Here is a 276,505-nt window from a genome sequence, read left to right as displayed (position 1 = left end):
TTTGCCAGCTGGGTGTTTTAGTGCACTCAGCAGCAATTCCTATTGGCTTTCAAAAGCCAATAGCAGGAGTAGCACAGCTCATGCAAAAGTTGAAAAAAAAACATCAAAAAAAGGTGCCAGAACACCGTTCTGAGCATTCTATGAGGGAAAAAAAGCCCTGCAGATTAGTCTTCAAATATCGAAAAGGAGGACATGTAGGAGGACACTTTTCGAGGGAGGACAGAACCTACAAAAGGAGAACTGTCCTCCCTAAAGGAGGACGGTTAGTCACCTTATATTTTAGGCTAAGTCTTCATTTTCCTCCTTTCCCTGGCCATTTTCCCAGCTAAACTTCTCCTTCTCTTCTTTCTATGCATGCAGGTTTGTGTGTGTGTGTGTGTGTGTGTGTGTGTTTGTGTGTGTGTTTGTGTGTGTGTGCACATATGTGTGTGTCTCAATGTGTGTATATAAAGCTCTGTTTTACACTTTTCCCTAACTTTTTGAAGATTTATTTCTTGATTCTCTATTCTTTGGAATGAATCTCTTTCTTTCTAGAACTAGAACTCTAGTTTTGATTTTCCTACTGCCACCAAATTGTCTAACAAGAAGGTTCTTTGTTGCTTCCCTTAATTTCTACAGCCATGGAGCTGAGCATATCTGAGGGCCTTATTTCTTCAGCTTCTGGTCTCTTACAGTTACATGGCCATGCAGTCATGATATTGGCACCCAATTTAATTTTCTTAATTCTTAACAAGAGTGGTTTACTTTTCTGAACTATTACTGAGCTCCATATCTCAAAATGTTAACAAGTGGAAGAATGGCTCCATACTATGATGTGAAATTACAATTTGAAAAGGAATCATTAAAGTATGGTCTGATCATAGTCAAATATAGCTCCCACCCCAAGGATGTTATGTTTTCACTATATATTTGAATTTTAAAGGGCAAAAAAATCATGATTATTAATAGTGGTAAAGGTATTTTTTTCATATTAAGATATTGTTCAGTAATGCACAGGAATGCTAAAGTGATGTGTTCACATATAAGCCTTTAATATAACTATTAATTAGGAATTCTGAATTAAAAAACAACAAATACCTGTATAATATTCAAATCTAAGATTTGTTCTTTGCAAATAAATTAGGCTTAAAACAATAAATCCTAGTTAAAATACACTTATGACTGTACGTTTGTTAGTGTAAATTAATCCTACTCCAAGTTTCAGATATATATTGTTATGTATTGAGGTTAATTATTTGGAAACTATTGGAAACGGTCAAACAGCTGCACCTGTTTAAGCTCCAGACTGTCTACATGTTATTTAGTTTGTCTTTAAGCGGGAAAAACTGCTTTAATTCTATTGGCTGCCGCCCAGTGGTGAGCAGTATAAATACTGGTTAAGCAGCAGTAGGGCTGCTTCTGTTGTTAACTGAATAAAGAGTTGTTGTTTGCACCATTCTCCTCGTCAATGCCTCACCAAACTAGAAACATAACATATATTAAACTATTTCTACATAGTTTCTCAAACACATGCTGTACATGCACTTGACTAGAGAGACATATTAGAGCAGGAAAATAATCTGCTATATTGTGAGTATTTATACTATAATTTAAGCTTTCTGTTGTGAATATGGAATGTAGATTATTTTGAGGATAATGGTAATAACATTAAAAAACTTTTTTAATTACCTTAAAGTTTACAACATCTAAAAGGTGACTCCACAGAGTTATTTTCACATATTGGTATAATTTGATGTGGTAAGCATATTGTTTTTTTCTTCCCTTTATGTGTTGTTGTTGCTCAACTCAACAAAACATTGGAAAGAAATTCTATAAATGATGAACTCAGGATTTGTCTGTCCATCAGCAGGAAAACTTTAATTGATAGAACAGGATGACATTTTGTCTGTGAGGAGAAGCTGGCAAATGTTAAAAATAGACAGAATCTGGCTGGGATTGAGTTGCACACACAAATACACACATCCTAGAAAAGGATCTCCTTTAATGTCCCTGTGAAAGAACAGCCAGGCAACAGTTTGAAATATTGCTGATTTCTCCACTTCTAAACCCTGCAATCTTCTTGGACAATTGACTTTTCTTGATAAGTAGTCCTTCTTGAAGAGCATTTGCTGTTATTCAGGAGTTAGAAAAAAACCTCTAGAAGCCATATTATCAGTGGTGGGATTCAGCCAGTTCACATCAGCAGAACCGGTAGCTAATGTTTTTGTTGCCCAGGCCCAGAATGGACGTCCGGCATTCACACAGAAAACTGGTTGTTCACATATTTGAATCCCATCACTGTGTGTTATGCATGCTTTCCCTATTTTATTCCCTCTAAACCAGTGATGGCGAACCTTTTAGAGACCGAGTGCCCAAAACTCACCCCACCCACCCACAAGGCCACCCACCACCTCCAGAGCCTGCCATAGATTGCCAGGTGGCCCTGCAGTACCACCATGGCAGCCATGCCCTCCACCCGCGCCCCATAGCATCACCTGCACACAACAGGGTGCAAGGGCGGAGTCTTGTCCCTGTTGCCCAGCTGCCATTGCTTGGCTGCGCTGCTTCATGCAGGCCACACCCAGGGATGACTCTCCTCTGGGGGAGCTGCTGATGAAGTGGGGACCGGGTGGGAAATGGGGGCTGGGGGAGAGGTGGGGCTGGGCGACAGTGCACGTATCCACAGAAAGGGTTCTGAGTGCCGCCTCTGGTACGCATGCCTTAGGTTCACCACCACTGCTCTAAGCATTAGCCTTCTTCTGTCTGAAACTAGATAAAATAGTGACTTGCCTAAAAAAGATGAACCTGGACCAGACTCTTTAAGCAAGACATGATAAAATAAAGTAAGCCACTGAACATCTGTTAAAATGGAAGGAGGGGACAGAGGGCAACTGCAGCTACTCAATTTGTCATCACTTTCCACTTCAAGTATGTTTCAAAGCAAGACATTTGAAAAATTTTGAGAGACAAAAAAGAGACTAGATAAAACTAGCAACACATCTCAAGTGTTTTCCCTGTATAATATTTGGAATTTTCAAGTAATTTTCAATTACTGTTGCATTCAGTATAATGCAATGCATTGTTGCTAGTTTTGGGTATCCTGACAGAACCTATCTACTGTATATGTTCATACTTTTAGATGATTTTGTTATTTTATTGGGTCCTTTTGCGATATTACAATATTTCTCTTGCATTTCCCTCTCTGTTTATAATGTAAAATGTCACTCAGTTGTAAGTATATGGACAGTCTGGGCAAGTTTTGAAGAAATGCCAGTGTTACTTCTATGCCTATTTGGGTTCTGATTTAGAATTCAGACCCATGCTATAGAAACAGTTTGTGAATCATGAAAGATTACATCAATACCATCAGCAGCTGTGGTGAAGAAACAGAACAGGAACACTGGAAATTGTGATGATGTATTGTAATGACATTACATTATTTCCTGCTGAACCCATTAACCCATGTCACTGCTCTAAGTCCTTTTAAATTAATGACAAACATTTCAAATTCCCTGGGACTTTTCAAGGAACTGAAAGCAGAAAGAACGAGAGCCAAATCCACTTTTGACATCCAGCAAAGTTCAGATTCCGTTTAAAAAGAAGAAAAGTATAACAACTTGCATTCACAGGCACTACATGGCTAGGAGGAAACCTCATCGCCCATGCCAGCTTTTGCTTCTATAGTTGCTATAGAACGGCACCATTAGTCTTTTGTATATAATACAACAAATCAGCTCAGTATAGCGAAGCCTATAGAATAAATACAAAGTATGTGGATGGCAAGATGGTAAGGTCATTGTTAGGATGTTTTTGCTGCATTTTAATAGGGTTTTTCTCACTGCAGGAAATGAAATTCACTTTCTTGCTCTTAATGATAACTCTGCAGAACTGGCAGATTGACAAAATGCATTGCTTTTGATAGTAATAGCTTTAAAAAGATGGGAGGAGAAGACACATCATGGAATTGAGAACTTCTTAGTGGTAAGGAGATGTTTCTCTGTCATGTCTGCACTTTCATCAGGGCTGACTCCAAGTTTGATTTCAGATTTAGGAAAAAATAACTCCCTTAGTAGCTAAGGAGTAGGGCAAAATAAACAGTGGGAAGTACTTAGAAGATACCGTACTGTTTATATATATTTCATATGTGGCAAGGTTCTGTATTAAACTTCCTCAAAATATTAAAATAAACTTCACTAGATATGCTGTCCAGTCTTTCTTTCCTACCAGATGAAATAATTTTTATAGGGTTTGACCCAAGGTACAAATTCTGTGACACAGTACAACATTGCATCTTTGTATGCTGTCCCCTTAAACCTCATAATTAGCTTACATTTGCTATCCACATTATGTTTTGGATAGTAGCCCTATTACCTTACTCTAATTACTTAATGGCTCTAGGCTAACTTCCTGTAGCTTTAAGTGAAATCCAACTGCTCAGGTGAAACCTGAATTTCCATAAGACCAAGAATGTTGTAGTAGAATGTCATACCTCTTCTGCAGTATATATTTATACTGCTGAATCTGGAGCAGAATGTAATTTTGCAATAGTGTTGAATATCTGTAGCTTAAGTGTAGGATGAGGGTGAAGGTTCATTCTCTGAGCTTGTGGGTTGGCTTCTAAACATTTCATTACCAAGCTAGGTAACATCTTCAGGAACATTTAGGAGATGTCTGTGTTAGTGTTCTTTTGTTTATAAGGGCTTCAGGTGTCAAGTGAGGATCTTGTGATGGGTCTTGTGATGGGTCAGGTATGAGTCATCAGTGAGAGGCTTGTGATGGGTCTTGTGATAGGGAGGTTACATCAGGTCAGGGTCAGGTCAGCTGGTGGGGGGAAGGGGCTTGCATGGGTTGGTTGAAGGTCAGTGCTGTCTCTGGTTGGCTGTGTGGTTGATTTGGATTCTGAGGGGTTTGTAGGCTGCTTGTAGGTCAATGTGTCTGTTGATGAAATTGCTTGTGGAGTGCCAGGCTTTGATGAACTTATGAGCATGGTGGATGGTAGAGTGGCTGATGATTTTAGTGTTGCTCCAATAGAACTGGTGTTGTTTGGTGTTGGTGTGGGTAGAGATTAAGGATTTAGGATCATGGTGTTTGACTGCCAACCAGTGTTCGTGGATCTTAGTTTTTAATTGATGTGATGTTTGTGCCACATAGAATTGGTTGCAATCATTACAGTTGATTTCATAGAGTACATTATTTCTTTCATCTTTCTGTATTTTGTTTTTAGTTCTGGATAATTCCTGGCTGTGAGTCACTCTGAGTGGCTGTGGGTTTGCGGGCTATTGCTATTCCTATGCAGAATGTAATTTCTAGATGTCTCTCTTATACATTTCTCTGTAGAGGAGTTCCAAGAGCTTCCAGAATTTTCATGTCAAGGAAGTTGATGTATTTTTTCTGTAGTCTGTGCAGTACCCTAATTTATTTGGCTGCTTTGTAGAAAGGTATTTAGAAGGATCCTACAGTTCCAAGATTTCAGGAACAGACTCCACTGCTGCAACAAAACTTGCACTACAACTACCAAGATGTAACATCAACTACAGTGACATATGATTCATAGGAACCCTGGGAGGAAGTGATCATGCAATATTAGAATTCAACATTATAGAAGCATAAGCAATAGAACACAGTCAAACTAGAGTCTTGGACTTCAAGAGAGCTAATTTCAATAAACTTACAGACGGCTTGGGAAGGATTCCATGGATGAGAATCCTCAAGGGGAAAACAACTCAAGAAGCTTGGGAAATTTTGAAAAATGAGATAATAAAAGCATAGTCTAGCACAATACCAACAAAGAGGAAAAACAACAGCTTTCAAAAGAAACCAGCATGGCTGCATAAAGAACTCTCTGACAAATTGAAAGATTAAAAAGGACAAGTATAGAAAGTGGAAAGAGGGGAACATAACTAAGTCAGAATATCAGCAAATAGCCCGAGCCTGCAAAGATGAAGTGAAGAAAGCCAAGGCTCAAAATGAACTAAGGCTTGCGACCAAAGTCAAAAATAACACAAAAAGCTTCTTTCAACATGTACAAAACAAGAAAAAAGTGAAGGAAATGATTGGTCCATTAGTGGGTGGAAGTGGCAAGAAGGTGACAAGCAACAGGGAGAAAGCAGAACTATTTAACTCGTTTTTTGCATCTGTCTTTACACAAAGGGAAAAAACAGACCAACCTATCAAAAATAGGGCCATAAAAAACAAAACAGAAACACAAATTAAGATAGGCAAGAAAATGGTTAGTGAGCACCTGTCCAGCCTAGATGAGTTCAAATCGCCAGGACCAGACGGATTACACCCCAGAGTTCTCAAGGAACTGGCAGATGTGATCTCGGAGCCACTGAACTATATTTTTCAAAGATCCTGGAACACAGGGGAACTACCAGAGGACTGGAAAAGAGCTGATGTAGTTCCCATCCTCAAAAAAGGAAAAAAAATGGATCCAGGAAATTACAGAGCTATCAGCCTGACCTCAATACCTGGGAAGATCCTGGAAAAGATAATCAAACAACGAATCAACGAACACCTAGAGGCAAACAAAATCATTACTAAAAGCCAACATGGGTTTTTAAAAAATAGATCATGCCAGACAAATCTTATTGCATTCTTTGACCAAGTGACAAAATTAGTGGATCAGAGGAAAGCTGTGGACATAATTTACTTGGACTTCAGTAAGGCATTTGATAAAGTAGATCACAACCTAATACTTGACAAGATAGAAAAATATGGGGTAGACAGAACCACCACCAGATGGATCCGTAGCTGGCTGACCGGCCGTACTCAGCGAGTGGTTCTCAATGGAACTGCATCTATACGGAGGGAAGTGTGTAGTGGGGTGCCCCAGGGCTCTGTTCTGGGCCCAGTACTCTTCAACATCTTCATCAACGATTTGGATGAAGGGATAGATGGGGAACTCATCAAATTTGCAGACGACACCAAGCTGGCAGGAATAGCCAACACTCCAGAAGACAGGCTTAAGATACAGAAGGATCTGGACAGACTTGAACACTGGGCACTAACTAACAAAATGAAATTCAATGGTGAAAAAAGCAAGGTTCTACATTTAGGCAAGAAAAACCAAATGCACAAGTACAGCATAGGTGGCACCATGCTCAATAGTAGTAACTGTGAGAGGGACCTCGGAATCCTAGTAGACAATCACCTAAATATGAGCCAGCAGTGTGCTGCAGCTGCCAAAAAGGCCAACACAGTGCTAGGCTGCATTAATAGAGGGATAGAATCAAGATCATGTGAAGTATTAATACTACTCTTCAATGCCTTGGTAAGGCCACACCTGGAATACTACATCCAGTTTTGGTCACCACGATGTAAAAAAGATGTTGTGACTCTAGAAAGAGTACAGAGAAGAGCAACAAAGATGATTAGGGAACTGGAGGCTAAAACATATAAGGAACGGTTGCTAGAATTGGGTATGTCTAGTTTAACGAAGAGAAGGACAAGGTTGGACATGATAGCAGTATTCCAATATCTCAGGGGTTGCCATAAAGAAGAAGGAATTAAGCTATTTTCCAAAGCACCTGAAGGCAGGACAAGAAGCAACGGGTGGAAACTAATCAAGGAGAGAAGCAACCTAGAACTAAGGAGAAACTTCCTGACAGTGAGAACAATTAATCAGTGGAACAGCTTGCCTCCAGAAGCAGTAAATGCTCCAACACTGGAAGTTTTTAAGAAGAGACTGGACAGCCATTTGTCCGAAATGGTGTAGGGTTTCCTGCCTGAGCAGGGGGTTGGACTAGATGACCTCCAAGGTCCCTTCCAACTTTACTACTATTACTAATATTACTTGTCTTTGTAGTACAAAACCTAATTTATGGTCTTAGTCATATAGGAACATTTCATGGGTTAATTATATTGTAGATCACATCTTTTGATATCTAGGATTGTCTTTATGCCTCTGGCTCCTAGAAATCATAGCAAAGATGTATTCCATTTATTTATTTATTACATGCCATCAAGTCATTGTTAACTCTTAGAGACCACATAGACCTTTGCAATTCATGGCTACTGTTACGGAAATTTTATTAGCACAAATAACATTTTTGGAAACTGGGGTCATAAGTCAGTACAATATGAGCATAAGTATAAGTGATTTAAAGAATCCATTCAAATGCCTCTGATTTAGCTAAGCCATTAGCTTAACTATTCACAGAATACTTAGGATTTTTTTTTAAATATACCATCAAACCTCTTTGAAGACATGTCTCTTTGAAATTTTAAATACCCAGTATTTATCTTTAAATCATTCTCTGATACTAGAAGAATATTTCTGGCTTTTTACTAAAATCAAAACCCATTAGATGACAAAACCAACGTTCATTACCAAGAGATTATGAAGTTAGTTTAGCTTGGCATAATATTCACATAACATGGCAGACATAGTTCTGTGTCAAAACCCAAGAAATATTTGAGTAACTGGTCTGTTTGGATCATACATCAGTAAAATCTGAATGGTCTGGTCTAGAAAGTTGAAGTGACTCCAGCATGAACTGATTTCCCCCTTTATATTCTTTTAACTTAATATTTGCTTAATCAGTCATATCTCAGGTTTGATAAATAACTTGAGATAATAACTTCTTCCCAAATAACTAAATATAGGAGGAGGAATCAAAACAGTAAAGATGGCATCACAGCCTGGCAATTGTTTTTTTTTTTTACATGTGTTGACATCATGCATCTATATAAATGGTGAACCCTGCCAAATTGATTTTTAAAATTATACACTTAAACCTAAGAAATGCCTTTACCATTAGTAGCAAAGAAAAAATATTGGAAAATCTCCCCTGATGAATGTAACTCATTGTAGAATGAAGGTGAATATATGTCCCAGGATAATGTTGCAGGCTGCAGTCTGGGTCAGTCACTGGGACCAGAGGGTTTTGCCTTCGAGCTTTTGGACTCATGCTGAAGCCCATCTTCAGAGAACTTCTCTTCTTCTCTCCTTCTAGAGAGAAGTTCCCTGAAGATGGGCTCCAGCACAAGTCTGACAGCTTGGAAGACAAAACCTCTGGTCCTGGTGACTGGCCCAAATTGCATCCTGTAACTCTTTGTATACAGAATCAGTGGACTACATGTAAGAACTGTGCAGAGATCCAGATTAGAAGGCAAAATGTTATTAAAAATGTATATAGACAGCTATTTTACTACCATGTTTCCTTGAAAGTAAGGCCTACACCAACAATAACCCCTACCTTGATTTTTGGGGTGGGCCTAATATAAGCCCTATCCCAACAATAAGTCCTAGTTTTGGGATGAGGCACACACCTAAAAATCAAGCTAAGGAGGGGGTGGGATGTGGAGCTGCCCCACCCACCACACACCCACTTACCTTGTAGCCAGGCTTCTCCTTGTCCGCTACTTCTTCTTCTGGGGTCTCTTCTACAGCTAGGTCTGCATTTCTCAGTCACAGGGCTTTCTGGAAGGAAGGTCTGTGCAGCCAAGAACCAAGCAAAGGATTCAGTTCATAGCTTCGTTCTGCAAGACCTCAGCAGCTGAGCACCAAGCTATGGATTGAATCCATAGCTCGGTACTCAGCTGCTTAGACCTTCTGGAAAGGCCTGATTGCAAAATGCAGACCAGAATTCAGCTGCAGAACTTCGGCCACAGAAGAAGGGGACCAGATGGATGGGGCTGTTGGTGCTGGAGGTGAGGTAAGGCCTACCCTGAAAATAAGATCTGGTGCATCTTTTGGAGGCAAAAAAAAAGACCCAGTCTTATTTTTGGGGAAACATGGTATCTGCTGAGGACATCTTAAAGCTGATACAGAAGTCCAGTAAAAGATGTAGCTGTTTCAACATTCCTGATGGTTGCTACATGCACGTTCATGTACATTGCATATCACACTTTGCCCATTGAACCCAGATATTTATACAACCCCACATATTATTGCCCTACCAGTTTTGTAAGCATTCCCTGCTCTATTTATAAAATATTCTTATTAGTACAGCTGTCAAGTAGGATTGAGGAAGCTTATGCTTTCTCCTATTGTCAGTCTGACAAGATATTATTTCTGGCTCTTTCCCTGGATTCTACACAATTGCCATATCAATTCATCAACTGTTATTCAGTGCATGGTAGCTGTATTTCTTTTACATCGGGTAAATCAAAATGGTTACATTTTCTTCTTTGAAGGTTATGCTGTGTTTATGCCATAAAATTTATTTTGCTTGGTCATGGGTCATACAACAATAAACTTTTTCTATGGCTTACACACTGCTTCCTGACAAAGAGACTTAATAGAAAAAATGTTACACGTATCTCGGTATGTAAGTAGAAAATTTCCTCCCAGTGACTTTTGAAAGAGGCACCCGAAATATATCAAGACAGACTTCCGTTTGGGCAACATGGCCATATATGAAGCAAATCAAAATGCAGAAACTCTTGGTAATCAGATGCAAAAGCAGTTTTTGTACTGTCTGTTTTTAGGACATAACATTTTCAAAGAAATGGAATCCTATAATGCTAACACCACATTTATCTACTGATTGAAGGAAATACATATAACAGTAGAATAAGGAATGATATGCCTCTAATGATCAATGCAATCATCATGGTGCCAAGGCAATGAATGTCCCTCAGTAGAATGAAAATAATATATACTGTGATCTCTACAAGACTAGATTAATAAAGTTTGGCGTCTATCTCCCTTCAGTTGAGCGAGATTCATATTGACTTTCTGGACACGTCCCTAAACTTTCCATGGCAATAGCACAGAAATGGTTTGCTATCACCTCTTTTGAAGTTTCTTTTCAATTACTAAATAGCTTGCCTAGCTTTTGAAGGATCAACCAAGATTAGTTTGGACTGCTAACTGCAGAGAATAACAAAATACCTATTACTATATAAAAAATGTCCCCCATAAGAAAAGAAAAAATGAAAACTTGAAATGTGGCATGAAAACTTTTCTAAGAAAAGTTTCCAAAACATTCTCCATGCATTAAATTCTTGATCTGCGGAAAGATAATATCAAAGAAACAGAGAACTGGAAATGATGATTAAATCCAACCTTTGCTCCCTACTGGAATCAAAACAAATGCAATTTATTTTGAACATATCCAAACAAGGAGAGCCTATCAGTTTCCTAATGCCTTTGGGGAACTGTTCTTTCAATTAAGAATGCTTTCCTAGCATTCAAACGGAATTTGCCTTCCTAGGGCTGAAATCTCATGTTCCATGTCCTGTCCTGTGGAAAAACACAGTAGAAAAATGCCCCATTTTTCCCCAATAAGATCTCTATGATGCAGGCAAAGTCTTCTCCTGAACCAAGAGGAGCAGTTTCGTTGCAATCTGTGAGTTATATTATTTCTTGGTGCAAGTTTAGTATGCTTCTAGAAGAGTGCAAGTCCTGTGTTTCAGCAAAAAGATCTAAATTGGCTGTTTGGTTTTCAGAAATGTTCTAGACTAGCGTTTCTCAAACTTGGCAACTTCAGCATAGCAGGCTGAGAATTCTGGCAATTGAAGTCCACACATTTTAAAGTTGTCAAGTTTGAGAAACATTGCTCTAGAGCAGGGGTATGCAACCTTGGCTTTTTTATGACTCGTGGACTTCAACTCCCAGAATTCCTGAGCCAGCAGGAATTCTGGGAGTTGAAGTACACGAGTCATAATAGAGCCAAGGTTGCCTACCCCTGCTCTAGACTATGCTCAGAAACACTCCATGCTAACAACCTGTAACCCCATTAACTTGAAAGATGGCTAAAGTTCCTTCTAGGCATCCAAATCACTCATTAACGACAATAGTTAGCGGTGCTTTTCCTACCAGCAGGTCATCCTTGGTGGGACGAGGGATAGAGCTAGAAGACCCCAGCAATAGGCGTGTTTGAATCATCCTGCATTATAATCATAAGAAAAGCACTAGGCATTGGCCTTGTCACTTAGATCTTGGTGTCAATGTATTGAGATTTATGTCACCATTCTATTCTGCTGGAGCAGGGCTTTTCAATCTTTTCACCCATTGTGCCACTTTTAGGATATGGCAATATCTGAGTACCACCAGTCGCCTAGCAAGGTGTCAAAAACCTGATGACCCCCAAAAAAAGGAAAAAAATGATAAAATACAGGTAGTCCTCGATTTACAACAGTTCGCTTAGTGATTGTTCAAAGTTACAATGGCACTGAAAAAAGTGCCCCCCAAGCCATAGTCGAGCAAAATACTTGCCTGCCCGCCCAGCCATGCTCTTCCTCCTGTCCGAGGTTTTCACTGTTGTGAGCATTTCTGTTGAGGATTGGCAGTGAGGGTGGGGTGGGGGGGTGTTTGGTTTTTATTCCCCCCGTCTGCTGGGTGGTTGCAGCAGGTTTTTGTCACTGCACATGACTCTGGGACACTGTGACCATCATAAATATGAATCAGTTGCCAAGCATCTGAATGTAAATCACAAGACCCTGGGGATGCTGCAACATTCCAGCTGATTGGTGCTTCTTCAGTGCTCAGCAGAAGCACCAGGATCAGCACTGAGCTCCAGCTGGATCCTGGTGCTGATCCTGGCGCTTCCACTGAGCCCTGACAGCCCCGAAGAAGTGCTGATCCTGGCACTTCCGCTGAGCCTGACAGCCCTGCAGCTCCAGCCATCTCTCCCTTAGGCTTGTGCACTGCTGCCACCGGTTCAGCTCATTCCCCTCCCCCACTACCACTTTTCTAGGATGGTCACGTACCACCTGCCAGGTGCTAATGTACCACAGGTGGTACCCGTACCACTGGTTGAAAAGCCCTGTGTTGGAGAATAGAAGAGAAAGAAATGAGGTACAGGGGAACATATACCCTTCCTCCATTCCTCCCTTCTTTCCTTCCTCAGTGAAGTAAAATCAAATATCTTTTATAAGTAACTATGTGATAATGAACAAAATTCACAAATATTTGTAGAAGCTGAGAAAAATTAGTTTGACCTATATTTCATTATTTACTTAAAATGCAATTTCTGATTTTATATAAAATAAGTGCAGTGATATCCTGTGGTTTACACTTTCCAAATGCTCTGTCTGTGACTCCAAATGAACTATCAGCGATAGCGGGATAGCAAAATATATGTATTAAGGAAATGTGCATACAAAAGTCTGTAAAAAAAGTGTACATTATATATATATATATATATATATATATATATATATATATATATATATATGTAGGTCTTTGGTTGTTCGGGTTTTCTCCCGCGTAAAATTGGAAGTGTCTTGGCGACGTTTCGACGAAGTCCCATTCGTCATCTTCAGGCTGGTGTTTTCAGCTTCGTGCTTCGAGCAGCAATGTGTGGTCTTAGCTGTTCCTTCCTTTTAACTGCCAGTGGGGGTATGAACTGATTGGGTGGGAGCTTGGCTGTGTTCTGATTGGGTGGAGGTGTGTTCTGATTGGTTAGGGGCGTGGCTGTGCTCTGATTGGCTGGGGGGTTGGCTGTGCTCTGATTGGCTGGGGGGTTGGTTGTGCTCTGATTGGCTGGGGGAGTGTTATGTTTGGTTGTGCTCAGGTTAGTCTGAGTTGCAGAGGGGTTTAAGATTTTGGGCTGCCTTGCTATTTTTTTGCTTCGCGTTTGTGGTCGTGCCTCATTTTCATGGAGGGTGTCAGTTTGCTTCGTGTATGGATTGGAGGGCTTTGAAGTGGCTAATGATGCAGCTCTGGTCTGGCTTCTGGTTTGTGGTCGTGCCTCATCATCGGTGTGGCTTTGGGTTTGCGTTTTGCGTGGATGTGTGGTGGTGACATCCTGTGTGGTTTTTGTGAGTGTGGGTCTGGTATCATTTTTTGTATTAGGGAGTTGTTTGTCAATAAGGGCGGGTTTCCAAATGGCTGGTAGGCGGGAGGTATCATCTCGCTTGTTCATGCTGTGTGGGCGTTTTTCTATCTCGATGGCTTCTCTGATTATTCTGTTATTAAAATGTTCACTTTTGGCAATGGTTCTGGTATTTTTAAAGTCAATTTCATGTCCTGTGGCTTTAAGGTGTTGGACCAGGGAAGATGTTGGTTCCTCTTTTTTGACTGAGTTCTTATGTTCTTCAATGCGTGCACTTATTCTTCTGTTGGTTTGTCCGATGTATGTGGTGGGACAAGTGGTGCATGGGATTTCGTATACTCCTTGATTTTCTAATTCAATTTTATCTTTGGGGTTTCTAAGGATGGTGGATATTTTTCTGTTTGTGCAGAATGCTGTTTTGATGTTGTGTTTATGGAGGATCTTACTGATTCTGTCTGTGGTGCCTTTTATGTATGGGAGGAGGGCTTTGCCGTTTTCTTGTTCTTTGTCTTGGATTTTAGTGGGGGTTTCTTTTTGGATTAGGTTTGTAATCTTATTTCTATGGAATCCATTGGATGTTAGTACATTGGTGAGAGTGTGTAGTTCAGTTTTTAGGTGTTGTTCGTCAGCTAAGCGTTTTGTTCTGGAGATGAGTGTCTTGGCTACAGAGTTGATCTGTGCTGGGTGGTGGTGTGAGAGAGCGTGCAGATAGCGGTTTGTGTGTGTTTTCTTCTGGTAGATGGTGTGTCCTAGGGATCCATTGGATTTCTTGTAGACTAAGACATCCAGGAAGGGAAGTTGGTTGTTAGCTTCTGTTTCCATGGTGAACTGTATTTTGGGGTGTAGGCTGTTGAGGTGTGTGAGGAAGTTGTCCAGTTTTTTTTTCCCATGTGGCCAGATTATGAAGGTGTCGTCTACGTATCTGAGCCAGAGTTTGGGTTTGTGATCCGATTTTTCTAGAGCTTGGGTTTCAAAGTGTTCCATGTAGAGGTTGGCAATGACAGGTGAGAGGGGTGATCCCATGGGTGCTCCTTCTGTTTGTTTGTTTTTTTGTCCATTATAGATGAAGTATGTGTTGGATAGGCAGTGGTTGGTCAGATCTAAGATGTGTTTGGGGGGGTTATATTTGTTTTGGATAGCTGTCAAGGCTTCTTTGATAGGCACTTGTGTGAAGAGGGATATGACATCAAAGCTCACAAGTAGGTCGCTGGGCTGTAAGTTTTGTTTCTTTATGATCTCTATAAAGTGGAATGAGTTTTTTACGTGTGAGGTGATGGATTCTGCATAGGGCTGTAGTTGTTTGGCGAGAAATTTGGCTAGGTTTGTAGAGGTGAGCCTATGGAGCTGACTATAGGTCTGAGTGGGGTTCCTTCCTTGTGTATCTTGGGGAGACCATAGAGTTTGGGGCATCTGGATGATTTCTCTCTGGGAATGATTCTTTGCTGGATCTCTTCGCTAATGGGAGAGGCTTTTATTTTGGATCTGGTGGTTTTTTCCAGGTAGGTGGTGGGATCTGTATTTAGGGGTTTGTCTGTGGAGTCTTGGAGGAGGTTGGTTAATTTGGTTTGGTAGTCAGATGTGTTCATAACCACCGTGGCGTTGCCCTTGTCTGCTGGTAGGATTATTATGCTGGTGTCTTCTTTCAGGTTACGTAGTGCTGTCTGTTCCTCTTTGGGTAAGTTGATTTTGGGTGGCTTGCTGGTACAGAGGATGTTGGTGATTTCGAGTCTGATTCTGTTAGCATCGTCGGGGTTGATTTTGGTCAGGCTGGTTTCAACTCCACATATAATGGTTTCAGTGGGGATGTGTTTGGGAGTGACTGCAAAGTTGAATCCTTTGGAAAGGACATTGGTTTCGGCTTTGGTGAGGATCCTATCTGAGATGTTATGCACTGTTTGTTGACCTACATACAAACACCCGCGAAAACCTCAGAAAACAAATATATATATATATATATATATATATATATATATATATATATATATATATATATTGCAGAATGATACAGCAAGAAGACAGAATTCATAATTCAGAAAGAAAGAAAAAAATCAAATGTGATAGGTTTGTCATTCCTTATCTATAAGCTATTGGGATAACTGCAGTTAATTACAAGGCAATGACAATTATCAGATTAAATTAGTGTGAATTTTGTAGGAAACATGCCTTTAGTATTCAAGCCTTGAATATTCTTGAAAACAAACTAAGAGGAAAGATGGATTTTTTTCAAAAATATCTTAACTTACATAAATTGAAAACTTACATACATTTCCTAAGCCCTTGAGTAGTGCTGATCTATTTCTAATGAGGCTTCTGACAGCTGGCGATGAGTCTGTGTGTCTCTGTGTGTGTGTGTGTGGAGGGGCTGTTGAGGAATCTTGCAGGGAAAAAAATAATATCACACCATGACTGAGGAAAATTATCAGTTCAGATGATTTCAAATGCATTTCAGCCAGGCTAAAGAAAGGATAAAGACTGGTTTCATATGAGCCAGTAAGAAGCATCTTCATAGTTTCAAAGTTTCTTTGAGGAACAGATTGATTAAGAATAATGTTGAAGTTAGAAAAATGTTTGGCTACATTTGTATGTATATTCAGGTGGCAATAAACAAGTGACAGCCAACCTTTAATCTTAAAAAAAGGTATAGTGGGACCTGGATGAGAGATCACAAGGAAACCTCAGAATTATAATTTAAAGGCAGAGACAGGGAAAAGAAGTCCAGAAGCAGGCAAAGATATATATGGTTGCCAAGAGAAATACATAGACATGGACCTGCAAGACTCAAAATCAGTTATGTTCACATTTATGTGGGAATACCCTCTTCTGCCCAGTACAAGTAGTACAAACGTGCCTGTGATTTTCCTTAATTTTATCTACACAACAGTCCTGTGAGATAAGATGGGCTGAGAATCAGTGACAGGTCCAAAGGGATCTAAAAATTTGTGCAAAGTCTGATACCTTAACTATTATCCTATGCTGACTCTGTTTTAAAGAAGGAACCAAATGAATGCCTCCAAAATTCCCACTTAACCTTATTATACAGTGGGCTTAGCTTTCCTCCTCATCACAGTAACACTGATGTTACCTGTCATGGTTCTGACAGACATGAGTTTGGCTCCTGGTAATAGTTCAACAGAGCAATCATTGGGTCAGTGGGGAGGCAGGGTGTCACATTCCTTCTCACTAAATGCCTCCGCTAGGTCCCAGTATTCACTGGGGATGAGTGGCTCACCTGGTTGAGACAGGGCAGCCATGTGCGCTAGCTTGTTGAGTGAGCTAAAGTCTCCTATAATGTCCATCAAGTTGGGGGGGGGGCTCGAGTCCTATAGGTAACCTTACAGTCATCATTCCCTTCTCCCACCAGATAAACAGCTTCCATTTGTCCAACCAGTCTAGCCTCAGTCATTTTTGGGGCCACCATGAAATGAATGAACTCCCAGTGCTCACCTATTTCTAAGCGTAGAGGTTCAGTCAATTGCGTGACTAAAGTTTCTCCCATTAGGGAGTCATTGGCTTGCTCAAACCTCATGGGTTTGGAAAGCAGCTTTGCTCGTATGCCCATTTTCAGGGCAAGTGACAAGCTAATAATGCACCAGGAGCATCCGGAGTCAACTAGTACTTTTAAATCTACCTGTGCCCCCATCTTAGGGATTATGTGTTTGGCAAGTAGTGAAAAAGGTGGGATGTATCGACTCACCATCGGGTTGTTCTCTCCTTTTCATTGCTGTCGTAGGAGGGTAGAATGGTGGTAGTCTGGCTTGGGTCTCGGCACTCTCCTGCATGGGAGACATGACTTGGGCAATGGGTTCCTGCACAATCCAGTTGGGTTTCTCTTTCATTGGCTGCTGGGCTGGTTTCTTTCTCACTGGTAGTCCCGCTCCAGGGACAGCATCAGGTGTAGGGGGGGGGGCATTTCTAAAGTTCCTCATACACGGCTCCGATGTTAGCAATGTTGACATTACTATTTAGGAATAGTTTGGTGCTGCCTACCTGTCAACACTTAGAAGAGGCCCATGGCAACTATTAAATGTGTAGGGCCAGTGAGATAGAAACATTAATGTACAAACATAGCTGGGTTGATTTACTTTTTCCTCCTGGGTTGCAGAGATAAGTAGACAGAGAAATTATATATAAGATGGCCACTTCTCTTCATTCATTACCTTGAGAATTCCAGACTCTTCTTAGCGTAACTGAGGAAAACAGTTTGCCCAATTGAACAGTTTCCTCACAGATCTGCTTTTGGGCATTATTGAAAGTTCTTATTCTTAACTTCTCCCAGAAGTTTTATTTGGTAGCTGCATTTATATACTGCCTAACAGTAGAAGCACTTGGATATAATTCATAATATAGGTTAAAACATTTTCATAAAAAAATAACATTATGATAGATTTAAACTGTCATCCAAATTAGATGTGACAGGAACTGGATCAAATTCAATGAGATTTATTTTCTAACGTGTGTGTTTGAGTGTAGTAGTATTATAAGACAATTTCAGAGGGCAAAGGAATAAAAGAAAATATATACTCTCTGTGTGTGTGTGTGTCTGTGTGTTTGTACTCCCAACTTATTTAAAAATAGAAGGCTACAATATATGGCATAATAAACACTTCTAATGGAACAGCCTAGAATAAGGCTTGGGTGTTTTGTAGTCACATCACATTGTTGACTGATTGTTAGTTTGTGCTTTATTATAGTTTCAAAATGTGACCAACTATCACTGCACTGAATCATAGATCAGCTAAGTCTGGTCTTTCCTAAATTGCTAAACTCCATCTTCTATCTGTCCTAGACTAAATGTGAAAGTAAAACATCTGGAAAATGGACAAGGATGAATTGATTGTTCAGTATATGTCTATCATTCTACTCAAGTTCATGGGAGTTAATATTTGGGTGGTTGGAGTAATTTGTAATAGTGATGGAAAAAAACTTTTTTTGAGTTGGATTCATTTTACAAGAATTTCATAGACACATTTTATTGGTTTGGGGGGGGTGGAGAATCCATGTGATACAAGCATCTCAAATTTTGGATTCTCATAGCCCTTTTATTCTGCAAAAAGATTAGTGATATAGTCTGCAGTGATATTACAGCAGGATCCTAGAAATGTTTTAAGGATTTTCATGCCATATTAGCTTATGAGGAACTGATAGACTCCCTAGAGCAGGGGTGTCAAACTCACAATGTCACATGACATGTCACGATATATCACAATTTTTTTTCCATTGCTGGCAATGGGATGGGCGCAGTTTTGGCATGATGCATCCGGCCCGCAGGCCAGCAGTTTGCTCTAAAATAAGTCTCATTCAGCTCAGTGGGAATTACTGCAGGGTAGATGTCCTGAATATTTCTGACTGCATCTCCTCTAGACAGCTGCTGTGAAATATGTCCACTCTTTCCTTTAAAACTTCCTTTTCTTTCCTTATGAACATTTGATTTTTGATATTGGTGCAACTGGCAGATGGACCAGGCAGTATTTCTTGGACCATTTTCCACAACACTTTTGTTGTCTGTCCAAAGATACATCAACATCTCTTTGAACGTAGTCTTTTGTCTTCTGGTGACATTGCTGTGAATTAGCAGGGAAAATGTGAATTTCACATTTTTTTTAAAAAAAAAGCAAAAAAAAAAATGAAAATCATGCAGAGCTTGACTTCTAGAACTTTTTCTAATTTCTTTACCGGCAGTGACCAAGAATGGCATTTATATTTTCTTTTCTGTGTTATATTGGTTTCTGCTGTCCTCTCATGCTCTGTCTGAGTGTGATATATATTCTGGGAAGCACAGGGCAGGTTACCTTTATTTTATTTTGTGTCACATGACCAGTAGTAAAATGGAGTAATGAGCAACAATCCAAGCCAGTGTCTCTACTTAATACCCAATCAGAATACATTAAAGGGATAAAAACAACAAAGAGGCAAGTATCATAAGACAAGAAGGGAGACATGATAAGACACAGAGGTAAATACTCAGCACAATAGTTGTAGTGCACATCCTTTCTTTAAAGAGAACCAGTCTTTGGCTCCCTTACATGTATGGCTCCCTTACATGCATCATACAGCATGGCAAAGTGACGTGGTGGCGCAGCAGCTTAATGATATTGGAACTATCAGACAAAAATGGTCTGCATTCCAGTGGTTCAAGCCCAGCTTCATGAGATGGGATGAGCTCCCGCTTGTTCCTGCCCACATAGCAGTTCCAAAGCATGCCTAATATTGCAAATAGATAAATGAGTACCGCTTTGGTGGGAAAAGCCTAGTTGCATTTATATGTGGAGAGTGGAAGCTGGCGTTACACCTGGCTGGACATGAGGCAATAGAACATGAGGTGAGGTGAGACCAGCAGAGGATCCCGGAAGATCAAGCAACCCTGCTAGTCAGCTGGTGTAAACTGGTTTGCCCCTCTATGGTGCACCAGGGATGGGGACGAAAGTGTTGAATAGAATGAACTAGCAATTTAGGCTGTCTGCACTGCATTGTATTTACCATTTGTAGATTTGCCTGACATTGTATGCCATACACTAAATAAATAAACAGCATGGCAAATATGCTCACACTCTGGCTTCTAAGAGGGTTTAAACGTTTTAAAACATTATAAATCAGCTAATATATAAAAAGTTAAATCCAATAGTTTTCTTTTTCCTTCTTTTCCCCTTTTCATACTTTAATTGTTGTTAATTTTGTTTTATCTACTTTCCCCCCTATATTAACATGCAAAACATATTAAGAAACAGTATTGTAGAGACCTTAACACTAAGTAATCAATGCAAAAACTTTATTGAGGTCAATAAAGCTCAAGACCCTTGCTGTACTTTATTGTACAATAAATATTTTGCTGCAATCTGCAGGGTTTTTGTTTTTCTACTGTTATATTCAATTCTGGATGAAAAAGTCAAATAATCTTTGCTTGTAATATTGATACTGTAAGTCCTAATTAATATAGATAGAATAAGTCTTCTTTCTTTACTTTCCAATAGTCTAAGCTATTTAAATATTAGTGTCAATAATCTTCAGTTAATATTGTATAAATGCTATATCAAACAGTCTAATATATTAAGATTTACAAAAAATATGCTAATAAAAAAGAAGGAAAAGGGGACTCATCATAAATTAATGGGAGTGGGGGAGAGAGAATCAGTTCTTTGTTTTAGGTAAGAAAACATTTGTCCCTTCATTCTAGTGACTGTAAACAGAATAATTACAATCTTCCTATAACAAAGTCAGGCTGACATTCTCTTGCAAGTATGATCCTAGCTAACACCCTTAAGAGTGCCAGTGACATTGTCTGTCTTTCATATGTTTGTTCCTGTTGAATGTTTCTAATTTGAATTGCTGTGTTGTTCTAGGACAGTACATGGAACAATCTTGAGTCTTGCGAACACAGTCCCAAAATAACTGGTCTAGGCAGTTGCCAGCATCCAATTTAATCTTGATAGTCAAATCTGTCAAATGATTGTTTATTTTTGAACTTCAGCTAAGATTTGTTTATGCTTTAAAAATCAACCCTTTCCCTTTATTTTATAGTGAAATGATAAGAAAGCTGAACATACTTCTGGGATTTAGAATTAATAAATTCACTCCATTTGTATTTTTTATATATACCCGAACCATTAAATTGCTGGACTATTTCTTTTTAATTAAAAATTGAAGCAGATATTTGCTAAATCCGACCCCAGAGCAAGGGGGATTTGACTTATATTAAGCAATTCATGTCATATGATGGTGGCGAGATATACAGAAGAAAGAAAAATATTGAAAACTCTTGCTGCTGCTATAAATACACCAGGGTTTTAATATTAAAAAAAAAATAAAGTTCTAATGTGGTTTATCTCCTACATGGATGATGAGAAGAGATGAGGTAGTAAGTGAATTTAATTCAGTAAGGCCCTTAGTGCTATCTGAGCTTGGTGGGGGGGGGATTTTTTTTAAGGGGGAGGGCATGGTACTGTCAACTTTAAAAATGAACATGGCTGTAGCCATTTTCCCTATTCATTTTTGGTTGACATATAGAAAGGTGGGGGGGGGATTGCCAGGTGCTTTGGCTAGTCAAAATATTCTTTTGTCCCGTGGGAACCACAGTCATTGGCTGCTCCCAAGACTGCAGGCTGGGCATTTCATGAAAAGCCTCCCAAGAAGATGTATTGGGGAATGTAGTTGCTTGCATAGCTTTAGAGGTGGGATTTCTTAACTTTGTATTGGGGAATTGTTACGTGTGTCTTCAAACTTGGTTTCACTTTTGATGTGCTGATACTTTGTAACTAATAGTAATAGTAATAGTAGTAAAGTTGGAAGGGACCTTGGAGGTCATCTAGTCCAACCCCCTGCTCGGGCAGGAAACCCTACACCATTTCGGACAAATGGCTGTCCAGTCTCTTCTTAAAAACTTCCAGTGTTGGAGCATTTACTGCTTATGGAGGCAAGCTGTTCCACTGATTAATTGTTCTCACTGTCAGGAAGTTTCTCCTTAGTTCTAGGTTGCTTCTCTCCTTGATTAGTTTCCACCCGTTGCTTCTTGTCCTGCCTTCAGGTGCTTTGGAAATAGCTTAATTCCCTCTTCTTTATGGCAGCCCCTGAGATATTGGAATACTGCTATCATGTCCCCCCTTGTCCTTCTCTTCGTTAAACTAGACATACCCAATTCTAGCAACCGTTCCTTATATGTTTTAGCCTCCAATCCCCTAATCATCTTTGTTGCTCTTCTTTGTACTCTTTCTAGAGTCTCAACATCTTTTTTACATCGTGGTGACCAAAACTGGATGCAGTATTCCAAGTGTGACCTTACCAAGGCATTGTAGAGTGGTATTAATACTTCACGTGATCTTGATTCTATCCCTCTGTTAATGCAGCCTAGCACTGTGTTGGCCTTTTTGGCAGCTGCAGCACACTGCTGGCTCATATTTCAGTGATTGTCTACTAGGACTCCGAGGTCCCTCTCACAGTTACTACTATTGAGCATGGTGCCACCTATGCTGTACTTGTGCATTTGGTTTTTCTTGCCTAAATGTAGAACCTTGCTTTTTTCACCATTGAATTTCATTTTGTTAGTTAGTGCCCAGTGTGCAAGTCTGTCCAGATCCTTCTGTATCTGAAGCCTGTCTTCTGGAGTGTTGGCTATTCCTGCCAGCTTGGTGTCGTCTGCAAATTTGATGAGTTCCCCATCTATCCCTTCATCCAAGTCATTGATGAAGATGTTGACGAGTACTGGGCCCAGAACAGAGCCCTGGGGCACCCCACTACACACTTCCCTCCATATAGATGCAGTTCCATTGAGGACCACTCGCTGAGTACGGCCGGTCAGCCAGCTACGGATCCATCTGGTGGTGGTTCTGTCTACCCCACATTTTTCTATCTTGTCAAGTAGTAGGTTGTGATCTACTTTATCAAATGCCTTACTGAAGTCAAGTAAATTATGTCCACAGCATTCCTCTGATCCACTAATTTTGTCACTTGGTCAAAGAATGCAATAAGATTTGTCTGGCATGATCTATTTTTGACAAACCCATGTTGGCTTTTAGTAATGACTTTGTTTGCCTCTAGGTGTTGGTTGATTCGTTGTTTGATTATCTTTTCCAGGATCTTCCCAGGTAAACATGTTCTTTGAGGAATTTCCAAGCCTTGGAGTTCTGCTTTATTTGGCTCTGTCTGTCAGAACCTTGACAGTTTCATTACCAAACTAAGTAAGTGCACTGATAATGTCACCTAGTTTGGTAATAAAATGTCTGCTAGAAAACTACCAAGCTCAGATAGCACCAAGGGCCTCACAGTTCAATCCTGAACTATGAATATTTTCTTCTATTGGTATTTGGAAATGAAATATCTCATTACTGCTCTTAAGTCCTATTGGCAACTCCATCACCCTAGCACAAAACAATTTTCTCATTTGTTATTTAATTCACATGTCTGTTGGGGTTAATAACGGATTAAACGTTTTCAGTCTTTTTTCAGTCTTTTTATACACACATCCCACACACTAAAGCTGCAGTTATTTCTCAAGAGGAACATTATGTCCACATTTTTCTTCCAACATTTATCAAGAACCTCAGAGTGATTTGGAATAGTAACCCAACCCCTTTTACTCTTTAGCTAGACTTCTAAAAAGCAAAAAGACAAAGAGGCTTCAGTCACAAAATTTAGCATCCTACTTAATCTAGATCTTAGTGTCATCCTCTACAATGAACTTTTGCTACAGGAGGACAGGTATGGAGGATTTCTACTAGTCTAAACATTTTATTGTCCTGTAGAAACCAAGATCATTTTTGTCAGTTAGATGGGGGCCATGAGCATTTGGTTAGAAAGCCCATCAAACTGTTCTATTGGGGAACATAGCTGATTGCATGGCATTGGGATGGAAAGTTCAATTTTGTAATATTGTCTGTCTTTGAAGGGGATTTAAGACTTGGTTTCACTTTTGACCATGCCAATACTATGTAACCAATAAACATGTTTTTTGAGAAAATTTCAAGCCTCAGAGTTCTGATATGTTTGGTCTTGTCTATCAGAACCTTGACACTTAGCTTCTATAAACACACAGTCCTTGATTTATGACTGTAAGTTGTGCCAGTCATTAAAAAGGGTATCACATGAGTGGAAATTACTAACATACCAAAACATACGCATAAATTGTGTTTATTGAAGTCAAGTCAAAAGTAGCTACCTAACCAGATTTGCATTTATTGTATGCATTAACTTCCCTGCTGTGCAGTCTCAGAATCCAGAAGAAACAAAAGCTATATCAATGCCTTGTTCACTTAGCATCAGCTAAGAAGATGCCAATTTTTGAAGGCCTGCTGTAGATAATTCCAAAGAGATCTTGATTGCTTGTTATTTTACAAGAAGGCATAGGGTTAAAGAAATCACTCACTACTGAAAGTGAACTGGGGGAAAAAGTACCTTGAGAGAAAAATCCACAATTAGATTTTTCTAATTTTATTTTATATTCAGTCTTTTCTTTCATCCCCTCTCAACACTTTAAGTTTCTTGACAAGACATGATATAAATATACTCGATCTGTCAAAATGATTATTGCTTGAAAATCAGTATGGATCAACCACCCGTTTTTCTTTTAAATAGTTATCTTAAAGCCAGTGTTTTTTTATACACACACAAAGTCACATCAGTGTTGGTCTCATTCCTTGCTTTGTGCAGTAGGATTTTCTACATGGTTGAAATGTAGTTTTGTATTGTATAGCTTTGGAAGTACTGAAACATATGAAGAACAGTTGCAGGAATTGGGTAGTCTGGTGAAAAGAAGGACTAGATGAAACATGTTAGCAATGTTTCAATATTTAAGGGGCTACCACAAAGAAGAAGGGGTCAGCCTATTTTTCAAAGCCCGAGAAGGCAAGACAAGAAACAATGGATATAAACTAAACAAGGAGAGAACCAGCCTAGAACTAAGGAGAAATGTCTTGACAGTGGGAACAATTAACCAGGGGAATAATTTACCTTCAGAAGTTGTGGGTGCTCCATCACTGGCTTAAGGATGCTTAAGAAGAGACTGGAAGCCATTTGTCTGAAATGGTATAGGGCACAGGTCGGCAACCTGCGGCTCCGGAGCCGCATGCGGCTCTTTGAGCCTTCCCCTGTGGCTCCCAGCCTCCTCTGCCTTTGCAGAGAGAGACAGAGACAGAGAGAGTCCATTGCGCTTCCCTGCTTCTCTCTCTCTCTGTGTGTGTGTGTGTGTTTTGTGTGTGTGTGTGTGTGTATGTGTAAAAGAGAGTGCACTCACATTGTTCTCCGAGGAGCTGAAAAGCTTTCTGGGCGGAGCTCCTCCCTTTGCTGCGTATCTGCAGGAAGCAGGAAGCAGGAAGGGCAGGAGAGAGCTAGCTAGCCCAGCTAGGCTGACTCAGGAATTCTGGGAGTTGAAGTCCATGAGTCATAAAAGAGACGAGGTTGCCTACCCCTGAGATTGTTGGAGAACAACTTGAAGCTTGCCAGGTGAGCAGCAGATGGGGGGGAGAAAGAGAGAGAGAGAAAGAGAGAGAGAGAGGGAGGGGGAGAGAGAGAGGAAAGAGAGAGAAAGAAAGAGAGTGGGGGAAGAGTGGCAGACCAAGAGTGGCAGACCAAGGGCAGAGAGGGAGGGAGGGAGAGAGACAGAGAGAGAGAGACCCTTTTGACATCTAAAATGAAGATAACACTGCATATACCCTTTTTTTACCTATGTGTGTTTGTAATTTTATTCTCTTAAAGCATTCTCTCGGTGATCATTGTTTTAATAGTATGGATATTCCCAAGAGTCATATTTTTACTTTTATTTTTAATGTGTGTGTGTGTGTGTGTGTATACACACACACACATACACAAACACTCTCTCTCTCTCTCTCTCTCTCACACACACACACACACACACACACACACACACACACACACCTATAATAAAGATAAAAAAGGATATATGCAGTGTTATCTTCATTTTAGATATCAAAAGGGTTTTGCGGCTCCCGGTGTTTTGTTTTTGGTGGGAAACGGGTTCAAGTGGCTCTTTGAGTGTTTTGGGTTGCCTACCCCTGGTATAGGGTCTCCTGCTCAAGCAGGGGGTTGGACTGGAAGGCCTCCAATGTCCCTCCCAAGTATTCTCTCTATATATATTCTATGTTATTCTGTGTTATGCATTCCCTGTAGTCCAGAATTCACCTTAACTTATGTGTAATGATATAGAGGACTTTGTAACTTCTGTGATAATTAACACTACATAAGGCTTTTGTATGCCATAAAGCAGGGATGTCAAACTGCCTGCCCATGGGCCGGATGTGTCATGTGGAAGCTGTGCCCTCCCCAGTTCCGGCAAGGGGAAAAAAGTCACAATACGTCACAACACGTCACATGACACAGTGAGTTTGACACCCCTGTCATAAAGCAAACACCCTTTATTTGAGGATTATATGCAGCATAACCTACATATATAAATCAGTCGGGATTTTTTCCCCCATGATTTCAACATATTCATTCTACTCATACCAGGCTTAGTCTAAGACACTTTTTTGGGGGGGGGGGCTCAAATGAAGGCAAAGTTGCCCTCTCCTCCCTTTATGTGGAAATGTCTCTCACACTGTTATTCTCTTTTTGAAGCTGACATTTCGGATAGCAACTATAGCCTAGTTTTGGAGTTAAAAGTCTGGTTCAAACATTTCCACTCTGCACTCTTCAGTATTTATTGCTTTAGTTGTTCAGCAAATCCTGTCATTTGGAAGACTATCTTAATGCTAATAACTGAGAACCTGAGTGCATGGCTGAAATGAGGAATGCCTGGTTGAGAATTGATAGAATAAGAAGTGGGGGCATTGGATAGGAATCTCTCTTACATGTACAATGAAAATTTCCACATTTATTCAGTTTTTAAATGTTTACCTTTTCATAAATGAGGATAAGTAGTTCATTCCCAAAAATATTGATATGCACAAACATTAGTGTTATCGATGCAGCTTAACCCATAATACAAACATTAGTATATAAACATTAATATGAACTAACATGGCAGCAGATTTTTGTTCAAATTACCGATTCTTAAAATTTAAATAGACTTTTAACTCAACAAAAATAAGTATGTGATGGCTTGCTATGATTCATTTTTTTTCTGTGCTAACAAACAGGTTGTGTGTGTGTGTTGATTGCAGCACTGAAACACAGGTGCCTTTCAATGTGTGTGTATTGACTATATAGCATAGAAATATAGATGCCTTTCACAAATTCAGCAGAAAGGAATGCTAGTCTTTAATTATTAATCTCTGTATAAAAGGCATTGATTTTAGCACTTTTAGAGGTTAAAAAAATAGATAACATTATGTGCTTCCCAACAAAAAGGTACTTCTGTTTCTGTAACTAATGACAGATATTATTTGTTTGCTTATCATAAAAGAACCCTCTTTAATAGAAGTTGCTTATTCACACAGGTTGGCTGTCAACATTGATGGCTCCTCTTTGTCTCTTCTATCATCTGAGGATTTTAATTAATGCTGAATTTTAGCATATAATATAAAAGGAGAATAAAAATGACTTGTCTCTCATGCCAACGAAGCAGCTAAACATTATGATAATGAGCAAAATGATTTTAGATTAATTATACTTTTAAAAACAAGGAAGAAAACTATATGTGACACCTGCAAGAGTTTTGTCATCACTGTTCCTAGTTACAAACTCAGCTTGTATGTGGATGGAAGTATTGGGGGATAATTTCCAGCTCAGTTTACAGCCAGGACACACTGAATCAATCCTTAAGAACAAAACACATGCTACTGACTTCAACTAGGAAAAAAAAAAATCTGCAACTAAGGAAACAGTTAACTGGCAAAATAGGAGAAAAACAGGGGAAAAGAGAAATGGATGAAAGGCAAACATTTTCTTTTTCTCTCACACACAAATAACTTTCCAGAGCTGTTGTAAGCAATAATATTGTAATTAGCATGAATCCCAAAGGGAGTGACATTGGTTGTTTTACCTTTAACCCTTTTATATATGAGAGGGGGGAGGAAAGGGAGAGGGAGAGGAAGAGAGAGAGTGAAAGATGCATAATTCAAAAAATTGCCTCAGTCCCTGACATCACTTGCCAAATCACTAGGAATGTTGAGATTTTCCTGGAAGTTTTCTTATGAACATCAAGGTTTCTCACCACAGTACTATAGAGACAGGCTCTTCAGTTATAGCAATAGCAAATCAGTTAGACTTATATACCACTCATAGTGCTTTACAGCTCTCTCTAAGCAGTTTACAGAGTCCTCATATTGCTCCCAACAATCTGGGTCTTCATTTTACCAACTTCAGAAGGATGGAAGGCTGAGTCAACCTTGAGCTGGAATCGAACTGCTGGCAGTTGGCAGAATTAGCCTGCAATACTGCATTCTAACCACTGGGTACCACAACTCTTATTTTTAGGGGAAGAGATGCTCACCACTCCTTAGGTATGGAAATTTACTAAAAAAAGTAGTGGCTGAGAGGAATTTCAATCCTGTGAAATCTGGCAATAAACCAATACACACAAGTTATAGCTATAGTTATAATTCTGATATTAGAACAAGCAACTAAACAACTATAGAAAATGGTCTCTATCCATAGAGAACCGGATGTATGAAGTTATACCCCAGATAGGAGAACAGTCTTTTTTTCTTTTGGCAGGCATAGCAACATATCACACTCACAATCTCTTGAGGCATATTAAGAAATGTATGTCTAAATAATTCCTGACTGAATGAGAATTTGTTGGCAATGTTTTGCAAAGAGGAACCCCCCATTTAATTCTCAGCTTTGGATTTGCCTCCTTTTAACATGGAACATTGCATTTTGTTTTCTTACATTCAGCTTATTATTTTCAGAAGAAGGGATAAGTATTTTTGAACTTCTCATAAACAAATACATCTTTTCTTTGAAGCAAAACTTGACAAGGTATTGTGTGCCCTAATGTAGATCATATAAAGAAGACTTTCCTACTATCAATCATTGTTTTGCAAATAATTATGCAAACTCCATCAGTTGTGTTCCATAGTGTCTTACGAAGTTTGTCTTCTTTTTTGATTCATTTTTTTTTTTATCAACATCCTTAGGGATTTAGATTTCAGCTTTTTTGGGGGCGGATTTGTAGTGTTTATGCACCATAACTGCTGTTATGGTGCATAAACAACACTCTGCTGTTGCCAGAGACTGACCACCATCATCTAATGTGAACTGCTGTTCCCAAAGATTAACTACTTTCTCACGCAAGCTGCTATTGCCAGAAACTGACCATTATCATCTTGTGCAAGCTGCTGCTGCCAGAGATAGACCACTGTTAAATCCGTGGGTTAAAAGCATTGCGAGGAAACGAATGGTGTAACAGAACTGTCGCTACATGTGTAATGGCCAACGTATCCCATATGTATCCCAATGTATCCTGGAGCTGGAAGACCAGCGGAAAGGAGAGCCCCGGAGACAGAGCCAGCCAGTCGCCATTGCCGCATCGGCACCGCCCAGCTTGAACCTTGCGGGAGGACTGCCGCCGCCAGAGGACGACTGTAGAGGGAGGAGGAGAAACACTAGGCCTTTCTCTCCTCGTGACCTCTGGCGGGCTACACCCTTTCATCGTGTGGCCGTGTTTGTCGGTTCGGCCTTGCGAGACCAGTGGGGCTGCCACGCACCACGGGGGGCCTGGCTGGCACCATCCCGTTGTCATTACTGCCGCTGCTGCCGGGGGGAGGGGGGCTGGCCCTTTGTGACTCTTGACCTTGATTCTCAGAATCTTTTAGCTAGTGTATGCTGATTGTATGATCGTTTTTTAACCTTTTTAGTTTATTGTATTAGGGTGTGTATGGGTGTGAGCGATGGAGCTGGGAACAAGAACTGGTGCCCCCTCTGCTGAGTGTGTAAACAGAAGTGGAGGGGGGGCGGATGTACTTCCCGGCTCGATTTGAATGTGAGATGTGGCCTGCCGGGAGGGGGGGATAATGGGAGGGAGACCTGCGGGGTGGGTGGGGAGTTTTCGGGGGTGGAGGTGGGCCGGAACATCCCGGTTATTGTAGGGAGAGGTAGATATGGTGGGAGCCAAGGGGTGGGCCATCTTCGGGGAACAAGGACTCGCTGCATTAGAGCGATTACCTGTTCCGACCCCTTGGACTCTTCTCCAATACCTGGAGAGGGGGGTGTTCAGGACCCTGCTTTTTAATGCCAGGTCGGTTATTAATAAAGCCCCCCTCATCCGGGATTTAATACTGGATGAGGAGGCCGACCTGGCATGTATTACTGAGACCTGGCTGGGCCAAGAGGGAGGTGTTCCTCTCTCAGAGATGTGCCCAGACGGGTTTCAGATAATGCACCAACCGCGACTCCAGGGAAGGGGTGAGGGAGTGGCGATTCTTGTCCGAGAATCCCTGAGACCTCGCAGGATCCCAGCCCCAGAGGTTGTTGGGTGTGAGTCCCTTCTCTTGAGGTTGGATTCAAGGATTCAGTCGGGTTTGTTGTTGACATACCTGCCTCCCAGCTGTGTGACAACAGCCCTGCCTGAGCTGCTGGAGGGGGTAGCCGGGTTGGCGGTGGAATTCCCCAGGCTTATGGTGCTGGGGGATTTCAATTTGCCGTCACTCGGCGAATCCTCTGGTGTGGCTCAGGAGTTCATGGCTTCCATGACAACCATGGACCTGACCCAGATAATTCAGGGTCTGACCCATAGGGGAGGACACATGCTCGACTTGGTATTCCTCTCGGGGCAGTGGAGACGTGATTTCGATTTAAGGGATATAGTCACTTCTCCCTTGTCATGGTCGGATCACTTCCTGTTGAGGTTAGATTTCTCGGTCCTACTCCCCCACCACAGGGAGGCAGAACCGATTAGGTGGTTCCGCCCCAGACGTTTAATGGACCCGGAGGAGTTCCAAATAGCGCTTGGGCGTTTTCCTGATTCCCTCCTCCACGAACCAGCTGAGTCCTTGGTCGCTGCTTGGAATAAGGCGGCATCAGGGGCGTTAGACCGGATCGTGCCTTTGTGACCTCTCCGTAATTGTGGATCCCGGAGGGCACCTTGGTTTACCGAGGAACTATGGGAGATGAAGCATCAGAAGAGACATCTAGAGCGACGCTGGAGGGCTAGTAACTCTGAATCCGACCGGACACTTCTAAGAGCCTATATTAGGACTTATTTAGTGGCGATACGAGCGGCAAAATGTTCGCATTTTTCCACACTTATTGCATCTGCAGAATCTCGCCCCGCCACCCTGTTTAGGGTGACCCATTCCCTACTTAATGTTCGGGAAGCTGGGGAGCCCTTACAGGGTAGAGCGGAGGAATTTGTGCAATTCTTATCAGACAAAATCGCTCGGATTCGGACAGACCTAGACTCCGATTGGGCAGGGCCTTTCGAGATGACTGGGGCAGGTATTAGCTCAGTTTTATGGGATGAATTTGAGTCTGTGACCACTGAGGATGTTGACAGAGCGGTGGGAGCAATGAGCGCCTCCACTTGTCTATTGGACCCGTGTCCTTCCTGGTTGGTCTCGGCTGCCAAGGAGGTGACACAAAGCTGGCTCCAGGTGTTGATCAATGCTTCGTTGAGGGAGGGGTCTTTTCCACAATCCCTGAAGGAGGCGGTTGTGAGGCCCCTGCTCAAGAAGCCTACCCTGGACCCGGCTGATTTAAATAACTTCCGTCCAGTCTCCAATCTCCCCTTTGTGGGGAAGGTTGTAGAGAGAGTGGTGGCGCTCCAGCTCCGACGGTCTCTGGATGAAGCGGATTATCTAGACCCTTTTCAATCTGGCTTCAGGCCCGGCTTCAGCACAGAAACCGCTTTGGTCGCGCTGATGGATGATCTCTGGCGGGCCCGAGACAGAGGTTATTCCTCTGTCTTGGTGCTACTTGACCTCTCAGCGGCCTTCGATACCATCGATCATGGTATCCTTTTGCGACGACTCGAAGGGGTGGGAGTGGGAGGCACCATTTTACGGTGGTTCTCCTCCTACCTCTCTGGCCGGTCGCAATCGGTATTGGTGGGAGGGCAGAGGTCAACCCCGAGGCCCCTTGAATGCAGCATGCCACAGGGGTCGGTCCTCTCTCCCCTCCTATTTAACATTTATATGAAGCCACTGGGTGAGATCATCAGACAGCACGGGGTGAGGTTTCATCAGTATGCTGATGATACCCAGTTATATATCTCCTCCCTGAGCTCTCTCAGTGAAGCGGCCGATGTGATGGGCTGTTGCCTCGAAGCTGTGAGAGTCTGGATGGGGGTTAACAGACTCAGGCTCAATCCTGACAAGACCGAGTGGCTTTGGATATTGCCTCCCAAGGATCATGTCGACTGTCCAGTGTTGACTCTTGCGGGGGAAAATATACCCCCTTCAGAGCGGGTTCGCAACTTGGGTGTCCTCCTTGATCCACAGCTGAATTTGGAACATCAATTGACGGCTGTGGCTGGGAGGACCTTTGCACAAGTTCGCCTGTTGCACCAGTTGTGATCCTACCTTGACCGGGAGGCTCTCCTTACAGTCACTCACGCCCTTGTCACCTCACGTTTGGACTACTGCAACGCGCTCTACATGGAGCTACTCTTGAAAAGTATTCGGAGACTACAGTTGGTCCAGAATGCATAACTTTATAATTCTAGCAAGACAAACTGTTACATATAAGAAATTGATGGTGATAAATCTCATCCCTTTTCCCCCATATTTTAGGGAGAAAAGAGTTGGAACCTGCCTCATTTTATAATAATTTTATTAAACATTACAATTAAAAATATAAAAACTAATAAATAAAAAATAAAAGAATAAAAATTTTAAAGTGCCAAAAATTAAAAATTAGAAAGAAAAATAGAAACAAAGAAAAATGAATATAGTAAAGAAAAGAAACTTCTCCCTCCACAAGTATAAACAATTTTAGTATCATATCACTTCTTAAAATACTGCAAATGTATCTTCTGACTGTATCTTATCTTATATATTCATCTTCAGGCTGTTTTTTTCGGCTTCGTGCTTCTAGCTGTTTCTTCCTTTTAACTGCCAGTGGGGGTATGAACTGATTGGATGAGAGCTTGGCTGTGTTCTGATTGGGTGGAGGTGTGTTCTGATTGGTTAGGAGCTTGGCTGTGCTCTGATTGGATGGGGGGTTGGCTGTGCTCTGATTGGGTGGGGGAGTGTTCTGTTTGGGTGGGGGCTTTGTTGTGCTCAGGTTAGTCTGAGTTGCAGGGGGAATTGAGATGGTGAGCTGCATTGCTATTGTATGGCTTCGCGTTCGTGGTCGTGTCTCATCTTCATGGTGGGTGTCAGTTTGCTTCATGTATGGATTGGAGGGGTTTAAAATGGCTAATGATGCAGCTGTGTTCTGGCTTCTGGTTTGTGGTTGTGCGTCATCATCGGTGTGGGTTTGGGTTTGCTTTTTGCGTGGATGTGTGGTGGTGACATCCTGTGTGGTTTTCGTGAGTGTAGGTCTGGTGTCATTCTTTGTGTTAGGGATTCGTTTGTCAATAAGGATGGGTTTCCAAATGGCTGGTAGGCGGGAGGTATCATCTTGTTTGTTCATGCTGTGTGGGCATTTTTCTATCTCTTCTATTTCTATATATATGCAGGTCTTGGCGTATTTAGGTCTTTTCCCGTATAAGATTGAGAGTATCTTGGCGATGTTTCAACGAGGTCCCACTCGTCATCTTCTGGCTGGGGTCTTCGGCTTCGTGCTTGTGCAAGCAAAGTGTGATTGGAGCTGCCGTCTCTCTATATATATTGGTGTGAGTGTGTGGAGTGCTGGCTTTGTTGCTGTAGGTGAATTGGTTGGCTGTGTAGGAGTTATTGTTTGTGTTTCATAACATCCTGAGTAGTTGAGGTGCTGGCAATGGGCTGGGAAGATTTTACATACATTGCATACATTGGACAAACTAATAGGAGAATAAATGCACGCATCGCAGAACATAAGAACGCAGTCAAAAAGAAGAAAAAAACTTTCTCCCTCTTCCAGCACCTTAAAGCTACAGGACATGAAATTGATTTTGAAGGAACCAAACTAATCTCCAAAACTGAACACCACAACAAGAGAATAATTATGGAAGCCATCGAAATAGAAAAACACCCCCACAACATGAATAAACGTGATGATACCTCCCGCCTACCAGACATCTGGAAACTAGCCCTAATCAACAAACAAGTCCTAGCTACGAAAACTGATACCAGACCCAGTACAACACAGTACGCCACCACCATTCACCCTCACCAGACCCAAACCCAAGTCCAAACCCATCCCTCAGATGAAATGCAACCATCATCCAGAAGCCAAACCACGACGACATCACCAGCTGCTGCACCTCCCTCCAACCCCCACACAAAGCAAATGGACACTCCATGAACACAGAGCTAGACCGCAAACTCGGAGCCAAATCAAAGCCTAGTGTGTTACTTCACAGCCTTCAGCCCTGGACATCACATCACAGAACTCAGGAGGCTACAACGCCAAAGCTCAGGATGTTACAACACAGCCAACCACCCAGGATGGTGCAACACAGAACTCAGGATATCACTACACTAGATCTCAGGATGTCATCACACAACCCATTACCCAGGTCATTACAACACAAAAGACTAATGGGCACACAGTCAGCACCTCAACTACTCAGGATGTTACAAAACAGCCAAACAATCCACAAACAATAACTCCTACACAGTCAACCAATCCACCTATAGCAACTAAGCCAGCATTCCACACACCCCCACCAATATATATAGAGAGATGGCAGTTCCGATCACACTTTGCTCACACAATCACGAAGCCGAAGACCCCAGCCTGAAGATGATGAGTGGGACCTTGTTGAAACATTGCGAAGATACTCTCAATCTTACACGGAAAAAGACCCTAATACACCAAGTCCTGCATATATATATATATATATATATATATATATATATATATATATATATATATATATATATTTTCTGAGGTTTTTGCAGGTGTTTGTATGTAGGTCTTTGGTTATTTGTGTTTTCTCCCACGTAAAATTGGAAGTGTTTTGGCGATGTTTTGACGAAGTCCCATTCGTCATCTTCAGGCTGGTGTTTTCGGCTTTGTGCTTCTAGGAGCAATGTGTGATTGTAGCTGTTTCTTCCTTTTAACTGCCAGAGGGGGTATGAACTGATTGAGTGGGAGCTTGGCTGTGTTCTGATTGAGTGGAGGTGTGTTCTGATTGGCCCCTAATATATATATCCAGATTTCTTTTTTCTTGACAAAGAGTTAAAGAATTCTTTAACTCTTTGTCAAGAAAAAAGAAATCTGGATTTGTAAATGTTTCGCAGTAGCAACCTGAGCCTGCTTAATGCCCCTAGTTTGGGGGCTGTAAGGCAAAAGAGATTGTAAAAAGTAAAACTGCAGTATAGCAGTTAAAATGCCAAGGTGTAATCAATCAGACCGGTCTGCCTGAAAAACTTTCTGTATATATATGTTTTCTGAGGTTTTCGCGGGTGTTTGTATGTAGGTCTTTGGTTATTCTCCGCGGGAGAATATATATATATATATATATATATATATATATATATATATATATATATATATGTAGGTTTCTCTTGTAAATCCAAAGATATCAAATTTATATATCAATATTAATCAATCAATAATATTTAATTGGTTAATGACCAACAAAATTTAAAACAACAAAACAAATATTCCTTTCATTTGCATATCCAGTTGTAGCATATTTTTCCATATCATTCTTATACCCTTAATTTTCAAACTGACTTTCAGATCAGTATCAGACTTAACCAGTAAAAGTTGTTCCTCTTCCATAGCATATTTTGAATACTGTCTATTTATCATGGCAGACACTCTTAAAGTTAGCTACAAGGTCCATTGTTCACAAATATCCTTTATTACATCCAATGTTAGAGTATTTTACTCCATTCTATATTAATAAGTCAAATTTAAATATTTTTTTCTTTAATTGTAATCTTCATTTCCTTTAATGTTTAAACTTTGAAGTCCCATCATATCATTATTTTTTTTAGAATTCAAAACAAAAGCACGTTCCCATGGGAAAGATTCTTATAATTAATTCCAAAATCTTACTTCAAATCCATCTGGGCCCTTAGTCTGTCTACAAATTTCCAAAATAAGCATTCTAATCATTTGTTGTTTATTGCCCCTCCCACTTTTTAAAAAAGTCCTTAAATCTCTATTTAAAACATGTTTCACTAAGGATCAAAGGAAATCAGTGCTCTAAAACTTGACATGCCAAATATTCCTAATAGCTGAAAAGCAATTAAGGACAAAATTTGTTAAAGTGATTAAAAATGAGGTTTTGTGAACATTATGCCCATATAGGCTTCATTGCGGCTGTGACTTTGGTTGAAATCCCTTGACTCAAGTCCAAGCCAAGTGCAAAAACCTCAGTTTCTCCAGTCTACTCATGAAGAGTACCTGTCCAGAATATAAGTGGGTTATCTCACAATGTCTCCTTTTCCTGGAGAGACATTCCTGAACAATATTCACACTTTCTGCTGCAAAGCCATCCCTGTGCCTTCTAGGATGCCCAGTTCACCATAAATCCTCACTGGAAGTCCAGATTTCAACAATTTTACTTTCTCCAGAATATCTCAGAACATTACAATGCAGATTTTCTGCGCTTAGGGAATGACCATCATAAACAGCAACTTTCCTGGGCTCTCATTTCAAAGATGCCCCATAAGACATTAGGATCGAACATTTGCTCTGGGGACACAGAGACAGCGAAGAAAGCTATCAAGTGAGAAAGAAACGCAGACCAGAAAATGTTGCCTTGCTACACTCAGATAAGTTCAAAGACACCCTGAATAAAATCCTAAATTACCCTACAGCTGTCTGTAAAATAACTACAGAGAAAATCAGAAATCATTTTACAGGGAAAGAAAATATTAAAGGAAAGTGGACATTTTGGCATACATAAATAGATTTGTTTCTGGCAACTGAGTAAAATGCAAATAATTTCGAGAAATGTAGAATGTCTTTTAAATGGTATTTAACTGTTTTGCAGAAAGATATCGATTGCATTTAAAAAAAAAATGTTTTCAATCTTGCTGTAAGACTGTTAGGAAGTACCATTAGCTAAAGGAAGTAGCTAACTGCTTTAAGAATTGGGAACAGCAGTAAAAGGGTCAGCCAATTTTTCTTAATAGTTCATGTCTGAAAATGCAGTTGCAAAGATTGGCACACTAAGTTTATAGTTTGTACATGGCTGTTTCAGTTACTGTGTGCTTTTATTAGAAAAATATTTCATTTTTAATGCCTCTTGAATAAAAGTAATGGCTTAAGGCAGAGCCCACCTACTATAAATATTTGGATACCACTGTAAATAATAGGTATAGAGCTATTGTCTATTATAATGACAGCAACCATTTTGTATTTCCTATTTTAAAAAACAAAAACAAATGAAGAACAAAATGGATTCCATTTTTTTTTCTTTTGACTGCCACATTATAAACAAAAGTATACACATTAGGAGGTGGGTAAAATATTCTTATTAATCTGATGCAACCTAACTAATTATGTCTTCTAGGGTTCATTCCATTTATATGGTATCATACATTATTTTCTTCAGGGAATATTTCTGGTCACTTCTGTCTGATTCTTCACTTGCTTTGCCAAGGTCATATTTCATATTACTTGATTTGTGTGGAGAATGCTATTTAAGTGTGCATGCCTTCAATTAAAATCTTTGGTTGAATGACAGGCAAAAATACAGCATGCAAAATTGTAACCTATGATTGATTGATTCAAGTGGAAATTAATGTAGCATTCCTTTTCTATATAAGAATATTTCGTGACCCATGACAATGGAGTTGAGATCTTTGCATTTTTTTCATCTTAGTATAGGAAAGGGCAATATTAATGAATAGTCAAAATCAAGTCAATTGGATAAATATTTATACAATGATATTTCTAAAATATCCATGCTTAGAAAGTAATATTGCTTGTATAACTATTCCATTAGTTCCTAGCAGATAATATAGAATTTTGTAAACCCCCTGAGCCCAAAATTGATTTGATTAGCAGGGGCCATGAACTAACAATATTAATCCTTTATTAGTAATATTTTAATTGTTAACAATAATAATACTATGAACTATAACAAAAGCTCCATTTGATTTCTGACTCAGGCAATAGTCAGAAGCCAGCCATTTGAGATTTATTTAATGTTCTGGACCTATGTAACCCTAACTATAGAACATGTATCAGTATGTTAGAATAGCTGGCATTTATTGAGTTAAGTGGTGTTTCCTTCAGAGATGGATTATGGGAATTGCAGTTTAGCTAGTCAGTCATCCCATGTTAATGGGTCAGTGGGAGGAGTCTCTAAAGGGCATTGGGAGACTTCCTAGGCACAAGCCAGATTGGAATGTCTTTGTTGAAAAAAGCATGGGCCATCAGATGTCACCTGATCAGCCTGCACCGTTATAAAGATGGTATGGAAGAGAGCATCATTCTTTTACCTATAGGAATGGACAAAGGATGTATTTTCAGAAGTAACAACCACAGCATGAATGCAAGTAATCTCTCTGATTAAAATATGTTTTTTGTTATGAAACCATTTCTATTGAGTTATCTATCTGATTTGATTTATAAGGCATTTTAACTCAAGATCAGAATAGTTAATATACAATAATTAAGCAAATGGGTAAACCAAGGGAGTCAGTAATAATCTCTTGGTGCGCAACTGGGAAATTTTGGAATGAATGGAATTTGGATTCAGATTTTTTAAAAAAACAATATTTGTGTTTTGCAGAGGATAGGGTACTATTCCATGTGAGAAACCAACATTGCTTCTTTTTTTCCAGATATTAATGAGATTACCTCTGAATCAGGATTTAACTAAAAATAATAAATTCAGTTGGAAAAAAATAGAATGGGACGACTTCCAAATAAATACATTTAAAAATGAGCCAATAGACTGTAATTATTTCTTTAAAATAAATTGTACCTAAATCATCGCAGATTGCAGTTCCAAATGCAAATTGCTATCTTAATGCATGCACTTAAAGATAAAATGTGCCATAATTTTCCAAGTTACAATATAGCAGCAGCAGCATTAAAGTTACCCACACCAAGAGTATTATTAATGATACATATCTAGAAATTCTATTTCCATTCTGTTTTTTTTAAAAAAATATCAAAATATTGTGAATGGTGGTCGAAGAATATATTTTTCTATCTTTTAACTAAAGTTATACTCTGTGGGAATGCTATTTTTCTCCATTTTCTGGTTAAACGATGGAGAATGCCAATAAATCTCTACATCTATGTTACCTATATTGTTCCCAAATTTACTGACTAATGAAAGGTTTTAAGATATATTTGTCTCCATTTAAAACACTTGTCTTAAAGAATAAACACACATTGTAAAAAGTTCAGAAAAGAAAATCTACTCCAAAAAGCTGAAATGGGAGGAAGATATGGGGAAGAGAGCAAATGGAAAGAAAGTAGTAAAATTGGGAAGAACTTGGTGGCACCACCTCCATATTTCTCTCTGTAGGCATCAGTGTCACATGGAAAAAGGTGACACATTTAAATCACCCATTATATTGTACACAAAAATAAGGTGTGAGTTCCACATTTAGATCCTTTAATGACTTATCATACTGTAAGTGGGATATTGTAGGTGGAAGTGTTGGACACTTAGCAAGAATATTGGAAATATGCAATCCCAATGTTTCAATAGGCACACACAACTCCTTGATAGGGTGTGATTGCAAAGTATTAACAGAATTTAGTAAATCCACATAAAGTTCAGAACATTATCATTTAAGGCATGCTGCCTCTATTCTTATCAGTTTGTAAACTCTTACCAATTTGTAGTAATAGAAAACATGATTTTTTCCACCTTAAAAGAATTTATTTTTCCATGATCCAAATGCCATCACACAGATTTTAAGAAATGATCATATGACAATGTTGGTTGTAGAAATGGAAATATTCAATTTCCCTGATGGGGATTGAATGAAGTTTTTTCTTCTTTTTATATAATGCAGTTTACACATTTTCTATCAAGCTACATGGAAGTGTTTGGTTGATTCTGAAAGGTCTGCAGGGTATTTGGTTATCTGGTATTTGGTTACCTAGTATTTGAATGCCATTATATTTTACTACCAAGGGTGTGGAGACTTCTAGGTAAAGCAATGGCAGATTAAGACATCTCTGAAGCAACAGAGAGAAAGCTGTGGTGAAGACTGATGGCTGGGCAATAAGCGTTTCCAGACCAGGGGAGGAAGAGAGGTCACCCACTTGTACTCTGGATGGCTGCTTCTCACAACAGACTGCAGAATTGAGGTTGACTAATGAGTCTGAGTACTAGGAGATATGGAACCAACAGCAAGTTCACATTCACAGCTGAATCTGTAAGGATACTGAGTTAATTGAGCCTCACTTTCTATAGCACATTGGATTTCAACCTTTCTAATACTAAAAGTGATTTTCTGAGTCGTAGTTCAGAATGCAACCCTCCCAATGACTGATCCTTCATTCCAGAATATGAAGAGTAAAATAACAATTTTAAGAATTTAAAGAACTTAAGATTAATGGCAAAAAAGCTTGATAAGAATTCAGTTTAGGAACATTTAAATGATGTAAGGAACCAGTCAAATTTGAAATCTCATAACTTTTTCTGAAGTGTTTTTGAAATTAAGTTAATATAACAATACCTTCATAGAAACACAAATTGTTTAGACTTTTAGTGAAGATACAATTAGCAAACTTTGCAAGATAAAGAGAGGGAATTTGAGACAGGTCACCTGATCATAGAGATAAAAAATGTTAGAGGGGACCAAATACTTAAGACTGGTGGGGGAGAGAAAAAGCCTTTATAATTTCATATTGTTGCCAAGAAAACTACATGGATATCTCCATGAAGTAATCAGGAACTAAGAAACTCAATTTGACATCCTTGATTTTTCTCTCTCCCATCCCCAATCTTTCTTTTCCAGATTTTCCCCTTCTTTTTATTTCTTTTCTTTTTTTCCAAAGTTTCTTTTCTGTTCTGTTCCTCCTTCAGTTTTCTTTCTGATTAGTAGGAATACTAAAGGATACTGCCATGTGGTCTGATATATCTGAGGGAAAAGAGGAGGTCTGACAGCTGCTAATGCTTAATTAATCCTTAATTTTGACATCAAAGTGTTTGACGTATGCCTGGTCTTCCATTGTGATCAAGATTATGTATTTGCAAGTGGGCAGTAGCTAGCATGCCTATTCAACATATTTTAAGTAGCTGGACCAGGGAAATGTCTGTACTATTTTATTATGAGGGAAATAGTTCATAATCCACCTATAGTAAGAATAGATTCACACATTATTTCTGAGAATATTCCAGAAAAAAAAAACAATACAGAATTACAAATAAAACTTTTTTTAATATTCTCATTTTCTTTACTTCTTAGGATAGTCCTTATATCACTTTTGAGTCATTCCTGTAGTTTTCCTGGTAAGATTTTCAGATGTGGTTTACCATTGCCTGTTTCCTAGAGTAGAGAAATAGAGTAACTGTCCCAAGTTTACTCAGCAAGATTTGTGTCTAAGGCAGGAGAAGAACTCAAGAGTCTCATGGTTTCTATCCTGAAGCCTTAATCTGGCTCTCTTGCAGCCCTTAGTAATTTCATTTTAAAGCATAAATAGCCAAATTCAGAGTTTTTAAAAAGCTTTTCTGAAATGTTACATTCTTTAGTTCTAATAGCTGATCAATTTAGGAATAAAATTATTTAAAGTGAGGGGGTCTGAGGCACACAAGAATTTGCACTTTTGATATACTTTTTGGAGCCATGATGAACCCAACTGTAAAATGAAGCACCAGTGTGATAAAACATAAACACTATTGTCAGAAATTATACTAAACTAAAAATGCAAGGAAAGATTTTATCATTTTATCATTTATTTTTCTGTAGACCTGATGATATTTTTGTTTTCTTTTCAAAGGCTTTGATGTCTTTTTAGCATGCATGTAGAAACACAGACTACAAATCAAACACATGCATGAAGAAACACAGACTACAAATCAAAGCATTTTTCTTCATTTTTCTTATTCATTTGCAATTCAATAAATATTTTAATACACACTTGAAGACTTCACTACAGGACAAGTTCTTAACACTGGAGTTCTCAAGCAGTTTTAAAATGACAAGAAATTTCATTATCATAAAATTGGTACAGTTGCTTGAGGCAAATTTCAATTACAGTACAAATGAATCTTTTTTTTTCTTTTTTAATGCTGTTCTCTGTTTTAGTGGCTGATAATCCAATATGCAAAATATTTCATTCTTCTTTTACATTGGCCAGTTTATTTCCTAAAGCACTTTGCAATATCGGCATGGAAAATCCCATTCAGATAAAAAATGGAATAGGTTTTTTTTTCTTTTATGTATATTTCATAGATGGACATTTGGAATTTTAAGATGTGGTGGATGTAGTCACAAAATGGCTGCCACAAAAATTGCTTCTTTACAAAATGGCTATTACCATAATGCAGGGGTGTCAAACTGGCGGCCTGCAGACCAGATGCATCATGTGTAGGCTACACCCACACTGGCTCCACAAAGGCAAAAATGTCATGATATATCAAGATATGTCATGTGACAGGATCGAGTTTGACACCTATGTCATAATGGTTTGGCCAGTCACAAAGCAGCCATGGATAATAAGACAAAATTAGACCTGAGGATTTGTTTTGCTTTTAGAAAGTTTTTAATTGATAAATTCCTATGCATTAATTAAAAACACATTTCTTTAAAAAAAAAGTCAGTGTGGGCAAGAAATGTTGGGAGCAGTAAGGATGTAATCATACCAATATCCTGGATCGCTTAAAGCATAATGACACTGGTGGCTTGATTTTTAGTCTTTTTCCTAAAAATACTGATTTCTCTTTTTCTCTTTGTTAATGAGTTGACATTTTCAATGTGTTTTCCACTTTGACCCCAAGATCTTTTCTGTAAGTAATCACAAGTCTTAGTTTGCTTTTTATATAAATAACATCAATATCAACCATTCTTTTGTCATCTAGGATAGTCTGGATCCTGATGACTTGTTCTTTCAATAGTACAATTACCCATGAGTGTTCAATTTCAGTGAGTTACTTATAATATTGTTAAATGTCAGCTTCTGATACTGAAAATTGTTGTTCTTTTATCACAGACAGAGATGGTACCTAGTTGTTTGTCCATTTATCTGTGTTGTTATAGCACCCTTGACCCATATTGGTTTGGACTGTGCTTCAGCTACCATGGTAACTATGGTGCCCTCTGTCATACTGGCTATGTTCTTTCTTTTAATGAAGACATGTTGACCTCACTCTAGAAATCACATTTTTCACTCACTTCTTCCAAATCACTTCTGTCCTTAACAATAACTTTCAGTCTTCAAATCTTGCAGCATTTCATTTTCTGTCACCAGTCTGACCTGAATCTCTTCTCTTCTCCTTTTCCAATCACTGTGAAGTTTATACTGCTAAACTGTGCGTAAATAAATGTTAATATTTATATTTATGATTTCATGTCCAAGGCTTTGTGTTCAACTATCAATGGTTCTGTTTTGTAATATTTATGCTTCCATTATGCAATGTTTGTTGTTGTTGTTATGAAATGGATTTTCTAGGATATTTGAAATAGGATACTTTTAAAATAGAGATCAATCAATGTATTTCAGTCTTTAGTGACCTGATAAATAAGGAGTTATGGGTTTTATTTCTTTATGAGGGTAATGTTTCATAAATTATTTGCACATATAATATATTCAAATATACAGAGTTGAATATATTTGAGACCATTGATTGCAACTAGTTCAAACGTATAATAGGTTCTGGATTTAATCCCAAAGTGAAAGAAATACAATATTCTTTATTGGAATCATTTGTCATGGCCCTTATAAATCATACTCAGATTTAGCATCCAATCCTCCTGTCTCAATAATAAAAAAATCATTTGGACTCCAAACATGTCCACATGCTATTCTACATAGATCTCATCATGCATTGTGAAAGGGCTGCAGTTCATAAAGTCAGATAACATAATAATCATATAACAGTAGTTAAAGAGAGGTAACTACATATGTCCTATGTTAGTAGGTTATTTGCTCCTGCTGCGTAATATAACTTTGTGGCATTTTTATCTAAAAATGTATGATCAGTATACATCATAAATGTTAGTATAATGTAATTTACATGAATGCTTCGTCAGACAGAAGAATGTAGCTGACTTTGTCTCAGTTTAGAAGCCAAGATACTTTTGGCCTGCATGATTGAGTCATCATTGACATATTGAAATACATTTTTGGGAGCAATCCCTGAAGTTGGTGTGGCAAGAGTTAGTATATTCCAATGACTCTCTGACTCTCTGCCAAACTAATTATTTATTTTGACTGATGAAGTTACTTGGATGAATAATAAAACATCTCAGTTTAGCAAACTTTTGTCCAGTTGCCATGATTTAATATTTTTAGATAAAGCTATGCAGCGTTATTCTAGAATAAGAGATTTCTATGTTCATAAAGTAGGCTGCAAAGTTGAAAACATCTGGGAAGAATGCAGTAGAAAACAATTTCTATATTAATGCCAAAAAAATATCCAATGATGTGTCCATGTAGTCTTCAGGAATTAGTTTCACTTTGAGGATATTTATTTATTTGTTTGTTTGTTTGTTTGCCTTTTTAAAATGTTTAGTTTGGTTACTGTTTTTTGTTTTATTTTTCACATTTGGTACCATTAGGAGATAAGGCAACACTCACAGGAAATTTGTGAAACAGCTCAGCAGAAAAGGAAGTATTTACCTTTATATGCGATCCCAAAATAAATCATACTTTTTCATGATTATTAGTTTTAGAAAAAAGGAAAAGAAACTCTAGTTATCTATCTTCATGCTTGTTAGTCATTATTAGCACTGCAAGAAAAAAAGAAGCAATTTTCTAAGTAATGCAGATCCCTGATGGATAGTCTAACCTGCTATATTTCTGCATTCCAGGTATTCCGGAAGCACAGATGTTGATCCACAACTGAAAGACTGCACTGAGATAACCAATCATAGTTACTAATCCAAAACACCATCAAATTAGCTATATTTTCCCCAACTTTCTAAATCTTTACAAACTCGCTCACTTTGTGAAGTCTTAGCTACTTATCCTTCCAAAACACTATGTCACCAATTCCCTCCTCTCCTCTTGTATATCTTCACCAGATCATCTAAAATTCCCAGAAACTGTATGAGAGGGAGCTTGTAGGATAATGAACCATAAGAACTGTGAAAGATTATTTGATACCCCAATTCATTAGCTTTCTAGTAATCTTGAAGTTATCTCTCTCATGGTCACACCAGATCCAGGGAAAATCTAAAGGATTGATTGTCTTAGCTGGGACATTTTTCTTCACAAACCGACCCAAACTTTAAGATCTCTGAAAAGAACTCTCCTCCAGTCCTTCTGTTAAATGAGATGATGCATTCTTCCTGTTCTCAAGATCAAAGCATCATTGTTTCTTTCATTTTGTTGCCAAATGGAGACCCAACTGTTAGTTTAACCTGTCAGATTACAGTCATTTTATTCTTCTTAGGGCTCATCAAAATATTCCCAAACCTGCCCTAGCCTAAGCATAGCCCTCTGCTTATGACTTAACGGTAGGAATACATAGCATTGTCCTCAAACTGTCCTCAACCTTTCCCCCCTTACTTCCTATTTATTTTTCAATAATCTCATAATGAAACAGTGACATACTGGATCTTTTCTGTCTTGGGCCCTGTACTCTTCAACATCTTCACAAACAATCTAGATAAGTGAAATGTTAGTACTGCTTCTCCTATGGAGGTAGTTAGCAACATCAATTTTTTGGGTGTGCAGCTAATGAATAGGCTAGCTTGGTTGCTCAACAATGAGACACTGGCGAAGTGGGCACCACAGCAGCTGCATTTTCTGGGTTGCATGAGAAAAGCACATCTTCCTTTTCCTGTCCTTAACACGTTCTACAGAGGGATGATCGAGAACATCCTGTCATACTGCATTACTGTCTGGTTTGGAAGCATTACTGCTTCAGACAGGAAGGCAGTGCAGAGAGTGGTGAGGATACTTGCCTCCAGAAGTTATGGGTGCTCCATCATTGGAGGTTTCAAGAAGAGATTGGACAGCCATTTGTCCAAAATGCTATTGGGTCTCCTGCTTGAGTATGGGGTTGGACTAGAAGACTTCCAGTTCTGTTTTTATGATGGTCAGAAAGGGTATCTTCTTGATCAGAGGAAAGTAAAGAATATGGTGGACTCTTTTTGGAGAAGTGATGGTATGATTTTTCTTGCTTTGCAAAAGAACTCGGACAGAATAAGACACTTGAACTTTTATTGAAGCAAAATATTTCTTTGAACATGTCTAGGGTCTTGTAAAATAACAACCAATGCTATTATCATTTTCAAAGGAAAGTTAGTATGAGTCCAGATAATGATTTTTTGTTGTTGTTGTTGCTTAAATTACCCAGTCCATGGAACCTAGGGACAAGCTGAAGGAAATAACAGAAAAATACAGGGCATAAGCATCTCTCTTAATAGAAAGAAATTTTATTACATTTTCCTTTGGTATTTATTTATTCTCTGAACTTCTTAGCACAATATTGTAATGCATTAAATATGTATGATGCACATTATATTAATATATTCCAACAGAACAAAAGAGAAAAATCCTGGTGGGAAAGTGCTAATATTTATATATGTGTGAGTCTATAAGTAATGCAGAATGTGTCTACACTACTGAGACTTTAACATTTCCATATCTGACAGAATTGATTTGTTTTACTTTGATTGTATCCTAAGAAATGAGAGATTAAATGTAAACTTCTAGGAGAAGTTTTATAAAATGCCATGTTTAATAATGTCCAGAGATAACCGAATTGTTTCTTTTTTTTCTTTTTTGTATCCCCTCCCCATGTAATACTGAAATTAAAGACTACAAAGTATTCTATGTTGATGTTTCTTGGAAATGCAGCAGTATAGATACTGCCACGTAATAAGTTGATTCAAGCATTTCCCTATATGAACATAAAGAGTTTCTTTAGAAAACAAATGCATAAAAAACATAGTGGAATTGTAAATTTGCCATTGCAATACCAAAGGGTAAAATACTCTTTTTCTGCAGCAATATATATTTACAAACTGAAATCACACTATTCCCAAGAATATTGAGTTAGAGCTACCCACCATATGGAAAACTCTATCAATATTAGTTCTATTTCCATATAATTACTTTTTTTAAAGAAATTCAGAAATTTATTATTTTGAGATCCCCAGAGACTTATATGAAGAGTTTCAAGTTGGTTTACTTAGATTGCTTTGTAAAGTTAATAAACATGTCTCTGGCTTTCTCAGATTTCCTGGTTTTCATGGCTCTCTTTTAATAGTGATATCCCTGTATGATTTGGACAGGATTCAGTTAGAAGCAGGCAACTGAGCCTCAAAGATCATGTTCAAAGATGCTGGATTCAGGAGATCATACATGGAATGTCTTAAGGGCAATGGCAAGGAATTCTAGGTATTATGTTCCCAACATTTAGTGAATGTCCATTTTCTACTCTGAACTATCTACCGGTACTCAACTCTCTCAGCTGAAACAAAGAATACAAAGAATCTCTTATTAGATCAAATAGACTTGGATTAGGAGAGTCATGATTTAGTCCCCACTGTGTGTTTGTCAGTCAGTTAGTCTTTGTCAGCCCAACCTATGTCCCAGAGTTGTTGCTATTGTTTGGATATATGTAGGGAGTTTCCATCCTAAGTACACAGAGCATAGTGGGACATAAACATAAATATAATTTATGGAGGGAAGCTTCAAATTTTGCCTTCTATAACTAATCACAATGGGCTGACAGTGATCAGAATATAGGGAATCTACGGAGAGAAATTATTGATTATTTCTCTGAATGTCATGCTCCTTTTTATGCTCCATATGCAAGCTATTTACAGCCATAATCATTAACATTACATGTTGTTTGGCTCTTGCACAACTTTCAAGTGTCCATCTCATGAGTCACAATTGTCAAAGTGGCATTAATGCATTACAAAATGAGGTCCTCAAAAATACAGACAGGTGACATAAAGAAGGATCCTTGTCTGTGGCACTTTTAAATCTAGAATTAGCCCACATGAGTTGTTTGTGAAACAGAAATAGAGTAGGGTAGGGTAGGGTAGGGTAGGGTAGAGTAGAATAGAGTAGAGTAGAGTAGAGTAGAGTAGAGTAGAGTAGAGTAGAGTAGAGCTGGAAGGGACCTTGGTGGTCTAGTCCAGCCCCCCACTTAAGCAGGAGAATCTATACCTTCTCAGACAAGTGACTGTCCAGTCTCTTCTTAAAAACTTCCAGTGATGGAGCACCCATGATTTCTGAAGGCAAGCTGTCCACTGGGTAATTGTCCTCACTGTTAGGAACTTTTTCCTTAATTCCAGGTTGCTTCTCTCTTTGATCAGTTTCCAACCATTGTTTCTTGTCCTGGCACCTGGTGCTTTGGAGAATAATTTGATCCCCTCTTCTTTGTGGCAGCCTCTCAAATACTGGAATAGTGCTATCATGCCACCCCTATATCTTCTTTTCTTTAGACTAGCCAAACTCAAGTCCTGCAGCCATTCTTCATATCTTTTAGTTTCCAGGCCTTTGATCATCTTAGTTGCTCTTCTTTGAACTTTTTCCAAATTCTCAACATCTTTTTTGTAGTATGGTGACCAAAATTGATTGCAGTTTTCCTGGTGTGGTCTCACTAGGGTTTTATAAAGTGGTACTAATACTTCACGTGATTTTGATTCTATCCCTCTGTTTATACAACCCAGGATTGTGTTAACTTTTGCTGCACATTGCTGGCTCATAGTCAAGCGAACCTCCACTAGATTACAAGGTCCCTCTCACAGTTACTGTTTTTGAGCCAGGTCTCATCTAATCTGTGCTTATATCTTTGATTGTTCCTGCCTAAATGTAAAACTTTGCTTTTCTCCACTTTAAAACTCATTTTGTTGCATAGGGCCCATTGTTCTTCTTTGTCAAGATCTTTTTGAATCCGCAAATTTGATGAGTAAATAGTTTGATCTTCTGGCTAATGGAAGACAAAGATAGGAGTGATAATATCTTGCCTTTTTAGAATTTTAAAGACTTACTTTGTTTGCACCAAAATAATTGAAGAGGCTTCAAATACCTATCTAGGTAATTACCCAAAATGGTTTCACCAACTGCTAGAGAAGATATGCTGCCTGAGGGATAAGGATGAGGGGGAAAAAAGGCTAGCATACCTTGGTTGGGGCAGTTCCCCCCCCCAAAAAAAAGAGTAGTTAATGGTTAATTGTACAATGATTCCCATGTGCAATTAAAAATAGTATTATGGAACTCCCACCTACCTGGGAACTCAAGTACCCAGGTAGGTGACTAAAAAAAGTTTTTTTTAAAAAAAATAGTTTGGAGATTTATTATACAGAAGAAGCAAGTGTTGCTATGGATTTGGAGGAATCCTAGCCACGATACCATTAAAATATTGTTACATTAGCTTGTTTGTGTAGTTGAAATGACAATACATATTTAAGGGACCTTAACTGCATTGCAGCATAATATATAATATGTAGAATTGAAACCAATAGTACAGATTTATTTTTAAATCATCCTCAGCCATCAGGATTTGCAGATGTATGCTTAAACAGGAGTATGTTTAGTAACTTCAAAAAATAATTGGCAAGGAAGCCCTGTGGAGGTGATTATCCTTGAAAAGTGTTTGTTGAGTAAGAGTGATATGACTATGTTTTAACAAAAAAAAAAAAACCCTACCTTTGCTGCTGGTTAATTATACTTTGGGTATCAAAGTTTTAGACTGCACAGTATTGCATCCAGTTTAATGCATTTTCAGTATGTAGTTTCGAATTCATATAACATTTTATGAATGTTATGAAACTATAATGTTATTCTTGACACACACACAAATCTAAATAAATATACATTGACATCAAATATAAATAAAGTGACAAACCAGTCTAAAATTTCTTGAAAAAGCTCTGTAGAACAATTGTAACAATTGTAACTTTATAAGCTTTTGGGAAAGCTGTTCTCAGAGTAGGTGCCCATCTGCCCTCATGAGACCAACCTAGTCTATAGGAGGGGTCATTACCGAAAAACATGTTCTACACACTTCATCCAACTACTTATCCCATGAGAAGTTTGATTATATGGATCAGTTCCACCCACATATAGTAAGTTACCATCAAGAGACAGTGATTTTGCAGGATGGTTAAGAGACATAAAATGTACTTGCCTCCTCATGTTAAATGTGGAAGAAATTTCAGCTTTAACAGGGCTTTCTTTCTGCTTATAATCACGCCAAGAGTAAGCCATTTGTAGGACTGCAAGAATCAAGCATTAGTATAATCAGTGAATAACAAAATGTTATGATATAGAATAAATGAAATCCAAGTAACTGAGAAAATCAAGCTTTTGCATTGAATGAATATACATTAATGAGGCCAGAATCCTCATTGGAGGACATTGTTTAAGATAGCAACAATGCAACAACAAATATAGGCTTTAATGCTACACTCAGGTTGGTTTCTTAGAGCCTAGATCAGTGATGGCAAACCTTTTAGAGACCGAGTGCCCAAAAACTGGCCCTGTCCCTGCTCCACCCCTCTGCCTCGCCCCACTCTGCCCCCCCAGCTTCCGCCCCGCCTGTCCACAGGACCACTCACTGTCTCCAGGGCCTGTCACAGATTGCCCAGGCAGCCCAGCAGCGCTATGGCGGCCACACCCTCTGACCGCGCCCTGCAGCATCACTGCATGATGGGGTGTGAGGGCAGAGTCTTGTCTATGCTGCCTGGCTGTCATGTCTTTGGCTGTGCTGCTCCATGTGGGCCGCGCTCCTTCAGGGGGGCTGTTGAAAAGAAGGGGGTCACAGGGGGAGGCAAGGCTGGGGCAATGGCACATGTGCCCACAGAGAGGGCTCTGACTGCCACCTCTGGCACGCGTGCCATAGGTTCGCCACCACTGGCCTAGATGTCGGTAATTACATGAATTCCTTATTTTGCAAGATTTCTGTCTCAGATGTTATGCATCTTGTAATTTAATTTCCTTTAGGACTTTAGGGAGAGTAGCAGGAAAGCTCCAGCCTTTCTTAAATGGTTCACCTCCACTTGCTAGCTATGAGCACAGTCTAAGCTCTAACCTTGCATCTCTTCCTCCTAGAGGCTTTTTCTGAGATATGCCTGACTGACGATTCCTAATCATTTCTCTTTTATTTTGTCTTAGCATCTCAGTAAACATGAATATGATCTCCCTAAACAGGACTTCCTGCTCAATATATAAAAGTTGAGAAGACAGGTTGAAATCAGCATAATATGCTTTGTGAAGGGAGGAGCCAGCATATACAGCTCTATAGTTCTTATTTATATTGTATTATTCTTGTGCAGGTAAAATAGCCTAATATAGTATAAGTCTAGCTAAAGAATTCTAAATCAAGATATCTTTACAGGACATTTTAGAAGGAAATTGAAACAGAACAAGATTTCCTTTTCCCAATATAAAACTGTGATTAATATGCTGCTTTGTGGAGGCACTTTAACCCACGGGTGTCAGACTCACTATGTCACATGAAGTGTCATGACACATCATGACTTTTTTGCATTGCCAGAGCTGGGGTGGCCACGGCCTCTGAATGATGCAATCAGCCCATGAGTTGGCAATTTGACACCCCTGCTTTAACCTAAAATCTCTTGGGAGAGATAAACTATCAAAGGAACTTATACTCTTAGCTAAGAAAATGTTCAGATAGACTTTGGCTCTTTGCTTCAAGAAGTATGTTGATGGAAGGTTCATAGCTGTTGAAATCTGGGCAGCACCCTTTGGGCAAAGAGAAATAAAATACGGGGGGGGGGGAATCAAGTATTATTTTTGCTAATACAAAGATAATTGTATTAGTTATAATACAATTATTACTGTATTATAATTTATTAGTTATTATTATTATAATTATAATAATTACTGTAAAGAACATTCTGTATGACAGGATCAATCATATAACCTTGTAAAAACCACACCCTATCCAGAGTTACAAATCGGTAATGAGATGAAATATAGATGGTTCTTCAGTGTGGCTTAGATTATTATATTTTCCTCATATTTAAATCCACCTGTATATTTAGTAAAAGTGGCACAGTGGCTCAGTGGTTAAAATGCTGGGCTTGTCAGCTGGAATGCCAGCAGCCCATGTTTGAGCCCCGAATGCCACACAAATGGGTGAGCTCCCATTCTTACCCCAGCTCCTGACAACCTAGCAATTCGAATGCATGCAAATGCAGTAGATAAATAGGTACTACTTCGGTGGGAAGGTAACAATCCTCCATGATGTCATGCTAGCCACATGACCATGGAAATGTTTTTGGACTGCCCAGACTCAATGGCCTTGAAATGGAGATTAACACTGCCCCCTATAGTTGGCAATGACTAGTGGAATAAAATCTGCAGACTCCTTTACCTTTACATAGATACATATACATATACATATACATATATAGATATAGATATAGATATAGATATAGATATAGATATAGATACATATACGTCCTTAATAGCTGCAAAAATGTGAATCCCGGGCATATTTGTTCAATAACACAGCCTTTGATCTCCGAGAGAGATATAAACCAGTTGTTTATTGCTAAAAAGTTATTTAAAAACAATAAAAACAACTATTTACAATGTTAAAAGAAACAACTTAGCTTTCGCTGGTCCCCTGCCAGCGTCCTCAGAGTAAAGCTTAGGGGGTGGGGAGATTCTTTTTATACACCTTGCTGGCCTAAGTAAGCATCATTGCCCATGTGATAGGGCCATCCTTCCTAGCTATCCATAATTGCCTTGGTTGTCCCGCCTTCTCTTTTTTGCACTCCAATTCCACACCTTTCCCCTCTCTCATCCTTGTCAATCTCCTCCCTCCCAGCACCATTGCTGCCAGTGTGCTCTCCAACTGCTCCCTCCTGCTCATTCCAGGCTGTGCACTCAGATCCAGTGTTCCAAAAGGCTTGCCATCAGTGCTCCCTTCCTTTCTAGCCCATTGATCTACACGCTGTTCCTGCCTTCTGTCATCCATTCCTGTCAGTCTTTTTTTCTCCGATTTCCCTCCACCCCTGGTGTGCGCACGCTCCATCATGCCTCATCCTTCTGCTCTGTCTGCCCACGACCGGTGGGAATGCCTATCGGCTTGCTCTTAGGCTCAGACCCTCTCGTCCTTGTTAGCCTTATCTCCCCTAATTTCCTTTCACACCTGGCTGTGCGTGCGGACAATCGTGTCCCGTCTCTCTCTGCCCCATTGCCTATGATCAGTTGGACTATCCGCCGGCTCCTCTTTGAGTCCAACCTCCCCCCTTTTTCACCCCTTTCCCCTCCTTCCCCCTCTTGGCTAATCCTATCTTTTTTTGGTATCCCTGTCCTATGTATTTTGAGTCGTACGGCCAGGTCTGGCATTCCTAATTCCCCTCATTGTCACCTCCCCCCTGCTGACAGTGATCCGAATGCACCTCCAGATTTCCACACTCCGTCCTTGCCAACCCTGTTGCTTCCAATTCCCCTTGATGCATCCTACCACCCCACCCTGTCTGTCTGTGGTCAGCTGGTCTGCTCGCTAATCCACCTCCAGATTCATCCCTTCTCCTCCTTGTTGCCCCTATCCTTCCTGACGTCACCATCAGAGGTGTGCCCCTCACTCGCCCTCCCTCTCTCTCAGTTGTCACCCTAGACCACGCGCCCAGATCCAACAACATCGACCATTCCCCATGCTCATTTCCTCCCTCCTTTTCACCCCATCCATCCATCCATCCATCCATCCATCCATCCGTGGTTCCAATATTTCACCATCCATCCCTATCGTCCCTATTCCCTCCAAATCCTTTCTTTGCCTAGTCATGCAATGATTGCCTTCCCCGGTTCTGGTTCTGGTTCTGCCTCTGGCAGAATATATATAAATATATATATTTAGTAACCTCACAGAAGTAATCTCTTGCAAAACTATGAACTGTGTTTCATTAAAATAATACATTCCTATCAATTTAGTGGATGCAAATTATTTTTAGAAATCTTTAAGGCTTTAAAACATAAAAGCACTATGAGGATTCAACACCAGAAATATATTTGTGACTTACAGGTAACAATGCTGCTCAGTATGATTTTTTTCTATGCTGAGTGTGAGGAGAAGTTGACTAGACGGTGGGTTTCAAGAACAGTTAGTTGAGCAAAGAAGTCTTATCTTGATTACTATATAAATCTCTCTGATAGCTATAATGCTTCAAGTATCAGTTTTTAAAATTTGTATTAGCTCCACGATATATTTGCTCAGTGTAGTGATACAAATAATTTGGATCTTTGGAACTAAAATTCTGCATCTCATAGAGTTCCCTCATTATCATTTCATAATCAACATAGAATGGATGCACCAACAAATGCTTCCTACTTTTATTTATTTACTTATTTATTAAATTTATATGGCACCCATTTTGCAGTTTGAGGCAAGTTTGAGCAGCTTTTATTTTATTGCTTGGAGAGACGTTGTCCAAGGAAATATTGATATTCACAACCTGTTTTCCTTGTTACCTTCTGGGAGGAGATTTCATGGTATCCGAAGCAGAACATCTATATTCAGTCATGGTTTTGTTCCATATAGCATCAGTCTTGTGAATGTTCAGTTTTCCTCTTTCTGCTATGTATTCAAAATGGGCAGTGATTATTTTTATATGTATGGGCGTATATATATATATATATATATATATATATATATATATATATATATATATATATTAAGAAGGTTAAAAATGTGAACCCTGGGGGTATTCATGGTAAAAAGATAAAATGAACACCAGGGTAATAAAAACTGTAAAAGTTTTTAATTAATTAAAACTATAAAAGTTCAATTAAAAAGTGCCAAGCTTTCGCCGTCACCTGCCGGCATCCTCAGGGCTAGCGCACCAGAGAATGAGAGAGTCCTTTATAGGCGTGTCAAGGTTTGCGCCCGGCTCCTTGATCTCGTTATCGGGCCTGATTGATTCAATTGCGTACAGTTAACCTGTTCTTCCTTGTTCTTTTTGGTTACGTGTCTATCCTCATCCATCCTTATTTCTCTTAACCTTGGGGTGGATGGATGACAACTCCAGTTGTTTCGGTTGTCTTTATATTCTAACTTCCCCCCAGGTTCAGGTGGTAATACACATTCCACATTCCTTTCACAGCCATATCCTGTCAAGTTGTTCTTTTTAAAGTAACTCCCCCTTTTGATTCCAATACTTTCATTTTTAGTGCACTTGTCATCCGGGTGGTCCTGCGAGCTGTTACGAATCAAATACGACGTGCGGGTGGCAGTCTGGGGTGCGGATTGTTCAGCCGGGTGAAGGGGCTGTTTCCTAGTCATCGCTATACCCAGCTGTCTTGCGCGCATCCTACTTCGGGTACTCGGTCCGGGGGGGGGCGGTGGCCAGATCACACTCCTTCTGGTTGTCATAATGCTCCTCTTCAGCTCTCCCTTTTTCTGCGTTGTTAATGTCCATGTGTATTCCATGGGAGTCTTCGGGATCGTCGTCTACTCGGATAGTAGATCTATTAATAGACATGTTGACCTATGCCCGGCATACGTGGCTTTAAGATCATGGAGTGCCAATAATCAGTTGCAACACCCCCAACGACTTAATAGTAATCCCAGTGATATTAAGGGAGAAGGGCAAACTTTCCAACAGATTTGGTGCAATCCGGAAGAGGAAGGGCAATTGCGGAACACCCCTACTACCCCAGCGATGCTGCCGCAATTCCAGAGGACAAGGGGGAGGGTGGAAACTGGGACCTGGAGTCCTGACAGTATGAACGAGACGAAGGAGGATACAGCAGGTGGAGGCACGGGGGAATCGCCAAATGTAACAGCTCGCCTACGCACTAAAAGAAACGTCGTGACCGATCCGGAAAGGAGGAGAGGACCCTTTCGCGCAGCCAGAACGACCGGATCCAGGGGGTGTAGATTACAAGACGCAACCAATGACGAACTCCCGAGCACCGCCGAAGAGGAGGAGAGAGGATCGGAGAGCGGCGAAGTACGAGAGATCGAATCATCGTGCCCCCCGCCCGACGATCCCGAAGACTCCCATGGAACACACATGGACATTAACAACGCAGAAAAAGGGAGAGCTGAAGAGGAGCATTATGACAACCAGAAGGAGTGTGATCCGGCCACCGCCCCCCCCCTCGGACCGAGTACCCGAAGTAGGACGCGCGCAAGACAGCTGGGTATAGCGATGACTAGGAAACAGCCCCTTCACCCGGCTGAACAATCCGCACCCCAGACTGCCACCCGCACGTCGTATTTGATTCGTAACAGCTCGCAGGACCACCCGGATGACAAGTGCACTAAAAATGAAAGTATTGGAATCAAAAGGGGGAGTTACTTTAAAAAGAACAACTTGACAGGATATGGCTGTGAAAGGAATGTGGAATGTGTATTACCACCTGAACCTGGGGGGAAGTTAGAATATAAAGACAACCGAAACAACTGGAGTTGTCATCCATCCACCCCAAGGTTAAGAGAAATAAGGATGGATGAGGATAGACACGTAACCAAAAAGAACAAGGAAGAACAGGTTAACTGTACGCAATTGAATCAATCAGGCCCGATAACGAGATCAAGGAGCCGGGCGCAAACCTTGACACGCCTATAAAGGACTCTCTCATTCTCTGGTGCGCTAGCCCTGAGGATGCCGGCAGGTGACGGCGAAAGCTTGGCGCTTTTTAATTGAACTTTTATAGTTTTAATTAATTAAAAACTTTTACAGTTTTTATTACCCTGGTGTTCATTTTATCTTTTTACCATATATATATATATGTAGGTCTTTGGTTGTTCGGGTTTTCTCCCGCGTAAAATTGGAAGTGTCTTGGCGACGTTTCGACGAAGTCCCATTCGTCATCTTCAGGCTGGTGTTTTCAGCTTCGTGCTTCGAGCAGCAATGTGTGGTCTTAGCTGTTTCTTCCTTTTAACTGCCAGTGGGGGTATGAACTGATTGGGTGGGAGCTTGGCTGTGTTCTGATTGGGTGGAGGTGTGTTCTGATTGGTTAGGGGCTTGGCTGTGCTCTGATTGGCTGGGGGGTTGGCTGTGCTCTGATTGGCTGGGGGGTTGGCTGTGCTCTGATTGGCTGGGGGAGTGTTCTGTTTGGTTGTGCTCAGGTTAGTCTGAGTTGCAGAGGGATTTAAGATTTTGGGCTGCCTTGCTATTTTTTGGCTTCGCATTCGTGGTCGTGCCTCCTCTCCATGGAGGGTGTCAGTTTGCTTCATGTATGGATTGGAGGGGTTTAAAGTGGCTAATGATGCAGCTGTGGTCTGGCTTCTGGTTTATGGTCGTGCCTCATAATCGGTGTGGCTTTGGGTTTGTTTTTTGCATGGATGTTTGGTGGTGACATCCTGTGTGGTTTTTGTGAGTGTGGGTCTGGTATCATTTTTTGTGTTAGGGAGTTGTTTGTCAATAAGGGCGGGTTTCCAAATGACTGGTAGGCGGGAGGTATCATCTCGCTTGTTCATGCTGTGTGGGCATTTTTCTATCTCGATGGCTTCTTTCTTTTTGGATTAGGTTTGTGAACAGAAGGAGCACTCATGAGATCACCCCTCTCACCTGTCATTGCCAACCTCTACATGGAACACTTTGAAACCCAAGCTCTAGAAAAATCGAATCACAAACCCAAACTCTGGCTCAGATATGTAGACGATACCTTCATAATCTGGCCACATGGGAAAGAAAAACTGGACAACTTCCTCACACACCTCAGCAGCCTACACCCCAAAATACAGTTCACCATGGAAACAGAAGCTAACAACCAACTTCCCTTCCTGGATGTCTTAGTCTACAAGAAATCCAATGGCTCCCTAGGACACACCATCTACCAGAAGAAAACACACACAAACCGCTATCTGCACGCTCTCTCACACCACCACCCAGCACAGATCAACTCTGTAGCCAAGACACTCATCTCCAGAACAAAATGCTTAGCTGACGAACAACACCTAAAAACCGAACTACACACTCTCACCAATGTACTAACATCCAATGGATTCCAAGAAATAAGATTACAAACCTAATCCAAAAAGAAACCCCCACTAAAATCCAAGACAAAGAACAAGAAAACGGCAAAGCCCTCCTCCCATACATAAAAGGCACCACAGACAGAATCAGTAAGATCCTCCATAAACACAACATCAAAACAGCATTCTGCACAAACAGAAAAATATCCACCATCCTTAGAAACCCCAAAGATAAAATTGAATTAGAAAATCAAGGAGTATACGAAATCCCATGCACCACTTGTCCCACCACATACATCGGACAAACCAACAGAAGAATAAGTGCACGCATTGAAGAACATAAGAACTCAGTCAAAAAAGAGGAACCAACATCTTCCCTGGTCCAACACCTTAAAGCCACAGGACATGAAATTGACTTTAAAAATACCAGAACCATTGCCAAAAGTGAACATTTTAATAACAGAATAATCAGAGAAGCCATCGAGATAGAAAAACGCCCACACAGCATGAACAAGCGAGATGATACCTCCCGCCTACCAGCCATTTGGAAACCCGCCCTTATTGACAAACGACTCCCTAACACAAAAAATGATACCAGACTCACACTCACAAAAACCACACAGGATGTCACCACCACACATCCACGCAAAAAACAAACCCAAAGCCACACCGATGATGAGGCACGACCACAAACCAGAAGCCAGACCACAGCTGCATCATTAGCCACTTTAAACCCCTCCAATCCATACATGAAGCAAACTGACACCCTCCATGAAGAGGAGGCACGACCACGAACGCGAAGCCAAAAAATAGCAAGGCAGCCCAAAATCTTAAATCCCTCTGCAACTCAGACTAACCTGAGCAAACCAAACAGAACACTCCCCCAGCCATTCAGAGCACAGCCAACCCCCCAGCCAATCAGAGCACAGCCAATCCCCCAGCCAATCAGAGCACAGCCAAGCCCCTAACCAATCAGAACACACCTCCACCCAATCAGAACACAGCCAAGCTCCCACCCAATCAGTTCATACCTCCACTGGCAGTTAAAAGGAAGAAACAGCTAAGACCACACATTGCTGCTCGAAGCACGAAGCTGAAAACACCAGCCTGAAGATGACGAATGGGACTTCGTCGAAACGTCGCCAAGACACTTCCTATTTTATGCGGGAGAAAACCCGAACAACCAAAGACCTACATACAAACACCCGCGAAAACCTCAGAAAACAAATATAGGCAACAGAATTTTATTTTTAATGTGGGCCAGTGTTCTCACAGTAAAAAAAAATGACAATAAAGGTTATCTCATCTCACCTCATCTAATCTCAGCTCAGCTTAATCTTACCTTAGCCTGTCTTGTCTGGTCTTGTCTGGTCTGGTCTTGCCTTGCCTTGCCCCTTCTCATTTTATCTCATCTCATCCTATCTATCTTATCTTATGCTATCATCTTAATGCTATTTGCTACAAAATCTATTTTTTCCTAAACTAATATTCCAAAGCCAATTATGAAAATGACCAGAGAGCATGAATATGAAAATGTTATTTAATTTTAAAAATATCTTTCATAACAAGAATATGAAAGGAATTTTAAATCTTGGACTAAAGAGCCATGGTTGAAAGAAATACCAGTTTTATGCTTTATACATGCCTAGAAAGATCAGTGCAAGCCATATTCCTTTTGATATTGGAAGCATATGGAAGTGTAAGTAAAACACTGAAGGAGGAGGATAGGAACATTGGTGTTGGAGATGACTCCTGATAATAACTTGTGGACCTAAGAAAACAGACTGATGACTCATCAAACAAATGGTTCATGATAGTATCAATAACCAAAGTTAAATGATCCTAATTTGGACACATTTCATGAAGATACACTCTCTACAAAAGGCTCTATTGCTGGGGCATGGGGAAGGAAAGAGAAGAAGAGGACAACCAACAGTAAGATGGGTTGACTTAGTTACAATGCCAATGTTTACACTGTTGGGAGACTTGAAAGAGCATGTTAGTGACTAATCATGAATGAGAAAATCTATCCATATTGTTGCTAGAAGTTGAAAATTAATTGATGGCACATAATCAATGTGTAAGAAATGAACAGGCTGAGCTGAGGGACAGGTCAAATGTATCATAAGTCACGAGTCCCTGCACACCTGCAAGAGATCTAAGTCCAGCCCACCTTGAAAGCTTTTCTTATCTCCTGCTCATTTCCTTTGACTGCTAGTTGATCAGATTCTAGTAGAAAGCTTCAGCTTGCAATAAATCTTTATACTCATTTGAATTGCCTGATTCTCCTGACTTTTATGGCATTTGACACAATGCTTCATCTAACTGAAGGAACTTCATCTAACTGAATAAAGAGTTGGATCTTTATTCATATTTGATGTCCCCCCCCATTTGTAATGCAAAACAGTGTTATTTGGAAAACCTGTAAATAAAAACCCAATCTATTTCAGATCTGGATCACTTTTTGATAGGTTAATAAGTTTTTTCCAGCAACTTTTTCTGCTTCTTTTCTCTACTATTCTGCATCGGCATGTTTTATTTCAACATTCTTTTTAAATGTATTTTTGTAAATTTTTGAAATCAAAATCTGTTTCAGAGCAACTGGAAAGGGCAAGAGCCATGGCAAAAAAATAATTTAGTATGCAAAGTCAAAGAATTGATGTAAAAAGAAAATTCTGCATGAGAACACAAATAGAAAAAATCTACTTATGTCACCTTGAACTGTCAAAAAAATGTATCTTTTCTAACTGCCATTGAACAGAAAGTGCAATGTTAATATCTCTATTATGTTTAGAGCTTTATATACTACTCTGTTCTTAGCAGCAATATATTCTAACACTACAGATTTTATAATATAATTGATTTAAGGGGAAGTTGTAGACAGTTTTTATGGGTGTTTATGCTCATTTCCCTCCCAAGAAAATTAGATGTTCTAAAGGTTTGATTGCTCTCAAAATATATACATTTTCTGACAAAACAGGAAAAGCAATTCTGCCAGTTGTTATCCTCCCATTTTAGTACATATTTATTTGCTTCCTATCTATATGTTTGCCATCATATCTTAAATGATATTAAAAATCATTTGGGTTGTATGAATGCATTCCTTTATCCAAGATTTCACTCCTGAAAACACCATTATGCTTTATATCCAAAGATTAAATTATATTGAATTCCATTCTTTAAAAGGGGGAAAGCACATAGTTTTGGATGTGTAAAGTCAATTCTGAAGAAGTCTGGCATCTAACTCCTTACTGATTGATTGATCAAACTACGGCTGGCTTTTACCCACTGCTCTCCAACCTGCAGATTTTAGGGAATGGTTTACCAAAATTTTAGAAATATAATGGGTCTTCAGCCTATTAATATAAAAAAAGGCATGACATGGAAGGAGGAGATGAGTAAAACAAAGCAACTAATGTAGAAGAGGCAACAATTTGTAGTTTTATTATTCCTGAAAGGCCAGCTTTAATAGCAATAGCAATTAGACTTATATATGCTTTACAGCCCCCTTTAAGCAGTTTACAGAGTCAGCATATTAACCCTAACAATCTGGCTCCTCATTTTACTGACTTTGGAAGGATGGAAGGCTGAGTCAACCTTGAGCCGGAAAGAATCGAACTGCAGGCTGTCAGCAGAATTAGCTTGCAATACTGCATTCTAACCACTGTACCAACCACAACTCCTATATTGGAAAGGAAATTGTGTGTTCAGAGTGTCCCATGTAATGATGATCATCAGCAGATGATTCAGCTGCTGTTTTGCAAGGCAGTTGATTCTGAGAATTGCAGCAGCAGTGAATGAAGATAATTCTCAGTAGCTCTTCTGTGCTCACAGAAACCTTGTGCTCAGGTCCAATTGGTTATAGTGGTTATAGTGATATGACTTTCCAATCTTATTTCAAATGTTGGGTCAGCAAAATAATTTTCAGTCTCCATATGCTGATCATCAAGAATGACCAACTCTCTGCCTTTCTGAAAAGATTTCACAAGACAAATCTTAAACCAGAACCTTGAAAATCTGAATCAATATCATTCAAATATGCAAGAAACCTGACATCAGGATGATTAGTCAAATTTTGATGCAAAGACTAACTGTGGCTGATGCAATTTTCCACCTAATAGTTTCTTTTTTTTTTAATTGAAAATTTTTAAAATTTTACAAAAAAGTTCCCTTCCCCGAACCCTCCCAACCCACCCCAACCCTCCCCCAACCTTCCCAGAGCTGAATACAGGCTTAATTAAAATTTAAAAGAAAATTTTTTAAACACAAATAAACCATATATAAATTTGGTTACAATAATTAAACAAATCATAAAATACTTTAACACCAATATTTAAAAAACAGAAAGAGAAAAAGAAAAGAAACAAGAAAAAGAAGGAGAAAGAGAAAAAAAAATTAGAAAAAGAAAAAAAATATATCTAAAAAATATCTTAAACATTAAATATAAATTATTCAAAAGCTAAATAATATTTTTTTATATCATACTTGTATTGTATAAAATTTATCCATCTTTTCCATACCAAAAGGTACTTCTCTTGCGATTGATCTTTCAAGAAAGCCGAAATCTTTGCCATTTCCGCTAAGTAAGAAACTTTAAGAAACCATTCTTTCAAAGTAGGCAAAGATTCCTTCTTCCAACATTGCCCTACTAACAACCTAGCCGCTGTAATTAGATTTAACATTAATATAGTTTCTTTACTGTCACAATCAGAAACAATACCCAACAAAAACAATTGTGGAGTAAATGTTATCCTTCTTTTAAAAATTCTTTGAATATTCCACCATATCTTAATCCAAAAAGCTTTTATGTTTTTGCATAACCACCAAATATGATAATATGTGGCGTCCAAGCAACCACATCTCCAACATTTAGGCTGCAAGTTTGAATACATACGAGACATTTTTTGTGGATCAAGGTGCCATCTATAAAACATTTTATAAAAGTTTTCCCGTAAATTTTGGGCTTGTGTAAATTTGACATTTCTCACCCAAATAATCTCCCAAGTATCTAATGGAACCAGTTCATCAAAATTTTGTGCCCATTTAACCATACAATCTTTAACTAGTTCTGCTTCTGAATCACTTAATAGTTTCTTGAAATTCACTTTTTCCACTTCAAGTATTACCAGAGTCCTAAAACATGCCATGATTCTCTGAAACCATGTCATCCAAATAACTTGTGGAAAAGGCAGCTTAAAGTCAAGCTTTGGGATTTTTGTAACTCTTTTCTTTTCTTGCTCTCCTGTACAGTAGAAGAGAGCAGCCTCCTAAATTACAGATTGTCCAATTATAATGTAGGTTGTAACTGCCAGATATAGAATAACTACCGCTGCACTTCATGAAAGTTGCCAGTGCAGAATTTCTAAAGGACAAATGACTGATACAATCTCACTAAGAAATATTAAGGAAGGTGGTATAGTCCTAAGTTACAGTGTTCATCTGTTAAAAAACAACAACAAAAACTCTGGAACATGACCTCTGTTGAAAAAAAAATCTTCATCAGGATCCAATCCAAGCCAGGAATAAACAAAATGGAGACTGCTTTAGAAAGAAGGTTGCAGTTTTATTGAAGGGCAGATCCAGACAGAAGCATAGCTCTGGGAAAACTGACCATATGTAGCTGGGAGTGATGGGTTTTTATACCTTCTTGGGCTTTTGAGGTTGTTTCCTGTTCCTGTTTGAGGCTTTGTATTTCCTGTGCCATGTACATTGACCTGAATCTGAATGTACCCTTTTGGTATTGGTGGGTTAATCCTATTATGTCCTTAAAGGTCATGTCTTTTAGGGTGGGGTATGTAGATTTTAGGGGTCTTTGTCTTTCTATCTTCCTAGTTCCAACCTTTCTGAAAGGATTATCACATCTGCATTTCTAAAAGCTGGCCTCTGCCTAGTTTCTGCTGGGAGCTGTTAAGAAAAACTGGGCTTGCTTTTCTGCCTTTAAGATCCTTTGGAGAAATATATTCTGTCTTTTTAATATCCCCCAAAATATTTCTTTCTCTGGGGGGGGTGACTTCCCACACCTCAGAAATTAAGTGCAACACTTTTCCTCTTCTATCTTTGCTGATGTTTGTTCTAAGGAGGACCATAGAAAGACAAAGGGGCTTAACCTTTGAGTGGGTCATAGGACCCTCCAAAAGCAGATATACCTAGGACAAAGAAGTGGGTAGACCTTGCCCAAAGGAAACTTTAATTTAATAATTTAATTTAAACCAATCCATATGCTTAATAGCTTCTCCTGGTTTCAATTTGTCAGCAATATTGGAGGAACTCTGAAAAGTTTCATCCAAGATTTCAGGAGGACATATGAGACATTCAGTTCTCAGATTACGTATTTCTATTCTATGGAGGTCAGCACCCAATGACACTAGAAAGAGGGCTAACACAAAGTTCTTGCCTCACTGACTTTATTGGAGATGTCTGCATTAACATGAAGTATTAATGATAATGTTTCATTTGCTTCATCGTTTTTGCTAGGGTTTCTTTAATGGCTGTTAATGATCAGGCTCAAATTACCTTACTTTGATACATATTATGATGACCTAGCTCTCTGGGGTGGTCTACAATGCTGGGAAAGGTGAAAGGAAAAAGAGGAAGCCAACTAGCAGCAAGATGGATGAATTCAATTACATAGGTGAGTTCAACAACTGATGGTGTTGTGAATTTCTGAACTAAAAGGGAAGCCAGACAGGGGAAACCCTGTCCAAACCCCAACTTAAACATAGTGTTCATAAACTTTGAGCTATTAACAGACTCTAAGCTAAGTACTGCTCACTGGGTTGTTTTGGAGGGATAAAAAAGAGAAGAGAGCACCTTGATCCACAGAAGATGTCTCGTATGTATCCAAATCTGCAGCCTAAATGTTGGAGATGTGGTTGTTTGGATGCAACGTATTATCATATTTGGTAGTCATGGATTTTGGATTAAGATTTGGTGGAATATTCAAAAAAAATTTAATAGAAGGATAAAATTTATACCACAATTGTTTTTGTTAGGCATTATTGTTGATTGTGATGATAAAGAAATTATTTTAATGTTGAATTTAATTACAGCGGCAAGGCTGTTGATAGGGCAATACTGGAAGAAGGAATCTTTGCCTACTTTAGAGGAATGGTTTCTTAAAGTTTCTTATTTATCTGAAATGGCAAAAATTTCGGCTTATTTGAAAGATCAACCACAAGAGAAATATTTTTTGGTGTGGAAAAGATGGGTGAATTTTATACAGCATAAATATGAGATTAAAAAGTATTGTCTAGCTTGTGAATAATTTATGTTTAAGGTAATGATTAGAACTATTGTTTTGTTTTGTTTTTATATATTGGAGTTAAAGTATTTAAAATTTTGTTTTTTTTATGTATTTATAATTGTTTGATGTTTATTTAAGTTGTAAGGTTTTTTTTTAGTTTTTATTAACCCTGTATTCAGTTCTGGGAAGAAGGGGGGAGGATGATGGGTGGGAGGGGGTGGTGGGAGAGGGGGATTATTTTATTGCAAAACTGTAAAAAGTTTCAATAAAAAAAAAGAGAAGAGAAGAGAGGAGAAAGAAGAGGCAGTGGCACCGCCAACACCACCAGAGACAACAGGGCATTTTCAACTTTTTTTAAAAAATGTATTTACCATTTTGCATGCTGACAAATCTAATGTTTCTATTAATCATTTCAGTTGATAAAAGAAGTAGCACTCTATAAAATCAGTATTTCTATGAATTGTAAGGAAGAACATTTTATCTATAGGACGCAAAAGAGAATATTTTTATATACTTGGATCTGTACGTTCTCAGACTTGATATGTATGTAATTAACACAACAACTCTCTCCAAAGCAGATCTCTTCTCTTTTTTTCTTGCCTTGCAGAACTGGACATGCATAATGTCAGACGAATATATTGACAAGACAGGGCAAGGAACAATAAGACAGCAGGTGGCTAAACTGTACTGTGAAAAATACATTAATTGTTCTTTTGGATGGGTCTGCAGCTCTTGCTTGGAAAAAAACAGCATAGGGGGAAGGGGAAAGCATATTTAGGCTTTGATCAGGTTTCAGGATCAGTCAAGATCAACTAAGTGCTATCATCTAGTTGGACAAATGAGGAATATAGAATTTCATGTTTCCTATTAGCCATGAATCTTGTAAAAACAGGCATCTTGTGCTGAACCAGCTTTTGTGAAACTGCTTTGCTTTTCAGCGCTGAACTCATTTTATCACATACTGATTATTATTTTTTTCAGAGTGAAATGGGATTAAATTATTGTAACAAAAGGTTACATAATAAAATAAAAGGTTGTGCATTAACAATTTACATTTCCACCCATTCACTCCAAATAGTTCTTCAATTTGATGTATGTTCAAGCTATCAGTTTCTTGAGAGATTGAGCAGATATAGACACCTGAGATCTTAGACTATATAATCTTATTTATTTAACACATCTTTATTGGGAATCAACATTATTTTGTAATAACATTACAATCAATAACTATGCATATTTGTACTGCATCATCTTCCAGGTTCTGAAATGCTTTCTCCTGCTTAGTTGTTAAGTTCCTTGTCTTGTACTGCAGTTCAAAATTATCTTCCCTATTGAAATAACAATCTGGATCTAGCATATATACTTGTTCCTGAATTAGTCCTGAGTAACAGGCATTTAAAAAAAAGGCTCAATTTTTAAATTGGTGAATACTCATGCTTCAGTCACTTGCCTAACTTTATCTGGGCTAAGCAGGTTCAAATATGTTGAGTGCTTAGATGGAAGGTTACTCAGAAATTCTGTACTGAAGTTGAAAAATAAGCCAGAAAAAGTAATGCAAAATGCTTCCACATTGTGTTGTTAAGAATGTTTCCATGAATTAACCAGGAGCAGTCACACTAAGCTCAAAGAAGACTCTATTCCAGGGGTCTTCAAACCTGGCCCTTTTATGACTTGTGGACTTCAACTCCTAGAATTCCTTAGCCAGCATGCCTGTCTGAGGAATTCTGGGAGTTGAAGTCCACAAGTCATGAAACGGCCAAGTTTGAAGACCCCTGCTCTACTTATTCAGTTGAAATTTGTGCACGGAAGCTTTTTTTATTTTATTTTATTTTTTAAAAAAATTGGTTTTCCTTTTTCACTTTACAAAAAAAATACAAAATACATTTTTTCCTTAACAGTACTGTGTCCTATATCTCTTACATTATATTTAAGATTGTTTACATTACTTCTCGTACTTTTTTATTCCTCACTTCTAACCAATTGTCCCATAGCTCATAAAATTCTGTTGCTTCCTTGTCTTTTATTTCTAGAGTAAATTTGTACATCTCAGCGCATTCTAATACACAGTCTTCTGCTCCAGGAGCGAAGAAAAAACACGTCTTAGAGCAAAGAGACTAAGTCTAAAACTGGAGTGCAGTTGGCACAGAGGGGGCGGTACTAAATTTCAGACTTAGTCTAATTGGAGCAGATAGATTAAGACAACCCATCCGTGGGTTCTCCATCCAATCATGCTGGAGAATTTGTACATCTCAGCGCATTCTAATATCTTGTGAATAATCATGTCATTTGTTGGTATATTTTCACATTTCCAACATTGTGCATATGCAATGTGTGCCGCTGTTATTATGTGTACAACGATGTATTGAAGTTGTTTTTTCATCTTTGGGTTAATTATACCTAATAAGAATAATTTGGGTTTGAGTTCAATTCATTCTTTTATTATTTCCTGTATCCATCTCCTTATCTGCTCCCAATAAATCTTTGCTTTGGGGCATTGCCACTACATGTGATAAAATGTTGGAAGCTTTTAGTGTAGTTAGCAGGCTCTGTTCATTTTGTTCAGGATTTGTTGTAAGCCTGCATGTCTACAAAGTTAGCCCAAGATTCGTTTGTGGCTTAAATAAAACAGAGAATGGCCTACTTGTAATTGTTGTCAAGATTACACTCAGAATCGCAATAGCATAACATGTTTTCCTCCTCCTGCTTCTCATAATAAGTGGTTTAAAGCTGCTGCTTCTGTCAATTATAAGACAAACTTATAACATAAAATAACCTTCTGTGATGACCCAGGGCCCCGAACTGGAGGCAAAGCAGTCGGCTGGAAGAGCAACAGTCCTTTAATCACTACCAAGATTCCCCAAAAGCTCCCACATATGCTGGCAAGAGTTCAACCAATACAGCCAGAGAATTTTACAATATTCTCAAGACAAGAGAGATAACAAGAAAACGTAAAGAGTCCTTTTAACTCTCAGCTTGCCTACAAACTGCAAGGAGAGACTCAGGAGTCTGTGGTCGTGAAGCAGGAAACAAACTGGTCCGGAATTCAAAGTGTCCAGGTTAAACAAAGACAAGAGCACAATTCACGACTATCTCAAGATACCATGTTTGTTCCTGGCAAATGCTCCACCCCACAGCATCTTCTTAAATCCTAATCCCCAGGTGTGCCTTGTGGAGTGGGGCGGGATGCTCTCCTCTCGAACAATTGAGCCTGCCTCTGTTGTTCTCTCCTCCTCTCTGCTCGCCTTGCTCTAAGATGGGGGGGAGGCTTGCTCCTCACCTGAACTCTGCCTTCCCTGTTCCAAACTTGAAAGGCCCTGGCCTGCCACAGCCTGCTCCTCCCTACAGTCCTCCGAAGCCACAGATACCCCCTCCTGGGCCTCAACAGAGAACTCCATGTCTTCCTCAGAGTCAGGCTTGGAGGGAGGCATGACACCTTCCTTATGAGTTGTTCAATTTACTGTTGGGGCCTCAATAAAATGGCATTCCTCATGTGCATTCAATGTGCCATTGGAAGCCTTCCTTCCTTCCTTCCTTCCTTCCTTCCTTCCTTCCTTCCTTCCTTCCTTCCTTCCTTCCTTCCTTTCTCACTCAACTGAAACCCTAATGCAGAATTATGAATGAAAGTTTAGATTTCTAAGTATATAGTAGTAACAGGTTAGGATGTTTCAAACATGTGCTTTTGTATCAGACACTGGAGCCTTCTGTCTTGTCTCAGAGGCAACCTAATTCACTGTCAGCCACTATGGATAGAATTTCCTTATTTTCTTCCATATTCAAAAATATGAGTGAAAAGGAGACTTTTTCAGTTATTTCTTAGTTTCAGGTTTACCAGAGTACCCCATCTCCCTTTCCTTGAGGTTATTACCTTTGACAACCTGAACCTACAGTATAATTATCCATATGGTCTACAACCTTTCTTGGGATATTTGACTCTCTCCAGCTCTTATAATCTAAGCATCTGACTTTTTTGCTTTCAGGTATCTAAGTTTGGGGACCAAATAACTGAGACAAGCATTAACATTAGTAATGACTTTCTCTAAAGGCATTGGTACTGCTTCATGAATTTCAGTTAAGGCTATGCATTATGGTACAATGCTTACTAATGTCCAAACTGAAGAAAAGACTCTTGAATGTTTATTGCTATATAAGATGTTCTATTAAGTATTTTTATCTGCATTTCAAAGCTGCCCTATCTTTTTCAGCAAATAGCAATAATTTATGCACAGGCCATTATTGACCCTAAGTTCTTGCCATCTTGATGTTTATTCTTAAAATAAGAAATCTCCTTCTTCTTTATTTCTCCATCTCAATGCAATATTCCTGCTGAACTATAATATTCTCCAGCAGTTATATCCTCTGAACTGTCTTCAAAAGCAGAACCACTCAAAGTGAATTATATGAACCTGACCTTGATACTAGAAGGCAGAATTCATGATTTTGCTGGTCTAACTCAAAGGGGAGGGGGGGTAAGATATATTCTGACAGATTGTATGAAGTATGTGATAGATCCTGTGGCAATCTGGTGTTCCACGTAATCTTTTTAAATGTTCTTTAAAAATAGCTGTTGCAAGGAAGGGGTGGGCTTGTGTATTGACAAAATAGGCAAGCCCATCCCTCCAAAGATGGTGTCTGTGAACATATTGAGGATGATTTTGTCAGGATCAGCTGAGAGTTGTGTTACTGTGCTAGCTTCCCTGCTATGTTACAGTTTCCCTGCATGTATGGCTGTCTCAGGTTGGGCAATATTCTTACTCAGGCATACGGTTCTAGGGGACTTGAAACTACCATCCCTGTAAGTAGATTTGAAAGCAGCACAAGATTTCATGGCTACTATGAAAATTATATTATTACTGTCTAGATTCACAGTGGGCTCACATGATAAATCTATTTATTATTTTGGTGTGGTGGTAATGTGATTTGCAGTTAGGGGACATTGACATCCACCTTTATCATAGACAGTTATTGTCTGTTGAGCCTGGAAGTACTGTACATGCTACTGTAGCATGTTTGTGCACACACACACACACACACACACACACATATAGATGGGGAACATATTTGGCTGGCCCACTTCGAGCACTTAACGAACCTATTGGATTTCAAAGGGAACGTGTGTGGTTTTGCCTGAACTTTTCATATATGGTCTGCATGAGTCTTTGGTTACTACCTGAAATGAAGTGGTGGGCATTAGACCAGATCATGACCATGCTAATTCTCTGTTCTCAGTCCATGGTGTGCTCCCTGGTTTTCAAAAGGTATATGGTTATAAAGCAACAGAAGGGATGCTTAGAGTGTTGCTGGAGGAAAACTAACAGTGAATCTGACCTGACCTAGTTAAGACCCTTTGTGAGAGCCTATCCAGTGACATAATGAACAGCAAACAGTGTTTACTTCTTGACTTTTATTATGTCTTCCAAGTGTTGATCAACAGTTTTGTTCAGGATGAACCAATCTTTTAGATAAGGAAGGGCTGGTGCAGCATCTTCAGGATGACTGTGAAGTTGTTCTCAACATATGGTAGATAAAATTGCTCTGAGGTAGACCCACTGAGCAGGTCTTATGGAGGTGACTGAAGCATGGTGCTGTGATGTTATCTCAGAAAACTTTCACCTGATAGTCCTTAGGAACTGAACAGAGCTGTAGGAGTGGCCACCTATATATATATTAGATCCATGTCCCTCCTGGTTGGTCAAAATCTTCATTGAATGAACATGTGGGTTGATCTATTTGGTAGTAAATGTTTTTCTGAGATTGAAGAGGAGTTGATTCTAACGGCCTGTAAGATGCAGAGGTCTGTCCCTTTCTTGAGAGATCCAGTTTATCTGGACAATTTTTATCCAGTCTCCAGCCTATTTGTCAAATTTGTATGGCTGTCTATTTCACCCCCCCAAAAAGGTGAATTTGAGCAGCATATAACACTGTTCTATTTTATTGCTATTTCTATCTCTATACTATTACTATGACAATTACAACAATTATTGTCATATTATTAAGACCATTACTATATTTTATACTACTATTCAGTATATTATATTGTTACTATTACCTATATATTATACTGTGTACTATTATTAGTATATATCAGCCTTTCTTTCTTAAGCTTGTTCTGTCTTAGGTCCCTCTTTTAGAATCCTTTTTTCTGTTGTTTGTTTTTTTGTAAAATTTATTGGCCATCTTACCACAGGTAACTCTGGGCCACTTATAATCACAAAAGATAAAAACTGTACAAAACTAAAAGACATAAAATACTGTGAAAAGCCACATTAACAGCACTACAAGGAGTTAATGGCCACTATGTAGAGATCTTGTACCTTTTTTCATTGTGCTTTGTTTTGTTGAGCCTCTATCCTTCTTTTCCTCTCTTTTAGACGATTGTCTCTTTTCTTAGAAGGAAAACTCCTTCTTTCAATGGCCGCTTTACTTTATCTGCAGAGTGGCAACAGAAGCCCAGAACATACACTACCTCCACCCATACCTGTGTCAATGTTGCAGCTTTATTCTGCTCTCCTGATACTGAGGTAAAGGCTGAAATGAGAGGGACAGAAAGCCGTACAGATGCCTCAGTTTTCAAGTAACCTGCTCTTTTACATTGTCATCATGAGGCCTAAGAGGAGTGCATTCTCATGGGTTGCCCCTCCCCTTTGGAACAATCTTCTCCCAACATACAGCAGGCCTGATCTTGCTGGTCTTTAGAAAGACCATTAAGATCAGTGTCTTTCCTTAAACACCTGGGTTTTGTTGAGTAGAGTTCTCTATTGGTTGTTGTAATTTTGTCATTTCACCATCTTGCACACTTTAATTATTTCAGGGATGCATGATTTTGTTTTCGCTTGTTCTTTGCTGGATGTTTACTTTGGTACATGCCATTCAGAGACACTTCATTTGAGTTGGGCAGCTGTATAAATGCTTGAAATAATCAAATAAATAATCCCTCTAATCACATTAGAATTAGTTTTTCCTTCCATGGCCAGAATGCTGGTAAGTTAATAAATATACAGGTATAAACAGGCAGCCAGGTTTGCATAAGTATGAAACATTTGCAAAGAAGTCAATATTCTTGGTTACTGCCATTGCAAGATCTGGATAACTATGTTTTATTTTTGGACCTAGTATTGATAATACTGACACTTGTGTGCAGAAAAACATGGTAATTACAGGGATAACTCCCAAACCTGCAGGAGGTAGTCAATGATATCCATCCATGACTAGCTGCTGCAGAATTGCCACTTAATTAGGACACAATCTCACAACACCAGTACCTTCACAATAACATAGAGCAGGCTACCATAAGGGTGAGTCATTCTTAGTCTGTATCGGAGACAGGCAATCAAATGTCTTCTGGATTTTGCAGATAGCAGAACAATTTGTGTCTCTACTTTTAATTTAGAAATGTATTCAGAACTCTTACCAGAAATCTGGTGTTCCCAAATGTCAGTATCTTCCAAGTGTAAAGGTTGCATGTACAAGATATTTTTATCGGTCTGAAGAAGGAAGGGATTTGGGAGCTGTAGTTCAACCAATCTGGAAAATGCTATATTGTACATTATAAAGACACAACTTATGGCCTATAGCTTTTTTTTCTTTGTCCCACAAAAGTCTCCAGTAGTTGATGTTAATTGGTAAGTGTTTTTAAATTTATTAGAGAAGATTTTAAGGAGATTTGAAAGAAATGAATTGAGTATTTTAAACATTGCAGAGGCTTAATGCTTCCGACTTCTTCCTGTTATCTGAAAGATTAAAAATACTGGCTCTGGTAATTCCATATTATTACTGGCCAAAATCAAGAAAGAAGCAGAAATGGTAGGGGCAGGCACGTAGGCAGTTAGGCAACAAGGAAGGAAGGAAGGAAGGAAGGAAGGAAGGAAGGAAGGAAGGAAGGAAGGAAGGAAGGAAGGAAGGAAGGAAGGGAGTCTCTTCCTCTAAAATTGGAAGAGAAATTACCTTTAGTACAGAGGTCCCCAATCTTTTTGGGACCAGGCACCGATTTCACGGAAGACAAATTTTCCATGGACCGGGGGGGGGGAGGTTTCAAGAGGATTCAAGTGCATTACATTTATTGTAAAGTTTCTAAATAAACAAACAAATAAAGAAAGAATGCACTTTATTTCTATTACTGTATTAGATTAGACCAGCGACTTTCTGCTTCTAAGAAAGTGGGAAAGAAAAGAGACAATCCTAAACTCAGCCTTCTAACAAACCAAACCAAAGACCTAGCATATTGAGGAAGTGCTGAGAAAACCAAGAGAGAGCGAGAGAGAACTGGAGAGCTTAGAGAGTTGCATGAAGAAAGGAGGAACACACACACACACACACACACACACACACACACACAAATACACCAAATTAAATCTTGAAAAGTAGGCAGGATGTTGCCAAAAATGGGGCACCTAGAGCATCAAAATAAAAGCAAAAAACTAAAGTTGAAGTGCAACAGATCCCAGAGGTCTTAAAAAGGGTACAGACGAGAGAGAATCCTTTGGAGATGCAGTGCTTAAGGTGAAAGGTAGCTTCTCCCTGCCCCGATTTGCACTCTGAGAAAGACATCCTCACAGATACACACACCTTGGGGGGGTCCCCCCTCCAACAAGGCTTTGGGGGAGCCCTTGGTTGCAAAGTGGGCAGGCGCACATTTGTCTTGCAAACTTGGAGAGTTGCATGAAGGGAGCACGACCCCAGCTGGGGTGCCGTAAGGGGGAGAGGAGGAAAGTGAGGAAGAAGAGAAGGAGGAAGAGGGAGCAGGACCAGGAAGGGGAGGAGGAGGCAGAATGAGAGATAGCAGAAGAAGGAGGAGGAGGGAGAGGAGGAAGGATGGGAAGCTCAGATGTTGCAAGGGCAGCTGTCAGATGACCTTGCACTGAGCAAGACAGCTTCTGCCATGCCACTCTCCCACTCCTGCCCAGACCCTGCAGACTGGCCACATTCCTGAAGGTGGAAGACGTGCTTTCAGCGTACCTCCAGCTGCATGGCTCAGTTCCTAAGTGCCCGTGGACCGGGGATTGTGGACCCCTACTTTAATATATAGATATGTCAAAATAACTATAACTAATAGAGTTAAGTCAGAAGGAAGAACAGAGTTATATGGCATCCACAAAAGCTATACTGAGGTCTGATTTTATATTAACCCACATTATTCTGGGAAGTTTCTGTGTCTTTGAGTTATTTTTTTTGCACACACAAACACAAAAACATGGATATATACATATTCTGAAATTCTTTCTGTGTTCATTAGTATAGGTTAATGTTTTAGAGATTTATTGTTGCTTTAAAATTTTGAAACAATTTTGCAATCTAACCCCCACATTCTGGTTGTTGGGGGGTTAAATGATAAACAGAATAAATGCAGTCTTCAGAGGCCCTCCGAATTTTAGGTTCTACTGGTGGGATAATTATGGGATGGGGAGCAGATGGAGAACCATCGATGCTGTTTTAAACTTTGTATCAGAAATGTCAATCAAAATGTAATAAATGTGCTGGAACTGATTTGAATGTTCATCATCACACATCTATAAAAAGAGTCTTTGTTTTTAGCCTAGTAACGATTATAATTAAATTGATTCATGGAAGGGGGGAGGTTGTTTCACTCTGTCCCTTACTAATTAGATTTGAATAATTTGAATCTTAGTATTTGTCAGGAATGTTCTCTAAGCATAGCTAAGGCCTTTCCATTTACAGAAACATTGCCACTCCAGCACTGTTTCTGAGGTCATGTGATCACATCCTCCATCTCTACTTGCAGCAAAGTTAATTTCTCTATTGAATTGCTGCCAAAATACTTTCTCTCCTCTCTGTCTCAAGAGCAGGGCCAATGCTACCATTTCACGTAGGTAGTCTTTGTTTAGTGACTGTCTGACTTGGTGACTATTCACAGTTGCAGTGGTGATGAGAAAGTAAACTTGCAACCAGTTCTCACATTTACGATCTTTACAGGTCTGGAAAGCAAATGAAAGCTAAAGTAGGATCATAAGCATAGTTGTGGTTCATTTAGGAACCCCTTTGCTTGGACACCAAGTTGCCGGTCCCAATTATAACCATTAAACAAGGATTATCTGTATTGTCTCTAAAATGAGTGACGGGGGGGGGGGTTGGAGGCTTTGAAAACATCTTCATAATAAACTGCTGCATCACAGAAGGTAACATGAAAAGTAATCAAGTCCAGTGATGGAGACAAGATAGAGTGGTGTTGGATGTCAAATCCTACTTCCCTCATGAAGTGTTTTGAGGAAGACCATTGTGAGGAGAATCACCACTCTCTTTTGAAAATGGTTTTCAGGGCAAAACCAGAGTCTGCATGGAAACACCCTTTTATTCCATATTGAAACATACTACACAGTTTTGACTAAAGGTCACACAAAGTCAGAGTAAATGAAAACATAATTTATTTATAAATTCTAATTTATTTAATAAAAATACAAAAATATAAATATACATATTTATATTTGTATATATATATATATTTAGATAGATAGAAAAATATGAATCAACACCAGACATTTTTAACTCAATAGATATGGCAGTAATATTCTTTTTTTTTTTTTTAAGGAGTAATCAGTTTATGTTATAGGATAGGGGACAGTATAGGGTATAGTAGCAAGGAAAGTGAAGCAAAGTGTTATTTTTTGAAGAAGAAAAAACTTGTGTTCCCAAAGTCCTTCTGAAAGGCACAAAAAAGCCTTTTAAAGATATTTTACCTCTTCCCCAATAATATTGAATATCCTCTTTCTAACTTCTTAGACAAAAAGGATGAGATATTACTTCTCTCTCAAAAAACAGTCATTTTCATTCACACTGACTTATTAAGCAAACTTTTACTAAAACATACACCTATGTTTTCTTTTGTTTTGTTTTTCCAAGTAGGAGAATATAGGCCACTTTAATCTAATTACAGAGGCATCAATCTCATCAGCAAGGACCCAGTCACAAAATACTATTTTCAGGCCATGATCCAAGAGTCTCCAACATCAATGAGGTGCTCCTTCCATGTAGGACGTCTCTCCCTACCCGGTCTTTATAGATACAAGGAATATTCCATATGTGTATCCTGGTGTTGTTTGCACAAGGCCACTGCCCGACCTTTCCACTAAAAAAAGAAGAAGAAGAAGAAGAGAGGGGAGAGGGGAAGGGAGAGAAGAGGGGAAGGGGAGAGGGGAGAGGGGAGGGGAGAGAAGAGGGGAAGGGGAGAGGGAAGGGGGAAGAGAGAGGAGATCCCTGCTCATGCACAGGAATGCTGGAGCTGCATCAGAAATCTTGAAGGAGACAGTTAGTCTTGGTCACTCTCATCTCCACCATACATATCTGCTAATTTTTTAAATCGTGGCCCCCAGTCACTCAGATAGTCATAGTCTTGATTCCCACCATCTGCAGTAAGTGATTCCAAAGAACTAAGTGAATTTGCTATAGAATCATTCCCTTCATAGGCGTACGTTGCTAAAGAGTCATAAGGGGGTGCAGTTGGATCCAAGTCATTTTCCTTTAGTCTTCGATGGATAAAATCTTGAATATCAATGTTTTCCCACAAAGATGCTGTCCTCCTTATCTGGAAAATAGTTTCTGGCATCACATCTCTTCTCATTTTGCTTTCCTCTCTGGCTTCAGGGTTCCTTAGCGTGCCAATATCAAAGGCTTGAGTATCTTCCTCCCCACCTCCTTCATCGTTATAGGTGACAATATTGTCTCGGACGTCATCTTTTGAAATGATCAAGGGCTCTTTTTTCCTCTGGCGCTTCATTGCAGCAAACAGCACAACCAATACTGGAAGGCAATAGTAACAATACAGATGGGTGAGGAGCACTGAATAGGAAACGCCTGGATTAGGAACAATGTTGGCAAAGCTAAGAACCTTTAAGACTCATTAATCACAACAGGTAAGATTAAGATAAATATTAGACTCTTAATTAAAAGAAAGGAGTTAAGGACAAAAACTCCTTGAAAAGAGCTTCTTTATCACTACAGAATGAACTATAGGAATTATTCTTTATATCTTGCTTGGGTATATAATGACCAACATATCAATGGGCATGTTAAAATGATTAATCTAGCCAGGATGTATTTACTGTATATTTGATGCAAGTGCAGAGGAGGTTCTCATGATTTATCCATGGGAGCAAGAACTTTAATCTTTAAGCCAGATTCCCACTTATATGAAGGAATTATACATCTGTTGAGCTCTGCAGCCATATTTGAAATTCTGGGGAAAAGTCAGAAGTACCATCATAAAATGCCTGCCATGGGATGAGTAGGGCAATTCAGAAAATGGGATAAGATTAAGCCAGGAAGTTAAATTAATTAAAAGAAATGCAATATAAGCATTTTAAGGTGGGAGTCCCCAACCTTTGAGCTGCAGCCCACTATCAGTCCATGGCTTATTCACAACTGGGCTGCATGAGTGGCTGGCTGTTGTGCACGCACAGCCCCACTCGTGCAAATGTTGTGGGCTCTTGGGACCCCAGTCCCGTGAGCATCACAGCCACTTACAGTCCCACTTCCACGAGCATCATGGGCCTCACTCATGCAAGCGCATGGGGCCTCACTCATGCAAGCATCATGGATACTCTTGGCCTCACTTATGCAAGCAATGGTGTGCATGCTTGTTCCTTTTTATATATTATATAAAAGTGCAAAATGGTGGAAAGGAATTCTTTTTCAAGGTCTCATTATTTGTTATCTGGATAATAAGGGCCATGTCTATTGAAATCTCAGCTTTAAAATAAAATTATGAGAACAATCCATATTAAAATTGACTCAGTATATACTTTTTTCCATTCAACATGTTGTCAAATGTTATATACTGTCTATACTTTTCCTTCTATAAAAATAGGTTTTGTCTGCTCTCTGTGTATTAAAATATTTGTTTTATTTGGGTTTAAGCTCTCTTGCAACTTGTTCTCAATTTCCCCCCAATATCAACATATCAACTTTGGCCTAGGTATGCTTTTTATCAATTCTGTTGTGAATAAAAATTCCTAAAGTAGTTTTCTCCCTTTTTCCATTCATTCCAGTCATTCACATTCCTTGTCTCGGTCTTCTTAATTTCCTTCTTTTCCCCAGTCTTCCCAGCAATTCCCCTTTTCCATTAGGGCAAAAGGAGCATCCTAGAGACACTAGTGGTCATCCATGAGTATGGTCAAACATTTGTGAATTTAGACTACAGCACTAGGTCCCACATTCTTGAAAACCTTTTTGTATATTTCATAGCCATGGATACCAAATGCCCAAGGAAAGCTTTCATTGTAATGAGAATCATTTAAAATGTTGCAGAAATAAGTTGACTAATAAATGCAGGTGGCTTATCTAGTTTGGTTTATTCTGTTCAGAAGGTTTGAATACAGCACTGGTTTCAGAGGGTGGGGGGGGAGAGCCTCACAATGCTTGTTGGCATAATAGCAAGCTTCTTTTTTTTTCTTTCGCCTTATCTACAGTCAGCTTCCTCTAGTATTCTTCATCATTGTTATAAGGAGAAATAACATCAAGTGTCATACTTAAAAACTGGCACTTTATCTAAAGAACAGGTTTTAACATCTTGAATTAAAAAAAAAAAACACATGCTATCTCATTACTATTTGGATGCTTTACGAACTTTTGCATGATCTCCATAAATGTAATCTGACAGTATATTTTGGAATCCTTCAACAGTTACCTAAAATATATATTTTAAGTGACTGGTTGTTGCTATGTCTTTCTATCATCATCATTATTAGTGCATGGCATTGTTACAGTAGCCAGGATACCACAGTGCTATTGCAGAATAGTAATCTGGCTCACCAAGGGAGCAGCCCTGTTACAGGACACACTTGCACATTTTCCAAGGTGCATCACGGGAGGGTAAGTTGGCTTTGCACCAGAGAGAAAGATGAGTGGCTCTTCCTGCAGCATCACCCAAGGCCCACTCCCTTTCCAGAGCTGCCTCGCAAGAAGGCACTGCAACCAGGAAAATTCAGAACCATCAGGAATCTGACTGCCTGCACAGAGCACCAGGTCAACTCCACAATGAAGTAGTACCTATCTATCTACTTGCACAGAACATACTTTCAAACTGTTAGGTGGACTGAAGCTGATGTGAATGACAGGAGCCACCCTGCCAGGCAATGCCTGGGTTCGAACCACTGAAGCTGAAACCATCTCCAGCATCATTAAGCCACTGAGCCACTATGTGCCTAATGTCTTTCCATCCAACACAGAACACTATCAACATTATCACAACACAATTCAAACTGTTTTGATTCTATTCTCCCTCTGGTAATTTATTTCTTTTTGAGCACACCTTTTAACTTTTCCCATTAAATTTTTATTTTTACAGAAAATGAACTTTAAATTTCAATAAACCAGAAGAATCAAAGACATGGAAAATTATATTTAAAACTTCTGAGCGTGAGAATCACTTTTGGTGTTATCTGGGATTTTAATAAACCAAATTCTCAGATTCCATAGTGAATTGTGTTGGTTGAATTCATGGAGATCAAGGTGATTAGAGAGTAAAACTCAGGTGTATTCCATTCTCTGCCCACAATCCTCAAAGGTGGAACTTTGAAGTCAAAGTTTGTCAATGTGACAAATATACTGAATTCTGATACCAGCTGACCAGATGGGAATTTGGACTTTAAGAATTGTAAGTATATGATATATGATTATTTTAAGGACTAAATGGATGTCTGTTTTGCAATAAGAATAATGGTGAGGTTATGATTTTAGTAATAAGAAATATTCACCATTGTCCCAGATAAACAGCTGATTTTGGTACATTTACCACTAAATAAAACTATCCTTAAAAGATGAATGGAGTTCTTAACATAAGTCGCCTTAAACCCCTGAGAAATGGTAGGTGATAAATCTAAATATATAAATTTTTAAAAATACCAACTTTAAAAATTACCAGCTTTAATCTCTAGCGATTACCAATTTATTGCTATCAACAGCAGTTCCCATCTACCGGAGACCATAGAACATGCAGTACTAAATAGGCAAAGTTTATGCATTAAGTATCTGGTAGAACCTCTAATATATTTTTTTTGAAACTATAGATTTGAAATGAGATATGAGATATCAATCAAAAATAAGATGTACTACATATTGTTGAATATAAACATCATGTCATCATCAGTATCAGAACTCTTTAGAAATATTCCATTTTAAGACCAACCTTTAAGTAAGACCAACCTGCTTGCAATAACTAAACCAATAAGCTAAATCCATCCCATTGGTGATGTTTGGTAGTCCACCAGCATCTCAGTCAATCTTGAGATTGTGGCTGCATCCTTGGCTTTATAAGACTAAGAGTTCTGCAGCACCTAAATGCTGGAGAACTTACCATTTGCAAAAGCCTGGATTAAGGAGATAACAAGTTCTTCTGAAAATGTGGTCTCCTTTAACAATTTCCAGGTACAAATAAGGAAAGAGGAAATGGTTCACTTACTCAGCAGAATAATAATGCAGAGCAGAATAGCAATGAGTGCTCCTGTGCTAAGGCCTGCTGGTAGGAGCAAAGCTTCAGCATTACAAGACTGCATGTTTCCCCTGCTGTCACAGGCACACACTCGGATGCTCAGTGTGCCCGTACTACTCTGGATGGGATAGTCATTGTCAAATATTATTACAGGCAGGAGATAGGTGCTCATTTTACTGCGGCTATATCCATTCCGTCTGGTTATAACGCCTGCCGTATTATCTGCACCAGAAGAACCAAAGACAAGGAAAATTATATTTATATTACATTTTCAGCAAAGGAATCAAAATGTAACATAGAGAACCAATAATTAAAGCCTACCTTTGTTGTCCAAAATTGAAAAGTTTGGATGAACTGTGTATTCTGGCACCAGTTCAAAAAAAAATTTGTGTCCACGTGGTGGTTCATCTTTATCCACAGCACTAACAGTTTGTATCAGCTGCAAGGAAATAATTATATGTTGTCAGGAATATAAATGTTACATCTTTTACTTTGTAGCATAATCTGTTCAGATAAATGCCTGAAGGGGTTTTAAAACTACATGAATGAACTTTTATACTATGGTTTTACTGAGTTTAACAGATCTACGTACAAAGGAGTTCTAGCACAATTTCCCATCACAGTGAGGGACTGTTCCTTGTGGTTATCCATCTGTTGCTCAAACATAACAGCTTTCAAGCAAAGTGCCCAATAACTTCTGTGGATTGCTGAAAACTAGTAAGATTTTTTTTAAAATAATAATAATAATAATAACAACAACAACAAATGCCCAATTTTACCATTACCAAAGTTCCAAAATGTGTAATCACAGGGAAGCTTTAGTATATCATAAGCCATATTCACAGTTCAAGTAGGGCAACAAGGAAACCTAACATTAAGCTAGCATCCTATATGTGAACTATAGCATAGTGCTCAGAATATTTTGAAGCGTCCAGGAAGTGTATGATAGATAAGTTTCTTTCTTCTTTTTAAAAGCCATTTTTTTTTACCTTTTCTTAATTATTGTACTTTTCATACATAATAATCAAGCTTATCTGAGTGGGCGGTATGCAGTTGACTCAAACATCTATAATGCAAAATCATAAAACAACAAAGCCAAACTCTAGGAAAAAAATATTAATAATAGGAGATGTAAACCATAGACAACACATAAACCAAATTTAAAACTAGCAGCAATCACGGGGGGGGGGGGGAGTACAAGACCTAAGAATATCCAACCAAGATTATTAAAGGATTGGGAGAAAAAAAAAAGAATAATTAGTACTGGGAAGACTCAAATATTACACAGTCAACTCAGCTAGTTCTAGTTAACAGTTTAGTTTTTCCTACTTAAAACAAACAAACAAACATCAACCCCCTCCCCAACACCCCCAACCTGAAATTGTCAGACTTTTTTTTTCCAAAGGCAGTCCCATGTTTAAACACATTAAAATAAATCACATGGGCTGTGTGCTGAACTATGGAAAAGATTCTTTCTGGAACATAGCTACATAGTTCATATAGAATACTAAATTAATCAGAGGTCCATCCAAACTAAAATGCTACTGGTGATAATGATGGATTGAAGAAACACTTGCAAGTAATATAACTTGTCTGTACTGGATCTTAGATTAATGGCTCTAAGTCAGCCCATTGCTTTGTCCAAGTACTCAATGAGAGCATCAGCTGTCTCACTTATTCTAGAAGAAAAGGGCTCTTGAGCCTCCTTTTCCACACCACCCCTACTGGCAGAATGGGAAGGCAACTATTTCTGGGGACAGAATCAGATGACGTTACCCTCTATTAATCCCCTACTCCCTGTTAAAATGATACCAGGACTTGATTTTTTGTTGTTGTTCTAAAGTACACTTTTCCATTTTATGTTGCCTCAAGTGCATTTCAGAACACATGTCAGCAGTTCATTGACTACTCTGTAGAGAAAATAATATAGCTTCAACTGACTCAGTGGTTACCATGTTTCTCTTTCCTTGTAAATCTGCCTTTACCAATCCTGTAATAACACAATGCTTGCAACACTTGCCTTGTAAATAGAATGTTTCTTATTATAAATCTGGCAGAATCTTTTTAATTACTAATTTTACTCTTTCCTTTACTCTTCCCCCCTCTCTCCCCCAGCTCCTTGGTGGCTGGTATGCCAACTATGCAGGTACTTAAAGACAGAAAGTTCGAAGAAAGAAAATTAATATTAAAAATAAATTATATCAGGTTTTGAACTGGCAGCCTACTATTTAGAAGGTGAGGACTTTAGCCACTGTGAAAGTATAGAAGTCATTATAATAGTAATTCTAAACAGCATGAGAAAAATATAATGGAATAAAAAGTATTTTTTACATGCACAGGCATTTTGATGCTTTATGTTTGTGTTTGTGTACACAAACATATATACATATAATATTAAAGTTAACGGTGCATGTGTATTTGATATGTGTGTGTGTGTGTGTGTGTACATGAGTACAAGCACAACAACATACACATATATAAGCTCAGGAATACACCCAGAGGAAGGAAAGTTGTTGGGAATTACTTTCCTGGAAGGAAAATATGTAAGGGGCTCAGCAACAAGGAATTGTCCAATGTAAGGACAATTGCCAGCTGTTGCCAAAATATTTCTCTACAGGATTTCTTAGGTTGTCTTAGAGTCAGTTTAAATGATCAAATGTGGATATAGTGTTCTTTGGTTTTAAAACATCACTTTTGATTTTTTTTACATATTTTTTTTTACAAAATAGTGCTTTCAAGGAAAGAGCACAGGCAGTATAAAGCATGAGTGATAAAAAGGAAGAGCCTCTTAAGTCCAGCATACCTAAATATTATTTCTGGTCCTTAAGCTTAGAAACTGGTCTTTGTGATATTTATTTTTCTTTTTTTGCCTTGCAAGTCCTTACCTTCTTACCTTAGCCTCCTACTGCAATAATATATATAGCTCAGGTATACTGTCTGCACAATCTGCACATCACTTTGTGTTTTATAGTAGGCATTCTCCTAGAAATACACAGAAAATGGCTGACTCCCAGATGCAGCTAGTAAGTTACAGTGTGCTGAAGAATTCTCATTGTTCTGTTTGGCATGCTCAGGGGTGACCTTCTGAAGTCTCTAGTCACTTTGAGTGTCTTATGTGACAATTATAGCCACTCCACGTGTGCTGCCTCACCATCAAACACACTTCAAGTCTCAAGTCCTTAAGATGAAACAAAATGCTTAGCTGGAGTTGGAGATGGCACTGTGAAAATGATACACGGTTGAATCAAGTCCATTTTGCCTTTCACTGAAAAGGCACCAACACTGAACCACAAAGAATAAGCATGGAAAAGTGGCAAGGAATGCTCTACAAGTGAAATGAACAATGGAATTTGTAGGTTGACTAGGTTTCTCTCCACTTCAGCACATGATCATCCAAATGATCCTCTTCAGAATTACTAAAAATTCAGGATGGGAACAACGTTGGTTCTAAAAATCTAAGTCACTAGAAGCAGGGAATAACCCTAAACCTTACCCCACCTCAGATTGTGATAATCAATAATCTGCACATTAATAAGGTTGAATTCTGACACAATGGTTTTGAATATTTTTTTTAAAAAAAATATCTGTAAGAACATCTGCATCTAGTTTTGCCTGTAGCTTCCCTAAAATACTTAGGCCATAAACTTCACAATGTACTCTCATCCATTTTCAATAACCTCCACTGGACCTTTTGTGCAACTTCTTGCATACACTCACTGACCTGCACTGTGTCTCTTGTGTAGGTTCTTTGAATTTCTCCTCTCATTTACTCCTTGCACCTCCCCAACCCAGGCTGCACATCTCATATACCTATTGCACTCCTCTCACATACTTTTCATTTTAAAGCATGAAGAGCTTTAGTTCTAGTTTGCAACAAGATTGGTTCTTCTAGTTTACTCTCAGCTACACAAGAAATATCCCAAGATCTAATAAATTGTCATGGAAACCTCTTTTCTAAGACATTATAGCTGATCTAAATCATAAAGACTAGACTAGACTAGACTAGACTAGACTAGACTAGACTAGTTTATTGGCCAAGTGTGATTGGACACCTAAGGAATTTGTCTCCAGTGCATAAGCTCACAGTGTATATATAAACAGCAAGTAATAGGTCATGAGTCATATATGATGATAGATGGGCAACTATGGAGGGAGGGTGGGGAGTCAAAGTGGGTAAAAAAACAATATGAATATCCTGGCAGCAATACATAATAGTGGTAATATGTCACTACATGCATGTTGTTCTTTTAGTACCATTGCTGTTTGTTGTAGAAGCCACTGTGAGGTAGTATACCTCCTTATTCAGACTTTTCCCACTTGCTTGGAAAATTTCATTGCTAGCTTTTTGTAACCACAAGGACTAGAAAAAATGATATATCATCAGTCAAAATTATTGGTTTCTGAATAACAGTCATTATTATGTATTAACAATATTTTACCTTTTCAATCTTTATATAATTTACCATATAAATGCACTGTCCCTTTCTGCTTATAGGAACACTATTTTTATGTGTAGGTCTTCTGATGGAGGAAAATTCCCATTCATCCTCCCACTTAATAGAGTTATGGAAGGACTATGAATAAAGATTGTGGCAGTAAGCACTCCAAATGTTGAATATACTATAAAGTACTTTCATTGTTCACAAAAGAATCATATTGTGAAAGATTATTTTTGCTTTAAATTGGTGGTTTTGCTTTTCAGAATTGCTGTTACTGCTTTAATTCTACCTATGTTGACATCTTGCAGGGACAATAAGCCAGATAGGAGTCTAAAAACTGTCAACAGTTTTAATTCCTCTGTCAAGATAAAGCTTTACAACCTTTCCTGTAGCACTGTATAAAAAAAGTTCTCCCCTACATATATTAAATCAACTATTTACCAATTTGTAGATGCTCACAAAAGCAAGATAAGCAAGTGAATTAGGGAGACTAGTAATAAGAACACTTACAGTTCCAGAGAATGTAAGAAGTAATTGTCCTAGAAGATGAATTTTATCTATTTTTCTTAGGGAAATTAGGTCCATGTTATCCTATGCCAATTCTTTCAGGTCTTGTTAAAATGACCTTGAATTTTTTTTATTGATAGCTTTTTAAAGATGTTTTATTCCTGCCTTTATAATTTTTAGAAATAATTCAAAATGGTGAACATATCCATCATGCCTCCTATTTTCTTCACAACAAACCTGTGTGGTGAGCTGGATTGAGAAAGAGTGACTGGCTCAAGGTCACCAAGCAAGCTTTCATGCCTAAAGCAAGGTTAGCACTCACAGTCTCCTGGGGTTTTTTAATGGATGCCTTAACAATTGGATCAAACTGGCTGTTCTATTAAACATGACAACATATAAAATTTACATCAAAAGAAACTGATTCTATAAATATCATGCTTTCATACCATTCCCTAGTAAATATTTTTTTTTATGGAGTATCTTCACAGAAGAACATTCCTCACTTGAGTCACTTTGGTATTTTTTTTTTAACAAAATGAAATAAAAAAGTAAAAATAATAGAAAGTGCATAGCAAGTTATAAGCCCATAGGCTTTACTAATATTTAAACACGAGACCGTTACTACAAATCAAAGGATATAAATAACACACATGCGAATGGAATCTGGATATTTTATAATAAAAATTCTTCCAAATAATGGGATTTTTTTTTATTGAAAATGTTTAAAAACTTTTACAAAAACAGAAAAAAAAACAATAACAACAACAACACACAAAAAAAACAAACCAATACAACCCTCCCCCAACCCCTCTCACCTCACCCCCTCCCTCACCCCCCCCCGAGCTTCCCAGAGCAGAATATAGGCTTAATTAAAAGAAATTAACAAAATTATAAGATAATTAAGAAAAAAATATATATGAATACAGAATTATAAACCTTAAAAAGAAGAAGTATTTAAAAAAGAAAAACAAAGAAAAGAAAAAGAAAAAGTAGAATTTTTATAGAAGTTATAAAAAAGCTAAATGATATTTTTTCATATCCAATTTAAATTGTATAAAATTTATTCATTTTTCCCATACAACAAAAAATTTCTCTTGCGTTTGCTCTTTTAAGAAAGCCGAAATCTTTGCCATTTCCGCCAAGTAAGATACTTTAAAAAACCACTCTTGCAAAGTAGGCAAACATTCCTTCTTCCAATATTGACCTACTAACAGCCTTGCGGCTGTAATCAAATTCAACATCAATATAACCTCCTTAGCATCACAATCAGTAACAATACCAAGCAAAAACAGTTGTGGAGTAAATTTTACCCTCTTTCTAAAAATTCTCTGAATGTTCCACCATATCTTAATCCAAAAAGCTTTTATATTTTTACACGACCACCAAATATGATAATAAGTGGCATCCAAACAGCCACATCTCCAACATTTAGGCTGTAAGTCAGGATACATGAGAGACATCTTTTGTGAATCAAGGTGCCATCTGTAAAACATTTTATAAAAATTCTCCCTTAAATTCTGGGCTTGTGTAAATTTAACATTTCTCACCCAGATAGTTTCCCAGGTATCCAGTAGAACTGGTTCACCAAAATTCTGCGCCCATTTGATCATACAATCTTTAATTAATTCTGATTCTGAATCCAGTTCCACTAGCACCCCATAAATTCTTTTAATGTGAGTTTGTCTTTGATCCTTTACTTGCTTAAAAAGGTTTTGATCTTCTCTAAGCAGACCTAGATTACGATCCGTCTTCCATCTATCTACTAATTGTCTATATTGAAACCAAGAATAGGTAATATTTTCATGTACCAAATCTTCCAAAGATTTTAACTGCCAATTTTGACCATCCCATCTAAGTAGTTGTGTATAAGACACCGTATCCATTTTAACACCTCTCTTTATCCCCTCTATCGCATGCCAAGGTATAGCCCATAATGGTATTTTAAAATCACTTTTATAATATTTCCTCCAAACTCTAAGTAGAGAAATCCTTATAATATGAGATTTAAAAGCCCGATCCACTTTTTTATTAAATATTAAATAGGCATGCCAGCCAAAAAGTAAATCCCATCCCTCCAAATGGAGTAGGGAAAAAAAATTTTGAAAGAAAGGAAGCAATGCATTTAATTGAAAAGACCTAAAAGTTTAGATTTCAGATGGAGTGAAAGTTTCTGAACTCTTTTGCATGAGAGGATGCATTGGAAGAGGGGACATTGTACTCCCAAATATGCTGCTTCTATTGTGTCATTGTTCTCAATAAAAGTAATATCAGCAGGGCAGTGTGATACAAAATGACAAAATGTAATAGGAATACTATATTATAAAATGTGTTTCTACATTAAGTTAGAAAAGGACTTGTGTAATTGTCTTTACATGAGGCAGTTACATCATCCATACACTTCAGTTTGTGGTAAATGTTGTCTTTATCTTAAATAAGAACAAGGAAAGCTTTACATTCCAGTGTTTTGAATACTGGTAGAAAATGAAAGATTTCTTTCATAGATGTCTGTTATAAGCCACAATAACATTAAAATGCTGATTTGTACCTCATGACATCACAGCACAAAAGATGTGATTGTGTGTTCTGCACAGTTGCATTATATTGTCTGACAGAAATAAATAAATCACACCCTTTTTGTTGGTGTTTTTTTTTTTTACTAAAAATGCATAGGGCTCACCATTCTCCTTTTTTCTTCAGTAATGATTGCTGTATTTTTCTAAAAATAATAGTAAACTTTGAGTAACATCAGAAAAGATAAAATTTGTTAGTCCTCAGTGCTCACATTCTATTCTCTTTAAGTTGAGTTACGTTGTGCTGGCTGTAAATGGAGCCAAGCTCTAAATAGTATCTGAACTTTGACTAAGGGGAAGCTTTAAAGTCACTTCAGTCAGCCTGATCTCAAGTGAGCTAAGAACCTGGAGAGTTAAATCAAGTCACAGCATATGGAGAAAGACATTGAAAATACAGTTGAGGAATGCAAAGGCCTGTTTATCTCCCCAGAATTCTTAGTGGGGCAACTTCATTCAGATTGCCTGAACATAAATTGTACCTGTACAAAATCAATTAATTAATCAGAGGAAAGCTAAATAACTAAACAATCCTTTAGCCCAATTGACAGCCCTACTCTAAAAAGGACATTTATTTGTACGTATGTGTGCATTAGTAATCAGCCAAGCATATAATTCTTCCTATCTACCCTGAACTAGCTATTGATTTTCTGCTCCATATGTAATGCCCTTAAAAAAAGGAGACTTTTTCCTGTTGTAAAGCATTCTAAGTTGACCTGGTGCAAGTACTTCTATACAGAGAGCCCAAACTGTGCCCCAAAAAACATTGCTAACCCTCATCTAGTCAGTTGAAACATGACAGCTAAATGTCAATGCTTAATATGATAGAAGGAGAAGATCATTAATTACATAAGTGGTAATGATATCATTGATTTGTTTTACAACATCTTTAAATGAAATTGTGTTCATTTCCTGGGGCTTGTATCTCATAAACACAGGTAGGAAAAGGCGAGGCTGTGATCCCTGATTGATTCCTTACTGTCAATTTGCATGAAAAGTGGTAATAAAAGTGTGATTTAAAAAGCAATTGGGGTTTTATTTTATTTTTTAAAAAAGAACTTTTTTGGGCAGGCCAATTGAACTTTGGAATACATGTGTACAGAAATGTATAATTAAAGGAAGCTTTAACCATATCTTTCTCTTTTCCCTAGTAATGTAATTTTTAAGGCTATGCATGCTTTGAAAATGATTTAGAAACCTTTTGGAAGCTCAAGAACACACTGTGCCAGTCAGCACACATGTCTTTTTTTAGGCACCTGTGTGAGCCTCATAAGATTTCAAATGACCAAACAGAGAAAAACAAAAGAAGGAAAGATAAAACAGACTGGAGAAAGATGAATAAAACACACACATAGGCCAACAGATTGTCTGACTTCAACAAACACAAATAATGTATGTATATATGTATGTGTGTGTGTATATGTATGTATGTATGTATACACGCACACACACATACACACACTGGAATGTTATTTGCACTTGAGAAGTGTAGCCAGATGTTAATCAAGAGAAAAAAGAATAGTTAAGGCTGATGGGGTGGAAGTACCAGCAGGCCACATAGCAGATATACAAACCATCTTCAAATACCTTGGAATCCCAAAATATGTTGGTATCCTTCAAATACCAAAGAATGCCAAATACTTTGATATCTCACAGGGGAACCACAATGAGAAGGGCAATGGAGTTAGCAACATTCAGCTATCAACAAAGGATAAGCAGGTCTTGAAGTGTCAGCTCAATGGGAACAACAACTTCCGTGCCATAGACATGTATGCCCTGCCAGTCATCAGATTCCCTGTCAGTATAGTGAACTGGCCAAAGGAGGACATGGAGGCTGCTGGTGTGAAAACCTAGAGGTTCCTCACAAGGTACAGAATATCCATCCCTGGTCCAATACCCAGAAAGTGTATATCAGTCAGAAAGAAAGTGGATAGGATCTTGTGAAATCCAGAGCATCTGGAAGATGGCACCAAAAGATGAGCTGTTAAAAAAAATGCCGGAAGCAGCAGCAGCCATGGGTTAAAGATCAAACAGAGGAAGTACCATGAAAATGCATGAGATGTAGAGACACTGGCTGACATGGAAATCTTATCAGTGGCTGGAAAGGGCTGGACTGAACACTGATTATAGCAGCACAAGAACTAGCACCAGATCCATAGAAGCAGGGGTTATTAGAATAGACACTGTATTTCACTGTAATTAGTTAGCATTATCTTGCTATGTAAAATAGGATTCAATTTTTATTTATTTACTGCAATGAAATAATTTCACAGTTTAGATTAAATTATCTAGTACATTAAAATATCTATGGTATAATATTAATAACATACAATAAATCTGGAAAAATGTGTGTGAATTATCTAGGAGAAGCTACTAGTTGTATAACTGAGGGGCCAAAAGCAGGACATCTATGTCAGGCAGTCTGAGATGGGTTGAAGGTCATCCTCATTTGGGTCTAGGACTTCAAAGGTCAAAACTGTCATTTGAATTGCACTTGGAAGCTAACAGAAAGCTAATGCAAGGACCAAAACACCGTTGTAATGTATTTAGGCCAGCAAGTATTTTCCAGACTATTGCATTTTAGATTAGCTCAAACTTTTAGAAGGTAATCCCAGGTAGAAATCAACTTCTCCACTCCACTGATGATTTATCACTGAAGTATGGGAGTCTGAGGCCCAAACACACTGTGTTTGTAAAGTAATTAGAATAGTAACCCTGTTTTGGGGGGATTACATCCTTCTAGTTTCTTCAATTATAGATTTCCAAAAATTCTCTAAAGCAGAACTTTTGTGTAGCATGTTTGAAAATTATGATCATGGTGTTTAGTTTATGGTTCTATTTTGAGCTTTAAATTATTAGTTTCATTTTTCATTTTTATATGAATAATTTTATATGTGTGATTATATTACTGATAACTTCTGAAAGCTGTTGTATATTGCCATGAAACCAAATGAACTACATATATTTTCCTTTAATCAGAACACTGGTGAAGCAAAATAATTGTTACAATTGAGATTACTGAAACATAACTTAATTTTTAAAAATAATAAATTCATTTTTATAATTGAGATGGAGCATGCTGTCACAGTTAATCAGACATGATAATATTGCTGTATTACCTGTCCTGCTTTTGCATTCTCGCAAACAAAAGTTTCATAGAACTTGGCAAACTCTGGGGCATGATCATTTATATCTAAAATCCGAATGAAGATGGGAGTCTGAGTACTTTGCTTTGGATTGCCTGTAACAAAACGGACAAAATGGAATTTGATCATAATATCGTATCACTTCTTTTTCTAAGATTCAACGATAACTGTCAGTGCCTATGTTGTAAGCATGGCACAACTCAAAATATGCTTTAGAAATGTCATTCTGAAATTATTTATATAATACCAATTTTTTTTAAAAAAAAAATGTATTCCAAGAATTAGGAGCACTTTCATGGCCATCTACAGAAGAATACAGAGGAGCAAATAATGAAAAAAATCATGGCATTTTGACACAAACTCCATTTTTCTTGAATCATGAGTTTTATGCAGGTAGGTAGGGGGCAGAGCTTGCATTGTGATACCATAATGTTGCTCTGTCATTTTGTCAAAAGCTCCATTTGCTACAGTTGCCTGTGGGGACTTCAAAATATTTATTTGGCAGAAGGAAAAAGTATATAGATTCAGTGCAATCCTATATATCTCAATTTCTGCTTTCAACTGAATGCCTTGCCAACTACATTTCTTTTTAGTGTACATAGGACTAAAGATAATAAAACCTTTGCTTTGGCCTTGGCTGTCAAGGGCTCTGTGCAGTTAAGACACTCCTAAAGTTATCCCACCAAAACTGTTTTGACTGTGGTATTATAGAAATTTAATTCATTAATAAATGCCCATATTAAAGCTGAAATCCAACACACTTTCCCATTGAATATATAGGATTTTCCCCCCAATAATTTTGTATAGGGACTAGGCTTTGTCATTGCTTTTTAGAAATTCTCTCTAAGTACAAGCTTTCACTCTCATACACTAGAGAGAGCCTATTAATTTTCATGCAGACATGCAAGAAAAGGTTTAATGCTCAGCACAGCAGATGTACTTTGAAAGTAAATGATCACTTTGTTCAGTCTTCAGTATTTTCAGTTTATACGAGTAAAGGTCCGACTTGAAACTGTGGGCAACTGCTTACAATAAGTCAGAGAAACTGTCTGTTCAATTTAAAACTGATGGGTGGGACATTCTGGCAAGATGTTGAGAAACCAGGCAAAATTGCTCACCATCTTTGCCACAATAATTTGGTCAAGCAAAATAGTTATGTGTTTTCTATTTAGCATTGACCAGTAAAAGATAGGTTAAAGCAATTTCAAGCTAGTTTAAACCTATTACTTATTTTCTCACTAGATCTTGTGGGTGTATCATGTATTCTTATTTTTTTTAATCATTTTCAGGATTATTAGGAAATGCCAGAAATATTACACTATAAACTAACAAAACAAACAAATCTGGTATATCTTGAAGAAGAAAAAAAACTATGCAAAATATAAAGGATTTGTTTTCCGTAGGTCTGGGCTGCCATCTAGTTGTAGCTTGGATTTTTGAAAGTCATATTCGGCAGCCTTAAAAATGTTTATTTTCTATCTTCATTTGCATTTAAAATGCACTGATATCTTATTTCATACAAATTGTATTATAAAGGAATTTATAAAAACATGTAAGTAAACTACATTGGGGGTCATGTGCAAGCAAAAATAATGAAACACACATTTGGTTGTTGGGTATAAAGTCATGTGTCGTAAATAAAAATGCATGCATAAAATTTCAGCTTTCAATATATGATTTCCTCCTCTTCCTTCAAACTGACTTTATAGTATACATACAACCTACTAATCTCAGTTGCAACCACGGTGAGATTATGCCACGGGGCCGCTTCTCGATCGAGGGTCTTAGAAACAAATATGGAACCATTTCCTGAGTAGATGTTGAATATTCGGTCCAAATCAGTGTGGCGATCCAAAGAATATCTACCAAATGATAAAACAAATCTTACTATCTTCTATTACAACACTCTTTTGATTTTTGTTATTTTAAGAAAGGCTTAAGATGCTGTACAGCTACAAAGGTTCATGCATTTAACACTAGAGTGTTAGGGATTGTTCCCTTTTTATTTCAAGAAATATAATGTATTTATTGACTGATTTGCAGAAAATTATTTACTACTCAAATGACTCTTGGCATTTTTTCCTGGAACAAACAAAATAGAAGAAAATGCAAGGAGACAGAAGAAAAGTCAACGTAAATACATCTGATTCTTTTTTTTTTCATGCATTAGTTAAATTGACACTTCCACAGAATAATACAAAAGAAAGAACTCAAGCATTTCAAAAACCTAAGTCATTCTGTTGTATCTGAACTCTTACATAGCCATGTCAGAATACCACGTGTATATGCAACATTGTTATGGATACTAGTTTTCATACTGCCATTAGATGTCAGAAGTGTGCCAGTGTCTAGATTAGGATGCTTATATTTTTCATAAATCTTTTTTATTATTCTGATTTACTTCCCAAATAGCTATAAGGGCAACATACAAAAACAGTAAAAAGATGTATTCAAAGAAGCAATTCTGGTGACCTGAATTTCTACTATAATTGCTTCTAAATCTGAAGAACCAAACTATAATTCATTTGCATGGGGAGGAGCTCAGTTTTAATGGGGAATTTCCTGAGGTTTTGAGAACCCAGACAGGAAAATTGTGCACTTTTTTTTAATGCATTTGCCTAAGTTGTTTTTATTTGCAATGTTTATTTTCCATCTTTCAATAAGCGAACTATGAATTAATGGATCATATTTGGGGTAGATTAAAACAATGCACATTATCCTACAAAATAAAGTAGTTCTTGTCTAAGATGTGATTGATAAGAAATTATGTATGTATGTATGTATGTATGTATGTATGTAGGTAGGTAGGTAGGTAGGTAGGTCTTTGGTTATTCAGGTTTTCTCCCGCATCAAATTGGAAGTGTCTTGGCGACGATTCGATGAAGTCTCATTCGTCATCTTCAGGCTGGTGTTTTTGGCTTCATGCTTCTAGGAGCAATGTGTGATCGTAGCTATTCTTCCATTTAACTGCCAGTGGGGGTATGAACTGATTGGATGGGAGCTTGGCTGTGTTCTGATTGGGTGGAGGTGTGTTCTGATTGGTTAGGGGCTTGGCTGTGCTTTGATTGGATGGGGGGGTTGGCTATGTTCTGATTGGATGGGGGAGTGTTCTGTTTGGGTGGGGGCTTTATTGTGCTCAGGTTAGTCTGAGTTGCAGAGGAATTTGAGATGGTGATGATAAAAAACAAATAGGTTCGAACACCAGGATAACATTAAACCACAACTGTTTAATACAAGTGCTGAGCTTTAATATAATTAGGCACCAGAGTCATGCACCCCAAAGACCCGCTCCTCAACAAAGAAAGATCTTCAATATTGTATAAGATCAAATGCAAGGATTGCCCCTGCAACTATTTTGAGGAGACTTCCAAGAGGTTAAAAACCAGGGTGCATGAGCATGCACTGGCTGTCAAAATACATGAACAACATTCGCAGGTGTGGACCCACATCGCCAATTTTGGCCACAGGTTCGATCTTGCTAATGCACAAACTATATCTAGAGATACCATCAAGGGAGGCCGCCTACTCAAGAAGGCCTGGCTCTCCGACGGGAACTTCATAAACCACCACATAGAACTCTGCCCAGCATACCAAACACTGAAAACATGGGAAAGACAACATCACAATTCCCAATGAAGGCAACTTATCCACCTGTTCCAAGGTCAGAGAGATGCAACGATGGAGAGAACAACTTGCCGACGAAACAACGGATTGATAACACACCTCACAGGTGGAAGAAGGGGGATGAGAAATGCACCCCACAGTCGCCCCAAGTACATGCACCCCAATCCATCTCACAATGTTAGGAGAAAGCAAGATAGACGCGATGCCACATTCTATTGGCAACCTTTCAACAGGTGCCCATGAGTGATTGGCAGTAGATCACCCCTTGGGAGCTTGCACGTGAGCAAGAAAGGCAAGAGAGTTGTCAAATGGTGGAACAGAATTCAATGCGCATCTTGCAGACAACCTGGTGATGGAGGCACAAGAATCGCGAGTGGAGCGTGACTCGTGCAGCCTATAAGCGTAAAGAGAAGGAGCAACGTAAAAAAGAGCCCAAAGAGAGTTCTCCTGGAAGTGCTTCACCGCCGGTGGGAGGAGCAAGACCCAAGAGTTATGCAACACACGCAGCTCTGTCAGATTTTGATGGTGTCTTCTCCAGGCTGCGTGCCAAGGGAGATGGCAAAGTTTTTGACCTGGAATGTTAATGGATTGAATTCTCCTCAGAAACGGAAAAAAATCTTTTATTATTTGAAGCAACATACCAATGATGTTATTTGTCTACAGGAAACTCATATTTTACTTAAAGACCAGAAATATTTAGTTAATGCTCGTTTGGGATCTCATTTTATATCTCCTGCTCCTGGGAAGAAAGGGGGAGTTGTTATATATGTTAAACAAAACCTACCAGCTTGTCTGGTAGAATCAGATCCCCAGGGGAGATATGTGATGATTGAACTTGGTATATATGGTAAGAAAGTACTTATAGTTGGACTTTACGCTCCAAATCAACAACAGGAACAATTTTATAAACAGTTACATCAAAAAATAACTTTGCTTGATTATAGATCAGTGGTATTAATGGGTGATTGGAATGGTGTCTTAGATACACTAAGGGATAAGAAAGGTTCCTCTCCTTTTCTTAAACAAGCAAGGCTACCTAAAGCCTTTTTTGACATGAAAGAAGACTGGGAATTAAGGGATTATTGGCGGGAACGTAATCAAGAGGAGAGAGACTTTACTTTTTTTTCTGATAGACACCAATCTTTTTCAAGAATTGACTTTTTCTTGATTACCACGGACTTGTATAATAAAGTAAAGAATGTAAAGATTTTTCCTAGATCACTGACGGATCATAGTCCAGTTTGGATGGAGCTGATTCAAGAGAAAGAGGAAAGAAGATCTTGGAGAGTTAATGAAAATTTGTTTAGACAAGAAAAGAATGTTCAAAAACTAAAGGAGTGTTTAAAGGACTATTTTGCTTTGAATATGTATAAGGGGACTTCAATGTCAATGGTATGGGATGCAGGTAAAGCATTTATGCGCGGTGTTTTGATAAAAATGAATAATTTTTATAAGCGAAATCAGATTCAGAAACGTAGAGAACTTGAAGATGAAATTAAATTAAAAGAAAGGGCTTTGATTTTAAATCCTTCTGATGAGAGTATTAAAGAATCTGTAAAGTTATTAAGGTCACAATTTAATATGTTGATAGCAGATCAAGCTGCAACCAACTTATTATTTATGAAACAAAATACATTTTGTAATGCCAATAAGCCTGGGAGATGGTTGGCTTATCAATTAAGAAAGAAACAGAGACAAAGAATAATAGAGAAAATAAACTATAAGGGTAAATTAGTTTCTCAGAAGGAATTGATTAAAAAATCTTTTTTGGATTATTATCAAAACCTATATAAATCTACTAATATACAAATGCTAGATATAAATAAATATTTAGCTGAGGCAAGTTTTCCTAAACTGACTGAGGATCAGAAATATGAAATTAATGGTTTAATTACTAAGGAGGAAATTACCTCAGCAATTCAACAATTGAAATTAGGGAAAGCACCGGGTACGGATGGGTTAACAGCTGTTTATTACAAAGTTCTAATAGAGGAGATGATCCAACCATTACATGATCTTTTTAATGGTATTTTACAGGGTTTAGAGATTCCTCCTTCATGGCGTAGTGCTTTTATATCATTGATTCCAAAGGAGGATCAAGATCTTACCCTACCAAAAAATTACAGGCCTATATCTCTTTTAAATGTGGATTATAAGATATTTGTAAAAATTTTGGTAAATAGGCTTATGAGGGTGGTGCATCATCTTGTGCATAAAGATCAATCAGGATTTATAACAGGAAGGTATATGAAAAATAATGTCAGACAAATTATTAATTTACTAGAATATTTAGACAAGAACAACCAAGTTCCTGCAGGGCTCATATTTTTAGATGCTGAAAAAGCATTTGATCAATTGAATTGGCATTTTATGTTAAGAGTAATGGAAGAAATGAATTTTGGTGAAAAGATATTACAAGCCCTTACGGTAATATATCAAAAACAAACGGCACAACTTATTGTTAATGGAGGTTTGTCGGAGGTTTTTACAATAGAGAAAGGTACTAGACAGGGGTGTCCTTTATCGCCATTGTTGTTTGTTTTAACATTGGAAATATTATTGATCAAAATTCGAGAGTCTCAGGAAATTAAAGGAATATATGTTAATAAAAAAGAATATAAGTTGAGAGCTTTTGCGGATGACTTGGTTGTTACTTTGTCGCAACCTGATTATTCTGTAGTAAACTTATTACAGTTGATTCATCATTATGGTTTGGTTTCGGGTTTTAAGATTAACGTAAATAAGACTAAAATTTTACCTAAAAATATGTCGAGTCAGGAGAAGCAGATTTTGGTCAACTTGACGGGTTTTGAGATTGTTAATAAGGTAAAATATTTGGGGGTGATGCTGTCTGTTTCTAATGCAAAATTATTTAAAAATAATTATGAAAGGTTGTGGGTCAGGGTACAGAAGGACTTGAAGAATTGGGAAAAGTTGCAATTATCCCTCATGGGAAGAATTGCAGTGATAAAAATGAATATTCTACCCAAGTTTCTTTTTTTGTTTCAAATGTTACCAATTTTGAAAAATGAGATTAATTTAAATGAGTGGCAGAAGGGTCTCAACAAATTTATTTGGGCAGGGAAAAAACCAAGGGTTAAGTTTAAAATTATGCAAGACTTCCGTGAGAGGGGTGGACTTAAGGTACCAAATTTGAAATTATATTATGATGCGGTGGTTTTAACATTAATTAGTGATTGGGTAAATTTGACAAATTCTGAGATACTTTACTTAGAGGGATGGGATTTACTTTATGGGTGGCATGCCTATTTAATATTTAATAAAAAAATAGATTGGGCTTTTAAATCTCATATTTTAAGAATTTCTTTACTTAGGATTTGGAGAAAATATTATAAAAGTGATTTTAAAGTACCATTATGGGCTATACCTTGGCATGCGATAGAAGGAATAAAAAGAGGGGTTAAAATGGATATGGTGTCTTATAGACAGTTACTTAAATGGGATGGACAAAACTGGCAATTAAAATCACGGGAAGAGTTAGCACAAGAAAATTTTACTTATTCTTGGTTCCAATATAGGCAATTATTAGATAGATGGAAGATGGATTGTAAGGTGGGTTTTCTTAGAGAAGATGAAAACCTTATTAAGCAACTGAAGGATCAAAGACAAACCCACATTAAGAGAATTTATGGGGTTTTAGTTGAATTGGACTCAGAAACGGAACTAATTAAAGATTGTATGATTAGATGGGCGCAGAATTTTGGTGAGCCAGTTTCATTGGACACCTGGGAAACTATTTGGGTGAGAAATGTCAAATTTACTCAAGCACAGAACTTAAGGGAGAATTTTTATAAAATGTTTTATAGATGGCACCTTGATCCACAAAAAATGTCTTATATGTATCCTGACGTGCAACCCAAATGTTGGAGATGTGGTTATAAGGAGGCTTCTTATTATCATATTTGGTGGTCATGCAGAGAGATAAAAGCATTTTGGATTAAAATATGGTGGAATATCCAGAGAATTTTTAGAAGGAGGGTAAAATTTACTCCGCAATTATTTTTGTTAGGTATTGTTACAGATTGTGATACAAAGGAGGTTGTATTGATGTTAAACTTGATCACAGCCGCTAGGCTGTTAGTAGGACAATACTGGAAGAAGGAATCTTTGCCTACATTGCAGGAATGGTTTCTTAAAGTAGCTTATCTGGCAGAAATGGCAAAGATTTCGGCTTTCTTAAAGCAACAAATGCAAGAGAAGTTTTTTGCTGTTTGGGATAAATGGATAAAATTTATACAATTTAGATTGGGTATACAAAAATATTATATAGTTTTTTCATAAGTTTTATTTTCATATATATTATAGATAATTTTTTTATATATATAAATATAAAGTTTTTAATTTAATTTTTATTTTTATTTTTTAAGCCTATATTCTGCTCTGGGAAGCTCAGGGGGGGGGGAAGGGAGGGTTTTTTTTTTTTTTTTTTTTTGGGAGGGCTGGGGGATGGGTTTTTTTTTTTTTATTTAATATATGTATTGTTTAGTTTTATTTTTCTGTATATGTTGCCTCTTGTTTTGTATTATTTTTCCTTTTTTGTAAAATTTATAAAACTTTCAATTAAAAAAAAAAAAAAAAAAAAAGAATCGCGAGTGGTGGGGAAGAGAAAGGAAGACGAGAGTGAGCAGCTGGAAGAAGATTTCCAATACAGCCGGGTGCACCCCCAAATAGGGACAGTGCTCCCAAACAGAAGAGCAAATGCACAGCCTGACAGCCCCATAGGGAAAGAACAGACATGCCCCGAGATAGAAGCGAGGGGGCAGAACGAGCAAAAGTGCTTGGCACAATGTGACGGCTGGATGCATACGAGGAAAGTAATTAGGGGGAGGAAGGGGGAAGAGAGAAACTTCAGAAACCAATGGTGTAGCAGCAGGTAACTGTATGCATACGAGGAAAGCGATCGGGGAGAGAAAGGGGGAAGTGAGAGCAGCAACTCCGGAAACCAACGGGGTGGCAACAGACAGCTGGATGCATATGAGGAAAACAATTGGGGGAAGAAAGGGGAAAGGGGGAAAAGCAACTTCGGAAACCAACGGTGTGACAGCGAACAGCTGGGTGCCTATAAGGAAAGGGATTGGAGGAAAGAAAGGGGAAAAGGGAACAGCAGTTTTGGAAACTACCAAGAGAGCAGCAAACGTGTGCCCTTTAAAAATAAAACAATTAGAGACATCGAGTGGACCAATGACCAGGTCGAAAAGCCGAGCACAAAGCCGGCTAGTAACATAAAGAGAACTCCCATTAATGATGATGTTAGCAGTGCTGGCCGATGAACGCTCAGCATTTGTATTTAACAGCTTTTAGTTTGATATTATCCTGGTGTTCAAATTATTTATTTTATCGCATACATACATACATGCATACATTTATTTTCTGAGGTTTTCGCGGGTGTTTGTAGGTCTTTGGTTATTCGGGTTTTGTCTGCGTGAAATTAGAAGTGTCTTGGCGACGTTTTGATGAAGTCCCATTCATCATCTTCAGTCTGGTGTTTTCGGCTTCATGCTTCTAGGAACAATGAAGAAGCACAAAGCCAAAAACACCAGCCTGAAGATGACAAATGGGACTTCGTTGAAACGTCGGCAAGACACTTCCAATTTTACGCGGGAGAAAACCTGAATAACCAAAGACCTACATACACACACACACAAACACACACACACACCATTTATGGTTGTCATTTTTAAAGTACATTCCCAAGCCTTATGCACTTTGAAGACTAATTTTAAAAGATGAAACTTTTAAAAATATTACAGTTAATATTTCTTGAAAATAATTGGATAGTAGTTTGCAGCATTATAAGAAATTACATATTTATATAGCAATTGTATACAACACAACATATTTTAAAGAAAAAATCTAACCCTACATACTCACACAGCAACATAACTATGTATCATATATAAGAAAAAAAATAAAACAAAACAAAACTCATACTCAAATATCTAGACAGCAGAAAAGATTTTAAAAAGATGACTGATAACAACTTAAAAATTAAACAAAACTAAAATTTGTTTATATACACACAAAACCCCACACTAATCATACCCAATGTTAAGAAAAGAAAGAACAAAAAAATGATGTAGGTTTTCTCCATTTCATCAATATGATTCGTCTTTGGACATATAGACCCCATATAGACCATATAGACTCATTACATGCATTCCCATACATATATGGTACACTGCCATTTTACAAATACATAACATTCAGGTAGTTCTCAATTTATAACCATTGGTTTAGCAACCATTTCAAAGTTACAACAGCATTGAAAAAGAGACTTCTGGCTTGTCCTTGCACTTATAACCATTGCAATAATCAAAATTTGGGCAGTTGGCAACTGGCATGTATTTATGATGTATGCCATTTCCCAGGAACATAAGATCACCATTTGCAACCTTCCAATTGGCTTCCAACAAGCCAGATTTGCTTAATGATGCACATTTAACTTAGCAACCACAGTGATTTGCCTAACAACCATGGGGGAAACACCCCATAATATCGGGGGCAACTTATTTAAGAATTGCTTTGCAGAGCAATGAAAATTCTGGTCCAAATAGTGGTGATGTCATATTATGTTTAATCAGTTTTAGGAATATCTAGTAGACCTAAAGGATATTGAGATCCAAAGTATTACCCTTCATATTACTGTTCACATTACTGGTCTATGATGTGTACTTCCATTAAATATAATTATGATTCATTATGAAATATTGCAGGATATTCATTTTCAGTCCAAGAGCTCTTATACTCTACCCCAAATTAAACAGAGATAGATAGATCACCCACTGCTGGCATCAGGTTGGCTCATAAACAAAATGAGACATCATTTTTAAACAGGCTAGAGCATTGATGGTGATGAGATTCCTAATTTCCAGAGGGGCATTGGGAAAAAGAGTCCACTTTTCATGAATGAAAGTATTTCACCTTATTCAGCCTAAAGAGTCTTATATGGGTATGTGTATTTTTACCACCAATCATCCTCACAGATTATAGCTGACAGTCGGGACTATGAAGCATCTTAAAAGCCTTGGGCTCTCTGAAGAAAACTGGTTGAATGTCACAATTAGAAACTGTCATGAGAGCAGTTTGGAAATCACTGAGTCACAGCTATAAATATTGCTCCTGCAAGACTTTTTAGGCCTGATGGGCTTGTGGTGGTAGCAAGATGAAAATTCTTCTTTGCTTTGTATTTAACCTAGGCAGAGCTAAATGCAGTTAAATACTAGCCGTATTTTGGTGGCAATTAACCTTGTCTTGGAACCTGGATTCAGACTGAGCCTTGTCATATCTGAAATCAGCACTTAGACCAGGCATGTCAAACTGCCGGCCCGTGGGCCGGATGCATCATACTGAAACCACGTCCACACCATTGCTGGCAATGGGGAAAAAGTCGTGATACGGCGTGCGACATCACGTGACGTTGCAAGTTTAACATGCCTGACTTAGACAAACCACAACCCATGCTATCAAAAGCAAAATCTGGGAGATTGTTCTTTTTTTCTGGTCAGAATCCTAATATTGATAAAAAAATCCAGAACTATGGGCTCTAGGACAACTCAGCATGGCCAACTAACCATGGCCAACTCGCCACCACCAACTGGCCACAGTCAAATCACTGCAGCCAACTCACTGCAGGACAACTTGCTGTGGCCAACTTACCACAGGACAACTCATTGCAGGACGAGAGTTATATTAATGTCAAAGAAATGTAGAATAGAATCATTAAAGAAAGGATGCAAAAGGAGGGACAAAATGAAATGTGAATAACAAAAATAAAAATATTATTTTAATTATTTAAATACTTAAATTGAATTGTTGAATTGTCCCCCCAGTGAGTTGTCCCGCAGTGAGTTGGTCATGATAAGTTGTCCTGCATCAAGTTGGCTGTGGCAAGTTGGCAGTGTTTAGTTGGCTAAGTTGTCCCATTCTGAGTCTCTTGTGATTTTTTTTTTTTTTGCACATCAGAAATTTCACAGAGTTAAGATATCATTCGCAAACTCATCGCAAGGAGCCTTGACATATCAGTGCAAAGAAATAGAAGCACGTGTAGCAGGAAAAAAAAAAATGAAAACCTCTGCACCCTCTGCCACCTTGAGAGAATAAATTAAGTACAAAAATACATTTTTAAACATGCTGTGAATGAGGAAAATAAACCAAAGCCTCTTTTGCAGCGAAACTATAAAAATAATTGACAGAACTTTCATGTGTTCCATCCTACCAGTGTTTTCACCACCAAACCCTGGGCAGGAGGGGATGGATTCAAATTTGATACACAATTGTCTATTTTCAAAATTGACATTTTTTGCTTTACCTATAGCTAACCAGTAGGGGAATGGGGAAAACAACAACAGCATCAACTTTTTTTATTATTATTATTATACCATGTCTTTTTCTCTTTTAATTTTTGTTTTTAACTACACAGGCTATCCAGAGTCATTTCAGAGTTGAACAGTCCTTAAATCTAAGAAACAGATAAATAATAATAAATTATCCAATCAGCGTTATGCTTCACAAAGTGGAATTTTAAAAAAATCATTTCAATTCCTCCATCCCAAACCTGAAACAAAATAAATTGCTAATGCGTTCCTTCATACTTTTCAGTGCGTGTGCATGTGTGCATTTATTCTGATAGATGGAATAAAATCTGAGTGTATACTGTGAAGTGAAGCTATATTATTATAAAAATGCAGAAAAAAGTGATAAAAATCTGGTTGTCTTGCCACCATTTCTTTGATGCATTTAAAGGACCCTGAGAAGCCTTATTGCCAATATTAAACACAAAGTTGCTAAACTCTGAAGCACATTATAGGCAAGATCGCATACTTTCAATGTAGCCTTTTTTTATATTCATGGAAGATAACTTACTTGATTAGGTTCCTTGTTGCATCTGGATCCTGGGCTATCACTTGCCCAATGATACTGCCTTCCCTGACATCTTCATCTACTTCTATTAAATTAGATGGCAAATTAAAAACAGGTGGCTCATCTACATCTTCCACATAAACTTTAACCAAAGCTGAGTCTCTAAATGGTCCTAAGTAGAAAAATCGTGGGTCAGGATGAGTGTTAGTGGCTTCCACTTTTAGGTTATATTGATTCTTCTTTTCAAAATCCAATTGCTTGTATCCAAATATGGAAGGTAAAGAAGAGAGAAAAGGAGAAAAAAAAACATAAGCACTTTTTGTTTAAAAAAAAAAAAAAGGATTAAGCATTTTTGGAAAACCTGTCTTCTGGGTTCTGATGCAGTTCTATGGTTAGCATTGCAATGCTCCAAACTAAAGTCAATTTAAATTATCCCAAATCTCACAGCATCAATAATTTCACCATTTCTAGCAATCTGACAGTAACTGTCATGAATGTCAGATTAAATAAATCATCTTAAGAGATTTCAAGCAGTGATTGTTGCAACTCATTGTTGGAATGTATTCTATGCAACAACTGTAGTAGTATTCAGCCAGTAGATGGCAGTATTTACAAGTTTGGATCTATGGTATATACTCTATACCAGTGGTGGTGAACCTATTGCATGGGTGCCAGAGGCACTACTCAGAGCCTTCTCTATGGGCATACGCGCCATTGTCCCAGTCCTAGGCCTTCAGCTGGGTTTTATAAAACCTTTTCGCTTTAGGCCTCCACCGCCATGTGCAAAAAAAAAAAAAAAAGGTTCAATCAGTCAATTTCAACTTCTCGTGGGGAAAAAAAAGATCTTGCAAAGTTGTAATTGATTGATTGAACATTTTAGTCCCACCCAGTCTGCCATTACCACCGCAGCCATGCCCACTCAATTGGCCATGCCCACCCAATTGGCAACACTCAGCCAAGGGCCACACCCACCTGGCACTCGACGATGCATAAGTGGGTTTTGGGTTGCAGTTTGGGCACTCAGTCTCGAAAAGGTTCACCATCACTGCTCTATACTCTTTTGTTCTAGGTAAAGTTTCCTGTTTCCTGTTACAATTATATAATTGAGCAGTAAAGCACATGGTGACTGTACTCTTTGCTCTGAATGGTGCTTTATATAAACAGAATTTCTAACAGTGACATATGAGATCTTGAGAAAAGGAAGATTGTGGTAATCTTGTAAGGTTTAATGAACCATGAAAAAACATTTGTTTAAACACAAAAACTTAGGAAGTGTAAATTAATACTTGAAAATGACCTCTGTTATATATATTTGTCTGTTCCACTGAACTCAATGAGTTTTACTTAGGATTACATTTTTAATACCTTTTTGAAATACTTATGGTTATATTTTTTGTATTCAATAATTTACCTTCCATCACTTTAATGATTTTTTAAAATGATTTTAATGGTATCCTTTTAGCATTCTGCAAATGCTTTTCCAGATTTTTTTAAACAACTTGATAAATACTTGGTATAATTTAAGCATCCAGTATTTTAGTACTCTTTTATTTTTAGTGCATGTCAATATGGTTAGAAAAATAATTTGAAAAATTCATTTGAAAAATTGCTCCTTTGAATAAGGAAATACTTAAAGAGTTTTAGTAAAAAAAAAACATGGAAAATGAAACTCTTATAAATTAATATTCCATTTCATCCCAGTTTGGAGTTTTTCTATTATTGGCAGCTAATACTATTTTAAAAAGATGTCATGCCTGAAATTTCTAAGCAGAGAAGTGAATCATATTCTATTTTCAGACAAGAAGTGTTGGCTCATGTACAGATCAAATTTCAATGGTCTTGTTTTTCAAGAGTCAGTATGAATCAGTGAAATAACACACCATAGAAAGTTTTTACATATACATGAGCATCCTAAGCTCATATCCAATTTGTACAGTTATTTCAACAATCAGTTTCACTGAAAGCAACAAAAGAGAGTTTGTGATAGATGGCCCTTGCATTTACAACTTTGAACAATGAAGTTTCTTTAACTATTGAACTTTGTTGCAGTGCTATATCATTCTGGGTTTGCTCTATCAATCAATACAAATCAGTGTTTCATTTCAAAAATGCTGTAACATGCTACATTTGGCATGAAACATTAGGTTCAATTTGCATCTCACTGAGATCAATGGTTAAATTGCTGTTGGTTTGGGTGAATCAGAATTACACTTTTTTTCCAAATAGAGGACCCCGTCAAAAATGAGTGCTAAATATAGGTCAGCCAGAAATTGTTCTTCTTTGGTATAAATCTTTCAAAACTCATTTCAAATTAATCTCAACTCAGCAGTTTCTCTAAGGATATACTGCAATATAAATAACAGACTTTTTTTAACAAGCTTAAATTTAAAAATCAAATCACTAGATGCTGAAGAGTATGTGTTAGTAGATAGGTGAAATATGGGCAACAGTATATTGGTCTTCATGGTTAACTATCATAGCTCATGTTGAATAAGACAAACTTCTTGTAGCTGATTGTGGGATATATAAATTGCAGTCATGCTTGGTGTAAACCTGGACTTTGTTCAATAAATCATACTGACTACAATGGACTGAGATTTGAAAGTATTACCCTTCTGTTAGCAGGAAATGTGGCATATAATACAGGTACGACTAAGGACAATACTTCTAAAAAGTTTTATGTGAAAGCCTTGATTGATCAAAGTCATGATGGGCAATAGAAGTCAATATCCAGAGACCATTTAGTTAGTGGCGCTATATCATAAGGAAGACTATGACTTGGAATATAAAGGAAATAAATGGTAAACTGATGGATGCACTAAAAAAATATAATGGAAAAGTTTTATGATACTGAACCCAAGAAAATGGAAACATAAAACAGACTGGAATTGAACTGGTTGAATCTTCTGGAATGAAATGATAAATCATAGCATGGAAATGAAGATGTAGGTTAAATTTGGAAGAAACAATTCAGAAAGTAGGAACTGTTGCCAAATAGATTGTTGTGTGTGTATGTAAAAAATAGGAAACCTTAGGTTAGTGATACTTGTATATTACATTACAAATAATGGTAATAATATAAAAAGCAGGGACAATTTGGAGAAGGGGAACTGAGCAACATTCTAAATTAATGCAGTACAGGAAAAAAATATTCTGTTTGGTGGCAATAAAGGCTGGCTGGGATAAGGCAAGACAATGTAGAAAAAATGAATGGGTCATTTGAAGAACCAAGAATGTATCAGGATACTGACTTCTTGCCAGTTAACTGCTTCAAAAATGTTCATTTGTTTTGAATGCATGGTTTAAGTACAAGTCTTTTCATATGCAGACATGGTAAAGGAATGGTTGCAAATTAAAAGCTGATTGGTTGGTTTGTAAGAAAGACAGAGAGAATTATTGAAGGTTACAAGAACGGTGAGAAATGCTGACTATAAGACAGATCACTGTTCAGTAGGGCCAAAAATGAATCCTGAGGAGAAGAAGTGGAAATGGAAACAAGTGAAGTAAACTGGAGTGATAATAGGACTTGGGTGCCTAAGAAATATGTGTAAGGGAACAAGAAGACTAATCAAGAATGACTGGGCACTGAATGAATGTGGTGCTGCATAGAAAAGGAAATAATCCATTGGGATTATTTGGTTATGTCAAGAAAAGGAATGAGGATGGAAATTCAAAACAAATTTATGAAGAAAGAGTCAATGGGTTAAAAGAACTAGTGGTTGAATTGCAGATACCTGAAAAAAGAAAGAAATGTGAAGTTTAAAGAAAAATAAATCAGGGAGCTCCAATGGCTAAACCTTGAACCCAGCTCTCCTTGGGCCTAGCCCAGTTGGCTCAGGAATTCTGGGAGTTGAAGTCCACGAGTCATAAAAGAGCCAAGGTTGCCTACCCCTGGCCTAGCCTAATACATTAACAGTGTCTTTGCACATAGCTACAAAATATTTTACTAACCACAACAGTTGGATTTCCTCTGCCTTTTATCTCACTGTGAATAAACAAAATAGGCTACACATGCCAAGGGTGCTAGTCAAAGTTTTACTGAAGCATATTCCTGCAAGAGCTACTGTCAGGGCAATCACTGGTTGTGCAGAAATGCCTGAAGTTTTTGCATGCAAATGTTATCTGTGTTGCTTCTTTGAGATGAGATAATGAATCGAGATAAATTTTGAATTCTGATGAAAATAAAAATGATTTCTTTCAGCTGACTTATGGACTGAATTAGTGTCCCAGGATCATTTTTAGCTAATGAAAATTAAGTTCAGTGTAAACCATGATTTCTGTTGCCGGCTTCTTTGAATTAACCACACTTTAATAAAAAATAGTCAGTCTAATTCCTTGCAGATATTTTGGACATTAACTTACATCAGTCTGTTGATTATTACTAATAGCAAGGAACTGAGAGAGACCAAAATATCAGGAAGACAGATTGCCTACCTCTGCTTTAAATTATCTTGAAGCCTACCTTAGTTAAAATGACAAATTATAGGAAATTAAAAATGGAAAAGGCTCCACCAATATAAATCTGCCCCTCCACAAAAGATCTGATGAAGATAAAAAGGATAATTTTCTCTACTAAAATTATCTATTCAGGCTTTTTGTTGAGGGACCTAAATCATATGAAAGACATGACTGAAACTAAAATTATATGAGGAGAGAAAGCTCTCATACCGTTCTCATGCTGTTATAATGCTATCATGGTTTGTTATACTGTAGTACTCTCCTGATTAATAAGATGAGAAAGATGGGCAAAGAAAATATGTCAACAACAACACAATATTCTGTTAATAAACTCTTTCATAGTTCTTATTTCTCTCAATCTATCCTAGGAGTAATATCAATTTTGGACTACTACTGAAGCTGTTCCTGAACTGTACTAACTTCACAGAAGAAAATGTCCAGAGTTTATAGTATTTATATAATTTTATTCACAAACACACATATATACACCACCCCAGGTGCATATTGTGTCCCTTCACTACCCTTTGACACTATAACTACAGCATGTATTTGCAGATCAGCATGCAGACTGATTTTCTCTCTTTTTAAAGATGATTTCTGGGCAGAGACCATCTGCTACTGGTGGATGGGCCATCAAGAGATGTGTGAAGCAGATGCCTAGAGCCAGCAATTCCTTATTGGAATTCTAATTTATCCAATAAATTTCTTGGCCTGCAGCTGATTTCCCCATTTACTTTAATAGAGCTGACATAATGTATGGAGGACACTATAAAAAGATATCTCAAAAAGTCGTGACTTTTCAGATTCTATCATAATAATACATCGAGTGGAAGCTTCAGAACCCAAGTACTCTTGATAAGAATTTCTGTTTTTGTTTACATAAAACTAAGTGAAATAAGTACTATAAACTCTGGTATAAAGGAGGGGGGGAGAGATACCCATAGGGCTCTCTGGATAAAGACCTCACTAGAAACCAAGAATTCTTTTGCCTCCTATTTTCAGGATACCACATAGACATTTGGCTATTTCCAGCCTCTGGGGGGGAAATGTAGACTTCAGCTAGTCAGTCAGCTTTCAAAGCAAAATGGGACAACTCACTACAGTCAACTCACTATGGCCAACTCGTCACAGCCAACTTGCCATGGCCAACTCACTGCAGCGAACTCACTACAATCAAGTCACTGCAGGACAACTGACTGCAGGATAATTTAACAATTCAATTATTTAAAATAAATAAATAAAATATTTCAAAATATTTCATTATTTGCATCTTTTCTTTAATGATTCTATTCCACCATTTCGTTGATATTAGTATAACTCTTGTCCTGAGACGAGTTGTCCTGCCACGAGTTGGCCATGGAGAATTGTGTCTTGGCGAGTTGGCCGTGACAAGTTGACCATGTCGAGTTGTCCCACAGCGACTTGGCTGTGGCGAGTTGGCCATGGCGAATTGTCATAGACTCCTTGCCAAGTACTTTAACCTCTCTTACATGTTCAATAGAACTTTCACATTTATACTTCTAAAGTTACATGCCAACAAATTTCAATGCATCTGACAAGTGAAAACAGTTAAAAATATGGAAGGAAGGAAGGAAGGAAGGAAGGAAGGAAGGAAGGAAGGAAGGAAGGAAGGAAGGAAGGAAGGAAGGAAGGTAGGTTTGAAGCTTAACACCTGCTAGTTTCTCTGCAGTTGACCTTTCATGAAATCTGATCCATCCTCCAGCTTCAAAGGGAAATCTAAAACCTGAAGTGTCAAGTCCAATAAAAGACAGAGAGGAAAATAAACCTTTTTGATTGTTAAAATCCCTTCTTGTGTGTCCTTGTCAGTGATGATATCAAACATGTCAGATCCATCGCCAGCAGCAATGCTGTACTCAATCGCAGCATTTTCACCCACATCGGGGTCATTGGCTTTTATTCTGCCAAGCGAAGTCCCAAGTGGTGCAGACTCTAGAGAGCTGAACTGATATGTGCCTGGAAAAAAAAATTAAAAGCGTAAGTGTGTATATATATATACCTGTACACCTAGGTATTCAACTACATAAATAATTTTAAAAATTCAACAGAAACAAGTTCCCCAGCTGCTTGGTGAATATAAGAAAACAACCAGCAAATTTGAGCATAGAGCTAATACTGGTGAAACAAAAGTTATAAAAGAAAATAGAATGCTGACAGAGTGCAATCTTCTTTGATTTGTTACCTGTAAATTTCAGATTATAGGTATAAGGAGTAGATACTTGGTAGCACTAATAGTCCAATCCAGTGTCAGAATTCTTACCCTGGAAAGTATACAGGTGTATCTATTGAAATATAATTTCTAAAATCAATGTGTATTATTTTTTTTAGTTTATAACAGATTGTAAAGTAGTCAGTCTTGGGATAAAAATGTCACCGAAAAATTTGCCTGGAGCTAAAATTGAAATGACTCTAGAGGGTTGTTGAAGCACGACATCTGCTATAATTTTCAGAGCAAGTTTCAAAGAATTTTAATAAGACTGGCACATTTGGAGGGAGGACAATTTGAGGGTAAAAGTAATATTCAACTCAATTGTATGCTGGCACCCAATCACTTCCTATAGCAATTAAATAATAAACAAATAATTGTATTGTAGATATTGTAATATTTAATGAGCAAGCTGTCATGTTGAATACCTTAAAGAAAGGTTGGTAGCATCTAGATGAAGTTGGAGGTTCTTGAAAAACCAAGTAGGATAAAATCTAGCTATTGCTTAGATGAAATACTGTCAAGATATACTAGGGGTGTAAGCAAGGCAAGGCAAGGGGTTAAAAAATATGGAAGAAATTATCAATGGTAAACCACTTCCATACTACCATGAGCTAGTATGGATTAAAGTGAAAAGAGTTAAAGTCCAAGTCATCCCAAATTCTCTGTCTGTGAAACTCTAAAGTAGAGGAACTCTTTCCTCTTGTTTTAGGATGCTTCTTTTTTTGGAAAACAATAATTATATTTCTTAATGAAGTTAAAAGATTGGCTTGCTTGCTGATATTGGCTAATGGGAACTCTTGCTTATTACCAATAGCTAATATTAATTACATGCAAGAATAGAATAAATTTAACTGCACATTTTAACTGGATGGTTAATTACTGTATAGCATAATAGTATCATAAGGAAAGTATCTTGAGGATACTTCTGGGCTGAAAGATAATATTGAAAAAATAAGTGACTAACTAAAGCTATTTATAAATAAAGTTATTTATTTTAGTTTATTACACAGATTTATAGAGATGCTTTGTCAAATGTGACTGGTAAATAGATACAGTAAAGTTACTTCTTAAATTAATAGGTTCATTTGAAGGAAGATTTTCAAGATCCCGACATAGAAGCTGGACCCTTTTAGAAAGTGATTACTTCCTTGTGATGTTGGGATAAAGGACTAGTCCTTGTGTGGAAATTCATTACAGGCAGTCCTTAATTTATGACTGTTCACTTAATAAACATTTTTTAAATCACAACAGAGTTAAAAACAAGTTACTTACAACCCATCCTCAAATTATGACTGCTGTACATCCTCAAGCTTACATGATCACATTTTGGGTGCTTGGCAACCAGCTCATATTTACAACTGGTTGCAGCCTCCCATGGTCATGTGATTGTGTTCTCCACCCAAAAAAAAAAAAAAAAATCCCCAAAACAATTTAAATTTATGACCACATGATTCATTTTACATCCATATGATTTGCTCAACAACTGCAGTGACTTACTTAATGACCATTGAATCTGATCACACAGTGATTCAACCTTCAATCACAACCACTTACCACCAAAATTTCAGGCTAAATTGTGGTTGTAAGTCAAGAGCTATCTGTATCTGTGTCTCTCCTTAGTCTCTTTTATGAGCAACTGGAGATTTTGATCCACAATACAGACAGTAAACTCTGCATTTGTTGTCATAGAAGAAAAATAATTCTCAATGATAAAGGATGTTTCTTGTATCCAACATGACTCATATTGAACCTTTTGGCATTTCTAAGCAGGATTTGGGAAGATTCTCTCTAAACCCTTGAGAATTAGTTCTATCAGTGTAAACCATTCCCAGGTAGATGGATCAAAGGTCTGACTTTCTATATCTTGATTATTTTATCCTTTTCATTTAAAAAATTCTGTTAGAGATACACTGAGGCTCCTTCTAAAGCTGCAGCAAAAAAAAAAGTATATACTGCTTGGAAGTAAGACTACAGGAGGCAATAAAGCTTGTTCTATACCATAAGTCTTATATAATTGACTATAGTGGCAAGAGCTGACGGAAGTTTAAATTCTTGGATGGTACCAGCTTGCCTATCTCTGTTTTTGACAATTTCAGGTATTGTGCTCAAAGTCAACAGAAGAAGTAAATTGCTGTGTCTTTTTCCAATTATTAAGAAGCTGTTGAACTGTCATAAAGGGGAGATCCATGAGTAATTTATTGCTCAAGTACTTGAGACCTAAAGTTGTCTCTGGGGTTTGTCTTTAAAACATAGGAAAGACATTTAAAAGTTACCAAAGACTATCTGTTCTCTTGTGGAACAATTTACATTGATGTAATCAGACAGAGACTCATTCTACACATTAGGTGGAGGAGAACAAAAGTCTGAAAAATTAAAGACTTTGCAGGCTTTAATTATACTACATATTTTTATTATTTTATTGGTCATCCATTATTTTTAAATGTTTCCTCCCACACAATCCACAGAAATACTCACACAATTTTTCTTCTATATCCTAAAGTCTAACAGATGGCTACAGGCTTGACTAATTATTTCTGTAGTGACATTCCAGTTTGTAAATGAATGTTCATTTGTACACTGAAATTGTTTTCTTGAAATAAGATTCCCATCACCCACATGCAGCCAAAACTACTATAAGTTTGAATTCTATCACTTTATTCTGTCACCACATTTTGTCTAACGTACAAGTCTTGCACCAACTTTATGAAAAAAGCTTACTCAGAAATAAGTCACCGAGTGTAAGCTCAGTGTAATTACACACTGAAATTCTGCCAGTTATTTTATCTTATCAAGTACACCAGAATAATTTAATGAATGCTACAAAAAATAAATAGGAATCCTCAATCTGTATTTTGTTACATATAATTGCCCCACAAATATAACTGAATTCATACTCGCATAGGCAATAAATGACAGATACAATATTGTAATCACCATTCAGGTTTTTGAGTTTGAATTTCAATGGACAAGAGATAAAACTAAACGAGCCTTAAATCAATGTTGGCAAATATACGTTGGCTTAAAGAAAATCTGATGAAATGTTTATATGCAAAAGTACAGATTTTTGTCTTTAAGAAAAGTGATTCGTTACTTTCCCTCTCCCCAAAATAAAATGAACAATTTATTCGAAATATCATGCATATTTTATAACAGCATTGAACAAGATAGTATGTATTTATTTAATAAATAAATTTATATACCACCCATTTTGTTGTTTTAGGTGACTCTAGGTGGACTATCTATATAAATAAAAATGTAAATGTTCGTTTGTTGAAAATCTTAAATCTCCGAAAGTTCTTCTCCAATTGCTTTGAAATTTTGACACAACGTTGCATTCGAATACACGCATGTTTTTATATACCTATATTATATAGATGTCACACCTGTGACAGGTAAAACATGTTTTTTTCAAAAACAGCATCTATTGGACGTAAAAGCAACACACGCTACATGCACTTTCTCTTTTCTTTCTTTTCCATTTAACCAGACTGAGCCACAGCAACGAGTGGCCAGGTACAGCTAGTAATATAATAAAAATAGAGACATAAAAACCATTATAAATATGTATGGGAAAAAAAACTCTTTAGGGGAGGGGTGTGAAACTGTTGGCCCGCATCATGCGGAGGCCGCGCTCACCCCAGCTGCAGCAATGTGAAAAAAGTTGCAATCAGTAGTGGGATTCAAATATATGAACAACCGGTTCTCTGTGTGGATGCTGCTTCCAGAAGTCCATTCTGGACCTGGGCAACAAAAAATTAGCTACCGGTTCTGCCAAAGTGGTACAAACTGGCTGAATCTCATCACTGGTCGCGATACATCACAACATGTCATGTGACACAGCAAGTTTGATACCTGTGCTTTAGGGCATTATTTTTCAACTTTGGCAACTTTAAGATGTGTAGACTACAATTCCCAGAATTCCCAGCCAGCATGCTGGCTGGGGAATTCTGGGAACTGAAGTCCAGACATCTTAAAGTTGCCATGGTTGAGAAATGCTGCTTTTGGAAAAGATTAAGTTAGCATAAAAGATACCATTTACCTGTCTTAATATATCAGAAATGCACTAGGAAACAAAGTCTGTTGTCAGCATTTTGCTATTACAGAAGCAAATGGCCATTTTCCAGATAACCACATATATACATTGCCTCTGTTGCTCACTACAATATTCCCAATTTCTGGTCACTTATACTTTTTGTTGTATCATGGCATCACGTCAGAAAATCAAAATGAAAGTTCATTTTTTCCCCACGGTGATCAAGGTCACATCAACAATAAGGTAATTTGTTTGGTGTAGGCTTAGTATTTTGGATTGAGCCAGACATTGTGGTTTCTATATTGTGCTTTATAGTTTAGCATGTGGTGCAAATCCATCCAACTGACCTTATTCAATAAATCATCATTAAGTATACTGTGACTCAGTATACTTAAATCCCAGCCATTTGTTTGCTATATACATATCCATATGAGCTATATACACATCAGTATAAGCTATCATAATATAATAAAAAAGAAATCATGGTTATTAGGCTCTGGTGTGGTATATTGTAATATAGTATGTTTGTTCTCTTTGGTACTTATTCCCTTGGACAGACTGAACAAAAATGTTTTAAGAGAAAAGAGCAAGCAGATATTCATATTGTTTAACTGAAGGTTTTGCTGATTCTCTTCTATATCTCTTTGTATTTTAAGTTAAACTTGTTCTAATGCTCTTAAAAATAGGGCATTAGATAAAATAGATTATTTTTTTATCATTTCCCCTCCATACATACAAAATATTTTAACTGATGAGCAAAAATTCTTTCAGCATTTAAAATATTGGATATAAATGGAGAGAAAAAACCATGATGAAAATGAACTGCAAACACAAAATGTGCTGGCATATTTTCCAAGTTAACTTTGCAGGTAGAGTGGTCAAAAATCATAGGAAGGTTAACTATAGCCCACCAAAAAGGTTCTTGAAGTTCTTAGTGCAATATCTGAAGTAGTTTATATGTGAGTAAGGGGTGAGGAGCTCCCATATTTCATCTGCTTCCAGATGGGAATGAATATGGGGGGGGGGAGAGACTTGGTGGCACTGATTGACTCATTTTAGGTATCTTGTATTGCTGAAATAAGAAGATTTTGAGACTAATACTGTAGACACATAAAAATCTGACTTATGGAATCAGACTATTTAGCTTCATAACACTGAAACTCATTGGCAAAAGATTATATGGCAGAAGTCTGGATATACTGTATATATCAGGAACTGCATGATAATCCTCTCAGATAACATATTTTCCCATTGTATGGAAAATAAATTCTGTAATTCCTGACAGTCTGTTATCTGTCATTAACATTCTGACTGGTATTTCAAGGTCAGCAACGTCCAGAATCTAAAATAATCACTGGCCAGGTCTCTGTTGGTGGACAATTTAATTTTGGGAGTAGTATGTGTGGGTATCCAATTCTGAAATGTCATACCTGTACAAATAGGATGATTAGGGAATAGAAATATTTTCAAAATGGCTCCAATCCAAACTGAGGCAGGGAGCCCAGAAAATCCAGGATCATAACTAGCCAATAGGCAGGCAAGACTTGAAGAAAGAGAGAAAAGGACTTGCCAAATCATGATGCATTTATTAATTGTGCTCCCACATTGCTTAGTCAGTCACAGGTATATTGATACAGTAATCAGTCAATAAGCAAGGGTTAAGTGGCAAGGACAACGCTTTAATTGTCAGATCAATATGCCACATTACAGTATGTTGTTTTTGCATAAACTGAAAAGCCTGGAATATAACTTACTTCGGCAACCTGAGAGTCACTGTTAATGTAAAATGACATAATATGCTTTCAAGGGAAAAAAAATTGACTCCCACCTAGCTGAAATATTCAGGAAGAATGATACCAAACATTTTTTTCTGCTCTATTTTTTTCCCTATAGCATTTTATTGGTTAAGAGATGAACAGAATATTATGCACTGCAGCATAGGCTTCTTTAATTGAGCAATCAGTCTTTTGGGGAAAGCTAAAATAAAACAAGAAGTAGCAGAAGGAAGCTATGTTTAATAAAGCCATACAAATAATGGATTCAAAGGTTCAATTTGGAAATGATTTGATTGAACTGCCTGCAAAATATACAGTATATTTAAATCCAATCATGGATAGGTATTCTTGGATTGAATTGCCACATCAGCTTCATGTATTGAATCAAATATCAAATGTCTTTTAACTGAACCAAATGTGCTTTTTTTCCCCCAAAATCTTTTAATTCGTTTAGCAAATTGGTATATTTTTGACCATATACACATACACATGAGAAAGAGGGGGGGGGAGAGAGAGAGAATTATTAAATCAAGATTAAAATAAAAATTGATTTTACTAATTGAATGAATCTGCTTTATTGATTCAAATACAGTTTTAGATGTTTTGTACATGTTATTATTTAATAATAGCATTAAATAATGCCATCACTCTTTTTATCCTCAATTTGTGTACATAGAAATGCACACAAATATATATAGGCAGTGCAATAATATAAACTGACAGTGGTCATGAATTTTGTATCTCAAAACAGCTAAAAACTGAAATCTGGCATGCTGTTCAACTACATTATAGTTATCTGACCCTTGATGTAGCGGTTCTGATTCACGGCAGTGTGGAATCTTAAGAATTATTGGCCTTAGTTGACTGCAGAAATAATACCTCATGCCATTTAATACATAAAAAATTAGTTAAGGCAAGTTTATCTGGGCTGCAAAAGTCCAGATAGCCATAAGAAGGCAGTAATCATTTTCTGTTTCTCTTTCATCCCATTTAGTAGTCCTCTTGACTTTTTGCAGCCCATATATGGTAGCCCTAAGTCAGTGATGGCGAACCTATCGCACAGGTGCCAGAGGCGGCACTGAGAGTCCTCTCTGTGGGCACGCGCACCGTCACCCCAGTGCTAGGCCTTCAGCTGGGTTTTATAAAACCTTTTCACTTTAGGCCTCCGCCACCATGCCCCCCCCCCAAAAAAGGTTCAATCAATCAGTCAATTTCAACTTCTTGTGGGGGAAAAAAGAAGATCTTGCAAAGTTGGAATTGATTGATTGAACTTTTTAGTCCCATTGATTGATTGAACTTTTTAGTCCCACCCAGTCTGCCGTTACCACTGCAGCCACGCCCACCCAATGGGCCACGCCTACCCAATGGGCCACATCTGGCACCTGACAATGCATAAGTGGGTTTTGGGTTGCAGTTTGGGCACTCGGTCTCTAAAAGGTTCACCATCACTGCCCTAATTGATGTGATTCAATTTTTCTTAATATTGTGTTAATATTACAGTACACTTCCTTTATTTATTTTTGAATGAATTGCAAATACATTACAGCAAATGGTAATTAAAATAACTCATTTTGAAGAAGGTTTACTCTATGCCCTTATGTATTTTTTTGTCCACATAAGTTTTACAGGAAATAATAAGAGCTGAAAAATCATTACCAAATATTCTTCTTCCATTATGATGCTTTCATTCTCATTATGAAATTGCCACCAAGGAGCATACATTTTATAGCATATCACCTTACTCTGAATTCAGCAGCTTGTTTGATTGGTTACCTATCACATCCCTACATCTTAAGTAGACCTCTTACCCAAGTGATGAATGAAAATCAATACACATTACACAAGTGTTATAAAAAATGAACTCAGACTAGAATTAATGGACAGAATGTTCTGCTGTAGGTGGCATTTCACAATCTCATTGCTATGCAGCCTGTCTTATAGATCAACTACAGTAATTTTGACCTTGTTTCTAGGTCCAGGAACTTATACATGAAGCAATATAACCTCTTATTATGCTTCGCAAGGCTATGGTATCTTGGAACTGAGAAAGATGCATATTATTATGAAAACCATTATTTTAAAAGTAACTACAAAAAATGTTGGCTTTCCCAACAATGTTTTCTATGGAAAACCCTCTGTTCTGTAAACATATAGGGAACCAACATTCTTGATTTTTTTTTTTAAAAAAAGAAGAAAATTAGATGGAAAACAATAATGAATCAATGCAGGAATTCATATCACTTGCTCAGTTGTCCAGAAAATAGATTACACTGAAGTACTACCCTTCCAATTGTAACAATTCACAAGGAACTGTTGAGGCCAAATGTGTTTAACTTCGGCATTACAACAATAAAAATCAAGAAATAAAAACATTTCCCAGTGCCCTTATATTAGTAATAGAAGGTGTCCAAATTTTGAACCACTGTCTCTTTCAGGGATTGAGTGTGACTGTTCCTCCTCCTTCTTCAAGCTTCCAGGTACTGGGAAAGAAGCTCAAAGTGATCATAACAGTCTGTGCTGTCAGTGGATCTCTCACAGTAGTTTCACACAGATGTTAAATATGAATGATGAGAGTATAAAGTTCCATGGCAACAGACGCCTGATTTCTTGACCTTCCTCATCAACTAGGAGAAGGTCTTTAAAGGAAAAATAGTGAAATATAGTACCCCAAATTCCATATACCATGACTGACTGTATCTAAGGGAAGTTGAAAAGAGGAGTGGGAAGGTCATGGCTCAAGTTACTGAGAAGATTGATCCATGGAACCTTGGTATTATACCCAAGCTTGAATTCTGACTGAAAAGGTTCAAGATAATCCATTTCATTTGGGGCTGCCTTAAGAAGCTATTATCTTCTTAACAACATCCCCAAAAAGATAAGGTGGAGACTGGCTATTTCTCTAAGTTGAATTGAGTGGTAGCTTCTTGAGGAGAGGGCACACTACTGCCTCTGATATGCTCTTTCTGGTAGGTCTCTATCTTCATCAAAGATGTATTTTTGCAAACCTCCTGCCAGTTCTATGGAAGTTTTCCTGCACCAGGAATGAGAGGGCACTAACCTACCTGATTCATGGAGGACCCTATCCACTTTCTCAAACTCATCCTAGATAATCTTGCAAGTTATACAAGTAGCTTCGGATGGGTCTAGGACAGTGATGGCCAGAGGCAGCACTCAGAGTCCTCTCTGTGGCCACACCTGCCACCGCCGCCAACTTGCACAGGTCCATTAGGTCACCACTGTGCCTGGAGCAGCAGCCCCACCCAGCACAAAAGAGGTGAAGCAGCTGGCTAGCAAGCTTGAGTAGAGGTAGTAGACCATGCCCCCATATGCTCACTGGCTCTGTGTGCGGGGGCTGATGGTGTCAGGCAGCAGCCGCCCCTGCCTCGACTTGCCCTGCAGCAATGGCACCCCCGCCCTACTCCCCTGCCTCACCCCGCAGGACGAGCCTCCTCCCCACTGTCCCACCCACCAGAGACCCCCTGGATCTCCCCCAATCTTGCCCAGCCCCCACAAGCATCCCCCTCACAAGCAATATCAAGGTGGCCACATCCACCCCGGCCACGCCCACTCAGTCTGCCATCACCACTGCAGCCACTCCCACCCAGTGGACCACACTCCCTGCTCCCCCTGAGGGCACCACAATGCTGATGCAGCTCTGGAACTTTGCAATAAATAATTGGGTTTAGGGTTGTGGTTTGGGCACTCGGTCTCTAAAAGGTTCGCCATCACTGGTCTAGGACAACTCTCTGCAAGACAATTCAACACTTTATTAATTGTTTCATTTAGGTACTTTTAGTATTGGTGACCATGTTTTTGTCAAAATTATTGTAACTCTTATATTTCTGGATTGACTTTATTTTATTAGTATTGGACATGGTTCCATCAAAATTAATTTAATTTTGTATCTGTTGAATTGTTCCAAAGCTAGTTGTCCTGTGGTGAGTTGTCTTGTGGTGAGTTGGCCATGGTGAGTTGCCTCATCCCAGCCTCAATCACCCCCCTGGATCTAATTCCAAATTATTGATTTTATTTTCCAGAAGCATTGCAAATAAATGTTCTTCTAGCCCATCCTTCCTCAACTGATTATGAGAGACCTTATAAAGGACTACTGGTTGACACTCAAAGGATGTGATAAGGTTGAAAAAGTATTGCCTTTTTGCCTCTCTTACTGCCACATTGTGACAGGCTTGAACCTAAGCAGTTACCCATATTCAATCACATATGCTTTAGTTATACATTGAAAGTGCTCTAAGCATTTCCTTTCTTGTGATCTGAGAATTATGGCCACTCCCCAAATGGTGACTGCTTCTGAGATGGCACCACCACAGTTTCTCTATGGGAAGCCTATCTACCACTTTGGCTGCTTCTTTTTCAGAAAGACAATCAGCCAATCTGCTGTGTGGCCCTTTTACACAAGTGTTTTATGCCATCCTGGAATAGGCACCATTTGGGAAGTGACCACAATTCTCAGATCATGAGAATTATGCCTGCTTCCAAAATCGTGCCATGCTACGACATGGTAAGAAGGCTGAGCAGTGCATTGGATGCTTCCCCTTGAGAAAGGTGATATTCAGTAAAGATCAGTGAAGTGAGACATGATGGGGGGGGGGGAGAAGCCCGAGTGTGTGAGACCAATGGAATAGGAAACTAGGTGAGGGGTGTTTTAGGGAGTGGGGAAGGTCCTGTTAGCCAGGTATGAGCTGGGGAGGTGCTGCAGAGTGGGCCTGTGCCAGGCCTCCTGGGGCTTCCCTATCCTGACACATACTGATCTCAATGAGGAAAGCTAGATATAGGCATCTGACTTAACAATTATTATGACTTACAACCATAATTCTGGGTTCAGTTTTGGTCATAAATCAAGGATTACCTATAGTCTATTGTTATTGAAACCTGTGGAATATGAGTGATAGATTCCATCATTCATAATGATTCCTACTAGTTTATTTGATGCAGCAAAGAGCAAAGGGCAGCACATTCATGACCCTACTGTTTTCTGGCAGAGTATATGATAATATGATTAGTTGATTGTCTGTGTTTAATTTTGATTGTTTAGCACATGAATTTATTTACACTGAATTTGTGATAAGAGTGGATGATGGACTAGAAAAAAATGATAATTCTTGGAAAGGTTAGTTGTGTTGGTTGACCACACTGGGTAGATTTTCTAGCTTTTATGAGTGGTAGTTTCAGATACACTGTTATCCCTGATTTTATTTTTTTTGAAAGTGGAGAAGATTTTCTCACATCATCACTTCTAACAGCCATTCTGCCTGATTAATTCATGAAACTGCCTAATTAATTGGGGCCCTTGAGGTATAAAATAGGTTGGAAGATATTTAAAACATCAATCAAAGTTATATAAAGACTTTTTGGTACCTAAGAAAATAAGAACGATCCCTTTCCATTTCAATATAGGTTTGCCACAAATAGAGGAAATTTCAAACCAGACATAACCAAGTGATGTTTAGAACCCATCTCTATTTCATAGCACTCTCTACACTACCAAGTAGAAAAGATTAGTGTATTTTTAACACTTCAAGGTGTTCAGTCTCATATGACTAAAATACCACAATCTGAAAATTTTAGTTTAAGGCAAGAATTATTTTTTTTTTTAGAAATATACTGATATCAATTCTGATATGACTTTAAATAGTTGCAATATCAGTTCACTTGCATTACTGTCACAGATGGTGAATGAATATAATGACTTTTTTGAAGATAACAGAATTATTAAATATGTCATACTCTGAGGGAATCGAGGTGGATTGTCATTGACATCAGTGAGGGTGATGTTCAGCATGGTGGTTCCTGATAATCCGCCCATCTGGCCTCCCATATCTTTTGCCTGGATGACCACTTGGTACTGTTCTCGATTTTCTCTGCTCATATCTGGCAAAGCAGTCTTGATTATACCTTGTGGGAAGAAATAGAAAATAGAGGCAAAAGAAAATATAAAAAACAATATTCAAGTGGGTTTGTCCAGTTTAATGTTATAGTGAGGAAAAAAAACAGGGGAGTCCTATTTCACAGTATTTTTTAGCCTGGCATTAAAATCAATGTAATTATCTTTCTAACAAAACAGAAAACAGGCTAAAATGGCTACATACGTTAGAATAAAATGTGTGCTTGTGTGTGACAGAGAGAGAGGGGGGGAAGGGAGGGAGAGATTTTAAAGCAAATCTTTGAGGACATAATACGGTAGGTAGTCATTTACAATCCTCTCCAAGATCCCAGAGGGGCTAGACCTATATATGAAGCAGTTGTATCATTTCAATATATAAAAGCACTTTCTAAATCAATACTGCATGTAAACATGAAGCTACCACATGAGAAAAAAGACTTATTTTGATGTATCATATATTACATAGAGGAGAGGAAATGTGGCAATAACCATTTGCAAACTGTAATGGCACAATCCAACTTATCAACTCTCAACTTATTGTACTACTGTCCTTATTGCATGTGCACAAGTCCTTCCTAAATCATTGTTAATACACAGGATGAAAATAAAACATGGGACTTAAGACAATAAGGAAAGAAACATATTTATCCACCTACCGGTAGTTCTACATTTCTCTCTGTTATCTTTTTCATTCTTTTTATGCTGACTGACCATTGCACAAATTCGCTATCACCTTTGCTATTACTGAAACTTCTCTTACCCCCCCCCCAAAAAAAACACCATATCATTATATATAAAGCAGTTTTACAATTTTAAATGAATTGACTCAGAACTGAGTTATGGGGGGTGGACGTGAAGATCTGTGGCATATTAGCTATTCCAAAATATCCTGCAACTCCTGCAACTTAATATATCCAGCAGCTGTGGCTTTGTATTCACCATGCTTATGTAAACAATTTGCAAATTATGCCAGAGGACCAGGTTGATGAATCAACTCCTCCTGTAGATCATGGAAGGTTTTCAGTTTGGCTTATCTAAAAGATGATTTCCACAGCCAATTTAACAGGCTGATAAGGCTGGCATCTGCTGAAGTATCAAAGTTGACAAACTATTGTTCCAGAAAAAAACACGAGATAATTTTCAGTTTGCTTACCTCCATCCCCAAGCTAAGAAGAGACATTAACCATTTTTCCCTAACAATATTCCACTCCATATCTTGAAATTAACAGTGAACATTCCAGCTGAAGAAGCATGTATAAGTCATTCAAAACAAAAGGTGAAAAAGTTTGAAAAACTCATTAAAGCTGTCAGTTCCTATACATCATTGAAACAATGCAAAGCTCACATAACAGAGGAAGTCAATGGATATTCTAACCTGTTTCTGGATCCACTGAGAAATATGGCTGACCCTGGAGGATGCTATATACAATTTTGGCACTGTTACCATAATTAGAATCATCAGCATCAGTCGCTGTTACTTGAATGACAGAAGTGCCTAAATAACGAGGAAAAAAATGAAATTAAAGGAAAAAAAAATGTACTGATAGAAAGTCATTGTAGGAATGACATTATTTATACATTAACATAAATAAGTAAATGGGTCCCATCACTCACTCTCACTCACTCCCTCTCTCTCTCCCCCCCCCTCTCTCTTTCACTCACTCTCTCCCTCTTTGCCAGATAGATGGTTTTGATTCAGAGTGTGTTCTAGATCCATCTGAGAACCCAATAGCAATTATAGTATGTTGTAACACAAAAAAAATATTTTGGAAAGAATTGATACAGTTGATACTCTGTCTGACTTAAGACCAAGTTCTGGACTGAAGACTAAGTTCTAATTGCAGCTGTTTTCCTTCAATATTAAGTGGCTGCTTTAAGAATCTGTTTTTTAAGAAGTGTGGCTAATTAAAGACATATGCTGCAATATGTTTGCAACAATCTCTTTAAAACCACTTGGGTACATAACACTTAATCATTTATGGAAATCAGGACAACAAAACTGGCCGTGGGCATTAGCTATGACATTGTTTGTTTTTAAAAAGTGAGTTTATTTACACATGTGTTTGGAAAGACATTTCCAAACCACTACATGCCCTTAAGAAAGTTCTGTACTCAACTTGTTTATAGCCTAAGAAACCTTGCTATGTAAGGTAATAAGTATAAGCTAGAATAATTCTCCCAATTTCACATGAAGCAAATTGGCAGATCTTTATTTCAACAATGGAGAACATTTCCTCATAGCTGAAAAGAGCAAGATAGTTTAAAGGTTGTAGATAGCAATAGCACTTAGACTTATATACAGTGGTTTCACAGTGGTTTACAGCCCTCTCTAAGCAGTTTACAGAGTCAGCATATTACCCCTGACAATCTGGGGCCTCATTTTACTGATCTCGGAAGGATGGAAGCCTGAGTTAACTTTGAGCTGGTGAGAATTGAACTGATGGCAGTCGGCAGAATTAGTCTGCATTACTGCATTCGAACCACTGTACTACCATGGCTTATTATAGATAAGTAGTGTGATATCCAGGGCTTTTTTTGTCATAGAACACCCAGAACGGAGTTCTGGCACCTTTTTTGATGGAACCTTGTAGGGTAGGCAAGGTGGGTTATATGACATGTGTGAATTCCAGTACCTTTTTTTTTTTTTTTTTTTTTACAAAAAAAGCACTGGTGATATCTATAACTACCCAGAAGAGATTGCAGGAGAAGTGGCAGGTACATAGCAAATGTTTTCAGGCAGTAAACTTAAAGGCAATTCACTTTTAAAGATGCTGATAATTATACACTCCTATTTATTGGACACATAGAAGAAATTCATGGGCCATCACTCCTAAGATGAAATATGTGCTAAGTCATGACTATCTGCACTTTCAGGAAAGTAGTGAATATTGTCTTTTCAATTATTTGAACAATAGTTTAATTGTTATGTATAAATATTTAGTAACGTTTTCACCATTTATATTATTTCTTTTCTTTTTTGTATATCAGGCACCATTAGCACCTAGAGATGGAATGAAAAGGTACAAGTGGAAGTTATTTTGTATTCCACAAGAACAATGTAAAAGCCAATTAAACATTAATAGAAGCAACTAATAAAAACAACAAGACTTAAACCAATCTTATATTAAAAGTCATTCAAAGCCAAGTGAAGCAAAGAAATGCTTTTTGCTGCTTGCCTAAATATCATTATGGATGAAGCTACTTTAAACTCCCTTGAGAGAGAATGGCATAATTGAGTTTTAGCTTCAGAAAAAAAAAGAAAAAAAAAACCAACACTGACCTAAAGTGGAGGATCCAAATGAGTTGAGATATGCAATTAAACTTGTCTGAAATACCCTGGGGAAGTCTCCCCCCCCATGTCAACAAAATGGATCCCTGAATGTATTTAATGTGAACTATTGTCATTTTCTTATGAGAACATTAGTAATATTTTAGTGTAGGAAAAAATGAACAAATTGATGTTCAGACAAATCCCAATATCATACAGTATTTAGCAAACACCTGAATTTATTTAAAGTGTGATTCTTACTGATGGTTCTATGGCTTGAGTAATTAGAGTATGAAATGATGATTCTGAAATTGATAGTACACATTACGGGGTTACTCATTCTTTTAAGCCAAAGGGTACCACTTCAGATTTTTGTAAGAATATTCTTATTGCATCTTGCATCTGAATATGGATGTTTATGATTGAACAAAGAAGCATATATTAGGGATGTTTAAGGTACCATATATGCCAGTGTATAAGGTGACCCAGTGTATAAGACGACCCCCATCTTTGGCGCTGAGTCGCATGCCTAGAACGTCGTCTTATACGCCGGAAACTACCAGTATTTCCAGCATATAAGATGACTCGGCGTATAAGACGACCCCCGACTTCAGCGCCGATTTTAACGCTTGCGGAAGTCGCCTCTGGGACATTAAAACTGAAACCATCAGAGGCAATTATACAAAACAACAAGGATCTGGAGAAAACTATTATAAATTGGACCAATTTACTTGAAAAACATAGATGGTACATTAGGCGATTACTACTGTACATGCAAAAATATATATGCTAGGGATAGTTGTAAATAAATAAAGGTTGTGAAGTATAAAGAAATATACAAGTATTTTTCAAGGGTTTGTCAAAACCTGGAGTAAAACATAATGATTAATTAATTACTCACTAATCCTCTTAATTTTTCTACCTACATTTATTACATACTTAATGACTGACACTTTTAAGTGTGGATAGGCTGCACTGAAAAACAATTTATTTGAAGTGATATGGAAGTCTCAGTAATACTAGATTTTTAATAGCCCAACCACACATGCAAGCTATCCCATAACACAATACCTATTAAATAGCAATCATGTGCATGTAAATTTTCTGGCATATAAGACAACTTTCTAAAGCCTGGAAATCGGCGCCAAAGTCGGGGGTCGTCTAATATGCTGAGTTATCTTATATGCCAGAAATTACGGTAGTTTCTAGGCATGGAAATCAGCGCCGAAGTCGGGGGTCGTCTTATATGCCAGAAAATACAGTAACATTATTTAGCAGTGCATGATGGTATCTATCCACAAATAATGACAACTCACTCAATCAAAAACCAATCAGACAAGTCCACATAGACATTTCTTTTAGTTTCTTTCTTTTTTTGTAATATTTTATTAATTTTCTAATTTTACATTTAAGTATTTAAAAAGCAATGTGGTGGCTGGGTTAATCGATAATTCAATAACATACAAAAATCTTTAGTACAAATCTCAAGCTACCACATCAAATATTTCCCCTCTTTTTCTCTTAATATTACTGTCTCATATTTGAACTAATACAGTTTTTATTATATCAATTAAGTAAAAATAGCATTGTTACATTTATCAATAAATTTTTAGCTTATACATATCCTAGTTGCATTCAATCTTTATAGACAATCAATGTCGTGTTGTTAGTTTTTTCCAATTTTTAGTTTCCCATCAATATTTAAATTTAACAGTTGATATTTATAATTTCCAAGTTTTAGGTAACCAAAGTTTCCTTTATCACAATTCATAATAAAGACTAATATTCAAGATACACATCTTATCTATTTGAGTATATTCTATTTCCCACCATCTTACATCATCTAGTTAATAATACAGTATAACATCCTTATTTTCAACTAATTTCTAAATGTCTTAAATTTAATGACCAAAATTTCCCCTATTTCAACATCAAATATTTCTTCTCTTTTTCCCTTAATATCTACTGTCTTATATTTAAGCTAATACAGTTTTTATATCAACTAAGTAATATTATGTTTATTACATTTATCAGTAATTTTTAGCTTATCCATATCTTACTTTTACATTCAATCTTTATAGACAATCAATATCCTATTTATTTGTTTTCCCCAATTTTTAATTTCCCATCAATATTCAAATTTAACTTTTAATATTTATACTTTAAGTGACCAAAGTTTTCTTTATCTCATTTCATAACAAAATCTAGTATTCAAAATACACATCTTGTCTATTTGAGTATATTCTATTTTAATTAGTAATATAAAATCCTCTCTAATAAATCAAAACCCCAATTTTCTTCAGCCTTATTCTGGCTTTCTTCCTTTGCTAGCTCACCTTCCATGTCAGTGCTTTTAAGTTCATCAAATAGATCTCCCTCTGTTGTTATATATATTATTTGACATAAAAGAGACCATTCAGTCGCCATTTTTTTGGAAGGGCTAGTGAATCGTCTCTCAATTATTCCAGATCCCCATAGTTTTGCTGATATCTTTGTCTTCCCTTTGGTCTGTTCTTCTTCTTGCTCCTCAAGTTTCTTCTGGTTTATATAGAACAGCGGTTCTCAACCTGTGGGTCGCGACCCCATTTGGGGTTGAACAACCATTTCACGGGAGTTGGCAAACAACGCAGTCTGCCATTTTTCCCCCTTTTCCTTAGCTGTGCTACTCCCTCTTATTCTATTGGCTTCTGAAAGCCAATAGAATAGACTCTATTCAAGAGACTCTATTCTATTGGCATTCGAAAGTCAATAGAATCTATTGGCTTTCGAAAACCAATAGAATAGACTCTCTTGAATAGAGTCTAATTCTATTGGCTTTCAAAAGCCAATAGGAATTGTCCACGGTATCTCTGCCCTGCTGAGCCCGCCAAAAGCCCCAGTCTGCAAACGGTGCTGCAAGTTGTCTGCAGCGAAGGTGAGCTGTCTGGAAGTTTCCACCCCTCCCTGCTGAGCAACTACTACATGTAAGTAAAAGAGGGCCAGGGGTGGGAGGTGGGAGGCCGGCAGGCACAGGGAGGGTTGCTGGCGCACATGGGGCCCGGCGGGTGGCTTACCTCCCTTGGGCTGGGCCAGCTGGTGGCCCAGCCAGTGGTTGGCCTGCACCATCGCTGCCGCTTGCCAGCTACGCCTCGGCTGGTGCAGGGGGCGGCACCATGCATACGTGGCGCTCCCGGGCCAAGGCGGTTGCTGGGCAACAGCCCACGTGCAGCCGGGGAGGAGGTGGAGCATGCGTGCCTCCTCTTGCCCCGCCTGCAGGGAAATACAGGTAGTCCTCAACTTACAACCACATGGTTGGGGTCGCAGAATTAGGAAGGTTGAGAGCCACTGATATAGAAAGTCTTTTCCATTTTCAGTGCTGTCAGTCCCTTTTCTGGATTTTCCATTGACTGTATTTGTTGGTCAGTTGAATCCTCTATCATTGTATTTAATTGTTCCACTTCTTCTGTTATCTTTTGCATAGTTGATTCTTTAACTGTAGTTAAAATTTGGGTTCGTATATCTAGGCTCACATCTTGTTATTTTCTGTAGCACCTTATTTCATCAGAAACTGAAAGAATGGTTTCATGTATTGCTTTCAACATAAAAAGAATCTGTTCCTGGTCTTCATCCATATTCTCTTAATGGTGTGTTAAATTGAGGGCTTTAAAGTCAGAGAATGAAAATAATTTTATAACTGAGTATAGCTGATATTTGTCAAGGTTGAAAAAGTGTTATCTGTAGTCTGGGCTTCAAACCAAGTCTCCTTTAGACAATAACAAGTTGTAATATCAAACCTGGCCACAAGATATCACCAATGCCATTTAAGGTTTTAAGTCCAAAGTTTTAATAATCCTTTTTGCAATTTTATTTCTTTTTTGTAAATAAAAACAAAAGTCTTCAGTAAAGATAAGAAATCTTTTGGTCCCCAAATTTTAGAAGGATATAAATCCAGTTAGATTAAGCTTATTCTTTCAGTGTTTTAATTCCCCTGGATAGTCAGTTGCCGCTGTTCTCAGAGGATGGGATGGAAGTTCCTTTCCCTCTCTCCTCACGGGGGGGGGGGAGATACTTTGGGCAGCTTTTACAGGAAAAGGAAATACTTAGGATTAAAGAGAGGTTCAGATCTCACCCAGTCTCATCCGCACTCTTTAGAAATGCTTGGTGGTAAGTTTGACTTTGGCTGTCTGCAGCCTAGTTACAGGGCATATTTCTATGGCCGGTCTTTTGTCTGCCAGTTTGGAGGGCTGCCCTGGATCGAGCAGGAGGGCTACTGCCCTTCCGTGATCAAGGGGGTCCTCTCCTTGCTTGTCGCCCCTACAGAGCAACTCTTGACCCTTTCCAGGGTCCCCCAGCGGAGCGAAACCGAATGTGGAAGACGGAGCTTGCCTTCCAGCGGCCACAGTGGCCACGATGGCAAACCGGAAGTCCGACATTTCTTTTAGTTTCAAGCACTGGTAATTTTATATACAAGTTGGTGTAGGAAGCCCTAGGAAGGAGACATTAACAAACTATTTTGAAATCTTCCCAAGAAAACTGCAGTTCCAGGTGTCAACAATCACTATACCACAATCTCTATATTTTTTTTAAAAAAAAATCTCTCTCTGACTATCACTCTTTGAACACGCAAGTTACAATAATTGTTCCTGTTTTAATTCCAATGCTAGTTGTTTTAAAGCTATATTTTCATTCCAGTCACTTTTATAGTTGGATTGTGATTTAATGTAATGTCAACAAACTTCAAGCACAAATTTCATATCACATGGTCCTTTTCTATTATTGGTTTATGATGATGGTAATGATAAAGTCAAATGATAAGGTTATTATTAATACCATTTCTCTTTTACTTAAAATAATAAGCTCAAATGTATATGACCTGTGATGATAGCTGCTCAAGATTCAGGCGGTGGTGGAGATCAATTTAACATGCTTTCCAAAAGAATAAAATATAACAGTAGAGATTTTCTATGCTCCTTAGACATTAGATTTTATTTTGAATTTGTTTTCTTATATTTTTTTAAATGTTAAAATCAGCATAACATAATTTTGCACTTGAGTTGGATTTAGAGTGGACACAAAGACACTATTTAAGTAGACTGGCCTTTACCATGGTTTGAATTTCATGACTGAGTTTGGGCCCAAAAAAATCCTCAAGCCCCACTGTGGCCTTGTATTAACAGTGAAAATTACAATAGTATTGTTATTTATTTATGCCAGTGCCACTTTTCCTTTCAGTATGAACATAGTCATGAAAATTTGTCTATAATACAATTGTTACAAAACAGAGTTAGCAGGATTTTTTTCCATTTTGGGTTGTGGAGATATACATTCCTGCCCCCCTTACAACTATGCTGTAAATTTCTTCTTAGTTTTCTGTGAGCAGATTTCCTCTCTCCCTGAGGAGATTAAAGATAATTCCTTTGGATGAAAATCTCCCTAGGCAGACTATGAGGTGCACTACTCTAATTTTCTCATCTTGGAGAGGTTATTTCAAGATGGAGTGCAAGGTCTTTTCTACATGTTGTCAATGAAAAATTACTGCAACTTCCAGAGGATATTATAAGAGAAAGAAACATTTCTTTCCCTCAGCAAACTTCATAATGCTGTTAACCTCCATCATATCCTTCCAGACTTATATTCCCCAAACAGAATGGTATAGGAATGGTGTTCCAATTAATTTACACTAGCAATTTCACTTATTTAAAAATTTATTTTAGTACAAATAGGATAGTAAGGCCAAAACATATTGAGTGACTGTGACACAAATGATAGCATATTTAATTTAAGCTTTAATGTAGCCATATTCCTTTTACCTTTCCAGGATGTACTGTTGATTTTAGAGAAGTAACTGCAGTTCTGAATTTTTCTCTCTTTTGACAATTTTACCTATGAAGAATCCATAATGATCATTACTTATTCTGAGCTTGTAACAAAGAACAAAGTCAAACTAGAGTCTTGGACTTCAAGAGAGCTGATTGAAAAGGATTCCATGGATGAGAATCCTCAGGGAGAAAACAACCTAAGAAGCTTGGGAAACTTTGAAAAGTAAGATTATAAAACCCATTCTAGCATAAGTCCAATAAAGAAGACAAATAAGAGATCTTAAAAGAAACCAGCACGGCTACACAAAGAACTCTCTGATAACATGAAAGACAAAAAGGACAAGTATAAAAAGTGGAAAGAGGGGTACATAACTAATGCAAATATCCTGAACCTGCAAAGATGAAGTCAGGAAAGCTAAGGCCCAAAATGAACTAAGGCTTGCCACAAAAGTTAAATATAACAAAGGGAAAAAAAGCTTCTTTCAACATGTAAAAAAACAAGAAAAAAAAGAAATGATCAGTCCATTAATGGAAGAAAATGGCAAGAAGGTGACAAGCAGCAGAGAGAAAGCAGAACTGCTTAACACATTTTTTGCATGTCTTTACACAAAAAGAAAAAACAGTCCAACCTATAAAAAATACTGTAAAATATATATTATGAATGCAAGTCAAAATAAGAGAACACCTATCTACTCTAGACAAGTTCAAATCACTAGGACCAGATAGATTACACCTCATGTTTCTGAAGGAATTGGCAGACGTGCTCTCAGAAACAGTAACCACATCTTTCAAAGATCCTGGAGCACCAGATGCCTAGAAAATGGCTGCATCTACATGGAGGGAAGAATGCCGTGGGCTACCCCAAGGCTCTGTCATAGGCCCAGTAGTCTTCAATATCTTTATCAATTATTTAGACTAAGGGATAGAAAGGGAACTCATCAAATGTGTAGATAACACCATGCTGGCTGGAAGAGCCAATACTCCAGAAGGCTCAAAATACAGAAGGATCTTGACAGACTTGAACCCTGGACTTTATCTAACAAAAGTTCAATGTAGAGAAAATAAGATTTTACATTTAGGCAAGAAAAAAAAATGGACTAGAGGTGATATGATAGCAGTGTTCCAATATGTAAGGGGCTGCCACAAAAAAGAAGGCAATGTCAGTGCCAAAGAGGCCTGGGGGAGAGTCAGCTGGAGCTGTGGTGTTTCTGGGGCTCTGCTAACAGTGCACGGCTACAGCTGATTGGTGCTTCTGGTGGCCTGGGGGGTGGCTGGCAGCTGCACACAGTCTTTGGGCAGAGATTCAGCTGGAGCAGAGGTGTTTCTGGGGCTCTGCTGAGAGCCCAGGATCAGCACGCATGGCTACCACTGACTGGCGCTTCCAGCGCACCCAGAAGAGAAAAGGAAGAGGACGTGGGAGAGAAGAGAGGATATAAAAGAAGGAGGTGGGAAGGGAGAAGATATAAAAGAAGGAAGAGGAGGCGAGAGAAGAGAGGATATAAAAGGAGGAGTAAAACTGGAACTTTTTCCCATTTTTTTTTACTGTTTGTAACATTTTATTAGATTATAGAATAAAATACAAAAATACAAAAACAAATAGTAGGACACAGTGGGGAGGAAAAAAGGAAAGAAAAGTGAGGGGAAGAAGAGAAAAGAAAAGAAAAGGCACTGACTTACTACTTCCCCTGTTACTATAGAATGAAACATTAACATCGAACCTTATCTTTTTACTTTTCCATAATAGTATAAACTAGCCATTTCTATAACAACAAATCAATCTAACCAGTAAAACCCAAAATCCCCCTCCATTTTTTTTTAGTCATCAAGTTTTTGACACCTTGATAAGCACTGGTGATACTCGAATATTGTCATGTCCCAAAAAGTGGTACAGTCTGTGAAAAGGTTGAAAAGCTCTGGATTAGAAAACCTGCAAGGTCCCTTCCAATTCTGTTATTCTGAGTTACCCTCAGACATATACAGCCACAAATAGGCAGAAATGTTTGCAATCTAATGTTTTGTCTTTTCTATGTACTAGAGCCTAATTTTTAAAATTGGAACTGACATGGTGGCATGACTAAAACAAGCTGCTATTATTACTCCACAATGCACTTATTGTGAAGTGAATTTGATTTAGTCAGCACAGGAGACTCCTGCCCTTCTGTTGATAAAGCATTTCTATGGTGGTGGCAAATAGTCATGACAACAGTCAAATTGAGGTATTATTTCCAAATGGAAAGAAAATATTTATTAATTTAACATGCCAGTCATTGAGGAAGCATCTGTTTGCTGCTATAGTTTGATATTTTATGGCTCTAGTAGGTGAAAGTTAAAAAGAATTGTCAGTTCAAAGAAAAATCCCGAAGTCTGATGCCCAGAATATACCAAGCTTATCCTTATTATATATTTTGTGATAGTATATCTTGTACTTAAGATGTCTCTATTGCTAACCAAACCCTAAAGTTAACTTTCACAAAATGAGATTTGTCTTAATATTTAGTAGAGACTTATGACTGCAAGAGGTGTTAAAGACTGTTGATGTTGCTGTTATTATGTTTATTGGAAGACACAAAATTCATCCTATTGTTTTCTGTTTGGCATGTACTATAGATCTGTTATTGAATCATCTTTTCTATTTACAGTTTAATGGCCAGTTCTAGTTATATGTGTTTCTCAGAAAGACTATTACATAGAACTGGATGAGAAATTTAGCCTATACATACATATATTGTGTATCAATTTTGTATCTGCTGTATTTAGAGGAGGGACTCTGAAGTGTAGTGTCTACTAAAATCTGTTTAATTTCTCATACTTTTCAATAATGCTAGTGATTAATATACTGTAACAAGTTACATCTTGACCTGCATATTAGATTAGTAATGTAAAGCTGATTTTGGGCAGAAACCAACAGGATGTACAAAGTCCAATATTTGGGTAGAAAAAAATCAAAGGTATTGACTATAGCAGCGGTTCTCAACCTCTGGGTCGGGACCCCATTTGGGGTCGAACGACCATTTCAAGGGGGTCGCCAAACAACGCAGTCTATTTTTTTCCCCCTTTCCTTAGCTGTGCTATTCCCTTTTATTCTATTGGCTTTTGAAAGCCAATAGAATAGACTCTCTTGAATAGAGTCTAATTCTATTGGCTTTCAAAAGCCAATAGTAATTGTCCAGGCTGTCTCTGCCCTGCTGAGCCCGCCAAAAGTCCCATTCTGCAAATGGTGCTGCAAGTTGTCTGCAGCAAAGGCGAGCTATCTGGAAGTTTCCATCCCTCCCTGCTGAGCAACTACTAAAAATGTACATAAAAGAGGGCCAGGAGTGGGAGGTGGGAGGCCGGCGGGTGCAGGGAGGGTTGCTGGTGCGCGTGGGGCCCGGCGGGTGCCTTACCTCCCTTGGGCTGGGCCAGCTGGTGGCCCAGCTGGTGGTTGGCCTGCGCCGTCTCTGCCGCTTGCCAGCTACGCCTCGGCCAGCGCAGGGGGTGGCATCACGCATGCATGGCACTTCCAGGCAGGGAAAGTCCTCGACTTACAACTGGTTGGGTAGTCCTCGACTTATGACCAGTTGGGGGTCACAGCATTAAAAAGGTTGAGAACCACTGGACTATAGCATAGGAGAGACCATTTTGGGTAACAGCATATGTAAAAAGTATTTTGGTACCTTAGTGCCTAAATATGAGCTTGCAGTACCATACAACTGCAAAACAAGCAAAAACAGTTCTAAGATGTATCAGTAGAGTATCAAGGTCAGGAGAAGTCATTATTCATCTCTCTTCTGCATTGGCTAAAATATCAAGTCCTATTCTAAGCATGCTTTTTTGGAAAACTGTTGACAAAACGGATCACGTCAAAAAGAGCTAATTAAGGGTCCTAGAACAATAAAATCTATGTGAAATAGTTGGAAGCAACTTATTCAATGTTTTCCCTGACCGTATATTCTTGTTTATGTTTTATGTGGTGAGCTGTCCAGATTTGATTGGAGTCAAGTTGTTTCCTAGTCAAATGAAATAACTATGCAATAAATAAGTAGGTTATTCAAAATGGAGAAGGAACATGAAGACAGATCTTGTGGAGGACAGTGCAGAATTATTCAGAATTGCTCCAGAAGACAAGATAAGAAATAATAGGTTAAACTGACAAAGGATAGATTTTGGCTGGATATTTGAAAGAAATACCCAATGACAGAACTGCTCAACAATGGGACAGATTGCTATGGGAAATAGTAGGGCTCTCATTTGCTGGATATGCCCATCTTTGGTAATGCTGTAATAATGGATTCCTGTATTGGGCAAATGGTCCATAATACATCAGTGGTGGGATTCAAATACATGAACAACCAGTTCTCTGCGTAGATGCAGCCTGGATCTCCAAGGTTTAGAATGGACTTCCGGAAGTGGCATCCCTGTACTTCTGGTGGGCTGTTCTAGGCCTGGTCTCCAGGTCTCTGAGGCCTAAAATGGACTTCTAGAAGCAGTGTGCATTCAGCCAGTTCTCCGAATTCAATAAAATTTACCTACCAGTTCTACTGAACCGATGTGAACTGGCTGAATCCCATCATTGTACTACATGTATATTCTATGATTCTATGCTTAAGATAGGTAAATTCACTTTTCAGCAAATTACTGCAAAGTCATTTAGCTGCTCTTATTTTGCCTGCCCCAATGTCTAGCTAATACTTTAGGTAAAGTATTCTGTTCTTTATTTGATTAAGTCCCATAAAGTCAAATATTTACTCCCAATGATCACAACCGCTTGCTGGCAGAGGGAGAGAGAGATTGCATAATACTCCCACTACAATATGTTAGGTTGGAGCTCAGTGGAAGTAAAATACTGTATACTCTCTATACACAAAGACACAGATTCAAGCTCAAGCATCTCCAGTTAGGATCAAGAAAAATTCTGAAGAGTGCTAAGCTATTTAAGGTGATTATTAACTTGCTATCACTTTGATCTGAAAGTAATAATCATGAATACTTTTTTCTGACTGTATAACATTTCAGAATATAAAAATGGCTCTAGTGAGAAAGTGTCTATCTAACTGACATGTTTGACTGCAGGATTAGACCTTTTACCATTCGAACTTGGGATCAATTTGGGTTGCTGGGGGCAGGGTTTTTTTTGTTGTTTAAATATAGTCTTCGCAAGCTGTCTCTCTTACACAGTTAATGTTATATGTGTTTGTATTTCTGTCTTGGCTTATTGAATCTGATGTTTTAATGGAAACAATCTTCAACCAAATATTGCTGAATATGAACAAAAGTGTTTTTTGTGACACAAGCAATATTCCTCTATAATTCTTCAATAAAATAGATTAAAGTATGCTTTTCTGACAAAAACACTGACCTGATATGTATGTATGGTCTCAAGTGTCTTGAAATAAAATTAAATATATCCAAAAATACATAAAAGGAATAAAATTGCTCTGACAGGATATTGACAGGAATGGGCATCTGGATGTCATTTTGAAATTTTAGCATGGTCAGAAATAGTACTGCAGTTGGCCATTGCTATAAAATGATAACTTTTCTCTGAGCACAAATCTCATCTGTCCTGATTATCCCTGTTTATCAAGGAGTGATCGACAGCCCAGATTTTTTAGGCTAAGAAAGTTAAATTATCACTCTAGGTTCCCTTTGGGACGAAGACACCAGAGATGACATTTCAAAATACTATACAAATTCCAGTTCTTTGGCCTCCAATGAATAAGATGTTATTTAAGGGAAAGAACTATATATATAAATTTCTGAATTGTTAAAAAATGTCAGTGATCACTATTAAATATTCAGCAAAAAAGCCTCCCAGTTCTGTCCTCCTTATAGCAGAGAGAGGCTAGAATGAGGCACAAATGAATTCTGATAGCTGAAATGGGCTTCTGCTGACAAACACCAACATCTGCAGCACCAGAGGAGAGAACAGAGCTTTCCTCTAATCAATCTTCAGAGGTGTCCATCGTTTCTCAATAGTGATGCCTGCAGACAATTCTGCAATGACAAAATCCCCCCTTCCTGCTGTTCATAAGGGATGTGGTGGGAACTTGATATAGGAGATGACCAAACTGAGCCGAAGGAAGGGGTCAAATGCATCATCAGTCTTCACGTCCACAAGAGATCTAAGTCCAGTCCACTTGAATTCCATTAACTCTAATCCCTATTTGCTTTGACCATTAGCAATTCAGATCCTTGTAGAGAGTATAAGCTTGCAATAAATACTTTATATTCATTTGAATTGCAGGGACTTCTGATTTCCTGTGCTTGACACTTGTCACCCTACCTTAAATATAATAACTTTCTTCATGGATTTGTTGGCCAAAATTAAACAATCACTCAAAAAACAGTTGCCAAAAGGCTTTGCTTCAGGATTTATATGAGAAATGTTTCAATAAACCAATATATACTGTCATATTCTTCAACACTTTTAAAGTGAGACTATATATTATTTGCAATATTTTCCTTTATATAACTGCTTCTTTTTTATGGTGATGTATTATAGGTGTATTAAGGTGCTAGAGTGGCACTTAGACAGATTTTGGCCCCTCTCAACCACAGAAGTTCAGAGGAAAACCTTAAGACAGCCCCCATCCCCACAAAATACAATATACTAAGTGAAGAGATACCCCCACTTTATTGGGAAAGGAGTCTGGCAAGGCTGTATTCTGTCGCCCTGCCTATTTAACTTATATGTAGAGCACATCATGAGAAAGGCAGGGTTAGATGAATCAAAAGTTGGAATTAAGATTGCCGGGAGAAGTATCAACAACCTAAGATATGCAGATGATACCACTCTAATGGCACAAAAGTGAAGAGGAACTAAAGAGCCTCTTGATGCGGGTGAAGAAGGAGAGTGCAAAAGTTGGCTTGAAACTCAACATTAAGAAAACCAAGATCATGACATCTGGCCCTCTCAATTCCTGGGGAAGAAATGGAGCTAGTGACAGATTTATATTCCTAGGCTCCAAGATCACTGCAGACGGGGACTGCAGCCAAGAAATTAAAAGACGCTTGCTCCTGGGGAGGAAAGCTATGGCAAATCTAGACAGCATACTAAAAAGCAGAGACATCACCCTGCCAACAAAAGTGTGTATAGTCAAGGCCATGGTTTTCCCAGTTGCAATGTATGGATGTGAAAGTTGGACCATAAGAAAGGCTGAGCGACAAAAAATCGAGGCCTTTGAACTATGGTACTGGAGAAGACTCCTGCGAGTCCCTTGGACTGCAAGGCATTCAAACCGGTCAGTCCTAGAAGAGATCAACCCCAACTGCTCTTTAGAAGGCCAGATCCTGAAGTTGAAACCCAAATACTTTGGCCACCTAATGAGAAGGAAGGACTCACTGCAGAAGTGCCTAATGCTGGGAAAGATTGAGGGCAATAGAAGAATGGGACGACAGAGAATGAGGTGGCTGGATGGAATCACTGAAGCAGTAGGTGTGAGCTTAAATGGACTCCAGAAGATGGTAGAGGATAGGAAAGCCTGGAGGAATGTTGTCCGTGGGGTCACGATGGGTTGGACACGACTTCGCAACTAACAACAACAAGCCTACGAAATAAGCTAAGCTGAGAGAATGACCTGTTAATTGAATGGGAATTTTAAATGTAAAACACCTCCCCTCTAATTTCAGCACTTTGATCATAATAAACATGCTCTGTTGTATTGTGCTGTTCCACATATATGTGCTGTTCCACGTGTGTGTGTGTGTGTGTGTGTGTGTGTTAGTATAGTTGTTGAAAAAAGTGTTGTGCAGAGGAGAGATCACTGCCTTTAATTACATTTCAATTATTAAACATAAGTAAAATAGATCTCTTTATGCCTGCATGACTTATTGGCCTTAATACATACTGTGTTAATTTAAGACTTGTTCTTTATTTTATGTTGCTTTAGAAACTGAATTTATAAACAGAAATTCTAAGAACAGAATTTAGAGAGATTTTGCTTCGTCTAAAACAAATTTGCATTATTTCAGAATATTTTGTGATTCTCAGAAGAAATATATTATCTATGTGTTCTAATTTCAAAGAATTTTCATTTTAATACCCTTGCATTTTTTTTACATTGGTGACCATAAGTGATGTCTTATGTATACAATAACATTTTATTGTATGCTAAGTGAAACTTGATATAAAAATATATGTATGGAATATTGAGGACTTCTTGCTTCCACTCCCACATCCCTCTACCAAATTTAGACAAATATAGTTTCAATTCATCATAGCCTGCTATTACTAAACAAAATATAATGTTAATTGGAGCAGGGACAGTTCTTTCTCCTATCTTCTAGCCCTACTACCAAGATACACATAAGGAACAATTCTGTCATTTATACAAAATGATCTGGAATTCACCAACAACATTTAAAATATTTAAGTGCATATCACTGCAAAAAGATAGATTTTTCTGCAATAAAACCAATATCAGACCATCTGATATCTCTGTTAGTATTTTTGTTTTCAAAACTGACACAAATATTTAAAAGTAAGTTCATTTGATTCTAGATGTGAATATTTCTCTGCAAATCACAGAATGGCAAAATGTTTGCACTTCTTGTGGAAATTTAATGTAAAAAAAATAATTTTGCTCTTAATTTTTTAACTTAAGCTAAAGGAAATCATTTTAAGGTTTTTTGTAAATTTGTTTTCTTCTTTCCCTGTATAATTAAAAGACAGTAAACTATTTCCAACATTACTTTAAATTGATGAGGTTAATTCATGGTAATGATGGAATTAATATGGTGCCAAAATCTGCCCTATAATTTTTAAATTTTACACCCTAAAAGCACATTTTTTTCTTCCATCTTATTTTCAGTATTTTTTTTTTTTAAAAATATCTCTTGACAATGTGTTGCAACAATCCTGTTGAAATTGCTACGTAGGTTTCTCTTACTCTGAACCTCCATTGTTGCCCACCTTCCAATATGAAAGAGTTCCACAAGAGATTTACTCCATAAAGTCTTCTGTTGATCTCTTATGGAAGGGACACCTGGGAAAATATGGAGTGCTGGAGAGATTATTGCAAATATAAGACAGGACTTTCACACAAAACTGTAGTTTCATCAGATGCTGAATAAGAAGTAATGGGGGGGGGAGAAATCAGACACAGACAAAATCAGACGCAAAGCACTAGATGAAAGATATGAAGTGTAGTTTTGCACACTATCCTGTGCAAGCATACATGAAATAACTTAATTTGCACCTATTCCCCCATTCATATTTTTTCCTCTTAATATGAGTCTGATTTTTCCATGCTGAAATCACTAAATTTTGAGCTTGTATGAGACACTGTTTCACCAAGACTATAAGATTCATTGAGCAGTGACACTTTAAAAAAAAAGGAAAGAAAAGAAAGTGTGCAGGCATATGCATTAAGTCAAAGTGAGGGAAGCATATTTCTTCTCAGGGATCTTGTAAAGAGGAATTTGCATCAATCTGATATTGCTGTCACAGCACTAAATACTTCCACGAGTATTGAAGTCACTTATCTTCTGACCTGGCTGCCCACAATTTAAATTGCAAAATTTTTACTTTATGATTTGTGATCCTGGACACTATGCAAAGCTTGAATTGAGTGATTCTCCCAGTTGCTTTATTTGCTCTTAACTAACATCTATTAATAGATTTTGGCTTACTTAGTCTTAATCAATTCACAATCCCAGCTTGACTTCATCTGTTTATATAAGCCACATATATTGAATTCAAGCAAACTGTTATGTTTCCCTTATAGTCATATACAAAGCTTCTATAATAAAATCCACAAACACAGTCACAGGTTCTAAGAAAAGTGACTAGGTCAGTAATTCTGAACCTTTTAATGCCACGACCCCCAACCGGTCGTAAGTCGAGGACTACTCAACCGGTCGTAAGTCGAGGACTACTCAACTGGTGCAGCACCGTTTGCAGAATGGGACTTTGGGCAGGCTCAGCAGGGCAGAGACAGCCTGGACAATTCCTATTGGCTTATGAAAGCCAGTAGAATTAGACTCTCTTGAATAGAGTCTATTCTATTGGCTTTCAAAAGCCAGTAGAATAAAAGGGAGTAGCACAGCTAAGGAAAAGGGGAAAAAATGGCGGATTGCGTTGTTTGGCGACCCCGTGAAATGGTCATTCAACCCCAAATGGGGTCCCGACCCACAGGTTGAGAACCACTGGACTAGGTGCAACACTTTTTAATGGGAAACCTATTATTATTTATTTACCCATTCTTTTAATGAGACCTCACCTTTGTTATTTTTTTTATAACTCAAGGCAGAAACACAGTGTCCTTCCCCCTCCTCCTTTACTCACAACAACTCTGTAAGTTGAGTTGGGTTGAGAGAGAGAGTCACTGTCTGAAAATCACCCAGCTAACTTTCATGCCTAAGGTAGGACCAGAACTCATGGTTTCCTGGCATCTAGCCTGATGCCTGAACCACTACAGTATACGTCTAAGATTTAATGGCATAGCTGCTTTCTCCTCAAATTAATTGTTTGCTTGTTTGTGGTACAACCAAACACAAAATATACTACAAATCCAGAGGATGTGGAAATAATTTATCTTTCTTCCTTCCTCCCTCTCTTCCTAATCCCTCTTTCCCTTTCTTCTCCTTATTCATTTGTGGAATAGAGTAAGGAAAGGAAAGGAAAGTATTATACATTAGGCAATGTCATAGCTCAATGGACAGGAAGATTTCTTCATGTTCTTTTTTAAACTCTTTTCAGTATTCCAAAGTCAGCAGAAGTGATGATGATTGCATGGCTGACTTTAAAGTGGTAATGGAAAAAGAAACTATAACTTTTCATAAAATCTCCAGAATAAGTACATCAGTGCTGAGCAATAATTTCATGAGAAATACTAGTAAAGCAGTATGACAATGGGATTGCAAAGGTCCTCTGTCTCCCCACACCTTTCTTGTGCTAGATCGCCATATAAAGTTCATCCCATGCTTTTCTTCTTTTTTGCAGTTCCCAAGTATTCAGTGCTATATACTATTCCTGGGTCCCAATACTTAAGTAACTTAAAACACAATTGCTCTAGTTGCTTGTAATCTCTGTTTAATTGATTACTGAGTTCTTGTGTTCATAGTGAACAGCATATACAATATGTTCCCCAACAGGAATAGATAAGCATGCATATCAACATTGCTCAGGCTAAGATAAATTGTGTACTTGATTCATCTGAGCTAAGGATGAATGCCAATTATACACACAGTATTGGTAAAAAAAAAAAGAATAGGTTGTAAAAAATGACAATTAATGCTAGGCTCACCCCTGAATTGAGGACAAAATATTCTCCGTCAGGTATGACCTTTTCAGAAGAAACCAGATGAATGCTGAATTATTCAAAAGTCAAGTTTAACGACTGCAAATTTAGTCATTTGACTGACAGTAAACAGAAATTGATTATGTATGCCGAATTTCACTTTTCATGATACATTGGATGAAATAAAGTCAGTTCTAATATTTTCTCTCCTCCAGCATTTGCTTTATTTGGGGGCAAAAGTAAAAGAGTGAGTTTGAGAATGGCTTGAAAGAAATATATTTTCCATTTATACCATATTATATTTTCAATATTATATGCTAAATATAATAGGATGGCAAGTGAGCTATGACAATGATTATGAAATTATGTTCTGGAGAACTCTTAGCTTTCCTTAAATCCAGCCATGAATATAGAAGATTCAAATCTCTCAATCTTGCATTTTATAGTGTTTCAATTGTTTATGCATCAGTTTTTCTTCAATACCAATTTCTTTAAGATCTATATGAAATAGGAAATGCGTTTTCTTAAAACTGTCCTACACAGAGATATTCCTTTTCATATCACTTGATCTTCCCTTACACTCTAGACTGTATGAGTGAAAGAGGACATTTAGGTCATCTGATCAACCTCTTAATCAGTGGAAGTATCTAAATTAAAGTAATGCTGATAAATAGCTGCCAAGGAAGGATGTTTGCTTCCTCTCTTGGAAATTGATTTCAATGTTGAAGTAGACTTATTCTTTGGAATTATCCAATTAGATCTTGTCGTTTGTAACTAAAACTATTAAACCATGGCCTGCACTATGGTTTGTCAGAGAATAGGGCTTGACCTACTTCTGTGAAATATCCTTCAGATATGGAAATGTGTTCAATAGTATTCACTCAGTTTTCTCTTTTCAATATTAAACATTCTTAATTTATTCAAATTCTTAGAAAATTTACTTTCTGGACTATATTTTAGTTTCTATTCTATGTTGCCCTTCTATAAACGTCTTCCAGTTTTGGAGATATTTAAAAAAAAAAGTTGCCCAGAACTGGACACATAAAGTGGAACTCTTCCTTCCTATGATCTGAATTATTCTCCCGAGTCTCCCTAAAAATGAAAGGGTCATATCACCTAGAAACTTCCATTCAGTTTCTAATCAATTACTATTTCAAAATATTTTTTTTCCATAAAGAAAATAGTGTTAAACTAGGTGTCCCTATTCTACCATTGTATTTTATTTCTGCTTCCTTAAGTGAAGATATTTGTATTTGTGTCTTTTAAATTGTATTCACATATTTTAATTTAATTTGTCAATTTATTTTAACTGTTTAAATGTTATCCCAATGTTTTAGGATATTAGTTGTACCATCTAATTTTATTTTATAAATTTGGACTTTTGGGGAAGGAATAACAGACTAAAGATGGCTCTGAAAAAGAATGCTAACAATCTCAACAGAATAAAGAGCCGATGAGTAGACTGGCTCTTTCTGCACAAGGAGAGGTCTTGAGATCACCTACAAGTGTTCCAGACAGCTTTTCCTAATGAGGAGATCACAAGAAAGTGGTCTCTAGATGATTTAGAACTCTGGGACATGAGGGAATAACCATCTTGCTCAAAAAGGGGTTGGACACTAAGTTTGCATAATACCCTTTTCAATCACTGCTGGAAATTGCTTGTTTTTATATTCTCTCTCTCTCTCTCTCTCTCTGTGTGTGTATGTGTGTGTGTGTGTTTGTGTGAATAAATTAGTACTTTGGATGACAAGTCTGACAGCATTGGTTGAATTTCTTTCAATTTTTAGAGAGGGAAGAACTACAAATTTAAGAACTTAAAAAGTATTTTAACTATAAAATAATCATTCCTGAAGGGAAATGCTTTTGTTTTGAATGTTTTTTTTTAAATTAAATCCCATAAGATTTAATAAATTGGACACTAGAGGGAACTAAGGATCATAATAAAGGAGAAAATTAGATTCAACTTACAATTAAAGAATGAAGCAAAATATTTTAATATTGAGCTTCTTGAAAGATACTTTTGGACAATGGGCCCAGATGTTAATTACAAGTGTCTGCCTCTATAGATAGTGCCTAAAAGTGACTGTAGGTTCTATTTAGAAGATGCTATGAAAGAGGAACAAGTTCTGTCTGGCAAGAATGAGACTGACATGAAGGTTCAGTTATGCTTCTTCATTCTTTGTTCATAATTGCTTGTTCTCAACTGCCTTGTTGAGAAAACAGAACCAAAGCAGGAGTTGATATTATCAATGCAGCTGATAATATTAATGCAGCTCTTTTCTTTCTTTCTTTCTTTCTTTCTTTCTTTCTTTCTTTCTTTCTTTTTCTTTTCTTTCTTTCTTTCTTTCTTTCTTTCTTTCTTTCTATTTCCTTCCTTCCTTCCATCCTTCCCTCCCTGCTGCTCCTCCTGCTCCTGCTCCTCCCTCTCCTGTTTTGAATTCATAATTTTTGAATACCTGATTTTCATTTATATTGAGCTTTTTCTTCTATTAGTTTATTACGATGGTATTAGAAACACTCCCTGTTTACTAATCTATAGTCTCCTGTGATACAACTAGTCTATCATTTCCATATTGAAGAATTATAACCAACAGATCAAATGACCTAAAAAAAAAATCCCACAAAGAGGAAAGTATGAGAGTTACTGTAGTATTTTTATTAAAATGCTTTTATTAAATATGGCTCATTAAAATGATTTTCCATTAACTAGTTGGGGAACTGAACTATTCTTTTTCATTCCTGGCAAAAAAAGCTTCCATACAAGATGCTTCTACATTGAAAAAGAGAATCATTCTCATGCCATGCCATCCAATACATTTATGTTTCTTTCTACAATATCACTGAGTTTCTTAATTTATTCCATGCATCCATGTCTGAACTGAATGGAAGAGACCTTGACTTTAATCACTTATCTGAAGGAGGACAACTCTAATTAAGCAAAACACTGCAGTGTCAGCATTAGGTATGAGTGAAATGTGCTGAGGTGTGGACTTTCAATATTTATTCTAGGAAAAGTGAATAGGAAAATGAATCTGTCAAATAATTTCAAAGTATGATTTTAAAAGATACAATTTTTGGTGTTAATTTAAAGGTCATTTCTAGTATAAATGAGTCAGCTGTGGTAATACTTGTTCTTTTGATGCTGTACATCAAAGATAAGAAACAAAAAAAATCAGTAGAAGGGGAAAGATTTTGAAAAATAACTTCACTTGGGCTTAAGAATTATCTGGGGATTAAGAAATATCTGTCTCTGAAAAGAATTACATTTCTTCAATAACTTAGAAAATATAATACCATACTATACTATGCTACACTATCAATAAAAATTGTCCAAGCATTTAAGGACCAGTTTAAGGACTGTGCAAAAGGTTTAATCCAATCACTCTGAATCAAAGAGTGTGAAAGAATACCCATCACTCCCTCCCTCCCTACCTCCCACCATCCATCCATCCATCCATCCATCCATCCATCCATCCATCCATCTACAGTTTAGTATTTAATTTTATGCCACAGTATTAGACTCTTGCCATCAAGGCATTGAACACTTGGACAATTCTAGTCATTAAGATAGTTATTGTATGCACAGGGGGAATAGTGGACTGGACTCAAGAAGAATTAAAACCCTGGATAGGAAGACCAAAAAGTAACGACAATGAATTATTCATTTTCACAATAATCTTGACAGATTTCTTAACAAGGAAAATATGTGGGCATTGAATGTTGAAAGTACACCAGATAATTAAAGAAGAAAAAAGGGCAATGGAAGAATTTCTGAAGAAGAAGCACTAAAACTAGTATATCATCAAGGCTTACGGAGTATTGGAATGACCATTTTTCACACTTAGGATTGTTGTAGCAACTCTGTGGTCAGGTGATCAAAATTGCTTGGCAGTTATGACAATTGTAGTGTCCCAGGGGCATGTGATCCTCTTTTGTGACCTTTTGACAAGCAAAATCAATGGGAAGCCAGATCCACTTAACAACCATGTTACTAACTTAACTGCAGTGATTCTTTTTACTACTGTGGCGAGAAAGGTCATAAAATGGGGCAAAACTCACTTAACAAATGTCTCACCAACAAAAATTTTGGGCTCAATTGTGGTTGTAAGTCAAGGAATATATAAACCTCCAGATTTCTTCTGTTAAAAGAAATAGCCAGACCGATAGAGTTTTTGTGCAAAAGGACAAAATCAATATGCTCATTGCCTATAGCTGAAGGAAAGGAGTAGTTTAAGAGTTTAAAAGTAGTTTAAAAGGTTCAGACACTGTTCTTTGCCATAAAAGTAAATTATCCTGTCAACTAGCCAAGGCAGCTCACAAGCCATCATCATATAAATGTTAAAGTTAAGCAGCAAGTAAACACTGAGATGGGCTGAACAATAAAACTAAGACTTTCTCTCACAAGATTCTGTAGGAGCATTGGGCAACCAATGATTAATTGATTTAAGAACAAGCTTATCAATCATTGAATTATATCCAATATTCCCAAACCTTCCCTCCATAGTATTTTACACTTTCTTTTTTTGGAGCACTGTGCACCACTACTGTTTTCTGCATTCCAGAATTCCAGACAAGACTTTGGACTGGAATTTTGAATTTTTGAAAAGATACAGACCATTTTGAACTAAATTCAGGCTTTGTCAGGATCAAGAATATAACCCTACGATTACATTAGGTTAGTGTGCCTTAAGGTGGCCACAGTAGTAAAAATGTTTAACTACTTGTTTCTTGTTAAGCGGTTGGAGGAATTTACACTGGAATATAAATTAGGAGTTTGTAGTTCTGGAAAAAAGTCTATGTATATATAAATGGATGGATGGATAGATAGATGATAATGATAGATAGATAGATAGATAGATAGATAGATAGATAGATAGATAGATAGATAGATAGATAGATAGATAGATAGATAGATAGGAGTGCAATTCAGAAATAAGCCTCCATTTGGTTATCAATGACAGACACTCACAGATATAAAACTTTTATTATACACATTAGAAAACTACAACATTACATTACTTTTTGACATAATTGCCATTCAAATTGAGGCACTTGTCATAACGTTGTACAAGGTTTGAAATTCCTTAGTAGTAATCGCACAGCATCAAATCTGGGCTATAGGGCGGATGATCAAAACATCCCAATGGAACTGCTTCAAAAGTTTTTGGGTGCTTCTAGCAGTGTGCAGGCAAGCATTATTGTGAACCAACACCACACAGGAAGTGGTGCCATAGAAAATCCTGCCAAATGTGAAGATGCTGCTAGTAAAATTCATGGAGGGTGATTCGACTATCAATTCAGAAGTCTACTGTAAAACATTACGAAAACTCAGATGAGTCATCAATAACAAGCATTGGGGCATGCTGACTTCCAGTGTGGTGTTGGTTCATGATAATGCTCACCCGTACACTGCTAGATGCACCCAAGAACTTTTGAAGCAATTCCATTGGGATGTTTATGATTCCATTCCCTCCCATAGCCTAGATTTGGCACCGAGTGACTACTACTAAGGAATTTCAAACCTTGTAAGACGTTATGACAAGTGCCTCAATTTGAATGGCGACTGTTGATAAGTAATGTAATAGTAGTTTTCTAATGTGTATAATAAAATTATGTATCTGTGTCTGTCATTGATTATTAAAAGGAGGTTTATTTCCAAATTGCCCTCGTAGATGGATAGAAATATCTCTCTTTTTTTAAACCCAAGAGATATGCAAAAGGAAATCAATATAGAATAAAAGAGTTTAAAAAGGTCAACTAGAATGATCCAGAGTTCTTCATACAGGGAAAACATCAAACAACTGCAATATATTAGATGAATGTAATGTAATCATTTTTATGAAATAATGAACAAAACAATACAGAGGTATTTTTTTTCAGTCTGGTACTATTAGAAGTTGAGGCTATGCCATTAAAATATTGTCTGTGGATTCAGAATTAACAGAATATATTTCATACTGCCACATATACTTTACTTATTTTTAAATTTATGGTACCAAAATAGTTGATAGACAGTGATACAGTTTGGATACTTTTAAAGAAAATTAAGAAATAAAAATAAGTAAATAACCATCTGTAGAGGTGATAGACCTGTATTTTCCTGCTTAATAACTTTATCAACTAATAATACTGGCCTGACATATATTTAATAAAATTATGTTAGATTTTAAAAAGTGCATCACTTCTCTGGTTCACCAGCAGTTCTTCTGTTGACTTATATTGGTTAAGAAACAAATATTTTGCTAGACTTGGTAGATATTGAATCTGATCCATAAAATATGTATACTATCAGTGTTTCAATGCTGATATAGATATACTAAGAACTACCTGAAATTATGATGTTACATCCATCCACACTACCAATAATACTAATTTCATATTCTGAAACATTAAAAACTGTAGGTATAGTTGGGGTATATCAACCAAAATAAAGATTGGTCATAATTTCCTGGTGGGTATGCATTTGCTTTCTTTTAATATATAAAATGATTATTCAGTTCAAAAGCATTCATGGTGAATGAACAAATTTGAATAATACATTTTCCCCTGATTGATTTCTGGACATTATATTTTAATGTGCTTTTAATTAATGAGATGAAGTTTATGAGAAACTGTGATAAACTTCTTTATTATGTTATTTATGTAATGAAGGATAAGCAAATGCTCGCTAAGAACATTTGAAGCCCCTGAAACTTATTACTTCAAGTCTGGGTGGTATTTCAACATTTCTGCTTTTTTTTTTAAACAATGCCTAGAAAATCTGTTAGCTTGTGGTTTGTCCTTGAGAAAACAGATTTATCATGTGGTTCAGTATTGGTTGCCTAAACTACCGTACTTCCTTTCATGGCTGAATTGCTGAAACTGTATTTTGTGTAACATGAACACAGGCATTTCAATAAACAGTAATTTAGAATGTCAAACTACTGTGTGCCTGCCTATCTGATTTCATGCTGTTGCTGTTAGAATGATTTAGCTATATAATAGGTATAGCTGCCACATTACATCCAGTGTGCTTATATGGAAAAAGGGATTCAATATCAGAAACTGGTCATCTCCATTACTGATATCACTGACATGTAAATGCTATGTACTCTGATCTATCGAATTTTCCAGTTATTGCCAGGGGCTTCTCTTATATCTATAAATTGGAAGATGAGAGGGCTAGTTAGAGCCTATATTGCATCTCTTCTCCAGTTAACTCTCATCCCAAAAAAGTAAATCTGTCCCTCTCTTGATGTTTGCCTACCAATGCAATACAATAATTTCAGATGTTCCTAGAAGTTTACAACACAAGGGAACATAGAGAGCTCACAAACATCAAAAGCAAATTCTAGTTCCATGGTGGCGAACCTATGGTATATGTGCCACAGGTGGCACGCAGAGCCCTCTCTGTGGGCACGTGCACCGTTGCCCCAGTCCTAGGCCTTCAGCTGGGTTTTATAAAACCTTTTCGCTTTAGGCCTCCGCCGCCGTGTGCAAAAAAAAAAAAAAAAGGTTCAATCAATCAATCAATTTCAACTTCTCGTGGGGAAAAAAAAAGATCTTGCAAAGTTGGAATTGATTGATTGAACTTTTTAGTCCCATTGATTAATTGAACTTTTTAGTCTTACCCAGTCTGCCGTTACCACTGCAGCCACGCCCACCCAATGGGCCATGCCCACCCAATTGGCCACACCCGCCCAATGGGCCATGCACGACACCCGATGATATATAAGTGGGTTTCAGGTTGTAGTTTGGGCACTCGGTCTCTAAAAGGTTCACCATCACTGTTCTAGTTCATCTAGCCTAGCATTAACAGCAATTGTCAAGAATAGGTTTTTCCAGCTACACTTGGACTAGCCAAGGACTGAACCTGGGACCTTCTGCATGAATATCACATGTTCTACTGTGCTATAGTCTCTTGTCAAGATACCCAGAAATGTCAAAACTTCTTAATGGCAATGCTACTTCTTTATGAACATGAAAAACAAGACAACTGATACCCTCTGCCTATCAAAAATACCAACTGTGAAAATTAGCTGTGCAAATAATCTTTCCTTTGTTTCCACCTGCTTGTATTGGTAGAACCTTTAATAACAGTCCATTTCAGACCTAAACTAGAGCTTGGGTCTGTCAAATCAACAATTATCTTTGGTTGTTAAAATATATAAAGTTGTTCATCCTTAAGGAACCCCCTTCCTGGCAAGCAGAGAACCCCAAGCCACTTTTCATAGATTCTGGCAGTGCATATTTGCACAATTTCTTGTGTTTCAAATGCAAACAGAATGTCATTCCCTTTTTTCAGATACAGATACCCTATGGCTTTATGTCGTTATGGCAATTATACCTCTAAGCATCCAAGAATATCCAAGGACTGTAATTAGCTTTGACAGTACAGGGCTTCAGAGATTCTGTCCTGAAAACAGTATTTATTATTTTAAGTTACTATGAAGATATATAATATCAGGATTATTAAAACTGTTAACAGTTCATTTTTATTGCCTGGATTCATACAACATACTGTAGCTAGATTATGCTGACCTGTGGTTGGAGAGTTTGTGGTTCAATGAATTGTGAGAATCCTGCTATTCTTGTGTGTATCAGGTCATCACATCAATGCATAACACAGGGGTCTTCAAACTTGGCCCTTTTATGACTTGTGGACTTCAACTCCCAGAATTCCTCAGCCAGGCATGCTGGCTGAGGAATTCTGTGAGTTGAAGTCCACAAGTCATAAAAGGACCAAGTTTGAAGACCCCTGGCATAACATGATTCATTTTGATATAGAACAGTGATTCTATAACTGTAATTTGAACATATACTGGGGGTAATAGAGCAATTTGTAATTGCTTGTTTCTGAGGTAAGGGTGCAATTTGGGGCTGTGGAGGCAATTGTATAAGAAGGTTTTCTTGGGGGGGGGGTTAATTACATTATTTAAGACCAGGCAAAGGGGTAATGGGGTCAAACAATTTAGATTTAGATTGTTACAATAACTGTCCTTCATTAACTTGGGTTTGAGACTTAGTGTATTATGTGCATTTGGATGATACATTCCTACAGGTTTTCCTTAAATTTACTTTTTTGGGTTCTATAACTTACCATTTCGTTTCATTTACCCATATAGATTGTGAGGCAGATTTGTTTTAATATCAAAGACAATGACAGATTGCTATGTGAGATTGCATTTTACAATTTAGCTAAGAATCATTTAACGATGGAAATTCTAGCACCATTATTATCATTAAGAGAACAATTTTCCAGCTGCTCTTTTTTTACTTGTCCAAATTCTTTATTTTTCCTTTTATGATTTTTTTTAATTCATAAACTGTTGCATTTGCTTGGAATTAACCATCATTAACTATAATCCAGTTTTCCTGTTTAAATTTAATTTTCAAAGTCTTGTAAATAAAAAACAGTGGCTAATTATTAGCAATATGGATAAAACAGTAAGCTACGGTGGTTAAAGCAAACACTAGAAATAGAAGGGAATTTCTGTAAATTATGCACATGCATAATTCTCAGCATGTGCCACAACTCATGGATTTACATAGTGTGTTTACTATCACAGATGAATGTACTGATTTACGACACATGCTTTTTCAAAAGGATGAACCTGTATCTCCTTAGATTCAGATGTTTGAAAGCTTTAAGAGAAAATAAAATGCTGCTGTTAGACCACTCTGGCTTCCAAAATCTGAATGTGAAACATATATACCTAATTGTTACTGACTATGAATAAACATGGTTCTATTAAACAGTGATTTCAATGGCTTACTGCTAAATGACAATAATTCCTAAGACCATACAATTTCTGATACATTTCCTTTTGACTATTAATGATGAACGAAAGCAATATGGTAATCAATAGGGTGGAAAAAAGTAGATACTGCTGATAACCTGGAGCAGTTCAAGTAATAAATTTGAAAGGATTTATTAATGTTTTAAATTCTCCAAACAGCCTGGAGAGCACAACTGATTACTGAAAAGTGAGTTAGTTCTCAGTCGCCTTTTAACATTCTTCTACATTTACACGATGATAAATTATGCTTACCAACTGCAGACTTTTCAGGAACATTGGCTGTATAAATATCCTTGGTAAATTTGGGCTCATTGTCATTGATATCATGGATTTTAATGATAAATTCCGATTCTGGTTCCACCTGTCTTCCAGTATTTCGATCTATAGCCTTGGCACGTAACACATACAGAGACCTTTCTTCTCTGTCCAGCCGTTTTGCTGCATGAATATCTCCTGTGTTTTCATCTATAACGAATACATTGCCAGCTCCATCTCCTGTTAATATGTATTTTAAATTTCCATCTCCTTTATCTTGGTCAGTGTGTAGCTTTTAAGAAAATAAAAAAGTAAGAGACAGACAGAGAGAATTTTATAAATAGATGTATTGTTATTAAAGACAATTTATTTCAGCAGATATGAGTAGGACTTCATAAATCTTTTCTGTAATTGAGGTCAAAGCTGTGGTTATCATCCATTTCATTGATGGAGAAATAAAATGACAAAACTTAAGATTTTGGTCACATAGACAAAATACTTTAGCAAATGGATAAAGGACAAAGAAAGGATAGAGGGTAAGATTATTGCAGTAAAACTAAAGAGTGATGGCAAATGTAAAATAGTTTCTTTCTCAGGGTAACTTGTACTGAGTTTTTAAACAGAAAACCATACTACTGATAGCAATTAGTAACCTTTCTACTCTTTAAGTATATTGTCAATAGCTATATTGTTTTTTCCAGAATCATTATGTGTGTGAAGGTATTTCTTTTTAAATGAGGTGAAGTGTTTCTTTTTAAATAAGTAATAAATAAAACAAAACCTAACAATAAAAAAACTAAATATATAAAATCTAGGCCAGAAGCCTGCTAAAAATTTTGAAATGTATCTCTCATAATATACTGCAAGCTGCCTTTTGAAGCCCTCAAATGTATAGATCCCTTGGATATGGAGAATTAAGCAATAATAGTAATAAGGAGATGAGATTTATAACAAGATTTAGTGTGTGTTTATTCTTTTATGTACACATGCATAAATGGCCTCATCTAATATTATTTATCAATGATGAAAGAAACAATTATTAGTGAAATCTATATACAAGTAGCCCTTGACTTACAACATTTGTTTAACAATCTTTTGAAGTTACAACAGTGCTGAAAACAACAATTTATAACCAGGCCTTCTATCTAAACCACTGCAGCTTTTTAAGGTCAAATGATCAGAATTTGGGTACTTGGGACTGGCATGTATTTAAAACAGTTTCAGCATTCTGGGGTCATGGGATTGCCACTGCAATCTTCGTAGGGTAGCGGTTCTCAACCTGTGGGTTGTGACCCCTTTGGGAGTCGAATGGTCATTTCACAAGGGTCACCTAAGACCATCGGAAAACACATATTTCCGATGGTCTTAGGAACCAAGACACCACTCCTCTATCCATCTCCAGGCGGATAAAAACAACACAGAGAATTGTAAGACTTAAAGCATCAAAGGAGCAATTCCCCGCCTCTCAGGTAAAGCTAGCAAAAGCCAACAACTCAGCGGCTTTCTCCCAGCCTTTTCACCAATCAGAGGCCGCAGCGTCCGTGACGTATCTTCCTGGGGAATCTGTGAAGCCGGCGGAGCTGCTCCAGATTGCGCTTGCGTGCAGTCGCTCACACCTCTGTGGAAGAGGGGAGATGGGCTGGCGGAGAGTTGAGGGGAAGTGAGGCAGGAGGAGAAGGAGAAGGAGGGAAGGAGGGAAGAGTTGTTAGCTGTGGAATCAGAGTGTCGGAGGGCTTTGCCATGGGGTGGGTTCCTTTTGTATTTTGATTCCTTCCCTTTTGGAGGGAGGAATGACATTTTATGATCTGGGGAAAAAAATCTGGTGTCTGTGAAAAAAAGCGCCGGTGATAATCTTTTCTTTCCGACAGCTTGCCTTGATGCATTCAGTGCAATTGCTTTTTTAAATAGCGCTTTTGGGTTGTATTTTTTTTTAATCCTAGCTTTTCTTAAAAAAAACTGGGGTTGGTCTCTGCCCTTGCATGGGGGAGTTGCAAGCATCTTAATTGAGTCTCCCCACCCCCATCCATGGGATTTTCCTTGGGGTTGCTAGGAACTGCGCTTAAACTCGGAATCACCCGGCTGCAAGCGAAGAGAAGGGAGTTAGCATGGGCAAGAAAGCCAGCAAGCCAGCCTGCCTGCCTGCCAGCCCAAATTGCAAGGTTCCCTTCGCCTCCCTGAATTGGGAGCAAGCCAACCTCGGGATTTTCCCTCCTCCCGCCTTTAAACGGCTTCCTTTTATTCTGCCTCCCATCTGGTTGGGATCGAAAGGCAAGGCTCCTATTGGGAAAGTGTATACTCCACTGCCAGAAATTGTTAGGAAAAAGGAAATGCCTTGAGAGAGGGACTTGTCAGAAAACATTTAGATGAGAATCAAGTACGCTCAGTGGAAGGTGAAAATGTTGGAAGGAGGGAATGAAATAGCTGGAATCTGGGACAGCTGTAAAGTCGTATCCTTCTGTTTTGGGAAACTTCCATGAAAAAGTAGTCACGTAACCCCTCGCTTCATCCACAAAATGTTACAGGGGTTCTGATTTTTTATTTATAACCCTTTTCCTTTCCTCCATTCTCTTGCTGCTTTTCCTTCAATTGGCCATGTGATCAAAATGTGGATGCTTGGCAACTGGCCTGTATTTATGACGGTTGAAGTGTCCCAGGGTCATGGGATTATTTTTAGAAATCTTTTGACAAGCGAAGTCAATGGGGAAGCCAGATTCATTTAACAATTGTGTTCCTAACTTAATAACTGCAGTGATTCACTTAACAACTGCAGCAAGAAAGGTCGTAAAATGGGTGCAACTCACTTAACAACTGCCTTGCTTAGAAAACAGAAATGTTGGGCTCAGTCGTGGTCGTAAGTTGAGGACTACCTGTAGTTGTGGAATTTCTTTTGTTGTATGGTTCTATCTTCTGGAGGCTAGAGTCTGATCCTGCACATCAGATATTTACATTACAATTCATAACACTAGCAAAATTACAGTTATGAAGTAGCAACGAAAATACTTTTATGGTTGGGGGTCACCATAACATGAGGAACTGTATTAAAGGGTCGCGGCATTAGGAAGGTTGAGAACCACTGTCCTAGGGGATTTCCAACAAGCAAAGTCAAAAGAAAAAGCTGTATTCACTTAACAACTGCATGATTTGGTTAATCACTGCAGCAAAACAGGTAGTAAAATCAGGTGTGACTCACTTTCAGAACTGCATCACTTAATGATGGAGGTTTCAGTCCCAATTCTGGTCATAAGTCAAGGTCTATCTGTAATAGATTTTATTTAGTTTTGAATTCTTTTCAACATGGCTTGCAACAATCAAAGTCCACAGGAACGGTCAAAACCGCCAAGGTTTCGGGGACAATCTCACAATCCAAACTCCACCCCTTTTGTATGCAATAATGTGTGCACAAAAAGGTGATGGTTTGAACATTGAGATCATTTTTCTATCTTGCCTCTTTTGATCTTCTCACCTCTCTCCTTCTCCCCATTCATCACTTATAGGGACCTTTCAACCTCTTAGGCAGGTGAGCACCTTTAGAAAAGTGAGAACTTACTGTGAATACTTTTTACAAAATGGCAGCTAGAAGAGCCTTGCTACTAATGAATTTTATAAAGCACTACCTCCAGGCCACAAAAGATAACAGATAAAATAAGATAACTTTTTATTGACACTTTTTTCTGTGAAAACACTGGCACACATTAAAAGATGAAATTCTGATGCCTGGTCTCAAAAGAAAATAAATATATAACCATAGACATACATGCACACATATATACACATGCTATATAAATATATACATACACACACACACACACACACACACACACACGTTTATTAATCACAGCCCATTTTGAATACATAGTAGGGGAAAAAAGAGTAAAAAAACAGTTAATACAAGTATTTGTCCATTTGGAAAGGAAAGAGCAAAAACTAAAGTTTAGCCTAAATCAAAATGCAAAGTTGGTACAAATAACATTTTACAGCTTCATACTGGGGATATGTGTATGATTTAATTCTTGTCTTCAGTAAAGATTCTAATCTTGTTGAGCTAACTCAATGAATCTTTTGCTGCATCAAGAATTGATGCTAAGCTGGGAAGGATCAAAATTTGATCATGAATCTTGATACTACCTAACACCCATCCTCTCTCTTCAATTATCCCAACTCCATGTGATGCTCTGTTCCACTTCAGCCAGTTTTATGGTGAAGTGTGAATTATCTCTGAAAAAGCATGGAACTAAAGAGGTGGGAGTCCCATGCAAGGAGCATGGGGTTGTCATGGGAGGATAAGGGATGCCACAGGTAGGAACTATGGAACACAATGGAGGCTGTGGGCAGGTCGGAGAGAGTCTAGGGCAGGGGTAGGCAACCTTGGCTCTTTTATGACTCATGGACTTCAATTCCCATTGGAAACCTTTCCCTTTCCCCTCAGCATGGCTGGCTCAGGAATTCTGGGAGTTGAAGTCCATGAGTCATAAAAGAGCCGAGGTTGCCTACCCCTGGTCTAGGGGAAGGTAGCAGTAGTTGAAGTCAGCTTGGCTTGGGCCTGGGAGGGGCAACAGAAACTGCACGTTGGCAAGGGTGGTGCTTCAGTTGTGCACTATGGATAATGGGAGGGTATAAAGGGGATGATACACAGCATGAAATCCTTGGGATCTCAGACTCCATAGTGGGTTTCTTGGGGGAAAAAAAGAAGCAAGATCAAGTTACTGGAGTGACTTATGACCTTCACTGCCAGCTTTCTAATTGATTTTGCTTGTGGGAAGCCAGTAGAGAGTATTGCAAATGGTGATCACATAACTGGGGTTTGGTGCAATATCATAGTTATGATCTAGATACCTAAGAAGCCAGATTGTGAGCATGTGACTGCAGGGATACTCTGATGGCTGAAACTTCAAGGAATGGTCATAAAATATTTATTTTCAGTACCACTGTAACTTTGCACAATCTCTCTTAGCAAATGGACATAAGCTGACACCTACCTGTACAGGTAGTCCTCAACTTACAATGGCAATTGACCCCAAAATGTATGTTGCTAAGTGAGACATTTGTTAAATGACTTTTGCCCCATTTTACAACCTTTTTTACAATAGTTGCTAAGTGAATCAGTGGAGTTGTTAACTTAGTAACACGGTTGTTAAGTGAACTGACTTGCCCATTGATTTTGCCTGTCAGAAGGTCACAAAAAGTGATCACACAATCCCAGGAAAGTGCAACCATCATGAATACAAACCAATTGCCAAGCATTAGAATTTTTTTTTTATATAACTTCTACAATAGTTTTATTGGATTATCAAAATATAAAATACAAAGAGAAATTCAAAAAAGTAATAGAAAATTAGGAGGACGGGGAGGAAAGAGAAAAAAAATGGTGTAAAGAAAGAAAAGAAAAGAAAAATGCACCAACTTCCAACTCTCTTTAGCACAGTAGAAGATAACAACATTACAACCACAACTTTTTATTTTTACACAACAGTATATACAAGCCATTTCTATATCAATAAATCTATCTAATTAGCAAAAACAAAAACAAAATTTCATTTTTTTTATTGCAAGCACACAATCCGGAAGCAATTTCAAAATAGAAACAAGGTTAGATATATTCTCTTATTTGGATAAAAGAATCAATTTGACCATCTCTGCTTCTCTTGCTGTGGGGAATAATGTATACTTCTGTTGACTCATTAATCTTTATCATAATTCATATTGAGGAAATCCCCTATATTATTTCAATTTTTTTAATCCTAAAGGGAGAAAACACTTTTTCTAATTTAGATATTTTACTAACTTTAAACTATGCTCAAGTATTATATATAAAGGGGGGGGGCTCTTCATTTTAACCCCAGGACCTAAAACACAAAACTACATTAGCGCTTTCTCAGCATTACATAAAAAGACAGAAGTCATGCATTTACAAATTCATTTTATATATACGAAGCTACCTTAAAGCTTTCTTTCAATGCATATATCAAACTTATAAAAATCCATCCTAACTAATGAGATCATTAATTTTAAGTCACCCTCTCTAGCTTGTCTTCATAGAATGACATCTTTTTCTTCTCAAGCCCCCCTCCATCTATCAAGTCTCTTTTTTTCAAGAAGTTCTCAGCCTTATTTATATCCATGAAAAAAATGTCCCAAGATTGTCCTGTTGGAAATTGTAGATTAACCTGGAGCAAATCTTCGTAGAATGAAGTTTCCTTCTCTAAGATGTCTATCATATCTTTTTTTTATCAAAGAGGCCTTGACCTTGTTGGTATCCATGAAGAAAAAATCCCAAACTTGACCGCTTAAGTGTTGTGAGTTTGCTTGACACTCTTGTTTCAGTTGCACTGGGAATTTTGATTACGTGACCATGGGGATGCTGCAATGTTCGAAAGTATGAAAACTGGTCATAAGTCACTTTTTTCAGTGTATCTTTGAACAGTCACTAAATGACTGTTGTATATTTATTGTCAGAGTTAGAGTATTCTGGGTTTATAGTTTAATATATTTCATTATGTTCCCTCACATAAAGGGATTGTTTTCTTAAAAGAGCATATGAAGAAACAGGCATATGAAAGAAATTTTTATTTCCTCTGAAACTTTGAGATTCTCTATTCCCTTGCAAATTTCTGTCACAGCTGCTATCTAAGAGCTATGAAAGAAAAAGTCATCTGCAATATTTGATTTTTCAGCTAAAACTATTCTGAAATTTGCCCTCAGTTGGTTTCTCAGTTGGTTTTCTTCCCTCAGAAAGAAGACTTTGTTTTTCTACCATATTATCAGAGTCCCAAGAGTTAATTTTTAATTCCTCTTAATGCTGTTCTGAAGCTTATTTTATTGTTGAATGCAGTAGAGGGAGCTAATGCAGATACTGTTGCTCTCTGTTGTACAATTTTTCATTATTCTGAAGTCTGTGCAGCTGCTCACAATTCCTAATTGTAAAAAAAAAAAAACCCTTATGATGTCTTCTTCTAATGCTTAAGTAAATTGTGGGACACAAGGAAGGCAGCAGGCCATTGGTGAGATGATTGCATACTGTAAATAAGGACACTCATGTCAGTCAAACTCTCTCCTTCTTATCAGAAGCAATTTTGATGAAATCTAACTGAATAAGACAGTCTGAGAATAAGACAGTCTAAGAATTCCTGCTCTGGGCAGCAGGTTGGATTAGACCACCAAGGTCCACCTCCCTAAGATTTCACTTTCTATTAATTCCTATTTAACATCTAGATGATTGGGATCATCTGTCAACATAGGGTTTATTGTAGTCAATATACTGATGATACACATCTTTACATCTCTACCTCAGGCTAAGTAGATTGCAAGATATACTGTGTTGGATTCATCCAAGTGAGGGGACATTATTGCTTCTTTCTGGTAATTTACTCAAAATGTGGGGGTCAAACTGGACAGCAATGCTTGAGCTAACACAAAGTTTAAAAAATACTACTTTCAATGTGAAGCAGGGAAATATGGGAAGAGGAGCCACTAATGTCCTTCAAAAATGGCTAGCAGCCAATACTCACAACTGGGTACCCTGACAGAGTAAATATGTCCAAAATCAAAAAGAAGGCTACACAAGAAAATGTAACAGAAAATGTTAGAACTTATACTGTGACAATCTGCAATTTTTCACAATTTTCTCTTCTGTGCTCTCTCCCCCCCCCCTCTTTCTCTCTCTGAAGAGAGAGAACGAGTGGGTAAATGGGTGCCAAACAAATTGTTCTTAGTTGATAGCAACTCAGGAATAGAAGGCATAGTATAGTTCCCCATAAGAAAAGGGGGACTCTGTTATGCTGACAAGAAGAAAGGGAAAACTATAAACAAAAAAGAAAGGCTTCTGAAAGAAGAGGAGAAGCACAATCTGCTAGGTTTGTCAGGAATCTGTTTGATCTTCCACTTGGTGCAGAGTTTGTCTCCCAGTTGATGTCAGGGTAATTAAAGTCCCCCATTACTATTGTGATGTGCTTCCTACGTACCTTAATTAGCTGATTAGCAAAAAGTTCATCTATTTCCTCTGTTTGGCTGGGCAGCCTATAGTATACACCTATGGCAATGTCATTTTTCCCCCTTTGCATTCAAGACAGTTTTCCTTCCCAAAAAGATGGGTGAATATTATTTTAACATCCAAAAGGAAAACCTTGAAGCAATACTTCACTATGATGAAACAGATATTCATGCCTGTGGAAGGTTAAGCACCTTGTCAAAATGGATTTCAGCAGAACTGCAAACCTAGTTCTGCATCCAAACTCTCCCTTTGCTAACAGGAAGAGTAGGGATTGTTCTACTTATACAGTGATTAAGCACAACTGCTTTTGATCTACATCCCTTTCTAATTCCCTTTTGGTTATCCTCCTTCAATAATCTATCAGTTAATTTTTAAAGGTCTTTGTACAAGTAGAACTGATTTGAGTTTAGCACTCTCTGTCTATCAAAGAGAATACAAGTTGTTTCTTTACAAGCTTTCCTGTCTCTCTTCCTTTACTTGAAACAAAATTCCTTGTTTTTCTCCCTCCCTCCTATAAATTTGTTAAGACCAACATCACAAAGACTATGGATAGCTTACAAAATATCAAATGCATAATTAAAATACTATTAAAAAAACATGCCATAACAAAACATGACTGCTCAGATTAAATAACAACATTCAAAAAACATAGCAGAGATTTACAATTAGGTATCAATTTATTTCCAGAGTCTTGGGAGGGTGAAAGACATACCTATCTTAGAGGAGATGCTAATTCAGAACATAGAGTGGCAACAAAGGGTAGGTAATTTAAATATAAAATAGGCTGCACTGTTTTTGATTCCAGAGGTTCTCCACAGTTCTGACTTCATTCTAGCTTCAAATTGTGGCATCTCCTTCTCAAATTATATTTTCCCAATTACTATATCATTTTCTCCCACTGCTGCAGTGGTCACTTGCAAACATTACAGGTAATCCTCAACTTACAACCATAATTGAGCCCCAAAATTATGGCTATAAATCAGTGAAAGTCAGTAACTTCATTATCTACCACCTGTCTTATCAGAAAGTCACCAGACTGCTTCCCTTGCCTTGGGAAAGTACAGCTGTGCAAGAACTCCAAGCTAGGGCCTCACTTGAGCCCTCCTTCCAGACAGTTTAGCAGTTTCCCAGAATGATGCTCATATGACTGTGGGATATTTCAAACAACTATAAAGGTGAGCTGGTTACCAAGTGCCCAAAATGTGATCACAGGACTGCAGGGCTATGTGGGTCACCACTGTCAAAATTTCCCCACTTCAAAATCATATTGTAAGGTGGTTTTTTTGGGGGGGGGAGGGTTCTGTTGTAACTTCAAACAGTTGCTAAGCAGTCAGTTTTAAGCTAAGGACTACCTGCATTGCATTTCTTCTCCAGTTATTTCCAGCTGATCAAAGACACTTAATTGTATATTATATCACCACTGCTATTTGATCAGCAGAGCTTAGTTACTGTATATTTATCCACAGACATGCTTGACATAAGGAAACTGCTTCCTATGCATTAAAAGAAAGATTGAACTTATCCGGATCTATCTAACATGAAAGAACAGTGTCATAGTTAACATGCAGATAATGTCAAAGGAGCTTATAAAGTCTCCCCCTCCCTATGATCTCTTTGTACTTTCTTTTGTATAAATGTAAACCTTGGGAATCACTTCAGCTCCAATTTGCTTAAAAAACCGACAGAAAACATAATTTATTTGTTATTACTACCGTCTACATTAGTATTATCTACTGTTATTAGTACCATCTACTCAGTACCATCTGTTACCATCTACTATACACCAAAACGAAGGAACAGAATTGCTTCCCTGAGTCATGAAGCACAGTACTTTGGTACAATGGAAATTAGTCAGCGAATAATATCAATCAGCCTTTGTGGACAATATTTAATATCATGGTTATCTAATGTTCCAACTTATCATGTAGAAAAAGAGAAGGCTGGTGTTCAATGTGAAAGCAACTAGACATAGAAACAAGACATGCTGCTTCTGATTGAAGAATGGAATGTCAATATTTGTAAATATCAAGAAGGAAAATGTAATTTAAACTATGGCCTAGGGCCCAATAATGAAAGAAGAGAATTACTTATTCATTTCTGCCAGTTCAATGACTTTCTCATTGCTAACACAGTCTTCAAACAACTATGTTACTTATATTTCCCCAAAACATTATTTGTAAGCATGCATTTTGCCCCCAAAATGGGATTCAATGTGCCTGGTAATAGTAAAAAAAACAATGGTTTGAAGCAATTCAGTATGGTGAAATTTCAATTAAGCAAAAACAGGACCCCAACAAGTAGTTCACAAAGGAAATTCTGCTTGACTAATACTGTATACAGTAAGTCATCATTGGATCATATTTTTCACACAAGTATTGTACTTCACAAAATATTTTTGTTTTTAAGAAAATATCATTTTTGAACCACAATTTTTCATTTTTGTATGGACATGATAGGGAAAAGGCAAAGCAAGATCATATTTAACAGAGCTAAATGAGGAAATACAGGCAGTACTCAACTTATAACACTGGCTTAGTACTGTTTGAAGTTATGATGGATCTCCCTGGTGGTACGTGTGACATTCCAAATGGCTCCCACTCCCATATCAGGCACTTGGCAACTGGCCGCCATTTACAGCCTTTTGCAGTATCTCATAGTCACATGATTGTGTTTATGATGATGATTTTTTCGAAAACGAGCATTTACTTCCAGTTTTCAGCAAAACCTGCCCTAGCGAACCATTGGATCACTTAATGACTGCCACAAAAAATGTCATAAAATTGGATCCATTATGTGAGTGACCTGCTTCATGTCCATCACGACAGTCCGATATATTATGATCATAAGTCAAGGATTACATATATCCAAATATTATGAAAAAACTGTGAAGTATTTTCCCCGTAATATTTTTATTAATATTAGTATTGTCTGTTAGATATTTATATGGTATTTTGAGAGAAAATCAATATATATTAAATATGTGTCTATTTCTTATAATAATAATAATGGGCTCTTGACTGTTTTTCCCCATGGAAGACTGGAATACCATGAATGAGTGAAAAACCAAATGCACTGGTACTTTAAATGTATTAACTTTATTATTTTAAAAATACATACAATACTATGTCAGTACAAGAAAGGTCTTTTAATAAATTTGCAATATAAAAATATTTAAACAGTAATAAGCCACACTTCAGGCTGAGATATTAAATCAGCTTTTGAACTAGCCTAATGTGACACAATCCAAAATATGAGGATTAATCAAATTGTGTACTGGTCTCTCCAGTGCTGTTGTTAACAAAAGACCTAAATAACAGTCCCCTGAATTTTTTGTTCTCTTATTTTAAAAAGGTGTTGCAGTTTATGCTGAACATTTAGCTTCGATTTCTCCAAGTTAAAATACTGTCTGTGGAAAATGAAAACCATGTTTAAAAAACAAGGAATATAAACAGAGAGCAACTACTTAATTTTCTGTGTTGACCTTTCTGCTACATTTTGCCCACATAGATAGCTTTCAAATTGGATGAACCCACAGATATATTTAAAAAAATGATTCAGATGAATACTTTGGATTTTAGGTGATGGATAGAATAGTAATGTAACTTCTACATGGCAAATTAGAGTTAGTGATTGTTTCACAAAACTGCAATTGTCAGGGTGTGTTTAAGCCTATCTGGCTGGAATGTTGAAATATTAAAATCCCAGTCAAAATATTTTAATATTCTACTACTACTTTTTCTTCATTGGCTGCAAAGAAGCTATGTTTTGATACACTAACAATTTAAATCTTGGCAAACAACCCATTAACATATAGTGCTGAATAACAGAAAATCTTTTTCTCTTTCAGTACTTCTGGGCTTGAGGGTAGAGGAAAGATGTTCTTTATATGTTCCGTAATTTTGACAAGTTTTACAAATTATGCATTATTCCTAAATAGCCAAAATATATTATATATTATATTAATATGATTTTTAAAAATATTGTGATGTTACTGTATACTGATTAACCTGTGTGCATATATTAAATACGTTGCTGATGACATTTGTGAATGATTGTCAATGTTCTTTCCTGAAAGAAAAGTTCATTGGAATTAATTATCATTCTGGAATAATAAGTTGTTTACCTGGATTTATAATGGATGCTGCTCTTGTGCGAGCATATTGGTTTGACACTTGTTTATATTTTCCCTGCTTCTGGATTTTTTTCAGAGGCATGTCCTTGAGATCAACAAGATGTACAACAATGAGAAGATAAAAAGCACATCTTTTCAAATCACTGAAAAACCTTGTTCACATATACTAGGTTTCCGGGGACAACTTCATACAGAAGATTCTTAATATGCATATTTGAGAAAGCAAATGATCAATTAAGCAAAACAAGGGTCTTCTCTAAAAGTCCACAGTCTATAGGAAGGCTATCAACAATCATATAATTGGGCAAATTAACACCTTCAGTTATCCTGGATGTGTTATCAGTGCAAGAAAGCTGTTCAATGTTGTGCAAACAATACCTCAGCTATTTTTCTAGTGTACCATATACCATTCCAGCAAAAATAATAATTTTTTGCCTGCTGACATCAAACTCGTTCCTGAAAATACTCTGGCATATCTTCTATTTGAAGTTGCACTTGGTTCAGGCCACTTGAGTGTGTATAATCCAATCTTCGCAGAACTATGTTTGGCATCCACATATATATTAGTCATGCTGTCCTTAGTCAGGCCTTGCCAGAATAAAATGTAAAACTTGGATAGCAGAAATTAACTGGTAGGATAAGCTTAACTGGACTCCATCTGGGTTGTCTGATTTCACTTTCAGTAATAATTTCTAGCCCATCTGGAAGAAATCCCTTATCTGGATTTTATTAGAAAAGTCATATTGAGAATATGGAATAGAAAACACGCTTGTTGTTCTCAGGTCAAGAAGCATATCATAGAAGAGAAAGAGAAGACAAGGACACATGATTGATTTAATGGAAATTATTGGAAAACCATCAAGAAGAATGTAAAATTAAATCAAGAAAACAGCTAATAGCAGAAGGACCACACCAGTTCGTGGTTTTCCCATTTATAGTTATCAAAAAGTTTCAAAAAGGATAAAAAAACATGGTATGAAGTTACATCGGTTAGAATTTGAAATACAATTGTGCACTGATGATAAACGTGTACATGATAACATGTACAGTATAAACTTTTGCTGAAATTTGAAACAGAGGAACAACTGGTTAAAGAATTTCTGAAAAATGGGCTAAGAATTTTGATTATAACAAACAAGTGGACCAATAAAACATGTTAAAAGGGCTGAAGTTTACATTGCCTTATGACGTTAAAGAATTTTTTATTATTATTACATTAGGGTATCATTGGTACATAACACCATAGAAATGATCAAGAATATATAAAAGCACTTCAAATGTTTCTTGGTAATTGAACAACATGAAAGGATATTTTATCATACTTGGTGGAGAAATTAAAAAGCTAAAAAGATGGATTTAAATATGTATTTTGAATGAAAGAATTTTAAAGATTAATATTCAATTGAAGCCAGAACATTTCCTTTTAGAACTAACAGATAAACAGAAAAAAAGACATAGATGATTATTTCAATATATGATAGTGAGATAATATTATACACAGAGATGGAAAGATTTGACACTACCCACTATGAAGGAATGGATGGTGAAATTGACAGATCATGCTGAGATGGATAAATTAACTTCTTTGATTTGATAAAAGACACTATCTACATTTATTGGTGACTGGAAACCTCTTACAAATTTTTGTATAGAAATGAAACAAATGAAGTTTTGATTTATGGCTTTGATGATTAGGCAACAGAGATTATGGAAGAGAATTTGATGTAATTTTAGAAAACTTAAAATATAATTGTATAATTGCTGTGAAGAATATCAGAAATACACTGCTTTTTATCTATCTTTTCCATTTTCCTTCAACTTTCTTTTCTTGGACTTTTTGTTCTCCCTTTTTCTTTTTTCTTCCTTAGTTTCTATTAGATATTAGATCTTATTTTAAAATGTCAATAAAAATCATGTATTAAAAATAAGGAAGATAGACATTTAGAAAATCACATCTTATGACCTACAGTACTTTCAACTAATTTATTTAGATTAAATAGTAATCAGTCCAATTTATTATATAACGCTATCTGAATTTGCAGCTGCATTTCAATCTAGGTTGGCTATTCAATTTTTATGGGAGCCAAACCATATTTGATGAGTGAGTCATGGCAACATAACTTTATACACTGGTCTATTCTATACACCAATGGTGGCAAGCTTATGGCACGCATGCCAGAGGTGGCACTCAGAGCCCTCTCTGTGGGCACGTGCACTGTCGCCCCAGCCCTGCCTCCCCCTGCAGCCTTCTCCTCCTCACCAGCAGCCCCCTCCAGAGGAGAGTTGCCCCCAAGCGCAGTCCGCACAGAGCAGCACAGCCAAGGGCATGGCAGCCAGGCAGTGGGAACAAGACTCTGCCCTTGCACTGTCACACTCAGATGATACTGCAGGGCATGGGCAGAGGGCGTGGCTGCCATGGCGCTGCTGGGCTGCCTTGGCAATCTGTGGTGGGCCATGGAGGCGGTGGGTGGCTATGTGGGTGGGCGGGGCACAGAGCGGGGGTGGGCGGGGAGGTGGGGGCAGTTTTGGGACACTCGGTCTCTAAAAGATTTGCCATCACTGCTATGCACCGATGAGACTTTTGAAGGGAAAATTGCAGTGCCTTTCCCACTGTCCCGCTGCAGGGCGATATCATAAAATTTCTACCACCCACTGCTTAAAGCTTTGCGGTACAGAAGAAATCAAAACTATTGCACATATACTTTTGCATTTAAGATTTTATTTGGACTCATGCTAAAATTTAATTTCTCCCTTTTGAGTAATAATACTACAGTAGTTAGACAATTTTCATGAAGCCTTCTTATTAGTTAAGAAAAACTTTCAGGCCACTTATAAACATTTCCATGTTTTGAGAATCTGGCAGATAATGATCCTGAAAACCAAGTTCCACCTACTGTACATTAATTAAAAGCTTAAGTTTCTGTATTTGTCTGTTTGCTATTGTTTTTCTTTGTGACTAGCCCTTGGTCATAATAAAGTTTGATTTGACTACTGAGGCAAATCAGAAATCTCTATTTGTGCTTCGTGCTATTTGAGAATTCCAATGATTTGAAACATCTTTGATTTAGGTTTCTGTATTTTGTATCTGGTGGCCATGTTTGCACTATAAAATTGAACCCAGATAAGTAGTTGTGTTGAAACCACTTATTGCTGAGAATGGATATGAGAACTAGGATGAAAGATTCAGTTTTCCAACAGACATAAAAGGCCAAGGTGTTCAATGTGCCTCTAAAAAGACTTGTTTGGATATTTCAAAATTAACTTTCTGAACAGAGGCAAAATCTGTTAGCATTAAATCAATGTCTTATAACATGATAGAAACTGACAAAGTAACAAATCTACTAAGCTTTCTGATCACACACTCCAAATCTACCCCCAGAAGCTATAATTTTACAAGCTGGACCGAGAACAAAAAATACCCAGCTTTCAAATCCGGTGTGAAACATTTATTAAATTAATAAATGAGCCAGGTAACTTCTAGGCTCCTTATCAATGCTTAACACTTGTGCCCTTTTTCTCAGTTTTGTGAAACTGTCAAAAAAGTACAAAAAGTACAGTACTCAGTCTATCTTACCTCCACAATGACAATAGCAACAATTTGGATTGGTACAAACAGTACTGATTAATTTACAGAAAAATATTACTGTGTTAAAATATGCACCCCACTCAACAGAAAGCACAACAACAAAACATTTAGTTTCCATTCTCTCTCACTCCACTGCACTCCATTTCATCCCATCCCATCACATACCATTTGTATTTAGGGAATGATTTCCATACTTTTACTTTTGTGTTTTCACTCATAAATCCTAATCTTTGCCAGTAAGTTCCACTGATGACATGGATAGTAATTTACATTTTTTGTTTTTCTCTTCAGCCTGTAAGCCAGTTGAAACTGAATTACATTTCTGCACCACATTATTTTTGAAAAGAGGTAGGAAATCCCTGTTTTCCTTTTTGACTGGATCACCATTTTCTGGCCACAGAAAGCTGTTGCAGAAATATGAGAAACTACCAGAAACAAAGAAAAAAATTACACTGACAGGTAATGAGCAGCAAGCAATTTAAACACAAGCAAATTAAAAGACAATTAAATAAATTGATAGAGGAAAAGATTATCTGTGGCTGATAACTATGATACCCAAATGCCATTTCTAGGATGAAAATAAACATGTTGCTGAATATTACTTACTAATAATCAAAGATTGCTCAAAGACCAATGTAGGCACTGAATAGTGGTTCTAGACAGATCTTCTGTATAATCTATCTGAACAGTTTTTAAGTATCACACTGCTGGTAGTATATATGTGTGCGTACGTGTGTGTGTTCAGGTGCATGTGTGTGTCCTACTTATGCTCAGTAGGATAGATTAGATTTAGATACATCAACATGGTCCTAAAGACAAAGCCTAACCCTAATCCTAACCCTAATCCTCAGCAAAATATACATTTTACCCTCTATCTGACTTTTAATATTCTTTTAAAAATGGAGTCATCATCATGGAATATGTGATTATTTAAATATTTATGATTCTAGTACTTAAAAAAAGAAATATATGAATAAATAAAACAATATTTTTAGGTAGACCACTGAAAGATATTTTAGCCATTGCCTTTTATAATTTCACTTCCTCACAGCTTTACTGCAATCCCTTTGAACCAGTGATTTTCAAAGCATACTCCAGACTATCAATGGAAGGCACCTTCACATGCCATAGTCCAAAAACAAGACTTACTGCTACAGCTCCACTGGATCCTAAATCATCATCCAAAGTGCTTTGTGACAGCAGCAGAAATGCTAGCATGCACAAACTTTTTGTGATAGTTTGTTAATAAGGATAACTCTGACAATATCTTCTCTTTGTATAGCCATAGAATCCTTTTCTTAAGACTCTTGGATCCTTCTGAGCATAGCCCCAGATTTTGATGACATATTTACTAAAAACTGGTGGTATGGCTTCCTAACTTTGGTGTGGAAAACAAGTTGAAGTGTATGCAGTCCAAGCTGGAAAAAAATGTTTGGTCTTGAATATGAAATGAAACTTGCATTCCAGGACTTCTGTCAAATTGTTCTCAATGCTTTAGAAATAAAGCCTAAATATCTTGTACCAAGGTTGAGCTGAGGCAGAATCTTCAGGGATCTAAAAATTATTTTGTTGGGAGAGGGCAAGTTTGTACATGCCACCTTCTCTTTTCAGTAAGTCCAACTGTGGCTTCTCTTCCCCAAGCCACTGAAGGTCCAGCTTCCCATGAACTATCTCCCCTCCATCCTACCAATCTCCTTGGCTTTTCCCTCCTCCCCTGACTCCTAAAATACTTATTTTCAGAACAAATCAAGCAAATCAAATCAAAATCAATTTGCATTTGGACCATATGCATATTGTGGTTTGGGTGCACCCAAAAGCAGCTTTGGAATAGTTTTGCAAACTGTTTTGCAGACCCTTGTTCTCAAGCATTTTGTTGTTGCCAATGTTTAACCCACCCAAAACTTTGTGTCATTGACCATCTACTGAATATGTCTTCAAAAGGTTAGGTGCAACTTGCCCTGAAAGATGGGACACTTCTGTTTTCAATGCCCACCTCAATGCAACAAAAAGAACCACAAATGGGTTCTCTATACAAGAAGAATGCATAAAAGGGGCGTTGTCTTACCTGAACACCTTTTCTCAGCATGGAGATGGATAATCCACTAATGGGTTAACTTATTCCTCCTGCCCAATCAGATCAAGTCAGCCACGCCTGTCCTGGGCCTGTTTTCCCAGTCTTGATGTGGGTGCAGCTAATGACTGATAGCAGGACGTGTTGGCTCACAGAAACTGACCCTAGGCCTAAGGACCCGAACGGGTGGGTGTGGATTATCCATCTTCATGCTGAGAAAAGGCGTTCCGGTAAGACAACGCCCCTTCTCCAGCACTGGAGATGGATAATCCACTAATGGGACATACCAAAGCCCACTTGTCCTATGGGAGAAAAGCGGGCAAGTTTGGAACCATGTCGCGAGGCATCACCTGCTGGAGAACCCTCCTGCCAAAGTATGCCTCGGCGGATGCATACCTGTCCAGTTTATAATGCCGTATAAACGGCGAAGGGGAAAACCACGTGGCCGCCTTACATGCTTCCTCAATGGAAGCCTGCATGACCTAGGCCACAGAAGTGGCCACACTACATGTAGAGTGGGCCGTGACATAACGTGGAACATGCAAGGAATCTGCCTGGTAAGCTCCCGCAATACAAGCTCTTATCTATCGGCCGACTGTGGAGGCCGAGTCCTTCTGACCCTTGGAGGAAGGGTGGAAGGAAACAAAAAGTGCCTCAGAGCTGCGGAAGGCAGCCATCCATTTGATATAATGGCAGAGAGCCAGACGGACATCCAGAGAATGCCACTGACGTTCCAGATCATGGGAAGGATTAGGGCAGAAATCAGGAAGGACAACATCCTGGGCCCTATGAAAAAGAGAATTAACTTTGGGGACAAAGGTGGGATCTAAACGAAGAGTGACCCGGTCCCAGTGAAAGACACTCAGATCCTCCCTGAGAGAGCTGCCATCTCAGAGATATGCCGGGCCGAAGTAATAGACACCAAGAAGGCGACCTTAAGTGATAAAGACCTCATGTCGCATGAACTAAGAGGCTCAAAAACAGCCTTGGTAAGAACCTGAAGGACCCAAGGTAAGTCCCATGAGGGATACCTGTGGACCAGAGGTGCCTGGTATTAGTATCTCCCTTGAGGAAAGAACGGATCAAGGGATGCTGACCCAGAGAGTTAACAGCTTCGCAGGAAAGCAAGGTAGAAAGTGCTGCCACCTGCTGCGCAAAGTGTTAGGCACCAATCCTTTATTCAGCCCTCCAGTAAATAGTCTAGAATATATGTGATAGCCAACCCTGATAAGGGTAGTTGATGAGTGGAGCACCACCGACAAGAGAATCTCTACCTCTCCTGCAGAGTGAGGATGACCACTGGGAGAAAAGGCAGAGGGGGAAAGGTATATAGCAGGCCTCTTCCCATTGGGGACAAGAAATGAACCGTCTTGATGGATTGGAAATGAATTCCAAAGACAGTCCGTGACGAATGGTTTCCAGAACCCAGGCATCTGGCCTCTTCCTCTGACCATGAAGCGTCAAGCGCCTGATCCTGCTCTGGAGTCAATGAGACCCCGCTAAAGGAAGAATGAGAAGGGGAAGGAGAGTCACGAGAACTGTGATGCACTGGACGCAAGATAGGAAGGGAAATAACGGATTCTGCTCTTGGCACCGATGGAATCCTGACCACAAGGGCCCGCTCCACTGCCTGAGCCACCAGGACCTGGATCCTATCATCCAAAGGTGGAAGGGGAGACTCCTCTCCTCTAAGCCCCATGGCCGTGGGTGTAAATGTGGCCTCCGGGGCCTGCTGGGCCCGAGGAGTAGTGGGAGACCTGAATGTATGAGCCTCAGGTACCACATCGGCTTGGCCATAGGAGGTGGAAGGTTCTGCCAGTGCCCAGATTTCCTGAGGAGAAGAAGGAAGACCTGGAGCAGATCAAAAAAGATGGACTCAGTCTGAGCAGTCTCAGCCCTGGCCTGTTTTTGAGCCTTTGAAAACTCTTTTTCCAATGCCTGGTGTCTCCTGCTGGCCTGTTTTTCAGCCAATTTGTAGGTTTTTTCCTAGAGGCAGCCTTGGGTTTGACCTTGGCTGCGATCCTACCAGTGGCCTCTTGGGAAGGAGATCTGTGCCTTTTCCGGTCTGAGGAGGAAGGATAGACAGCCCTGGATTGAGAAGCTGTGTTATCCTCCATGGTGAAATCTGAGGGTGAATGAGAATTCAGGGGCTGAGAGAAAAATGGTGAAAGGTGAAAAAGGTATTTTTCACCACCCCCTCCCCATCTTCCCTTGCAATCAGCAAGGCTTGGACCACGCAGTCGCAAAATGGCAGCCACGACTCACTGCGATCACCCCCTCCAGTTCCGAACCGATTGGAAGTCACCCAGCCTGTTGCGTGCTTCTCGGGGGGAAATGGGGCCAAAAACGCCTTCCCCAGCTGATCATTGGCGTTTTAAACGAATCCGGCAGCCTCCAGAACGATCAGAAACGCTTCAGGACAATTTGAGGTCCCTGCGGCTTCCACAAGTCAAACCGGGCACTTTAAGGCCGTCAGAGGAGAGTTGGTGGGAATGGGGGGGGGAGTTAATAGCTTTGCAAGAAAGTTGGAAGGGGGCTGGGAAGAAGAGGAGATGGAAAAGACCCCCCTTTTTATGACGAAGAATGAATGGGGGGAGAGGTAAATTGAAAAGAAAATGGAGTCCTCCATTTGAAACTGAAACCCAATGGGGATCAGTAAGGAATAGTCCTCTAGAGGAGCGCTGGTCCCAGCGCTACTCAGGGGACTAAAAGACAAAGAGATTTTTGCAATTTAAAAATAGTAAAGTTTAATGGATAATCCACTAATAGGTAACTACCTGCCTATGAACCAAACCTGCACTCTGTCCATGGGCAAGATTAAGTCGAGACTGGGAAAACAGGCCCAGGACAGTGTGGCAAGTTTGGCTGACTTGATCTGATTGGGCAGGAAGATTAAGTTAACCCATTAGTGGATTATCCATCTCCAATGCTGGAGAAGATGCCATGATTACCTGTTTGGTTTCCCTTGAGACTTGCTAGTATTTTAATTTTCCGAAAGATACAATAAACATTTTTAAATGAGCTCATTTAAATTCCACTTCTCTCTCACTTGCTAACACAATCATATGATCATAGGCACCTTTCCCAGGAAAACTGGGACTTTTAAAGACTCTTTGCTGCTTGGTGCTCTACAATATTTATCTATATACATTCTAATTTGTAAAGAGCAAAAGCCGTCCTAACTTCATAAGGTATAAAAGGAGGGTAGAATAAATGCACTCAAGATTCAATTACTATCACTTATATCAATAAATATAGTTCCATTGAAACATATAGAGTCATTTTCTGGCCTACTTAAAAAGACTGCCCAGCCCTAATTCTGCTAGCATCCAAAAATATGGATGTTTTCCCAGGTATAGGAGTGGGGAGGCTGAAGATGTTATTGTAGTGACTTATTTTCCTCAAGTGCCGCTATTTATATTATGATTGGTTCCATAGTCATCCAGATGTTTAGACTGGTTTTGGTATTTTTATCCACTTATCCAGTCCCTCCCAAGTACCTAAGACAGGCAGATGTTGTTGTTTGATGATATTAAAGGTATCATCACAGGATCCAAGTAAACCTGCCCTCTGCAATTGACTGATGACAATTTGTCAGTGCCAATGCCAATGATGTTCAAGTGATTATGATGATGATTATTAATTGTGATGATGTTTTTTTTTCATTTTATGTAGTCTCTTTGAGTTGCTGTTGCAAGGCAAGCAGCCAGATAAATTGACTAATAAACAAACATGTGAAAGTACATGACTAAAGCATAACAAGTGGTATTTGTGCACAAGAGTCATTTTTAGCAGGAGAAGAGAATATTTTATTTCAGAGGAAGAGCTGTACTTGTCTTTCAGTTTTGCTTTACTTTCAGTTTTATTCTAAAGCTGAAGCTGTAAATTATTTGTGGGAAAAGAGTAAGAATAGAGGTACCAGAATGAGAGGAGGCTTGTTGTTAGTGATACTGCTTGTTGACACTGTTTCATTTCCTCTTCAAGGCCACTCGGTATAAAGCCTAGGCAAGCCCTCAAACCATCATGTTTTGTAACCACAAGTCAGACTGATCTGCCATGTACTGATTTGCTGTTATGTCTCACTGTCTATGAGGGATGACTGAGAATCCTGTCTGTTACTTTATTCAAGAAGGATTTGGCAGAACAGGCAAACTATTTCAAAAGAGGATGAAAGTCAAAACAAGATATAACAATATGCGGGGGATGGGAGACCTTCTGTACACAGCTAGTGAGAACTAGTTTTGTTCTTCATTCTTAAAAGTTGGTTAAATTGACGGCCTTCAAAGTTGTAAAAAAGGTCAAATATTTGGGGGTTTATATAACTGCTTCTAATGTAAAATTGTATAAAAATAATTATGAAATGTTATGGTCTGAAATACAGAAGGATTTGAATGATTGGAAAAAATTGCAATTATCTTTGTTAGGGAGAATTGCTACAGTCAAAATGGATATTTTGCCAAAGTTTCTTTTTTTGTTTCAAATGATACCTATTTTAAAGAAAGAGGCAAATTTAGAAGAATGGCAGAAGGGTATCAATAAATTCATTTGGGTGGGGAAAAAAACCAAGAGTAAAGCTTAAAATTATACAAGATGTTCGAGAGAGAGGTGGACTCAAGGTGCCGAATTTGAAATTGTATTATGATGCGATGGTTTTAACATTGATTAGTGATTGGATTAATTTAACAAACTTAAATATACTTTTTTTGGAGGGATGGGATTTATTATATGGATGGCATGCCTATTTAATTTATAATAAAAAGGTGGATAGAGTCTTTAAGTCCCATATTTTGAGAATTTCTTTATTGCGAGTTTGGAAGAAATATTATAGATTAGATTTTAGAATACCGTTGTGGGGAATTCCAGGGCATGCAATAGAAGGGATAAGGAAAGGAATGAAAATGGAGAGCATTTCTTATAAACAATTGCTTAATTGGGATGGGAATAATTGGCAATTAAAATCTATGGATGAATTAACGCAAGAAAATATTAATTATTCTTGGTTTCAGTACAGGCAATTATTAGAAAGGTGGAGAATAGATCAAAAAGTGGGTTTTATTAGGGAGGATGTGAATTTGATGAAACAAATTAAAGATCAAAGTTGATTTCATATAAAAAGAGTTTATAGTGTATTAGTGGAATTGGATTCAGAAACAGAATTAGTTAAAGATTGTATGGTTAAATGGGCTCAAAATTTTGATGAGCCGATTTTATTAGACACATGGGAGATGATTTGGGTGAGGAATGTTAAATTTACTCAAGCTCAAAATTTACGAGAAAATTTTTATAAAATGTTTTATAGATGGCACCTTGATCCACAAAAGATGTCTCGTATGTATCCAAATGTGCAGCCCAAATGTTGGAGATGTGGTTGTTTGGATGCAACGTATTATCATATTTGGTGGTCATGTAGAAATATAAAGGCTTTTTGGATCAAGATTTGGTGGAATATTCAGAAGATTTTTAATAGAAGGATAAAATTTACACCACAATTGTTTCTGTTAGGTATTATTTACGATTGTGATGGTAAAGATTATTTTAATGTTGAATTTAATTACAGCAGCAAGGTTGCTGATTGGGCAATACTGGAGGAAGGATTTTTTGCCTACTTTAGAAGAATGGTTTCTTAAAGTTTCTTATTTATCTGAAATGGCAAAAATTTATCTGAAAGACCAGTCGCAAGAGAGATATATTTTGGTGTGGAAAAGATGGGTGAATTTTATACAAAATAAATATGATATTAGAAAGTATTATTTAGCTTTTGAATAATGTATATTTAAGGGTAAGCTTTTGAATAACTTATATTTAAGGATGGTAATTTTTGTTTTTATGTACTGGAGTTAAAGTGTTTAAAATTTTGTTTTTTGGATGTATGTATAATTGTTTGATGTTCATTTAAGTTCTATGTTTTTTGTTGTTTTTAACCCTGTATTCAGCTCTGGAAAGTAGGGGGTTGGGAGGGGGGGAGTATTTTATTGTAAAATTTTATAAACTTTCAATAATAAAAAAAAGTTCAATCTTTGCATGTTAAGTGATAAAGCTGAATTTAAATTGTACACTTTTTACTTAGCACCTGTTTCGCATTTATGTGGCATATTAGAAATGGGGGCACCTACACATTTGGCAACCTGGTACATATGGCTGCCTTAGTAACCATGTACCTTCAGGAGATGCCCTCAGAATCCCAAAGCATTACATTGCATAATTTAGTAAACCATGTAGCTTATCCCATGATGAAAATATGGTTATACACTGAAAAATTCTTCTATTGTCAGGGAGAAGCTTAGAAAGAATGTTTAGGTTATTTTCCACTTCTATTTCGATAAGAAAGCAATGTAGTTATATAGTATCATTGCAAGGTTATTTATAGAAAGGCAAACTGAACACATTGGAATTAAATGTTTCTTCACAAATCTCAACAGAGTCTTTCAGCTTTTCTAATCTATTGATAGCCCTCATTTCAGCTTATTTCAGCTACAAAATTTATCTTGTCTCTGCGAGAACTCTCTTTTCCAACTGCACTATCCCCCCCCCCCCCTCTCTCTCTCTCTCTCGTGGCAATCAGGAGCCACCCTGATGATAAATTACCTATCTAGAAGTCAGGAAAATCAGCTTTCTTCCTAATGCCCACTGAAAAAATAAAAAAATATTACATAATTTGAAAAGTGATAAAAAACAATATACCTAGATGAGTAGCAGTTCTTTGGTATCAAGGAACCTATGAAAATGCATTCTTCTCCCAGAAAGCTAAAAATAATAATCATAGTAACAATAATAGCATCTAGCACAGTGAAGTCAAGAAGATTACATCAGGAAAGGGTGGGTTTGAATACGTCATGAAAGGGTGGGTTTGAAATGCTATAAGTAGATCAGACAGTTAAAAACAAAAAGGGCATTGGAAGAATATTTGAAGAATAATGAAGAATATGCACTGAAGCTAGTATACTAAGAAAGCCTACTGAGTAATGGAAAGGCCATACTGATCTATGAGAAAGACTAAATGAAGAGCAGAAAAGAGGCAGGGAAAGACAAAGCATTACATGGCCAGTGAATTAAAAAAAATAGCAGGGAAAACATATAACAACAAGACCTGGCAATGGCTAAGAGCAGTAAAATTGAAGAAAGAGATAGAAGGGCTAATTGTAGCTGCACAAGGCTAAGCCTTGGGAATAAATAAATACAAAGCCAGAATTGAGAAGACAACAACAGATAGCAAAGAAACTGAAGAAACAATGGATCACTAGTTAGCTGTTGCAACAAGTTCACACAGATTGATAACAAACAACGGCATGACAAAGTAGCAAAAATGGTACATTGGAAGAACTACAAAAAATATAGTTTGCCTGCAAGCAAGAACTGTGGCACCATAAAACAGAGAAAGCCATAGAAAATGAAGAAGCTAAAGTGCTCTGGGACTTTAGGATCCAAACAGACAGGAAGCTGTCACCCAGACTTACAACCGTCGATAAGAAAGACAAAACAAGTTTGGATGTGGCAGTATCTAGAGACAGCAGAAGAGAAGAGAAGGAACTGGAAAAGATAACAAAATGCAACAACCTGCAAATAGAAATAGAACAACTTTGGAAAAAGAAAGTAAAATTAGTACCAAATAGTAAATGGGCACTTTGGATGCAATCCCAAAACAACTGAAGCATGCCTTGAACACCATTGGCATTAACAAATTCATCATCGGTCAATTGCAAAAGGCAGCTTTACCTGGAACAACTTACATCCTGCAACAATATCTGTAACACCATCAAATATCCTCATTTGCCTATTCTAGGTCCTTGGGAAGGATTTGATAGTCAGACAAAAATGTCAATTCAGACTGAATATCTGGCTGACTGTGATGAACCAGAACAGCATCAAGTACAGTGATGTCAAAAAGATTAGAAGTGAGTAACATCATGAGAGTGATAAAAGATTTTAAAATCCAAACTCAGTGGGCAAAATGCCATCAAACAATTTCATGGGCACAATTTCAGTCAACACATATATAGCTGGACTCAAGGAGAAATAAAAGCCCTGAATAGGAAGACCAGAAAAATAATGACAATAAATCATGACCTTCATTCATTCAGCAATGTTGACAGACTCTACTTAACAAGAACAAAGGTGGACATGGAATATTGCAAGTATACCAGACAGTTGAAAAGAAAAAAAAGGGAATTGGAAGAATATACCAAAGACAGTGAAGAAGATGCACTGAAGTAAACCAGGAAGGTTTAGTGAGTGTTGGAAAGACCAAATGAAGAATAGAAAAGAGACATGGCAAGCCAAAGCATTACATAGCCAGTACATTTTTAAAAAATCACAGCCAAAGCAAACAAAGAAGAGACAAACACTTGCCACATAACATCCCAGATTTAACAGCTGTTGATAAAAGTATGGATAGTGGGCCTGGCAGTACCTGGGAACAGCAGAATAGAAAAGAAAAAAAAATAGAGAAAATCACAAAATACGAAGACCTGCAAAATAAAAATAGAACAACTACAGCAAAAGAGAGCAAAGACAGTACCAATAATAAAAGGTGTTTTGGGTGCAATCCCAAAACATCTGATGCACCACTTGAGCACCTTCAGTATTGGCAAATCACTATCTGTTAATTGCAAAGGACAGCTTTAGTTTGAACAGCTCATATTCTGTGATGATATCTTTAATATTGTTAAATAACAGCATCTGTGTGTCCCAAGTTCTTGGAAAAGATGCATTAGGTAGATAAAAATGCTAAATCTAGTCTAAATATCTGGCTGACTGTGCAATGAACTATAATAACCACATTAAAATAAGAATGGTTCTCATGATACAGTTAATACAACAGCCTGAGAATCTTTGCTGCTCATTGAGATGCATCTAATAAATTGCCCTTGGTTCTTTCTGTTTTATGTAAGCAAAAACATTTCCAATATTAAAAAGAATATATCCTGCTTGGAAAAATATAGAGTAAGACAATTGTTTCTTGTCTACATATACATATAGAATAGAGCTGGAAGGGACCTTGGGGGTCTACTAGTCCAACCCCTCTCTTAAGCAGGAGACCTATACCATTCCAGGCAAGTGACTGTCCAGTCTCTTCTTAATACCCCACAATTTCTGAAGGCAAAAGCTGTTCCATTGGTTAATTGTTCTCACTGTTAGGAAGTTTCTCCTTAATTTTAGGTTGCTTAGTTCTAAGGTCAGGCATAGTTTGTTGCTACTCAGAGATTAGCCCAGATGTGGTAGATATCTCTTTTCTGTGACTTCATTTGGGCTTTTATAGTTTGGAATTTAGAAGTACTAGTAAAATTTCTAAAATTACATTCAGGAATGGTAATACGTAATTTCATACCAATTGCACTTTCTCAATTGACCCACAATTTTCTTCTGTTCCTCATAGACACTAACTAGCATAGTGCATAGAATTCTATAGCAAGTTTCATTGATGTAAACATTTACTGTTAGCTATTATTACTAAACCAAGCACTTGCCTCTTTACTCTTCTATAATTGATTGTATATTAATATCAGGATTTTTTGAGAGTTCTTATTGTAGTTTGTACACTTCCAGTCTCAATACTATCTCTTCTTGATGAAAGTTCAGTCTTGTTATGGCCCTATTCTTATTTCTTTAAATATTTAAAGGATTCATTTATCCTAGCATAAAATTTGTGAGCATTTCAACTTTCAGATGATATACTGTATTTTTCAACAGTGTTTTCTCTATTTGTGCTGTTTGAAAGAACTCTTCATATTTTTATAGCTATATAAAGAAGGAATGCAATGGTTAGCTGACAACTTTGTCATTCAAAAGGGAGATGAGGGTACTAAAGGAAAACTTATACTGGACCTAATTCTTATTAATAGAGAAGAAGTGATGGAGAGAGTTAAAGTTGCTGGAACCTTGGGCAGGAGTGAACACATCATATTGGAATTCAACATAATGCAAACACAAGCAATAGAATATAATCCAAACAGTGTCTTAAACTTTAAAAGAGCTGATTTTAACAAACTCAGAGAGAGCCTAAAAAATACATAGGAAACACTGAAAAATATGATCATAAAAGTCCAGTCCAACACAATACCATTAAAAAAATGCAAGAAATCCAAGAAGAAACCAGCATGGTTGCACAAAGATCTCTCTGATAAACTGAAAGATAAAAGGATAAGTACAAGAAATGGAAAGAGGGATATATAACTAAGGCAGAATATCAGTAGATAGCCTGAATCTGCAAAGATGAAGTCAGGAAAGCTCAGAATGAACTGCTTCCAAACCAGATTGTAATGCTGCATGACAGAATGGTCTCGATTGTCCCTCTGTAGAAAGTGGTAAGGACAGGGCAAGGAAGATATACTTTTATCTTGCCAGAAAATCTAGATGCTGCTGAGTTCACTTTACCAGTGCCTTGCTGTTGAGCGACCAAGAAAGCCTACTTGTTATCTTGCACACACAGAAATTTGATGCTACATCCAATATTCAATATCACATTAGAAAAAAGATGTTGAGACTTTGAGAAAAAGTGCAAAGAAGAACAACTAAGATTATTAAGGGCATGGATAGAAAAACATATGAAGAACGGTTCCAGGAATTGGCTATAGCCAGTTTAGAGAAAAGAAAGACTAAAGGTGACATTATATCAGTATTCCGGTGTTTGAGGGGCTGCCACAAGAAAAGGGGGACAACTTATTTTCCAAAGCACCAGAAGACAAGCCAATAAACAATGGATGGAACCTGGAATTAAGGAGAAACTTCCCAACAGTGAGGACAATTAACTGGTGGAACAACTTGCCTTCAGAAGTTGGGGGTGCTTCATCACTGGAGTCTTTCAAGAAAAGACTGGACAGCCACCTATCTGAAATGGTATATAATCACCTGCTTGAGCAGAAGTTTGGACTAGAAGACCTTCAAGGTCCCTTCCAGCTCTATTCTGATTGATTTTTTTTTATTACATTCAACTCATCATGGGGACCATCAGATAATTGTACTTACACTTTTATACAGTTGCTTCCTAAATCTTAAATTAAATATTATAAACTGGAATTCCATGTACTGATATCCATGCACTCAAATGCTTTAATAAACACCACAGTCACATTACACTATTTTTGTCTATCTTGTCATGATGCTATCGTATATAATAAAATTAATTCTTGTTCAATGTTTTTACAACCTCTCTTTGAACAAAACAACATCTGAGTCAGCTCCTGGTAAGAAAGAAATTATGTCTAATTTTAGATGATGGCATATTATTTATTATTATGACAGTGATTATGTGCCGTTTCTACCATGGATTATTGTTAGTATTTATTTATAATAGTACCTCACCAATACTTTATTCGATTCAACTATAATTAAATGTATTCTCTTAATTTCAGTTTCTTTTTAATGTCACCATTTCTTTTTCTTTCATTTTACAAAAATACAATCAAGCATTTTATGTTGTTTCATTTTACATTAATATTAGCAGTTGCAGTAACTACGGTAAAGCAACAAAGTTATTATATACTGTGCTTCATATAATTGCATGTACTATAGGGTGTGTAGAGAAACTATACAAACATCATGATAGCTATATAGCAAGGAGGAATGGGACAAGAGTGATGTCTTTTAAGGACAAGTGAATCAAGAATGATAATGATTATAGCTTGAGGCTCCCTTTTGAAGAAAGTAAATGAAGTCAATGCTCAGATATAACAGAAGCATTCAGGCTTAAAATTTCTCAATGCAATAGTTTAAGATGATGAATAAGAAATTAAGATTCATGATTATGGTGATGACGGAGAGTGCACTTGTACAAAAAAAAAAAGTAGGGGATGAAAAAGACCCATTCTTTTTTCTTCTTTTTTTTTGAGTGAAGAGCTAGATGTTCTGTCTCTCAATCTTTCTAATTTCTTTAAAATGACCCAAATATGATGCAAGATATTTACACTGGGCAGATCTATTTGGATATTAGAACATTACATGCCTAGCCACATTTATGTATCTTGAAGATACAAAGGATGAATAACTACTCACTTGCCATAATTTAGTCAACAGTTGAGCATGGGGAAAAATGTCAGCCAATCCTTGCTCACTTGCCAGAGAGTAACTCAGTGTACCATCCCACTGTATCAGTTCCATTGATAGATATGTATGTGTGTGTATGTATGTATGTATGTATGTATTTATGTATTTATGGATGTATAGGTAGGTAGGTAGGTAGGTAGGTAGGTAGGTAGGTAGGTAGGTAGATAGATAGATAGATAGATAGATAGATAGATAGATAGATAGATAGAGCTTGATGTTTATCCAATCTATGAGGCAGGGGACAAAAATATGAAGCCTCAAGGTATAGAAGAGTTTTGAAGACTGGACAGACAACCTATGGTGAGCTGAGACAGAGGCAACACGGTAAGACAGACATCCAGAAGAAGCTGATAAGCAAATACCCAAAACCTCAATTCATAACTTGTTATATAACTTACATAACTTGAATGTGTAATCTGCCTGCATCAGTTAGAGATGAGCGAATTGGCTGGTTGTGGACACAAAGCAATTGGTAGACGTTAACCTGAGGGCATGGACCTGAAGCCTATACTTCCAAAAGAAGTATAGAAGTATTTAGCTTGGGGACAACAGCTAGAGGACTTACTTTCACCATATGTTGTTTGCTGAAACACGTTTGATACCCCAAAAGTGCTTTTTCATGAGGCAACTGAACTTTCTTGTTTTTCTTTGAAGACGTTTCACTTCTCATCCAAGAAATTTCTTCAGCTATTTGGATGAGAAACAAAACATCTTTAAAGAAAAACAAGAAAATCTAGTTGCCTCATGAAAAAGCACCTTTGAGATAACTATGATCAGGATGACTGAGAATTTCCATAGACATCCAGACATGTTTGATTTTCTCCAGTTTCCTGCCTCCCTGCCTCATCCTCTAATTGCTACCTTTCATTGAGTGCTTAGTAGAACTGGCCACAGTATTGAGATACTTGCTTATATGATCTTGCCTGGCTTTTTTTAATGCAATTGAAAAAGAAAAAGTTGACTAAGAATTAAAGTCAGATAATGTATTTTTTGTTGTGTTAAGCTTCCCAGTGTTTCTTGGTAATATTTTAAACCCAAGAATGAAGACAAGCAATTTAGAAACATAAAAACTGAGGTTGATTGAATGAATGATCAACAAAGCATAAAGGTATAATCCTACAATTTAATACAATACCTACACTAATATCCCTTCCTCTTCACCCCAATAAAAGAGAATAAGCTGATATATTGCCTATGTCAGGACCCAAGAACCAAGAAAGACACATGGAATTAGTTAAGTTAGTTTCTTTTCTTTCTTTTAGTGTTCTTCACTCATAGACAGAATCTTGCCACATTAAAGCAACTATTAGCATAACTACAGATATAGTCTGGAAATATCTAGGAAAAAGCCATTTTAATCCTCTTCCTACCAATCAAACTTTCTAAGTTCCACTGCTTCTTTGCGCTCTAGAAAACAGCCCCTCCCTCCTGAGAATCCAGACTACATTCCACCACAGTCCATGGTTTTGTACTTTCCATAATGGCAAGCCTCTACTATTTTCAAAACTCTTAATACTGACAAGCCAGCTTTCATGAATTTGAACTCTGTCACCTACTCATGACAACATGCTACTTCCAATTTAGCCAGGAATTCCCTCCAATAAGAGTATGTACTGCCCTCTCTCAGAAGTGAAATATTGTCATTTCTGAAGTGGCATTGTCCACCCATAGATATAACACCATTTGCAAGGAGGTAATAGAAACTGCACCTGATTTCAAACTTAAGTCAAGTTAATGTGCTATTTAGGCAAGGTTAGGTTCATTAGCTTCAGATCCATGTCATTCTTACTTGTGTTCCTTCTGTACTATTTCTTTATCAATTACATTAAAAAAAGGCTTTTAAACTCTGAAAGTCTTTCCCCCAGGATTACAGCTCTTTCAAGTGACTGAAGAGCCTACCTATCCTAGAATGTGAATGAATTCACAAATATCTCTTACAGTGACAGAAGATAATTAAGTGCTGTTTGTTCCAGGTCTATGGTACACTGGATAAAGGTAACTATGATTTTTATATTTAAGATACCCATTGAAATATGTCTAATGCTGTTCTGTTCTATTTTGTCCCAAATATGATATTGATTTGGGTTGATATTTTAGTTTTATATAGATAGAACTATTGGTAGAACTGATTCTAATTTTTAAAATAACCATTAATACTGCAGAGAAACATTTCATGTATCTTTCCCCCATGTCTCTCCTGTCCTCACTCCTTACCACATACAAGTGAATGACTAAACACATCCTTTAGCTAGTAGTAGTTTTCAGTCCCCATCCGTGGGCATGTCACAATCATTGTTACCATCCTATATTTAATTTTATATTCATAGGAAAAACAGTGACATCAGAACTTCCACTTTCTTAAGTAAATTGCTCATGATTTCAGTGCAGATTAGGTTAAAAGCCTTCTTCCCAATTATACTTTCTAAATAAGTAGGACTGCACATTTTTGGACTTCAAAAGGCTAAATTAATGCTGTGATAAAATTGGATAAATTCTGATTTCTAGAGGTAGGTTTTCTTTTCATCTGACTTTCCTGATGAATCTAAAAATGAAGAAGATTTTTTTTAAAGAATACAGATTGCCCTCAACTTACAATTGTTCATTTAGTGACTGTTCAAAGGTACAACTGAATATGGTGACTTGTGACTGTTTTTGCACTTAGGACACATTGAGCATCCCCTTGGTCATGTGATCAAAATTAAGATGCTTAGCAACTGGTCCATATTTTTTATTATTGCAGTGTCCTAGGATCATGTGACCCCTTTTGTGGCCTTCTGACAAGCAAAGTCAATGGGGAAGACAGATTCACTTAATCTGTTGCTGATTTAATTGCAGTGACTCATTTAACAACTGTCACAAGAAAATTCATAAAACGAGACAAAGCTCACTTTATGATCTCACTTAGCAACAGATATTGTAGGCTCAATTGAGGACTACCTGCCTAGCATCTCTCTGTAGGTCCTTCTAAACCCTAACATTAGAGGATCGTTCTCTACTAAAAGAGGAATAATCCACAAAACTGTTAAGTGTGAAATCTCATTTCTTCTCAGCTAAAGCCAACATTCTGTGTTACTGAGAAATTCCAGACACACCCGTCGTCCTGGGCCTCAAGGAATTCTATCATGTTATTAAATGGTCTTTTGATTGCAGTGCTTACCTTGCCCACATATTGAGTATCTGGACCAGTATATTCCTCCAATAAAAAAAATTGATTCCACATCCATCCACGCTTTGTCCGATGCATGGCTTTTCCCTGATCCTTAGCCAGCCCCATTATCCTTTTAGCTTGCAAATACATGCTAGTCCTCTTCGGTGACAGTAAAGTAGGAATCTCATAAAAAATGCAAGTCCATATTAGAAATGACAAGCAATTGCAAGTTTTCATTCTTTGGGCCTTCTGCAAAGAGTCTGCTGAACTTCGTTTGTCTTTTCCTTTAACCAGTATAATCTTCTGGAAAGTTGTTGTATTCCTCTTTGAAATAATCTGCAATTGGATAAATGTTTAGATGAGTTTTAAGTTTATATATCTTGATGTAACCTCCCCACACCTCATTTGTGCACGTATGTTACATTTTTCAACCTTCAGAGGATCCTTTACGCATTGAATAAAGGGCTGAGAAACATCTTCTGCAGATAATATAAATCATATTCTAATAGAATAATACGCAAAGCCAACCTGAACGAAAAGGCAGCAATTACCTCGATCCAACTTTTTGCTGTGGCTTACTCTACAGGTAAGAATGTATCGTTGTGGACTAGCTATTCTATACAGAAGTACTGACTCCATTCCTCTCTCCCCACCTTTTCTGATATTCCTGTTATATTTTTTTTCTCTTCTGTGTATCTTTCCAATAACCCCCTGCCCCTTTTAAACAACAGTCTATCAATATTGAGATAGACTGATCTTCATAAAATCTAGAACAGGAGATTGTTTTAAACATTCAAAATGTGTGCCAATGAATAAATTGTATCTGCAGTAAAGCAAGGTTGTTTAACTTTCCTATAGGAGGAACTGCACTTTAAAAGAAAGGGTTTTTTTTAAATCATCTCAGAGATTGCATGGACTATGGTCAATGATTTTAAATGGTCAAACTGAACCACTCAGAATCACCTCAGAACAGAAGATGTGTGGCACCTAAATTTGATGAATAGATGGATGGATGGATGGATATAAAACCTATTATTCTAGTCAGGACTGATCAATGAATAGATTGCTTGCAATTCTTAGCCCTGCTTCTACGGTCTCAAGATGCCTCTGTAGACAGGTTCAAACTTTCTGGCTCCTTTCTTTTTCTCTTTTTGGGCAGTGGAGGCAGGTAGAGTGGCAAGCCAGTTTTAAGGGGCCCTTGATATTTTAAGCCTGGGGTTTAAAAACTATTTGAATGAATGTCTTAAGGAGCCTACTTAATATTTTAAACCTGAGGCTTAGTGACTCGTTTAATGAATGTCATCAGACTTCACAGTGCTTAAGGCATATATTTTGCCCTTAAACCTTCATCCAAAACATCAGGATGAACATTTTGGTGTCATTTGATTCAAGGAACTTAGACAAAAATTCTGGGGAGGTATGCACTGTCATTTCTTAAAGCCATATATTGCATACTTTTGAAAGAAACTCATGTATCAAAAACAAGCTACTTCTTGGATTGTTATATAATTATATGATGATGATAATGATGATTTCTCACAAGCTTTTGAAACAATTTTGGACATCATCATGTTAATCTAGGTTGTTGCCAATCTGGGTAATGAAAGGTGTAAGGTCCTTTTTGCATTTGGATTTGTTGCAGCCATGCTATGACTTAAAAGAGCACTGTGCCTCTCTGAGGTTGGTTTTGGTAGAGTATTGGCTTAAAAAAGAGGGAGGGTTCTCAATGCTTCTCTTCAAAACTGTAACACCAATTATAGCAGCAGGTATTCAACCACTATAGTGGCAGCATATGAGCAAAATATATTTCTTTGGGAAATAACATGCAGGCAACATGTTGTAGCTTTAAATTGCTTAATTTTATCCGCAATTTAAACACTGCTGCCCTTCACAAGTTTGTTCACAATAAAAATGATACACAAATAATACTCATATGTTCTCAGGGACCTGCTTTTAATTAAATATGCCTAGTTCGGAGCTAGAGTGGTTAATGTATCAAACAAAACCTAGGAGATCATGAGTTCTAGTTCAGCCTTAGGCACAAAGTCAGTTGGATGATCTGGAACCAGTCGCTTTCTCTCAGTCCTTGGAAGAAGGTAAACCAGTTCTGAACCCCCCCCCAAAACCCCCCACAGGGACCTGAATGAAAGATATACAAATGCTATGAACACACACATAAAAAAACCCACCCACCCACCCACCCCAAATACGCAAAGAGTGTTGTTATTTGTCTAGGAGTCTTTTTGTTAACTTCAATCTATAAATCTCTTTGTTATTAAACACATATTTTATTATAATGGCAAGAATTTTCAATGAACCCACAATCTCAGAGGTCTATTCAAAAAGAATCATGCATACTGATCAAGTGTGAACTGGACATTTTGACAAATTTATATTCATATTATTGTTTCATAAAACAGATTTTCTGATTTGCATCCAGAATTCAGGTTGCAGCAAATTAAGACACATAGTATACTCTTTAGCTAGAGATCAAAGACTATTAATCTAGTCATACTTACTGAACATACTACATTGCATGATAGTTTATGCAGCATAAGAAATAAGTGTATTTCAGGGGTGCCAAACTGCCGACCCGCGGGCCATTTGCATCATGTGGAAGCCACATCCATCCCAGTTCCGGCAATGCAAAAAAAAAGTTGTGATATGTCGTGACATGTCACGTGACGCAGCGAATTTAACACCCATGGTATATTTGATATTCACCCTAACACTTGAGATGGTCTCTAATACAGTACATGGCTGTCTGATTAAAACATAAATGTATGTTTTAATGTTAACAAACTCTTGAAGTGTGTCAGAAGAAGAGAACTAAAGCCAAACTTACTTTGACTGGGTAGCACGATCCACTTTTACTGATTCTTAACCACCTCTTAAAAATTAAGTTAATGCTCTTAATTGTCTCAGAATCCTCCACTGGAAATTAGTATTTAGCTAGAGGAAAATATTATTTGCATAGCAGTGAGTCTAACCAATTGTGTGGAATCCTATGATTTCATCTGACAACTCAGATAAGGATAATACCTCCCCTCCCGCAAAAAAATGTGGTGAGAAAATAAACTCTACAATAAATTGCATGATAATTTTTTTTAAGGCAAAAGTTAGCAAAACAAATTTAGAGAAATATAAAAAAGAAGTAAAGTTTACATTTGTGACATACACATGCTTTTTAGAAAGTGTCTTCTGTCATATTCTTGAAGCTAAATAGCAACAATTAGCAACATTACAGGTGACCTGGATGTTTTCGTTGCCTAGTAGGAAATTTACATGGCAATCATCCAGGAATTGTTGCTAGAAAAGGATTAATTTTGACAAAAACTATAGTAAAATTACAATGTAACAGCATAAGTGTGATAGTTTCTCCAAGGGCAGAAAGAATATTATAACATTTCTCCATAGTTTCTCCAAGTTGGAAGAATATTATAACATTCCCTTGAAATGCTACAGAGGGAAGGGTGCTGACACATGCCCTTGTAAAAGCCCATTGTATATAGGATAGCGTAGGGGTAGGAATTATGATGGAATAGGGTTGTGTATAAAGACAACATGCCATGAGATTCTCATCCAATAAAGTTGGGCTCCTCCCAGGCAGATGAACAGGCTAAACAGCAATTCTAGATTCAGGAGGTGATATATATCAATACCTTACCTAATCTCTGTTTAATGTATAGCAATTGGCTAAGATAAACCACATGATGTTATTTTCTAATTAAGGACCGTCTTCCATGTAAGAAGTTATGACTTGGAATGAGCGGGATCAAATTCAATGGAGTTCTGTTAAATTTACCCCAATTATTAATTGCCTCTATCCACACTTTAATTTCTACTTTAGCAAGTCTGGCCTCTAGCTAAGGACAGCATTAGCTTCACATTGTACTTTTTCAAGGAACATAAACTTATTACATACACTGAGTGGTTTCTGGTTTCTCTTCAGGCTGTAAATGTCCTAAACTAGTGTTTAATGTGATTTTATACTTTTCCCTAGTTAAAAATTATACCTTAAAGCAGCCAATTAATATGTGAAATTGGTCTTTGGGGGGCATGAAGAGTTTTATTTTGATTGGAGAAATGTAGGTCCCCATCAAATCATAGAACTCTTAGGATGACTTAGTCAATCATTCTCTCAGACTTAACTAGTTCATAGACTTGTGGGGAAAATAGGGAAAGTCCTCAGGTATGCTGTTTGCACATTCAATAAAAAAGGTAGAATACACATGTAAAAAATCAATATATACTATTACTTGTGTTATATCCTGTTGGTGGCCCTTATTAGAACTTTGTAAATCCCACAACAAAGGTGATTCAGATTTTACGGGAAGTGTGTTTGAAGTGTAACTTTTAAAATTATTAAAAGTCACATGTTTTGTGTTGTTTTTTTAAAAAATCTTGTCCTAGTGTTTCAGACACTTTTCTTGACTGTCTGTACACAAATGCATATACAGGGCTGCTTTGCTGGAAGTAAAAAAGCTTCCATACATCACTTTTGAAAGATTTGCATATTATCATGTGCAGGATAATGAGCAGAAGACAACATAACTCTATCAGAGAGAGTAGGAACCCCCATAATTATACATACAAATATCTCTGAGTGTCTTTCTTATTTTTCAGTTAGCAAATTTATATGGCTGCTCATATTAATAAATCACTGTAGATGGCTTGAGTAACTTTTCATGGTTTCACCTTGTCTATAGTAATTTCTTGGCTACACTAACTGCTTGCTATTTCCATAAACAGCACTTGAAATATTAATTATTTTTTAAAATTTCTTAATGTTAGGTGAATTGTTCTTTTCACCAAATGCATCACAGTAGGATATTACATAAGTGTAGAGTATATCCTGTTGAGGTGAAATGGTTGTTCACTGTTTTATTGAACTTTATTATTTTTGATGTCAATTTTATATCCATCTATTCCTTTGAGTAGAAATTCTTCCCTTCCTTTAAGATATACTCCTATGAGTTAGAAGTGTGGAGGCTGCAAAAATCTATCACAGATTTCTTTTGGGTGAAACGATGTGATCGATTATGGTATAAATGGGAACATAATTCATGGAATTCACTAGCGTCAGCTGAAATATTTCTCAGCTTAAGAGACTGTGTAATAAAATGTGCCTATTTGGAGAAGTTGCATAAATGAATGCTACATATGGGAATGCTGCATACAATACATTTGGAAAACCTGCATACAAGATGTACGATGTTGGAGAAAATTGTGCATGAGCATGAATTTTCTAGCATGTATGGAAGTTTTACTTCATATTTGGGTAAAACATATCATATCATATTACACTGGCATAGGCCTGATACAATCTGCTCTGCAAATACCTAAATGGAAAGTTTCTGTATTCAAATAAGTGCAAGATGGAATGAATTGGATAAGGAAGAAATTCTGTTAAACAGGGTATAAAATAATTCTCTTTTTTTAACAATATTAAAGTCAAGAACATATTAGAGTCAAGAACAAATTCTGTAGTGTCATGTCACATATTGTGACTTTTTTTGCCTTTGTGGACCCGGGGTGGGTGTGGCCTGCCAGAATTGTAACTGCTAAGAGATACGGTCATGTGACATATCACTTTATTCTTACAGACAGTATGCCACTAGACACCAGTTGCTTGGAGATAAACAGCAGTGTGGAACAAAGTTTTCCTGACATGCCTGTCAATAACACAGAAGCTTAACCATTTCAGAAACAGGCAACTATAAGTAGTCCTTAACTTATGGCCATAACCAAGCCAAAAGTTCAGTATCTAAATGATGTCATCATAAAGTGATATGTCACATGATCGTATCACTTAGCAGTTACAATTCTGGCAGTTCCAACTGCTGTTGTTAACTGAGAATTGCAGGTTATTAGCAGAAGAAAATCCAGGTAAGTAATGTGGGGGTGTTGTGCCTCAGGGCAGGTCTTGGGAAGCCTGTCACAGGCTATACATGAGTTTGATGGGAGGGGATGCAGTGTGGCACAAAGCCAGACTACCTCTGGGAAGCCTCCGCTGCTCACATGGCCCAGCAGCACTTACATCTTCAGGGCAACCTATTTCCTCCCCCCATTTTGGCCACTCTACACAGCAGCACTCACTGACAGCAGCATGGGGACTGCGCCTGAAGTAGAGCCCTCTACTTTAGCTCTATTGCAGGGGTCCCCAACCTGTGGGCCATGACCCTCTACTGGGCCACAGTCACTTGACCACCGGGCTGCATGAAGGGATGGCAAGTGCAGCGTGTGCACACTCACCCCTCCACTCGTGCTAGTGTTGCCCCAAGCATCCTGCTGGTGCTAGTGCTGCCACATCCTTGAGCGTCCCAGTGGTACTAGCGATCCCTATAGTATCCACCCAGCACTAGCACAACCCCATTTGCAGCAATTGCACCTGCGCAGCCTCATTTGCATGTGCGTATGTGCTCACATATGGCCATTTGCAAGTGCGCATGTGCTTGCATGCAGCCCATTTGTGCTCATGTGCATGGGGTTCATTTTTGTACATGCAGGCATGCACCCCATTTGTGCACATGCATGTAGCGGTACCGGCCTCCCTTTCCAGGCCACCAAAACAAAAAATTTGGAGACCTCTCCTCTAGTGCCTCTGCTGCCAGTAAAAAAAACACATCATGGCCAACTATACCAGCAACATTGCATAAATCCCCAGTTGCCTCCCACTGACTTGTGCTCAACAGGCTTTGCCACATCTTGCTGGACCTGGTGCCACCTTGGTTAGAACGCAGTATTGCAAGTTAACTCTGCCCACTGTCAGGAATTCAATCCTGACCAGCTCAAGGTTGATTCAACCTTCCATACATTTGTTTTTCCAGCATCATCATAATTTCCAATGATTGCTGACCAAATGGCAGTAACTCAAGGACTATCTGTGGATGAAATAGAACTTTGATCCAATCTAGCAGGTCTGTTTCTAAAATTGCATAGAAAATTTCTACAATGGAAGTTGCCCTTGGATGGGTATTTAAACTTTGTTTGGTGTTGCTTGTGACTGATGTGATTTTCATTCTGGACTTTAAACAAACTCCTAAACCTTCTTCTTCTAAACCTTCTCAACATCACTCAGTTTGGATGATTGCATTAATTTCAATTGCTGGTGAAAATATTTGATTATACAAATGTCTGATAGGTTTTATATAAAATTCTTTATAAAGAACACTACAAAACAAGCTGGTCCTTTTTTACATATTAATCAAGTGAAACATGAAAATAGGTGACAAATTTTAAATTAGTTGTTATACAATAAAATGAATACTTTAAAACAAAACTTAGAATGCTTACATTATTTCTAAAAAGTTAAACAGTGTGTAGTAACCTAGGGCTAATTTATTTTTTTAATGAAAGAAGTGTTTTAGGAAATAAAAAACAATAGAAGGATGCAATATGGGTCAGTCACCGGGACCAGAGGTTTAGTCTTCCAATCATTTGGACTCATGAAGCCCATCTCTTGAAAATGGGCTCCAGCCCTATGCAATTTACAAAAAAAAAAAGCTAAGGAAAAGTAAAATAAAATTAAAAATAAATAAATAAAAGAAAGTACAAATGAGAAGGAAAAGGCATGATAATTCTTATTTAAAATAATTGGTTCATCTTATACTTTCCTATACAAGCACACCTCCTTTTATTATGCTTCACATTATTGCATTTTTACAGATATTGCATTTTTTTCTTTACAAGACTCTCCATGAGCAAAAAAAAAATGACTTGCTGAAGGCTCAGACGATGATTAGCATTTTAGCAATAAATATTTTTTTTAAAATTAAGGAATGTATATTGCTGTTTAAAGACGTAATGCTATTTACATTATAGTGTAAACATATGCACTGAGAATCCCCAAAAAGTCACGTGACTCGATTTACTGAAATGTTCACTTTATTGCAGTGGTCTAGAACAGTGGTAGTGAACCAATGGCATGCGTGCCAGAGGCGGCACTCAGAGCCCTCTCTGTGGGCATGCGTGGCATGCCCCAGAGATGACGAGGGACTGGCCTTGGCCCCACCCACCCAGTCTGCCATGATCACCGCGGCCATGCCCACCTGGCACCCGGTGATAAATAAGTGGGTTTTGGGTTGCAGTTTGGGCACTGGGTCTCTAAAAGGTTCGCCATCACTGCTCTAGAACCAAACCTGGTGTGCCTGTACATTAACATTCTGAATGGGAACAAGACCTAACATGATTGACTGAATGAAATAATGAAAAGTTATTGTAATATCTTAAAAGGGATATAAGGTGAAGAAAAGGCAAAATAGAAAACATTGTGACCTCCAGAGTCAATAGTAAATATTGATAGTTTTCATTAAATTAGTATTCAATTTTTTTTTTCTCAAGTGGTCATGTCTCATTAGGGTAAACTGTTTCTGCTAAACAGTTTCTGCAAGTTATCAGACTTGTGTTAGTATGTCTAATGTTGGCTTTATTAGTCAGTATTCTTTTATAAATTATGTCATGGGATTCCATACCATACAAGGCATATACATAAATAAAAGAAAGTTAAAGGGCATGAGACAGATCCAGAAGAAGATGGAGAGACAAAGAGACAACACCAAAGACATACTACAACAATATTAATTAACAATAGTTGATGCAGTCAGAAGAGAAAAAGTCAGAATTTTGAATCTCCCTTGATGCATGAAGCAGTAAAAGAAGAAAAGAAGAAGATTATTCTTTTTAAAAAATTTACTTTTGTTCATTATTTATAACCAACAATACAGTGCCTCATCAACATTCAATTTCTACTCAAATGAGATATGTTAAAAAAAACTTTAATTATTTGACAATTTTATTTTGTGGGATCCATTATAAAGGACCTTATCGGAAAATCATTGTCATTGGTACCAGATTTTTTTTTTCTCTTTTGCTTTCCTGATTTTCCATTGTCTTCATTTCCTTTCCTATTTTAGTTAATTAAATGCTATTTTAGTTAATTAAATATTCCCAAACCCTTAATTCTTAATGCAATGTGGACTTCTCAAAATTTAATGGGGAGTACAGGCCATAGCTTGAGTTAGAACATTTCTATTTTTCTTTATCTGGGGATTGAATTCCATTCTGCAGGATTACACTGTGGTGCATTTATCACCCTTGTTTACTTATCTTCCTATTGCATCTGCCAGCTTTAGCACTACAGAGAAAAAATAGTTTTTTTCTGGTTAGCTCTTTGTCATACTACATTCAGTTCATACCAAATATGTTTAGGAATTCTGATGCTTAAGTCATTGTAAGATATGACTTTAATTAAACTACGTAAGTAGCAGAACAACTTATGTAATGGCTATGTCACCAGAGGATTCATTCAAAGAAGTGATCCAAATAAAATCATCTTGAATTGCTTCAATGATTTGAGTGACATGCAAGCTGATTGAGTGATAAATAATGAATAAATACACAGTCCAGGAGGAGAAGGAGGAGAATTTGTATCCATAATATGTTAATCTTACTATGAAACAGATATGCCACCCCATCAACTTTTGTACATGGAAGAGATCCTTGCTTGTTCTTCTCTGTCAAGATGAAAATATTTTATGCCAGTTGTGAAATAATAAATTGGTATTTAAATGTCTTGACCACCTAGTAAAAAGGAACACAGGATCACAGACTAAAACAACCTAGAGATGTTCACTATTAAAGGAAGTAGAATTCAAAAATAGGCTTTATAAGCATTTGGATTAGAAAGAAGTTTATGAACAAAAAGCCTAGTAATTGACCTGATGCATATCATGTTCCTGGATACCTAAATATGGGTTCCACAATGTAACCAAAACAAGTACAGGTTAATACATAATTAAACTTTGGAATTCACTACCCCAAGATATTGTGCTAGCTACCTCTTGACTAGCTCCTAAAAAGGTTTGGACCAATGGTTCAATGACTATAAGTCTTGATAGCAATGTGACTGCCTCACCTACTGGGAGATTACAGAGTACAGAGATTAAGAGTACACAGAAGAGCAACAAAGATGATTAGGGGACTAGAGGCTCAAACATATGAAGAACAGTTGCAGGAATTGGGTATGTCTAAGTCCAGGGGTAGGCAACCTTGGCTCTTTTATGACTCGTGGACTTCAACTCCCAGAATTCGTGAGCCAGCTTGGCTGGCTCAGGAATTCTGGGAGTTGAAGTCCACGAGTCATAAAAGAGCCAAGGTTGCCTACCCCTGGTCTAGTCTAATGAAGAGAAGGGCTGGGGTGACATGATATCTTACTATCCTCAATACCACCCTGCTAAAAATCTTGATGGAAGAATTAAGATGACTCTAGCAAGCATTGTCCTCAGTGAGGAGGGGGCCACAGAAGGAGGTGGGGCTGGGGTGACGGCACGTATGCCCACAGAGAGGGCTCCGAGTGCTGCCTCTGGCACGTGTGCCATAGGTTCGCCACTACTGATCTACAGTAAATAGTTCCTCAATGATAACATGCCCAGTTTATATGTAGCAAACGTTGTGGTCTATCTATATGTTAAACCACTCTATTTTTTCCTTATTTTTGTCTTCACTTTACTTTGATCTTACAGCCTTTGAATAAGAACTTTTTCTGCATCTTGAAAGGCCTGGACAAAGAACTAAAATTGAACATACTCTTTGCATTAGTGAAGATGAATACTGATTAAAAAAAATCACCAGAATCAAGTGATAAACCTTTATTGTAACACTTCAGATTTCATGTAATGTAGACAAGTTGTACATTTCACACTCTTCCCAAAAGTCAGAGAAAGTGAAACGCCGTATATATTAGTATGTTCAGCCAGCCAGCCAGCCAGCCCATGTGAGACATTTCCTGAAATATCCCCCCTTTGCCTTCAGTAGTGACCTAGTGCAGGAAGGCCATCACACTCTAATACCATTATTTGCATAAACCATTCCTAGCTCTAGATTTAAAAGCATAAAATAATGCTGAAAATAATGTTTTAATACAAAAAAGCAAGTAAGTATTCAAACAGTTTTTAACGGAACTTTTCTAGTAAATTTTAATTGAATGACTCTTACATTTCTAGTGATAAATTAGATTACTTTAAGAATCTATGTGAGAGAATTCCAGACATAGGCTATGACTTCTGAGCAGAGAAAAAGATCAATCTTTGGAAATCTCCTGCTAATCTTCAGTATTTGCTGCTAGGGCTATAGCAGTAGTAAGGAGAAAAGAACAATGTCAGGAATTGAACTAAGATGGCCTTCTGATATTCAAGAATCAAAGTGCCTCCATTCTTGCAACAATGGAGGTTATACAGGCCAATCTTGGAGCTGCTGTAAAAATCTTTCATTGTGCTGCACTGCTCTATTTTGTCCTACCTAATAGAAAGCTTGTGGGACTTTAGCATAGAGCAAATTCAACACTGTGCTCATGGAAGTGGAATGCCAGCTGGGTTATTTGATGGGCCTCATTATTGGAATCCATGTATCTTCCTGAAATATTCTTCAAAAACACAGAAAGTTCAACTTTCAATTTAGTTCTTTTTAGAAAATCTGATCATCTAACAAATCTGCTGAGATCAATGTGAGTTGTGAGCAACTATTCCACTTTACGTATTACCATATCAAGCTACTATCAAAATGACATTTCTATTTTTACGCTATTTGTTATTATTTTATATTTTTTTCAATTTTGTTAAGAATTATAAATGAATAGAATAAATGTAAATAAAATATAGCAACAGAAAAGGAAGGAAGGAAGGAAGGAAGGAAGGAAGGAAGGAAGGAAGGAAGGAAGGAAGGAAGGAAGGAAGGATAAAATAAATTCATAAAGTACTTTTTCTTATTATTATTTAAAAGCTCATCTCTTACATAAGAAAAACAAGGTCCAAATGCTACATCAATCAATCTTTGTCAACAAAAGTCCAATAAGAGCAACTAGATATAATTAATGTATTCTTTTAACTCTGGTCAAATGGCCTATCTTATCAATCTTTCCTGATTTTTGTTTTAAAAATATTATTTAATCCCTTTAAAAAGTCTTAGAGTAGTTTGCCATTCATCTATGCTTTATTTATTTATTTATTTATTTATTTATTTATTTATTTATGAGACTTATATACCGTTTTAAGTGCAAGCACTCTCTAAGCGGTGTACATCAGTAAGCAATGTATATATATATATTTACATTGCCCCCAACAATCTGGGTCCTCATTTTACCTACCTCGGAAGGATGGAAGGCTGAGTCAACCTTGAGCCGGTGAGATTTGAACCGCTGACCTGCTGAACACAGTCAGCTAAAGTGGCCTGCAGTACTGCACTCTAACTGCTGCACCACCTCGGCTTTAAAGCAGCGGTTCTCAACCTATGGGTCGTGACCCCATTTGAGGTCGAATGACCATTTTACGGGGGTCGCCAAACAATGCGATCCGCCATTTCCCCCCTCAGGGGGCGGCGCCACACATGCGCCGCGTCCGTGTGACGGGGTCGCCGTCACACAAACGTTGAGAAACGCTGCTTTAAAGTGAAAAGCCTTCAGAAGTTTAACAGATTTCTTTTGTATAACAGGTAAATTTATCCTTTAGTCACTGCTAAAAATGTCTTTCCAAAACTTAGCATGTCTTTTATCTATCCAGAAGAAAAAAAAGTATCCAGATCAGTTTCTTGTTGTAGTTCTGTTTATTTCCTTTAGGGAATGAGTCATTCAACAGATTCATTTGTATTATATTTAAATTCCCCTTCAAATTAATTTCATAGATATTGCAACTCATTCTTGTTTTACAACTTTATTAGAACATCCAAAAACCTAGGTCAAACATATTCAAAAGTTTTCACTAAGGATTTCATCTCCATTTTCTTCATCCTTTGGCTCTAGTGTCCAGTCTTCAAAATCCCCTTTAAAAAAAAAATCTCAATTTTTCCATGAGAGAGTATTCCTAAATAATTCAAAATAATTCAAAACCATTTAGTACAAATAAATGATTTTTACTAAAACTATAATTCTAAATCTCTCTGGGCCCTAATCCATTATTAATTTCCCAAAATCTATATACTAAGTATTCTTATGCCACATAGTCCAAAAAATCATGTATTTTTAAATCTTTTAAAATTAAACTTATGCTATTGTCTTTTAAGGAGAAGGAAACCCAAAAGATGAATACCTGGTCTGAAGGGTCTTAATCTCTCCATTACTCAAAATAATTTGGTTGAAATATTTGACTGGTCTACACCCACTCCTTGCCAAGCAATTTAACAACATACCGCAAGGAGGTGTTAGAATGAGACAAGTTAATGTCAACAGAAGTATGTTTCAAAGAGACTCGCTTTCACCACTATTGTTTGTCATTGCATTGATTCCTCTATCAATAATACTAAACAAGTCAAGCCATGCCTATCAAAGATAAAAAAAATCTGCCAGGTTATCCCACCTCTTTATAGAGACGATCTGAAAGCTGTATGGAAAAATACCATCTGAAATAGAATCACTGTTCAGCATTGTCCATATATTCAGCTAAGATGGAGTTTGGACTGGAAAAATATGCCATGGTTATCATCAAATAAGGAAAAATATTGAAAATTGAAAGAATCAACATGTCCTATGGAAATAACATCAAGAGTTTGGATGAAGATGATCACTACAAGGGCATCCTTCAAGCCAACAACATCAAGGAAACTGAATTCAAGAAGTGAATACATCAAGAGAGTGTAGACAACCTTAAAGTCCAAACTCAGTGGAGGAAATACCATTAAGACAATTAACATCTGAGCAATTCCAGGCATTAGATACACAGCTGGAATAGTGCATTGGATTCAAGCAGAATGGAAAGCCCTTGATAGAACGTCTGAAGAGTGTCTATCCCAAAATATGGTGAGTCAGAATTTATAGAAACCTACAAATAATATCAATCTTCACCCATTCAACAAGGACTGATTTAGGTATTGGAGTTCTTGGCATCTGGTAACAAATGGGCTACAAGACTTAAAGCTGAGCAACAAGGCTGAATACCTGCAGGACTACTGAAAGAAAAAAATATTTACCTATCACAACTATACTTGGAACAGATTATATCCTGTGATGATACATTTAACACCCTCAGACAAGAACATCTGCCTATCTCATATCCTTGGGAAGGATAGGTAGGTAATAATCCAGTCTCTATGGATGTGCCAAGGTTCTGACTAATGAAATCAAATAAATTAGAACTCCAACACTTGAAGTTTTCTCAAAGCACATATTGATTAGATACATATTATTGGCATGGTCAAAAGTGAAACCAACTCTAAATTTACTCTTAGGGATTCAGTGTAATTAAATGTAACACTTCCCTCCCCTCTGCTATGTGATTGATCACACTAACCAATGGAAGCAATTGGCAGGCTCTGTGAAACTTCTTTCCACTTTTCAGCTCCTGTGGGAATGACCTTGGTTCCCATGGGACCGCTCCGTGTTTAGTTTAACAATGCTGTAGCTTTCTCCGTCCTCTCCCCCACAACCTATGGCAACTCAGAATGACAAAGATGGCTTCAGCCAGATTTGTTTCAGAAGTTGACAGGCTGTCTGAGCAACAAACCCTAATCAAAGTAATCAAAAAAAAAAATTGTTGAAATATAAGATTCAATCAAACTTTATAGCATTATGTCTATAAAGGCTAATTTACAAGTGTGATTTTGATATACTCCAGACTATCAGTCACTCCACTCATAAGCTAATCATAAAAGTGGCTGTTTTTGTGGTCTATTCATTAGGAGAGACTGCTGGAATCATGTGGATTATCTCAACAATCTCTTTGTTCTGGACATATTATGCTGGCTCAGATCCAGCATATCAGCCGTGGTTACTCTCACAAATGCTATCTTGCTAGCCATTGAAATCCAGCAAAGTCTCAGCACATCATGACACTTACAGAGAGTCTCGAGGTAATGTCTTTAATTAGTTCTGCATGAACTGGCAATGTTGTTGTGGAGCTTCTTCTAATCATAAACAACTTGCAAAACATTACATAGAGCATCAGTACAAAAGATAAAATTACTTTCTAAAGAAGGAGAAAGTGCTTCTGATATTGGAACAACTGTGTTTCAGGAACCTTGGAAACTGGAAGTCAGGTTTCTAAACAATTGTTTGTGCTGATGTGAAGCATTGCACTGGATTAAAAAGCCACAGATTTTGTAATCTTTGGGGACATGAGTCTTGATCATTTATTTTGACTAAGAGGCTATTAATTTTTATAACCACTGTTATGGAGGAGGCAGGCCTTCTCTATAATAGCCAAAGGATAGGTGGGGATGAAGTTGGAATGATGTAATTGTTCAAGGAACTCAACCATGCCTTACTTGTGAAGTCCAAGGCCTTCTGAGATCTCTCATCTGGAAGATCTTCATTTTGACTAGTAACTTCTATGCAAGGTCTTCCAGAAGAATCTTCTGGTCAGGAGAAGAGCCTAACCCTATACTTCTAATACACTAAATACTCTGCTGGCTGGCTAGCTGGCAGGCAAGCATAATCTCCAGGCACTTTCTAAGAAATCACACTCATTCTCTCTGTCTTCTGTTCTTCCTTTATACATATTTGACTATAGTTTTCTTTCAGGTGAACCAAAACTTCTAGGATCTGGCTAAGCCTTAATTTTAAGGAACAGCTTCCATTAGATCCCAATTCCACTTAATACAGTGGTGGGATTCAGATATGTGAACAACCAGTTCTCTGTGTGGATAATGCTTCCAGAAGTCCATCCTGGGCCTGGGCAACAAAAAATTAGCTACCGATCCTGCCAAAGTGGTGCAAACTGGCTGAATCTCACCACTAACTTAATGGCATGTTCTGTATGCATTTTATAGGAAGTACTTTATCCTTAACAAAAGGATGCAGTTAGTGACACAGGTTAAAAAGAGGGAAATGGAGGATTATGACAATCCTCACATTGAAATGTACATTCTTCAGGAAAGAAATGCTGTCTGTTTCCATTTGTTCCTTTCCTGAGTGGCAGCAAATGGGGGAATAATAGGTGTTAAAGAGTTTTATAATAATATATAGGAAAGTAAATTATTTTGAATATACAGTATGCTTAATATCATAGTAAAATAGTTTGCTATGCTTTACAGCCTTCTCTAAGCAGTTTACAGAGTCAGCATATTGCCCCCCAACAATCTGGGTCCTCATTTTACCAGCTTGGAAGGATTATCTTCTTTTTGTTTTGTTTTTAAGCCACATAACAATGTAGACTATACTCCTGAGATGTCCTGGTATTAAGTACTAAGCAAGTCAATCACTACTTAACTTTTACAAAAGCAGCCATGATAATTAGATGATGCTTAATTGCTAGGACCTATGCATATCTTAGTGATATATTTAGCTGAATAAAGCAGATAAATTACTAATAATTCACACAGCCACCCACATCATCTTAAATAAAGAAGTTCTCATGATGTCTTTTAAAGATTAACAAACTATCATACATTTAATATGCCCCATCTTTGTACATCCAATGTCTGGGGAATCTTACCACTTCAGTAGAAGGGAAATCAAGCAACTGCTTTGAAATAATTCCCCAATGATTTAATTATCATGGCATTTTAAAATGGTCCAAACTTCAACAGCTGCTAGACGCTTATTCTGATAACAAAATTAGAACTGGATTTATTCCACCTAGTTTAGCAGCCAACATGGTCATTTGTTAAAGCCCAAAGACCAGCTTTGCCGTGGTGCAGCTAAGGATGAACATTTCTTTGCATAAGGTGAATTAATTAGTTGCTATGAAGCTTGGTGTTCTTTCTCCAGTTACTCCCAAAGTCAGGAATATGACCAATCTAGAAGCACAGCAAAAACTATTTGCATATTTACACAATAATTAGAAATGGAAACTGTGGAAGAAACATGGTTTCTTTTCACAAAATCAGTCAGAAAGCTGCAGCAAGAGAAGGTAATAGTTTTATCTGTTATGAGCTTATCCGTTTAGCTTTTCCATTCATCCTTTTTGGCTGGGAAGAATATTTTCTCTACACAAATAAGTATGCCATACACTGTTTACAAAGTTAGCTAAACAGACAAATCTATTATCTTCTCTTACTGTAGTTTATTATTTCCTATACAGAAAACTTATTTCCTATACAGAAAACCCTTTTCTTCATTAGCTGATTTTTTATATTAATACTTGGGGTTATGGAGTTTGATGCCTTTCACAAACCTCATAACTTTCTCCCTGTCAAATGCTAAAAGGAATGGCACAGGGAGATGGGTGGCATTATTATTTTCAATAATGGTCTGATTCTCTAAGATAATTTTTCAACTTGGATAAATTGAAGATGTCTGGGCTTCAAATTCCAGAATTTTTCAGCTAGCACTCTGTGTTTATTTGCAAGAAACAAGTCTGCAAAAAAATTGGGAAGGATTCTATTTTTACATCTCACTGGCATGGGCTTGCAACTATCTCTCCAATGATAAAGAATTTTGCTTTGGATTCAAATCTATTTCCTTTTCCTAGTATTGGATAGTTGCTGGAAAAAGTAGAAGCCTGGTGTTTGGTTTATGTTCCTGTGTACTCTGAAGCATTTTGTAATGATAATATTTGAAATGGCACATAGCTCTAATATTTACCTAAAAGGAAGACAACCCTGAATTTAAGACAACTCTCCCAACTCCATTCATTAATCACTTTTACCATGGTCAGCAAACAGTCATTTAAGATTAGCATTTAATCTTAGGTCAGCCCTTTGCAGCTTTCAGGTGATCATGTGATCAAAATTTGGATGCTGGCAACTGGTTCACATTTATGACTGTTGCTGTGATCCCTTTTGTGCCTTCTGACAAGAAAAGTCAATTCACAAGCATGTTACACACTTATCAACTGCAGTGATTTACTTAACAACTCAGACAAGAAAAGTCATAAAATGGGGGAAAACTCACTTAACAAATGTGTCATTTAACAACAGAAATTGTGGTTGTACTCTAAGTCAAGAACTATCTGTATTACATATGACAATAGGTCTTTAGGAGATGATATTTTTATCATTGAAAGGTGATGCCTATTGATCTTATATTTTTATTTCAATGCTATCAACCATTTGTGATAATAATTCAACTTTAATCCCATTCCCTCAGTTTATATACTCAATCGCATCCTGGGCAAAGAGTGCTATAAGCAGATTGGTTGATTTTTTTTTTTTAAAAAAATAGACAATTATATTATTTACATAAATGACCTTATAGTTCAATTCTCTGGGAGTTTACAGTAGTGGCCAAAATTGTGGAAACCTTTTGGAAAAGTGTACAGTAGAAATGCCACCTTTGGTTAAATTTCCATCAATTTTTCTTCTAATTTCTTTATAACTGTAGCCTTGTTCACTTAATAATACTATTTTACATCGCTTTCTGGGCAACCAGTCAATTCTTTGCACCATTATTTTAATTTTATTACATTTTACAAGCTCACTAAATGAAAGAACACAAAAACCCCCAACGAACTTGATAGCGATGACATAACACACTGACAAATGTTCTCCTCTCATCTTCAATACATGAGATCAATAACTGAACCCTGTGATCTGATTGGCTCATTGCCAAACAAGATGACACCTGATTGGCTCTCTAAACACTTGTGCTCATTGGCTATAATCAGATGAAGGAAAGCTACCTGATATCAACCTAAACAAGATGTCCTTCCTTTTTTTGGTTATTTGGCTATAACTTTTCATAGAATACAGTACAGATAATTGAACAAACTAAGTTGCATTACATTCTTGATTAAACTATCTTTCCATTGATATATAATTTTATGGTACTACTCCAAAAACATGGTGTTATTAGCCATGAAACCTAAAAATACATCTTTTCCAAAAAGTTTCCACAATTTTGGCCCCTACTGTAGCTTTTAAAACTGTGATTCATTGTTTGCTGAAATTGTGCTTTTGTTTTAAAGAAATCATAGTCCTGTAAATTTAGATTTCCTTAACAAAAACAATAAAATCCTTTTTTTAAAAAAAAAAATCCTCCCTATCTAGTACTTGTTACTGAGCAATTGATGAGAAATCTAATCAGTCAGAATTTTCAACTTTAGGTCATCCAAATATACAGAATAACTAGATGCATGCTAAAATTTATACTTTTGAGAATTAAGAAACATGGATTGCAAAAAGTTGCATTATTTCACAAAAATACCCACCAAAACATGCATTCTGTCTTTTATTGAGTAAAATGTGCTTGCACACAATGTGTAAGTTGGAAAAGGGCACAGCAGAATATATGTATGTTAAAATTCATAACAACTGAAAATATATGCATCTAAAAATAGTGTGTGAATACTGTATAGAAAAGAAGGCAAACAGTATTTGTCAGTTGAAAAAAAACCCCAAGAAGTCAGACTAAACCAAAATTGATAGACTTGTCCAAATCTGCAATTAACCAGAAGTCCTCATTCTGGTCGGGTTTCACTCATATGGCCACAATCCAGAAATTATTCCAGTTCAAGACCAATAATGGCCTCCAACTAATTGTGCAGGGTCAAACTTTCCTTCTTCCATCAGAAGACTTGTAGCCCCATCTACTTGGAACTTCTTTCCATACCATACTAACTCTGTCCTAAAATTTTATTAGATCACGATTCCATTCCTTTTATTAGAAATTCATATATAATTATGAAGGTGAGAATTATTAATCTTGGTGACACTCAGTATCTAACAAGAAGTGATTATTATTAAAAGTGGATTTACAACTGACAACCCAACAGAATCATTTAGAAAAGGTTGTTTCACTGGGTCTACAAAATAAAGTGGCTTTTAAGGTTTAAAGGGGATATACAAGTGATAAAACAAGAGAGTGATGTGGATATTTTTTTTTCCAAATAAAAGAGGTTAGTTAAAGTCTGGAAGAAATCTGTGTAATGGTACAAATCAATCCTAAAACAAAAATTTGAATGAACTACTGATTGAGACTGTTAAAAAAAATAAAAGAACAATATAAAGTTGGATTATTTGATCAAGGTTAAAACAAGATGAGTTGTTACTTTAAGGACATTCTACTGACACCAGAACTGAGAAAATTACAGTATGTTTATACTCATAGTGAGCTTTGAATATTGTTTATTTCTTGAGAATTCTGAACTGATATATTTTTAAAGGAGATAAAATATAGCAGAATAAATGTCATAGTTCAAGCCCTGGAATTTTCAGTTGATAAAATTAAGTAGTCAGTGATAGATAAGAGATCTGTTTGAGTATATGAAAAGCCACCATTGGCAATGATGCATGGCTAAATTGCCAAAGATCTGGCCTATCGCCTTTTGTTTGAATTTTAATGAAACTTGCTCAAATTCACCTTTCATGAAAGAGTGTTTAAACTGGAACGAATTGTCTTGTGTCATATCCTGCTCACAGTTTTGCAATATAGTTGTCTAAATACAGAGTAGATACACAAATGTACATTAGGGAAAATGCATACAATTGTGTATGAAATGGTGGGCATAAAAAGCATTATAAAAACTGCTTCAAAATGTGCATTCTAGGAGAATAAACATAAATATATACTAATATTCATGTGAATGTAAACAAGCAGAAACAGATGCCAAATCTGATTTGGAAAAACAAATAAAGAAAAACAAGGGGAAGCTCTCTTTATCACTAACAAAAATACCTATTATATATTTTTCCTAACATTTCAGAATATAGGTATGAAAAAGTTCTGATTCTCTTCCACAGACCACAACAGTTGTGTTCCAAAGCTGGCTGACAATTTTTGCTTTTGAGGTGGAAGTAACTCTAATCTGTCCCTACAGTTTGAAAAGCTACTCACCGCTTTTAAAAGGGCATGTGCATCTTTTTTATCTGGCTTATTTCTTTAAAAAATTTCAGATTTACTTTAAAATAAATAAAAGTGTCCTTTATAATATCATTTTTTCATCTATTTCTTTCCAGATTTTTTTTTATTATAAGCTACTTATGCCTCAGAAAATTTTACCAAAGAAGCAAGTAAAAAAAAGAACATTTACTTTTATAAAAGACATCGATTTCTGTGTACAGAACAATTATACTTTACAAGAAACAGTAACAAATGCAATGTTTTTTCAATATGCTTACCACTTTTGATAAATAATTAGCCTTATTTAAAATTCTGAGAATATGTATTTTAGCGTGTGCTTGTAAAAGTATTTGAATACTACTGAATTCCATGTATGTGCAGTCCAAAAGAGGGAGTTATTAGGGTAAAATTTGCATTTTTGTTAAGTAGCTTATTTTAATCTTTCCCCAATTCTACTTCTGTTCTGTTTGGGTTTTCTATTATTATTTCTCAATCAGATAGAATTATTTCTCTCACAGATAAAAAATTTGAAATATTTTACTTAGAATAATCCCATATGATGCTATGAGGTATTATTTTCTTTGTATTTACTGGGGTTTAGTTTATTTGTATTACTCAACAAGTTATTTAATCTTTCAGTGCTGCTTTATCCCTCATGAATATGGAGAACAATCACCAGGAATTCAATGAGAAACTGAAGAAGAGATATAAAACTTGTAGCAAATCATTTAAGTACTGCATGAGAAAGACACAACTTGGTTCATTATTATGCCTATATTGGGTATAAATGTCCTGCATACTGAGGCACATTTTGTTTTTGAGAAATATGTTCCTATAATGTCTACTACTGCCTCATCCTCAGCCCAGTACTGAGGTAATATTAATCTCCAGAAGTTGTGAATGCTCCAACACTGGAAGTTTTTAAGAAGAGATTGGACAACCATTTGTCTGAAATGGTATAAGCAGGGGGTTGGATTAGAAAACCTCCAAGATCCCTTCCAACTCTTGTTATTCTATTCTATTCTATTCTATTCTATTCTATTCTATTCTATTCTATTCTATTCTATTCTTCCAATTTGGAAGTGGTGTTTTCTTTCTTCTCTGAATGCCTTTGATATGAGCCTGAGATGACACAATCAGGGACAGCAATGGTTTGGATCTTGTTGGCCTAACAATGCTTCTGTGGAATCATCTTGCCTAGTTGCTGGCACTATATTTGTACAATCCATTTCACTTCGACTGCAAAAATGACATAACTTCCAAGATCTATTAGCCATATCCTGTGAATTGCTGCATGGGAACTTTCAGCCAGTACTGGTTGTTCCTCATTGCCAAGTTAATATTCATTTTCCTGGTCTGGTACCAGAGGACAACACTGCAATATTCCCAGCACTGTCCCACAGTCTATCTTTAGAGCAGATCAACAATGAGTCTGGACAGTATTACTGTCTTTAAACAATGTATTATGGATAGTTTTAGGACAAACTGTGAGTGTCAGTTTGATATAGTGACTAAAGCACCAGGCTGGAAACTGGGAAACTATGAGTTCCATTCCTTACCTGGAACATAAAGCCAACTAGGTGACATTGGGCCAGTCACTCACTTTCAGCCCTACCACTCTCAGCCCTATCACAAATCACTTTTGATAGTATGCCAAGAAAACAGCAGGGATTTTTCCAGGCAGTCACAAGGAGTCAAGGCTGGTTAAGAGGCCCAAAATAAATTGGTAGCAATTGGTGGATTCCATATCATCCTTTCATTACTTCCCAAAACCTTACCAGTTGCTTTCTTGAATGTCTGTTCAGACTGTGTGGGGGCTCAAGCTCACCGTGGTCCCATCAGATAATGAGTAGTCTGATATCAGCCTGCCTACATGATCAGAAGAGCTGGTTTGAAATACAAATTGAAGAAACTAAATTGGAGTTTTCAGTGTTTTGTGGCACTGGATTTTTCCTCCCTTTATCCTTTTTAAAATCAGTTTTCCCCACAAATCATATCTGGCCAGGCAAATGGCTTGTTTTCCTCTCCCTCTATTTTTTCTGTATGTGTGATATGTATGCGTGTGTGCGTGTGCACATCACACATGCTTTCTGTATTTAAGAGTCTCCCCAACAATGCAAGCACATAAATAAAATGTAATCTTAGATATGGTCAGAGCAGTCTTAGATATTGTAGTTTTGTACATTCACACAACAAAAATTGATTTTAGCCAAGTAAGAGAATCTTCTGCAATATAATGTGGTATATTTGAATCCCTTTGATATAGATGAAGGGCAAGGAGGGCCCACCCCTTCATTTAAAGTGGCTCATTAATACAACTGGAATCCTGTTGTTGTTGTTTTTTAAAAGGAACTTATGAGAAATTTTCATTCATACATTCTGCCATACTCCCTAATGATTATTAACATCTTGAAGAAAAGCAGAGTTGTTTTGCTTCTGTAGTTCATTTCTGAAGTGTCAACACTCATTTAAAGAACTAGTGTTCTGAAGACACTTGATTAGATAGTCCATGTTCTGAATGTGAACATTTATTATGACAATCATTGTTTACCAATAGAATCTTGCAGAACATAAATTATAGGGTTGTGTAATACTAGCTAAAATAGTTGCTGTGATAACTACAAGGATTTTTCCCCCTCAAAAATACTGTAATTGCATCATCCTTATATTCACATTAGCTTGATGAGAACATTTTTCTGATCTCTGCTTGAAAAAAAAATGCAGCACATTTAAATAAAACTATATATTTCTTTCTCTCTCTTTTGTCTCATTTTTTTAAAAAAAAACTGAATTCACAGAATTGCAGCCATGTTGCTGTGCATAAGCTCTGTAAGACTATGCTTTTGATCTTGTGTTCTTAGGCTGTAATCTTTCCTAAATAATAAAAGCTAGATCTAAATATGTAGCATAGTAAAGTAGGTAGAATGTTAAAAGTAGGAGGATCCTCCAGCAATTCACTCAATTCAACCTGAGAGGATTGTTCATGAACACTGAAGAGTCAAGACATTTAAGAAAGAAATGGCGCATGTTTTGTAAATATGCAGATCAAGTAGAGGGGGAAAATGTAGTGATATAAATAAAGGATGCTGAACTTTGTGTCTCCTGCTAAAAACAGTATTTAACAGGTGTCAGTTTGCTAGTATTATTATTGCTACTATTACTACAGTATATTCTGTCCTGCATTATAGAATCAATCCCAGGATAGTCAGAAAATATATAGCACCATTCTAAAACCCAATAAAATAAACAAATGACAATCAATATCAAGAATACAAATATTTGATTAACAGGTTCAATTATTAATCAAAGGACTCTAGTATATCAAAATGTATATAGTTAGATTAATTGCTTTCATGGTGGGATCTAAAAGACTATCATAAGGAAATTGGAATAAGGAAAAAAACAATTTTGTAGTCTCTAAAAATCTGCTTCAGATTTGGTGTAAAGTAGACAAAATAGAACTATGCAGGCAAGAGAACGATAGGAACTGAATTAACTGAACAACTTTTTGCTAAAAATGGACAATTAAATTTCAATGGCTTATGGGAATAACACTCACTGCGACAAAAAAATATCAAAATTGGGAATAGAGATTCTACTACTGATATGAAGATCTTTCATTTGATTTTCAGGTTTACTCAGACCAATCCTCCATGACTGATACTATCCTTGTAAAGAACTCACACACAATAAATACTCTTATTTTTGGTCTTAAAGATTTCTGGCTCACAGGTATGGGCTGTAAAACATTTCAATGTTTTCTTCTTGAATACAACCCTGAGGTAGTAAATACTGTCATATTCTGGGCACTGGTTCATTGTTTAAAAAATAAATCATGTAATAAAGGCTTTCTACGATGACTTTCCCATTATGGTAATGGTGGGTATCATGATACCCTTCAGAAGATTTTTAACTTTTAAGTCTCAGCAATCAGAATAAGTAGGAGAAGAAGAAAGAAATGTGTGAAGTTGTCCCATGTATGTATTTGATGAACGGAAGGAGGAAATATCATGTAAATTCAAGATTCTACTTTAGAACTTATTCTACTTTAGGATAAACTAAGCATAAAGTTGAAAATTCAATGTGTGAGGGAGTGAAGTTGGGGTCTCTGTGTGCTCTTTTCAGAATTAGGAATAGCCATCATTACATTAAATACAGACAAGATCCCCCTCCTTCACTTCCCTCAGGCATTGATACATTCCCTCAGATTTATAATCATCCCACCCAATAGTATAATGCTAAAACAAAATAGGAACAGGTGTGTGTAGCAGGAAAGGTGAATGCGAATGCCCTATACATGGGAAAATAAAAATGACATCTGGAGATTAGAAGCTATTACCAACAGGCAAGCAGACAACCAGTCAACTGTCAGGATCACAAGCTATGATGAGCAGCATATGCTGATGAGAATCCTAGCAGGAGCACAGAGCTTTACTGGGAGCTCAATAGCAACTACAGTAGAAGAGGAGTAACTATATTGAAACAATACCTCACTGAACCCCTTAGAACCCAAATTAACCACACAGCAAACCAGAGACAGCAGCAACCCTCAACCAATCCATACAAGCCCCCCTCCCCCCAGAACTTTGCCTCCCAATGACCCTGAGCTGATGTAACCTCCACATCACAAGACCCATCACAAGCCTCTCACTGAGGACTCACATTTGACCCCTCCTCCCAGAAGTTCACCTCCCAATGACCTTGACCTGATGTAAGCTCCCCATCACAAGCCTCTCACTGATGACTCACACCAGATGCATCACAAGACCCCCACTTGACACACCCACACCCAAAGCCCTTATAAACAGAACACTGACATTGACATCCCCAAACCTCCACTGAAGATGTTACCTAGCCTGGTAATAAAATGTTTGGAAACCAACTCACAAGCTCAGAGAAGGAACCTTCACCCTCACAATACCTTATCCCAATTAGTGCAAACATGTTTGGAAAAAGACAATGGCTCTATGCTACTTTATTCACTTTGAAACTTTGTTTAACTGAGTATTAAAAGACTGAGTGTAAATGAGTGAGTATTAAACATTTAAGTGGCAACATTATCTTGCAAATCCTAGAAGTGTGGAATTGACTTGGAGCAAAAGCTTATATGTGCTAAACACTGTGTCGTGCCCAGTCTTGGAGAGCAAAAAACGCTCACATGATACATTCTCTTATTTTTGGTATTAATTTAAATAGCTGATATCATCAGATTGATCATAAGCAGGCCAGAAGAAGATCTTACAGAATTGCAAACTTTGGGGAAACTGTCAAGCAATCCATTGCTTAAGGCAAGAATCTAAATTAGAGATTTCCTGACAAATGGTTGACCATAGAATTCAGAAAGTAAGTTTTACTTCTTTCCTTGCATGTGTTTGCGACAAAAAAAAAAAAAAAAAAAATGCTGATTCCACTGACATGGATAAGTTTAAAGGGGACAATATTTTTTTTTCTTGGGACTGAATTAAGTTGGGGGGAAAAATCCCCCTTTTCTTATTTTCCTCAATAGAATACGCCATTTTAGGGTTGTTGTTTTTCTTTGCACTTTAAGCATCTTGGAACATATTATTATTATTTTTCCTAAAAACATTAAAATATATAATAAGCTTGTGAATCATTTCTCCCATAAAATAGGCTCTGAAAAACAAATGCAAAAGAAAGTTCAGATGCACCATAAAATAGAGTGTTAAAAACACACAACTCCTCAGACAAACAACACCTAATTTTAATGTTTTTCCAAAACATATTTGCAAACAGAACAACAACAACAAAAAAAAACAGAACCTGTCCATATTATTGCAGCTTGAATCAAAAGTACAGACACTTTTTCCTGAATTGAATGGAGCATCTTCTCTCATGTTTGATCCGAAGATAATAGCAGAGAAGACATTCGAATGTGGTTAGAATTTTTCTTTGTGTTTTGTATTTGGGATGTGATGTTAATTAATAATATCAAAACAACCATGATTGAGGGTATAAGAATTTTCTGGCAGCCCAGAAATCTATGATAAGAAGTTTTCTGATCCTCTGCCCCAAAGTCCATTTTAAAAATAATTGCTACACAGAAGATTAGTAGCAGATGGAAATCTGTAAGTCATTTCACAGAGTTCCCTTAAAGCTGTAATGATCAACTTCAGTCACTTGAGGCTTCTACAGTACATGAAAGCATGCTCTCCAGAGAAGACACAGCAAGAAGGATCCATTCAAGTCTTGGGAACACTTAAGATAGTCATCTTGGTTTTTAATTACCCCCATTCCAAAAAGCAGAGAACCACTTTAGTGTAGTGCAGGGGTCCCCATCCCTGGTCTGTAGACCATTACCGGGCCACGGCATGGCAGCAACCAGTCCACACAAACAAGCAAAGCCCCATCTGTGGGGTGCAGGCAGCACACAAAACCATGCACTCTCCGGTCTGTGGAAAAAAACTTTCTCCACAGAACCAGTTCCTGGTGCCCAAAAAAATTGGGGACCTCTGGTATAGTGGTTAAGGCACCAGGCTAGAAACCAGGATATTTTTGGGGAAGAGGAAATTAGATGGTTATAGAATAAGAAATCATTCTGCAGTAGGGATGTGGGAAAAGTAAATGGTTGACAAGATAGTAAAGAGAATTATAAATCAAGTCAGGCTCTGCTGGATCTACAGACTAATCACAAGTTATGTTTTGCATAGATTGCAATATTGCCCAAGCTGGGAAGTGGTATAAAAAGCCAGACTATATGGACAGGAATGAATGGTTCAAATTAATTATTCAAAGGATAATACATTTTAAATGAAATCTTCATAGATTATTTGCTGTGAACTTCTGTATGTTTTTAATTTAATCATTTTTACTTTCAGATGAATTGTCATCAGAACTGGCCAAGGTTAATATTTGGTAACTTTGCTGAATTGACTATGGTTGCTTGATCTGAATGAATAAAGAGGTTAATGGTGATAATAATGATTCACATTCCCCTGGGAGGAGAACCTTGTGAAATGATTGGTAGAATGCTAGAATTACTATAACAATGCTCCCGAATAAGCTGTCTATCTCTGCTAAATTCTGTGAATGAACACACAGACCATGAACAATAGAAAGGTGCAAGTGGAGATGGTATTAACTGCAGTGTAATGTCAAAATAAGGATGTGGATTGTTTCCGAAGTGACTACAATATTTGTTTTGTGCATAAGAAAAGACTATATCTGACCTAATAATTGAAACAATGCCTTTGAACAATGTCTACATTCAGAATCATTTGAATAAGAAATAATGTGGACCTGGAAGTTGAGGCAGACTGGGAGATACTGCTGTTCCTGCTCCGCTCTTCTGCCTGTTGATGCTGTAGAAATGAAGGAAGAATGATTCACAACACAGAAGGGCAAAACTGAAACTGCAGTATGTGAAAAAATAAAATAAAATGAAGTGTTCTGAAATATAAGAGGTGCATTCTTGTATTGGAACATGTTTTGGAACATGCAAATTTGTTTATGGATGCTATACTGAGGATTATTATTTATAATTCTTTGTGCATTTTAATAAAGAAGAGTAGTGAAGAAGTACCCAACTGAAACTTGAGTGAAAGTATTCACACTTTCACTAAAGTGGGATTTCAATAAAAGCTTGTCATGGATAGTCTTTATTTCAATAAGAAGTTCCAATCTGCCCACACAAATTAGTAATATATTTACTGTGTATTTAGAGTGTGTGTGATTTAAATGGATTCACTGTTACATTTTTTATCTTGTCCTTGTCTGCTGAATCATATGACACTTGCCACATGGAGAGAAAAGAACGATTGAAGTAAATAAATTAACTATACTTGTCAAGTTTTGGAGCAAAAGACAGCAACATAAATGTCACTTTTTTAAAAAAATGCAAACATTAATAAAGCAATCAGGCACATTTATGTTCCATTGATTGACACCGATTGACAGTGTGCATTATTCATGAGAAGAAAATGTGTGCTTGTTGGCTGTTTGTTACCTACAATTTATTTCAATTTTCGAAATGAATAGAACTGAATATTTGTTGTTTATCACTGCTACACATTTCGGAAAGTGCAGCGGCATATTTGGTTCTAATTTTTTTTTTTTATCCTTTTGATTTTCATGGACTTATTTGTTAACCAGTCTGGTGAAGTGGTTAAGATCCCAGTCTAGTAACCAGGAATTATGAGTTAGTCCTGCCTTAGGACCAAAGCCAGCTGGGGACCTTAGTTAGCCATTGTCCCTCACCCCTAGAAAACAGGTAATGGCAAGCCACTTCTGAAATTTTGTCAAAGATCTTGTCCAGGCAATTGTCAGGAACCAACATTGTCTTGTGTCAATTATATAGTTGCATACGTGTCTTTTATCCTTATCTGGCTATGCATAAGATGGCATCCCAAATCATTTCAACACTGGTCCTGCATTCCAACATGACCAAGAGGTACAACCCAGGATATTTATGAAAAAGGGACCATATGTGATTATGAAAATGGTGTCTATCTTATAGCCAGAGAACTGCAGAAGGAAGAAGTCTTCATAGAATAAGAACATTTTCCTATTTTGGGGGGAAGGGGGTAGCATAGTAACAATTGTGCACCCCTACGCTAGCCAAAAGATGGGCAGCCTAGGTTCCAGACAACAGTGTGCCTACAAAAAAAAGGTTACCTTTTCAGACTGGCAGATGGGTCATTAATCTTATACATACTGTAAATCTATTCATGAAGCTTCAAGCTCTGCAGAGATTTAAAATTGGTCTGTCTCATCCACTATACCAGGCACATCTAACCTGGCAATATTAAGCACATAATGCCTTACCTCCTCCCTATTCACTACTTTCATTATCTCTTGAAGGAGACTGGAAATGATTGGTAGCTATCTTCCTGCTCTCTGATACAAGGCAATTCCTCAGGATCACAGAAAGGAGAGAGTTGACAAAGATGAGTTTCATTCCTCTTGTTGCTCCTTGAATTCACGACAACATAGGCAGCTTCCTCAACTCTTCCTTTCCACCAGTGGCTCATTCATAAGTACCGGTAGTTTCTTTTTCCTTTTCCTTACTTATACAGTAGGTAGAGAAAGGTAAATAGTTTGGAGCTAAAGTATCCTTGACTCCCTTTGTTACACCACTTTTCTAGTCATCTACCGGCTCAAATCTCAGTTTTACGATTTTTATGACTTTATAAATATACACAATTTCTTCCAGTTTAAGATTAAAATTCCCCCACCCACATACCACTGGAAGTAAGGAACAGTATATTAGTATACTTTGGACTAATCATTGTATCCTTTTCCGAAGTCAAGTCATAAATTTGTTTCCCTGTTATGTGATGACGCAATTGATTTCTCTTTTACTCTTTAGTGGGAATAATGAGACCTTCAAAATTAGTATATTATATATTTTTTTTGAACATATAAAAAGTATTTTTCTTTAGAAGTTAGCCAAATTCAAACCTTATTTCCTTAAATCTAACATCTCCTTTCCAGAAATATTTGGCATAAATTATTTCTAATGAGCTAGAAAAGGCAAATTCATGAAAAATTTAAACTTTGGGCAAAACTACTTTCTGAGTAACAAATACTACGGGAAAGTCAGGACAAGCTACCAGTTCACGGGCAATAAGGATAACCATCCCAAATCAGTGATACACAGACAAAGGAAATGTTGCATTTAAACCAATAAAACATATAAGAAGATAAATTAGAAATGTGCTCAGTTGATATTTTTATCTAAACTCAGCGAATATATTTCCAGTACTTGTATCTGTATAGAAGTCTCTATTCAAAAATAAAGAGATCAAAAAGTTGACAATATTAAAAAGGCATTTTTTAAATACACATACATTAGAAAATGCACATATGGAATCTGTGAGAAGCAAGGGAAGGAAGGAAGGAAGGAAGGAAGGAAGGAAGGAAGGAAGGAAGGAAGGAAGGAAGGAAGGAAGGAAGGAAGGAAGGAAGGAAAGAAAGAAGGAAATATGTTTGTGAGTAAAATGTTGGAAAGAATAGATGTGAAAACAGATTCATTCAATACTACTTGTTCCATATATCAAATTTTCAGTCTTCTTTGATTAGAAATGCAATAAAATTTATATCTGCATTTAAAAAAAATCCAGGTTTCAGTCAAGAAGCAAATTAGAATTTATGTTCAGTTATTAGACCCGCCCCCCAACCTGCATTCTTAGATCTTTTACAATGGTCTCTGGTGGGGCTTGCTAAACTTTGGCTTGGGATTTGTAGTGGAACAAAAACTTCAGCCTTTCTACCTAGAATCATAGAATGGGTTGACTTCTCTGACTATCCAGGTTAGTGTTTTCTCTAGGACAATGGCTTTCCAGCCCTATTCCAAGGCAATTCTTTATAAGAAGTTAGACTGTTTCTGACAGTATTAATGATCTCAAGTGAATAACAATGAGTGCAGTACATTGCCCTTATTCTCTGCTTAGAAATTCACATAAAAGATGTGGGGTTCTGTTTTTTTGGGGGGAGACTATATGTTCAAAATAAGAGTAAGTCTGAGAAAGCTGAAATTGCTGTATTTAGAAAAAAAATTGAGATTGTAAAATATGGTGGTGTATAAAGCTTGATATATTCCCCTATATATTCTCATATAAGGTGAGCACAAAGCAATATTTATCGGGAAAAGTTGCAGCAGCTGGAAAAATTTCCAGCAATTCAATAAATAAATAAATAAAAATAAAAATGAATGATGGAACATATGAATTGTTACATTGACACTGACAATATTTTAAGGCGCTATCAATACTGGAAATGCTTTGATTGTAGGCTTGATCAAAGTGCTATGAACGTTTGATAAGGAACCCAAACTAATACACATTTCTCAGTTTGTTGGGGAAGGAGAATTAAACTACTTTAAATTTGTACAAAACCTCTATCCAAAATTAACCAATTTTATTGAAAAAATAGCTGGGAGGAAAAAACAGCTTAGGGGGGAAAAAAACCCTTCATTAAAAAAAAATACTGATTATGCCAAGAATGTTGATAGTCCAGATTTGTGATTCATTTCCCTTGGCTTGCTTTTATGTTGCCCTTTAGCAGCAATATGGGCTTTAGTTTTTTTAATGCTAACTTCTCCATAAACCTTTTCAGGGGATGCAAAATGTTCGCTGTCCCCACTCAGATACCATTATTCACATCCAAGTATTTGTGCATCTCTAGATAGCATTTACTGGGAACAGCTGCTCTAAGCCATACAACTTCAAAGAGAGAGAGAGGGAGAGAGAGAGAGAGAGAGAGAGAGAGAGAGAGAGAGAGAGAGAGAGAGAGAGAGAGAGAGAGAGAGAAGAAGAAGAAGAAGAAGAAGAAGAGAAGAAGAGGAGGAGGAGGAGGAGGAGGAGGAGGAGGAGGAGGAGGAGGAGGAGGAGGAGGAGGAGGAGGAGGAGGAGGAAAGAAAAAAAGAAAGAATCAAACATCTTTTGACTGAATAGAAAAATAATGTTAGCTGCACTCTTTCTTCTTCCATGCACATTTCATAAATGTCAGGTTCTTATTATTTCATGCCCTTATGCTTATTGGATTCTGGTTTTCTGTTATCTCCAATTTCCTAACACCACACTCTGGGATGCTTCTAATAAACTTAGCTATTGCAGATGTCTTTACCTAAGCAAGTTTATATTTCTGATGAGATTTTACAAATTTTAGAACATTACTGGGGAGGGGGGAGAAAGAAATTGGAATAATTTTCTAGCCAGGAACTTCAGATGTCCTAAAAAAAATTCCTAAAAGGAGACCTCTAAATCATCAAGTTGTGACATTTGACAAGATCTTGCAAATCTGGGCTGCAAATACCCTGACAAGCACTAGAGAGTAGCAGAAGGTTGAAGTCATATGTGTCACTTTTGCAGCCATTTTTTATTGACTGTATTTCTGTAGCTCAAATTTGGTAGCCCTAAATTTGCCAGCAGAATGTCTTATAAGAAAGTATATCTGTGATTTTGTGCATGCTTCCTAAAAAGTCACTATTTCAGATGGTAAGAATGATTTCATATTATGCATAATATTCAAAGGAAATTTTATGCTACACTATTTACCACATTCATACCCAACAGCCTCAGGAAGCTGAAAAACTGTAAATTCATTTTATGGTAAATTATTCAGTCTCAAAAAATTAATAGTGTTATAAAAATTACTAAATCAATACAGAATAAGAAGTTTTACACATATCTGGTGTAACTATTAATGGTCAAAGATCAAAATAAAGTGTTTGCCTGCCTGTCTGTCAATTTGAGCTATGAACTAGAAAATCCCAGTGTAAATGTGTAGCATTTTTTTTTTCCTGACATACTTATGCATGGGTTAACTGAACCATTGTTTATTTAATCCAATTTTATGGGATTATGATCTTCTGAGTCACAACTATCAAGCTGGGCACAACACTAGCCTAAAATATGATTTACTAGTTTAGTTATGGATTTTCTGAACTACACAATCGGTGTAGAAAAACTCAATAGAGGTGCTTCAAGAATATTCATGAAAAGATTCATCCTGTGAAATAATGCTTATTTCCTTTCATTTTAAAAAAAAATCAAACACTTGATACAATAATTATTACATTTATTATAAATTCAAATGTATTCAATCAGCTATCCTTTTCTCCACAACAAGACCCACATAAAGATAGTAAGTTTTATGATAATTACTTCATTATTATTAGCAATTAATGCACCTAAGCTTTCCACAGGTTGTCAGCCAGTAAACCTCAATAATAAAAAAGACAATGTTGGTTAAAGGTGGTCAGTTTTATTTTCTGATGTCCAGCATCAATTCTGGATCTATAGTTTCAAAATAGTTATATGCAAACGGGTAGACTGTCACATATATACAGTCTCCTTCAAAGAATGCATCCTTGTTTTGACACAAGTCATCACAGTGTGACATCATGCAGATACAGTACTCTCAATGATCTTACAAATATGGGTAAAATGCTTTCAAACAGAATATGCTAAACAGGGATATTGTGAAATATGTTTGGAGGATTTCAGACAGGCATCTGCCAAGGATACTTTAGATATTAAAGAACCTGGCTCACAGGAGTTGGCAGCACATGATTTCACTTAGTATTTGCCAGTCTATCATTCTAGGTGATTGAGTGATTGGTACTCATCAATTCTATGCCCGGTTTTGTTAGAATCCTCTCCCCCTTTCTTTCTCTCTCAAGCTGATCTAATTTACTGCAGAATTTCTGCCTCCTCCATTCCCGGAATAATCAATTAAACATGTTACAATCTTTTTGAAATTTAAGTTAGCCTGACAAGGCATCCACAAGCCTGTAAAATATTTTATTACTTATCTACAATGAAACTATTTAAGAAATAAACAAATAATAGATTAAATACAAAAAGGAGAGGAGAACTCTCAGATTTCATCTTGGTTTTATTTTACCATCCCTTATCCAAAGAACAAGGCTGCCTATTGGCCCTTTTGAAGTTGTTTTGTCTTTGCAAATCCAGATTTTTTATTCTATAATAAAGCAAGTCAGAGAACCAGTAAACATCCCAAATCCAGCCATTTGTACACAATGCACTGTTTTAATATTAACACGTTCTGCTTTGTTTGAAAGTTATTCTGCTTCAATGGATTTGACGTTTGTAGGACCATCTACCATACTCCATGCTACCTGCACGTTTGCGTATAGAAAAGTTTGCATTATTCTAATAAATAGTGACAGTATTACTTGCCAATAGCTTATTTAGTTCCATTCTCATATCACATTTGTTTACTGTCAATATGCCCATTTTTAGGAACTGGTGTTTCACTAGCTTGGATATTACTCCAGAATGTCAGAAAATTCTTCCCACGTAGGAAGAAATATATACTATCCTGATGGAACTCAGTAGGAGATCACTATGATCTTCAGAAAATGATGTACATAAAAAATAAATTTCTGCTCAGGTACCAGGAACCTCTCACATAAATCAAATGCTCATCATAGTGAGGAAAGCATCCTTCTCAAATTCATTGGATTGTTCACTGAAATGCATATCACTGCCTACATGCAGATGAGAATGTATATTTACTGAAAGTACTACAGTATGCATATAAAACAAAATCAAATGCATCTCTGACTTATACTGTTGAATCTTAATATAAGATTGAAAGCCTGCTTTGGGCTAAGAAGTTAAAACTTACATACTGAACAATACTACCAACGTCAAAAGCAAAGTATCTTCTTAAATCTACTGAAAGTGCTATAATTCTCAAACATCAGTGGAATCACAAATAGTTGTGCTTGAGCAAAAAAAAAATAAAATAAAACATATCAGCATAAATTAAACTTGTTCTCCCTTTCTGGGGCTCTGAGAAAAAGATATGTGGGATGGCTATATTTTGGGGGTAAAAATCCAGCCCTCTATTCTCTTTCAACTTTATCAACTCCCGTACGATCCCCTTATAGTTCTAACATGATAGACACGAATGAAAATGATCTCCTAGCAGGATCCTTGTCCATTTCTCTTTGGAGCCATTATTTAAGTTTACCTGGCACAGGATGAATGGGTTTAGTACACAGACAGCCTATACAATTGCAGAGGAATATTGATTTCCTTTACAGTTCACATTCATCATTTCAGAGTCCAGGATCTGGATGTTCTATGAAGCCATTATGGAATTCTTGGCATACATAATTGAAAATGTAGGTGGAAAACAATACCAGACAAACAGAAATTGCTGGTCAAAGAACTGCCAGTGAATTACCCTTTCAGATGAGTCAGATCCCTGAAAAGAAATATTTTGATTAGGATATTCTTCCTGAATTCCTATTTCCTTTCAGTGGTTTTGTTGATCAGAACTGCCAGTCCAGAATGAGGTTATGAATTGGCAAAGAAGTTTGCTTGGCTATTCCACTCTCCCGTTTGCCACCTGTGCATTTAATGCATACATCCCTAACTATGAACTATGATACTTGGAAGCTTGAACTGTCAGCAATGCAAGTCAAACTAATAAACGTTTTGTAAAATCAGAATCAATTTTTTGCCCCTTGAAAGTAACCATAGTCTTTACAGATTAATGATTTATTTTTTATTTATTTTTAACAGCAAATACAAGATACACCTTTCCCCTCTTTGGCTAATTAAAATAATAAATATATTTATTATTTATTAATAATTTATTAAGACGTATCAATTCATAGCTTGCTCCCCAGGCAGGTCAAATATTATCTATATAGAAATACTGAATGCAAGACATGAAGCGTATGAATTAAGCAGAAGTTTAAAAAACCCTTTGGCTGAAACAGCTCTGTCAACAGCTAGAATCCAGCTCTATTCCTGTTTGAAAACTGTTCAGTGGATTCCATGCATGTCCTTCCTGTGTGCATTTGCATGCAAGTGCGCAAGGAAACACTTTAAATCGGAGTTCAAGTTTCAAAAATGTAGCTTGCTCTTGTGTAGCTGGCTACCCATTTCTCGGTGCACGCTTTTATTTCTCTCTTCATGCATCCTACCCATCCCACCGCAAAAATGAGAGAGAGGGGGGGGGGTCAAAAAAATACAGCGTATAAAATTCAAATGAAGCCTGTTGTTCGAGAATCTAAGATGAACCGAGAGAAATCACTCACCTCCTTCTCGCTGGTGAAAGCGGCTGAAGCTAACGTTGTTCAAGGTTGCTTTAGTTCCTCATCTGCCTGTGGATCTTAGCTTCAACGCTGTGTCTACACAGACCTTCCTCCCCCGCTCTCTCTCGCTCGCTCGCTCTCCCTTTCCTTCTCTCTGCCTCCCTCCTTCTGCATCACTTTTAACTTCAGCAAGTAGCAAACTGAAGCTGTAGACCCCCCTCGGTCTGATTGATTTGGGTTCAGAACCTCTGCTTAAAAAAGCACCATCCTTCCTCAACTAAGAGCTCTTACTACTGATGAAGCTATAGCCAGTGCTGGATCTGAGGCTTTGGGGAACGGGCGGAAGGTGTGAAGGAATGTGAACGTTGGGAGGGAAAAGGAGGTGGGGGGAGGAAACTTGGCTGTACCAAACACCCAGTGATTTATTTGCAAGTGAACGAAGGAGGAGGGCATACGCAGGAGGGCTTTGACAAGGACTACCCATTATTAGAAAGAAACCCCAATCAAAGAATTTCATTTCCTGTTCAATCCTGGGATAAGGGACATCAATGTATGCAGTCTGTAAATTAGCTATGTGGGAGATTTTTTTTTATTATCCTGGTCCCTTTTAACTGTGATTTAATGTTAACTGGGTACATTCCCAGCACCTTACATAGTTGCATTGCCCTCTGCAATCAGTATATTAAAAGATCTTCACATTTAAAAGGAAACTTGTTTGCCCCCTTGCCACCATGATTTTTTTTAAAAATGAGGAGGCGTACAACTGGACAAACATAATGCATGATTGCACCTTTTGCACTATGCCTACATATAAGAAAGTCCAACATAAATTATGGTTCATTGGAGTCAACCAGACAGCATTTTTATCCACCTATCATCGTCCTTCCCAAGGATGTGGAGTAGGCAAATATTTTTGTATATAGTCTTAAAGGTATCATCCCAGGATGTAAATGGTTCCAAGTAAAGCTGCTTTTGCAATTGATTGATGGTGAATTTGTCAATGCTGATACTGTTCAAATGGTGCTCCAGTTGTTTTGGAATTGTACCCAAGACTCCTATTACTCTTTATACTATCTTTGCGTTCTTTTGCCCCAGTCGTTCCACTTCTATTTACAGGTCTTTATATTTTGTGATTTCTCCTCTATTTGCTGTCTCTGGGTACTACCACATCTACTATCCACATTTCTTTTTTTTTTTGTCTTCCTTACCGACAATTGTCAAGTATGGACAATTATGTGGTCGGTGCTTATCTGTTTGACGTCAGAGCATTTTAACATCTGCATTGTGTATTACTTGGTCTATTATGTAGTCCTAGCAACTTTTACTTGTAGGCAAGTGGTATTTCTTGCAGTTCTTCCATTCCATCATTGTTGCTAATTTGGCATGTCATTGTTTGTGGTCAATCTGCGCCATCTTCTTGCAGAAGCTAACTAGGTGGTCTACTTTTTCTTCAGCTTCTTTGCAGAGATGCCTATTGCTGTCTGCTCAATTCTGGCTTTCTATGCATTTGTTCTTAAGATTGGTCTTATGCAGCCAGAATTAGTCTCGCTGGCTCTTTCTTTAACTTTCCTGCACTTAGCCATTTCCAGGACTTGTTATCAGCTTTGTCTGCTAGCTTTTTTTTTTTTTTTAATGTACTGGCCATGTAATACCTTGCTTTGCCATTTTTATTATTGTTATTATTCTTAATTTGATCTTTCTTATACAGATCTTTCTTCAGTACTCAGTAAGCCTTCATCATATAGAGCTTTAGTGCAACTTCACTGTCATTCAAATATTCTTCCAATGCCTTTTTTATTCTTTATCTGTGTGGTGTAGGTGATGTTGGCATTTATTGTATCAAGTTCTCCCAAGGACCTGGGATGTTCTAATGTACAGTATATCTGATTATTATCATTTAAAGTAAAATGTTCAGGACAACTTCTGATCTGTATTGTAAGCTTCCTTATCATATAGTGGGATTTTTGGCAGTCTTGAAAGTTGAATAGGTTTTTATATTCACTGGGAAGGATATAATTCCATTCTCCCTAACATAAAGAAGAGGGAATTAAGCTATTTTCCAAAGCACCTGAAGGCAGGACAAGAAGCAACGGGTGGAAACTAATCAAGGAGAGAAGCAACCTAGAACTAAGGAGAAACTTCCTGACAGTGAGAACAATTAATCAGTGGAACAGCTTGCCTCCAGAAGCAGTAAATGCTCCAACACTGGAAGTTTTTAAGAAGCGACTGGACAGCCATTTGTCCGAAATGGTGTAGGGTTTCCTGCCCGAGCAGGGGGTTGGACTAGATGACCTCCAAGGTCCCTTCCAACTTTACTACTATTATTATTATTATTATTATTTCCACCTTTTAAATTAATTGGAAGTGGTCTATTAATTCTCCTTCAGATGGCATGTCTGCATTTTTGAAAAGATATCATTCAGACAACATAGACTCAATCAAATTTCTATTCTTAAGGTATGATGGTTCAGAATTATCTTGTATAGCAGCCAAAATGTAACTATATCATAGTAAATCACTATGGGATGATATCATTTCAAAGTTGACCTTAATAAAACATGTTAAAAATTGTGGAGTGACTTAAAGCAAAAGTATAATATAATACATCTATTCAACACAATTGTATAATTGTATAATTCAGTAGAACAGGTCAAAACAGATTTATTCATACATCTTTATTTTTAATTAATTCCCTGTTCTTCGTAATGAAAAAAAAATCAAGAATAAAATTGGGGTGGAGAAGGGTATTTTCTATTAAATTGTTCTGCACAAAACTTCTTTTATTTTTATTTATTATTCTTTTTTCCAAATAATTTTTAAAGGTAATCACTAAAGCCTTTTTTCAGAGTACTAGCATTCCAACTTTGGAAATAAATATCATTTCAATCAACATCCTCACTTGCACTTAAAATTAAGATTGTATTGATATATACTTCTTAATTCTCAATGTATTGTGGACATGGAACAAGAAGGTTTTTAAGATAACTTTTTAAACACTTTGTCTTTATATACACCAATCAAAGTCCATTCTTTTTTTAAAAAAATAACAACAACTTTTCTACAGTCTACTATGAAATCTCACCAAAAGATTTGGAGATATTCTTGATTGGATGCTATTTTTACTCTGATTTCTCCCTGAGCCTCTTCTTTGCTTGTTATTCTACTACTATATGACATCAATTGTAACTGCATCTTCAAATACATCCAATATAACCACCAGAATGTTGGTTTCACATGACGACCAATATAAATATTTCTATAAGCAAAGCAAAACAAAAACTGTCAGCAAGCTATTTTCCATTTAAGCTTGACTTATAATAGAGAATAGAATAACAAAGTTGGAAGGGACCTTGGAGATCATCTAGTCTTCTATACTATTTCAGACAAATGGCTGTCCAGTCTCTTCTTGGAAGATGATGGGGCACTCACAACTTCTGAAGGCAAGCCATTATACAGATTGATTGTTCTCACCATTAGGAAATTTCTCCTAGGTTGCTTCTCTCCTTGATTAGTTTCCATCTATTGCTTCTTTTCTTGTCTTCTGGTGCTTTAGAAAATAGTTTGCTGCTCTCTTCTTTGTGGCAGCCCCCCAAATACTGGAACACTGCCATCATTTCTTCCCTAGTCCTTCTTTTCACTAGACTAGACATACCCTATTCCTGCGAACATTCTTCCTATGTTTTAGCCTCCAGCTCCCTAATAATCTTTGTTGCTCTTCTCTGCACTCTTTCCGGAGTGCAGTTTTAATGAGTTTTGATGAGTGCAGTTTTGGTGAGAAGCCCAGAGAACCAAAAATTTCTTGATTTGAAAGCCACTGTGTTGCAACATTTTAATTGGCTTTAATGGGTCAATAAAAGTGCTGTAAGTCAGGAGTTCCCATTCCCTTTCTTACAAATTGGCAGTGTTTGTACTGGACCTCTTCCTAGAATTCCCCAAACAAATTAATTCTGTAATATTAATGGAAGATGCTGTCATAATGTCACTCTCACAAACTCACATTTCTTTTTTCAAGGACAATCTGTTCTACAGACATGCAACATATACTGATGATTAATTGGAAGATTTCCTGAGCATAACTACATGATTTAATGACAGTTTTAAAGCCTAGCATTTTTCACTTGAAAATTTAACTACTGCTTTTATGATGCTATGTATATGGGGAAATAAAACAGACATAATTTATATAAAGATAAGAATACCTCCTTCTTAGAGAAATATTGCATTGAACAATATTACAGTAACCACTATATAAGGAAAAAAAGAAAAAAAATACATATATATTTTGCTACTTTTGAAGTAAGGTAAAGCAATATTCAGACTTTTTGTCATATTTAAATGCAACTTATCATGAAAGCGATAAGTATAAATCAAAAAGAATATTTTTTTATAAAAAAAAGCAATGCGATTATGTTACAGCTATTGTAACTGAACATCAAGAAGAGGAAAATCTGGGTGATTTGTGTTGCTGAAGAAAATCCCATGAGGAAAGAAAAAGAAGGAAATGGAGAAAATAAGATAAATGTAGAATGTGCTGAAAGCTTTGGTTAGATTTTCTTTCATTCAAATCCTCTCCTGCAGTATCAGTTTTTATGTTGTGTTTCTTAATTTATGTTTGCTTTGTTTTAATTGTTATGCAGCTTTAACTACTTCTGCATTTTCTTATGGCTAGCAACCTGGCTTTATTTAGGGGCATAATCCCAAGCTATCTTCTTTATAAAGGTAGAGTCTAGAATAGTATAAGACTTCCATATAATGCAGTTTAAGAAAAATATATAACACTTGACACATAGTAAGCCTCTCTGAACTCCAAGAAGCTTACTCAGGAGTTTGCATGTATAGAGAGTGCACTATACTTCAAAAAGATACCAACCTCATTGAAATTACTAAAACCAGTAAAAATTTTCCTTTAGAGAAGAATGTTTAGAAGACATATGGAAGGCAGAGGGGCAGAGGGGTAGCAGTCCCAATTTTCAAACTTGTGGTATATAATTTATATGTATAGGATTTCAGGCTAGCATTTAGTAGAACAACCATGAAGGCTTTTTAAAAAATGCCACAATGTTCCCATCCTTCCAAAGATCAGAATCATACAAGCCATGATATTCTCTGTGACACTCCAATGAAATGAAAGTTAGACTTTGAAGAAGCAAAGTAAGAAGAGTATTGACACTTTTGAACTTTGGTTTTGGGGAAAGCTCCTGAAAATACCCTGGAAAGCCAAGAAAACAAACCAATGCATCTTGTTTGTATGCATCTCTCCATCCATCCATCCATCATCTATCTATCTATCTATCTATCTATCTATCTATCTATCCACACACACACACACACACACACACACACACACACACTTATAATATAAGCCTTTCACAGCAACTTTTACGTTGATATATACATATTTATTTTATATAGCTGCCCACCTCATGAATAAAATCTAAATTAATATATATTCAGATGACATAGATAGCCTCATGCATCCCTCAATTTTCAATTGATAATTATATAAATGAGGGTGAACATTCGTTCTCGGAACTTGTGGCTTGGTTTCCGAACATTTCATTACCAGGTTAGGTAACATCTTCAGCAGGGTTTAGGGGGTGTGAGTGTCAGTGTTCTTCTGTTTATAAGGACTTGGTGTGGTCAAACAGCCAACCAGAGACAGCCAACCAGAGATAGCACCAAACCTCAACCAAGCCATGCAAGCCCCCCCCCCCCAACTAGCACGTCATCTCCCAACGAACTTCACCTGATGTAACCTCCCAATCACAAGACCCATCACAAGACTCCCACTGGTGAATCACACCTATCCCATCACAAGACCCATTACAAGACCTTTACTTGACACACGCAGACCTGACTCATCACAAGTCCCTCACTTAATGTACCTACACTGGACCTATCACAAGACCTATTGCCTACATGAAGCCCTTATAAATAGAAGAACACTGACACTGATATCCCCTAAACCCTGTTGAAGATGTTACCTAGCCTGGTAATGAAACATTTGGAAAACAACCCACAAGTTCAAAGAATGAACCTTCATCCTCATCCTACACCTGAGCTACAGATATTTACCACTATTGCAAAATTATATAAATGTCACCATGCTAAAATGTTCTTTAGCTTTTTTTAATCTTTCTCCTGCAATCTAAGAGTAAACATGGTGAAATTGTAATGTTGAGGGTCCTTTAATTTACTTCAACTATAGGATATCTTTTATTATACAGTCATATTTCCAAAAGTCTGAAATCTTTACTTCCTATACTTTGATGAAATCCTATAACATGCAAAAAAAGAGAGAGAGAGACCAACCCTCATCAGAATCTGCTGTCATCAACAAAGGGGAGGAGGAAGAGGAGAAGGAGGAAGGAAGGGAAGAAGGAAGGAAGGAAGATATTTTTTCTAAGAAAATTTTTAACACAGCAAATTGAAGTAGAGAACTGTGAGGAACAATGTCACTAACAATGTAGTCATAGAAGGCTTCAAAAGAATCATCGTTATCATCACCATCCTTAAAAATACTCATATCTGCATAAAGTCTATATTAAATAATAGGTATAGATGTAAATTAATGAAAAATCAAACTATTGCTAATTAAATATAGTATAATCTGACAAAATAACATTTAGATGCCTGTATATTTGTTCACTGTGATGAACAACTACGTAGCCTGTTTCATTAATTTTAACTTAGACAGATTGGATAATCTGCTCTATAGAGTTGGAAAATCTATGAAACATCAGAAAGCAGGTGTTTTTATATCATCATAAATCAGGAGGAGTCTGGCTGAGATTCATTCATAACATTTTCATCATCTGGATTCATGGAAATGAATCTCTCATCAAATTTCATCACGTTTTCAGCAACTTCCATGAACTAGCAACCTCATCTTACCTACAGGATAAATCCACTTCCTTGATGTCGCAGCAAAAGTGCACAGCCAATACAGAATCACTACACTTAACAGAAAACTAATAGGTTACCATGCACATCTATATACTTTCTGCTACCATTTAGGACACAGCACCAAAAATATCATGGATTTCCAGGCTGTGTGCTACAATTGCATTTGTTCTGATCCATTTGGCAGAAATGCCCAACTGAGAGAAATAAAGCAGGCATTTGGGAGACCAAACTATCCACCAACAAGAGGAATAGATAAATCAATAGAACCAAATCGATTCCCAGGAGGACCTAATAAAAGACAGAGCACAGAAACGTAACAATACAACATCACTGGTTGTCATCTACAGCTCTCAGCTCAAACCATTTAAATGTGTTATTAAGAAGGTATAGTCCATTCTGGATAATTGAATCACTGCATAATGGCTGGCAGTCCTATACACATATATGGACAGCCTCCTGGCCTGAATCAGATTCTCACAAGAACAACAAGACAATAATATGAACATGGAAAAAAAAGCCCTGCAACAAATCCACATATTTATTTTGCCCCTACAGTTACAGTATTAGCATATAATATAATAGGCTTTAACAAGTGTGCAAAGAATAGAGAAAAATCCATGTGTTCTTTCTCTAATGTGATATACAGTATGTCATCTGAATTCTACATATGAAAAATATGTAGGCTTTGTGCAAAAGAATTAATGGATAGAAGTGGTCAACACATGACTGTGTAGGAAGTCAGCACCCCCCCCCCAAAGAATGAAATATTTTGGGGAATATTAAAAAGAGGCAAGATAGAATATTTCCCCTAAAGGAGAAATGGAGAAAAAAATCTTAACAAAGACAGAAAGTAGCCCCAGTCTTCCTGCTATAGGAAAAAAGCCTCAAGCAAAAAGGCCAATCCTTAGGAGATTTTGAATGGATTGGCCCAATCTATTCATAAACAAAACACCTTCAGCCCCCACAGCTGATGGGATCAAGAATTTACATCTTCCCACCCAAATTCTAAGGATAGGACATGACCTTTACGACATAATAGGATTAACCCACCACCATTGACACAAGGCTCACTACATTGCACGGCTCCCTGCAGCATCTCAATTAGAAGGTATGAAAACCCACCCATTCTCAACTCCATTTTGTCAGCTGTCTCAGAACTGCATGCTGTTGTTGGTTCTGCTCATCAATAAACAAGAACTTTCTTTCCTAAGCAGCTAGCCTCCATTTTATTTCCAGCATCTTAGCCTCCATTTTATTTTCAGTGTCTTTCTCCCGACTTGGAACTGGACTAATTTTTCTTTCAACAACTGAAAGCAAGAGTAGACCACTCTAGTGCAACCTTTATTGCTATTTCAAAGTAATCATTTTGAAAAAGAAAAGAAAAGAAACATTAGCACTACAGTTGAGCAAGATATTGCTGAATTTGAATACAGGTGGACATCGACTTGTGACCACAGTTGGGACTATCATGTCCACTGCTAAGCAAGATGGACGTTAAGTGAGTTGCACCTGATTTTACAACCTTTTATTTTTGTCACAGTTTTTGTTAAGTGAACCTGGCTTTCCCTATAGATTTTGCTTGTCGGAATCCAGCTGGAAAGGTGGCAAATGGTGATCATTTTACCCTCTGTTTCCCCAGAAGGCTGTAACAAACATAAATACATGCTGATTGCCCGGGGCTCAAATATTGATCACATGACAATGGGGATAGTGCAGTGGTAAGTCATGTTTTTCACTGCTGTTATAGTTTCAAATTGTCGCTAAATGAATGGCTGTAAGATGAGAGCTATCTGTACAATATATCAAAAAAATTCAGGGTATCTCAAAAAGTCTTAACAAGCACAACAGGTTTTTAAATATTATAGCTGTTAATCTGCAAAGTCTCACACATGACCTGGATCTGTTAATCTACTTGTCTCTCTCTCTTATCGTTCCATTTAAATCCAGTATCGGGTTACTCACTCCATAAATCTGATGAAGTGAGATGTAGCTCACAACAGCTTATGCTTTTTAATAAAAATCTGTTAGCTTGAAAAATGCTAAATGGTACCACCTTATTTTCCTCACCTATTGAAAATATAAGAGCACGTCTGAAAAAAATATGTTTTTTTTTCCTTGTCTGCTAATTAAAGCACACACAAACACTCACACTGAGGCAAGTTTAATCAATCTGCATGGGCCTTAGCCTTCTAAAATACATTACATCACAATCCCCAAAAGATAAACTGGCACCAAATGCCTGTTTAAAATCATATTTAGGGTTTATTAAGGCACAGAATAGCAAAGAGAAGCACAGTTGGGTGTTAGCCATAAAGAAGATGATTAAAATTTCATGAAATTCAAAGATATCTCAATTGAAGATTGAACTAAAAAATTAGTTTTGTAATAAGTTGGTCAAGGCTTTAAGCACACCCAACTCAAATCAAAATACTAATATGTTTACTGTATAGAGACATTATAGTGCTAGATTTCTTTCTGACTCATTGAAAGCTTAGGAAAACTTAACAACCTTCAAAACTTAAAGTTTTGTTTTCTTCTATATAATCAGCTCTGCTCTGGGAAAATTTGATGAATAAAAAGCATCTTATAAATTCCTTCCTCATTATTTATTGAAATAGATGTTTCTACTTTATTATATGTACAAAGGATCAAAGGAGATTTATGCAGATAGCTTAATAGAATAGCTACACGGTAGCCCTTAGAGTCTATTAAATTCTCCCCATTAAAACACATATGTATGACATTCTATTTCATACAGTATTTGGGAAGAAATGTCTTACACATTAAGCTACCATGCACATTGGAAATTGTCTGTAGTGAATAATTGGATAACAAATGAAACCCTGCAGTATTTCTGAAAACTAATATACACAGAGAGATGTGTAAAAACATGAATTGGTTCGTCTCAAGAAAAGGATTAAGTATAATAACGTGCCAAGATTTTCCACCAAGGCTATATCATAGAACTTTCTGAGAACAAGTTGGAGCCCCTTATTGCTTACAAGTTACGGGGTTTTTGTTTTTTGTTTTTTTTTTATGAAAAAAGTAGTAAAAGGCTAAGTAGAATAGATTTGTTGAATGTATAGAAACTGTAGGAGCTTCCCAAATATTACAATAGGCCCTTTTGTAATTTTAGAAATAAGTCTAAACTCCTTTTACTTGTTCAAAACTGAACAGTTTCCCTTTATCTTTTGCAGTGATTTTTTGCCCAATACTTTTACTAATGATCAATGACATTTTACTAATGATCAATTTTAATTTAACAATTGCAGAATAGACAGTAGTTTCATCCTATATACCTAGTAGTTCTAAATATGAACAAATATGTAAATTAGAGACAGAAAGAGATTATTACAGGAAGAAAAAAATAGAAAGATAACAAAATTGCTGTTCTAACTCCTAGACCTAACAGGCAAATTATAAACCTCAATAATCAGCAAAGTTAGTTTCATTATTTTCATTTTTATATCCCAAAAATGTGAGGTAACTATAAAATTAGCAATTGCAGTTTTCCCCCTTAATAATTTGCACACTTTCTCAGCATTATTATATTTTACACTAATGATGAACAAACTATTTCTACAATCTTGTAAAAAGATTATTCATTTTTATCATTAACTCTCTGTTCTTCCCAGAACAAAGAAAAGTTGCAAATATTAAACATTTCAATAAGAATTTCTGGTTCCCAGCTCTGAACCATGGGATTTTGCTACAAGGCAAAATGACATTTTAAGCCACTTTGCTTATTACCTGGAAATTATCTTCATTATGACTGCTTTGGGCATAAACTCAGCAATTTTAATACCCTGAAACATGATTATTCAAATACCTTTGAGAATATTAATAAATATTTAGACTCTCCTTAAAACATCTGATCTGCAATAATAAGATTAGAAGATTATGTTTGCCTAATGTTGTATCTATATATAAATTCTTCAGATACATGACCTATTGTCCCACTCCCATGCCCCATTCAATGGGGGATCAATCTTAGGTTTGTTCAGTTTCACATTTTACTTGCTAAAAATATGTTTGGTCCTCTTTCTGCATTAATGTATGAACTGGCCTGCAAATTTTTTTTTTTTTAAAAAAAAGCAGAAATACTCTTCTTTTTTCATGGCGTCTTCTACAATAGATCTCTTTATGCATTTCTTCCCTGTTTGTTTTCTTAATCATTAAGTTGACATGATCCATGTGCAAATTAACTAGTGCCAGTGTAGTGAAGACATAGAATAAATCCCAGCTTGAATCAAAGAGACTCACTGATTGACTCAGTTAGTGACACCAAGATCTAAACAAGAACATAACTGATCCTAGGGAAAGCTCTTCCCACCTGCTAATATATATGTTCCAGAGGTAGTTACAGAATTAACATAATTTACATTTGAAAGAGAGAGAAGGGGGTATTTTCAGTAGCTAAGGCAATATCTTGGCTTTCATAGTTTCTGGAGAATAAAACATTGCTTCAATTTTATTTTATTTTGCTATCCCGCAATGTCTGCTTGAAGATTTATGCTTACTTATCAATCTCCAACTATTGTCTTATAACTGGCTATACATAAAACTCAAAGGTTTATTCCCATTCATTTTCATATTTTATAAAATTATTAAAACCCAGAAACTAAGAGTAAGAATATTGAATGTAATGTCCACAAGCTAATATTAAAGCTGTCAGAGGTTTCTTCTTCCTGGATTCTCCACCAAGATTTTCATGCTTTTTTTCCTCTTCCAGTCCTTAAATGGTAGATTTTTTTTTCTTTTCATAATCAACACAAACTGTTGAACAACTTAAAAATAAGATATTCCATCCAGCATAATCAAAGATGCTGATATTTTATTGTTTTAAGAATTAGATCAGGCAGATAGTACATATCTGGAATATGTCATTTTTAAATAGCTGACTGTTCTCCAAAACAGCCAAAGTGCTGTAGACCAGAATCAGAAAAAATCCAGGTTCAGTCCATTCTTGACCTTGGAAACAATCTCTCTCAGCCTAATCCATTCTATTGGCTTCTTTTTGTTGGCATTAAATAAAGGGGAATATCCCTGTAAGTCACCTTGAGCTCTTGGAAGGAAGTAGGTATCAGTCTAAACAATAATTCAGTGGATAGTTTACAAAATATTAAACTGATCATTAAAGGCATGTCTGCATTACAGAGCTATGTTACAAGTGGTTTGCCCACTGCTATAGAAATAGGAATCTTTTTTTATGCAGAACTAGAGCAAAGTCAATGAACAATAGTAATCCAGTAGACAATCTTTGAAGAAGTGGGAAATGAGAACTTCTCCTTTCTTAACCTCTCTTTTCACAGGCCAGTTTGAATTACCAAATCATTATAGCTTTGGTTGTAATTGATGGATGATTCTTTAACAATTTGCAAAAAAACTAATCACCTTTGTTCATGTTCCTATATCAAGACTTCACCATAATCTCAGGAAATTAACAAAACTATCAGAATAATGAATTCAGTAATTCTCTTACCTTTCCACAACCTGGTACATTTTGGAGAGTCTTTAAATATCTTCTGCTTAGATATGTACAATCATTTGTCAATTTGAGCAACTGCAACATTTGTGTGGCCCTCTGCATCTTAACATCCTGCCATTCCCACCTTTTGTTCTCCAAGTTTGCTGCACAATCAGTGTGAGTACAACTCTTTATTTGATCCAACACATAGAGCTGGACTGTAGTATTTTTCAACTGGACATGAATAAAGCTTCCTCCACAGAGGTTGTGGAAGCAAGAGGCAGAATTGGTGATACCCAAGGAAGTAGGGGACAGAGACACTTTTTCTACACTTTAGTCTTAAAGCATTCTCTATGATCCCTCTGTTTTTAATGAAAACCTTATCATACTCCAAATGGAGCAAATGAAAAAGATGTGGTCACAGGACTAAAATTGCCAGAGTATTTTCACATATGTGCAGTACAGGATATTTTCACTACAAGAACTGGAACAAACATACATATTATTTAATGACATTGACATATCATTGACATTCCAGGTTTTTTTTTTTTTTTTTTTTTTTGTAATTTAAGCAAATCATTTTAGGAAGGGAAGGGGGCTTTCATATTATGAAATCATTTAAAGTCAGAATATCTTGCTAAATTAAAGCAGATTTAACCTAGGGGAAATATTGCTGTCCATTTTAATCTTCCCTCAACATGTATCCACTGTCCACTCCCCCACCATTCATATAAATACAAAAAGTGGCAAATGTCTTGTATTCCAGGCAACGCAAAGTTAAATGTAGGCTTTATGCATTATGACCTGGAAAGCATTATATTAAACTTTTAGATTGTTTTCCTGGCATGCTTATATACAGAATAATGATAGAGGTAAAATAATATGAAAGAAAAGAAAACAAGGCACTCCTAGAATTTTGCAGGGCTGCTGATCAGCAATGTGTGCTATATTCCAGTGAGCCATAATAAATGATTTTGAGGCATCATCTCTTTTAATCCCACTATTTTTTTTCATAACTTCCTAGTAAATGAAGAAGAGAAAAGCATTTCTAATGAAAGCCATCCATACAATAAATAAAATCTCAGAGAAAATTAAAAAAAAAAACACAAAAAATGGGTTATTTAAGGGCAAGGGGAAAATGGTTTACCAAACACAGAGGAAGAACAAAAAGACACTAAAGCTGTCCTTCCTTACTTTGCTTTTTCATATTTTGTGGCTATGGAATTCAGCTTTTATTTATTTATCCACTTGCCATCTGAATAAAACCTACAATAGCTACTTAGGTACTCAAGTGTGTGCTTTTTTAAAGCACATATTTTGGGAACTTCCAAATTTAAAATGCACCTATATTTATGCACTTAATGCCACTGAAGCTTTTTTAAGGGAAGAAAAGCATCAAAATATCTTAAATAATAATGTTTCCATCCCACTGTGCTTATGCTAAGAATTTCCTGCTCATGCTATTAGGTTTGTCTCCCTAAATTTATGACTCGTTAAAAATAAGTTTTTTTTTTGATGACCAAATGGTGCATTAGAACACCATGAGCCTCCACAAAGGCTGAATGTAAACATAACAACAAAGCAGTGATTTTAAATTTTCTGTACTTATATAACAAATGAAAGTTATAGTCAAGATATATATATATATATATATTTGTTTTCTGAGGTTTTCATGGGTATTTGTATGTAGGTCTTTGGTTGTTCGGGTTTTAACCAACCTACTCCAAGACTCCACATACAAACCCCTAAATACAGATCCCACCACCTACCTGGAAAAAAACCACCAGATCCAAAATAAAAGCCTCCCCCATTAGCGAAGAGATCCAGCAAAGAATCATTCCCAGAGAGAAATCATCCAGATGCCCCAAACTCTATGGTCTCCCCAAGATACACAAAGAAGGAACCCCACTCAGACCTATAGTCAGCTCCATAGGCTCACCTCTACAAAACTTAGCCAAATTTCTCGCCAAACAATTACAGCCCTATGCAGAATCCATCACCTCACACGTAAAAAACTCATTCCAGTTTATAGAGATCATAAAGAAACAAAACTTACAGCCCAGCGACCTACTAGTGAGCTTCGATGTCATATCCCTCTTCACCCAAGTGCCTATCAAAGAAGCCTTGACAGCTATTCAAAACAAATATAACCCCCCCAAACACATCTTAGATCTGACCAACCACTGCCTATCCAACACATACTTTATCTATAATGGACAAAAATACAAACAAACAGAAGGAGCACCCATGGGATCACCCCTCTCACCTGTCATTGCCAACCTCTACATGGAACACTTTGAAATCCAAGCTCTAGAAAAATCGGATTACAAACCCAAACTCTGGCTCAGATACGTAGACGACACCTTCATAATCTGGCCACATGGGAGAGAAAAACTGGACAACTTCCTCACACACCTCAACAGCCTACACCCCAAAATACAGTTCACCATGGAAACAGAAGCTAACAACCAACTTCCCTTCCTGGATGTCTTAGTCTACAAGAAATCCAATGGCTCCCTAGGACACACCATCTACCAGAAGAAAACACACACAAACCACTATCTGCACGCTCTCTCACACCACCACCCAGCACAGATCAACTCTGTAGCCAAGACACTCATCTCCAGAACAAAACGCTTAGCTGACGAACAACACCTAAAACCCGAACTACACACTCTCACCAATGTACTAACATCCAACGGATTCCATAGAAATAAGATTACAAACCTAATCCAAAAAGAAACCCCCACTAAAATCCAAGACAAAGAACAAGAAAACGGCAAAGCCCTCCTCCCATACATAAAAGGCACCACAGACAGAATCAGTAAGATCCTCCATAAACACAACATCAAAACAGCATTCTGCACAAACAGAAAAATATCCACCATCCTTAGAAACCCCAAAGATAAAATTGAATTAGAAAATCAAGGAGTATACGAAATCCCATGCACCACTTGTCCCACCACATACATCGGACAAACCAACAGAAGAATAAGTGCACGCATTGAAGAACATAAGAACTCAGTCAAAAAAGAGGAACCAACATCTTCCCTGGTCCAACACCTTAAAGCCACAGGACATGAAATTGACTTTAAAAATATCAGAACCAGTGGTCTTGGGGTTTGCAGGAATATTGGAAGCAATTTAAATAATTGCCCACCCCCGTCCCCTAAGGAAAGTTGTGTGTGGGATGGTGGGGGAATTATGAGCAGGAGAGGAGAAAAGATCCTGACCTCCAACCTGACCAACCCTGAAACAGCTAACAGAGTAACGTATGACAGAATGCAAATTAGCAATGGAAAGTGGATAGGTGCTGATGTGGGGTGTGTGCTTGGGACTCAATTCGATCAGCTGGGGCCGATGACAAGCTCCAGGAGCCGGAAACAGGCATTAAACAACTGTATATAAGACTTCCCCCGGCGCTTGCCTTTTAACCCTGACGATGTCAAATGTATTTGACGAAAGCTTGGTGGATTAAATTCTATTTTTGGATCTATCTATCTATCTATCTATCTATCTATCTATCTATCTATCTATCTATCTATATATCTATCTTTGGTTATTCGGGTTTTCTCTCGCGTAAAATTGGAAGTAATGATAGATTTCTAATATAAAGGCACCCAGTATGTATCCTTTGAGATCCTATCAGTATGAATGACCCCTCATACTGATAGGATCTCAAAATGTCTCCTATATTTGAAATTTCTTCTATTTGAAAACCATCAATAGTTATATTTAAGTTATGCTCATCATTTCTAACTGAATATGTATCTATGTATGTATGTGTGTGTATGTATGTATGTGTTTGTGTGTGTTTATCTACACACATACACACACATTTTTATGCAAAAATCGACATTCCCTTTCTTCTTTTTCAAAGGAGAGTATTCCTTCTTCTCCTCCCCTGGTCCACTATTTTCTTTCAGCATAGATGCCCACAGGGAGGAAATGTTATGCATCAGCTCCAAATTATGAACAGATATTTGTCACAGATCTCCATAAAAAAAATGGCTCTTTTCTTTCTGCTTCTGAAGCAGGGAATTATCTGTAGCCAGGTGGAATTGCTCTTATTACTGAGGGAAATAGGAAGAGGGATATTTGCCCAAACCTTTCCTTGCAGCCCCTGTTCCCTTGCGGAATACCTTTTGAAGGAAGATCTGGGCACACTTAGCACAGGTCCCCCTTTTTCTCCTTATCGTATCTTAATTCAGTTCCATAACTTGACAAGACTTCCTTGTGACTGGAGAAAATATTCTACATTCTCCCTGAGCAGCTTTCTAATGTTCCCACAGAAAATGGGATATTTTCAAGTTTACCCCGCCACAAGGCAGCCCAAATTGCATGTGAGTCCCATCTACTTCTTACATGTTACACCTGATATGCTTCATTTCTGCAAGTGACATCACAGAAGAATGTGGAAAGGGTTTGTGCTAGAATGTGGGCTTGCTGCAAGGATCAGACAAACTTCATGCCAGGGATAAAAATATCTCAATACTTTGTAAAAAATAATCTGTGCCAAAGGTCCTCAACCTTTTGGGCACCAGGGGCCAGTTCCGTGGAGAGAGGTTTTTTTGCGGACCAGAGGGTGCGTGGTTTTGTGTGCTGTCTGCATCCCGCGGATAGGGCTTTACTTGTTTGTGCAGGCGAGATGCTGGCATGCCACGGCCCAGTACTGATCTATGGACTGGGGATTGGGGACCCCTGATCTATGCCCTTTTGAGCAAGCTTGAAATAAAATAGATATTTTATTTTGGATGATATTGTCATACCCTTTTCTCAAATGTCCATAGTTTCTGCTGAATCTGATTAGCTAGGATGGGGCAAGTCTGCAAGATTTGCAGTATTATTAGCCAGAAGTTAGCCATCTTTGTTTTAAACTCTCAATAACCTTCTTAATAGCTGAAAGATCAATCAAATTCATCTTCCATTTAAAGAAGTGCAATAGCAATAGAGAATAGCTATACTTAGATGCATGTTATACATAGATCTGATTTAGATCAGGCTTCCATTTTTGAGAAGTGACACAGGACTGAAAGCATGATACATGATATTTCTCATGGTCTTTTTACTTTCTTTGTGGCTAGGATGTAGAAAGATGAATATAGGGATAAAATCCCTGTAAAAATATTGATTGCTTCAACTCATAACATGTATTTACAAAGGTACAGCCTATAGAAAGTTAAGGGTATGTAGCTTCAATCTTTTAGGAGATGATCCCCAAATCTTCAGTTAAAAACAGACTAGAGAGGAGAACAGATTATTGTCATTATGGTCAATGACACACCATGATTGTTCCCTATAGCAATAGAAATAATGGATTCTCAAAAATGAACCTAATTGTTAACATTCAATTTTGCTTTTGTCTATATCAATTAGATGTGGTGGCTCAATGATTAGATTGCAGCATTGTAGGCTAACTGACTGCTCACTGCCAGGAGTTTGATTGTGACCAACTCAAGGTTGAGTCAGTCTTCCATCCATCTGTGGTTGGTAAAATGAGAACCCAGATTGTTGGGGGAGGGATTCTCTGTGGAACTGCCTTCTCCTATACTTCTTGTGCCCGTCTGACTAGGTTTATTTGTTTAATCAAATTTATATAGCCATCCATTTCTAATAAAATGACTGTGGGCAAGTACAATAAAATCAACAATTTACACATACTATTAAACCAAGTAAAATAATTAAATTATTTTACGAACTTGATAGGTACAAGCTTTTGAGTTTTCTCCCTTTTATATGATTTTGATTTTGCATTTGGTTTATTTCATGAGTGTGTGGGGAGGGCTTGGTGATATATTTTTTTTCTTTACTGTTATCTACTCAGACACTTCAAGAATGGATGGCATACAAATCAATCAATCATACAAAAAAGGCAATTGTTCAATATCTGAAGCACAAAGCTATGTAGTACTGCATATGAATACTTTAATGTGCTATAATTTACAAGGTACAATTTGGAAAGTTTGCAGTTTGATCTCTTATTCAAATTAATTTGCCATTTTGTTCTCTGCTTGCAGGAATATATTATCTGTGATAATACAGAAAATACATGTTTCAAAAGATGAAATACTGCAGAAAAGAGAACCAAAGCCTGTACATATGACAATGTTTGATATTGTAGTGAAAGCATTCAATCTTTCCCTTTAAAAAAAAGATTCCTGGCATGTCAGGTGGCATCCTTCAAACAAAGGGCTGAATATCACAATGTAACATAGGGTACATGATTTATCTATCAGTTTTGAAAGTCTTGTTAAAGAATGACTAATGTGTATGGGAAAGAAAACCACAAAAAATATGGAGACATACTGTACTATAATGGCAGGCCTACAACATAACGCAGCAGCAAAACAAAAAGGACACAAGAGTGTCCTACAGACTCCTTTGTGCAGGTCAGAGAAAATAGGTCAGAAATACTCAGAAATTTTCCATTCCATTCATGAAGCAATTAAAATTCCAGGATTAACTGATAATGGAATTTTGATGAGAAGTGGGGAATCAACCAAAGGATTAACAGATTTTTATTATTGTTCCTTGTTTGTACGGAAATAAATTATAGGATGTATCATTTGGCTTTCTTGCATAATTGGAAACAAATGCATTTCCCTGAATGAAACAAAAGCAAAGTATCCATTTCACAATGACACATCATCTTACAAGAATACCACTGACAATTAATTGCTCTTTGTTATTTGGAGCAACTCAATTAAAATTAATGCAATATTTTTGAGGAGATTTTGGTTTTGTTTTGTTTTTAATGAAGTCTAAAGAACTTTCATAAATACATATACAAATACATATACACATACATATATACATACATATACACATACACATACGTATATACACAAACACACACACACACACACACACACACACACACACACAGGTAGTCTTCAACTTACAACCACAACTGAGCCCAAAATTTCTGCTATTAACTGAGACACTTGTTAATTGAGTTTTGCCCCATTTTACAACCTTTCTTGCCTGAGTTGTTAAGTGAATCACTGCAGTTGATAAGTTAGTAGCCTGGTTAAGTGAGTCTGGCTTCCCCATTGACTTTGCTTGTCAAAAAGTTGCAAAAGATGATCACATGACCTTGGGGCACAGCAACCATCATAAATATCAATCAGTTGCCAAGCATCTGAATTTTGATCATATAATCATGGAGATGCTACAAAGGTCGTAACTGTGAAAAAATGGTCATGTCACTTTTTTCAATGCCGTTGTAACTTTGAATGGTCACTAAATGAACTGTTGTAAGTCGAGGACAATAGATAGATAGATAGATAGATAGATAGATAGATAGATAGATAGATAGATAGATAGACAGACAGACAGACAGACAGACACACACATATATACAGTATATATACATACACACAAACACATATAAAGAGAGAAGCCAATGGAAGCTCATTGGGAGGAGGTCTTTGCTAAAAAAAACTCAAACAAACAAGACTGTAAAAAACCTCTTTCGATGAGATATGATTTAGACTAAGAGCATCAGATATAGAATATAGCTCCTCAAAATAGCGTAAGTTGTAGAAGCCCATTGACTGACTGAACCTTACTCAGGTTTCTGACCTAAAGTCATGGAAGAACTAGAACAAAGTTGGCAGGGAAAGTATAGGCAGAAGCATGGTGTGACTTACATGGTTTGAGACCTGTTTTTTTTTTTTTCAGTTGTGTAGCTTGATGTTTGACCACTTTCTCTGTCCCTCTAGCTATTTTGTTTTGCTGACAAGTGTGAGCCCTTGTATATAAATTTAGATCATCTTTAACTTGCTTCTGCTATCTTGTTCCACACAATATTCATCTTGTTGCAATGAATAAAATGAGCACCCTTTAACTCATTGCTAGTCCAATGATGAGTTTGCACTAGGATCATATAGCTTCAAATCATTTGAAAAGGGAAAACTGGAGCCATTTATTTAAAGTTTTAAACTATGGGTTATTCCTTATCCAATTTTAAGATAAAAGACCGGGCATCTCATTCAACAACATTTGGTGGTACCTTAATTGCAATACCTGTCTTAGATGAAGTTCAGATGAATTCCTGGAAGAGTTCCAGTAGGTGTAATAAATTCATGTCAGATATTCTACTATAGATTAGCAATATTTCTCACTAGGTTTTCCACAGTTGTTACATAGGCACCAGAGGTATCAACTAGATATGGTTAAAAAAAGTCAAGAAGGCAATCATCTTATTTTATTATTTCTTCAAGTTACTTATTTAAATTTATTATAGTTGTCCAACCTCATAGACACTAGGGGTTTGTGTATATATGCCTTCGAGTCAGCATTGACTTTTTGCAACTAGTCACCTGGATTGGTCCCCAAAATTTTGGGGACCAGGTTTTGGAAGGGGTATGCCATTGCTTTGACCCGAGGTCACCAAACTGACTTTGTGTCTAAGACAAAATTAAAACTTATGATCTGCTGATTTCCTGGTTTATAATCCAAAATTCTAACCTGGTTTTATAGTTTCCCAGTTTCTAGCCTGATACTTCAACCATAACATCCAGCTGGCTTAAAAAAATACAAAGACAAGAGTTAAAAAATGTAGCATGCATAGTAATATGTGCTGAAGCATACAGATGAAGGCTTCTGGTATATCTCTTCTTTTCCTGTCCAGAGGATCATAATACTGCAGGATCCAGTCTGGATCAGTCACGGGGACCAGAGGTTTTATATGTCGAGCTTTCGGACTTGTGCTGGAGCCCATCTTCAGGGAACCTCTCTCTAGCAGAGTGTGTGCTGTTCTGTGTCATTGTGACCATAATACTGATGTGCATCATGGTGAAGGGCAACTAGGTCTGAGCTGCAAGAATCTGGAGAGCCTCTAGATGGCATTAGAGAATTAGAAACTCCTGTATCTGTTCAATATCAACCACCTAAAGGTTGTTTACAGTTTTGGAACTCAGATTGGTAATCCATTCTGAAGCAGTTCCAAAGCAGGTAAAATAAAAGATAGTTAGCAATAGCATAGCATAAGAAGTATAGCGCATAATAAGGCTGAAAGAATTATACAAATTTCAGGCCCACTGGACGTGTAAGAAAATAACTCAAATGTAAATGCATACCAAGTCTGTATTTAAAACAATAGTAAAATGGACTACTTTGCAATTAAAAAAAGACAAAGAAAATAATTTCCTTTATAAACAGGGGAGGGAAATCCACTTTATGGTGGCAATATTACTTATCAACATCATTATCTAGGAAATGTATAAATAAAAGGGTACATTAGGAAATGTTTGTCCAAATGAATATGATATTAAAGAACACTTAGGCACACTCTTTTGTTAAATTGAAAAAAACAAACAAACCCTGAGCTGAACAGAACCTGAAATTGATCAGATGAAGTATATATAGAATATGTGTGTTGTAGTAATTAGTATGTGTGGTGAGGGCTGGGGATATTTGGGTTCAAATCCAATTTAAGCCCTAGAAGCCCACTGGGTGACTTTGAGACAATTTATTTCTTTCAACCCTGTCTATGTAACAGGATTGGTGTTGTGGGGATAAACTGAGAGGGAGATTATCTTGCAAGCCTCCTTGAGTGTTGCAAGAAAAGGAAGGATATAAATATAACAAATAGACACTAATGAAATGAACAATATTGTCCATTGATGTATTTATTTACTCAAGTTATATACTGCTCCAATTTGAAGTGTCTCGAGTGACCCACCAAATCCTTAAAGAGTTACAGTGGTTTTTGTTTCTTAAGTACAAAATCAAGGAACAGAAGACAGCTAAAACACTGTTTGTTCCCACATCACACTGGGACCTTGGGGATAAGAATGCATTTATCTCATCCTGAAAAAGCTTCCAGAAAAATTGAAGTGTTCAAGGCTCTTCAGATTTTTAAAAGAAGGGGACCTATCCATTTACCTACTGTAGTATCAGATTGTTCCAGTCAAGATGCAATTAATGCACGTTGTGGAGAACTCATCCCACATGAGGTTTGTTTCTTAAAATGTAAGAAATATAAACAAAATATGTTGATTGTTTATATGCAATGGCTTACTTTTAAATCTTACCTATGAATTTATTCTTGCCTATGAAAATGGCAAATGTTACCAATATAAGGATATAATTGCTGAAGAATAGCAGTTATACTTTGTTTTGTCTTTCCACTCACAAATTCCTTCCAAAAGTAATTTGTGTGAGAACCTTTTGTATTTATAGATAGGTTAGATAAAGATGGATGGATAGATTAGATAGATAGATAGATAGATAGATAGATAGATAGATAGATAGATAGATGATAGTCAGACATGCAATACCTAAACTTGAAGTGGCTTTTTAAAATAAGTCTTAGAATGGAATATAAAAATCTCTGAGTTTTTCCTCTCAAGGACAGAGAAAAAGCATTTTTTAAATATGACTTTAAGAGATTTAGAACTAATTTCCGTATAATTTAAATCTTACTCATGGAATAACAATTAACTATGTATATAAAAGCTTCAGCTTTTGGAATAATATTTAGCACATTCCTTCTTTGGCCCTTTATAAATTTCCTTGAACTAGATGTGCCGTCTTTTAGTCTATGTACATGGCCCTCTTTAGAATCTTCTGGTAGAGAAACAGTAATGAATTATAATCTTTCAATAGTCAGAAATTGTATCAGAATTGGAAGGCCAGGATCAAATCTCTATATAACATACAACCAGGAAGTTCTCTGGGCCAGTAATACAGGTGCTTAGAAATAGTAGTGTTCTGTTATTCTATTATATATTTCTTGGTGCATCTACGTGAGTGTATATGTGTGTGTGTGTTTCTGTATCTGTGTCTGTGTCTCTCTCTGTGTATATATGTGTGTATCTATAATGGGAAAGCAAAACAGCTGCAAGAAATTTTACCAGAATTCTCAGAAAAAGAGATGTGATTACTATTATTTATATCGATTGAATTAAAGAATGTGAACCATCCTCTACTAATTAGTTGAAATAATTTTTTCAGATTCCAATACATCACAATGTGTGTCTGATTAAAATCATCATGTTGTCATTAAGTTCATGATGACACCTTGAATTAACTAATCCAGAGGCTGACAGAATATATGTCTACCCTGAAACACTCTACTTTTCATTAACCACTGACTATTGTGGAATTAGATTCATAATAGTCAGAGTAATATTATTCACAGAGGCGTATGTTTAATAAACAAACAACTAGATTCATCATTCATACATTTCATTACATGGTGTTTCTATGTCACCTGATGTTAAATAGACTATATAGGTTATATACCGTAGATGCTTAATAAGTGTATTAACCAAGTACTATGTATTTGGATAGACACCAACTCCCAAAATCTCTAGCAGAGATTAGTCAATCACTTGACTTTTTTTTTTTTAAAAAAAATTGAGGTTGCCCAAAGTTTTAAACTCTATACACAATGTGCTCTTATACTGAGCTATGGTCCCAATCTCTCATGTAATAATTCCCACACTTTACTGAAAGTCATTTCTGGTAATCATTAACATGTTAGGTAAACATCTGGACTGGTTTATGTACAGTATAGTAATGTAGCAGGTGCACAATAATACCCAGAGCACTTCAAAATGATTTACAAATAAAAGAGTATGGATTTTATGAATGAGGAAGTGTGGAGATAGCATTTCCATTAAAGTGAAGAGATGACTTTGCTTCTAGGAAGAAAAATTGAAGATGCAAAGGAATTCCTTAATGATGAGGCAGTATGAAAGTCACAGTTCAAATAAACCTATATCTTGGGAAAAAGCTAATGAGAGTATTTTACATTGATCAGATCTATCTAACATTCTTGTTCATAACCTAAGACTTTAAAAGAAAGTAACCAAAGCTACAACTATCTAATCTGACAACTATGCAAACTTTGATGGGCTTTTTTTAAATGTTTCATTAATCTTTTCAGTTTCCTTTTAATTCTGACAGGTATTCCACTGAAATTTCATACTGATCTGACATTTGCTATACATAAATTTAGTGATGACTGTAAAAAGTCTTAATCATTCTTCTTCTTAAGGTAAATAACAACAAAACTTGAAAGGGCTGAGCTGGAGAAACTGAGAAATCCACAAATATAGAGGTGTCAGAAATTTGGCACTACTCAAATGTCTTAAATTTAGAACTAAACTTCAGATCTATAGTGATGTGTTTACAACCTGTTCTGAAGTTTAAAGATTCCAAAAATATTTATTCTCATGGAATCTGTGAGAATTTTATGTAACCCTATCAAACTGTGCAATGTAAGAATCCTTTCTCTTAAGAAAAGTTCTAAATTAATAAATCTAAATTAATAAAGCTTTTCTAAATTAATAAAGCTTTTCATCTCTTCTTAATCATTCATAGTGAGGAATAGTGTCCAGATGCATGAGTTTACTGATATATCTCTCACTATATATCTCTGCCTTTTTTCATATCCATTATTATTTTTGGATCGATCAAATAAAGGAAACAAATTGTCAGTGAGATCCTTTGATGAATATCATAATCTTTAATATAATAAGGTTTTTGTCCTTTTATCATAGGGGACTCTAAGAGTTCTTTCGCTTTGATTCTGTCACAACAATGTGTGAAATCCTATGTAGGTGAACTTTTCTAGTGAAAAGTTGTTCTGCCATCTAAAATTTGGGCAGGATTCAAAAGCAATAAACACATACTGAGCTAAAAGCCTAGAAGATTTAAGCATAATATAGACAGGACGTATCTATTGATAAGGCAATAAAACAAGACATAGCTTCATTAAATAAAGGAGTATAAATACATGACAATATAAGTCTCATATCCTTTTGGTAGCTGATCTGTTCTCCAGGTAATTCCAGCTAGTGCACAACACCTTTCCTAGATAAGTCTAAACTGAGGCTCAAAGTACTTGGATTGTCTGCCAACTCTTTTTACAAAATGCAGGAGTTGTAAATAACACAACATCTGGAGGAGGATTGGCTGTACAACTTGGATGAAACTCAAACATTGGAATAATTGCCATATATTAGGATAAGAGTTGACAATGACTTGATGGAACATCATCAATCAATTCTTCCCCAGGTGTTGGACCAGGGAGTCTGTGTTAAGATAAATATTATCTCTGTCAATTTGTATCAAGTTGTCAGGTGTCTAAAAGCTTATATAATATTCTATTTCAATTACTCATCCTTGTAATTACATATATTTATTGTTTATCCTTCTTGCCCAGTAGTTATCATGAGCATCAGCTCATCTATCTTGCCCTTCCTGTCAAGGGCCTAGTCTTGTCAAAGCACTTCTAAAGGAATACATGACACTCTTTAGCTAAAGTGTGTAAAAAAAAACCAGACCAATTAAACAGGGACAATTATAGAAGACTGTGTATTTGTAGGGGGGGGGGACCTAAACATGTAACTTATGCTATGCATAAGCATGCAAAAATTAAGCCATTTTATAGAACTAAGCACAGCAAAAAAAAGTCAAATGTCACTTAAGCTTCTTTGCCATTACAATTATTGTCTGTGCTACAAATGTCAGTTTATTAAACCTGATTACTTACAACCAATAGCAAAGATGATACTGTCTCCATTCAAAACAACAGCAATAGTAGCAATGTTAAAATATCTAAGACCAATTTATCTAAAATGTTATGCTATCTGTAAAGCTAATCACAATTACTATTTAGTCAGTATTGTGCATAAATAGGATCACACTGAATATTTTAAATACTTAAAAATAAAAGTGCTAAAATGTAAAAAAAATGTAGAAAGCCTTAACAAACCACTAATTGCCAGGGGGATTATTGTTTTGCTAACCCCCTCCCCAAAAAAAATCTTGGAGTAGTAATACTTCATAATGGGGGAGGAGGAGGAGAAGAAGAAGGAGGAGGATAAGGATAAGGAGAAAAAAAGAAACTCTGGATAGAGTAGGTTGCAATACCTGGAAACAGCAGAGTACAATAGAAAGAACTAGAGCAGATAAAAAATACAATGACTTGCAAATAGAAGAAGGGCAATTGAGCCAAAAGAAAACAAAAATAGTATGCTCCTTGGGTACAATTCCAAAACAACTGGGACACCAGTTAAACATCATGGGCATTGACAAAATCACCATCAGTCAATTGCAAAGGCAGCTTTATTTGGAACAGTCTACATCAGGGGTCCCCAAATCTTGGTCCATGGACCAGTACCAGGTTGCAGCATGCCAGCAATCGGTCCGCACAAACAAGCAAAGCCCAATCCACGGGATGCAAGCAGCAAACAAAATCACGCCTCCTCTGGTCCGTGGAAAAACCTCTCTCCATGTAACTGGTCCCTGTTGCCCAAAAGGTTGGGAACCTCTGGTCTACAGCCTGCGACGATACCTTTAACACTATTAAACAAGAATATCTACCTATCCCAGATTCATGGGAACCACTTGATAGGTGATCCAGTCTAAACATTTGAATGACTGTTTGATGAATCACAATCAGAATCATCAGAATCAACAATAAATAAGGCATTTGAAGAATATCTGAAGGACAGTGAAGAAGATGCAGTGAAGTTAGTACATTATATCAAGAAAGCTTACTGAGTACTGGAGAGACCAAACTGACCTACAGGAAAGACCAAATGAAGAATAGAAATGAGAAATGGCAAAGTAAAGTATTACATGAACTGTGCATTAAAAAAAAATAGGCAAAACAGATAACAACAAATTCTGGCAATGGCTAAGAGCAGGAAAACTGAAGAAATAAACTCAATGGCTAATTATGGCTGCACAAGACCAAGCCTTAACTGACAACAACAAATAGCAAATGACACTTTTGCAAAGGAAACAATGGTGCACATAGCTGCTCCAAGAAGCATTAGCATCTTGGATGAAAAAAAATGAACAAATTTTGTAGTTTTATTACAGAAAACTGAATGTAATACCTGATAACTTAGAAGTAAAAAAGCAAAACTTGAGAGACTTGATGAATTAGAGAGTTGAACTAAAAATTAGAGAATGAAGGGGAATAGGACAAAGAAATCCATTGCAAATGTGTAGATTGAGGGACACCTATAAAGGTTCATAATCATAGATATAAAAATAATATTGTAAATGTAACTGATCACAAACTGAACAAGTCAGGAATAAAAAATAGCTGTTAAAAAGGAATACCTATATAATGGTTTTGCAATGTACCAGCATACAGACAAATTTCAAAATCACAGGAAATAATAGTTTCACTTATATATTAATCAGATTCTACTTTATGTACTAAGATTCATGAAGAAATAGAATAGGTACAAAGAAAGGCAACAAAAGTGATCAGCAAATTGGAAACTACATGTTATGAGGAGATGTTTGTTTAACCACGGGGGAAAATTACTTGGGAAATGGTATTACTTTTCAATACCTAAAAATGGGTCAAAATCAGATTGAGGCCTCTATTATTCTAGAAGACACAAAATAATGGATTTAGCTTATAGAATGGTAGATTCCAATTTAATATTAGAAAACAAGTCTATAATGAATTCGACAGTAAAATTCATTATCAAGGGAGACAGTGAACTAACTGTCATTGTATGTGTTCAAATAGGGATGTTATCCATCTTTCTTGCATGTTTTAACTTGGATTCCTGTAATGAGTGATGGATTGGGTAGAATGGCCTTGGGTAGATCATTCTTGTATATATATATATGTATGTATGTATGTATGTATGTATGTGTGTGTGTATATATATATATATATATATATATATATATATATATATATATATATATATGTTCAGCTATGCAAGTAAAAATATGACTCTTGGGTATGTTCATATTAAAATCAATAAATAGTTGAACACCAAGAGAATAAAATTATACAAAATTTAAAAATGTTAAAACTTTTATTTACTAAACCTAGCTTTCGTCAAGAGCTCTTGACATCATCAGGGTGTAAATGGCAGTTGTTGGGAGGGCTTATATGCAGCCTCCAATCATTTGCGCTCGGCTCTTAGATCGTGTCATAGGTCCCAGCTGTGTGCGTTGTAATCCAAGTGTGTGTTCTGCATTAGGGTGTAGTTGTTTCTCACCCTTTCTACGTGTGCTGTTACGTGTGTCTTTCTCGCTAGTTCTAAAATTAGCTGGGGTGTTTCCCCTTTCCTTGCAGTTAGTGCATGTTTCACTAGTTTCCCGTTTGTGATTCTGTCTGTCATGGGCAGTGGTTGCTGTTTTCTGCTTCCTTCTAGTTCGTCCAACCATCCCCTCCAAGCCACATTCCAATCCTCCTTTTCTCTCAGATCTTAGCCCCCGTGTGCCATCCCGTCCTGCACCGCTCTCCCTCCTATTCCTTTCCATCACTCCCTTAGATCTATCATTACTCTCCTCCCTATATTCTTGGGAGGAGTCGTTCTGGAGTGTGTGCCTGTCAGTAAGGCATTGCCTAGCTCGTAGCCGGTCAATCCGTTGCTCACTCCATTTGGGGCTTCTGTCCTCATCCCTCATCAGAGAATCTCCCAGACACGCTCTGTTCGTAGTCTTCTGTCCTCCCAAGGGATCAATCACCACAGAGCTATTCCCCTCCCACACAACATCCCCCCACACATAACATGACCAAATGGACATTCTCTTGGCTTCGGACCAAGACGGTAGAACTTTGAAAAATCCCCCACAAATGACAAACAGCCACCAGAAACCTGACTGTCAATTATGGAACAACTTCCCTATGAACGGAGCGAGTGGAGGTGCTTTGACAACTGAATTGCAGCAGGAAAGAGAGAGCGAGGCCCTCCCAATCGGTTCAATAGGAGAAATACGAATAGAGATAACAACTGTGGGGGGTGGAATAGGAAATACAGCATACGATAGAGCGCTCGGACTACAATCACACATGCCGGGGGGAATGATTTACCCCCCGGGGAGTGAAACAGACACCCTCGGTACGCTAGTTGGGCTGGTTTGTGAGAGGGAGGGGAATAGCTCTGTGGTGATTGATCCCTTGGGAGGACAAAAGACTACGAACAGAGCGTGCCTGGGAGATTCTCTGATGAGGGATGAGGACAGAAGCCCCAAATGGAGTGAGCAACAGATTGACCAGCTACAAGCTAGGCAATGCCTTACTGACAGGCACACACTCCAGAACGACTCCTCCCAAGAATATAGGGAGGAGAGTGATGATAGATCTAAGGGAGTGATGGAAAAGAATAGGAGGGAGAGCGGTGCAGGATGGGATGGCACACGGGGGCTAAGATCTGAGAGAAAAGGAGGATTGGAATGTGGCTTGGAGGGGATGGTTGGAGGAACTAGAAGGAAGCAGAAAACAGCAACCACTGCCCATGACAGACAGAATCACAAACGGGAAACTAGTGAAACATGCACTAACTGCAAGGAAAGGGGAAACACCCCAGCTAATTTTAGAACTAGCGAAAAAGACACACGTAACAGCACACGTAGAAAGGGTGAGAAACAACTACACCCTAATGCAGAACACACACTTGGATTACAACGCACACAGCTGGGACCTATGACATGATCTAAGAGCCGAGCACAAATGATTGGAGGCTGCATATAAGCCCTCCCAACAACTGCCGTTTACACCCTGATGATGTCAAGAGTTCTTGACGAAAGCTAGGTTTAGTAAATAAAAGTTTTAACATTTTTAACTTTTGTACAATTTTATTCTCTTGGTGTTCAACTATTTATTGATTTTAATATATATATATATATATATATATATATATATATATATATATATATATATATATATATATGTAGGTCTTTGGTTGTTCGGGTTTTCTCCCACGTAAAATTGGAAGTGTCTTGGCACGTTTCGACGAAGTCCCATTCGTCATCTTCAGGCTGGTGCTTTCAGCTTCGTGCTTCGAGCAGCAATGTGTGGTCTTAGCTGTTTCTTCCTTTTAACTGCCAGTGGGGGTATGAACTGATTGGGTGGGAGCTTGGCTGTGTTCTGATTGGGTGGAGGTGTGTTCTGAATGGTTAGGGGCTTGGCTGTGCTCTGATTGGCTGGGGGAGTGTTCTGTTTGGTTGTGCTCAGGTTAGTCTGAGTTGCAGAGGGGTTTAAGATTTTGGGCTGCCTTGCTATTTTTTGGCTTCGCGTTCGTGGTTGTGTCTCCTCTTCATGGAGGGTGTCAGTTTGCTTCATGTATGGATTGGAGGGGTTTAAAGTGGCTAATGATGCAGCTGTGGTCTGGCTTCTGGTTTGTGGTCGTGCCTCATCATCGGTGTGGCTTTGGGTTTGTTTTTTGCGTGGATGTGTGGTGGTGACTCCTGTGTGGTTTTTGTGAGTGTGGGTCTGGTATCATTTTTTGTGTTAGGGAGTCGTTTGTCAATAAGGGCGGGTTTCCAAATGGCTGGTAGGCGGGAGGTATCATCTCGCTTGTTCATGCTGTGTGGGCGTTTTTCTATCTCGATGGCTTCTCTGATTATTCTGTTATTCAAATGTTAACACACAGCATGAACAAGCGAGATGATACCTCCCGCCTACCAGCCATTTGGAAACCCGCCCTTATTGACAAACGACTCCCTAACACAAAAAATGATACCAGACCCACACTCACAAAAACCACACAGGATGTCACCACCACACATCCACGCAAAAAACAAACCCAAAGCCACACCGATGATGAGGCACGACCACAAACCAGAAGCCAGACCACAGCTGCATCATTAGCCACTTTAAACCCCTCCAATCCATACATGAAGCAAACTGACACCCTCCATGAAGAGGAGGCACGACCACGAACGCGAAGCCAAAAAATAGCAAGGCAGCCCAAAATCTTAAACCCCTCTGCAACTCAGACTAACCTGAGCACAACCAAACAGAACACTCCCCCAGCCAATCAGAGCACAGCCAAGCCCCTAACCATTCAGAACACACCTCCACCCAATCAGAACACAGCCAAGCTCCCACCCAATCAGTTCATACCCCCACTGGCAGTTAAAAGGAAGAAACAGCTAAGACCACACATTGCTGCTCAAAGCACGAAGCTGAAAACACCAGCCTGAAGATGATGAATGAGACTTCGTCGAAACGTTGCCAAGACACTTCCAATTTTACACGGGAGAAAACACGAACAACCAAAGACCTACATACAAATACCCGCAAAAACCTCAGAAAACATATATATATATATATATATATATATATATATATATGTGTGTGTGTGTGTGTGTGTGTGTGTGTGTGTGTGTGTGTAGGTCTTTGGTTATATTGTCTGAGAATTGGGGCAGCCATATAAAAATAAATAAAAATAAAATTAGCCAATTCTGCTTCTTTTCATCATGTTGTTGGGAACATTACTGTCTTCTAGACTCCAAGCAGTAGAACAATAACAAAAATTGTTAACTTGTAAAACCAACAATTGTCTTCAGTAACAATCCAAATGGAACAGATTTGTTTGTTTGACTTTGTAAAGTCATTATCTTTCACGTAACTCTTTAACTTCTCTCCTTGCTGCTTCTTGAATCGAGAGTTCACCTTTCAGAGCCAAACAATCTAATAGTTCGTGGAAGTTACACATGAATGTATTGATTTGTCTGTCTCTTTGAAGAAAAAGCATTTGTGTGCCATATAGAACTGTGTGTGTGCAGCTCTAAATGTTAAGCATTTGTAAGTCTTTGTAGTAAAACCAATATGATATTTATAACTGTAGAATATTTCCATTATTCCTCCAAGTATGTCAACAACTAGATTTTTAAATGAATCAGTCAAGGGACTTTTATCCAATTGAAGATATGATAAAAACAAGAGCTGAGACCTATTTAGCAAATAGGTAAAAAGAGAGGAAGAGGTGAAAAATATATTGTGTTACCCACATAATGTTTACAATGATAAATATTTCATTTATCCCTCTAGGCATGTCAACAATCAGATTTTTAAATGGGTCAGTCAAGAGATCTTGATCCAACAGAATGTATGATAAAAATGGAAGCTGGGCTTTATTTAGCAAATAGGAAGAAAGAGGTGAAATATCTATTCTATTGTATTAATTTTAAAATAAATCTCTTAAAGTAGAACTGTAACAGAAATGAGTAATGAAGTAAATGGATGAAAGAGGAACCCTTGTGGTGCAGTAGTTAGAATGCAGTATTGCAGGCAAACTCTATCCACAGCCAGGAGTTCAGTCCGGACGAGGCTCAATGTTGACTCAGCCTTCCATCCTTCTGAGGTTGGTAAAATGAGGACCCAGATTGTTGGAGGCCATAGGCTGACAGTGTAAACCACTTTGAAAGCTATAAAACCACTATGGGGCAGTATATACTGTAATTCTAAGTGCTATTGCTATTGGTATTGCTATTGAATTGGATTGAAGGGTCAGCAAATGGAAATGGATTTGTATTTAAATAGGCTGGGATGGACAAGTTCCTAAAGCAATCAAGCTACCAAGAGGAAAGTGAAAGAAACTGCCCTGTCAGATTTGGCAAAACTAGTTGCTGTGGAGATTTTGCAAGGTAGGGAGGTGAACTGGTTTGTTCTTTGAATATTGCAGTAGATTGCTTGGACAGAAATATGCCTTAAAATATTACTTTTGTAAAAAAAAAAATTCAGATAGAAAACTGTGTTAGATTGCAAAAAAAAAACTATTTGCAAAAAAATGTAGTAGTACATATAAAATGCTTTGATTAGGAAGAAATGCACAGAGCACTATACAGTAAATAATATAGCTGATTATTCAAATTTGTCTGTTTTACTGATATGGGTACCACAGGAAATAACTGTATCAGTAAACCAATTGGCATAAACCAGTGAGAAAATATCAGTAAACCAATGGGACATAAATCAATGGGAAAACTAGAAAAAAATTCTCTTTCTTAATAACTCCTTCTTACCAAGAATAAAATAAAGCAATTGATGTCTTCGTATATTCAGGTTTCTGAAGATATGTATATTTTATTATTACCAACCCCTAGTATCTCTTGCAAAGCATTTAAAATTCTCAGGTTGTACGATTGAATACACTTTAACTTAACTATTTTGCAAGATGTAAAAAAAAATCTGTGTTTTACTGAATTAAATTAATTAGTCTGGTTTTCATGATAAGTCAAGGCCATGTTGATATCATTTTCTTTATTTGTGTTTTGCATTTGCTCAACTTCAGATTCTGTATTCTCTTGACACAGGTGGTCAGGATTCTTGATGGCAAAAGGTCATAAATAGATTTAAAATAATAAAAGTTGACTTTAGAGGACAGTAATTGAATCTAGCATAAGGATCAAAGCTGGGAATGGTGAGAATGAAGCTCAAAATGTTGCAAACACGTGTCTTTAATTTTGTTGATTATGATTATTCTGTTCTGCATTGTTCCCCTGATCCTTGGTTCATTTACATAGGTGTACAAGAGAAAACTGATTTTTCAATGAAGCTGTATTTTCTAGATTTCAGCTTGTTGCCAGTGTTAAAAGCCACTTTCAGTCAAACTGCACAGCAGCATATTGTCAGTAATTTGAAGACATGGAATACATATCCAGAGCCAGAGAAAGATAAGTAGCTAAGCCTTCAGTTAAGTGCATATTTGCTATGGATGTCCTTGACTCTGTTTACACATAGTGTCAGGATCTATTTATTCAGAATACTCAGTCATTCTGAGCTCAGCTATCAAGTCTTTCAACATGCAGTTGATATGGTGGTCATCTAAAGGCTGTTGGTTGGTGTCTGAGGGTTGTTTAGAGGGTATGTGGAGCTGGGGAGTAGGAAAATAAAGGACTGATAGAAGAGAGAGTGCAGGCAGTAACATATCAGTAATAGTAGGAAAAGAAAGTTTTGGTTTTCTGAGATCTTCACCCAAGGAAGTAGATTTAATATTTGATACCAGTTTTGCATTCCAACCTCCAATATTCATCCCTGTTGACAGATCACTAGCTTCTCAGTGTGCTTGGCTTCCAGCTGAAGCTATTAAATGTGCAATTGGTGTTGAATAAGGGTTCCGATGAGACAGGCCCACATCCTCGAACCAGTGGAAGAGGCCTATTTCAGATTCATCTGCTAAGGAATTGAAGCAGTTGGGATCAGGGAAAAGAGCTTCTTCTCCTGTGGCCCCATCCCCTTGGAACATTTACCACTGGAGGTGAGAACTTGCCCCTCCCTTTGGTCTTTGAGAAGGATATTAAAATCTGGTGTATCAGCTGGGCTGGGGCCACTCACCACCACCAGTTTTAATGTTTTAATACTTCAATTGTTTTGTTGTTGTTGTGTGCTTGCTTTATAACTTGTAAGTCTCCCAGAGTCAATATGTAGGGGAGGTGAGTGGTATAAAAATTAGTAAATAAATAAAATTATATAACTAAATAAGCAATTTGATGTTCAGTGTGGGAATTACATTGATAAGTATAGCTAACTCTATCCTAACTTACAGACAGACAGACAGACAGACAGACAGACAGACAGACAGACAGACAGACAGACAGACAGACAGACAGAGACAAGCTGTGATTTCATTCAAATTTCATTTCTAATGTTGTGGTGATTTATGGAAAACCATCCACATGTCAAAGACTCATGTTGCATAGCAAAATTAAATTACACTCCATGGAATAAGGTAGATCAAAGAAGTGGGAAAGTCCAAAGAAGCTTGGCATTCACTGACCATCAATATAATTCAATTGACGAAAGTCTGATCGCATATAGACCAACAACAGACTAAGCTTTCGGGAATTTTTTGGCATAATTGCTTAAGAACTTACTCTTGACAGAATAGTAATCCATCTGATTAGAGAGAAGTTCAGCTACGTTACCTTTAATAAGTCTTCTCAGTTATACCCGAGATACTACCAGTCAGTTGTTAGGGAATACTGGGTGCAGAGTTCAAGAGCAAGCATCAAGTGAGGCAATGGCAGCAGTATAAAATGGAGCTTTCTCCACACATAGAAATGACTATTTAAAGTACTGACTGTTCACCAAACATATAGCCTCTATTAACCACCTAAACATTGACTCTAGCTTTCTGCCCCTTTACAACTATTCCCAGTACTTTTTTTCTAAAAAAAAAAAAAAAAAAGGTGCTGGAACTCACACATGTCATACAACCCACCTTGCCTACCCTACAAGGTTCCATCCAAAAAAGGTGCCGAAAATGCGTTCTGGGTGGTCTATGACAAAAAAAGCCCTGGCTATTCCTGACAAAAACCAGAAGCTTTTTATTCCCATAGAGTTAGCATTTGAATCTAAATATGTGCATTCAACAGAACTAATCCCTAAAGCTAGGACATGATTCTTCCCTCTCCTTTCCACCCAACCCTAAAATGAGTAATAAAGTAATTGGGAGCAATATTTGTACATCAGTAGCCCCTCTGCTATTACAGCTTTTCAAAATAAGGTAACTGGGAAAGCTAAAGGGTTTCTATTTTAAAGGCAAATCCTTTCCTAGTTTTCTATGCATGTATGCACTCATGCTAGCCCATAGCTGGAAATAACGTAACAATCTTGGCTCTGATATACAATTCCTATAACTGTCAGAACAACTTAAAATGCCAAGCAACCCAACCAGGTGAGCATAATCCCATTTTAATAAGTATTTAGAAGGTTATTTTTCTTTTTTCCTTCTGACATTTTTAAAAGCATGATTAGTTGTCTTATAACTGGATGACTTGGAGGAATAATCCAATTTTTAAAAATAAATTTGGAGGTTTATTGATATTAGGCTTATGCCTTCGCTGTTGGTAGCATGTCATTATTTTAGGGGTTGTTGTTAATCAGGTTGTGTGCATATTTCAAAACTATTGATGCTTGAAACTACAAATGCATGCATTGGTCTTTTATTAGCAATGACTCATATGCAACGTTAGAAAGCTTCTCATATGTGTTATGTGCTTGACTCAGAAACAGCACACAAAAAATAGACAACTGCAATATACAGCTGTAAGTCCAAGATGTTTTTTTCAAAAAGACAACAGGACTTTCTTGTTTTTTCTTTAAAAATGTTTTGCTTCCCATCCAAGAAGCTTCTTCGGTTGGATGATTGAGAATCTCCATAGACATACAGCTGTAGCAGTAAAAGTTTACTCAAGCTTTGTTTTCTGTTTTTCAGTGATAGATATGGATAGTCATTAAAGGTTGTCCTTGTGGCACAATGCACAAATGTTCAACCTTGGTCTTGTGACAGACAGAAGGTAAATTTAGTAGAATATAGATTAGGTGAGAAAATTACATAGGTCTCTGCCCTGATTCGGGTAGGCACAACCAAAGCCTACATTTTAAATTCAATAAAGCCTTTCAAACTTATCAATAGAGACTAAAATTTAACAACATGTTATCTAAAAACACATTATTAGAAATCATTTTCTCTTGCAAAATAATGCAGAGAATACTAGTTTAGATCAGCTCAGAAAGTGTCAGAAGGGGTTTAACCAGGGCTTTTTTCTCTCATAGAACACCCATAATGGAGTTCCAACACCTTTTTTGGATGGAACCTTGTAGGGTAGGCAAGGCAGGTTGTATGACATGTATGAGTTCTGGCACCTTTTTTTTAAAAAAAGAAAAAAAGCACTGCGTTTAACTATTCCCTTGCCTTGCTACTTTTTTTTCAAAAGCACATTTACTAGCTTACAGACCCCCACAAGGTTGCAATTCAGGGGAACAAATCAGAACAGAAATACAGAAAATAATTAAATCATAGAAGGATTAATTGAGTTCTCCCCAGGCCAAACAGTTCTTTCCCCATGATAGCTTTTTTGAAACTGTGCACATTATATTAAATGTATTTATGCAATACATTATGTATTGCTGATTTTTCAAATTCCAAACACAATTATTACTTTCAAATAAGCAAGTACAATGACCTCCCAGCACACAAATGTAATTATATATTTTTTGAAGATAATAAAAGATACATTCAGAAGGTGCAATGTTTAATTCATTGTGTATTATCTGGAAATTTATATTCTTTGATTTTGTTTGGCTTTGACTTGGTTGCAGGGTTTAACAATTGTATTTAATTTCATAAAGCTTATAACCTGATTGTCAAAAACTTTCTGAGAGCCCTCGTTTTGGTCTCTAGATAAGAGCCAGATTGCATTCCAGAGAAAGGATGAAGGAGTGAAGGGTTATGCCAGATTATGTTTGTAATAAGTATTTGATTTAAAGATGCTAAACATTCACACGGAAACATGTTTTGATCAAATATTTGGATATCATAAGCACCAAATAAACCACGATTACCATTTTTTAATTATTTCTCTTTAAGGGTTCATTAGGGATATTCCTCTGCACACAGTCACATGTGAAGGTAACAGGATGCACACTAAAAACTCATCGTCCTTTAACAGTTCCCATTGTGTTCTGAAGGATATTTGGTGGAGATAGTTCTAATTGGATTTGGTTTGACACAGTATTATCCCTTCCAGAAGCTTGAACCCTGTGCACTTAGAATTTCAGAAACAGACAACAAAAATTGTGTAAGGTCTGAGAGACAAAACATATCAGGAGAGAGATTGGGGGAACTGAATAGGTGCAGCCTAGAGAGGATAGAAGGGAAAGAGGTGGGGGTGGGGGGCCATGATTGAAATCATTAAATATATTAAGAGTGTGAATAAGGTTCTAGAAGGCAGTATTTTCAATATTAATCAACAATCAAGGATCCATGGCATAACCTCAAACTGACAGGAGGGAAGTTCAAAAGTAATATTAGAAAGTATTACTTCACAGAAAGAGTAGTGGAAACAACTTCCACCTGAGGTAGTGGGTCAGTCATCATGTATAAACATGCTTAGAAGAAACACATGTCCATCACTTGATCAAAATTAAAATAAAATAAAAATAATTAAAAATGATAAATAAATGAAATAAATTAAAACAAAAAAAAATCCTGAATAGACAGACTTTTTTTTCTGCTGCTCGTTTTCTATCTTTCTACGTTTATATTTCCATAGAGCTAATCAGTTGTGATTCTGAGTCTAATTTAAAATGCCTTTTACGAGTAAGCAATTCAGACATTATACAAGCTGTTTAAAAGGTGCCTGATGGTCTTATGATTAGCTGAAAAGATAAGGTTTCAGGAAAAAAAAAAAAAAAAAGCAAAACTGTGGCTTTCTTCCCCCCTTAGTCCAGAGTACAATTTTCAAACAAACACAAGGTTTAATTTTATTTACAGACTGCTTGTTGGATATATTTCTTTTCATTCTTTTCTTCTTGTTGCAGACTTCAGAAACTTGTGAATTATAAGATAAGAATGTCAACAACATGTTTCGGTCAAAAGAGAATTGAATTATTCTCTTAATGGCTTCAATCTATGGGCAAGGGTATCACAACATTGGCCTTTCGCTGCTGCGTATTCTGCTTAAAAAACGTTAAGATGGTTTACAGACAATAAAGAATGTATGGTAAAAAAAAAATTAAAAAGCTCCCAGTATTGTAAAATTATTCAACAAACAGAATATCAAAAGCCAGAAAAAGAAATGATATAAAAAGCCAGCAAGAAATATGAAATCAGTCATAAATTTTATTCCATTGAGTGGAATAAAAAGTTTTTCCAGTCTGCATCTATTGGCAGATTTCCACAAAGAGAAAGTTTGATATTTATAACATTCAATTGAGAAGTCTCTATACCTGGAATCCACCAATCTTTTATTTATCAATGGGACAAAAAAAAAAAAAAAACAAACCACTTGATAGTGCTTTTAGGATTTAGCTTTCTTTTTTTCTTTCTTTCTTTGCAGTTCTTAGATCATTCAGAATTTTAAAGGCAACAGCAGCACTTTGTATTGTTCTAGCTATAGTATATATGGCCTCTGTAACCTTTCATCTGAAGGGCTTGACAGGTATTTTATGTGCATAAGCAAAGTGTAAAAATGAACACCTTTACTTTCCTCATGATAGCTCTTCAGTTGCCTTTTGTTTTTTCAAAAGGCAACTGATCTTTCTTGTTTTTTTTTTTAATTTGCAAACATTTCTCTTCTTATGCAAGAAGCTTCTTCAGTTCAGGAAGCTTCAGATGAACTGAAGAAACTTCTTGGATGAGAAGTGAAACGTTTTCCAGGAAAAAAACCCAAGAAAGTCCAATCTCAGCACCTCTGAGATAACCATGACCTGGATGGTTGAGAATCTCCATAGACATGGTTCTTTTACTTGTGCCTCTGTTCCTATTTAAAATAATAGATATCCTTTAAAGTGTCCTATAATGTTCCTCTGATGCAAACATTTTCTCACTAGTCATATAGTATCTTGCAGAATTATCCAGCCATCACTGAGGCAATTGAAATTCTGTAGCTATCCTTTTCTTTGAATGCAGAGCCCAAGCAATAGCTCAGGCCTTTTTCTTGTGTTTCCAGTCTTTAAGCACTGCTATCCAATTCATTTCTTTCTGATTTTCTTGCTAATGTCTCCAGCATAATGTCAAGCAAAACACAGCCAGAATTTGAGGACTGCTCACAATCAGCATTCATTCAGTGTCACTGCAAGTTTGAACACTCACTGAATGAATGGTTGTTATAGAAAGACTACCTGTCTATTGTTGAAAGAATGTTCAGCAGCAGAACACATTTTCTCCTGTCTTTCTTCCCTTGTTTCAGTTCAGACACTCTACAATTGAATCTAGAGAATTGGTAGAATTCTTGGAGCTGATTCTTGGGACGACAATTGGGAATAGAACAGTGGTGGGATTCAGCCAGTTCACATAGGTTCGGTGAACCGGTTATGATAAATCTGTATTTTCTGGAACACATCTGGTTTTTGTTCAACTTCCTTCCGGGTGGGGAAAAAAAATCCTCCCCAAAAGTCCAAGAGAGAAGTGACAGAAACTAGTTAGTGCTTCTCAGAGGTAATTTCAGGAATAGACACTTCACCTCTCTATTTTTCCAATTGGTGCATACGGGAAAGAGGACGAGGCCACTATTAGCTGGGGTTGTGGTTCTGGAACTTTTTCCTATCTAGCTATACAAAGTGAAGAAAATTGCAAGTGAGGACACCAATCAAGAAGCAATATGAAAATACCTTAAATAACAGTATTATTGTTTTTTGTCAGGTATTATTTAATATTTTTTTCATTGATATTTTAAAACTGTTTCTTATAACATATTCTAGTTTTGTGTAACTCTTTTATTGTTCTTATTCAAGTATTAAATGCATGAAATAATAATCTACCTTTTGGTATATTATTTTTTTTATACTTAAAACAGTCATTAGGGCGGAGAACCAGTTGTTAAATTATTTGAATCCCACCACTGGAATAGATACATGGCAGAGAAGACAGAGGGACAAAAAATACCTGTTGCCAAATTAGTCCTTTAGTTTTAATGTGCCCAATAACAAATATTAAAAAAAGGGGGGGGGAATCCATTTTACCTTGTATATGTGTGGCCTCTCTTTTGCTTCATTTGTACTGCTTTGATCCAACATGTTAAACTTTTGCAAGTAATTTTCCTTAATATGTTTTTAACATTACTTGCTAGTTTTTATGCAAACTACATTATAATCTTTGGAAAACAAAAGTATCACCACAGAATAAAACTTCCATATATCTGGCCTAGTATTAGATGGTAACAAGGAGCCTCAGAAAATTCTAAGTCTTTGCTGTGATGACCTTGATTTTTACATCTAGATAAGATAGTTTTTTGGTTGAAATGTAATGTTTGGGTAGAAATTTTGGAAGTGATATATAAATGTGCTATATATATATATATATATATATATATATATATATATATATATATATATAGAGAGAGAGAGAGAGAGAGAGAGAGAGGGGGGGGGAGGGAGGGAGGGAGGGAGGGAGAGAGAGAGAGAGAGCACATTTACATTATAGTGGGAACTGACCCATTCCCCCCCCTTTCTCAATCTATATCTAAATCTTTCTCTTTCATTGCTGAGCCTGTCTATTAATTCCATTAATTATAGTTCATCAGCTCTCCTTTTCTCTCCTTCCCATCTTTCACAGATGCTTTCCAAAATGTCCTTTCTCTCCATTTCTTTCTACAATAAATGTATACACAAGTTTACTTTCCTGATGTTTCAACCATGACGTGAAACTGCAAAAACAACAATTGCTACCTGAAGTGAATGTACAGAGGCTCTGGCATTTCAAAATCAATATCATAAGAAAATGCAGACTTGTCTAGGAGAAATATCATGATGCTGCTCTATTTGGTTTCATAAATAACGTGTTACTGGAAAATAAAAAATATATATTGTATGCTATAGCTTTTCTACACATACCTCGGTGTGGAACTATTGTGGAAATGGCAGACCTCCTGAGATTTTTAGCATCAATTAAACTGAATCTGAAGCAGATGCTACCCAGGCTTCATTTTAAACAGTGTTTCAGGATTTCTTATTAGCTGTACTAAATAAGACAACACTGAGAATGTTAATATTATCTTCCTTTAGAGATCAAATAATGTATGTACAATCCCTATTAAGTGGGGTTGAGTTTATTGAATTTTCTCATGTGATGAAGTTATTGCAAGAAAGATTTCATTGTGTAACGAAAGCTAGTATAACCTATTATTTACCAGACTGTTATTTTTAAAAAGTTATTATTTTCAAACTCTGTCTTACCCATGCATGAATAAACTGGCAAGATTTCCCTTTACAATACTAGCTGAGGTGTGAAAAGATTTCTTCTACATAAATTGCATGATTGCGGATTGTGCCTCTTCAAGAAAACAAAATACAGACTCTTGCATAAGTGTATATGGGAAGTGTCTTATTACAGAGTCTGTCCCTGCCTCATTAATATGCAGTTGAATATTGAAAATATAGTAAGCAGCCATTGGCCTAGTTTGACCCAGAAGGTTATAATATGGACTTAAAAACATTGTTGAAATGTAAGTGAAAGATTGATGCTAAATGTTCTATGTAATAACTGCACCCATTTATGTCTTAAGTTATTTGGGAGGAAAAAAAAACAAGCAAGTGGACAATTAATACATCTAAGTAAAAATACAAATGTTAAAAGCAGCAACATCAGAAAGACATCATGGCAAAGTTGAAAAACTACTGGAGAAGTCAGAAGCTTTATAAAGTGTAACCTCCAAGAATAACCCACAGAAATGAAATAGAATTTTCTGAGTGACGAAAAGTTTATATCTTTGAAGGTTATTTTACATTCTGATCACTACAAAAGAAAAGGTTCCAGCATTAGTATTCACAGACATTATTTGTGGAGAAAAGGAAATCAAGAAAGGTTTTCTGGGATTCTCTTAAGAGAAGCATTTCTGGAGAGGTTCTGGACTAAGTATATTACTTAGATGTTCTGGACTAAGTATATTACCAAGTATATATAAAGAAAAGGATCTTGTCCAAAAGTTAGTTCTACAGGGGTCTTTCACCCCATCTTAGATTAAACTCTCAAATCAAACACATTAAGCATTGGTTGACTATGTACTAACAACTCAGTGTCAAGTCTTAGTGACTACATACATTTTCTCCAAGATGATCTGTCCTTAACCTGGTCCTTCAGGTCTTCCAGTGCTACACTTATTGCTGCTGTATTAAGTCAATCTACCTTTCTGCTAGTCATCCTCTTCTATTTCCTTCTATCTTTTGCAGCACTAGTGACTTTTCCAGAGAACTAGGTCTTCACATAATATATCCAAAGTATGAACATTTGAGTCTGGTCAGTTGTGCTTTGAATGAGAACTCAGGGTTGATTTTGTTAATTTTTGTTTTCTTGACTATCAATGATATTCTCAGGAGTCCTCTCCAAGTCCATTCTTTTGCTTCCATAGAGTGTCACAGGGTATATCACCGATTACATAATTATGATCTTTGTAGGCATAGATACATCATGAAATCTGAATATTTTTTACAAGACTTTAATTGGTGCTCTACCAAGTGCTAGTCTGTGGAATGTCCTTGATTGCTTGTTCCTTAATAATGTTGATAGTCAGGTAAGTATCTACCACTTCAATATTTTTGTGGCTGGTTACTACTGTGTTTTCCCAAAAGTAAGACCCTGTCTTACTTTCTTTTGGGCTCTGAAGTAAGTACTAGGTTTTACTTTTGGGGAGGACTTACTTTTTGCTGGTACCGATACCAGTAGGCTGCGAATGCATGGGAATGGGGCAGGACCTGTGCATGGGGTGGAGAAGAAGCAATGTGGTGGTGAGAGCATGGTGGTGGACCAGGTACGGTACCAGTGCAACCATGGTGGGATCCTCCGAAAATCAGCTGGGGCTTACTTTTGGAGTAGGGTTTACTTTCAGGAAAACATGGTATATGTATTGTGATTAATTTAGTCTTCTTTACATTTAATTTTACTCCTTTTTTTTACTGTAGTCCTTTACTTCCATTGCTACAGCTTGCAGATCATTTGTATTTTCAGCAAAGAAGAGTCATTAGCATAGCACAGATTATTGATGTTTCCTCTCTAATTTTAAAGCCTCAATCATCTTCTTCCAATCCTATTTCCCTCAGGATATATTCTGCAAATAAATTGAATAAACAAAGTATGCAGACTTTTCTCACTCCTTCCTCAGCCTGGAACTCTTCTGTACCATGTAGTGTCTACGCTATGACTTCTGTTTTGTGTATAGTTATTGCATAAAATGATGAGATTCCCATTTTTTAAAGTAAATTCCATAGCTTTACACGTTTGTCATTGAATGACCTTAAGCGTTATTTTGCTAGCATGTGAAATTAAGAATATTGTATAATAGTTTGAACATTCTATTAGGTCTCCTTTAGTTGGTATGGATACATTTTTTTTTCCTTCCAGTGTGTCATTCATAAGATTTGCTGCCATTCTTTATTAAAACTTTTATTGATACATTTCTTTTGCTTCCCATATTTTTATAGATATTCCAAAGATTTCTGTAGTCTTCTGACTTGTTAGTAACCCAAATGCTGCCCTAACTTCATCTGCCAATATCAGAAGTTCTTATAAATACGTATACCGGTACCTAAAATATCTTGGATGTTGACTGTCTTTACTGTACAAAATGTCAGCATTCTCTTTCCATCTTAGAATCAATTATTATTATTCGGTATCCTTTAATTTACCAGTTTGATGTTGGAACCTCTTTCTGAATACAGAAGTCTTTTGGAAGACTCTACCTGTTTTTTTCCATGTATATTTTAATCTTTGATACATTTACAAATGCTGTAATACTGTTTCTTGTCTCTTCTAACAGCTAACTTAAATCTTTGTAAAGTGTGTTCTTGAAATTTTTGTCCTTTTAGTCTTTCACTTCTCTTGTCTTCACGGGAATTTCCCCCATTTGTTCAGACAACCACTCTGCCTTTTTCTTTTACTTGAGTTTTGCCAGTCTATTTCATATTCCTCCTTAATTACCTTCTTAGGTTGATTTCACAGTTCTTCTGGTTGCTGATCAATAAGGTTCAGGAACTCAAAGTGATTCCTGATGTTCTTTTTGAAAATGGTGGTTATGCTAAGTATCATATAATGGAAATTGATTTGCTTTCTTTTCCTGTTTTAGCTTAATTTGAAACTTATATATGAGCAATCTATTCCACAGTCAGTTCCTGGTCATGTCTTTGATGCTGTAACTACTCCTTGACCCCTTTTAGCAATAATATAGTCAGTTAGATTTAATATATTCCATGTCCATGTATGGAAGCATCATTTTGGTTGTTTGAAGACCTGTTTTAGAAAAGAAATGTTTGAAATGATAGAAATTTAGAAGGCATTGCCCTGTATCATTTCAGTTTCTTCGGCCATATGTTCTTACTATTTTTCTATCCTTAATACTGAGTATTCCACATTCTCACTACAAGCACAAACATTGCATTTTTGTCTTCAAATTGAACTTGATTATAAAATGTATCAGCCTCTTCAAAGCAGCACAATTTATTCATTTTTTTCATGACCTGAATAGTAAGCAGTACAATCTTCTGATTGAAAGTGTCCAGTTCCAGTCCATCTCAATTCCCTAACACCAAGTTGTTAATCTGGGCTTGATTTATTTCATTGTTGGAGCTTTTCCATGTTCATGCTTCTTATATTCCCATGTTCCCACTGGCAACATTGGCAAATAGATGTCACAGAGATTTTAATTTCACCACAATAGGTTCCCAAACACTTCCTCAGTAGCATGTTGAGTGCCATCTGACTTTTAGGGGCCATCCCTTGACACACCTTATCAATCATTTGATATTCATGTGGTTTATTGATAAAAATATAAGAGTGATTTGCCATTGCCTTTTTGCTTAGAGTATGAAATGTAATTATCTACCTCCAACATCTTCTTATATTTCTGATGCCTGATACAGATTCCTGCATGCTTTATGTACCTTGGATGACTCTGATGGGATTGTATATTCTTGGACATATTATTTCAGTTTTCTTTGCTTAGTTCTCCTAGAAACAGTCCCCCCTGCTTTTTCTGAGACAATGAGGCAGTTCAGCAGGACTTGGGGGGAGAGACATTGTTCATGCATGTTGTTGTTGTTAATTGCGAAGTCATGTCCGACCCATCGCGACCCCATGGACAATGTTCCTCCAGGTCTTCCTGTCCTCTACCATCTTCTGGAGTCCATTTAAGTTCACACCTACTGCTTCAGTGACTCCATCCAGCCATCTCATTCTCTGTCGTCCCCGTCTTCTATTGCCCTCAATCTTTCCCAGCATTAGGCCCTTCTCCAGTGAGTCCTTCCTTCTCATTAGGTGGCCAAGTATTTGAGTTTCAACTTCAGGATCTGGCCTTCTAAAGAGCAGTCGGGGTTGATCTCTTCTAGGACTGACCGGTTTGAACGCCTTGCAGTCCAAGGGACTCGCAGGAGTCTTCTCCATCACCATAGTTCAAAGGCCTCAATTCTTTGGCGCTCAGCCTTTCTTATGGTCCAACTTTCACAGCCATACATTGCAACTGGAAAACCATGGCCTGGACTATACGCACTTTTGTTGGCAGGGTGATGTCTCTGCTTTTTAGTATGCTGTCTAGATTTGCCATAGCTTTCCTCCCCAGGTGCAAGCGTCTTTTAATTTCTTGGCTGCAGTCCCCATCTGAGGTGATCTTGGAGCCCAGAAAAATAAAATCTGTCACTACCTCCATTTCTTCCCCATCTATTTGCCAGGAATTGAGAGGGCCGGATGCCATGATTTTGGTTTTCTTAATGTTGAGTTTCAAGCCAACTTTTGCACTCTCTTTCTTCACCCGCATCAAGAGACTCTTTAGTTCCTCTTCACATTCTGCCATTAGTGTGGTATCATCTGCATATCTTAGGTTGTTGATATTTCTCCCGGCAATCTTAATTCCAACTTTTGATTCATCTAGCCCTGTCTTTCTCATAATGTGCTCTGCATATAAATTAAATAGGCAGGGCGACTGTATACAGCCTTGCCGGACTCCTTTTCCAATTTTGAACCAATCAGTGGTTCCGTGTCCAGTTCTCACTGTTGCTTCTTGACCCGCATATAGGTTTCTCAAGAGACAAATGAGATGGTCTGGTACTCCCATCTCTTTAAGAACTTGCCACAATTTGTTGTGATCCACACAATCAAAGGCTTTTGCATAGTCAATGAAGCAGAAGTAGATAATTTTCTGGAACTCCCTAGCTTTCTCCATGATCCAGCGTATGTTGGCAATTTGATCTCTAGTTCCTCTGCCTCTTCGAAATCCTGCCTGTACTTCTGGTAGTTCTCGATACACATACTGCTAGAGTCTAGCTTGTAGGATTTTAAGCATAACTTTACTAGCATGTGAAATGAGTGCAATGGTGCGATAGTTTGAACATTCTTTGGCATTGCCTTTCTTTGGAATTGGAATGTAAACTGACCTTTTCCAATCCTGTGGCCACTGTTGAGTTTTCCAAATTTGCTGGCAAATTGAATGTAGCACTTTTACTGCATCGTCTTTTAAGATTTTGAATAGCTCAGCTGGAATACTGTCACCTCCACTAGCTTGTTGTTGCTCAGATTTTCTAAGGCCCATTTCACTTCACATTCTAGGATGTCTGGTTCGAGGTCAGTGACCATCTCATTGTGGTTATCTGGGATGTTAAGCTCATTCTTGTATAGTTCTTCTGTGTAGTTTTGCCATCTCTTCTTAATCTCTTCTGCCTCTGTTAGGTCTCTGCCATTTTGGTCCCTTATCATGCCCATCTTTGCATGAAACGTTCCCTTCATATCTCCAATTTTCTTGAAGAGATCTCTGGTCCTCCCTATTCTGTTGTTTTCTTCTATTTCTTTGCACTGTTCATTTAAGAAGGCATTCTTATCTCTTCTAGCTACTCTCTGGAATTCTGCATTCAGTTGGGTGTATCTTTCTCTTTCTCCTTTGCCTTTCACTTCCCTTCTTCCCTCAGCTATTTGCAAAGCTTCCTCAGACAGCCATTTTGCTTTCTTGCATTTTTTTTTGTTTGGGATTGTTTTAGTTGCTACCTCTTGTACAATGTTGCGAACTTCCATCCATAGTTCTTCAGGCACTCTGTCTATCAGATCTAATTCCTTAAATCTATTTGTCACCTCTACTGTATATTCCTTAAATCTATTTGTCTATTTGTTATGCATAGTCCTAATTAATTTAAAATATTTTCAAATATTTTTCACCGACAAAAAACAACTTTACAACTTAAAACACTTAACTTTCCTTTTAAATACAGTTAGTCTTCCATTTACAACCGCTCTTTTAGTGACCATTCAAAGTTAGAACAGCACTGAAAAAAAATTACATATGACCATTTTTCACACATATGACTCTTGCGGCATCCCCACAGTCAAAATTCGAGCACTTGGCAACTGACTCATAGTTACGACCTTTGCAGTGTCCTGGGGTCACGTGATTCCCCTTTTGCGACCTTCTGACCAGCAAAGTCAATGGGGAAGCAAGATTCACTTAGCAGCCGTGTTACTCACTTAAGAACTGCTGTGATCCACTTGACAACTTTGGCAAGAACGGTCATAAAATGGAGCAAAACTCACTTAACAAATGTACTTAACAATATCAGTTGTGGCTGTAAATGGGAGGACTACCTGCATTTGAAATAATAATTCAGGTGACTGGGTTTTTTTTCAGTTCACTTCAAACCTTTCAGTCCATTTTCATGACTTGCCATCAGTCTGTGTCATTAATGCTAAGAGCACATTTGTCAAAGGAAATAATATAGAGAGCTCTTTGGAAAAGGTACCGTTGTACATAGGTAAATTCCCAAGGACAATAATCTGCTAGCCACAAATTAATTAAAGTAAAGGCCCATAACTAATGTACCATAGGGTTCTATATTATTTGTCGTTATAGGCAACGCTGATGCAGCATAATATTGTGACTATCATAAAATATATGTGCATCTCTTCTTCTTCTTCTTTTTTTTTTTTAAAAAAAACCTTTGCAATATATTGACGCTAAAATATCCAAGAACATGATCAGTGCTGGACAAATTAACATTAAGTGTTTTCACAATTCTGAAAGCTTGAAAATAATTACGCTCTGTGATTAAAAAGTGTTATTAAAAAACCCCTAATAATTATCAGACCAATTGGATAATGTAAGAATAATTGTGGAAAGAATGTGGAACACTTCCCTAGTGAGGTTTTCATTGTTTCAGTTATATTTGAAACCAACATTACTTTAAGGTAATTTAAAAAAAACCTCTGTGCTTCTGGAGTAATATGAGTTGTTCAGGTATATGTTTATTCTTCTGATCCGCTTGTCACAAACAAATACATCATAATGATTAAACTTTAAATTTATAAACAGTAAGTAATCTATTGAAAATCTAATTATTTATATCTTAACTTCCCTTTTTCAAACAGAATAAATATTTATTATGCAATTTTTCCATTTACATCTGCAATCTTCAATTCCCCCCCATCCCAATTGAAACCTCTTTGATACCAAGTAAAATAGATATATCAGAAAGTATATAGAATAGAGAATTGATAAAAATTATTCCCTCTGGATAAAGGAATAGAACATCTAAACCAATGTTCTAAACTTCATTTGAAAACAAAACATAATGCAAGAGATATGTTTCACTAGTAAACACTTCTTAGAGAGTGCTTCCTAGATTTTTATTTTTCCTTTAAGATTGCATATTTGCCAGAGAATGAGGTACATCTTCAAATCTTTGGCATCCATTGATAATGATCTTGTGACTTTCCAATTTTTGAATCATACTCCAAAAGCTGGTTTTGCCAGTGATATTGGGTATTGAGAGGTGTAGTTTTACAGTACCAGGAAGATCAAAGTTTGTTTGACCCTGATAAATAAACAGTAGCTCAAATAGCACAGTGGTCTAGAGTGGAGCTCTCACCTCAAATCAGGAGGCTGAGGGTTAAATGCTAGATAGCAGCAGATATTTCTCTCTGCTATGAGTAACTGTCTGCTGCGAATTCCGTATAGGCATCAGGAAGGGCATCCAGCCAGTAAATGCTTGAGCTGCATTCAGCCACCCCAACTCCAGCCCCATGCTAGATATTTTTTTCTCTCAGCTAAGAATTCAATAGTGCACCCAGATGCAGGGTGGTTAAAAGAAAAAAAATAAACAGTATCTCACTTTGATTAGTTTAATTTTTCCCAAGTTGATAGAAAGCTGTGATATGACTACTCAGCTTTCTTTTTACATTTCTTGCGAGAAGGTTGAACAGTTTTAGTACTGTTTTCTTTTTTCTTTTTCTTTTCTTTTTTTTGAGGAGTAATCAGACAAGTGAAAGTATCTTATTAAACTATACTTTTCTTGTTCTTGAATTCCATTATCTAAAAGCATCAGTTTTTTGTTCTATCCAATATCACATGTGTAAAACAGCAATCATGTTTTTGTCAAGTTTGTTATGGTATTTGTGTAACATGCCATCAATATACAATACCTGTAGGATAATATCAAGAGATTTACATCAATAAAGAGAAGGGATATTTAGCTAAAATCTTAGGATTTAAAAGCTTTTCTTTAAAATCTTGAGCTTTATATATATAAAACTGACAATTGTATACACATCTATATTTACATAGAAAATTGTACCACAACATTGTTAAAAACTCTTTATTAAGCCATCTGGCACTAACTAGTTATAAAATATAATTGTTTGCACTATTGACTTTTTAGCTGAGAGAGAAAAAATTCTGGTATTAGCACTGTCTTAAAACTTTTTGAATAACAGGTGTTACAAAACTCTGAATTTTATAGTATTCTCTCCCTCCTCTTCACAGTGTGTGACTCTGTACTCTATTTTATAAGTTAGCACTTTACTGCAAGCTGTCACTCTTACAAACAGGATAATGATTTTTGTGCTATTCAACGGAGACCAAAAACTGTACCCACATTGTGCATTAATAGGCTGGTAGCACATCAGACCCTCTGGGTTTTAAGCACAGGGAAAAACAAAATTGCCATAGGGTGAAACATATCTCCAGTTGGATGACCAAGCAACATGACATCCTCATGCTTCATTAATGATGCTTTGTGAAGCAGCTGGCCCACAGACCATGAAAATAGAGGTGAAGTACAGCAGGCCTCATTTAATCTCATGCAGCATTAATAAACAATTATGATTTGCTGGGTTCTATGTCTTAAAAAAACAATTAAAAAGAAAATAATGGTTTCCATTCTTGATTATTGAACAGGGAAGGTCATGGTCCTAATAATCAGGGAACAATATGAGAAAGGGATCATTTTGTCCTATGGTAAAGCTGAAAAGTGTTTATGCTCTTTGTTTTGCTGCAATTCTTCTCATACTTCATTAAATAATTAAGTTGTTTATATTGTGGGACCAAATGAAACAACAATAAGAATCCTGTGGGCTGTATCCAATTGTGTTCCTCTGCTGATGGAATAACATCTGCCACCACTTTCCTGTTCATCCTCCACAGGTTGCTCAAATTATCTCTGAAATGTCAGGGTCTCCATGGATCAGATTTCTGGAAAAATCAAACTATGCAAGTAGAAATTTGTTCTAATAAAATTAGATGCACTCCTATGAGTTTTATCTTGCTTTTTCAGGGAACATCTATAATCCATTCCTAGGACTTGGTGAAGAATTCTGTTTTATCATCCTACCATCAGTACCATGACACACAAACACAAAAACTGTAGTAAAAATAAGTACAAATTATTTCAATTCTTTAAATGTCTATAGTCCAAAACATCCAACATATAGCCAAGATCCTATACTATTGATGAAATAATTCTTCATTATCACTACATTGTCCCCCCCCCCCCGACCAAATTATTTACCTTGTTGAAGATAAATGCCCACAGAGCATTTATAACCATTTTGAACATGAATTCCGGTTGTCCCATAATCATGATTTGTAAAACAGTTTCAAGGTTTGGTTTCAAAAACTATGTTGTATATTATAACCTGATTAAATTCAATGCACGCATAATCATAGTGAAAATAGTTGAGAGTAGGGATTTTTTAAAAAAATATCAGCTTTCTTCACCATGGATAGAATTGAAAGCATTGCATTTTTATTTAGCATTTTTATTTCAACACTTGTAGGAAGTAGACATTCCATGTATGTTGTCTAAAATCTGTATTATATGGCTTAATGGGAAGTAGTTTATATAAATGTTGTTGGATTTCATGTTTATGATTTGCTCTGAGTGTGATAAGATTGCAGATTTATTTTGCATGAAGACCTAGTAAAAAGACGCCATCTAACGAAACCTGTATAAGGCAACATATGCATTTAGGTTGCAAGTGACTCATATCAGAAATGCTGCAAATTCTGCAGGGCGCAGATTGCCTGTTCTCTGAAAAAGAGATCATTCATCTATTCTGGAAGAGTATTTTGGGAAATGCATACTAGTAGATTTGAATGATTTAAAGTTTGGGAACTTGATAATGTTACCCTAAATTTGATTAGGTATGTCATTTTGATTAGATATGATTCCTTTTCAGATAAAATTAGTCAGGCATGTTCCTTTCACAAAAGTCACATTGGTTTACAAATTTCATTAAAAAGCAAAGGGATCCTCAGGTTCTGATAATGACAGAGGCATGTCCGTGCATATTTTTGGGACAACAGTACAAAAGTGGTTTGCCATTCTCCTCCTCCTCCTCCTCCTCCTCCTCCTCCTCCTCCTCCTCCTCCTCCTCCTCCTCCTCCTCCTCCTCCTCCTCCTCCTCCTCCTCCTCCTCCTCCCAATCTGGACAAAGCCAGGTGATTTCCTGGTAGTTTCCTGCGCAAGTGTTGACCAGATTTTTCAGGATCAACCAAAGTCAATTGCAAATTATAGCTTTGATTCTTTCAAATAGGTCTTTATTCAGTCCTAGCCCAGCAAACAGCCACATCTTGAAGGCAATTCAAAACTCTAATAGTTCTGAATCCATCCAGATTGGTGTGTATGTGTGCTCATTTAGGATTTAGGTTCTGAGTAATATTTGCATATCTCTGTATCTGTCCAAGGGAATCAACCTGTTTTAGTTTGATTTTGAATCACTAAATTGAGAGCCAGTCTCAGATCCTGTGATCTACAAACACCATAAAAACCACCTGTCTATTCCAAAGCCCAGGAGAAAGCACTGATGATGAAGCCAGAACATGGGAGCGCAAAAGTACCTCCCAACATTTCCTTCATGTGCCTCCCAACACTTCTTTAATTCTAATAAGCAATATTGACTGAACAGAAATTATATGAGAAATAATCAAATAGAGAATCTAAATATTTTCCTATTTATCTCCAATATTTGCCGGGTTTATACAAAATGTTGAAGACCACATGCCCAAAATAGGTGAGTCTCCATTTGGGATGGTAGGTCCAGGATTGTTGTGAGGTGAAGTAGCCTAAAAAATCTGGATAGTTTATGCCATTCATTTGGCCTCTTAAAGCCCAGCCATGCCAAGGGACACAAAGTTTGGGATGGACATTGGATCCCACAGAAGAGATACAGATCCTGGGCTGTACTTTTTTGCACTCTTGCAAAAGTGTAAGGTATCACATGCAATAATTTGATTTTATCACAGCAACATCAACTAGGGTGGTAGGCTGGACTGAGAAACAATGACTTCCTAAAAATTATCCAGTGACTTTCCCATGTCCCAGTATAGTTAAATCTGAATCTTCGGTTTTCTAAACTCTATATCACACTTATTCCCACTTAGTTAGAATCTGGCTTTCTTAACTCCTGTAAATTGTTTAAAATTCCTTCCAGTACTAATGAACCTGTTTTACACTGTGTAGCAATATGCTTATCCATATGGTAATCTTAAATTAAGAAAGGAACATATTTGCCCACTTCCATACTGTTAGTCAGAATCAGGTAGGAGGTGTTGATCATAAAAGACCTCAGATGAGATACAAAAATATCGAAGACAAATCAACTTCAATTGCAAATTTAACTATGCCGCCCAAAATGATTCAGTGGTTATGGCATATCTCTCTCTCTCCTTGTCCCTCTTTCTCTCTTTCATTTTTCATAATTTCTTTTGAATATTTTTTTAACAAAACCAAACCATAAAAAATAAAGAAAATAGAGAAAAAAATAGTAAATAGTGAAAAAAGAAAACAGAAAGATTATAAAGAAGCAGTTTCTGATCTTCTCAACAGCAGTTTTGACTATATTTAAATTTTACCTCTCTCTCTCTAATGTAAAGTTACATAATAATTTCCTTCTTTCCATAAGCCACCCTTTCTTCCCAAATTTATTGCAATGCTAAAGCTTCTCCAGTAGAGTATTCAGTTCAGTTTATTGCAGTCAAAGACATGCAATAATAAACAAATAAAATTTAAGACAGAGTTAAAATACATTTGTAAAATAACCTATCTAGTGTCTAATAAGTGAGATCCAGGTTATAGTCTATATGAAATTATAATGTAAAGACTATTTTTTTTAAGTTTGATAGCTAAGATTACAACAAAATAAAGGTTTCTAAAACTATTAATATCAGTAAACTGATAACATCCAAAGTATAAATAAATTGTACTTACGGGGAATACATTGATAGATATTGGCCCATCAGAGTTTGATGAATCTTCTATGCTGCTGTACAAAATCTAGCTATATATGCTATAACAAGGGGTACTTCATCTCTGAGCAACATCTAAACATAGACTGCATCTGGGCAACAGGATATCTAATAATCAGAGGAAGCATGTATCTGGTTTGGAGGTCTCCTTAAAGTGAGCAGCAGAACAATATGTTCTGTAGTTTCCACCTCTCCAGAATCACAGAGGGCAGAGCCATTCAGCCCCCTAGAACTTTTTTATATTTAATATCCTACACTTCAGAGGTGAGAGTAGAGTAGGCCATGAGGCAAGATGGAAAGTTTTCCGAGTTACCCTTTCTAATCTTCAAACCCATAAAACACAAGCTCATCTCTCTCTCTCTCTCTCTCTCTCTCTCTCTCTCCTCTCCTCTCCTCTCCTCTCCTCTCCTCTCCTCTCCTCTCCTCTCCTCCCCTCTTCCTTTCTCCCTCTCTCTCCCTCTCTCCTGGTGAGAAGTCCATTAAGGGGTTTCTAGTAATGCAGTTGTAGATCTT

General features: G+C 37.1%; 1 protein-coding gene across 3 annotated transcripts; it reads right to left on the bottom strand.

Moving 5' to 3' along the window:
- Nucleotides 1-76,492: 76,492 nt before the first annotated feature.
- CDH9 (cadherin 9) lies at nt 76,493-222,217 on the bottom strand. Of its 3 annotated transcripts, none has more exons than XM_039349417.1 (12): nt 221,902-222,217; nt 185,669-185,995; nt 152,694-152,988; nt 123,753-123,872; nt 122,221-122,388; nt 110,227-110,414; nt 103,986-104,239; nt 93,204-93,340; nt 91,452-91,573; nt 81,141-81,258; nt 80,790-81,041; nt 76,493-77,131 (listed from the first exon to the last, which is right to left on the bottom strand). In XM_039349417.1, exons 2-12 carry the CDS (start codon nt 185,894-185,896, stop codon nt 76,641-76,643), a joined length of 2,373 nt encoding a protein of 790 aa, XP_039205351.1. In that variant the 5' UTR covers nt 185,897-185,995; nt 221,902-222,217; the 3' UTR covers nt 76,493-76,640. The 3 variants fall into 3 exon arrangements, with proteins under 3 accessions (XP_039205351.1, XP_039205352.1, XP_039205353.1); XM_039349418.1 differs by lacking the exon at nt 221,902-222,217 and adding an exon at nt 199,936-200,061; XM_039349419.1 differs by lacking the exons at nt 110,227-110,414; nt 122,221-122,388; nt 123,753-123,872; ... (1 more) ...; nt 185,669-185,995; nt 221,902-222,217 and having other exon boundaries at nt 93,197-93,340; nt 103,986-104,125.
- Between the last annotated feature and the right edge of the window lie 54,288 nt (nt 222,218-276,505).

The sequence above is a fragment of the Crotalus tigris genome, unplaced genomic scaffold (genome assembly GCF_016545835.1).
Source record: "Crotalus tigris isolate CLP2741 ecotype Arizona unplaced genomic scaffold, ASM1654583v1 scf7180000018270.1253626, whole genome shotgun sequence".
NCBI classification, from domain to species: Eukaryota; Metazoa; Chordata; class Lepidosauria; order Squamata; family Viperidae; genus Crotalus; species Crotalus tigris.
The sequence above is the reverse complement of the archived record's forward strand: the minus strand, read 5'-3'. Positions and strand labels throughout refer to the sequence as shown.

What these genes read in the sequence shown, in the direction of transcription:
- CDH9 (XM_039349417.1), bottom strand. Translation starts at nt 185,896, where the DNA reads ATGAAAACTTGCAATTGCTTGTCATTTCTAATATGGACTTGCATTTTT. An exon ending in CTCAGTGGATCCAGAAACAG is followed by an intron (nt 122,389 to 123,752) that starts GTTAGAATATCC and finishes TCTTCCCACAAG; the next exon opens with GTATAATCAAGACTGCTTTG. An exon ending in CTGCATTATTATTCTGCTGA is followed by an intron (nt 77,132 to 80,789) that starts GTAAGTGAACCA and finishes ATTGCCTTCCAG; the next exon opens with TATTGGTTGTGCTGTTTGCT.